Source organism: Odocoileus virginianus, chromosome 12 (genome assembly GCF_023699985.2).
Source record: "Odocoileus virginianus isolate 20LAN1187 ecotype Illinois chromosome 12, Ovbor_1.2, whole genome shotgun sequence".
NCBI classification, from domain to species: domain Eukaryota; kingdom Metazoa; phylum Chordata; class Mammalia; order Artiodactyla; family Cervidae; genus Odocoileus; species Odocoileus virginianus.
Window position 1 is genome coordinate 32,907,866 of NC_069685.1, and position 288,358 is coordinate 33,196,223.

Genomic DNA, 288,358 nt, shown 5'->3' on the forward strand with positions numbered 1-288,358 from the left:
ACAAAATTTAAATGCTCCTCTACTTGTTTATCTGGGAAAGGTTTCTCAAGGGTTAAATCACATAAAAAGAAAAATAACAGAATTGATGGTATTCTGTCTCATTATAGCAAGAAGTAATATCCATCCACAAATACATGGGCTAATTGGGAGAAAAAAATAGCCTCATATCTCTGGTTAAGCAATGCATTTTCAATAGAAGCAGCATATTTTTCTTTAGTGGTTATCAGAATGTGTTGACTCTGATGATTTGATCAAGTGCTTGTTAATAATTTTAATAATAACTCAGTCTAGATTTTTTTCTTAACATTGAGAAACTTTTGCTTACAGGAGTTAGAAAATTAAAATGTTGCCAAGAAGTGTGCTCAGGATGGTGAATAAAGCTTCAAAGTATAAAAATAGATAATTTCATTAGGACCAAATTTGAGTAGGGACTTGGAATGGAAATAGAAGCTGAAGAAGTAAAAGGAATGTTTAAAAATTACTCTTAAAGATACAGCATATATAAATGTTTTATTTTGAAATAGTTTTAGATTTATAGAATTGTAAAGATAGAGTGCCTCTGTATTCTTCCATCCATTTCCCCTAGTGTTATCATGTTACATAGTGTAGTATATTTATCAAAACTTAAGAAATTAGCATTGGTACAGTACTACCACTAACTGTACTGTATACTTTATTTGGATTTCACCAGGTTTTTAACTAAAGTCCAACTTCATTCCAGGATACCATGCCATCACGTCTCCTTAGTCTTCTGCGGTCTGAAATAGTTTTTCAGTCTTCACTTGTTTTTCATGATTTGATCCTTTTTCATGATTTTGATATCTTGTGGAATGGCCCTCAGTTTACATTTGTCTGATGTTTTCTCTTGATTAGACTAGAATTAAGGATATTTGATAAGATGGAGGTGAACTGTACATCTTGTGGCATATCAAAGAGTACATGATATCAGCACCTATTAGTGGTGATGTTAATCTTGATGACTTGGCTAAGGTTGTGTCTGTCTGGTGTCTCCGCTATGAAGTTACTATTTTCCCTTTTCTATATTCTGTTAGAAGGCAGCAAAGACATGAGGGGAAGGAAATAGAGATCCACCTTCTGAAGAGAGGAGTACCACAGAGTTTGTGGTGTGCTCTGCTAAGTTGCTTCAGTCATTTGTGAGTCTTTGCGACCCCATGGACCATATCCAGCCAGGCTCCTCTATCCATGGGATTCTCTAGGCAAGAATACTAGAATGGGTTGCCATGCCCTTCTCCAGGAGATCTTCTTGACCCAGGGATCGAACTTGCATCTCTTACATCTCCTACATTGACAGCAGGTTCTTTACCACGAGCGCCACCTGGGAAGCCCCACAGAGTTTGTGGACATATGTTAAAACCACCATATTAATAAATATTCTGAGGGAGATAATTTGAGCATATGAAAATATCCTGTTTTGCCCTAAGAGTGATTCACTAATTTTCACTTTGCCTAAAGCAGTTTTTACTGTGGTATTCTTTTTTAAATGTTTTGTCAGTTAAATTTCTTCTTTTTTATTAAAATATAATTAACACATTGGAGAAGGAAATGGCAACCCACACCAGTATTCTCGCCTGAAGAATCCCATGGACAGAGGAGCCTGGAGGGCTACAGTCATAAAAAGTCAGACACGACTGAGTGACTAACACACACAGTTAACACATAACATTAGTTTCATGTGCAAAACATATGTTTTAGTATATGTATATCCTGTAGAATGGTCACCACAAGTCTAGTTAACATCACCACATACAGTTGTAAATATTTTTTCTTGTGATAAGAACTTTTAAGATCTACTGGGCTTCCCGGTGGCTCAGACGGTAAAGAATCTGCCTGCCATGCAGGAGACCCGAGTTTGATCCCTGGGTTAGGAAGCTCCCTTGGAGAAGGGCATGACAACCACTCCAGTGTTCTTTCCTGGAGAATTCCATGAACAGAGGAGTCTGGCAAGCTACAGCCTACGGGATTTCAGAGTCAGACATGACTGACTGACTAACACACACATCGTAGCAAATACTGTGTGTGACATGCCCAGGACTTATTTTTTTTATAACAGGAAGTTTGTACCTTTTGACATGCCCACCCCTTGCCTCTGGCAACCACCAGTTTGTTCTTTGTATTTATGACCTCATTTTTAAAAAATTCCATATGTAGGTGAGATCATACAGTGTTTATATTTCTCTGTCTTATTTCACTTAGATAAAACCCTCAATGTCAATCCATGTTGTCACAAATGATAACATTTTCTTCTTTCTATGGGTGAATAATATTCACTTGTATGTATATATATTACATATCTTTGTATCACATATCGTATATCTTTACTCATTCCTCCATTAAGGGACATTTAGGTTGTTCCATGCCTTGGCTATGGTAAATAATGCTGCAGTAAACGTGAGGGTGCAGATATCTTTTCCAGTTATTGGTGTTATTTCCTTGAGATAAGTAACCAGTGGTGGAAATGGTGAATCATATCATAGTTCTATATTTTTTGTGGAACTTCCATACTGCTATCCATTGACACTGAATGGATTTATATTCCCACCAATGGTGTATGAGAGTTTGCTTTTTCTTCATGTCCTGACTGACACTTGTTATTACTTGTCTTTTAGATAATAACCGTTCTATCAGATGTTAATTATTATCTTACTGTGTTTTGATTTCCTTGATAATTAGTGATGTTGAGCGCCTTTTCATGTACCTTTTGGCTATTTGTATACCTTCTTTGGAAAAAAATGTGTATTCAGATCTTCTCTCCATTTTTAAAATCAGATTGTTTGGGTTTTTGGTATTGAGTTTTATGAGCTTTTTGTATATTTTGGATATTAACCCTTATTGGATATACGATTTAAATTTTTTTTCTCCATTCCAGAGGTTGCTTTTTCATTTTATTAATGTCTTCCTTTCCTATGTAGAAACTTTTTAGTATGACTTGTTTATTATAGTCCCACTTGTTTATTTTTGCCCTTTACCTATGTTTCTATTAGGAGTTTTAGGCTTTTGTCTTATGTTTAAGTCTTTAATCCATTTTGAGTGTATTTTTGTGTGTGGTGTGAGATAGTCATCTTGTTTCATTTTCTTGCATGGGCTGTCCAGTTTTATTGGAGAGACTAATCATTGTATAATCTTGGCTCATTTGTCATAAATTAATTGACCATATATGCATGAGTTTATTTCTGTGCTCTCTGCTCTGTTCCGTTGATCCATGCACCTGTTTTGTGCCAGTGTGATACTGTTTTGTCTACCATAGTTTATAGTATAAAGTCAGGAAGTGTGATGCCTCTGGCTTTGTTCTTTCTCAAGATTGCTTTGACTATTTGGGATGTTTTGTTGTTGTACACAAATTTTAGTATTGCTTGCTGTCTTTGAAAAATGCCATTGGAAATTTGAGAGGGAGTGCATTGAATCTTGTTGATTGCTTTGAGTAATATGGCCATATTAACAACATTAATTTTTCCAATCCATGAGACTGGACTATTTCCACACAAATATTTATTTGTGTCATTTTCAGTTTCTTTCATCAGTGTCTTATAGTTTTCAGTGTATATATTTTTCAACCTCTTAGTTTCTTTCTAGGTAATTTATTCTTTTTTGATCCAATTTTAAATGGGATTGTTCTCTTAATTTCTCTTCCTGATAATTCTTTATTAGTGTATATGAATGCACCAGATGTTTGTATATTGATTTTATACCCAGCAACTTGTGGGTTTTGTGGATGCAAGTCCTATTGGCTTTCATTGCTAGATGTTTTGGGAGTTCGTATCTCAGATGTGGGTCTTGAAATTGCCAGATGTGAGGTTCAGACCCTTTGCTCCTCAGGGTAAGCTCGGAATCGTGTTTCCTATGGACTGTGGGTCACCACACTATAGGTGGAATTTTCAGCAAGATTGTGTCTCATTTGCTCCTCCTGTGTCGATTAGGGGTTTTTTGGATTGCCCATTGCGTAGGAGTCTCTCAGCTATAGTTTTGTGGTTTCTTTCAGAGGAAATTTTTCTATATGTAGCTCTACATTTGGTATGTCTGTGGGAGGAGGTAAGTTCAGGATCTTCCTACTTCACTATCTTGAACCAGAATTTCTACTGTGGGGTTCTAATGGTAATTTTCTGTTTCTCTCATTCCTTTCATATTTGTTATTTGAAATTTATTTTAAGAAAAAATTCTTCCCCTTACATGCTGATGTGGGGCCACTGATATTTATTATGTGAGTATACACCAATACTGTTATTATTTTGTTGCTCAAACTATTCCAGCACTGCGATCTCTTTCATTGTAGTCTCCTGTACCCTTTTGACATCTTCCTGTTTTTAAAAAGTATTTATTTATTTTCTGTAACTATAAGATGCTTCTATTTTTCATCCCTTAGACTTAAAATTGGCCATTTTTCCAGGAACCCCTGCTTATTTTTATTGGATAATGATGGTGATAAACTAACATCTTAGAGCTAGTTGTACTTGTTACTTTATAAGTTTCATTGATTCCAAAGCGTCATTACTTCTATGCGCTTGCACAGAGAACAGTGTGTTAAGTTTACAATGTGAATACTGTAGAGATGCAATATGATGTTTTGGGCCCCATTTTTTTTTAAGTGATTAAAATTTTGACACAGCTGAAGATTGATTAATTTTAGGTGAGATTTACCTCACTGAGGCTCTGGGACAGATAGTCCACATAATTTGCATTATTTTCAGTGAATTACACAGTAAAAAGTTTAATAATTTAGTGTTTAAGGCATTTCAGTGTAATTTAAAGATCTTTTATTTCAAAACTATATGAGTGTTGCTATATGATTTTATTAAACTGCCTTAGATTTAATATTATGTAAGTATTACTATTTATATACATATTTTTATTTATATGTATAATAAATGATTGCCAGTGTGTAAGTGAAAATACACCATGTTTTAAATCCTTGTTTTCACATTTCTGACATACTGATGTAAAGTTAGCTAAACATCAGATGGCCAAAATATACTGTGTGATTTAAAGGACATTTTGGGAACTGTTAAACTATAGTACTTTGATCCTTCATACGTGACATGACTCTCTTATTATTTGACAAGGAAAACTATGGGAATTGGGTGGGATAGTGAATTCCCCATCTCATACTCGACACCATCATTAACCAAGTTGTACAAGCTGAACATCCAGGAGCAAGGCCATAGTGTAAGGTTGTGAATGAGGACACCAAGCCGGGCGGGGGGGGGCAAGTGGGGCTGAAGTCTGCCTTCACTTTGCTAACCAAGCTGCATGGCCTTGGGTTGGGTCTTCTTCGGCCTAAAGAACAAATGTTATTTCTAACTTCTTATCTAATTAACATGATTTTCTTGGCTATCCCCAGGAACTATCACTGACTTCTTTCCTTGAGACTCCTCTGAGTCTCAGTTTATTTGCAAAATAAGCAGGTTATCATCTACTTCATACAGTTGTTGTGAGGAATCCATTAATTGGTAGATAAAAACAGTTTAGCACTATACCTGTTACCCAATAAATGCTTGCGCGCTTGGTATTATTTTGTCTCATATATGAATAAGCACTGAAATTTTAAAGGTAACTTTTAAATGTTTGTCCCAGAATTTAGCACATAAAACTCCCAAGACAGAAGTTAAATAGGTGGTAGAACCCTCATTTGAGTTGGTCATATGGTGGTTGCATATTTCTTGTACCACCCATTCCATGTCAGTTGCCTTCAGTTAGTGTTTCAGATGATTGGGGCTCCTTATTCAGTGGAATAATCTGTCAGGAACTATGGAGGATTTGTGGTTTTACTGTACAGTACTTGAAAACTTTATAGTTAGCCTGCCCCAGTTTCATGGATGTTGGCAGAACACATGAGACTCATGAGTCTGTGATAAAGAACTTTTTTTTCCACATTGTGGGTATCAGCATGTCTGAATGTTTCTCCTTGTCTCCAAGACCCATGGAAGCAGCATGTATAGGTTCAGATGAATGCTACACACACAGTGAGGTGGTGTTACAAGAGAAGAACTTAAAATAGAATTATGAATAGTTAATTCATATTGAAAGTGAAAGTCTCTCAGTCGTGTCAACTCTTTGAGACCCCATGACTATACAGTCCATGGACTTCTCCAGGCCAGAATACTGGAGTGGGTAGCCTTTCCCTTCTCCAGGGATCTTCCCAACCCAGGTATTGAATCCAGGTCTCCTGCATTGCAAATGGACTCTTTACCAGCTGAGCCACAAGGGAAGCCCACGGATACTGGAGTGAGTAGCCCATCCCTTCTCCAGAGGATCTTCCCAATCCAGGAATCGAACTGTGGTCTCCTGCATTGCAGGTGGATTCTTTACCAGCTGAGAAAAACTCTTCATTTTTTATGACACAGGAGACCCTGTATTTTCCAGGGCTGTACTTAAATCTACCCTTTGCTCTGGGGCTGGGTAGCATCTCTATTTTCCAGAGTTGTTCGCTGTACAAATATCATTGAAAATACAGTCCTGAACAGAGAACGGTTAGGAGTCTTGCTTGCAAGATGTGTGGAAATGTGGGAGACCCACTGAGAATATCTTCCAAGATAGTCTTTCTTTCTGAGAGATGTGAGTGCTAACAGAGATGCCTGTGGTTGCTGTACTCTGCCACTTATTTAGAGGCACGAATAGGGTTTGCCTTGGAGTGATCTATGTTGCCCCCATTTGTAGCAGCAACCCTATTTCTCCAGTTATTAATAAGACAATCAGTTCTGTACCCAGTACCTTTTACTAGTTCAACTAGTTGGCATCTTAAAACCCAAATAACTAGGTGGCAACCTCAGATTCTAGTTTAATGAGACCATTGTGTGTTCCTCATGGAAACATTCCTCCCTTGGATACTGAGAGCTGTTTTCAGTGGAATTGGATGAAGGTATACATTTTGAAGGTGTTGTTCGATCTAATAGTGAAAGGAGATACTTTATCTCTCAACTCTGTTATCGGATCTATATCTTCTGTTTATGAGAGGTAACAGTGTGAGATACTGAACGCTAGTTTAAAACATCTACTACATTGTGTAGGTCAGCACCTCAGCTATATATCTTTCTTAGATTGAGAAATCACTGGATCTTCAATAGGCTAGTCTACCATTGTAAATCCAGCTGCATATGGGTAATGATAAAACTAGTGAAGCCCATGGCATCAGCTTTCTCTCATTGTAAGGTAGGTAAATTTTCATTCTGTTAAAAAAATGAATAAACCTGTTAATAAGACACTAATATTAAAGTCATACTAACAATAGTAATAGTATAGCATTTAAAAAGAAAACTATTATGCTTAAGATCAATAAATACCTGCTTCCTCCTCTCCAAAGGTGGAAATTCATTGAGACACATATCAGAGTTATGGATGTTAAAAGTCAGCTTTATTGCCTAATGAATCTAAATTAGAAAATGTGCTCAGCTGTCTGGCCAAATGGGGTTGCTGTCACTCTCTAAATACACAAACTTCCTTGTTCTAGTAATACAAACTGGACAAACCCAGCTTGCTTGCCCCCTTGTAGTATGCACAAGGGAGGAAATCAGAATTGCATCCTCCTTGCGAACAGGCTGGCTTCATAAGGTGAAATGAGAAAAGGCTTAGCGCATTTTCTTGTCTCCAGAGCACCCAAATGGATTAAGTCACTTCTGGGGAGTAGTGAACACCAAGTTGGGAGAGAAATTGGGTTGTTATATTCTGGAAAGGCACTCATAGCGGAGACATGAAGCCTCGGGAAAGGAGCTTATCAGAGAGGTAGTTTAGCTATTTGTCTATCCAGCACCGCTTTTCTTGGCAGTTGACTTGATTACCTGATTGATCTACCTGTATTCATTCTGAGCACTCAGCTTTCTTGTTACCTCCCATATCTAGACCACTGGGTATACACCTAATGACCAGGGTCTTCTTGCCATCGTTTTTGACAGCATTTTCTCTGTCTTTGGCATTTTTTTTTTTTTTTAAACAGCATTTCACTTCAGAAATGCCTCCCAACATCTGATGGTTCTTTTGAAAGCTTTGCTAGGGTTTATCACATATCATTGTCTGAAAAAACTGTTTGAACTTGAGTTCAGAGCCTTTCCTGGGCTTTGAGTTGCTCAGCTCTGACCTACACAGGTAAAGCAGACAAAATTCACAAATCCAGAACTTACTGAGTACTGGGCTTAGTTGAGGGCTATCTGTCTAGTTAAGGGTATTCTATGCTTGAGGTCCCGAATGGAAACAACAGCAAAAAGAGATTCTCAACTGACCTTAGAGTATGTGCTAGAGACAAAGGGAGATGGGTATCTAGCTCTCACTGTGTGAAGGGCACAGCATTCCAAGTCCGTCGCTACCAGTAGTTAACATAGAGTATAAGCCCATGCAGGCAATCAGGTTTATTCCACTAAACTTTAGAAGACACTATTCCTTAGTGAGGATAGAGAAAGTTCTAGAGCAATTCTGTTTAGCATAGTCCATGGACTGAGGTCACTGAATTATTAATGTTCTGTAAGAAGTATAGAAATTGAGAGCTTGTGTTTAGAAATTCTTATAGTAGTCTACAGAACATAACACTAATAGTAAAACTGAATCTAAAAGTTTAAAATTTGAGCTTTCATTTCATATGTTCTTGAATATTGTTTAAAATGTTTTCATTTCAAGTAATTGATTTTTACTGTATTTTACAAGTATTGCTCTGGTAGTTTAGACTGATACTGCAGATCTGTATTTGGTGTTTCAAATAGGCAATTTAAAAAATGGTTCTTTACTATAGATAGTGTGTGAATCCTTTTGATTTTGTTACATCATTGGAATTTTATAGAAAATCTAGGTGTGTAATGTGATTTACTAGTCTAGGGTAAGATACATGATACTCAAAATATAGTTTTGGCAGACTGCCTGGGAACTGTTATCTACACAGAGCTGTATCATGCTTTTTTCATTCAAGAATAAATACTAGAGATCATTTTTTTAATAATTACATACTATTTCACTAAGTGGGCCATTTAATCTGTCTTCTATTGATGGACATTTGAATTGTTTCCAATCATTTATGAAGAATACTGCAGTGAATATTCTTACATAATTATTTCACACATAATGAAGAATGCCCAGTAATGAATGAGACTGTTCAGGAAGAGATTATGTGTCTTTAATAGCTCTTGCCTAATTGTCCTCCATTGGGGTTGTGCCAATTTACATTCCCACTAGCAGTGTCCCCCAAAATATGTTTTTCTCATAGTTTTGTCCAATAGAGCCACAGGAATTTTGAACAGTTTTAGATTTATATTCCCCTTTTCTTTTTCTGGGCTTCTCAGGCGGTTCAGCAATAAAGAATCCATGTGCAGGAGACTCGGGTTGAGTCACTCGATCAGGAAGATCCCCTGGAGGAGGAAATGGCAGCTTGCTCCAGTATTCTTGCCTGGGAAACCCCATGGACAGAGGAGGTTGGTGGGCTACAGTCCACAGGGTGGCAAAGAGTCAGACACGACTGAACATGCACACAGCTCCAGCAGCAGCTTTCTTTTTAAAGCATTATCACAGAAGGGGCCAGAAACAGAGTTGATACTTGTCATTTTTTGGTAATCTCAATATCAACATAAAAACCATAGGAAATTTTTAACATTTAAGAACTTACTACTAGCACACTGTTTCTTTGAAGCAGAGAGTTAATACCTGAAGTACAACTCAAGGAATTAATTTAAAAAATTTTTACTTGTTTTATAAAGTAACTATCTTAGATACTTCTCTGGCAAGCTTGACCAATAGCAATAATATACATGTATAGCTCCCAACGCTAGAACTGCCAAGTGGGAAACAGAGATCAGGAAAATGATGCATAAGATGGTTTGGGGAAATAGAAAATTATGACTCTAGACACTAGGGTTTTAGTTCTGCTACTGAATTGCTGTGTGACCATACATAGCACTTCTTAATTCTCCCACCAACACTTACCATACATACGTATCTACATACATACCTGCACACACATACCCGTGGCTAAGTGTCTTAACTCTTGAGTTATTAATTTTTGAGTAGTTTTAATTTTGAGTAATTAATTTTTGATCTGTCAGAGAAAATAAGCACAAAAGTCTGCACCAGAGGCTTTCTTGAGGTGTTTTCTAGCTCATGGTACTTCAGTTCTACTGTTGATCCAACTGACCGTATTGACTTGGCTAGATTTCAAACCTGAGTTGTGATTAATAGTATTATAGCTACCTTTGAATGTTATATTTTGCTATTCCTTTTACAATTTTTTATTTATTATATGTATAGTATACAAATTCATATACACAAAGAATACATATAAATGTATAAAGAACACAGTATGATAGAATAGCTGTGTACTCACCAGTAGCTTAACAGAACAATACCTAGTATTTCTGAAGCCTCTGCTATGCCTCTCCCAGAGCTAATTTTTATAAGTATTAATTATTTCATATGAAATAATTAACTGACACAGTAACTGACACAGGAGGGGCATCTATTACTTGTAAAAATAAACTATAAAAGGAAGAAAAATCTCAAACAACTAGACTGAAATCAATTATTGTGACTTTATTACAGTAGTTACAAACAATACTTTAGTGGTATTTATTCATATCACAGTTACTCAAACTATATACAATAAGTATTTATACAAGTCTATGTTTCAAATAAAAAAGAAAAAGTAATTAATGTCCAAAAAAAATCCCTCACATTATCAACAAGATTTTTTCTAAAGTTATGGCCAATAATAAAGGAAATTCACAGTTATTCTGAAAATATTTTAAAGATGCAGGAATCATATTGCACATAATATAATTATAAACCTTACTGAACAGATTTGTATATTTTAATCTAGTTTTTCACAAAATTTACATTATCATGCAATACTTCACTGTGTACAGAATGGTTGAACTAGAATAAACAGGTTAAGTTACAAACTTAATATAATGGCCACAAAATTAAATTTTTTAAAGTTATATTTAAAATAATTTTATTATACAAACCCACCCACCCCCAACACTCCAGTGTAATAAAGCTTAACGGACAGAATCAAAGCTTGTTCACAGATTAAGTTACTGTTTAGTGTTCTTCTTTGTCTTTTCCTTTCTTTTCCTTTTCATCCTGTAGTGCAGTACCGAGTTTTTTAATAAGAACTGACAGAACCTTGTCCAGTGGGTCCATGACTCCTCTTTGAAGCCATTTAGGAATAGTAGTCCTGGCATGATGAAAGCCCAATTTTTGAAGAATATAATCAACGCCTACTGGGTCAATTTTTCTTCCAGTCCAAGAAATTAATCTAAAATAATGATAAATCATTATTATTAAGTATGGCGCCCTAGCACAGTCCTGAAGGTAAGTTCAGGAACATCACTAAGCCTCCAAAGTATGCTCAAGAAAAATATTTTCAATAGATAAAACTGACCATCTAACCTATAATTCCTAGATTCACTATAACAGCACTCAAAAACTGTGGGAGCCTACACAGCAGTGGAGTTTAGTGTGTTTCACTGATTGATTTATTTCAGGCCTCAAGTGATGTGGTCTTAAAGCCTTTAAAGGACACCTGTTTCACTCAAAGATTAACTTGGTGGGGTGGGGGAAATCCTTTCATGATGTACATGTATATCCATTTATGACGTTATACCCTTAAAGTATCTATTTTCTCAAGTACACTTCAATAAAACGGGGGGAGAAAAAGACTAAAATTTACTGTTTGCTATGTGCTAAACATCTTTGAAGAAGAATCATATTTCCTTCCATATAGAACAGCATTAATGAAATCCTCTTGGTCTTTCTCTGCCCCCTTACTGATGGTTTATCTACTCGGCAAATTAACAGAGGAAATGAGTAGGGTAATTAAGTACCCTCCTCACCACCTACTCTTTAGAAGCCATTTGTCTTAAACTGTTCTTCCATGCCAGAGATTTTTCAAGAACAGGCCCCCAAATAGTTAGCTCAAGACTGTTTATGGCTGCCTGTAACTAGGTGAGAAAGCAGGTCTGCTGACTGCACAACTCTAGCATCCCTCTGCCCCCAACCCCGAATCCCCCTGAGTGCTGTATCATTGAGACCCTGTAGGTAAGCCAGACCTGGACTTTGTAATAGAGACATTGTTGCCTGACACTAAACAACATTCTCTGTTCTCAGCTTTATCAGTATTAAAGCTGTCATTTTGATTTCTAGCTGCCTCTCACTATTTCAATTGATCCTGAACTTAGGTAGGGAAAAAGAGGGTATTAATCATTAGTCTGCTAAAACTGTAATAGTTATATGCTTTTGCATTAGTTAATTCATTTAACCATTATAACAACCCCGTATAAGGTAGGTAATACCGTTTTCCAAAATTTTCACATGAGGCAGCTATGACAGTTAGGTCCTTTGGCCCAGGTCACTTAGCCACTATGCTATATAGCTGGGCTTAGAGCAGAGCTTTTTAACCACATTCTCCACTACTATATCATATAACTTAACTAGTCTCTTGATAGTTTTCTAAAGAAGAAAAATAAATGTTTATGGCAAATTTAACCTTTTATTCTCATTTTAAGTTAAAAGATAGTCAATTTCACTATATTTGAGATTTATATATACTAGCTTTTTGCACTAGGACCTTTGCAGTATCTTAATATTGCTCCTGAGTATTGACACTGTTAATATTTCTCTTATTAATACCAAAGTGCTTTTATTTGGTTACCACAAATTCTATTAAATACAGATAACTAACACAAAATATGCTATGTATTATGTAGCTCTGGTTATAACTGTTAATTAGCAGTGTGATAATATATTGATTGGGAATTATTCTAGGAGTGAAGCTGTACTATCACACCACATCAGAAAAGCAAAAAGTCGGCCGCTGTAGATGTTATAAGTGATTAACATGAAAATATTTGTTGGTAAACCACATTTAACCTACTGAATTATTTATAACCTTTTTCTCATAATATCTCATAGAAAATAGGTAAAAATATACACCCATTATTTACCTAAGAGTGGGTTCTAGATGCCACGTTTTGCACATAAAATCTCTCCAGTCCACAGTAGTGTAAGTGATGCTGTCTTCTCTGTCTTTGTCAGAGGAATTTTCATCATGAATGATAACTGGACTTTTCTGTCCTGGTCGAGTAGATAAAATCCGAGGTGGAAAAATAGCTATAATGAAAATGATGCGTTAATATTGCAAATACGTAAGGTGTATCTTACAAATTTATTTAAAATCACTATATGAACAAAGTAATTGGCTCTATTTTTATTTATGAACTGGCCAAAGCCTCATTTAGTTACATTTCTTAAAAAGTAGTATTTTAAAATAAGCCATAGATAAGTGCCAATTTTTGGTATTTCTTGGAGAAAGACACTATCAAAGTTATTTTAAATAGCTCTATTGAGATAAAATCCACTCATTTCAAGTGTATAACTCAATGGGTTTTTAATGTAATGGCCATACATACATATATATGTATATATGTGTGTGTGTGTATATATATATGTGTATATATATATACACATTTGAACAGTGGTACTAACTTAGGAGTTTTTCAGGTAAGCAGTTTTTTTCACTTTTCATAGTTGAGTACTCAAATGCTTTATGGAAAATGAAGACTTCATAAAAGATATATTTAAAATAAAATTGGAGACAAAGGTAGCTTACATATGATCTTTAATAAATAAATATGATGTCTATAGGGCCTGTAACTAGGTGAGAAAGACACAATTGGGCATAAAATATTATGAAATATGATATATATGTACCTCCGGTTATAACTATTAGCAGTGTGATAACATATTGATTGGGAATTAATCTAGGAATGAAGCTGTACTATCACACCACATCAGAATACAGATGTCTTCAGTTATTACTGTTCTGTTGCTCTGCTTTTGTTTATTGTGGTGGATACAGTAAGATAATTAATCTTGATGCTCTGGAAATATGTTGATTCTGCTCAAACATGTTGTTAAGAATTTTCTAAGGCATGTTTATATTTATTTTGGCCAAAACAACTTGCTTTAATTTTTAAAAGCAAAACATACTTAAAGCTATTAAAATATTTTTATTTATAATTAAAATCCCCATAGGTAATAATTTTGTTATTGTAATTTTAATAATCAAATGTTTCATCTTTCTTACTGAAATAAGTTCTTACAACAATTTCTATAAAAAATACACTTTTGAAAAGAAATAGTTTATGGAAGACAAATAAACTATTTCATAAAATGACAAAGGTTCCACATAATTTCTGAGGGAAAGAAATCTGGCAGGCATTCATATTTAGGTATACTAAAATAATATTGAACGTCACAGAACTTTAGAATCTGTTTCTCTGCATGAGGTTTAAATATTAAAGCAGAGAGAAAAACAGGAGGATAAACAGTGTCTGGTATATGCTGTTGCTCTATCTGAAGACTGGATCTATGGATGTTGTGCGTAGTCGCTCAGTTGTGTCTGGCTCTTTGCGACCCCATGGACTGTAGCCTGCCAGGCTCCTCTGTCCATGGACTTCTCCAGGCAAGAATATGTGTATCTATGTATATTATATCTAATATATCTAATATTTTCTGTTATATACTTGCAATCATTTTACCTGAAATATCTCATAAATTTCTCTCAGCCATATTATTGATTTCATTCTCCCTGAATTTTTGGTACATCTAGATTAAATAGTAATGGAAGAGCAATTCAATTTAAGTATGCTACTTTTGCACTCTTTCCACGTGGTCTTTTGATAATCTGTATCTTCTTCACTCACACATTTCATTGTGAGGCTATTTTGAAATATCTTCAAGATAAATTTTATATTTCTATCTTCTTGAAAAAAAATGAAGCAGTATTACAGGGTGACCTGAACAAATTTCATCTATTCCAAGCATTTTTTAAAAGCACATGTTTTAGCATTGTATATTCATATATAGTTGTACATTAAATATTTTAGAGTAAATAAAGACAATATATTTGGAGAGCATTCCATTTCATGACATTTCAAACTATCTCATTCTTTTAAACAGCTACAGAGTGTTTTATTTCATTGTATGGACACATTGTAATATAGTCAGCCAATTGCACATGGGTATTACGGTGACCATATGTTTCTTAGTGGGCAAACATTTAAGTTTCCAGCAAGGAAACCAATGTTATTTTACTCATAAAAACAAGATACCACTACTAAGAGCTAAGTAAGGAGATCCAACCAGTCCACCCTAAAGGAGACCAGTCCTGGGTGTTCATTGGAAGGACTGATGTCAAAGCTGAAACTCCAATACTTTGGTCACCTGATGCGAAGAGCTGACTCATTGGAAAAGACCCTGATACTGGGAAAGATTGAGGGCAGGAGGAGAAGGGGACGACAGAGGATAAGATGGTTGGATGGCATCACCGACTCAATGGACATGGGTTTGGGTGGATTCCGGGAGTTGGTGATGGACAGGGAGGCCTGGCGTGCTGTGGTTCATGGGGTTGCAAAGAGTTGGACACGACTAAGCGACTGAACCGAACTGAATTTATCTATAAAAATAATGTTCTGTGCATTACAAACAGATTTATCTTCTTTAATTCAATGTTCCCAATTATGTATATTAACTCGCTAACTTTATTATGTAGTGTAGTTGGTTCTCTAGTCATTTCATTTTGACTAGCAATATTTCCTCAAAGAGGTTTTCTTTTCCAACTTTGTGAGAATATCTTACCAGATATGATAATATACATGACGTATATGGAAACATTTTATAAAGTAAAAAACACCATTCACTTTGAGGTATAGTTAGGAAAAAATGCCATGTACCTAGCAGATACTCAGAAAGCCTATTAAACCGTCTTATTAATACATATTTATTGATATTTGTAACTAAAAAGAGGAAGGAGACACATTCCACTCATTTTATCACTGGACTATAAAAATTCATATCAGTTCAGTTCAGTTTAGTCGCTCAGTTGTGGCCGACTCTCTGCAACCCCATACACTACAGCAATCCAGGCCTCCCTGGCCATCACCAACTCCCAGAATTTACTCAAACTCATCTCCATTGGTCGGTTATGCCATCCAAACATCTCACCTTCTGTTGTCCCCTTCTCCCACCTTTAACCTTTCCCAGCATCAGGGTCTTTTCCAGTGAGTCAGTTCTTCGCATCAGATGGCCAAAGTATTGGAGTTTCAGCCTCAGCATCAGTCCTTCCAATGAATATTCATGACTGATTTCCTTTAGGATGGACTGCTTGGATCTCCTTGTAGTCCAAGGGACTCTCAAGAGTCTTCTCCAACACCACAGTTCAGAAGCATCAATTCTTCAGCACTCAGCTTTCTTTATAGTCCAACTCTCACATCCATACATGACTACTGGAAAAGCCATAGATTTATCTACATGGACCATTGTTTACAAAGTAATGTCTCTGCTTTGTAATATACTGTCTAGGTTGGTCATAACTTTTCTTCCAGGAGCAAGCGTCTTTTAATTTCATGTAATTTCATGGCTGCAGTCACCAACTGCAGTGATTTTGGAGACCCCCAACATAAAGTCTGTCACTGTTTCCCCATCTACTTGCCATGAAGTGATGGGACTGGATGCCATGCTCTTAGTTTTCTGAATGTTGAGTTTTAAGCCAACTTTTTCACTCTCCTGTTTCACTTTCTTCAAGAGGCTCTTTAGTTTCACTTTCTGCCATTAAGGGTGGCGTCATCTGCATACCTGAGGTTTTGATATTTTTCCTGGCAATCCTGATTCCAGCTTGTGCTTCATCCAGTCCAGTGTTTCTCATGATGTATTCTGCATATAAGTTAAATAAGCAGGGTGACAATATAAAGCCTTGACGTACTCCTGTCTTGATTTTGCACCAGTCTGTTGTTCCATGTCCGGTTCTAACTGTTGCTTCTTGACCTGCATACAGATTTCTCAGGAGGCAGGTCAGGAGGTCTGGTATTCCCATCTCTTGAAGAATTTCTGCAGTTTGTTGTGATCCACACAGTCAAAGGCTTTGGCATAGTCAAGAAAGCAGAAGTAGATGTTTTTCTGGAACTCTCTCACTTTATAGATGGTCCAGCAGATGTTGGTAACTTGATGTCTGGTTCCTCTGCCTTTTCTAAATCCAGCTTGAACATCTGGAATTTCATGGTTCACGTACTTTTGAAGCCTGGCTTGGAGAATTTTGAGCATTACTCTGCTAGCATGTGAGATGAGTGCAACTGTGTGGTAGTTTGAGCATTCTTTGGTATTGCCTTTCTTTGGCATTGGAATGAAAACTGACCTTTTCCAGTCCTGTGGCCACTGCTGAGTTTTCCAAATTTGCTGGCATATTGAATGCAGCACTTTCACAGCATCATCTTTCAGGATTTGAAATAGTGCAACTGGAATTCCATCACCTCCACTAGATTTGTTCATAGTGATGCTTCCTAAGGCCCACTTGACTTCATATTCCAGCATGTCTGGCCCTAGGTGAGTGATCACAGCATCGTGGTTATCTGGGTTGTGAAGATCTTTTTTGTATAGTTCTTCTGTGTATTCTTGCCACCTCTTCTTCATATCTTCTGCTTCTGTTAGGTCTGTACCATTTCTGTCGTTTATTATGCTCATCTTTGCATTAAATGTTCCCTTGGTATCACTAATCTTCTTGAAGAGATCTCAAGTCTTTCCCATTCTGTTATTTTTCTCTGTTTCTTTGCATTGATCGCTGAGGAAGGCTTTCGTATCTCTCCTTGCTACTCTTTGGAACCCTGCATTCAAATGGGTGTATCTTTCCTTTTTTCCTTTGCCCCTAACTTCTCTCCTATTTTGTATTTGACAAGGCTATTTGTAAGGCCTCGTCAGACAACCATTTTGCCTTTTGGCATTTCCTTTTCTTGGGGATGGTCTTGATCCCTGCCTCCTCTACAATGTTACGAACCTCCATCCATAGTTCTTCAGGCACTCTATCAGATCTAATCCCTTGAATCTATTTGTCACTTCCACTGTATAATCATAATGGATTTGATTTAGATCATACCTGAGTGGTCTAGTGGTTTTCCCTACTTTCTGCAATTTAAGTCTGAGTTTGGCAATAAGGAGTTCATGATCTAAGCCACAGTCAGCTCCTGGTCTTGTTTTTGCTGACTGTATAGAGCTTCTCCATCTTTGCCTGCAAAGAATATAATCAGTTTGATTTCGGCATTGACATTCTGGTGATGTCCATGTGTAGAGTCTTCTCTTGTGTTCTTGGAAGAGGATGTTTGCTATGACCAGTGTGTTCTCTTGGCAAAACTCTATTAGCCTTTGCCCTGCTTCATTCTGTACTCCAAGGCCAAATTTGCCTGTTTCCGGGTATTTCTTGACTTCCTAATTTTGCATTCCGGTCCCCTATAATAAAAGGACACCTTTTTTAGGTGTTAGTTCTAGAAGGTCTTGTAGGTCTTCATAGAACCATTCAACTTTAGCTTCTTCAGCATTTCTGGTCGGGGCACAGATTGGATTACTGTGATGGTTTGCCTTGGAAATGAACAGAGATCATTCTGTCATTTTTGAGGTTGCATCCAAGTACTGCATTTTGGACTCTTTTGTTGACTATGATGGATACTCCATTTCTTCTAAGGGATTCTTGCCCACAGGAGTAGATATAATGGACATGAGTTAAATTCACCCATTCCAGTTCATTTTAGTTTGCTGATTCCTAAAATGTCAATGTTCACTCTTGCCATCTCCTGTTTGACCACTTCCAATTTGCCTTGATTCATGGACCTAAATGGCAATCCACTCCAGTACTCTTGCTTGGAAAATCCCATGGACTGAGAAGCCTGGTTGGCTACAGTCCATGGGGTCGCAAAGAGTCAGACACAGCTGAGCAACTTTACTTTCCCTTTTCTTTCAATATTCCAGGTTTCTATGCAATTTTGCATTGTACAGCATCAGACTTGACTTCTATCACCAGTCACATCCACAACTAGATGTTGTTTTTGCTTTGGTTCTGTGTCTTCATTCTTTCTGGAGTTATTTCTCCAGTGATCTCCAGTAGCATATTGGGCACCTACCAACCTGGGGAGTTCATCTTTCAATGTTGTATCTTTTTGCCTTTTCATACTGTCCATGGGGTTCTCAAGGCAAGAATACTGAAGTAGTTTGCCATTCCCTTCTCCAGTGGACCACGTTTTGTCAGAACTCTCCACCATGACCTGTCTGTCTTGTGTGGCTCTACATGGCATGGCTCATAGTTTTGCTGAGTTAGATAAGGCTGTGGTTTATGTGATCATATTGGTTAGTTTTCTGTGATTGTGGCCTTCAGTCTATCTGCCCTCTGATGGAAAATGATAAGAAGGTTTTGCAAGCTCCCTGATGGGAGAGACTGACTGAGGGGGAAACTGGGTCTGGTTTTGATGGGCCAATGAAGATAACGTCGACCTCCTTCAAGAAGTCCCATGCATGTGTTGCTATACTCAGTGCGTCCAACCCTGCAGCAGGCCACTGCTGACCCACGCCTCCGCCAGACTCATGGGTATTCATGAGCAAGGCTGGGTCAAATTCATGTAAATGGTAGTGAAAAAAACCAACTATGTTACCCACCTTTTTCTTTTTCTTTAAGATAAGCTGACACTAAATCATGAAGAAACATGATGAGCTCAGCATCCATCGTCACACAGATGTGGTCAGTGAACTCTGTCACCACACTGCATTCTACCTTTGGCTTCAGGCTGGCATCTGCAATGGCAGAGTTCTTTTATATTAAAAGATTGTTGAAATAAGTTCCTTTTCCCATTAACAAAGGATTTACATGGTTAGACTGTAAAGGCATCCACTTAAATGCAACTATAGAGAAACCAGTAGTTTCTGTATGTGATTTATAGGATGATGATGATAATTTACGAGCATTATAGAAGTATATGTTATTTAGTCCTCATAAAAACCTAATGAAGTCCTGTTAGCTCCATTTGAGGAAGAGGCACAAATGGAGTACATTTTTTGCCAGATGTCATATAGCTGGTATGAATATAAATCAGTTTAAACCAGAAAACCAGTTTCATTATAAAACAAAAATAATCTTTGGGGAAAAAGGGAAGCTTGAAGATCCTGTAGAATTTTCTTAGTTAACTTTAGAAACTAAAGGTTGTTTTCCACATACCCTGTAATGAAGGTTCTTGTGGTTCTTGAACATGAATGGATTTAAAGTCAAGCTGCATTCTTGGTAGTGCAAAGATTGTCTCTGTTTCATGATTGTAGCTAGAACCTCCTCTAAATCCGCTGAGCAAACTAGAATTCTTCACTGTTGTGCTATTCTCAGTGTTATTAGCATCAACATTACGAAGCAGGTTTAGCTCTACAAGCATAATAAAGACAGTAAGAATCAAATTAATAGGCATTGATAAGCATATAGCGGTCATGACACTGATATACAGAACTTTTATCATTTCAAAAGATGGAAAATGAAGACTTTTTTAAGAAGAGGCATATTAAAGCTTTGGCTTTGAGACTGGTTATATACCATATAGATATATAAATACGTGTGCTGTGCTCAGTCACATGTCATGTGCTTGGTCGGTCACATGTGTCTGACTTTTTGCTACCCCATGGACTGTAGCCCACCAGGCTTCTCTGTCCATGAAATCTTCCAGGCAAGAATACTGGAATGGGGTGCCATTTCCTACTCCAGGGGATTTTCCTGACCCAGGGATTGCACTTGAGTCTCTGGCATCCCCTGCACTGGCAGGCAGATTCTTACCACTAGTGCCACGTGGGAAGCCCCCAGATATTAATATGGACACATGTATTTATATATACATCCATACACAAATGGACTAATTGGTGGCTCAGACTGTAAAGAATCCACCTGTCACTATTCTCAATACTGAAGATTTTATAACATGGTTTTGGATAAATCCAACACATTTTTTGTTTCTTAAACTTTGAATATTATTCTCAGTTGAAATCATATCTGAATTTAAGAGCTTTATTAACCTCAAAGTTTTTCATAGATTAAATAATTCTCTCTTATAAGGTATGATTAAATACAACCCTGATCTTGGGAGTAGGTATAAGTCCTGAGTTTCCCCAACATATGTGCTGTGGTAACATCAGAGTTGTCTTATAAAAATTAGCATTTTCTAGTTACACAGGTAGCAGTTCAGTATGCTAACAGCCCTCCACAGTATCCCAGTCCAAAAGAATTCCTTCCCCCAAAGTGTCTTATTTAGAAGGTAGAATAATCAATACATGCAGAATTTTCTAATTTACTTCCTTATCCTCTTTTGTTCTCAGAACATTTTTAATAGTCTTTGATCCCTAGGTTTGCTAGGGCATAGCAACTATTTTCCACAAGGCCCAAGCCATCTTTTCCACTCTGAAAAGAAGTCATTTTTAAGCAAAACATTAAAGTCTTAACATGTCTCAGTTTAGTCAGCTTTTCAATACAGATGAAATGATTGATAAAAAGCAGTACTCTAAACTGTAACAGAAAAACAACCGCAGAATAAGAATTTTCATGACTGCGTGACTGCAAGACCAGTGAATCTAATCAAATGAAAAATTCATCAAAAGCACTCTTTATTAAACTTATGACTTCACTAGAATACTAATATTTAGTTTCATTTTATTCCAGCCATCTGAACTTTGTGTTATTGTTATTTAGTTGTGTAATAACTTTCCCAAACCTCCAATTGTGAACATTAGTATAAAAATATCTTTTCAAATTATAATAAACTTAATTTCACTATGTAAACCAATTTTATTTTGAATGTTTTCATTACATTGAAAATAATTTTAGTCCATGAGATGTTTGTTGCACTGCTAGGGTGTTGAATCATGTAGTAATATTGCTACTTATAGTGCTGGAATAAAATGAAGCTTGTTGAAAGAAATGGAAATGCTCCCTCCACTTTAATTAATGCTCCCTCCACTTAAATTCTAAACACAGTCAACAGAACCAAAAATAGAGAATGCAAAACAGATCTTTCCAAAGAATCAAACTTTTAACCTTCATTCCTTGTGGCCGTAACATAATTGAACCATTCTTTCACACTTGCTACTCCATGGGGTGGATTTTCATGGCGACGCCTGGTTATCTTGGTTATTGTTGCCATAGGACTTTCCAATGCACCACATGGTTTGGTAACCATGGTATTATGGCCCAGATGAAAATCCAGTGTTTGTACAATATATGTAGAGTGATCACTAGAGCCTAGAGGGGGGAACAAGTTTCTTAATGTAACAAACTATATTTTAGATGGAAGAGAGTTGTGGCCCTAGAGCAATAGATTCAGCTAGGTAAGTCATACATAGAGAAGGGTTGTAAAAATAGTACATTAAGTGAGAAAAAAAATCAAACTTTTTCTTTTAGTTATAACTGGATTTATCCCCAAGAAGATGAAGAACATTAACCGTTTATTTCCTTCATCATTAAGAAATTGAGAGTAGAAAATTAAAGCTAAAGGAAACTGTAGATAGAGGCAGAAGTACAGCCTTGTCCATAGAAGCTTCGTAAAAAGTCCTGACTGGCAGTAGTTTCCTTACACTGCCACTGTGTGCTGTCCTCTCTTCATGTTTCTCTAAGAGGTGTTTACAATAACTGTGACTAACTATGACCAGCCATGGCAGCAGAAATTTAATTGCCTAAGTGAAAAACAGAATAAGATGGTAAATTCAGAAATAGGCCCTTTAACATGTGCCAGACCTCATAGATACTGACTCACTGACAGTAAACTCCTTAACATGTCAGGTACATAATAATAGAGATGGATTTCAGAAGTATCATAAGAAATATAAACAAATGATATGGGAAAAGAAAATTACTTTGTCATATATAATCATATAAGGAGATGGGTAAAAGTGAAAGCTGAGAATGGCAGTTTACCATCTTCCCATATTTTCTGAGCTTCAGTCCAAAAAGCAATATTTGGTTCCTCTAAATGAAAAAGGGCCCAGGATTTTGAACGGAAATTTGGGCCATGAAAACAAGCTAGTGTCATGTGATTTCCATGTAAGCTCATTGATCCTCCAAACTGCATTCCATCTTCAGGTAACGGAATCTGAAATAAGGATATGTGGCACCCTGATACCACCTTCAATACTCCAGGCCAATGTCGATGATGCGCTGCATCGAGCACTGCAAGAAAACAAAAAACCATTTATCCCGAAGTGTCTCATGAACATCCTGAGTGCTGGGTAGGAAGACAGCACATGGCTACTTTCTACAACTAAAGTGACTTAGATAAGGGATAAAACAATTCAGTCCCTGGTTAACATTAAGCGAAAGCTAATAAGGATACAGTCTTGGAAAAGATGCTGTGTAAAAATGGATAGAACTAAGGAAAGTAACAATCTTTTAATAATAATGATAACTAATGCTTCTGTAATAATGATTTATAAAGTGCCTGCATGAAGTTTTATGCAATTCTCACAGTAACTTTATAAACGAGGTGTGTCATCTAGAGAAAACACCTAGTTTACAGGAGAGGGGTTAAGTAAACCAGTGATCAGAGAAGACCTAGATATCAAAGGCAGATGCCTGATTTTAAGTACTTTAAAAAAAAATCTTTTATAACCTTGCTACTCAAAAGTGAGGTCTGAGAACCAGCAGCATCAGCATCACTTGGGAGTTTGTTAGAAATTCACTCTTATGTCTATTCCATATTTACTGTATCAGAATCTGCATTTTAATAAGATCTCCAGGTGTTTCAGATGCACATTAAAGTTCAAGGAGAGCTAATCAGATACACAGTTGAACACTGAACAACATGGGGGTTGATATACAGGGACACTGAACCTCCACAAAGTCAAAAATCCATGTATTACTTAAAGTTGGCCCTTCATATCCACACTTCCATCAGGATTCAACCAGGCATAGATCGTGTAGTACCACAGTACTCATTACTATTAAAAAACTGTGTGTGGGCCTGCAAATCTCACATGTTTCTCACTGTACAGTTCATATTTGTATTACCCATGTTTTCTACAGTTCTCATTCTGGATCCATCTAAAGATCATGCATTGTATTTAGTTTGCATATCTCTTTAGTTTCCTTTAATCCAAGACAACTCCTTAAGCCTGTTTGTTTGTTGTCCATGACAAAGGTTTTTGGAAAAGTCTAGGCCAGACACTTTGGGGAACATCCATCTGTTAATTTATGTCTGATACCAATTCCAGTTTAAAGGTAATGCAGGGACTTGGAGAACAAGATAAATGAAACCACAAAAAGACAAGTGAAAGAAAGACTGAAAAAGTAGGATATTCTGCAGGACAATTGGTCAAGTCTCTTAGCAAGTCAAGTCATTAAAAAAGGGACTAAATTCAGTAGAATTTAAAAAGAGTAAAGAAACATAACTATTTTTAACCTGTGATCTTCAATTGGATATACTGGTTTGGATAACCTAGCTGGGTTTAAGGTCAGTTGCCAACTGTGATGAGGTGGCTAGAGGAGATAATGTAACGGAAAGTTTGAGATTGTTGACTGGAAAAGGTTACAAAACAATATGAATAATAGTCTGGTAAACAGTATATATATGTATGTATACGTGTGTGTGTATGTGTGCACACACATGTGTGCCTAGAAAAGTATCTGAAAGTATATACTCTATATAAAGTAATCACAGTAATGATTGTGATTGTGAGGTTTTTATTTTTTGCTTGGATATGTACATTCTTTCCTAATGCACATTGTTTCCCAATGCACATGTACTGCTTCTGTGATAATAAATCATTAAAAGTTATCCTACTACAGACTACTTTGCACTTTTAACTCTATCAATCTAGTTAAAGCCACCACTGTCTTTTGCCTGGACTCTCAGGATATCCTCCTTACAATGGTATTAAGTGTAAGTGTGTAGTAATAGCAGTTATTGTAGTAATAGTGATTACTGCAGTGATTTCCTTACTTTCATTCTTAACCACCTCGGTCTGTTCCCCACACAGAAGCCAGAGTGATGCTTTAAAAAGGATTATTTTTGTAAGAAGTAAATCAAATAGTATCACATCTGTTCAGAATTCTTCAGCAGCTCCCCAACATATTAATCTTATCTGCGGCTTCTTTGAATTCATGTTCAGTAGTTTCCTGCTTGCTCACTGTTTCACCACAGTGGGCCACCTTAATGATCATCAAACAAGCAAGTTTCCTCCCAACTGTAGGGGCTTTGCACCTTCTCATAGGTCGCTTTGCCTAGAACTGTTCTTCCAAGATCTTAGCCTAGCTCTTTCATTTTAGAAAAGGTTTCCTTTACCACCCTTTCTAAAATATTTATCCTCACAGACTGTCATTCTCTATATTCTTCCCCTGCCTTGTTCTTTTTCTCAGCACTTCTCTCTACCTGAAATTATCTTACACACTTAGTTATTAGTTATGGTCTGTCTCTCCCATTAAAATTTAATGGAGAATAGGAACTTTCTTCACTAGTAGATCCCCTATGCCTAAAACAGTGCTTAAGAACATAGTTGATACATAATATTTGAATTACTGATTGAAAATAATATACTGTGTAACATGACACAGCCAATAAATCCAAATTCAGACATTCTGATTCCATGGCCCATGCTCTGAACCAGAACATGGTATTATCATAATTAGTATTCAAGAGCATGGAGTATAATTGAATGTATTAAATAATCAAATGAATATGAATAATGTAATAAGAAATACAATGTAAGTTATTCAGAATCAAAATCATTAGTTCTAAGTAATTATGTAAAAAGTATTAATTTGTAATATAGTGATGTAGTTTGCAATAATGGTATGATTAGAGATGGACTGTGGCAGGGGAGATAATGAATGAATGTCTTTCCAAATGATGGCTTCTAATTCCATTGGTGGGAAGGACATGAGTACTTTGCTGAGTGAGTAGGATATTAAGAGCATATGGACCCCTTTTTAAGTATGATATTTAATGTTTTAAATTAAAATTGTAACACACAGTGAAAGATATATAAAGTCTTAGTTTTATAACTCTTACATTGTTCTTGTGAACTTTTCTCTAGGTTATTAGTCATTGTTTTAGGTGGAAGATAAGGAACTGGTCCCCAGGTAGACAGAGCTCGTTTGCTGGTGTCAAACTGCTGAGTGAAAAATTCCTGGAGCTTCATTCCTATTTTTATCAGGTCTGGTGTAGTTGATCTTGATATCATTACTTGGAAAATATCCCACTTCAGATCTCCATGGACAAAAATTTCACTAGAGCATAAAACAGAGTCTTTTATCATACATCTTATAGAAAATAGTTTAAAAGCACCCCCCCAAAAAAATCTCTTCCCCATCAGCTTTTCATTCATATTAATTGTATGACATAAAAATCATGTAATTGCAGGAAAAATAGTTTGAGTCTTTTCATTGAATGATAGAAAATATGTTAAGAGCAGTCATGTAAAGTACTGAAAAAGTAATATTTCACTAAATACCTTTTATCAGTCATGCTTGAATCCAGTGTGTTATACAGATTTACTTTCCATTCATCTTGAAGTTTGAGGTCAGCATTACTGAAAATACCCATGAGAATACTTGAGCCCATGTAATCCACACGAGCTTCCGTAGAACCCATAGTAATTTGAATTTTGTGACTGGGTTGCTGGTTTGGATGTTCAGAAATATGAGCTAAAATAGAAACAATAATGACTTTTCACAGAAATGCCTAATAAAAACTCATCAAAATCAATTTTCAAATGCTTTTCTCAATATATTTTTCAGCTATAAATTTCAACATACCAACCATCTCCAAAGCATTTACATCTATAGTTCCTCCAACTACTCCTCCTTTAGAATCTAACTGTGATCTTCCCAGACCAACAGACATGCTTATTTCTCGATCTCGATTACTTCCTACTGACAGGCGGCCTTGGCTCTTCAAACCACTAGTTGTCCAGCTATCAAAAAGAAAAAAGGCTTATTAAATAGACATATGGCTTCCAATGTCATGAATTAAAACAGGAGTTATACGATTTCAAAAAAAAATTGGACAATGAAAATACATTTTTTATAAAAACTATGGTAAACATTTGAATATTAATAATGATGCTTTCTTCTTAGCTAGAAAATTATGCTATTTTCCTTATTTTCTATCTTTTTAGAGCACATATTTCATGCTGTTTTTATGTTACAGTATCTTTAGGATTAAACCATTTTCAGGATAAAGCAATTTATAATTTATCTATTGTCTTTACTGTCTGAAACATTTCAGCATTTGAAAAAGGTTTTGTATTGCTCTACAACAATGAGAAAAATTATATATGATGATTAAATATATTTTCTTTGTATCTTTGTATCTGAATAGCTTACGTTGTATTTCCCATTACATTACTCATATTCATTTGAACGTTTAATTGCTTCAAGTTGATAGCAAACACGACAAGTGTTTCCCATGGGGTCCCTTGTTGGCTTGCTGCTTTGTTTGATTTGTTAAAAGGAGTTGATGTTTTTGAAAGTGAATCTAAAAATAGAACATAAAATGTACATTTATTTATATAGATGTTCAGCCAATTACAAAGCAAAGATCACTCTTATTACTATAATCCAAAAAGTAAAATTATGATATTTTTGTGTTAAAGCTAACTAACATTTATTAGCTGTCACACTATCTCTAAAATAGTATTTACCATTTACTGACTGTTCAGTTTTACTTCTTGAAAGCTCATAAAGTTCTGTATGATCTCCATTTCATATGAGGAGATGCTGGTGTGCATGACAGACAGCAGCACAGGTCATTTATCACCCTAAGACTTTCCTAACAAAGGCAAAAATCATGTTGCTGCTGCCAAAAAGAACTTGGAAGGCCGGTACCATTATGAAATGCAGAGGCTCACCAGGATGCCTGTCTTCTGTCTGTCTTCTGTGTTCTTATGGACTCAGTATGCATCTTGAGTCCTGGGTTTGCTCATTATACTCTGTAATTATACTCTATAATCTATTACCTTGTGACATTAACTGTACCATTTTATGTACTTAGACACCAAGTTGAGTGTTGAGCACATAAGAAAGTTAAAAACTAGCTGAATAAAAGAATGACTTAACTTTTTCAATATCAAGTACCTTTTACAACACTGTAGGTTTGTTTTACTTCTAACAATAATTACCATATGGAGCATGCTAACACTATGCTCATTTCTTTCTCCTTATCCCTTTTCAAAGCAACTAGCCATCCAGCTCTCTCATCTATTAGCAAATACTGTGAAGTGTGTGTATGTGTGTGTTGTTGCATTTGGGACTCCTCCCCCCACCCCACATCTTCCATAAAAACCTCTAAGAGAATCTCTTCCTGCAGTTGGGGCAAAAATCTGGTAGTGACTAATTAAGATTTTTATATTAGGAGCTCTAGAGGGCTACTGATAACAAAAGAACAGTGTTACCTCTTCGGGGAACTGAAGAATCGGACACACTCCTTGACCTTATGGAAGCTGGGGATTTTAGGCTCTGTGCTGCTGTCCCTGGTGACATGGTGCTGCTCGTCATATGCTCATTGAACACATTAGGTGACTGAGGCATGTGGGTGAAGGAGGCTGACTGACTAGGCTGCTCCCACGTCCTGCAATAAGCTTTTCTTGATGATTCGGGAGAAAGGTGTTGGCTTACACCTTCAATGGAATCAGGTGTCCCTGGGCCAGATGCTAAAAGGAAAGTAGATAACAAAAACAAAATTAACAGGATAATATCTCCATGCCATAAAACAAGAAATTTCACCACTCCACCACTTCTAATCACATTTTATATTTCTTCAAGTTCTCTGAAAACTATACAATGTCCAGTCTGCAAAGTTCCAGTATGTTATTTAATTCTCACAGAAGATATATGAGAAGGGTAGGGCAGACACTGTCCTATATTACAGATGAGGGAACAGACCTAGAATCCAAATTTCTAATATTTTCTACTGTATAATGCTAACTCTTAACTTTCACTTACACAGTGTAATACTACAGCAGTATCTATGTCGAAGAGAAAAAATGAAATATGGTAGCATGTCCCCAATATTTTCTATTTTCCATGTTTAACCATGATTAAGTTGGTTAAATTTATTCATGCATTTCCAGATTTTACGAGATTACAGGGTAATCATCACAGAACAAAATAATCCCCAAGGGAGCAAGCATTTTGTGCCCTCCGACCCTAGTACATTCCCAGTGGTTACCAGCACGTCAAAGGGGCTCCACTGACATTTACTGAATGAGTGAAACAACTGCAGGGTAGTTTACCAAGTAAGACAAAGTTTGTGTTATCAGTCATGGATCTTATCATTACTGTAATCAAAATTAAAAGCAGCCTAAGTATAATCTATAACTACATAAACAAGCTTACTTGGCAAATTGATAGTTTGGTCTCCAAGGAATAGGCGTCTTGCAATACTCCTCCTATACCAGGCTCTTGGAAATGCCAGAATTTCACTGAGGCGGCGCATGTCATATTTAAAGGAAGCAGACCCTATATCACAAACAGCTGATACATAAATAAAATTTGTTAGAACATATTTCCAAAACCTTTATATTTTCACATGGTAGATATAATATTACACAACTGAATTATAATTCTGTTACAATTCTTGAAATACCAAAATTAGGTATATAGTATGATCAGTAAGTGATCATGTGTTCCTTTCACAGTTGATAAAAATAGCACATTCTAGCACCGTTAGTTCCATTTCCATTTTTAAGGTGAGAGCAAACTGGAATTCTGTTACCACTTTATCATGAAATTCTCACACAGGATCTGAGATCAGTCTTATAGACAGCTTCCAGTTTTAACACAGGGCCCCTCTCACATATGGAAGAGGAATAATCAGGATTAGCTAGAATACAGACTTCTTCAAAAGCAGCTGCAAACCAAGTAACCATATGGCAGAAGTTAGTATTTTGTTAGTATTTTGTGTATAATTTTGGTGGTTCTTTTTTTGTGGCAAGAATACTTAACATGAAATCTACCCTCGTAACAGATTTTTCAGTGTACAGTACAGTATTGCTATCTTTAAGGACAATGTTGTCATGCACTTCTTAAAAACTGCTAATGGCTTTTCCTTGCCCAAAGGATAAGAACCCCATTTTTTAGCATGGTATGAGTCCCCCTCACCCCACAGTCATGTCCTGGGCTGTTTTATCAGCTTTACCTCCAGTCAAGTCCTCCCTGTCTCTGGGCCCATCTACTTTGTACAACTAACTCAGTGTTCAGTTACACCTATACTTTAATTCAGTGAATCAAAGTATGATCCAAAAGCATACTTTTTGATGCCCTGACCATTAAATACCATGTTGCCATAGCCAAGAATATTCCTACATAATTTTGAAGACTGGCCCCAACATCATATCCTTTGTGAAACCTTCTCTCCTCTCATATGAAACAGAATTTGTTTCCTCCTCTTTAAGTAAACCTCTATTATAGGATTTGTCACACTGCACTGTAATTTGTCTACTCCTAAGACCTTGCCTTCCTAAGACCTTGCCTTATTCACATGGGCGTCTTCAAGCACCTAGCAGGGTGCCTGGCACAAGTTCACTGTAAAATACAGGCTCAATTATATGTTTGCTGAATGACCAAACATATATTGTGTTGAGTGGATTAAGTGTACTTACCTGTATTTGTTGGAATAATTTTTAAAGTTTTCACTCACTTAGTACTCTAAATTCTTCAAAATGTTCTACTCAATTTTAAATACTCAAATCACAGTGTACAGAAAATGAGCAAGTGATTTGTCCATCATATATAACTAGTTAGCTTTATAATAAAGCTAGTGATACACAGGTACACAACTCAAGATCTTAGGATACCAAGTAAAAAATTTTCAACACCCATTCCTCCTTAGTGTTTTAAGATTTTATAATTAAAAAATCAAAAAATAAGTCAGAAGTTGTACCAACTCATGGTAGAGAAGTGAAGAAGCAGTTTTTAGTGACTTAAATAGGCATATTTTGGCTCTTGGGTGATATTTCAATGTATGTATCTAGAAATCCTATTTATAACACTGATATCTCACTGGACTGAGATAGTACTTGGCTGGAAGTTGTTATTCTCCTTTAAATCAGTTTATCACTAAATGCTTAATATTATTAAATTATTTAATATTTAAACACTTAAAAGGAGGCCCTTATTTAATTCTGGAAAAACAATATTTCAATTAAAAAATATAAAATTGAATACCAGATATATTTATTAGTGTAGTATCCATTTTGCTTGCAGACTTGCTTACAGACTGACTTTCAAAAAATGAGGCACCTCCAGAACGCCTTATCCGAGACAAACTCACTTTTACAAACTCGAGATTTATACTGAGTGAGTCTTTTCGACCAGTGACTGAAGTGGGTTCTTCATCTACATTCCCTTAAAAAAAAAAAACACGTGAAAACACACATACACACACACACACACATATATATACACACAAATCCCCAACAACTAGTTACATGAAGTTATTCAATAGGCTATAATATGCTATTAATTAAAATCACTTAAATGAGGTTAAAAATTTAAGCAGAATGACATAATGAACATTAGACATTCCTAACAGTAATAGGTTCAAGTCCATAACCATAACTGGTGATTTTTACATCTCAACAAAAACCAGCACCTACATGGAGTGTGTCTATTATTTGTCTAAATAAGTTAATAACATTTGCTAATACCAACATCCTATGTATTTTTAGTGGTAAATCTGTACTTTAAAATGGCAGTGGAATTTAAGTTCACTAAATAAATAGTCATATTAAAGAATATCATTTTAAATAAACAAATGTGGTGATGTACAAATTTAGAATTTTAACTATTGACAGAATATAATTTTTTATACAAATAGCAATTTGATGAAACATTTAAACACTTAAGTAACATAAGTAACCTCATATCTGAAGAGATTACACAGTGTATATCACTTATAAAATACTTTGAATTTTAAAATCTTATATGATTTACCTACATTACTTATTTCATATTTCTGTTTATTTAATGTAGAGACAGGATAGATATTATCAAGAAGAAAAATAAAGTTTCTGATCTCATTTTATATCCATTAATTAAAGATAACATCATTTTTAAAAAGATGAAAACTTGAAAAGATGTGATAAATCTGAAAAAGATGCAAACATGCTAAGTATACCTAATCCTCCTGATCCAGGTGTAAGGCCAGAAACAGCGGTTTTTTGTTTCCCTGCTCCATATGGATGAAATACATAAAGGGAAAAGTCAGACATGCATGCAGTGAAGCTCAGCCCAGAGGAACTGCTGCTGGAACTGGTCAGATCTGACTGACTACTACTATGTCGACTTCTGCCAAGAGGGCTGCCTAATCCTGATGAACCTATAGGGAACACAAGAAACCCAAAATAGAATAAAACACAGAAAGTACTAAAAAAACCTGTCCTTAATATAGTCTCAAGAACCAAACATGATTTGAAAATAAAATGGAAATAGTCAAACATTAACTGATCAGTAGATTTAAATCCTTAACATGAGGGCTTAGATGTATTTTCCAATTAATATACTGTATAAAACCAGGGCTGAATATTCTGTTCATTGTTGAAATAATTATTTATACATATGACTGGCCAACTCCAAGGTTTCCTGTTTAATTTCTCCTTTGTTCTACTGGAAGCAGGCAGTTGGAAGAGGTACAAAATAGCTGAGTTTTAAGCAGTGGAGGAGAATGAATTGTAAAAAATCCAAATCATACAACTGGAGTCCACATTTCCACAGAAACAGTGGAAACAGAGTTATGTACACAAATGGAGAAAGTTACAGGTCTCTCTCTTAGAAATCAAGAAGGCCTTATTGGCAACATTCACCATGAGTGGAACAGGCTAATTTCAAAGAGTTGTCAAACTCTTTCCTACTTTATAGATTTTATACTCTGTACCTGGAGTGTTTTATTCCCCCAACTGTCTACATGGCTAACTTATACTTACCACCTTCATGTTTTCACTGAAAATATACTTGTTTGCTTATTATCTATTTCTCCAAATTCAATTCAAATCACATTAGCAGGGAATATGCTTGTTAGCTAAGTTCACTACTGTATATCCAGCCCTTAGCACTGATCCAGAACTCAGTCAAGTTCATAAAGACCTTTTCAAAGAATGGATATTGTCATAATCTACATTTCTTATATATTTATTATCATCATCATTCTTTCCTGCATGTTTTATTATAACATAAAGGGTGCTACTTCACTTTTTCATTTTCTAAAAGAAACGTGGGCATAAAAATAGCTGCTTATTTTATATTCCTTTCATTATATATTCCTAGCATAGTGCATATATACTGCTATAATAATTTGTGTTAATTTATCACATTTTGATATTAAGAAAAAAGTGAATATTCCAATATCTGCTTTAGGGGTAGAACTGTTAAACTGTCTTATTATTAGTTCTCTTATCAGTTCTTTTACATTTTCATTCATTTTGGCTTTTCTTTTTAAAAATGTCCCATAAAATCTTCACATCCTGCATTTGTAACCTCCAGAGTTTTAGGGCAGAAATGACACTGAGTGGAAAATGACTGTCTCATCAGGAAATCATCGGTTCTACTCTAACACCTAAACCTTTCATGAAACTGACGTTTGGGTTAAGTAACATTTTACCACTAAGATTGTTTTTATACATATACACACAATTTGATATACTTTTAATTCAGTGTGATAAGAAATCCTTGCAAGATAATACTACAGCTCGCTCTTACCATTTGCAACACTGACCACTCATAACGTAAAAATACAGCATAAAATAAAACATTCAAAAGTACTTGAACACATCATCATTCACACTTCACATTACATGTGATATGCACATGAATGGACAACAAAACGCTGTGCAACTGCCACTCCTTGGGTATAATGAAATACACTCAAAACTTTGATCCACTATAGATTTTTTCTATAAATATCCTAATTCTCAAATATTCTTCTTTTCCAAATGTATTTATCTGGAAATGTTTATTACTTACTATTAAAATAGTACTTGGCTTTTTATGCTAATTGAATAAAAGAATGTTTCCACACCTGGTACTCCAGTTTTGCTCGAGGAGGTTTTTGTTCCGCTTGGAGGAGCACTACCTCCAGGGGATAAGGTCTCTGCAGGATATGCAGCCCCTAAAGTCTCCAGTTCGCCTCGGTTTGACGAAAACACCAAATCCAGGGATGGCAGCTTTAGCATGCATTCTACTCTTGACACTGGTAAACAGCTAAACTTGATCTGTGAGGGCTGAAAAGTACAGAAAGACAAAGAAAAGTTTCTAGGAAGTGAAGTTGCTCAATCGTGTCCGACTCTTTGTGACCCCATGGACTGTAGCCTACCAGGCTCCTCCGTTCACGGGATTTTCCAGGCAAGGGTAATGGAGTGGGTTGCCATTTCCTTCTCCAGGGGATCTTCCTGACCCAGGAATCGAACCTGGGTCTCCTTCATTGCAGGCAGGCACTTTACCTTCTAGGCCACCAGGGAATTAGGTGATTAAAATTTTTTCTGTTGGACTCCAGAAATTACATTCAGTTTCCATTTCAGTCTACACATATCAAATTTATTATTTTGAGTTTAATGCCCTTCCTTTTTCAAACAGACACATATACATTAACCAAAATGCATTTGAGGAATTCTAAACAGTAAATATGTAGGCATTTAGATAATTTAGAACATTAAATTTATTTATGTCCATGTTGTTCATAATCAAGTATTTTAAAGCAAGTAATTTCTTTAAGCCAAAATTTTAAAAGGCTATTATTGCATTTATAACTGAAGTTTTACAAACTCTCCAGGCCTCACTTATGTTTTCATCAGATCTTGAAAAAAGCTAGTGCAAAACTCCAGAAGATCAGACTGAAATTCTTTTGGCCAAATTGCTTTTGTAGAAATTAATCTGAAGAGATGATCATTAGTGTTTCTTTTATTCTTGAGTGATCATAAAAAGTAACTTGCTTCACTTCCATAATTGTTGTATTATAGTGGTAGTCTGGAACTTAACCCACAGTATCAGAGGGGAAGCCTATACTCCAACAGGCCTGAAACAGGACTGAATTTTAGAATAAAATTATTAAATACGTGATTATATAACCCTTAGAAGAATCTAAAAAAGGTACTATTGTGACTTTATATCTCAATTTCACTTTATGTCTGCCCACAAATAACCATAATGACAAGAAATACAGATGCCATGATATAATTTTTAAAAGGCATAATGTGCTAAAAAAAAGAGTTTTAACTTATATATTTTTACCTTTGCCACAAAAGAATGAGATCTCAATTTTGAACACTCAAAGATATGAACTTCCTCAGCAGACAAATAAATAACACATAAAATTGTACATATACTTTCCAGAGGTTCAGGCAACCTCTAGGCTATCATAGACATACTAGAGGTCCATGAACCTTAAGAAAACTTTAAAAGCAATTAATATTGTAAATGTTCAAATAAACTTAAAAAAACATTTTTTCTTTAAAATAAAAAGGAATAGATGACGTTTATTACCTGAACTCGTACATAAACCACAACATCTACAGGGAAGGAAGAGTAAGCAGATGTTGAAGATGATACTAGTGATGTTGTTGATTCTTCCATAGGATCTGGTATTTCAAAATGTCCCATATCTTCATCTTGAGAGCTGACAGCTGTTAAAATATTTAAAGTTTTACTGTTAGGGTAAAGGCAAACTATTTATTAAAAGATCTTTTTCTCTTTTGCTAGTACTGAGATCAGGGTATGAATGCACAGAAACATTGGCTTCTGTAGCCCATTATTCATTACATCTTTCCCTATTCAAACCTCTCACTCATTTCTTCAAACTCTTGATTCCTGCTGCTGTACCAAACAACATACAAAGAAAATGGTAATTTTGCCATTGTCCTCAAGGTGTGTTTCCAGTCCCAGAGTCACTCTAATATAGGACCTGTTGTTGTTTAGTTGAGAAGTCATGTCCAACTTTTGTGAATGCGTGGGCTGCAGCCCGCCAGGTTCCACTATCCATGGGACTTCCCAGGAAAGAATACTGTAGTAGGTTGCCATTTGCTTCTTCAAACACAGGATTAAGGATGTTAATTTTGTCATTAAGTAGCTGTAGTCATGGAGGAATCATAAACCCCACCAAGACTAGATGGTCTCTCAAGTTCTTTTTCAGTTCTATAATTCCTTTATCATTGAATGTATTATACAGTAATATATAAAAGCATTACAAAATCCTTCTAGTAACAGGACCCCAAAATACATGTGATGGGCAGTTAAGTATTTAAGAGGACACTCACTTGTATAATTCCTTTCAATTGGTGTAATTGGGATAGTTTCCAGAGCCTTTTCCAGAAAGTCTAATAGGCAGGGACTGATTACCATTTCTTCTGGCAATGACTGAAGTGCTACCCAGGCATATAACTTGGCTGTTTTTACTCCTCCACTTCCTTTTCCTTTGGCTAGAAGATGTACAGATGTGAGATGGATTTAATAGTTTCCAGAAAACATAATTGTGTGAGAAATTAGAATTATATGAGTTTAATCAGGTGAAGCACCTTATACTTAAAACCATACAAGAATGCAATAAAAATAGGTTGATAGAAATCTTATTGTTAGAATACAGAGATGATCAATGATGTATATAAATAAAACAGTTACTCCTACTTGCTCCAGGTCACAAATTTTGGTTCAGTTTTTCAAATATATACTTCGCTAACTCTCTCATTAGTATTTTAGCATTTAGTCTCTCAGTTAGTATTATCTGTCCACTTAAGAAGATATAGAGGACCCTGACTAATGATAATTTGTGGCAAGTGAGGGAAAACATCAGTTTTTACACTTTCTTAGGTTCTTGCTGTTCTTACCTGGTAAATATTTACATGCCTCCTTACATGGGCTGCATCTCTCCTTCCTTCTACCTGACTAAATATTTCCACATCAACAGAATGATATAACAGCTAAGATTTAGGTAACTTTGGCTTAGGTTTCCAAGGCTACCATGTATTAATTTGTAAACCTAGGAAAGAAATTCAACTTTCATGAGCTTTAACTTTCTTCAGATATAAAATGGGGATAATAATACCTGCCCCACACTTAATGGACATAGATGTGTCTTGTCAATTGAGAAGTGATATAAAAATATTAGGCATTATTATCATGATTACTGGCTACTTTGAAAGATTAATGTATCAAGTTCCATCTCTCAAATAAAGCTTTTTCACTAATTCTTGTCTAACCCAATATAACCATTTTTTGAAATTCTATTTTATATATAAGGTATTATTCATGTGGTATAGTAGCCAGATTCCAAAATAGCTTCCAACGGTCCTTTCCTCCTGGTATTCATGCTCTTGTGTAGTTCCCTCCCACACTGAATAAGGGTCACCTATATGATCAGTAAGATATTGTGGAAATGATGGTATGTGACTTCTGAGACTAAGCCATAGAAGATATTTAAGCTTCAGCCATGTATTTTTTTGGATCACTCCTTTTGAAGGAATGTCAGCTGCCATGTCATGGGAACACTCAAGCAGCCCAGTCATGTGGGGAAAGACTAAAGCACCAGCTTGTCAGCCATGTGAATGGGATATGATGGAAGCAGATTTTCCAGACCCAGTCAAGCATTTGGATGACTGTATCCTTACCCAACATCCTGACTGCAACTTCATAGAAAACTGTGAAATTAGATGCACCCAGCCCAACTGCTTCTGAATTTCTGATCCATAGAAACTATGTCTAAGATTATGAGCCACTAAGTTTGGGATAATTTGTTATATAATAATAGATAATAAATATGGTTTAAGTTCAATGTATTCTGTATACATAGATCTAAAAAATTAAGTAAAAACTGATATTCTAAGGTAATAGTAATTTGAAAACTAGGCAAAAGAAATTAGCTTACACTTCCATACATGAATTTTGTACAGTCATCGGCAAGTCTAAGTCCTTTTTTCTTAAACATGTGAATTTGAAAGTCTTACTAGAGCAAGTAGGTGATGACTTAAAATTAATTTATGAAAAAAGTTAAAGTATATTTTCCTTAAATACCTGAGGGAATAGGTGGGGGTTGGGGAGGAAGTAAGGTGTTAGTCTTGCTCTGGACAGTGCAAGGTAAAGGAGGAGAAGGAGGAGATGTTGCACTATCTTTCATACCATACAGCTTGGACTCTTTAGAGAGTGTTCGTGGCAAGGAAGATCCTCTGGAGGCATTAGGTGATTCGGTCTTTAGAGTCTTGGAATTGTAATGCAACTGTATTGAAACAAATAAACTTCCAAAATTAAAATTATGCACATAAGGAAAACAAAGAAATGTACTAAAATTTGGCAGAAAGAACACTGATCCAGGAACCAGAAGATTTTACAAGTTAGCTTTGTGATTCTATCAAATTCCTTATTAGCTTTTTTTCATTTTTAAAGTGAAAAGAGATCATCCAGATACTATTTTAAATTCTTTCTGGCTTAACATTCTAGGAATGTATAATTCTAGAATCTAAAAAAGTTGCAATAGGCAATGTTTTGCAAACATGAATATCAATGTTTAGAAAAGAAAATTAACTTCTTCCTGTCAAAATTTCATGCACATGGGGCAATATGCAATTTAGAAAATTTCATGTTCAGAATACAACTACATTAGAGAAAACTTCAGAAAGTCTCATTTTAATGTAACTAGTGTTGGACAAAACTGAAGTGACTTAGCAGCAGCAGTGAAGGAAGAATATATATGATAGAAAATAAACCTGGCTAATAATAATCTAATTTCTTATCCTAGATATTTAGGTTTTTACCTTTACATCAACTCCAGGAATATAAAATACTGTTGTTTCTAAGTCACTGGGCTTTGTTTGTAGAGATGATGGAACTTTCTTGCCAGTCATTAAATGGGTGGTAGAGGCATAATTAGTTTGAAACTTCTTCTTTTTGGAAGGAGATTCTTGATCTAAACTCCTGGAACTTCTGTCATAACTCCTATAGAAAGACAAAAATGTTTTTTTTATCCTTTTGAAAGACATTTCTCTTATATTGTTTAAAGTCAACTTCTATTAATAAAGTTGAAAAAGTGAGGCTCCTCATTATCTCTAGCTAAACTGGCTAATCCTTGCATGGATAAGGTTTATGTTGTATGTTCCATAATTATACAGGGCAGTTACCTTTGTCCTTTCCTGAGGTCACAACTCTTCCAAACGAAGGCTGAACCAAATGAAACTACTCTTTACGTAGGTCAATATAGCTGAATACCAGCAGTTTATTTTGGCTTATTGCAGTTCAACCAAAAATAAACTAACATTCTTTTTATCATCACTATTACACTTCTAAGACTTGAACTAGTTATACTGCCTTTTTGTCATTTCATTGTATAAAAATCTTTATTAGACAGTGAGACATTTAAAAATCTTTATTATAGAAAATTACAACATCCAAATGTAAATGGAATGGTAGAATGAACCCCCATGGGCCCATCTCCCAGCTTCAACAATTGTCAGCATTCTTCCTACATGTTTCACCTGCATTTCCACCCATTTCTTATTCATCCACTAAATTATTAATAGTTATTTTCACTAATTTTTTTTTAGATTAGGAAGAAAAAGCAAAACAGAAATTCAAAGAAAAACGAATCTAACTTTAGGCCTGTTTATACAACTATTTTTTCAATGGTGGAAACGTGGTAAAGCTACAGTTACAGCCTGAGCAACATTCCAGTTTACTGAGGCCTCTTTGTTCAATTGTTTCCCAGTCTTTCTTATTTCTTTATGAATTCATCAAACTCTCAGTAACAAGACACCTTTGAGTATTGTACCATCCTTTGAAACAGAAATGTGAGTAACAGGATAGGGACTACGTGAGGAATTCATACTTGGAGAATTCCAAAGATAAAAGTGTTCAAATTAACAGATTTGCAGAATCTAAATCAGTCATCCATTTCTAATCACCAAAAAGTATTATACATTTGCTTAAAGAAATAGAATATTACATAAATGAACAGTCAAACACTCCAACTATGATTAGAAATACTCTTTAAGTCTGTATTTTGGGATGTGGGGAGAAGTGTTTGTTATGATTAGTGATATATAAATAGTATTCCTAACAAACGAAGTTATATGTACCCCTTTCTGACCAATATCTTACCTTCTCAAGCTTATATCATCATGTTCTTGTAGAAGGGTGGTTGGGTGGAGCACACATTTTCCACTATCAATTTCAACTCGAATATCAAGTTCAAAGTCAATATTTCTCTCTGTAGCTGTGCCACTAAGACTTCTGTTGGCTGGGGCTGTTGGCCAGCGTTCTGTAAATAGCTGATGAACAGCAGCAAAGCCTGTTGCTTTTTTACGAGATGTATGTCTAGAGGAAGAACAGCTGGTCATTATATTGTAGTAAAATAGGAAGTTTTCAGCAAACTATTTTCCAACATGTCATGTGAGCGATGAAAGTGTTAGTTGCTCAGTTGTGTCCCACTCTTTGTAACCCCGTGGACTGTAGCCTGCCAGGATCCTCTGTCCATGGGATTCTCTAGGCAAGAATACTGGAGTGGGTTGTCATGCCATCCTCCAGGGGATTTTCCTGACCCAGGGATAGAACCCAGGTCTCCTGCATTGCAGGCAGATTCTTTACTTTTGAGCCAAATAACTTTGGAAATAAAGTCTGTAAATAAATTTTACTATTTTATAAATTCACACAAATTACCCAGATAGCTCTTACTAACTGAGGTGTTTCCTGTTTAATGGAGTCACACTTTATTCAACAACTATGTACTGAGGGATTATTATGTGCCAGACAATGTGCTAAGTACCTGGGACACAGGTACAATCACTGACTAATAAAGAGTCTGAATATCAGAATATGACCTACATTCTACACTTTGGAGGAGATTTCATTTCATAAACTGTAAAATTTAAATGCTACTTTCCAGATTTTGTTTAAAAAAAAATGGGGAAAGAAAACAATGCCAAATGGAGATAGATTATACTAGTAAATCATGGATATATCTCATCTCACTCTGGCTAGGCACAGTAAGATTTATTTGTTTTTCTGTAAACATTAACAGTCATAAAATGTTTTAAGCTCTAGGGTACTGCCTAAGGATCTTAAAACAAAAAGGCTACTACTCACGAGGGTTTCCTGTAAATATAAAACCTTTCCCTCTCGTGGTCGTCATCCTTTTCATCTTTCTCAGAATCTTCACTGGTAGAAGACAAACTGTCATCCCGTCGACCCTCTTCAGACTGGAAAGAAATGCCTGGTGAAAAGCCTCCTGGAGTTTTGGGAGAACTGAACACGGAATATGACCCTTCACTATTTGATGAGTAATGGGAAGGACCTTCAATGGTTACTGACAAGAGGTCCAACTCTGTCTCCTCTGGAAACTGAATGTAAAGAGAGAAAACATGAAACAGGTTCATATTACAAACCTCTTTTCAAGTTAAAAAAGGAAAAAATATATGTTTAAGCATTTAAAATCTCAAAACTGGATCTCCTCACTCTGAACTGAAAAGTCAGCTCTGTGAACATATGAAATGGCATATAAAACAAGGAAGGAAGAAGTTCAAACCACAGGAAAGTCATACCACGGACACACTAAAGATCAGAGTGAAATTTTACTTTATGTAAGCGTATAGCATCACGTGAATTAGTACATATCGTAATTCTTTAAAGAACAGTTAGTCATAGTATGGAGACAAGAGTAAACAATGTGATCCACTTTAAATTAGAAGGTCAAGAGAGCAGTTAGTGATGGAAGAGCATGCAGGTGTTAGCACATAATGCACTTTGTGCTTCTAGAATACTTTTTGTGGATACATCTTTTTAAAATGGGCCCTAAAGGGCTGAAGAAAGATGTGTAAATAGTTACATAATTAAGCATGTCAGCCAATCAAATGTAAGAATCCTATATTTTAAGGTGAATAGTTTGTATAAATATAATGTTGTTCCCTGAGGACTGTACCATGAAGGCCATTTCATTTAAATAGGCAAAAAAAAAAACACACAAAAACTTCTATGTCCTAATTTTGATTCCAAGTTTTGAGAGTTGCTTACATATCCTTTGAGAATGTGACAAGCCTTTGAAATGTATAATGTGCAAAGTAAATTTATTGATACTACAATTAGATGCATAGTGAAATCCTATAATCAAAATTTCAAACATTTGCAGAATCTAGATTTTCTTTATAGCTTTTCTTCAAAACATCATTTAGTAAATATGTAAGTCATATTTTATAAGAAAATCTTTGATTCTTTAAAGCTGTGCTAAGAGTTTATATAGATAAACATCTCTTTGTTTTATATTTATTTTCTATTTAACCGGGTTTCCCTTGGAGCTCAGCTGGTAAAGAATCTGCCTGCAATGTGGGAGACCTGGGTTCGATCCCTGGGTGGGGAAGATCCCCTGGAGAAGGGAAAGGCTACTGACTCTAGTATTCTGGCCTGGAGAATTTCATGGACTGTATAATCATGGGGTTGCAAAGAGTTGGACACAACTGAGCTTTCTACTCAACCATGCTTAATGGTCTACTTTGTAACTTATTTTTATATACTATTTTTCATAAACAGCATACATAATTTAGAAACAGGACTTGAATCAATTCAAATATTAATGCCTTTAAGAATAAATCAGTCATTTCACAGTATATACATATATCAAATAATTATGCTATACACTTGAAAATAATGTTACATGTCAATTTTCCTGATTTAAAAAATGTTGGACAGGTGAAAAAATCAATTAGTAGAATCTATTCAATTCACTATAAACGATTTATTTCCAGGTTCAGTTTTAGAAAAAAGGACATGCCTGTCAAGCTTACTCTGTTACAACCGAATAATTCTAAAACAATTCAGCTTGACTAAATTCAGTGGAACTATGGGATAAATATTGAGGTTATCTTACAAGAGTGGGGGAAGTGAAACAAAACAAATGTGGAGTAAGTTCCAGTTTTTAAATGTAACTTGGTGGAAAATTTCTAGACAAAGATTTATACACCTACTATACAAACAATTTTAAAATTAAATTTTACTCTTACAACTATATTTAGGGAAAACATGTGGTTTATAAAGGTGTTAATTTAACTTATAAATGATTGCGTAGCACATTTTCTATACTGTTTTGAACATAATTTTTAATAGATTACTTTTATAAATGCTTTTTTATATCAGTGAGTCAATAAATAACATTCAATGATTAATTTGTTATTCAGAGATAGGTTTGATTCTAGTTTGAATTAGGTAACTCATTTTTTTAAAAGTTGATTCTTTTTATAGATGAATGTAGGGAAAAAGAGATTCACTTAGAGATTAGCAAATAACTAATATATGGCAGTTTTTGGTTTATGATTTCATTAATTGGTCCACTGATTTAGTCCTTTAATTTTTGAGATTAAATAATTACTATTAAATTATAAGTATAGAATTATATTCATGCAAGAGTTTATGAAATATACATGATAAAAAAAGAATTCAACCAATCATTTTAAAGCTTTATGTAAAATATTTTCAAGATCTGAGTTTAGTATGAAATGAGAAGAACACATTTTGAAAGCAGATTTTCAGAGTGGTTAATTAATTTTAAAGGAAAACTTATGTTGTTCTTAAAAAGTACCTGAAAATACCCTTCCCCAGGACAGCTGGATTGTGGTGCACTTCCCCATACTGTTTTTTTCAACTTAATTAAAATAATAAGAAAATTTATAAAAATTTATGAAAAGTAAAAAACCAATGTTTTAAAAGTAAACAAAAAAAAAGAACAAACATTTTAACATAAATTTTAACATGCTATGGTTAAATTATAGTATAACTTTGAAACTGACTTTTTAACTACTAGTTTATGATATTATTTCTATATATTCTGAGCTAAAGTACATAAACAAAATAAATTAAATAAAAACATATACATTTACATTTGTGTAAACTACCTAGTTTAATGTGGAACTGAACTTGAAAGAAATTATTCAACAAAACGTTTCTACCTATGAGCAAGCAGTATGGAGACTATTCTGTACACAAAACACTAATACTTGCAGTATGGCTCTCAGATGACAGCATTCGGGCAGTGCCCTATTGGTAAAGCACAGACACCTTACCCATCACAATCTGTACTTCCACTTGCAGGAATCAGTATTTCTAAACTGAGTAACTCATATAATTTAGTAATTACTAAAGATTCCTTAGCACTGTGTATCACCAACAAATAGTCTCTCTCTTACTGTATCTTGGATATTGAAAGTGACTCTGGGTCCAGGAGATGCTGCATCCACACGAATTTCTGGGAGCTCCTCGGTTTCTCCTACTCGAGAACTGTAAGTAAAATATAAGGTTATTAAACATTAATATTCTTAAAACCCTGGACTTTTATAAAAGTCTGATTAATGACATTAACACTTTATTTCTAAGTATTTACTTTATTCAAGGATTGAACTTTTGGAACTCCTTAATATTGAGCATCGCATAAAACAAAATTCATTGCTTTAATTAACACAAGATTTTCTAAAACCAAACCTTATAAAAAACAATTTATACTTATTGTATAGTGTTTTTAAGGTTTCTTTTTTTTTTTTTAAGTTTGTGTGTATGTGTGATGTGGACTAAAATCTTTATTGCATTTGTTACAGTATTGCTTCTGTTGATTTAGGTTTTGTTTTTCTGGCTATGAGGCATGTGGGATCTTAGTTCCCTGACCAGGGATCAAATCCCCCTGCATTGGAAGGCAAAGTCTTAACCACTGGACCACCAGGAAGTCCCAATAGTGTTCTTTTACTAGTAAAACTATATTTTTCTGTATATTTTTCTATAATATATAAAATTTACATTCTTCCATATGTTAAAGGTTCTTCTCCAAGAACCTTTTCTACAGTGACAAAGTTAAAGCTATAGTTACTAATATGCAAATATTCATTTCTTTGGATGGTCTATTAGTTTACACATAAATTTGTCTAAATGGCAATGAACTTCATTACTAAAAAGTACACAATGACTTTTATAATATAAAAGTGTATTTAAATGAGACAGAATTCCTCAAACTTCTTACATTGACAGCATCCATTTGCTACCTTAATTTTGTAATCTGTCCAATTAGAACACAATAAATAAGTAGTGAACTTTGGCAAAAGAGTCAGCAATTTTATTACTTGTTTCACCGATTGAAATATACTACCTTGTCCTTTCCATTCGCTTAAGAGGTGGTCTTCCAGAAGCTGAAATGCTCTTCGATCTGCTGTAACTTGGTTTGTAACCCAAACCCCACTTATCCTTTAGAGAAGCAGCCTAATGAAAGGGAAAGAAATAAGGTGACTTTTAACTGTTATAATATCTGACTTCAGATAAAATTTTCTGCTAGTTAACAAGTTAGTCTCCTTCAGATCAATAACAAGTTATCTTAAATTGTGACTTTAAATGTCACTTAACAAGTCTCCTTCAGATCAATAACAAGTTATCTTAAATTGTGACTTTAAATGTCACTTAACAACAGAGACGGATCAAAGTGCAGCAGGAATCAGCTACTCTTTAGCCCACACGTCAGTTCCTCTTACAAGGAATATAGGAGCCACTAGCTGGCCTGAGAGGAAAGACTGGGAGCAAGGCTGAGAGGTACAGAAATCAGGGGGAAGAAAGAAAACAGTAAGAAAAGAAAATGAGAATTGAAAGGAAAGACTCTGGGAGAAAGGTGAGAAAGAGAGTGACACTAATCATTTTAAGTACTATCCCACCAAGAGAACTCTTAAGTACAGAAAAGGAAAGGAAGTGGCAACTGGAACACCCTCCTTGTCTCTAAATCCTTCTTCTTCAAATTTATAGTTTGGAGAGATTGGATATTAAAAAGTCTAATAATGGAGATAAGAAAGCAAGAGGAATAAAAGGGAATTGAGTGGAACTAAAAGGGAATTGACAAATTTGACAAATGTTAAGAACACAGATGTAATTTCAATAATTTCCCTAATCCTCTCTACCTAGTTTTATTTTTTAAAGTTTACCAAGTGTAAACTAACATAAATAGTATGCAGCAATATTAACACTATGTCACATGACTGTGAAGTACATAGTGTCATAAATTTTAAAGTTCTATATTACTGATCATCACTGTCCATTTAGTAGCATCAGAAGCCAGTGATGAATATTAAGCTGAATTTTACCCCTAATTTAAATAATTTAGAACAGTTTTCAAATGAGGTTATCTGGGACTCTGGTAGTGACCAAGGAAAGACAGCTCAAGCCAATGAACTAAGGATCCCTGAAGCCTTCCCCACTTCCTCTAAGCTCAGCAGCTCTGATTTAATCAGTTCTTATGTATTGGGGTGGTACCCAAAACCTTATTCTGGTTAGAAAAATGGAGGGTTCCGCTGACTACATTTTAAAATATTAGTTTTTCTACTAAGAAGACCACCTTGACCCAAAGCGACTTACCTCTATTTGAATAAGTTTTATAATTATTTTCTACTATATTTATTTCAGTTGTTCAGCAACTAGGCTAAATCCCAGAACATGGTAGATGGTAGGGTCAAAGATAAATAACTTTGTCCTTTAAGAGACTCAAACTCTAGTTAAGGGCAACTAAACATACAAATAATAAAGGTAAGAATAAAATGCCGAAGAGTTTGTAGTGGCTAAGAGTAAAGTCAGCTGTGGAAAATGGGATGGGGTAGAATGGACATTTCAAAAGATTTCACATTTGACTTAGAGTCAGAAAAGAGAGTATGACTTTATGACAGGCAAACAAAACACAGTGGCTAAGGGCATAACCTATAGAATCCCACTGTTTGGGTTTGAATCTTGGCTCCATTGGGATTACTGGCTGTGTAACCTTGGTGAAATTACTTGAGTTCTCTATGCCTCAGTTTCCTCAACTTTAAAATGGGGAAAATATTCAATGATACAAGCTAACACATAGGGTTGTTATAAAGATTTAATGAGTTGTTATGTGTAAAGTGCTTTAAATAGTGCTTAGTACATAGTAGACATGAGATATAAAAACCAAGTGTTATCACCAGCAATGAACAAGGAAGGAGAACAACATAACTGTCATCATAACTTTCATAAAATAAAAGCATTTTTTAAATAGTATAATTTACTAAAATCCTCTTTGTTTACTCACTCGCATACTGGACCTCCGTAACTTTTTACGAACATCTCTTCTAATATCATTCACAGCAACAGATTCTAACTGTTGATAACGCTGAATTTCCTGGTTTATAGTTCCTTCACTTGCACCTAATTTTCTGGATTCAAAACAAATATGGCAGTTAGTGTAAAGAGTTAACAAAGAAAGAATGAGTTTTACTTGCTCCTTTTTGATTCTTTAACTTATCAGAATATCAAAGATTATGTATGGTCAGGCCAAAATCCTCCATAATGTTAATAACCATACCTGGCAAACTGTAAAAAAATAAATAAATAAATAAAAAAGGAAAAACTGGTCTTTAATGTTTTAGGAAATGGTTCTTATCTGTTTCTACATTAAGCAGTCTCTTTAATAATCTTAGGAAAGCTATGGAACCGCTCTGCAGAATAATATCTGTATGTAAAATTTTATGTATAATTTTAAGTTTCAGAAAAGATTTTAGAGGAGGAAGTATACTTTGCTACAAGTCATTTTTTCCCCTGATTACAAAACTCAAACTGTAATATAAGTCAACAAGAAAATATGAATCATTGTAACTGATTTTACAGAAAAGTTTTCAGAGAATAACTTTCACTATATATTGCATACATTTCTGTTAAATCCATGAATACAAAAAACCCCCACAGATACAGGTGTACAAAGATTAGAAAAGCTGAAGTATGACTACCACCTTGGGGGGAAACAAAATTATGAAGTTTGGCAAGAAGAATATTTAGCCTTTACAGAACAAGTATGACCTAGTCAGTACTATTATAGTAAGCAACAGATTAAAAAATTAGTACCACCTACTCCCTGCTCTTGACTTGCCCTAGACTCACTTCAGTTTTAGTGACCTGCTAAAACAGGCAAACAAAAAAAAGTATGAGGTTTGAATTCAGTCAAACACAAGTTCAAATTCTGACTTTTAAATCTCCCTGAGCCAATTTTCTTATCTATAAAGTTTGGATAATGCCATCTAATCTTGCAGAAATGTTGTGAGGATTAAATTGAGATAACATGCCAGATTCACAATTAAGTACTTACTAAATTCTAAACTAGTTTCCTCTCCAAACATTCGCATTCCAAAAATATTGCTAGCAAAACACTCACACACATATATATATGTAAAGATACATGTAAATAGACATGTAGAGATGCATATATGCGACATAAAATCAGACTTAAAATGCTCAGAAATGGGGAGCTGTGATAAGCACTAGACTAATGTTTTCAGCTTTATTACTAATGAATGTATGACCTCAGACAAATTACCAAACTTCTCTGGACCTTGGTGATCTCATTTATTTAACTAAAGGGGGTTGTACTAGCCCCAATCCAGTTCCCTTCTCATTTAAAATCTCATGGTTCTATTATTAGGGAATATTATACTGAGTTAAAAATCATTATACATACTTAAGATCATCTATTACTTTGGCCTGTTCATTCAATTCTCGGATATCTACTATACGCTTCATAATTTTTCTTCCTCTGAGTTCTCCTGGCTGGCTACCAGATGCTCCTTGTCTTCGATAATCTATAGCTTCCTGAAAAATCAAAAGCATGTCTGTCAGTAACACCCCCAGGTCACAAAGCAAATCTTATCACAGAAATAGCACCTTAAATCAAAAGAAGCATGCAGGAATCAAGGCCATCTATGTTAAGTAACATGATTGGAATTCACCAGTGATTCAAACCCCTTCATTTTCATAAGGAATCTAGTTGCTACCTACGTTTCCCCATGAGTGAGCTCTGCATGCTTTCAAATGGGACTGGCTAGACTGAGGGGAGGCCCACACCTCTGGGTCACATAGATACTCTGCAGGAACAGAATAGCGCTGATGTGGGGGCCTGAGGCCTAGTAGGTGATTTACAAGTCGCTGCCCAAAGGTGAGCTTGTGGCCATTTCCACTTTCTGCACTTCCATCTGAACTCTAAACAATAAACAGTAATGTTAACTTTTTAAAGAAAATTTTATTTCCAAGAATAAAACTAATTAATGATACAGTAGTAAAAAGAGGTTTCAGATTTTAAAAAAAATTAATTCTGGAATGAAAGCAGAGAGAAACTTTCTTTTTAACTAATAAATAATAATTACTGATGAAATAATCTGATACTACAGAATATGTACAGTATACATGGAAATACACACTTTTAAAATGTATATTTTGTGCATGCACTTTGCTTTTGACTTTTATTTTTTTAAAATCATTATTGAGATATAATTCACATGCCATAAAAGTCACCCATTTAAAATGTATAGTGCAGTGGTTTTTAAAATATTCATAAAACTGTGCAACCATCAGATTTTCACACCTCCCAAACAAAACCTTATAACATTAGCAGTCTCTTCCCATCCCCTCTCCCAAACGCCCTAAACTCTCCCAGGCCTAGGCAACCACTAATCTACTTTCTCTCTCCAGATTTGCTTGCTCTTTGCTTTTATTGTTAATGTGTAATCTGTAGGTTAAGGCACAAGCTGGCTGACAGTCATTATGAAACAAGCAATTCAATTAAAAGACAATATTATGAAATTTTAAAAAAAATTATATAAATGTAGGTACAAAGAACCACCACTCCCTTTCTTCCTTCACAATTAGCAACTATAATAAATAACAATGATTTAATAATATCCCTTTCACTGGGTAAAAGCCAGTCCTGAAAATGGCTAACAGTGAATTTACTTACAGTATGGATAGTGGGAGACATAGTATCAACTTCATCCTCATCTGACAAGTCAGCTATATTCACTGAATTTAGATCAGCAATGTCATCTATGTCTTCTTCTCCTGTCAGGGTTGTAAGGGTGTTACCCAGAGCATTCAGTCTTTTTCCAATGTTAGGATCCATGTGGACATCAATCCCACACATTTTCCACAATACGTTGAGTGTCCAGGTTCCAGCACTACTGCTTTCTGTTTAAATAAAGAAGAGGCATTTTCGGTAAGTCTTAAGTATAGAAATTTAAATAATTCTACATTCAAGGAGTAAAATGGATGATGGCCCTGTGTAATAACTAGTATCTCTTACAGTTCTGTCAGAAACATGAGACTATGGGACTGATGTGCCTATTGCATAGTGTGTAATTACTGTTTCATCTCTGCAGCACTCTACTTTCCCCATGTGACCTATGAATGCCAGCCTCCCCAAGCCCCACGTTCATCTACTTTCCTGTGTCTGTAGGAGGATTTGCATGAACCTCCCTCATTCAGTTCAGTTCAGTTCAGTTTCTCAGCTGTGTTCGACTCTGCGACCCCATGAATCACAGCACGCCAGGCCTCCCTGTCCATCACCAACTCCCGGAGTTTACTCAAACTCATATCCATCGAGTCGGTGTGCCATCCAACCATCTCATCCTCTTTCGTCCCCTTCTCCTCCTGCCCCCAATCCCTCCCAGCATCAGGGTCTTTTCCAATGAGTCAACTCTTCGCATGATGTGGCCGAAGTATTGGAGTTTCAGGTTCAGCATCAGTCCTTCCAATGAACACCCAGGACTGATCTCCTTTAGGGTGGACTGGTTGGATATCCTTGCAGTCCAAGAGACTCTCAAGAGTTTTCTCCAACACCACAGATCAAAAGCATCAACTGTTCGGCGTTCAGCTTTCTTCACAGTCCAACTCTCACATCCACACATGACTACTGGAAAAAGCATAGCCTTGACTAGACGGACCTTTGTTGACAAAGTAATGTCGCTGCTTTTTAATATGCTGTCTAGGTTGGTCATAACTTTCCTTCCAAGGAGTAAGCATCTTTGAATTTCATGGCTGCAATCACCATCTGCCGTGATTTTGGAGCCCCAAAAAATAAAGCTGGACACTGTTTCCACTGTTTTCCCATCTATTTCCTATGAAGTGATGGGACCAGATGCCATGATCTTAGTTTTCTGAATGTTGAGCTTTAAGCCAACTTTTTCACTCTCCTCTTTCATTTTCATCAAGAGGCTTTTTAGACCCTCTTCACTTTCTGCCATAAGGGTGGTGTCATCTGCATATCTGAGGTTTTTGATATTTCTCCCAGCAATCTTGATTCCACCTTGTGTTTCTTCCAGCCCAGCATTTTGCATGATGTACTCTGCATATAAGTTAAATAAGCATGGAGACAAGATAGAGCCTTGACATATTCCTTTTCCTATTTGGAACCAGTCTGTTGTTCCATGTCCAGTTCTAACTGTTGCTTCCTGACCTGCATATAAGTTTCTCAAGAGGCAGGTCAGGTGGTCTGGTATTCCCACCTCTTTCAGAATTTTCCACAGTTTATTATGATCCAGTCAAAGGCTTTGGCATAGTCAATAAAGCAGAAATAGATGTTTTTCTGGAACTCTCTTGCTTTTTTGATGATCCAGCAGATGTTGGCAATTTGATCTCTAGTTCCTCTGCCTTTTCTAAAACCAGCTTGAACATCTGGAAGTTCACGGTTCATGTATTGCTGAAGCCTGGCTTGGAGAATTTTGAGCATTACTTTACTAGCGTGTGAGATGAGTGCAATTGTGCAGTAGTTTGAGCATTCTTTGGGATTGCCTTTCTTGGGATTGCAATGAAAACTGACCATTTCCAGTCCTGTGGCCACTGCTGAGTTTTCCAAATTTGCTGGCATATTGAGTGCACCACTTTCACAGCATCATCTTTCAGGATTTGAAATAGCTCAACTGGAATTCCATCACCTCCACTAGATTTGTTCGTAGTGATGCTTTCTAAGGCCCACTTGACTTCACATTCCAGGATGCCTGGCTCTAGGTGAGTGATCATACCATCATGTTTATCTGGGTCATGAAGATCTTTTTTGTATAGTTCTTTTGTGTATTCTTGCCACCTCTTCTTAATATCTTCTGCTTCTGTTGACCCATACAATTTCTCTCCTTTATTGTGTACATTTGCATGAAACGTTCCCTTGGTATTTCTAATTTTCTTGAAGAGATCTCTAGTCTTGCCCATTCTGTTGTTTTCCTCTATTTCTTTGCACTGATCTCTGAGGAAGGCCTTTTTATCTCTCCTTGCTATTCTTTGGAACTCTGCATTCGGATGGGAATATCTTTCCTTTTCTCCTTTGCTTTTTGCTTCTCTTTGTTTCACAGCTATTTGTAAAGCCTCCTCAGACAACCATTTTGCCTTTTTGCATTTCTTTTCCATGAGGATGGTCTTGATCCCTGTCTCCTGTACAATGTCACGAACCTCCATCCATAGTTCATCAGGCACTCTATCAGATCTAGTCCCTTAAATCTATTTGTCATTTCCACTGTATAATCGTAAGAAATTTGATTTAGGTCATACCTGAATGGTCTAGTGGTTTTCCCTACTTTCTTCAATTTAAGTCTGAATTTGGCAATAAGGAGTTCATGATCTGAGCCACAGTCAGCTCCTGGTCTTGTTTTTGCTGACTGTATAGAGCTCCTCCATCTTTGGCTGCAAAGAATATAATCAATCTGATTTCAGTGTTGACCATCTGGTGATGTCCATGTGTAGAATCTTCTCTTGTGTTGTTGGAAGAGGGTGTTTGCTATGACCAGTGCATTCTCTTGGCCAAACTCTATTAGCCTTTGCACTGCTTCATTCCATACTCCAAGGCCGAATTTGCATGTTACTCCAGGTGTTTCCTGACTTCCTACTTTTGCATTCCAGTCCCCTATAATGAAAAGGACATCTCTTTGGGGTTTTAGTTTTGAAAGGTCTTGTAGGTCTTCATAGAACCATTCAACTTCTGCTTCTTCAGTGTTACTGGTTGGGGCATAGGCTTGGATTACCGTGATATTGAATGGTTTGCCTTGGAAACGAACAGAGATCATTCTGTCGTTTTTGAGATTGCATCTAAGGACGGCATTTCATTTTGTTGATTATGATGGCTACTCCATTTCTTCTAAGGGATTTCTGCCCACAGTAGTAGATATAATGGTCATCTGAGTAGAATTAACTAGATAATCAGTGTAAGTAAGGGTCAAAGTTGGAAAACTAAGAATCCTCTCTTGGACTTGAGAAAATATGGTCCCTCTCTAGTAACTGAGGGTGGGGAAATGAGGTTCATGAGCTGTTGGCAGCCGTGTTTCATGCCATGTGAAAGGACGTCAGCAGTAAGAAAAAGTGGGCAGCCAGAATGAAGAAAAGAGAAGAGCTGGAAAGAGCTCTGGTGACAGCTGGAATCTTGTTTCTAGACTATCCTGAATTGACCTGGTTCCTTCTCTTCATGGAGACAGCCATTCTTAAGTTTAACTGTGATCTGCAAATAATTCTTTTGATAAGTTCCTGCTTTTGGTTAAGCTAGTTTGAGTGTGTTATTTTCACTAAAAAGCAAGTGTCCCGACAAAGACTTTTATGTGCTCTTCCTCCCATTATGTATATTTACTTCAGTTATCACATTTTTCTTCTAACATTATTGCTGGAAATTTCCTAACCTTTCAGTAAGTGGGGACTTCAGGCCTTGCTATTTTCTGAGACAATTTACTTAGGATGGGCACGTGGACTATGTTTTGGAGGATAAGAGGGAATAATAAGGAGAAAAGGAAATCTACTAATCTTAATCAGTTTCTACTGCTCCTCAACATTTGAAGAGTTCTTAAATAAATATCTCTTGCTTACCCTAATTTTATACCAGGCAAAATAATAAAAATTTACACTATGCTTTTATCTTAGAGACAAGACAGGTTATTACTTCTATAGTATCTCCTCAACATTTGAAGAGCTCTTAAATAAATATCTCTTGCTTACCCTAATTTTATACTAGGCAAAATAGTAAAAAATCTATCTCAGAGACAAGACAGGTTATTACTTCTATAGTATCTCCTAGCCAGTTTCCTAGATTTTTCTCCTAACCTACCCATGAAAGTATCCCTTTGACACTGCCACCTCTGTTTTCTTGCACAAAAATATTCAGTGCTTTTCTCACTGCCCACCAGATCAAGTCCAAACTCCTTATTTTGGGATTTAAGGTTTTTCCCATCTTATTTTCACATAACTATTCCAGCCAATTCAGACAACGCTAACTAGAACCTGTGTTCTGACAAAACAGGTATTTTTCTCCCTGCCTGAATTTTCCCTATTCATATTTTCTGTTTTTGCCTAAGAAAGAGTTTTATCCATCTTTCAAGTCCCTGTTTAAATGCTAGTTCTTCCATTAAGCTTTCTCTCATCCTAGTATCCTTTGTAATTTAGAAATTTTATCTGCCTCCTATAAATTTCAATAGCAGTTGGAATTTTATATCAGTATTTTATTGAGCTTATCACTTATTACAGTTTATAGTTGTACTGCAGAGCCATAACTACACTATTAGAATTTAAATTTATAGAGTAGAAAGTATATCTTATTCATCTTTGTCTTTACCAAAACATTTTGTAGTTATGTTATACACTGGTGATGTCTAATTAATTGTTAAATAAAAATATACTAATATTATTGCAAAATAGTTTTTAAAAATTAGAGAATAACAGAATGAGTTTTAGTTAAAAGTTCCTCTAATACAAAGACAGGAAAAATAGATTTTAAAAAGCAGAATTCTACCTGATACACATAGCAAAAGTAATACCAAATGTGAACTTACCAGCAGCTGCTTGTCCTGTAGTCCTGGAACATACTTCATAGGTACCATCTGGAACTACACCTGCACAAAAATCATCCCCAAAATAATCTTTAACAAAATTATGCTTGTGGTTAAATATTATACTGTAATTTTTCTTTCAAGGATCATTATCTAAATATAAATAGGATTACTAGTCTCCCTAGGTTTGAGTTTCTAATCTGGAGAAAGAAAAGGACTATCTTAGATGACTTGCAAAATCTACTTCATATCTCACAATATTTTATTCTTATTGATTTTAAGAACTAAACTGCACATACCTGAAATTAATAGATTATAAATCAACTATACTTCAATAAAGAAAAAAAATTAACTGTAGTTTTACCTTTGCATTCTGTGTGTGATTTCCTCATCTGCTGGCCAATACCTGGCCAACTCTGAAACTCCAATTTCTTGACGGTGTGACAATTTGTACCATCATGAGTAAATGGCACTTTGAGAATGCAAATACTTTAAAACTGATTTTTTGATAACTAAGAACTGCCACATGAGTTCACAGACATGATTCATCAGCCCTGTCTTTTACTTTGACAAGGACCTTTTTATGAGAATTAAAAAAAAAAAAGAAGACTTACTGCCATGATGTCAGTCTCATAAGATCAGTCTCCTGAGCTCATTGACTTATCCTCAGAATACATGTGACTTTTAACTTTGAAGCATTTTCTACTACTTAGCTTTAATCAGATAACTTTAGCTTTTCTTTAGAGGTTAATTAAATCAAGTTTTAAAAGTAGAGACATACCATCCTTGAAACAACTTTTAAAGAAATAAAGCCTAAACTGTTTAATACACTCTCTCCAAAAACAGTATTTCTACAACTCACATTGCCTAATTCACCTTTAATGTCAGTTATAAAAAAGAGCAAAATAGAAAAAAAACCTAAACAACCCTTGCAAATCTAAACATGCTAGAATGAAAGCAAAATCCTTTGAAATTGGAGAAATATAACTAAGGCTAGTAAATTTAAAAAGAGTAGAAAACATTGAGGACTTCCAATCCAAAGAAGTGGTAGAGAATATTTAAAAGTTAAAAAAAAGAAGATTATACAAATTCATAGAATACAGAGCCATGGTGTATTAGTAAGGAATATTTAAATTCTTTGGATTAGATCTGAATCCTCAAAGTGAGACGCAGGAAACCAACTGGGCTCTTTCCCATTGCACTTGTCATCTGAGTTGGACCAACCAGAATCCAGGAAGGCAGTTTTCCTGCTGTGACAACCAAATGCTGTTACCCAGGTGTTAGCACAAAGACTAGAATTCTTCAAACTTCTAGTAGTTTAGCTTCTCTAAGTACGTGTTACTGAAAAGAGTCTAATCTTTATTTATTTAAATGGTCCATGGAACACTTCCTGCAGATCGTGCTTTCTAATTTTAACTGCATTTCCTCCAAATATCATTACTGAGAGAAGAAAATATAGTAGGTCACCTTTTTTCTAGGGCATGACTTTTAAATGATCTTTGAAAAAAAATCCTAACACACAATCCTACTTCTTATTTCTCTGCCCTAAACTCGACTCTTTAAAAAAAAAAATTATCAGTTACAAGTATACTTATTACTAATAAAAACTACAAAGTAGTAAACTACTTGGCAAATTTGCAATTTGGAATTCTTATTTATCAACAAAACAACTACTCTACTCACCTCCTTTGCCATCCTCCCAAGACACCCAACAATAAGCATGTTACAAATACAAGTCATTTGATAACCTCCAAAATTCAAAATAAATTATGATTTTCACAATTATTATAGCATGTTAGTGTTCTACTTTGTTGGTAATAATGTCCACTGAAGTGCTAAGTTGTTGTTTATATTAATATGTTTTTGATTTTGAGTCAGAGGTATATTTCTTATGCATTTTCCCTTTGTTTAAACTGTTAAGGAAACAGTATTCTTCCTTTGCTTCCAAATATATTTTATCCAATATGACTACAATGATGACAAAATATCACCTTAATAAAAATCAATAGGTTTAAATTTATTTTAAGGGGGAAAAAACCACACAAACAAAGGACAGTTAATGGTGACTTTTTAAAACATATATATAACAACCATGTAAAATGATTATTTGTAAAGGTCGCTAATGAAGGCTATTTTTGGTCTTTTGGGTATTAAGCATGAGTACTTTGATAGCAAGTCTTCTTAATAACCTGACATCCTAGTATTTTACCTATTACTTATCTAAATGCAAAGCATTCAAAACCAGGAATTTTGCCTAAAATTTTACCAAAATTAACTAACCAAAACTTTAATTTTTTGATGTGAAAACACTTGAAAGTCTTCCAAATACCTAAAGAAAACCCACAACTGGAGGAATTTTCTTCCAATGGAGAGAGGGGAAAATTGCTAAATAATAGCATATAATCTTCTGGAAAGTAAGTATTAATTTTGGTCTACAGATTAACTGAGGGATTTTAATTCACAGCCTTTAATTCTCAAATATAATTTTTCATTATAAGATTAATGATACTTTGATCAAATCTGCTATAATGTTTAAAATATTAAAATAAAAATAAACCCCTGTATCTTCAAAATAGCATATTAAACACAGCTTCAGTTATTCCCAACCTTGAGCATTATGGAATCAGAGGAATCTACCCAAATTATACTCTGCATACTACATATTTGGAAGTGTGGATTTACTTATGGCTCAAGTTCCTGGTTATCCTGTATTATGATATAGAATGAACTGGATCTTATACATGTATCACTTTCTTTCAAGATTCCCACAGAATAAAGACACTTCATTGTCAGGGGATGTTCAACTTTAAGGGATCCAATATGTTTTCTTCCTTTGTGTGCCATTTCTCAAGGACTCTCTGTTCCTTATCAGTTCCTGGAAAATAGGAATGAGCAGAGCTGCACGCAGTTCTTAGGACTGAGATCATGGGAAAGAGCACCTGCTTGGATTCCCTTCAGTGACTCTCTTCAGTGACCTTTTACTCAAAGGACTATCCATTTTGTTGCAACTAGTGGAATTTCATTCTTTTTAATGGCTGAGTAATCATTTTATTGAAGATATATAAGCATGCGTTTCTGCAAATAAAGTACCCTTGTTTCACTCGAGACTTGGGTCCCCTGCATCCTTCTTCTCGTCGACTCCAGTCCCCAGGTACCGGTCTACGAAGACCGTGACACTTTACCCGGTCATTCATAAATCAATTACAGGAAAAATCAGGGGGTGAGCAAATGCTACACCATCAATAAGAATATCAGGTTGGTTTATTTACCCAAACTACTGAAAGCTGCAGTTTTTCACAAATATGTTCTGGTATCTTTAATTAGAAACAGTCTTTATTTCACAAAGTCTAATAAAATTCTTATATATGAACATCCTTTAGTTTTACTAATGGAGACGGGATTATTTTTAATTTTTAAAAATTATAAAGCTCATACAGAAAATAAGAGACACTCACAGGCATTCATTACTAGGTCCCCACGAATTTCTGGTTTCCAGTCATCCCATGACGTCTCAAAGCCATCAGCAAAACGGATACAAAAGTTTTTGAAATGCCCTTTACTGACTAGAGATTCTGAAGAACAAGCAGTGATGAGAGTACTTTCAATGGTCAGTACTAAGGCAGAACCAGTGTCAAGGTCTCCAGTGTGATTAGACTGAAAAATACATTAATGAGACAAAAGGTGACAACTTTTAAAGTTTGGAAATCTAGGATTTAGAAGACCCAACATATAGAAAGAGTCAACCCTAGAGAGCTTTTTAAAAAGCAGCTTAGAAAGATACTACTTTAAAACATTAAACTGCCCATGTGATATGCACTTGCCATTTATTTTTTTAAAAACTAAACATGTAAAAGGCTGATTATCTATTTTTTAAAATCTCAAGTCTCTGCTTTAGTTGTGGGGAACATCTTCATTTTGACAACCATCCCTGCTGTGTATAGCCTTCCCGAGCTCTGTCCAACATGCTGTATTATCATTTTTCAACTCCTGAAGCACAAACATAACACATACTGCCAATCCTCAACCCAGAATTTTCTTAACACTTTCCTGTCAGACAACAACTAGAAGGTAAATTCATTCAACAACTGGTTACAGGTTAAGGTAAATTATAACAATAAAACACAGTCCTCTGTATTTGTTATAATCGTAACTTCTTAGCATAATAAGGGTTCACAGATTTTTCTCTTTTACAAGTGAGCATGCAAATATGCATTCCCGAGAACTGTTCTTAAACCACAAAGAGTATTTCTGCTTTATCTAGTACACATAACTTGAAAGTTTGTTACCATTAAATATTACAGTTTAAAAGACTTTGGAAATTCCCTACCTTGTTTTAGATGAATTTATTAAATATTATATTGTATTCTTAAATATGCCATGTTTCTATTTTATCAACAAGTATATGCCAAAGATGTCTTTGCTAAATATGAAGTAAAAATATTTTAAAACCAAGCTGCATATTTTCCAAGGTAAAGATTTATTAGATGGGTGTCAATCTCATTACTGTTATGAGGCACATCAGAATGAGTCAGAGATAAGTCTCATGAGATCCACATTAAATACTCTGTGGATGAATAATGTTGGAAGGAGTTCAATTTTACTATTTATTAAACTCAAGTTATAAACTGTTATCCTGAAAATATTTATTATTATACTCTGTACACACAAAAAAATGGTTAGTAGAAATGTTTGGTTCTAAATCTTGGACTATGATTCTCTTTTTTATACCTGTGCAGTATTCGTGATAGGCAGGCAAATTCCCAGATCATTGACAGTGAGCTGCAGGAAGAGAGTCCCAAATGCCTGGGCTGACGTTTGCTGGATACCAGGCAGCATATCTACCACTTCCTTTGTAGCCATATGAATATCTTTATGTAAAGCCATTCGTTGTTCATTCCAGTTGTCATATGCAGCCTTATAATTCAGCCAAAACAGCACAGCTTTTGATAATTAAGACAGGGCAAAGGAAATATTAAAATCAAAGCTGTAAATCTACATGGCAAGTAAAACTGTTGATTAATAAAAATTAGCCCCAGAAAATTATAGCATTACAACTAGAAAGAATCTAAGAGGACATAGTCAACCAGACAAATGAAAAAAGCAGAAAGCAGGAAACTGCAAAATGGCAAAACACAGAAGATAATTCAGGTCTAGTCACTCATTTAATGAATTACTTGTGAAATGCCTACTATATGCTAAGCATTGGGACGGAATCACAAAGGAAAACAAATATGGTCCCTGACCATACAAAGCTTTCTGTTACAACTGTTAAAAATTCTTGAAGGGGTATGTAGTACAAAAGCATACATGTTAAAAGTGTGATTTAGAGAGAGGAGTAAAAAACATTTGAGTTTGTAATAAGAATGAAATCTTTAGGTAAATAAAACATCATTTAATGCTATATATAGAGGGGGAGTCTTAAGAGAAGATAAAGATGAAGAGGTCAGAGAAGCAGAAGGAAAAGCAAGAGTTATGGAATGGATACAAGAGTAGAAAGTACTTTTAAGGAACCATTGGAAGCTGACCAGAGGATGGTAAGATGAGAAATAGAAAAAAAAAGTGTACCAGATTTAGAAAAACAAAATGTTAGAGGTAGTTTTCTAACAAACTGATCTTATCAACAGCCAATGCCCATCACCAGTTTATTTTATGGTTTCATAAATGGTTCTTTATTACTTCTAAAATAACAATTACTATTTGCCCAAGAGACATTAATTAGATCCTATCATTTAGCCTTATTTCTCATCATTTTCCTTCATGAAAGTTGTTGCTATATTTTCTCGGGCCCCTGTGCTGATATATATTTATATATGTATATTCCTTTTCTTTTTCACTTGGCAATTATTTATTTAGTTCCTAACTACAGAGGTAAAATAGGACATTTCCTATCGCCCAAGTAAACTCCTAACTCCAAGTTGAACCTAAAAAATTAGTTTCTTCTCTGAGAAGCACAGAGAAAGAGAATTCCCTAATATATCAGAAGAAGAAAAAAGTATGTATGTATATATGTATATATGTATATATATATATACATATATATATATATATATATATCTCAACTCTGCAGTCTACTTTGCTCTCTTTCCACTGAACTGAGAGCTCCTTGAGGGCATAGTTCCTGTTTTCTGTATCTGTATTCCACTTCTATAGTGAACAATAAATGTTTATAGAATAACTGAATAAAGACAGTGCCAAGAAGAATGGGTGCAATAGTTCCCCAAACCAAAAAACTTAGCATTAAAATTAAAATTCTGAATCAGACATTCCTATAGATTCATGTAAAAAGCAAGGAACTTTAAAAAGTAAAGTAACTTCAAAAACTGATGAGAATACACAAGAAACTGTTTTTGGATGCTCACATTTCAAATTTAAGAGACATTTACTGTCAAGCATTTACGCTGGTAAACTACGGATGACTTTCTCTAGTATTACCAAAACATTTCTAAATCTGACAATGTAGTATTGATAGATTTCATCTTACCTCTATCAAAGGCCACGGGCTGTGCATAAACAATTGGTCGATTCAAGGTAATAAGCACAGCTTCCCTATCTGAAGAACCACTGATTTCTTCTCGCAGGGCATTTCTTAATCCAATTCTAGTTTTAAAATAGGCAACTTGATGAAAATCAGAACCAGCTTCCTCATAAACCTAAGATAAAATGAAAAGCTCAACAAAATCAAATAATGGAAATGTTTTAAATGTTTTAATTTAAAAAATTAAAAGTTTTAACACCATTAATGGTGAAAGTCAAAGCCCTCAGTTGTGTCAGACTCTTTGCAACCCATGAACTATATAGTCCATGGAATTCTCCAGGCCAGAATACTGGAGTGGGTAGCCTTTCCCTTCTCCAGGGGATCTTCCCAACCCAGGGATTGAACTCGGGTCTCCCACATTGCAGGCGGATTCTTTACCAGCTGAGCCACAAGGGAAGCCCAAGAACACTGGAGTGGGTAGCCTATCCCTTCTCCAGGGGATCTTCCTGACCCAGGAATTGAACTGGGGTCTCCTGCATTGCAGGCGGACTCTTTAACAACTGAGCTTTCAGGGAAGCTGGTATTGTTCACCAAAAGAACTACAGTACACTTTTCTTCATTTCATTTGTTAACGATAGATTCCTGATACTCTATACCATAACATTTGAAATTAATATACAATATGAATGGGTATGTAAGAAATAAACAGAAGAGATACATAAAATTCATACAACAGCTAGGATTAGGTTCATATCTTCAATGGCAAGATAATTAGATCTCTCAAACTGTGCTTCTATTAGAAAAAATTAGTTTTTCTAGAGATGACATGAAAATTTTGTTCATTTATTCCCCAACATAATCTTTAATATAGCCATTCAGCTTTACAAGTGTGACTGGTATTCTTTTAATCAGTTCTTCAAAGAAAAGAAGGAAAATGATTAAAAATCTACCTAAGTTTTAGCAAAACAGAAATTCCCTCATGAGCTATGAAAGCTGTTTTTATAAAACAGAATCCGATTTACTACTTTGTGTGTGTGTGTGTGTGTGTGTATGTTTAACATTATGGCATGCAAAATTTGCCATTATTCAAACAGGAGATTAGTCACTCATTCATGTTTGACTCTTTGTGACCCCATGGACTGTAGGCTGCCAGGCTCCTCTGTCCATGGGGATTTTCCAGGCACGAATACTGGAGTGGGTTGCCATGCCCTCCTCCAGGGGATATTCCCAACCCCGGGATCGAACCCAGGTTTCCTACATTGCAGGCAGGTTCTTTACCATCTGAGCCACGAGGGAAGCCCAGTAACATCTTAAGGATTGACTAATGTTAATACAGGGGGCTTCCTAGGTGGCACTAGTGGTAAAGAACCTGCCTGGCAAATGCAGGTAATGCAGATTCAATCCCTGGGTTGGGAAGATCCCTGGAGAAGGGCACAGCAACCCACTCCGATATTCCTGTCTGGAGAATCCCATGGACAGAGGAGCCTGGTGGGCCACACTCCATAAGGTCACACAGAGTTGGACGTGATTGAAGCTACTTAGCATGCATGCCATGTTAATACAGACTGTTAACAAAATCAAGAGAAATTATAAGTATTCATGAAGATACTAGATTAAATTTCACGTGATTGTATTTGCCAGAACAATATACTGCCAAAATACTCAAATGAAATGCCAGATAAAATTATAAGGGCCTTCTTTAGTAAATTTTCATTAGAATTTACAATCAAATTTTCAGAACTTAAACTAAGTACTTTTTAAAGTATAATAATATTTAAAGTAGTTCAAAATGTTTTGCAGGGTTTAAAAGTCACAGTTTTAATATCAACATATTCAGCACTCACCTGATGTTTGACAATCTGTCCTAAAGCCAGATTTAAATCCACTTGGCATTTACCAAACAGTTTCAGATAGCTGCTGCTTCCTGGTGAAGCTTTGGTTTGAAGTCTGTTTGAAAGTTCCAGTTCAATCAACCCAGTTTCAAATCTTACAGCTCTCATTGAGGGAGTTGTGGCCGTTACCTGAATACCCTAGTAGTTTATATATGTTTGGAGGAAAAAAAGAATCTTAAATCAACAATATACACCCATTCAAATGAAATCTTTCAGTATGTGATAAGTAAAATATCATGTTCTAAAATATCTTGGATGCCTATTGAACTGATAAAACTGGCAACATCCTTTAATTTCTCAAGTCAGTAGGAACTTTTTTAGCTATTAAATTTCATTTCAGTATTTTATATTCAAAATACAGACTCTTCATAAGTTAAATACATTAATTACAAGTAACTATTTGGTGTGAATAATTTTTATTTTTAAGAACACTAATATCTTAAATATTAGAAGCAATAAGATTTACATTAAGGTATTATTTTAATTGGACAAGGGTACAAAACATTTCTTACAGAGTAATTTATAATAGCAATAATTAGAAAAAAATCAAAATGTTCATTAGAAGGAAGTACTTAAATTGTTAGAACTGTATACTATATAGCACAGCAGTGTAAGAAGATAAAGTAGATCTAAATGTTCTGAAGTGGAGAGGTATTCAAAGGTTTTAAAAATGCAGAAATATATATATATATATATATATATATTTAAATACAAACAGGAAAAATCCTAGAGGGTATTCAATTGTTAAAGCTTCTTATATGAGTGAGTAGGATTATATTTAATACTTCAATTTTATTTTGTTTGGCATATTCATGTATCATATGAGTTTTCTATAAGCATACATTAAGTGGAAAAATACTTCTTAAGGAATCATTATTATATTATTACTTATGTTACCTTAAACTGCAAGTTCAAAGAATAAAGTAGAATTTTAGGCTTCTCTCCATCCGCTGTTCCATCATGTTCATTCCAAAGAGGAATAGGCTGCTCCCCACCTAAAAGAGGTTAACTAATTAAATAATTGAAGGTCTGAGGCAATTTCTTCAAAAGGAATAGAGTAATTACGTTATGTGTTTAAACACCCATACAATATTCTCTTTTTACTGATCATTAACTGAATCTTTAACAGGGAACTCTAGCCATGCCACATTTCCCTTAGTAAGATATAAGGCAGGGACAGTACTATATATATAGAAAATTAAGAACTTTTTATATGGCCTAAATTAAAACATTGTACATATAAGTATACCAAACATGATTATACATCTCAGAAAATATATTTGAAGGAAAAAGTACAATGAAAAAATTTCTTCAATCAAAAATATGACCTTGGTTATTTATTTCTACATGTTCTATAAACAAAAAAGAATGAAAGAAAAACTAAATGTGGAGCAATGAAAAATAAGATAACAGATTTTAATAACAAAGAGTGTGATAATAAAAGTTTGGCCTATACATTTTTAAAAAAATGGAGGTAGAAGACCCTGGGGATAAAGTTCCTATAATAAACCATTTGTTGCTTAGGCTATGTGGTATTTAGGAAAGAAAGTTCCAACATTCTGAAATCCAACCTCTACTTCCACTTCTCTTTGTCTTACTGTAAAAGCTTTTCCACATGTTTATCTTTCAAACATTCTATCTCAAAATGATTCCTCTTTTTCTATGTGTATTGAATTTAGCATCATCCAAGGGAGCAAATGTAAGCGAGATGTGAAGTTTCTTCCCAGTAGGTAATAAATTAATGTAATCCATCACATCAACAGGCTAAAGCATAAAAGTCACATGACCATATTAATAGATGCAGAAAAAGCATTTGACAAAATTCAAAACCTACTGATAAGACTTTCAGTAAACTAAAACTGAGCAGAACTTTCTCAATTTGATAGAGAATATCTACAAAAAAAATCTTCAGCTAAAACCATGCTTATTGGTGAAAAGCTTTCAGTTTTCCCACTATGATAACGTACAAACCAAGCATAGCCCCTCTTACCAATCCTTTTCAACATCATACAAGAAGTCCTAGCTAATGCAATATGACAAGAAAAGGAAATAAAAGATATACAAATTGGGAAGGAAGAAATAAAACTGTCTTTGTTCACAAATGACTTGATCATCTATGTAGAAGCTCCTGGAACCAATAAGTGAGTATAGCAAGGTCACAGGATACAAAGTTTAATAATATATAAACATCAATCACTTTCCTATACAGCAGCAGTAAACAGTGGAATGTGAAATTTAAAACCCAATACCATTTACATTTCCACAAAAATTAAAATGCTTAGGTATTACTATAAATTAACAACATATATACAAGATGTACATAAGAAAAACTACAAAACTCTGATAAAAGATAGACATCAGTTCTTCTCAACTTGATCTCTAAATTCAATGCAATCCAAATCCAAATCCTACCAACTTATTTTGTGGATATCAACAAACTCATTCTAAGATGTATGTGAAGAGACAAAATACCCAGAATACCCAATAAAATACTGAAATAGAAGGACTAACCAGAAAGCTGAATATGTTTTACATAGTTTCAAAAAATTTTAAAGACAAGCTCTGCCTCTTACAAAATGTATTACACAATCCTTTTAGTTTATAGAAATATCAGAGACACTATTAGTTACATTAACTCTACAGTTTTCTACCTTGTTATGAATTAAACATATACCTGATCTAATTGTAAAAATGGTAACCTTATTTCATATATATAAAAATATATTACTAATACATTACAAATACATTACACACATAGGGCTGTATATAATGAAAGATAGATCTCCTCTCTTTACTAGGTCAGTGCTTACCTACAGCTTTCTGAAACCCAGGCAGTCTATGTACAACTAAGATTGTAAGAACTGATTCTTCAAAAAAGAATTTTCCTAACAAACTTGATGATGGTTGTGAACATGAGTATGCCTATGCAACAGAAAATATCCTAAAGCTAAATGTAACATAAAGGGAAAGCACGAGGAAAAAGTTTTAAAAATAAATAAAGAAAATAATCGTGAGGATTATGGGAGAGTAGGGAAGCAATACAGATATTAGAATACTAAGAAATTGGGCTACAAGGATTCAAAGCATTCCCTCTCAATAATCTGTTACATTCTCTGGTTTTGATAAGGGAACATCTATGTTTCATGAGGCCCTGGACCAGCTGGATGATATGTGACTTATGTTTCAGTTATTTTCCTAGGAGTCATGCTGTCTCTACGGTCAGGAACGAATGGTTCAGGGAGCAGATCTAGCCACTAAATGACGTTGGCATCATTTTCTGAGCTTTTTATTTTTCAGTGATTGGCAAGTCTTCATGGGTGGAACACTAATTTCCAGTTTTCTTTTCCAGTTCATTATTCATAGACCTACTTTTCTTATAAATCCTAGCAATGCAATTCAAAGGTTAAGAAAAGCCTTTTTCTTTCATCAAAACCACTTTAAGTATGGCTTACATACCATACTAATACCAGGAACTCTACACTTGTACTGTAAGAGATACAAGATTAGTTACTGGAAGGGTTTGTTTTTTTAATTATACATATTTAGCAGTAGCAGTCTTAAAAAAGTCTTAATTTGTATACACAATGTTCTAATGTGACTTTAACCAGGTAAATGGGCCACATCAAAACTTCTGTATATCTCCAAGAAGAGACACCTTCAGTGGCAGAAAGGGCTTCTGCTATATATTCATCCCTTCCTAAACAGTTTGTATTCAACCATTTTCAGAAAAATTCCAAGACTCCCAGTTGATTTAATTGTTCTACTTCACTTGTAAGTTTCTGTAGCTTCCTAACCTCAGACACAACCAGAACCAACCCAGGAGAACCAGGAAAATCTCTTGCACACACAGTTTTTATATATAATTCAATTTCCTAATCCATGTTCTGTCCTCCTTCAAAGCCTTATCAAATACTGGCCCATAAGCTCTGCCTTAATCTTCTCTTTCTTCTTTCTTGCCAAATGAGACTTCACTTGTGAAGTTTTGAATATGACATCCTCTGTGTGAAGCCTTTTCTGATTCCTTAGAATACGTTTGTTTTTCCTTTGACATAGACACAACACCCTCTTCTTGTCATTCAGAGAACTCATCACAATTATAATTGAATAGATACTTAATAAATTTGTAAAATGAATTAATTTATTCATCAACAATGGAGGAATCCCCTCTTGATGCCATTTTATTGGTGAGGCTTAACTATTATTTTAACACGATTATTTATATTCACTTTGGAAATATTCAGCCTCAAGAACTGTTATACAGTCAACTTGTTTTCCACCCTAATTCCTCTTAATACTCTATCTTGTGAATTTAAATCAAATAAACATTTTAAAATAAGACATATATTTCCTGTTAAAATGTAAAATGGGAATTAAGAAGGTTACTTGTAATCTACTCTTGAGAAACAGCAAAAATATAATAAAGGTTGCTATAGACAATTTACCATGTAACCAGCATATAGTTACCATCTGATATAGAGTAAAATCAAATCTTAACACTGATCTAAATTCTGTCCACAATGATTAAGATTAGTTAATTAATAGACACACACTGTTTTTTTTTTTGGAAGGGAAGCATAAGGGAGCTTTGTGTAGTTTATAGTAAACAAATTGTAAATGTATATATTACACATAAAAAAGTAATAAGCAGGAGCATCTGTAGGTGAGAAATCCATTAAAGGAATACAGAGTTGTTAGGGAGTTAACAATTTTATCTAAATGACAGAATCAATACTTATACCACTGGTACGTGGACCATCCTATAGCCAGTGAGAATGTTCTATATTGTAAGGGAGCAGATCATCTTACCAGAAACTTTTTGTATTACTTCATTAACTTCCTTCATGAATACTTTCTGTACAAATACCAGGTGATTTAGAAGATCAGTTGTAAGATTATGTTCAAAGGAACCAACCTGCCAAACAAAATCAGAATATTAGATTAACATATTGACTATATTAGTCTTAAATACATCTCACATAAGTCATCCCAAACTCTGAGGAAGAACAATTACTTACATGATACTTGAAATTAATATACTGAAGAAGGGTCAAAATATTCATATTCCTTAATACTCTACTGGCCTAACATTGTTAGATACCATTTGCCCTTTTTTTTAAAAAAAAAATAACAGTAGCCAATGAGGTAAGAGAAATCTTTTGAAAATGAATGAAAATTATACTTTAACCATGTAACTTGCTAATTTCAATACTGATTATGTGGAGTAATATTTATTTTTAATGACCACTGTTTTAGTGTTAGACCAATGGACCAGTATAAGTGAAAGTAAATGTTTTTACTCATTCAAATACTTATTGACCATCTACTCTGTGTATTGCATTAGATGCTAAGGATACAACTGTGAATAAAAACAACAAAATTATGGTTCTCATGAAACTTATATTAGCTTACATGAAACTGAATTAGCAAATCAGATATACTAACCTCAGCTTTACTATTAATACATGTCCTATGATTAGTATAAAGAATTTCTGACAACAATTAACTAATAGATTAAATAGAAAGCAGGCCTTAATTGGATTTGAGTTTATTTACAATGAATCGGAGCATCTTTGAGTAAGGCAAATGCTTCAACATTTGTCACTTTGATAGTGTTCATATGTTGATGAAAAGTTAAGTGCAAAATACATGTAAGCAGTCTTAAATGAGAAGTCACATAAAGTCTAAGTTGCACTGGGTACTTTCATTGTGGATAGAGTAGAATCAAATGGGTAAAGATGATTTTCACATGTGTCTATTTCAGGCCATAGTAAAATGGGGAACTCTCAGAAAGATGCAACTTTAGACTCTTTCAAATGCTTATAATTAACTGCATTCTCAGTATATTTAGGATGGTGTTCTGCCCCAATTATAAACTTGATATCTTTATAATAGCTAATATTGGTAAGGAATTATGCAATATAATGGACTGGATTTGCTTTATTTTCTGTCAAATGAAATATTAAGAATAGTATTGCTAAACTAGAGTTTGGGACACTTATTTTTCAGAAGTAGAAAGCACAAATGAAACAGGCTTTATAATCTACTTTTTAGTAAGTAAATATTAGACTTCTAGCATGTTGTACATGAGAGGTTCTAGGACAAGCAAAGTCTAAAGAAGGCAAACCAGACTTAACTATATCCTACAAGCTGTAATATTTCTAGAAAGAAGACAAAGAGCATTCTTATAGATGCTTCAGATTCTAGAGAATAAAATTTATAAAACAAATAGTTGTCAAATTGATTTCTGAAAAGGTTGCAGTTTTTTCTAACAAAGTAAGCTGAGGGACAAGTATGCCTTTGATTCAAGCATCTCTCAATTTATAGCTGGGGGGCTTAGGGAAAGTCATTTAATCTCTTTAAGTTCAATTATCTACTGTAACAAATTAGGACAGTAACAAATGACCTGCTTACCATGAATCAAATGAAAAACATAACCAAATGCTTTTTAAACTTGTGATAATTGTACAGATATAAAGGGAAAAAATAACGATGGAATCAGGTATGCTTGTTTTCAACTTGCCCTAGTACAAAAATTAGTCTGTGAATCTGAAAGAGACATGTGCACCCCAATGTTCATTGCAGCACTGTTTATAATAGCCAGGACATGGAAGCAACCTAGATGCCCATCAGCAGACGAATGGATAAGGAAGCTGTGGTACATATACACCACGGAATATTACTCAGCCATTAAAAAGAATTCATTTGAATCAGTTCTAATGAGATGGATGAAACTGGAGCTCATTATACAGAGTGAAGTAAGCCAGAAAGATAAAGACCAATACAGTATACTAACACATATATATGGAATTTAGAAAGATGGTAATGATAACCCTATATGCAAAACAGAAAAAGAGACACAGATATACAGAACAGACTTGTGGACTCTGTGGGAGAAGGCGAGGGTGGGATGTTTCGAGAGAACAGCATCGAAACATGTATATTATCTATAGTGAAACAGATCACCAGTCCAGGTTGGATGCATGAGACAAGTGCTCGGGCCTGGTGCACTGGGAAGACTCAGAGGGATCGGGTAGAGAGGGAGGTGGGAGGGGGGATCGGGATGGGGAATACATGTAAATCCATGGCTGATTCATGTCAATGTATGACAAAACCCACTACAATATTGTACCGTAATTAGCCTCCAAATAATAAAAATAAATGAAAACAAACAAACAAAAAAACAAATATATTCCTGTAGGCAACCAGCAAAAAAAAAAAAATTAGTCTGTGAATGTGCTTATAATTATTTTCTCTCTCTGTGACCTTTATATTGTAAATAAGTATGTATACCTAGATGAATCATGTAATCACCCTAAAGGTTCAGTTTCTCTACTTATAAATGAGAATAAAATCTCTCTCTCAAAGGACTGATTTAAGAACTGTACAAGTCAGTGCACATGCAGCACCTGACAAATGTTAAATACTAGTAGCTTTATAATCAAAAGAATAATGAAATATGGCAGAGAGGCATGTGAAAACCAATTCAATAAATATGAATGCAAAGATGACTAAAACAAGAAAAAAATGTTTAACTAAAACTATAAGGAGAGAGACACCTGTACACACAAACACACTCCCACCAGACACAGTACAAAATTCTGTAGGAATAAATGATTTGATGATTTCTGTCAAAAATTTGGATCGCTACATATTTTGGTACACCTAAAGCCTAAAGGCTCCTAAATTACAAAGAATAAGACAATTTAAAAGTGAACTTACTTCTGCCACACAACGTAGATAATTTCCCTGTAAATAGTACCCTTGTTTAGAAGGCAGTTCATCTATACTCCACACTTGATCTGAGTAACTATCATGCTCTTCCATTATATATTTCCCTGACATAGTAACCGGAGGAAGGTTAAGACTGGCAGAAGGAGGAATGGTTGACATATCTGTGGCAGAAACTTTTGAAGTGAAACGCAATCTGTGGTTTGGCAGCTCAAATGTAAACCTGGTCTGTGCACCTGTAAGAAAAAAAGAGAACTTATTTTTGTTGTTCAGGTGCTCATTCACTCATTTCATTACTTACTATGTCCAATAAATGGTGCATATGAAAAAAAGTATGCATTTCCCAAAACCTATGTTTAAAGATATGAGAAGGATAATTTAAATCTGCTTACAAAATTTTCCTGTCTTTATATATATGGAGCCCCAATACTTTGGCCACCTGAAAAAAGCTGACTCACTGGAAAAGATCCTAATGCTGGGAAAGACTGAAGCAAAAGGAGAAGCGGGCAGCAGAGGATGAGATGGTTAGATAGCATCACCAACTCAATGGCCACAAATCTGAGAAAACCCCGGGAAATAGTTAAGAACAGGGAAGCCTGGCCTGCTGCAGTCCATGGGGTCACAAAGAGTCAGACATGACTTAGTAACTGAATAACAATAAACGGTTACTATAAACAGTCAGCCAGTATTATTAAGCTGGCAAGTATCACTTACTAAGCCTAAAAAGTGTGCAGCACGGGTGCTAGAGAAACATTTAAAAATGATTTTTATTTCACAGAAGGTAGAAAAGAAACTGCCCTTATTACAAGAGTTAAAACAAGAGAAATTCACTAAGTGCAAAAACAAACAAAAAACCAGAAAACACTAATCCACACAATGTTTTCTTCACAGAGAACAGTTAGCAGTTGATACCTTGCCTCCTGGTCCCGACTTGGTATGAAAGGAAACAGTAAAACTGTCAATCAATTAAATTATATTCACTGAAAACATTCATCAAGTACAAAATATAATCACATGTATCTTTGACTTTAACAATAATTAATAATGGGAACATATTCCAAATAAGGATATGTATTAGTTGTAGTTTACTGCTGGTTCTAAACACTTAAATCAACAATTTGGCGTGTAGTTGTTTAATTATAAATATACAACCTGTACCATTTTTCAGGCTAAATTTCCCCAATTCCTTATGAGGGAATTAAAGAGTAGCAGAAACTTTATTAAAATCAAGATCTGTGGCCAGGAATAAATACATACACATACACACACTACATATTTATCTATATCTATAAACATGTGTGTGTGTATATATATGTAAAAATAAATACCTACATTTATTCACAAATCCTTATTGACAAATTCAGACTTAAATTGAAGAAAGTAGGGGAAAACCAGGAGACCATTCAGGTATGACCTAAATCAAATCCCTTTCACACAGCTGAAGTGACAAATGGATTCAAGGGGTTAGATATGATGAACAGAGTGCCTGAAGACCTATGGACTGAGGTTTGTGACACTGTACAAGAGGCAGTGATCAAGACCATCCCTGATAATGAGTGATGTTGAGCATCTTTTCATGTGTTGGTGGGAATGCAAACTAGTACAGCCACTATGGAGAATGGTGTGGAGATTCCTTAAAAAACTGGAAATGGAACTGCCTTATGACCCAGCAATCCCACTTCTGGGCATACACACCGAGGAAAGCAGATCTGAAAGAGACACGTGCACCCCAGTGTTCATCGCAGCACTGTTTATAATAGCCAGGACATGGAAGCAACCTAGATGCCCATCAGCAGACGAATGGATAAGAAGCTTTGGTACATATACACCACGGAATATTACTCAGCCATTAAAAAGAATTCATTTGAATCAGTTCTAATGAGATGGATGAAACTGGAGCTCATTATACAGAGTGAAGTAAGCCAGAAAGATAAAGACCAATACAGTATACTAACACATATATATGGAATTTAGAAAGATGGTAACGATAACCCTACATGCAAAACAGAAAAAGAGACACAGATATACAGAACAGACTTTTGGACTCTGTGGGAGAAGGCGAGGGTGGGATGTTTCGAGAGAACAGCATCGAAACATGTATATTATCTATAGTGAAACAGATCACCAGCCCAGGTTGGATGCATGAGACAAGCGCTCACGGCTGGTGCACTGGGAAGACCCAGAGGGATGGGATGGGGAGGGCAGGGATCGGGATGGGGAACACATGTAAATCCATGGCTGATTCATGTCAAAGTATGGCAGAAACCACTACAATACTGTAAAGTAATTAGCCTCCAACTAATAAAAATGAATGAAAAAAAATTTAAAAAAAAAGACCATCCCCAAGAAAAGGAAATGCAAAAAGGCAAAATGGTTGTCTAAGGAGGTCTTACAAATAGCTAAGAAAAGAAAAGATGCAATAGGCAAAGGAGAAAAGGAAAGATAGTCCCATTTAAATGCAGAGTTCCAAAGAATAGCAAGGAGAGATAAGAAAGCCTTCCTCAGTGATCAATGCAAAGAAATAGAGGAAAACAACAGAATGGGAAAGACCAGAAATCTCTTCAAGAAAATTAGAGATACCAAGGGAACATTTCATGCAAAGACGTACACAATAAAGGACAGAAATGGTATGGACCTAACAGAAGCAGAAGATATTAAGAGGTGGCAAGAATACACAGAAGAACTATACAAAAAACATATTCATGACCCAGATAACCGTGATGGTATGATCACTCACCTAGACCCAGATATCCTGGAATGTGAAGTCAAGTGGGCCTTAGAAAGCATCACTGTAAGAACAAAACTAGTGTAGGTGATGGAATTCCAGTTGAGCTATTTCAATTCCTAAAAGATGATGCTGTGAAAGTGCTGCACTCAATATGCCAGCAAGTTTGGAAAACTCAGCCGTGGCCACAGGACTGGAAAAGGTCAGTTTTCATTCCGATCCCAAAGAAAGACAATGCCAAAGAATGTCCAAACTACTGCACAATTGCACTCATCTCACATGCTAGCAAAAAATGCTCAAAATTCTCCAAACTAGGCTTCAACAGTACGTGGACTTTCAGATGTTCAAGCTGGTTTTGGAAAAGGCAGAGGAACCAGAGACCAAATTGCCAACATCCTCTGGATCATTGAAAAAAAAAAAGAGAGTCTCAGAAAAACATCTATTTTTGCTTTATTGACTATGCCAAAGCCTTTGACTATGTGGATCACAACAAACTGTGGAAAACTCTTCAAGAGATGGGAATACCAGACCACCTGACCTGCCTCCTGAGAAATCTGTATGCAGTTCAAGAAGCAACAGTTAGAACCATACATGGAGCAACCGACTGGCTCCAAATCGGGAAAGGAGTACATCAAGGCTGTATACTTTCACTCTGGTTATTTACCTTATATGCAGAGTACATCATGAGAAATGCTGGGCTGGATGAAACACAAGCTGGAATCAAGATTGCCGGGAGAAGTATCAATAACCTCAGATATGCAGAAGACACCACCCTTATAGCAGAAATGAAGAACTAAAGAGCTTCTTGATGAGAGTGAAACAGGAGAGTGAAAAAGTTGGCTTAAAATTCAACATTCAGAAAACTAAGTCATGGCATCTGGTCCCATCACTTCATGGCAAATAGATGGGGAAACAATGGAAACAGTGGCTGACTTTATTTTCTTGGGCTCCAATATCACTGCAGGTAGTGACTGAAGCCATGAAATTAAAAGACGCTTGTTCCTTGGAAGAAAAGCTAAGACCAACCTAGACAGCATATTAAAAAGCAGAGACATTGCTTTGCCAACAAAAGTCTGTCTACTCAAAGCTATGGTTTTTCCAGTAATCATGTATGGATGTGAGAGTTGGAATACAAAGAAAACTGAGCACCAAAGAATTGATGCTTTTGAACTGTGGTGTCAGACTCTTGAGAGTCCTTGGACTGCAAGGAGATCCAGCCAGTTCATCCTAAAGGAGATCAGTCCTGAGTATTCACTGGAAGGACTGATGTTGAAGCTGAAACTCCAATACGTTGGCCACCTAATGCCAAGAATTGACTCATAGGAAAAGACCCTGATGCTGGGAAATATTGAGGGCAGGAGGAGAAGGCATAGACAAAGGATGAGATGGTTGTATGGCATCATCAACTCTATGGACATGAGTTTGAGTAAGCTCTGTGAGCTGGTGATGGACATGGAGGCCTGGTGTGCTGCAGGCCATGGGGTTGCAAAGAGTAGGACATGACTAAGCGACTGAACTGAACTGATTCACATAAGTGTATATATGTTTTTTAACTATTAATGGAATTTATAATGTTAATAGAATAAGAGATAAATATTTTAACAGATTGAAAAAAGTATCCAATAATAAGGATTCACAAATTATTCATAGAAACTCAGCACACTAGAATAAAAGTAGATTTTCTTAACCTGATAAAAACAACCCAACAAAAACATATAGCCAACATTATATTCACTGGTGAAATATTCCCTTAAAAAATGGCAGTAAGACAAGGACACACACAATATCCCTTATATTGAACATTGTAGTAGAGGCAAAATGAGATAAGAAAAATAAATGGCATTAAGACTGGAAAGGAAGATACAAAAGTAGTGTTTGCAAATGTATAAACATTTACTTAGGAAATTTAAAGAAATTTATTAGTAATAATAAAATAGTTTAACATGATTTCTGAGTTTAAAAGTTAACATGATCAAGGAGATTTGTACATACCACCAATAGTTTAAAATGCCGTTTTATAAAATATACCACTTGTAATAATGACAATAACATAATGTACCTAGGTATCTAAAGTAAATATACATATCTTACAAAAAATATATAAAACCCTTAGGCCAAAAAATTATAAACTTTATAGAAAACCACTGAAGACGATCTAAAGAAACAGAAAGATAGAAATATGAAGCAACAAGAAGGTTAAATACTGTATCAGTTGTTATTAATACCTTAAATTCTATCCCAAGTAAGTCTATAGATTTAATTACACATTGTTATAAAAATCCAAACAGGCTTTTTCAAGGAACTAGGCAAACTGACTCTAAAATGTATATAAAGAAGCAAAAAAGCAAAAACAACCATGACAACCTCTAAAAAAGGAAAAGTCAGATATTAGTATGATACTGGTGCAAACAGGCCACTGAGGCATAATAGAGATCCCTGAACCAGACACCCATATACATAAACACTTAATAGATGACAAAGTTGAAATACCACTGAAAAAAAGGACAGAATAGTCAATACATGATGCTGAGATAACTGGTTATGTATATTACTCCATACCAAATTAAAAGAAAAAAATACTCAATTCGTTACAGATTAGGAACTTAAAATATGAAAAGCAAAACTTGGTTTAATAGGAAATACAAGAGAATGTTTTCATGATCCTGGTTAACAGAAGTATTTCAAGACATAAAAATACACAACAAAACAAGAAAATATCGGTAAATTCAATTACATTAAAATTGAAGAATATCTGTTGATCAAAAGACCAAAAATTGAAATAAACTTTTGAGTAACAATATATACTGAACACGTAACATCAAAGGTTTAATATACAAAATGTACAAAGAATTCCTATAGCCAAGAAAAGTACAAATGATCCAATGGTAAAATGGGCAAAAAACAAACAAGTACCTTCAACAGGTGTTCATGTAAGAAAATATAAGCATTTCTTATGTGTGCTGTGCTAAGTCACTTCAGTCGTGTCTGACCCTTGTGAGACCCTATTGACGGTAGCCCGCCAGGCTCCTCTGTCCATGGAGTTCTCCAGGCAAGAATAATGGAGTGGGTTGCCATGCCCTCCTCTAGGGGGTCTCCTGACTCAGGGATTGAATCTACGTCCCTTATGTCTCCTGCAATGGCAGGAAGTTTCTTTACCACTAGCTCCACCTGGGAAGCTCCTAAGGATTTCTTAATCATATTTAAAACTTCAGCTCCATTAATAATTATAGAAACATAAATTAAAACCATGAGATACCATTTTACATTTACCAGACAGAAATAATTTTAAAGTCAGATGATACTGAGTGTTGGCAAGGATGTGGACACTGGGAACTCTCATCCAATACTGGTGGACACAAGCATTGCAGAAAACAGTTTTGCATTTCCTCATAAAACTGAAGATGTGTTTACCCTACAACCTAGCTGTACCACTCCTAAGTAAATACCCTTGAGAAACTCTTGCACTTGTGCATCAGAAGATGTGTTTGAGAATAAATGTAACAGCAAAAATGTAAAATGAGCCAAATGTCCATCAATAGCGGAATGGATATGTAAACTGTGATATAATCACTTAATGGACTATTATATTTCACTGAAAATGAATGAACCAAAGAACATGAATGGATAAATCTTAAAAAAAAATGTATAACAAAAAAATTCCCAGTTAAAATATTCATTAGTGGGACTTCATGTGAATAAAGTTTAAAACAGGCAACAACAACTTAGAATCACTTATGAGTCTATCAAGAAAAGCAAAAGAAATGGGTAACAGAAAATTCATGATAGTAGTTATTTTGCCAAGCAATCATGGGGAATATTATCTGGCAGTAATAATATTTCCTGAAGGAGCATTCAAAGTTTTGGTAATGTTTTAATTCTTAGAATATGCATTGGGTTGGTGAGTTTATAGTTGTTTAAACTGTATGTATATAATCAGCACACTTACAAAAGCATAGGATACATTTCAGAAGAAAATACAATAGCAAAGTGCTTTTGGAGAGGATACATAAGGATCACAAAACCTTATAAAGTAGCTATTTTGAAGAAGTCAAATAACCTCCAATTAAAGCTAAACATACTCAATGTGAAAATAAACCAAGTTATTCAGGTTACAGGAACCTAGCAAATGTAAAAATGTGTTCAACTTAAGTGGGAAATGGTCTCTAAATAGTGGATAACTCTGAAGACTTCAAAGAGAACAGGGTCCATGATGGTCACTCAATGAAGTGTGTTGCTATTTTCACTTGACTGAATGAAACACACGGTTAATGTAATTTAAAAGTGTTTTGATTAAAATTATTTAAATTTTCACATAAATCTATAAAACCAAATTTGCCTTTTACCAAAATATTACTAATACTCAAATCCACTCAAATTGTAAGAATGAATTCAAACATCAGTGTTACCTGTCATTCCGTGGCTTCTCATTCGTCCCATCTTGTACTCTGCTTTCAGAGATGGCAAAAGTGCTGCTCCGATGGCTATACCATCTAACATGGCACTGAACTTAAGGACGATAGGCTTCTTCTCTAAACCTTCTGGTAGTTGAGGAAATTCATTTGTTTCAATAGGAGTTTGATTAACACTTGTTGGGGTTTTTTCAGAAGGTAGGGGGGTTGCAATATCTTCTTTTACAGGCTGTGGGCTATAAAGCAAAAAGAAAGTTAAAAAGGTGAAAAAGGGACGCAAACAGAACAGCTACTAAGATTTAAATTGTATAAAAAATAGAAATTGTATAAAATTGGAATTCTCAATGAAAAATAGCAAAAATGAACTGTGAACACGTTTTCTTTCCAATACCAGATCATATTAAGTCTTCCTCAAACAACCACTGAAAAATGATGATCTGGAAAAGTAAACAAGAAGTAACAACAATATAAACTGTATGTTAAGGCTGCCCCAAGGTCATTCATATCATTAATGTGAAACCAGAAGTTTGTCTGATTCCAGATTCTATGACTTAACCATCATGCAATTCTGTTGATATAATAGTATTACTATTATTTGCCACTATTATCACTACCACTGTGAATAATAATAACTAATATCAACAAAAACAAATAATAGTTATTTGAGTGCTTCCTATGTGCCAGGTACTATTCTTAGTGCCTTCTGCATTTCATATCCTTTATTCATCTAACAAAATCCTGTGAGTAGGTACTATTATCTTCATTTTACCAATGAGGAAGCATAGCTATGAAGTTGTAAAATCAGTTTTGAATTCAATCAGTCTGACTCTGGGCTTCCCTGGTGGCTCAGTGGTAAAGAACTCTCCTGCCAGTGCAGGAGATGTGAGTTCAATCCCTGGGTCGGGGAGATCCCCTGGAGAAGGAAATGGAAACCCACTCCAGTACTCTTGCCTGGAAAATGCCATGGACAGAAGGACCCTGGCAGGCTACAGTTGTGTCTGCAAAGAATTGGACATGACTGAGGGACTGAGCACACACGCAGTTTGACTCTAGAGTCTTGTTTTTTCTAACTATTCCACTCTGTTTGCCAATATATTCTAATAAGAAAAAATTCCTTAGAGAATTTTATAACTAAGACTCATATATACATTCTGGATTTAATATTCCAGTGGCAGGAAAAACATGTGAATTATTACTACATAATCAACTAGACATAAATTAATACTACATCAGAATTTAAAGATCAAGATAGAACTGGAAAAAAAATCACTGCTTTAAGCCACCATCAAAAAATACACTAATGTCTTTCTGCCTTATAGACTAGGATAAAAGAAAATGTAACAAGGCAAACTTTTACCTTTTACTTAAATTTTTATTAGTTATTCATTAGTTACAGCTTTGGAGACCAGGAAAAGAGCTCAGCAGTACAAACCCTGGGTAAAGGTTACTCTGCAGAAGTCCCATTCACTGTCTTTTAAAATATGTAGATGGCACCATCAAATCCTTCTTTGAACCACATACAAGAATTTCATATGAAGGACAGCACAAAACCATGCATGAGACATAAATGGCCCTGCAACTTTATAAATCTATGTAGTCACAAATTTCAATGAAATTAAAGGAAATAAAGATTGTTACAGTCCTAGAATTTTTCAGTTTGCCTTTTAGTAGTACCTCTTTATAATGTCCACTAATCCTTAGGCTCTCCTAAGCTTTACTGATACAATATGAAAGACTGACAATTGCATCTGTAACACACTACTTCAATAATACACACTACTTCAATATGATTCTTCCACAATCATGTTTAGCTACTTTTCACTCGCCCCACTATCCATAATAATCACTACTCTAGATGTAACCTCTGTCTTCCTCCAAACTATTGTTAACACAGGAAAAAATGACATGAAATACTATTCAGAATCACAAAACTTGAATAAATAACTTACGCTGTAGAAGGCTGTCTGATGAGATCTGAGATCTGCTTAGATAGTTGGTGAGAACTTCGAACCATCATGCTGTGCAAGGTGGCAGGGTGCTGGGGAATATTGATGCTGATAGCTCCTACTTTGAACACGGCGGCATTGTTAGTCTTCAGTCCCCTCTGGGCACTGTAGAGGGCTTGGGACTTGGCAATACTACATTTCACTACAGTTCTATTAATAGAGAAGGAGGATCATTAAAATATGGTCAAATAAAGAGAAATTTTGAAAATGTATTTTGAGAGAAAGACAAATGCATTTAAATCATTTATTGAAGTAAATAAGATTTTTCATGCATTTAAATCATACTGAATAAATAATATCTTCTAAAATTACTGACATATATTTTATTCTATTTGTACGGAATATTATTCTATTTCTTTAATAAAGAGTTGACAGAAGAATATATGTATGTGCTTACATGGAAGAGAATGAACACTGACATATTACACATATACAACATAAAATTCCATTTTTATTTTTCCCCATTCAGAACTCCATTTTTCTTCAGCTTATTTCAGGCATCTCTACAACCACTAAGAAAATATAGATAGTGAACTTCAAAAGGAAGAAAAACACCATACCTCTTAAAATCTAATCAGTCAAAGAAATTAATCTTATAGTCACCTAATAAGTTAAAAGAAATTAATGAAAGATGAAATTCAACTTGCATTTTCCATTTTTTTAATTTTCAGTGAGCAGCAAAGAAATGATAGAAGTCCAATTCATGAAGAGTAACTACTACTTAGGTAAAAATTAGGAAGTTTTACTGGTACAGATATAAAATAGAAATTACTGGTACAGATATAAAACAGAAATAGTCTTTTTTGGTTTCTTGTCTTTTTCCTTCCAATACCTAGGACAATGCTTTGAACATGGCAGACACTCACTGAATTTTGTGAAATAAATGAGCAGAAAGAAGTACAGCAGAATGACTCAACACTACAACTGTGAGATTCCACAGAAAGCATGTTGTGAAAATCAAGTATGTAAAAGTCAGGATGAGGCAGTCTTGACACATATGACAGAAAGATGCATGTCAATGAACTACACCACTAAAGGCCCTGTAATAAAATGAAAGCTTAACATAAATGTTATCTTTCAAATGGACAAAGGATGCTTGAGAACAAATTAAGCAAAACACACAAAGTACAAACTTCATATTAACTACAGATCAGTTCACACACATTTATCTCTACTTAGGCTACAAAGGATTCATTGAGAATTATAGTCTCAAGGCTCTAAGCAATCAATGCATTTCATTTAACTTATATTAGAATAAATCTTGAGAAGCATAAGAGTGGTTCTATCAGAAGTTTTGATTATTTACAGATAGTGAAATCCAGGTAATATACTAACTCCAAAAATGATTACTACAGAACTATATCTGCCTTCTTCTTCAAAGGAAACTACTTTCAAAGACTATCACTGATTAGAGAAAGGAAAAAAGTAATCTATGGAACTGTTCTAACCAGAATGATGGTAGATTCTAGAATGCTGACTAGTTACTGAATTTTGAGTCTTAACTATTCTAATAATAAAAAGATTCCATTTTAAAATCAATTTCAACATAAGCCAAAACACTTAGATGATGCTAAAATGCAAAGGACTTTATACTTGTGAATAGCATTCACTGCTTGAATAAAATAGGCATAAATTTAAAAAAAAAGCATAAATTTACAAAGAAGTCATCATGACAGTCAAGAAATTCTACACTTATTTTACTATTTTACTTTTATAATCTATAGAAGTCTCCTTTAATGTTACTTTTGATTATATTAGCCTATACACAACACTTGATTTTCAATTATACACCAAATGTTAGACTAGAAAGCGCTGACTACTCTGCTACTGCAGATCTGTGGTATTACCAGTGGAAACTGTGATGTTAAGAACTTCAAGGACTCTGTTGCCCAACTCCAGAGGGCTTCATTTAATTTACAGCCTCATTGTCTCTACCTCCCTGGTGGCTCAGAGGTTAAAGCATCTGCCTGAAGTGCAGGAGACCCGGGTTCAATCCCTGAGTCAGGAAGATCCCCTGGAGAAGGAAATGGCAACCCACTCCAGTATTCTTGCCTGGAGAATCCCATGGAGGGAGGAGCCTGGTGGGCTACAGTCCACAGGGGTCACAAAGAATTGGACATGACTGAATGACTTCACTTTGATACTTTGACTCACTTTATCTCTATCTCCAACCCTACCCTACTTCCTTGATCCATGCAGGCCTAAACTTCAGGGGCCTGAAAAGGAAGGCACCCTGAGCCATGCTGCCTGCCTCAATTCAGTTTTGCCTGAAAATCTCTACAGTGGGGGCAGAGAATGTTATGATCACATATTATCTAGTTATCTATTAAAAATCACTGGAACTTTCTTTCCTACTTGGCAGTTGTACTTTATATGTTAACTCTCTGAACAGGAAGGCCTGAAAAAGGAGGGAGCAGGCCTATAAAGTGATATTATGATAGGAACTACCTATTATTTCCTTACCGTTCCATCTCTGAAACCTAACATAGTGTGCAGACAATAATTTGTAACCTAGAAACCTAGTCAGGTGGATGAAGATGTGATCTTCAGTCATTAAAAAGCATCCTTTCTAAAGCCATGCTTATTTTTTTGTTATACATCCAGAGAACTCAGTGATTAAAACAGAAACAACACATCTTCTCTAGCTATTACAAATACTAAAGTGGAAATTGCTATTTTTTTTATATATCTTTCAACATGATATTAATATGGAAGAGTGGTTTCCAAAAACAATCAGTTTTCTAATTTAGTATTAGTGCATTTATTCTTTATTAGGACTTTAATTGGTTGATGAAGTGATATAGATCACAGATAATCCGAAAAAAGGGTTGTTGATTGATGATATTTTGTCTATGGCCATTATCAATACACAGTGAAATAAATCTTACCAGGTATTGATAATCTTACTAGCCTGGAACAAAATATGCAGATTCAACTAAATTTATTCAGCATACTTGAAATTTATAGAAAATGTTCAAATAAATAATCAGTGCTAAGTAACATACTAAATTGTCATGGAGGTAAGATTCACATGACAAATATTTATACATAATGCTTGGTATAGCTCACTACCATAAAATATCAGATATACATAGGTAAAATCAAGCCAATCAAAAATATTAAAGTATATACAGTATAAAAGCCACATATAAAATTTGACAATAGAGCAGCAAACTCTCTACATCTTAAAGACAGAATTAGAAGGATGAGCAATGTAGATATTTTCATATATTAGTGTTTTAATAATTAGTTTTGCAAATTGTCAAAACTCTCTCACAAAGTTAAAAATTTCAGCTTCTATTATCACATCCAATATTAACGAGGATCTGTGATAATATAAATTTCAATATTAACAGGTCTTAAAAGAGTACAAAGCAACATACAACTACAATTTTCAATATTTCAACAATAATAAAACAAGGTATGAATTACCAAAAAGGTAGTTCTTACCTGTGTGTTTTTCATGAATATTAGCAAATCGTATAATCTATGAAAGGATCTATATTAAAGCTACAAAATAATAACTAACCTACATACATTCACAGCCATGCAGATAAATATTAATATTTTATCTCTAAAACTATCCAATACAATGTTAATCACAAAGTCCATGAAAAAGAATAATAATGACATACAGAAACTCTTGTTTGGCTGTGCTTGTAGGAGATGTAGGAAAATCCTCCAGTCTACAGATGAAGATTCAAGAGAAAGCAGGAAAACAAAAGGAAGCAAATAAACATTCATGCATAAATTAGTTACAATATGACCAATCATCTGGAAAGCTTTTATTTCCCATTTAAAAAATTTTCACTTGAAGAACTTTTTCAACTTTTTTTGAAGTTCCATTTCCTTTTAATTGAAACTAGAAATGAAAACCCAAAGAATAAACCCAGAAAGTCTTATTAACACTATTAGAGTTTGGCAGCGGGTAATAAGTAAAGTTTTACCTTTTTAATTAAAAAGTTAAGGGATCTTGGTTTGACCTCTTTTTTTAAAGGCAAAAAAATTTCAACTAACACTTAAAATTATTTTATAAATCTGTTCTGCAAATTTAGAGACTATTTGAAGCCTTCTCTTAGATAATGGAGGTAAGAGTTTTGAGAGGATGGAGTAAATAAAACACAGGAGACATTTAAAGAAATTTGTGGTACTTCTGAATAGGTTAAAGTAACCATGATACTTTGAATTCAGAGTCAACAAAGGAATCATGAAACCCAAGTCTGTGGTGACTTTCTTTGAAGCATCATAGTGAGGTAGAAGGTGTGGAGATTCAGGCACCTCTTCTTACTGACTGTATGACTTTAAGCATTTTAGGAAAACACTCTGATCTTTCCAAATCTCGATTTATTATTCTGTACAGTGGGGATAAAACTGTCCCAGTTAGTAGGATTGTAGTGAGGATTAAATAATGTATATGAGGTTCCTGTTCCACAATAGATGCTCCTTTAGACTGTAATTATTACATAATAATACCCCTCCTCCCACTCTGAATAGTCAAAAAATATCTATCTCACAACTACTGGAATTTCTGGTCTTTAGAATGCCAGCTTAGGAAATGTGATCTGGACCATTTAAGCAGCAATAATGAAATATACTCTTTGGTTCTAGATACACAAGTCAAAACTGCCCCAGCAAGATTTACACATTCATTTCAGGAAATGTTCCCCAAGACAGTCATCATATTACCCATGTATGAAATGTCATGAATAGACCTGTAATGAGTCAATTTATGACTAATATTTAATTTTTATAACATTGAACTAGATCCTCTATTTTGTCAGTATTTAGCATGATAGATGCTTTAAGGGACAATAGTAGGACATTAGTTACTAAAAATGAGCAAATTCTCAGAATCTGACTAAATTATCAAAATACAATTTGTAGTTATAGCATAAAACTGCTCCACTGAAAGGAAGTTAGGAATGAAGGTATATATTCCCAAGTGTATGAGCAAAGTCAATGGTTAAATGTATTGACAACCAATTAGTGATCTAAATATCATGTATAAAGGTAATTATTATTATTAGAACAATTTTGGACAGATCCACAGAGAGAACATGAAAAGGTGAGAGCAAAGAGTCAAAAGAAAAGCAATATGGAATGGTATACTCACTGTAGAAAGCTTATTTATACTATTAGGAGGGTCTCATAGGCTTTATTGTTAAATTATTTAAATGAAAAAATGGCAAGATAAAGTTTTGAAACCCAGCATGAATACTGGGTAATGATTAGTTAGTAAAATCAAGAGACAGTCTATTTTCTGATTATAATTTTGTTTTAATTATTTATGTGAGCTCTTGCATCTTATATGTTTAACTTAAATTTACACTGTAATCATTTTTCCTGTTACACAATCTTAAAATGTACTGGCAGTCAGTTTTTTAGGGTGGCAGGACTGGCAGTAAACCAATTTTATAAAGGGAGCAAATAATTTTTCTGAAAAAATTCATTTGGTGATATTCTTAGTGATAGAATTACAGTATCTGGCAATATTACATAAATCTCAAGTCTTACTAGGTACGGGATTCATCCAATGAATTTTAAGTTTCCTCTAAACCTATAACAAACAACTTTAATAATTAAAAAAACAACACACTTACTGTATATTTGGTGTAATCCCTTCAAGCAGCACAATATTAACCCCACCAATATGAGCAGTGGCACATGTCTCAGTCATCTTTTGATGTAGAACATCTTAAAATGTGAAAAAAAAATAACTATGAATTCTGGAAATTTAGTTGCACTTCATATTAAAATTTCATTTCATCCATAATACACTCAGTGACAAAAGATAATTTTAAAGGTACAATGAAATTTAAACTATTCCAGAACAAAATTTTTAAAAATTTCCTTGAAGGTTTTTCTTTCCATCCATTCACATATACATATGTGTTATGTGTCAAAACTGGAATAATGCAAAATATGTAGTTTACTATGCCATTCATGCATTAAAGAGCCTAATGCCATTAAACAGTCCAATGACATTTTAAATCTCAGAACTAACAGCACAGAATATTTAGAAAAATTTTAAAACATTAAGAATAGGAAAAAAACTATATACACTAGCACTCTTGATCCATGTAAATGGGAAGTTCCATTTTCTGAAGAAAAATCACCACGTAGGTATTTATGAGACATGGCATTGGCTTTCTTCAGAAAAGTGGCACTCCAGTATCAGGATGTCATCATACCTTTCATTTTTTCCTTAAGTGTAAAACTGCCATGAATCCGCTTCAGTTCCGATTCCATTGTTAGCCCACCAATGTCTGCCTCCAGGTGTGTGCGGTTCACCATGCCAATCCCAAACACTATCAGAGTAACATGCTGAGGTTCAGCAGTTACCAAACTACGTTTCCTCTTAGTCACACTAGTATTGTCTTGTTCATTCTCAAACACAACTTTACATGTCGGCTCCGTGGGGCTCCGAACTCCTTTAAGTGAATGGAAATATATGGGCTTAGATACTGCAAAATGGAAGGACATTACCTTGTTTTTCTTTCCTTCACACTCCACACTAGCCCTCTTTGTCCTCTTCTCCACCAAAACGATTTTTGAAAATTTCCACCATTCTCCCATGGTCATATTTAGAGGACTCAGGTATTTGAAAGCAGGTCTGTCTGAATTCTTTAAGAGCTGACTGTGTAAAAGTTAGAAAGGATGGGGAAAGGGGCAGTAGAATATCTGATCACCATCACTATTCTCTCTCCTTGGGTGACTGCCAACTCCTATCATTCAATTATCCACTTATTATAACAATAAGAATACATGGTGAATAACCTGTCTTTTTTCTTTTTTTTAGTATTACTGCTGTTCTAAACAGATTTTTAAATATAAAAATATCCATTACCTGCTGGTCCAAATGTTTCTGAAGATTTTTCCAGTATTCCTGTTGGATCAGAGATAAGTGAATAGAAGTTAAGCAATTTATACATATTCTGCCAGCACTCAGCTGAAGGCTCACTTTGTTCTGATACTGTAATTGAATCAGAGTCATCCATGTGGATAGTCATATGATCCACCACGTCTTTTGAACCTTTCCTAGACACTTTTGAAGTTCTTCTTTCAGATCTTCCTAATGAATTTTTGTTTCGAGACTCCTTTTTGTTATTCTCATTGTTGGTCCGTTTGTTCTTTGTATTATTTACTCTATTGCCACCGTTAAGACTTCCCCTAGAACTGCGGCTGAAGTCGGATGAGCGGAAGTCCCGGTGTTTTCTGGTTTTGAAAGTAGGTGTTGGGGAAGCTGATCCAGCTGTATATCTGCTAAGTTTAATGTCAGTCTGAGTCGCTTTGATGTCGTCTATCATTGTACTAAATTGATGAATGAGACGAACTAAAGCCATATCTACATGCTGGCTTATTGATTGACAGGAAATAGTAAAGTTGCAGTGAAAAGTATTATAATAACGCTTATTGAGATCATGAAAAGAAAGAGCACTGGTGGAGTTCTGAGGGGTGCACACGGATTTTTCCATTACAACAGCACTGATGCTAAAGGTTTCCAACATCAAGGCTGGTTTGAACTCAAGTGGAGGAAGATTCACATGGCCTTGCCTAAAAATGTGGGGGAAAAAAAAAGAAAATGACAAGGTTTTTTTCCTTTTTCCCCAGAATCATACAGTCTTTATTAACTTGTTAGCAAAATAATCTCCAAGGTGAAGTATGTTCTAAGTCAACATACTTCTTATTTTTATAAGTTGGAAACTAGGCCTTAAGTCTTCTTTCTTTATCTTATTCTACGTTGAGTCAAAATCACACGTACATACAACTCAGTAATTTTAATGATTAAAAATGGGTGGTATCTGTTAGTCACTCAGTCATAAATGGGTATTTTTCCAGAGAAGACATACAGATGGCCAGCAAGCACATGAAAATATTTTCAACATCACTGATAGAGAAATACAAATCAAAACCATGATGAGATATCACCTTATATATGTTAGAATAGCTATCATCAAAAATGTGAGAAATGACAAGTGTGGGCAAGGATGTGGAGAAAAAGGATTCTCATACACTGCTGGTGGGAATATAAATTGGTATACCACTGTGGGATACAGTATATAGAGATTCCTCCAAAAATTAAGATTAGAACTAACTTAGGATCCAGTTTTCTTACTTCTGGGTATTTTCCCAAAGAATACAAAAACACTACTTCTAAAAGATATATGTACCTCTATATTCATCACAGCATTATTTACAATGGCCAAGATATGAAAACAACTTAAGTGCCCACCAGTGGATGAATGGATGAAGAAAATATGACATACACACAAAGTGCACACACACATACTACTACTCAGCATAAAAAAGATGGGGTCCTTGTCCTCTGCAACAATGTGGATGGAACTTGATGGCATTACGCTAAGTGAAGTAAGTCAAAAAGAAAGACAAATACAGTATGATTTCACTTACATGTGAAATATAAAAAACAAAAACCAAATAATAAGATAAATAACCAAACCAAACCAAACACACATACAGATACAAAGAACAGAGCAGTGGTTACCAGACAGGTAGAGCCTGAGGTAAGGGAGGGGAGAACAAAATGAGTAAGGGAACTCAAATGTATGATGACAAAAGGAAACTAATCTTTTGGTAGCAAGGAGAAACAGAATGTTGTACACATTTATATGTATGTATATATAATGTTATAAATCAATATTAACTCAATAAAAATAAGTTTTTAAAAAGTAAATGGAGTTATAAAAGAAAACAACTGAGTATGAAAATGTTGGTACTTCGATCTAGAAACTCTAGATATGCAGCTCATGGAACCCAGAGAAGGCAAACTTACTGGTGTAAAGAAGATGTGGTTGTGATAAAAGGGATGAAGGTATCCCAAAGAAAGTGACAGGGGCTGAAAAGAACTAGTGAAGACATTTTATAACACTGGAAGTGCAAAGGTAAAACACTGGAAATTGCTTAGATGGAGTATGACATTTGCCAAAGCACAGAAAAGATGCTCCTTCTGTGTTGTAAGCTACATGATGTAAGCAGACAAGGACTATACAAATTACCCTCTAGTTTTTAAAAAAGAAAACATTTTAATTCTCAAATGTTTCAAACTGTATGCACAAAATATCAGTTTTATTATATTTTTCATTTTCCTATACATGTATAATAAATAGTAAAAGACTTTCTAACATTTTGGGAAATATTTTTCCAGGTCACAAAACAAAGGTAATTTTCCCCATTAATCTTAATAATCATTAAGGTCACTTCTGCAGTGTTTCAGCTTGCCTGGTCACTGTTGTGGTACCATACGACTGTGAATGACAAGGCTATACTCTCAACATGATGTCTACTCTGTTCTTAATGGAAAATACTACCTGCTACAAGTCAACTCAGAAAGAAGGTCAGGAATAAATTCTAAGAATAATATATAAAATTAACCCATAAGATCATAAAATAATACTACAACAGTAAATAAAGTATATTTATCAACATATGTGCTTTGGCTGACCCTGATACATGTATTTTCATGGCTTCCCTGGTGGCTAACTGGTAAAGATTCCACCTGCCAATGCAGAAGTCATGAGTTCAATCCCTGGGTTGAGAAGATCCCCTAGAGAAGGAAATGGCAACTTACCCCAGTATTCGTGCCGGGGGAAGGCCATGGACAAGGAGCCTGGAAGGCTATGGTCCATGGGGTCGCAAAAGAGACACAACTTAGCAACTAAACAACACCATACATGTACTAACATCTTACAGAAATATACCTAAAAATAGGTCTCACAACCTAGTGGTAAAATCAACAAATTATTAAGAAAATATGGCTACTATTTCTGTTAAGTGGAAGTTATCTTGTCATTAGGCTATTAAAATTACTTCCACATAAGCACTAGAAGAAAGCAAAGTTAAAAAGCAGATATTATAACTTTTGTACAAATTTTTACATAAAACCAATAATAATGCAAGATACCTTCTTGCTCTTTTGCCTTTTCTCTCCTTGGCCGTGTCTGAATCCACAATATCTGCTCTAAGGCAGTCCAAAGTCCCTGAAAAGGAAAGGTGTTCTCCGAAGTACATTCGGTAGCAGAGTGGCATTGTGTCCTGTGACTGGATCCCTGTATGACTCAGAAGAGGTTTGAAAACAACCTAAAAGATATAGCATATTTATATTAGCTCAATTTATAATTCAACATTTACTGTGGCTATTTTTCTTACATATTATCTCAGTACATATTATTACTGTAATGTGAAGGGAAAAAAAGGCCTTGTATAATAAATATGCTCTAATTTTACTTAAAACTTAGTATTTTTGAGCACCTACTGTGTGCCACCCATCTTCAAATTAATCATAAACACAAAGTTCCTTGATTGTGCTTGAGTGAAAGTACAAGGAAAATAAAATTAGTTTATACCATTCTACTTCTTGTTTTAAAAAAGGCATGGATATCTGCTGTGTTTCCATAAATATCTGCTATAAAAGGTTCAGAAAAGAGTTTATCAATCTCCTCTGTTAATATAAAAACATTTTATATGTTGTATTTTTAATAGCTGATCTATTTTTAAATGGTATCCCTTGGTTGTAAAAGTCATTTAACATTTTCTGACAAAGAACTTTTACATTTTAAGTGTCATATATGCTGTGGAAATACATCACTCTGGCTAACTCTCTAGTTAACTGAACCTCATAGTCACTAAGTCTTAACCCAAATAAAAGCAACTCTATGTATTCACAGATCAGTAATAATAATCCTGACTACTCATTCTCTGCTGCATGGTTCCTTTTCCTTCTTCTACATCCTAAACTGCCTTCATTGACTCCCTTCTAACTCTCTTCCACCACACATTCTCTTTTCCTGAAGCTTAAAAAAAAATCTATCAAAATGGAGATGTGCCATTTTTGCAGTGAGACTCCAGTTCACATTTTCACTTGTCTCTATGTCACCTCATTTGTTTGTGCTTGGGAAGATAGGCTACTACTTCTGTGAAGGCCTGAAGGCCTAGAGTGACAGAATTCAGACAATTCACTTTACACTGGAAATTTAGGGAAAATTTTTCTCTCCCTTGTATATTTGCTTGGCATACACTTTCTTGGGTTTACTCTGTCTTGGATTTGTTCTTTCATCCCAAAGGAAACACTCTTCAAGGTTCAAGCCATCCTGCATCTTTCCTAATCTTGTTATCTGTATGCCCCCCCTAGTTAATCGTGCAAACTCACCAGTCATTTTAGTTCTTTTCTTTTCCCATCCCAGATTACCATCCTAAAAGGCTTCTTTGGCCATGGAAATAACCAATGCTTTAATTCCAAAGTTAGGCGACTTCCTTTTACTCTCATAATCTTACCTTAAACTCCTTTTCAGCAACTTCCAAGACTGCATATTACATCTTATTACCTCACTTGTTTTGCTATATCTGCTTTGGATTAATCCTCTTCTACTCCTATAGCTAAGCTAATAAGGACAACAAGAGGTTCTAAATAACTAGACTGTCAGCAGTATTTGGTAATTCTTCTGTGGATCTGTGGTGAGCTCTCTTTCAATTTCACTCCAACCTTTACATATATTTAAATCACCTTACATAGTGTTTTATTGTATTACTTAATATTACTGTCTCTGGTCAATTTTAGAGTCTTATATGTAAAATAGTATAGTTGTCTCTAAAAATGTGTATTGGATACTAATAAATACCATGAATGTTTATCCAGGCCAAAACAAACATAAAAAAATTATTTCTTCTCTCTTAAAAAAAAAAAAAAGTGAAAGAATCCCTAAAAATTAATCCAAGGTATTGAAGAAGTAAACCTCAAAAAAGTTTAGAAGTGCCTGACACATTTCTTAATGTAAGTCACCTCCTACTGTGATAGAAAACTGAGGCTGTGAATTTGCAAACTTACCAGTACATTTATGAATTGTCCATACTGCCTTCCCAAACATTCTCAGGGGAAAAAGTACATTTTATGTCAAAAACTTATCTCTCTCTATAAAGGATTCTAAATTCCAACACTTCTCATCCTTTTCTGAATCTTTCTCTATCAGTTTGCCATTAAAAAAATTTTTTTTTTATTTAGAACTCTCTTAATTCATCCTAAGTAAAAAATATGCTCAGGCCTCCTTCATCCTGAAAAGACAACACTTCTAAATACCCATCTCCCACTCTCCCATTTGCCTTGGAAATTTTGTTCTCCACTCCCTACATTTAGTCAATTAAATAAGACCTCCACTGTATTTCTCTTTTACCTTATCAAAGGCATACCCACCTGAGCTAAGAGTTTCACTACCAGTTCTGTGAACTATTTCATTAACTCATTTTTTCACTTCTAGTTTCTCCATTTCAATCCATTTAACACATTGCTACCCATACAACATTTCCACATGTACAATTCCAGGCACCTTATTCCTCTGTTCTAAAATCTTCAGTGCCTCCGTGTTGCTCACTCAAGCCTTCACAGAGCACTTAAAACTGTAGGAAATGAATAAACTTAACTTTCTAGTCCTATTATTTAGCCAGTCTCTATCCCAAAATAACAAGAATGTTGCTGTATGAGGCAGACGAACTATACACCATTCTTCAGTTTAATGAATATCTATAGATGCTTACGGAGAAGGCAATGGCACCCCACTCCAGTACTCTTGCCTGGAAAATCCCATGGATGGAGGAGCCTGGTAGGCTGCAGTCCATGGAATTGCGAAGAGTGGGACATGATTGAACGACTTCACTTTCACTTTTCACTTTCTTCACTTTCACTGAGAAGGAAATGGCAACCCACTCCAGCGTTCTTGCCTGGAGAATCCCAGGGACGGGGGAGCCTGGTAGGCTGCTGTCTTTGGGGTTGCACAAAGTCGGACACAACTGAAGTGACTTAGCAGTAGCATAGATGCTTAATTTGTATTTATAATTAACCTATGTACTTTTTAAAGGCGCCTCCTTTTTACATGAAGGCTTTAGGCAGATAAGCAAGAAAGAAGATTTTCAGTGGAATTCCACATGCACACACTTGATGGTTCCAACTGCGAAGTGCTGCCTGATACACGGTCACTACAGTCAGGGGAAAACAGAGAGGCTCACCTGCGCATCAGCAAGTTGTACAGCAGGAAAACCTTGGTTGGCTTCTTCCACACCTGCCACATCATCCTGACTAGTGCTGTGCTGAGAATGTGTCCCATCCAAGGTATTCTGGTCACTAGACAAGACGGTGTTGAAATCTGAGGCTGAGGGTATTGTAGGAAGATTGGGTGCAACACCTAAAAGAGTAAGTATTCAAAAATAAAATCTAAATTCTTGGGAAATGAAAAGAACATACAGGGATACAGCAAAGTAAACTTATGAAGCCTGTATTGTAATTGTATTACCAGACTATTTAAATTGAGAAGGAAAAAAACAACACTTTCAGGTTATTTTACAGACACTAATAAAAAGTGAAATTAAACTACATTTTCAGAATACTATCACTCATCTTCATACATGAAGTATGTATTAGAGCCAGTCAGTCCAAAATATAAAACTATAGGGCTGGAAGAACTTTGAAAAGCATTTGATATCCCATCAGCTTTGCACAGAGGAACAAAATTATAGACAGGAGCAGGGTTATATGGCAAAAACCATAGGTGTCATGTAATCCCCACATACAATTTTCTTCGTAACTATCATTTCTCAAGGCAAAACAAAAATAAAATGGCACTGCTTCTTTCTTCTGTACTCTGTTATCTGTTAACTCGTCAGGCAAAGGATCTGTGATAGAGAGGAAATGTTCCTTTTGGCTCTCCTGAAATTTAAACTCTGCAGTAATGAGATTAGCTGCAGGAAAGTGCTGAGAGCTGGTGGAAGAATCAGCCTTCTATCTCCTTCAATCAAGGGCCAATAATAGGAATTAGCACATCTCTGCATGCCTAGAGTCAGAATTAGAATTGGTTGCAGATTCAAATGTGGGCCACACACTGGCCAAAAAATAAAACATACTGAGTAGTCATTTATCAGTCACTTTTCATAATTTCATATTTTTGTCTGAATAGAATTTAAAAGTGATCCAAATATATGTTACACAGATTAATTTCAGCTGCCCAAAGTAACTGGGAACAAAGGCTACTTCACATATTATTTTAAAAAATATATACACACTTTCACAATAAAAAAATACATACATATAGAAATTTGGAAAAATAAGAGAAAAAATAGAAAATGATAGGAAAGGACTGACTCCATATATGTTATTGGAAATAGCCACCAGTATTTCTTTGTGAATTCTCTGCCTGTTTTGCTGCTACTTATAAATATCCCTTTAAAATCAATAAACTTTCCTTGTTTCCCTCCTTGAGGGCAAGAATCTTACTTTATTGCTTTTAGTGTTTCTTTAGATTTAATTAAATATTTAAGTAACTATAAAGAGTATGTGCTGCTGTTCTTAGTTGCTCTATCATGTCTGAGTCTTTGCGACCCCATGGACTGTAGCCCATCAGGCTCCTCTCTCCTTGGGGATTCTCCAAGGCAAGAATACTGGGGTGGGTTGTCATGCCCTCCTCCAGTGGATCTTCCCAATCCAGGGACTGAACACAGGTCTCCTGTATTGGAGGCAGATTCTTTACCTTCTAAGCCACCAGATAAAAATGTTTATATTACTCTGCAGAGGAATCTGGATAAACCGAAAGTATTTTCTGTATTGCAGGTATATGATATTGTCATTATACTTTGCATTTTTTCATTTACCTCCTTTTGGTACTTTGAAAATTAAGCCAGATACATTAAATGGAAATTTTAAACTCTTTAAATTATATATATCTCACATTTGACATATGTGCCTTTCCACAAAAACACTGAGCTACTGCTTATGACTTTCTCAACTGCAATATTATCAAGCATTTTGTAAATGGGACAATTTCAACTACATGGTAAACTTAAACCTTTGAGATATTTTTAAGCATCCTTTGAAAAATAGGATTTACTATAACTTTACATGCACCCCTTAGACAGTTAAGTAAAATGACATGATAGCTCAATACCTGTTGGGAGACTGTTGTGTCCTGATTTTGTGACAGGAGACTCCTGTACCACACTTCCTCGGTTACCCACAGCATTTGACATCCAGTTATAGAAACTCACAGACGATGGCTCAGATAACAAGGGGTGTTCAGATAACATATCAGAGGCCATTGTGTTTCCTGAAAATAAAGTTTTACTGAGTATAGCATTACTTATGTACTAAGGAGGAGAAAATGTGATTTATGTAATCATTTTTTAGAAACTCGGGCTAAATTATCTTCCTTTTGCATATGTCTTTAAAACTTACTACATACTCTTGGCATTTGGACATTAAGGCATTAATAAATAATTTATTGAGACTATAATGAGAATAGATTCATTCTTGGCTGGTCTAGACAGCATTACACACCATGCCTAGTTGAGAGTAACAGCAAATGCTACAATTTAAAAATGCAAACTAAGAGACACCAACAAGTTACACAGAAGAGTTTCCAAAAAGACACTCTCAAAGATAAGTTGTCATACAAAAGACTAGGTATGCATCCAAAACATATACCTGAATAAACATAAGCCCTATTTTTTTTGTTTTTTAAATCTCCCACAGAAGGAAACTGATAGTTGTCAGAACTAAGGATGTACCTGTTCTTGTCAGGGAGCTACTTTTCACTGCTGCACTGCTTCTCTGAGGGGTCCCTTCCAGAAGGTTGTGCAAGCTTGGAAAACTTCCGGTCAGGTAGCTGAGTAGGCTTTCCTTCCTTGGACTCTCCTTCACCGATACTCCCGCACGTCCCACATGCACTGGAGAATCTGTGGCAGTGTCACCACTGGTATAGCTCAGAGAATGGTACGGATGAATGCCCTACAGAGAGAACAACATGGGGCTCTTTCTTATGCACATAAAAAAGACTATGGATAACCACAATGACTCACTGTTTTTATTGCTATATTATTCACATTAATACAACTGTGTCTACCTAAACAGTTTGTGTCTACTAGAATTGCAGTGAATCTCAAATGTATGTAGTAATGTTTTAAAACTCTACAGTACAGTGCAAAGGACCGCATTTAGTGTCATTCACTGAATTTTAACAATTATTAACCTCCCTTTTTTTGTGTGGGCTTCCCTGCTGGCTCAGACAGTAAAGTGCCTGCCTGCATTGTGGGAGACCCAGGTTCAATCCCTGGGTTGGGAAGATCCCCTGGAGAAGGAAATGGCAACCCACTCTGGTATTCTTGCCTAGAAAATTCCATGGATGGAGGAGCTAGTGGGCGACAGTCCATGGGATCGCAAAGAGTCATACATGACTGAGCAGCTTCACTCAGCTCAGTGGTAAAGAGTCTGCCTGCATGCAGGAGACACAAGAGGCAGGAGCTTGACTCCTGGGTCGGCAAGGTCCCCTGAAATAGGAAACGGCAGCCCGCTCCAGTCTTCCTGCCTGGAAAATTCCATGGACAGAGAAGCCCAGTGGGCTACAGTCCATAGCATCACAAGCAGTTGGACAAAACTGAGCACACTCACAGCTACAACTCCCTTTAAAATCTGAAGTGGGAGTCTGGTATCAAGACATATATCCCAAAATTATTCATACTATACCACCCTTCGCTGGACTGGAGGAAGCACAAGCTGGAATCGAGATTGCTGGGAGAAATATCAATAACCTCAGATATGCAGATGACACCACCCTTATGGCAGAAAGTGAAGAAGAACTAAAGAGCCTCTTAATGAAAGTGAAAGAGGAGAATGAAAAAGTTGGCCTAAAGCTCAACATTCAGGAAACTAAGATCATGGCATCGGGTCCCATCACGTCATAGCAAATAGATTGGGAAACAGTGGAAACAGTGGCTGACTTTATTTTTTTGGGCTCCAAAATCACTGCAGATGGTGATTGCAGCCATGAAATTAAAAGACGCTTACTCCTTGGAAGGAAAGTTATGCCCAACCTAGACAGCATATTAAAAAGCAGAGACATTACTTTGCCAACAAAGGTCCATCTAGTCAAGGCTATTGTTTTTCCAGTGGTTATGTATGGATGTGAGAGTTGGATTATAAAAAAAGCTGAGCACAGAAGAATTGATGCTTTTGAACTGTGGTGTTGGAGAAGACTCTTGAGAGTCCCTTGGACTGCAAGGAGATTCAAGCAGTCCATCCTAAAGGAGATCAGTCCTGGGTGTTCACTGGAAAGACTGATGTTGAAGCTGAAACTCCAATACTTTGGTCACCTGATGTGAAGACCTGACTCATTGGCAAAGACCCTGATGCTGGGAAAGATTGAGGGCAGGAGAAGGGGACGACAGAGGATGAGATGGTTGGATGGCATCACCGACTCAATGGACACGGGTCTGGGTGGACTCCAGGAGTTGGTGATGGACAGGGAGGCCTTGTGTGCCGCGGTTCATGGGGTCACAAAGAGTCAGACACGACTGAGCTACTGAACTGAACTGATACCACCCTTCTTAATACTCTGATAATAAATCTCTGTGCTAAGACCTGATTCTCTGTAAAGCTCTAATATGCCAAAAAGAATTTCCAGCAATTCTCTGAAGAAAAAAAGAAAAAAAGAAAAAGTTATACAATTGACCAATATCTATCTGATCTGTCATATCTAAGACTGGAATTCCAGATCAGTTTAAAACAGTACAAAGAAAGACCATGCAGACAGAAATATCCTAATAAGCGGAGATATGAAACAAAGTACTTTTAATTTCAATTCTTTCGATTTTCATAATCCATAAACAAAGGAATGCTCAAAAAATTTCTGAGAACAGCATTAACAGTAATATGATCAGAGCCTTTGGAAAGATCATAAACCAGGAATAATTCTAGGGCACATGTGTATACCTATGGCTGGTTCTAATTATATATGGCGGAAACCAACACAACATTGTAAAGCAATGATCTTCCAATTAAAAATAATTTTTTTTAAAAAAGAAAAGGAGTAATTCTGAGACAGATTAAGGGGTTGAGAATTTAAAGTGTCCCAGGCTTGTAATTGTATTGCAGAAACAGAATAAGCCTTAAGCCCAAACTTTAAAAAATGTGTATCATTCTGTCATTAAATGTTTTCATTATAAGAACAATGTTTACACAGAATAAAACTCTCAAAAGCACAAAGACTAGCCAATAAAAAGCATCTCCTGAACTCCAGTCTACTAGATCCCTTGCCCCCAAAATCCTATTAACCATTTCTTATTTATCCTTCTATAAATAATTTGCCTATATAAGCACATATACATATTTATCCTTTTTAACACAGAGATATATATTGTCCTATACCTTATTTTTACTCAAATCAATGTGCTTTGGTGATCATTCCATGTCCATTTAGAGATCTACTCTATCTTTTTGAAGTCTTCATAATATGCATCCGTATGAAGGTACATTATTTATTAGTTCTCAGTCATTTATGTTTCTTCCATTATTTTCCTATTATAAACAGTGTTGTAAATAACATTCTTGGACATGTGTCTTTGAGCATTTGGGTAAAAGGCATTATGTTTAAAATTTTACAATTAAAAATTGACAAATTGCTCTTCAAAGAGGTTATGCCAATTTACACTCCCAACCAGTACTAGTATGAATGAAAATGTCTCTTTTCTTACATGTTCAGCAACATACACTATTTAACTTTATTAACTATTTAAACTGTATACTGATCATGCAATACCAGTAAGACTTCTCATTAAAATTGATAATTATAAGCTGATCAACATTTTTAACATTTTTTTCCACTTTATTTTTTTAATTGAAGGATATTTATTTGCATTACAGAATTTTGTGGTTTTGTGATACATCAACAAAAATCAGCCATAGGTACACCCATGTTCAACATCGTTTTTTACTGAATACGTGTGCGTGTGTACATTAGTCAATCAGTCGTGTACGACTCTTTGCGATCCCATGGACTATAGCCTGACAGGCTTCTCTGTCCATGGAATTCTCCAGGCAAGAGTACTGGAGTGGATTGCCATTCCCTTCTCCATAGGAACTTCCCAATGCAGGGATCGAACCCTGGTCTCCTGCATCGCAAGCATATTCTTACTGTTTGAGCTACAGGTAAGTTCTTTTATTGAATACAGTAGTCAATAAATTGAAAAGACAGCCCTAAGGCTTGGGAATTAAAGAAGTCCTCGTTCAACATTAATTGCTGATTGTTAATATAATTTTCTTTGAAATGTGTAAACTACAAGTTACTACGTATGTTAATCTCAACATAAAAGCACTATTTGGATATTTAGGATGAATAGCTAATATTTACATTTGAGATAACAAAAGCTTAGGTCTTCTCTGTAAGTCAGAGTAACTCTAACAAAGACAGCACCAATGTACCTTTATCTTTAGTGCAGAGTCACTATGGGTGTGGGTCTTAGAAAGCTTCCTCATGATCTCAGCCCCAGTCACAGGCCCAGAGCTGCCAGGCGGAGGCCGGCTGGCTGTCCCCTCCAGCAGCATTGTGTGCTCGCTGACTGTGGCTGAAACAGCACAGGAGAATAAGTGGGCCGTGAGTTATCACACAGTCTTGAAACATCTTGAAACACTCCAGTGTTCCTGGTGGTACAGCAAAACTCAATTCTTCGTATCTCTTGAAAAATTAATTATGGATTCTGCTATAATATGCATTCTTCTTTCTTTTATTCTTCAAACCCCAATCTTTTCACTCAGTCTCAAGAAAGGAACAAACAGCTTCTAATCTTTCACATATTTCTCCCAAATGGCATAGAGATTAAAAACCAATTCAGCTATACTGAAGAAAGTACAAGATGTTCACAAATTAATCTAGGCATCTACAGACAATTAGAAAGAATATTTCTGCACTGTTTTTTTTCAATTTGTGGTTAGACTTGAAATTTTTCAAAATAACAAAAATCTAGCCTATTACTCATACTTAGTTGTTAAATATGAAGTTTAAAAGAAGTTTTTTTAAAACTTGGTAAAGTAATATGTATCAATGTTCTGAAAGCTCTAATTTTAAGACTATTGTCCTTTTCCATGGTACTTTTAATATTTTTTCAAAATATCGTAAGATAAATTTCCATTGAATTATATATCATGATAGTAATAAAAATTACTCTTTGCAAAAGCATTAAAGTATGCAGCATATTTCTGAAATGCATTATCTACTGCCTCTGTCCTGCACAGTCATAATAATAATGACAGAATTATAGGCTGAATACATACCTGTAAACATTACACAAATTCAGAATCAAACTACCAGGTAAAATTCAAATCTACAAAAGACTGGCATAGGGGAGTTTGATAAACAGATAAATACAAATTTCAAAAAATTCATGTGTTTCACTCAAAATAGTCTGGTTATACAAAGATGTCTCTTAATTGTACCAGATAGATTAGGAAGAGAATTTATTTCTACTGCATTTCAAAAAATTAAACTTCAAAGTGAAGTGTGCATAAAGAGTCCAACATCATTACTATTTATTTGGACCAACACAAATCAGACCTGTATAATTAAGCCATGATGTTTTCAAATTTGGGACAAAACTTATTAAAATTATCACAAGTATTAGGTTCCAAGTACATAATATCCAGCCAAAATATTTATAGAATTACCTGCATCAAATTCAAATTCTGCTCCATCAGCACTGGTATCACTTTGAAGACCACCTCCATTGTCCAGCCCAAGCCCATCTTCATGTTCATGGTCCACAGCTGACTGAGGTTTCAGGGACTGAGCAGGTCGATGTAAACTAACTCCTTTAAAGGCTGGTGTCACCACAATAAACTTCATCCACTGCCTTGCAAGTGCAACCAAACCTTTCTTTAAAGTTACCAGAGCAGGAAGGCCATCACTCTGTGACAACAATGACATGGTTAGGAGTCATCTTAGTGTAACAATAATAATTACTATTTAGTGTTCTATATCGGAGAAGGCAATGGCACCCTACTCCAGTACTCTTGCCTGGAAAATCCCATGGACAGAGGAGCCTGGTAGACTGCAGTCCATGAGGTTGCTAAGAGTCGGACACGACTGAGCAACTTCACTTTCACATTTCTGACGTGACTTAGCAGCAGCAGCAGTGTTCTATATGCATTTATTCATTTAAATCTCATAACTCCCATTTAGAGATGAGGAAATGAGAATATATATGTTGAGTCACTTGTCCAGGTTTACACAATGGAATCACTATTTCAAACTGATGACAAAACTCACTCTTTAAACAGAAAGTTGCTTCTTTCCATAATAAACAACACAGCATGTGTACGTGTGTGCTAAGTCACTTCAGTCGTGTCTGACTCTCTGCAACGCTATGGACTCTACCAGGTAAATAAGAGGCTAAACATGGGGTATAAAAGTGGGATCCCCTGTAAGAAGTATTCAATGCTTCAATCAAACTTCACCTGTTTTGATCAACTGAAGAATTAAATGTATTTTGTGCCACCTGGAATATTCATTAAGCAAAGAGGAAACGAAAACATTTCCTCCAAAAATTAGGTAACTACCTCTATTTTAACATTAAAAAAATGACAAATTATTATAGGTAAATGATAGACAAAGGATTTGTAAGTTTTGAAACAAATATACTATCAGTAACAATTACAAAATTTAGAATATATTTTATTCCACATAGTGATGATTTTAAGAATGAAAACTTACCTGTAGACTTAGCCTAAAGGAGAAAATACCCAACTCCTCTCCTTCACCTTTCCTACAATTCCTTGTGTTAGGAGTAATGGTTCTGACTGAAGAGAGCCACTTACTAGATGGCAGGAATCACTCATTTACTTTCTGAGGAATATCAGGTTCCATAGCCTTCCCTTTCATTCCCAGACTCAAGGAAGGAGGGCCTCTTGTATTTCTTCCTGTTACATGGAAACCATATCCTGGCAGAGCATCCATCCATGTGAAATTCCTGCCATTCTTTCTGTTCTAATTTCTCTGCCTATGACTAGATGGGCAACTTATCCTTGCATTGTGGCCTCCCAGTCTTCAGTTCACAGAGTGGGAGTAGGAGGCACTATACTAACCTAAGGTCTGAGAACCTTTATGAAATCCATAATTTACTCCATATTCTTTCATAGAGGTTATCAGGAGCATGACTGGCCATTAACAGTACTGATACATTGATTATTAATTTAGCTGAAGATTCTTGTGTATTCTCTGTTGATCAGAAGCTTGGAGCAGAGAGGGAGGTCCTCAAGCTCTAAGCTCTTAACCACGATATGTTGTTACCTTCCATAGTGCTTTTCTAGGGCAGAGATATATTGAATCTATTCATATAGTTATATATTCCCCCAATTATTAATTAGTCCTTATTAAACATTTATGTGAAAAATGACTAATGACTACTCTTTTGCTTGCAATCCATTATACCTTTGGCTTCTACAATGGTCTCTCCAGGTCCTCCTCCTTCCCCTCCTCAGCACTTTGTATACCTCTATGCAGTCTCTCCACGCCCCTTTCATTTCAGTATTTATCGAGGATCCAGCCCTGACCAGTTTCTCACTCAACATATTCTTAGAAGACTCATCCATGTTTACTGCTTCTAACACCTTCAAGCTGGCAACACCTAAACCATTAATCTGAGCCCAATCTTGTCTATAAGCCTGGATTTCTAACCACATTTCTCCTTTGGATTTTCCATACTCATCTCAAACCTTGTTTCTCAGTGGCTACCCAACAGAATAGAGGCTTTTTAAAAACTAACACATGATTCCAGTAACTCACCATTGTAGCGTCATCAATGATGGAATAATTTGCCTGGTGAAGGTAGTGATGTAGTATATTGCACAGCAAACATGAAGGATTTTCTTGGAGAAAGCGGGCAACTTTTGTAAGTCTGTTATATTTACTTCTTAAGGGGAAATGTACACTTTTATTCTGAGGAAAGCAAAACAACAGATTTAGAAGGATATAGCAAAGATACAATAAACAAAAGATATCTAGAAATTAAGAACTTGCAGGTCTTATATTTTCCAACAACAATAAATAATAAGGGAATATTTCCAATAGTAAACTTTGTATGACACTTTGCATGTTGAAAGACATACCTCTAATGCTTCTGTCATTATGCATCCCATAACAGCACAAATTCTCAAGGTCCCCTCAGTTTCTAATTTGTTTAAAGACGACTTGAGTTGATCAATGGGAACAAGCCATGCACCAACAGCTGGAGTTGCAGTGCTTAAAAGGTTCAGCTGCCTTTTAAAATGAAAAAATATATATATAAACAAATGTTTTTAAGACTATTTCAAACAATCTCCCAAACATATTGTACTCTGTGGCTATTTTATTTAGGCAAAATTACTTTTCTTTCTGACCAGCAGATAGAGTCTGAATATATACGTAGGAAATGCAAAGGATGACAGAATTAGAAAGAAAAATACAAAAGTCTGTTAGAGGTGAAAAAAGTAAAAAGCTCATGGCAGGGTGACATGTAAAATTAAAATAAAACTCTAGAAAAGAAAAAGGGTTAAACAAGCTGAGAATAATGTCTACAGAAAGTATGAAGTAAAAAAGATAGGAAAAAAGTAGCAACCCTACTACTAGATATATCAGAAAAACAGTCCAAAAAGATACATGACATAGAATTTATGTAATTTAAAATTTAAAAAAAATCAGGGAAATCAAGGGATAGTAATCTATTTTAAAGATTTCTTACCTAGAAAATGCATGTGCAGGAGATCTCACATTGGTGGGAGCTGCAAAACTAAACCAAATTTCCTTGATGGTCAACTTCATGCTACATGAATCTGGAGGTGGAGGCATTAGAGGTAGATCTTTTTTCAAATCATCAGATTCAACTCCTTCATCCTATATAAAATAGAGTACCAAAAGTTATTAGTGTATAGTCCCTTAAAACCACTAGCAGAGAGTATTTTAAGCACAAAACTTTTCCATCAAGTCAAGTTCTACAGGTAACAGTGTGAAATAAAACAGGTTGAGTTTTGCAGCTCCCACCAGTGTGAGATCTCCTGCATATGCATTTTCCAGGTAAGAATTGTAGCCTGCATTGCAGGCAAACTGCTTACCGTCTGAGCTACCAGGGAAATCCATGGAATTATTAACTCCCTTTAGGGGATGATTCCCTGGTGGCTCAGTGGTAAAGAATCCACCTGCCAATGCAGGAGACCTGAGTTTGATCTCGGGGTTGGGAAGATCCCCTGGAGAAGGAAATGGCAACCCACTCCAGTATTCTTGCTTGGGAAGTCTCATGGACAGAGGAGCCTGGCAGGCTACAGTCCATGGGATTGCAGAGAGTCAGGTATGAATGAGCGACTGAGCACACAGCACAGAGGTCATCCAACTATTTACGTCAGATGATGAGTGACAGCATTAAGGTCTGCTTCTTACTGCAATCTATTTTCCATTCTATTTTAAGGGGAAACTTCAAACTTCCAAATAAAGTACCATGAGAAATACTATTACAGTCTATGTTCAAATAAGTGACACTTTCCAATAGAAAATTCTTAGTTATCTTATATGCTAATCTGAACCTGTATTGAAAAAACAGAAATAATATTTTTTCAACGTGTAATCACCAGTCTTTAGAATGCAGGGAGGGAAAAAGTATAATATTAAAGAAAAAAGTCTACTGCTTGTTATATCTGTTTACAGGTCTCTAATTCACTTTTAGATATTATTGGTCAAAAAAAAGAAAAGATCGGCATTTGCTTGTGGGATGATTAAGGAATAAAGAGTATCCACAAAACAGCTTTGAATCCTAAATGTTGTAAAAAAATATGGGTCATAGATCATAGCAATTTTAAAGTCAGCAGGCACTAAACAGAAGTCTACATTCCCTTATCTGCAATTCCAACATCCACAACATTCTGAAAATCTAAATCTGTTTTGTAAATGTGGCATCAAAATCTGATATGAATGTGTGAGAGATAATCCTATTTGATGTTTTTATTAATGTCATGATGCAAAAATATTCAATATTTCAAGATGTTAGCATTAATGTTATCTAAGATTTCACTAGGAGCTTATAGTACACATGCCATATTATCTTCCATTTATATATATATATATATATATTTTACTGAAGTACAGATATACAATATTATATGTTACAGGTATACAATATAGTGACACGATTTTTAAGGGTTATATTCTATTTAGGTGCTTCTCAGGTGGCACAGTGGTAAAGAACTCACCCACCCATGCAGGAGACCCAAGAGATGCAGGTTCAATCCCTGGGTCAGGGAAGATCCCCTGGAGAAGGAAATGGCAACCCACTCCAGTATTCTTGCCTGGGAAATTCCATAGACAGAGGAGCCAATGGGCTACAGTCCATGTGGTCACAAGAGTCAGACATGACTGACTGAATACTATATTCTACTTATAGATATCATAAAATACTGGTTTATTCCATGTGGTGTATAATATATTCTTGTAGCTTATTTTATACATAATCGTCTGCACTTCTTAATTATGTATATGTGGAATCAAAAAATACAACAAACTAGTGAATATAACAAAAAAGAAGCAGGCTCATAGATACAGAGAACAAACTAGTGGTTACCAGTGGGGAGAGGGAAGAAGGGAGGGGCAATATAGGGCTGTGGCATATGATCTTTCTTTTAAAGAAAAAATATCTGAATTCTCAAATACATTTGGGTTTCAGACAAGGGCTGTGAGCCAGGCAACTGAGAATATACAAATATATAGAAAATGGTCTAGAGGAACCTGAACTTTAAATAAAGGGAGAAGGCCTTGTAAATAAGCAGTAATTAAAACAACATGTGAAACAAAGTAATAATAAATTTGGATTTACACTGACTGAATTTTTGGTGCCTATGGCACATCTCAATGATGATATCTAAAAGGTCATTGGATATAATTCTGACGATCAGTTGAAAGCTTTGTTTTACACTTTGTCGTGTGTCTGACTCTTTGCAACGCCATGGACTGTAACCCATGGCTCCTCTGTCCATGGGATTCTCTAGGCAAGAGTCCTAGAGTGGGTGGCCATCCCATTATCCAAGGGATCTTCCTAACCCGGGGATTGAAACCGCATCTCCTGGGTCTCCTGCACTGGCAGGTGAGTTCTTTACCACTGCACCACCTGAGAAGCACCCATATAGCACTGGAATATAACCTTTAAAAATTGTGTCACTATTTGTATACCCAGGGATTGAATCTAGGTCTCCTGCATTGCAGGCAGATTCTTTACTATCTGAGCCACCAGGGAAGCCCACACTATATCCTTCTACTTCTCTGCATATTCATTCTATTAATTTGTGAGAGTTTGATATTGAAACTCTAGCTAAAAAAGAATTTATCTACTTAAAAAATAATTGTAATATATAGTGGAACCGTATGCAACCTTGTTCTGTATTTCCCAAGTTTCCTGTAATTGTGCTATCACTCTTCCATAATTGAGAAAAATAAAAAAAATATAAAAAACCTATTTACTGTGCATTAAATTCAAAATAAACATTTCAAAAGTAACTTTTCAGAGACCCAGAGTTCAGAAGTGATTGTACCAAGGCATACTGGATGACTAAGACATATTTCTTAGTTAAAAGGTAGTTTCTTTCTCTTCAGTTGGTCTAATCTTCAAATGAGCAGAAGTGTATGCATGTCTAAGAACAACATTTACCAAGTTCTTACTATGCTCTAGACACCAAGCTAAGTCTTTCTTATGACCTGCCTCCTTCAATCATCACAACTCTTGAATGTTAATATCATTACAATACTCATTTCAGAAACACACAAGATGCTAAAAAGATAAAAAAAAAAATGTGCCCAAGATCAGCAATCAGATAGTAGGTACAAGTATTCAGTAGTCTATAGAATTTTGAACATTTTCATTATTGCTGTTACTATATTCATCCTCATGAAATTATACCATGACAAAAATAACGAGTTGCATTTGAACTCATTTCTATACACTTGTTAAAAAAAAGGCAGATATTGACAAAAATGTTAAAATATTTAAACATGTGAAATACTACCAGTAATAAAACTATTTAAAAAATTAATTCTGCTAAAATCTTTTAAACAAGATAAAAACAAAGTTCTGCTTTTCTGAAATTCCATTAATTCAACAAATAAAATTGTTTAACATAAGCAAAGTATAATGTTATATATTTACAGATATAAGTGAAATTTTAGCAATTACAGTTGTAGAATATAATCATCAAAATGCCTTGGCTACCATTTAAGCAAAATCTAAAACATGGAAAGATAAGCAAATATACTCTAGAAATTGACTGTGACTTGGGTAAGGAATTTTCTATTTTCCCAAAGCATTACTATTATTAGAAATTCACCAACTTGTTCATCAGAAACAGAATTTCCATTTAAGTCTGAAGAAGGGCTTGTGCGGTCACAAGGAAGATTATCATCAGAGACATCAGTATTATAGCCACTGCCAGTTGGAGAATCAGAAGAATTATTGGATGTCAGCACTCCACCCCTTTCTGTGACATTAGCTTTACCCATAATTCCAAAAGCGTTATATAAAACAGCACCAGACTGTCTTCCTCCTATACAAATGAAAGAATTTATTTATTAAAAACATTAGGTCTTATCTCAATGCTGTACTCTACAACTTTTATAAAGAAAAAAATAAAAACCTCATAAAGATTTTTTCCTACCAAAATTTTATCCTTATATATAGAAGTGATGTAATATTGGGTCATCGGGTAAGGAACTGTAGGCATAAACACTACTATTAACATTGAGGCTTCCCTCATAGCTCAGTTGGTAAGGAGTCTGACTGCAATGCAGGAGACCTGGGTTCAATCCCTGGGTCAGGAAGATCCCCTAGAGAAGGAAATAGCGACCCACTCCAGTATTCCTACCTGGAGAACCCCATGGACAGAGGAGCCTGGCAGGCTACAGTCTATGGGATTGCCAAGTGTGAGACACAACAGAGCGACTAAGCACATGCACACACAGGACTAAATCTGAAAGTCTTATACACAATTCAGCCTTCCTATTTTAAAGTTACAGTCAGTAATATAAAAGTAAATATAAGTCAGTAGACAACCAGTCTCTCCCATCAGGAAGCTTCTATTAGCCTCTTATCCTAATCTGTCAGAAGGCAGATAGAATGAAAACCACACTCACAAATCAAACTGATCACATGGACCACAGCCTTGCCTAACTCCATGCCATGTAGGGCCACAGAAGATGGATGGGTCATGGTGGAGAGTTCTAACAAAATGTGGTCCAATGGAGAAGGAAATGGCAAACCACTTCAGTATTCTTGCCATGAGAACCCCATCAACAGTATGAAAAGACAAAATATATGATATTGAAAGATGAATTCCCCAGGTCAGGAGGTGCTCAATATGCTAATGGAGAAGAGTGAAGAAATAACTCCAGAAAGAATTAAGCGACAGAGCCAAAGCGAAAACATGCCCAGTTGTGGATGTGACTGGTGCTGGAAGGAAAGTCAGATGCTGTAAAGAACAACATTGCATAGGAACCTGGAATGTTAGGTCCACGAATCAAGGTAAATTGGAGGTGGTCAAACAGGATATGGCAAGTGTGGATATCAACAATTTAGGAATCCGTGAACTAAAATGGATTGGAATGGGCGAATTAAATTCAGATGACCATTATATTTACTACTGTGGGCAAGAATCCCTTAGAAAAAATTGAGTAGCCCTAACAGTCAACAAAAGAGTCTGAAATGCAGTACTTTTGTGCAGTATCAAAAATGACAGAATGATCTCTGGTCATTTCCAAGGCAAACCATTCAATATCATGGTAATCCAAGTCTATGTTCCAACCAGTAATGCTGAAGGAGCTGAAGCTGAATGGTTCTATGAAGACCTACAAGACCTTCTAGAATTAACACCCAAAAAAGATGTCCATTTCATCATAAGGGACTGGTATGCAAAAATAGGAAGTTAAGAAACATCTGGAGTAACAGGCAATTTGGCCTTGGAGTACAAAATGAATCAGGTCAAAGGCTAACAGAATGTTGCCAAGAGAATGCACTGGTCATAGCAAACACCCTCTTCCAAAAACACAAGAGAAGGTTCTACACATGGACATCACCAGATGGTCAATACCAAAATCAGACTGATTGCATTCTTTGCAGCCAAAGATGGAGAAGCTCTATACAGTCAGCAAAAACAAGATCGGGAGCTGACTGTGGCTCAGATCATGAACTCCTTATTGCAAAATTCAGACTTAAATTGAAGAAAGTAGAGAAAACCACTAGATCATTCAGGAATGACCTAACTCAAATCCCTTACGATTATACAGTGGAAGTGACAAATAGATTCAAGGGATTAATCTGATAAGTGCCTGAAGAACTACGGAGGGAGGTTCATGACATTGTACAGGAGACAGGGAGCAAGACTATCCCCAAGAAAAGGAAATGCAAAAAGGCAAAATGGGTGTCTGACAAGGCCTTACAAATAGCTGAGAAAAGAAGAGAAGCTAAAGGCAAAGAAGAAAAGGAAAGATATACCCATTTGAATGCAGAGTTCCAAAGAAAAGCAAGGAGAGATAAGAAAGCCTTCCTCAGCGATCAATGCAAAGAAATAGAGGAAAACAATAGAATGGGAAAGACTAGAGATCTCTTCAAGAAAATCAGAGGTAACAGGGGAATATTTCATATAAAGATGAGCACAATAAAGGACAGAAATGGTAGGAACCTAACAGAAGCAGAAGATATTAAGAAGAGGGGGCAAGAATACACAGAAGAACTATACAAACAAGATCTTCATGACCCAGATAACTGCGATGGTGTGATTACTCACTAGAGCCATACCTGGAAAGCAAAGTCAAGTGGGTGTCTGGAAGCATCACTACAAACAAAGCTAGTGGAGATGATGGAATTCCAGTTGAGCTATTTCAAATCCTAAAGATGATGCTGTGAAAGTGCTGCACTCAATATGCCAGCAAATTTGGAAAATTCAGCAGTGGCCACAGGACTGGAAAAGGTCAGTTTTCATTCCAATGCCAAAGAATGTTCAAACTACCACACAATTGCACTCGTCTCACATGCCAGCAAAGTAATGCTCAAAATTCTCCACACCAGACTTCAACAGTATGTGAACTGTGAACTTCCACATGTTCAAGCTGGATTTTAGAAACGCCAGAGGGACCAGAGATCAAACTGCCAACATCCGTGGATCATCGAAAAATCAAGAGAGTTCCAGAATAACATCTACTTCTGCTTTATTGACTACGACGAATCCTTTGACTGTGTGGATCATAACAAACTGTGGGAAATTCTTCAAGATGGGAATACCAGACTACCTGACCTGCCTCCTGAGAAATCTACATGCAGGTCAAGAAGCACCAGTTAAAACTGGACATGGAACAACAGACTGGTTCCAAATCGGGAAAGGTGCATCAAGGCTGTATACTGTCACCCTGGTTAATTAATCTATATGCAGAGTACATCATGAGAAACGCTGGGCTGGATGAAGCACAAACTGGAATCAAGATTGCCAGGAGAAACATGAATGACCTCAGATACACAGATGACACCACCCTTGTGGAAGAAAGTGATGAAAAACTAAAGAACCTCTTGATGAAAGTGAAAAAGAAGAGTAAAAAAGTTGGCTTCACATTCAGACAACTTAGATCATCGCATCCAGTCCCATCACTCAATGGCAAATAGATGGGGAAACAATGGAAACAGTGACAGACTATTTTCTTGGACTCCAAAATCACTGTACATGGTGACTGCAGCCTTGAAATTAACAGACATTTGCTCTTTGGAGGAAAAGCTATGACAAATTTAGAATAATAGAAAGCAGAGACATTACTTTGCAGACAAAGTTTCATCTAGTCAAAGCTATGGTTCTTCCAGTAGTCATGTATGGATGGGACAGTTGGACTATAAAGAAAGTTCAGCGCAGAAGAATTGATGCTTTTGAACTGTGGTGTTGGAAAAGACTCTTGAGAGTCCCTTGGACTGCAAAGAGATCAACCAATCCATCCTAAAGGAAATCAGTACTGAATATTCACTGGAAGGAGTGATGCTGAAGCTCCAACACTCTGGCCACTTGATATGAAGAAATGACTCACTGAAAAAGATCCTGATGCTAGGAAAGATTGAAGGCAGTAGGAGAAGGGGTTGACATAGGGTAAGATGGTTGGATGGCATCACCTACTCTATGGACATGAGTTTAAGCAAGCTCTGTGAGTTGGTGACAGGAAAGCCTGGCGTGCTGCAGTCCATGGGGTCACAAAGAGTTGTACATGATAGATTAACTGAATTCACTGATCACGGAATAAAGAATTTACAGTATTTTCATCCTACATGGCAAGAATCTAATAATCAAAGATCCAGTTTCCAAAGATACAAAGTTTCTAAAGTTAAGATGTTTTATATTTTATGCAAGAATTTTTTCTGAGCTATACACTGCTTTGCTCAGGCACTGATGATTTGTATGTCCAGTTGCTTTGCTAGTTTTAAATCACACGATAATTCCATAAAGATCCACTTACACAATTGGGATGGGGCACTCACTCCTATTAAATAATCTCAGATGTCATACTTTCTGCTTGAATATGCTGATTCAGCTTACTGAAAGTCATGATTATTCAAAACATTTCAGTAATCTGTGTCCAATTTGTTCCCTTGAGGCAGAAATTTAAAAAGCTTACCTTTTATTGTTAAATTTTCAAGTCCACATTCGAACATTATCCAACCCCATTTTTCCTGGCTGGGACCTATTCGAGTTACATCTGGAACAGCTTGCTGATCAGTTTCATCCACAAAAGCAAACTCATCCAGCTCTTCAAGAGTAAATAAAACTTTGGATTTCTCAAAAGGAATAGCAGTGATGGCACAGGTACCAATATCTATTATTAAAAGAGAACAAAATGACCATTTTTAAAAGCAGAGGTTTGTCTATTTTTTAAAAACAATAAATAATAAGTAAATAAAACAAAAACAATAAATAAAACAAAAAACAATAAACAATACCATTTGACACAGTGGTTGTCCTAAAAGGTATCTTAGTATTCTATCAAAGAAAAACAATGAACCAACCAGTTTCTAAAATAACACTGCCTAAACTCCGGGTGTTGGTGATGGACAGGGAGGCCTGGCGTGCTGTGATTTACAGGGTCGCAAAGAGTCAGACACAACTGAGCAACTGAACTGAACTGAACTGAATGTCATACTAACTAAAAGGTTCCAGAATCATGTTAAAGTAAGAAGGTGAAAAGAAGATTCCATAATTAACAAATAATTATTCAGAGACAGGATAATTTCCGAAAGATTATATAGAAAAAAATCTAAAAGCCTAAACTTAAAAAGTTCCTGAATAATTCAGCTTCATAGTAAATTATTTTAAACACTGACTTGTGATTTTACAAAATAAAAATTATTTAAATTAATTTCCTAGACTTAGAAAAAACATTCTTTCCCAGGAAAACTATATCTTTTACTCAAAGACTGCTTTATGCTAACATTTTATATAAAAATTCATCACAGACATTGATTGCCATAATTCCATCATTTTCAATATGCCATATGGACATTAGTATCCGAAGTTTTTTACTTTATCATTTTTTTAAAAAATTTCTTTCTCTGATTACAGCTTATGAATACAGAAAAGCAAAAGGAAGATAAAGAAATTCATGGAAATTTACCACCTAGAGGTAACTTGTTTACATTTGAACAAAGTTTCCTACCAGCTCTTTAGAGATCATTTTACAAACCCAGCTTTGGGTTCCCACATTTCATGTAATAGTCAACTAGACAATTTCTTCAGTTTTTTGAAAATTCTTTAAAGATATTATTTTAAGAAGCCCACAGCTATCCCTGTCATTCTTATTGGTACTATATTTTACAGATTTAACTATCTACTTTTGATACCACAATTATTCCTTTTTAACAAAGCTGTGTCAACAGAATGGTTTTAAAAAGAAAGCAAAGACTATAAGGATCATACCCTCTCTGTTCTATAATGAGCAAACAGATACCATGAAAAAAACATGGGAGATAGAAGCAGGTCCTAATTTGGGGCCATACCACTCACCTTCCTACCGAAGTTTACCTTATCTTTTGCATTAGTTAAACATTCTGTGTTCATCTAGAAAAACCTTTTTCTTATGAAATACTAAAATTGAAGCAATAATGTTTCCTGTTGTGAAATCCTCTTACATTTATATATGTCAAATATTGTAGACACCTACCTGTTGTATCAAGACCCCTCAGTTGCCCATGAACTCGATGAATGTTTAACTTGGCTGCAATCTCTTTGCCTTTTTCCACTCCAGCATTTGATCTGAGAGATCCAGATGACTGAGGCTGCATCTTAGTAGCATGAACGTACCTATCAAAATTTGATGTTTTACCAGGGTCGGCACTGTTTGAACTCTCTTCAACCACACCTCTTCATGAAAAAAGAAAGAGTATGATGGTTAACATTTATATAATATAGCTCAGTAAAAATATTTAACTAGTTTAAAAAAAAAAACCATTCCACTATTTTAAATAAACCAATAATTAAAAAATTCTTCAGTGTTTACTGAAAGATAGTATGTAAACTATGTGTAAACTTTTTAAAACCCACTTTGCTAATATAAAAATGAGATCTGAAATTCCAATATCAGTCTTGAGTTTTAACATCAGAATTTTCCAAAATATATTGAAAAGACAGTTAAGGCTTGCTTTTACATCCAGCGAGATAGTCACGGCTCAGGTTAATAAACTCTTTCTTACCTGTTCATACGAACTTGTGTAGCAATTCTGTCAAAACACAGCGCTACTAAGGAAACATGAGTCACACTCCTACTAGGAGCTGTATTTGCAGATTCCTCTACTGAGGCTTGTAGCAAACATAAGTTCACCTGACACACAAAATGTCACATACTTCAGAGTTGAAAAGGAGAAAGTTACCACTTAAACACAAGATATACAGGAAAGTGAAAACTATTGTTAGGAATGGCATATCTATCTACGTGTACGAGAGTATAATGAAGGCAAAGCTTATAAATATAAACTCATAAAATAATAATAAAATTCTTGATGGATATGAAACATTTTAGATTTTATTTAATTAACTTATTTAATTTATTAAATAACACTATTGTTAATTAAATGTTAAATATTAAAATGATTGTTTAATATTTAATAATTATAATATAATAATTGCATATTACTATACATATTAATGTTAACTAAGTAACATTAAATATTTAATGTTATTTAAATATTAGTAATATATTAACCGACATTCTGTTTAGGTAAACTATTTATATTACATTAATTCTTACATTAGATCATCAAAGAAATAAAATTTAAAAATTTGATATTATGCTTTATTCTACCACCATTTAGTTTAGAATAAAAATCACCACAATATTTCCTTTCAGAAAAACTTTTTTAAATATTAAATTTTTACCTTTGGTATGCTAACATTAGCCTGAAGACCTTTAATTGTTACATTATCTTGCTTCATCATAGGATTTGTCTGTGCTTGTCCTTGATTAGTCATTCCTATGGTAGAGTGTTCAGTTTTTGTTCCTCTAACATCTTGCTTAGAAGATAGCTAAAAAGATTAAAAGTAGTATTATTATTTCACAGACCTTTACTAATTTCCACATTATCTACAACAGCAACTTGTTATTCACTATGCTCCTTTATACCTATCTATATACTAGCTGCCATCTGGGTTGGCATTTCCAGTCTTAGAAGTCCAAACCTTAGAAAAGCTGGGAAACAGACTGGCAGCCCCAAGGTTGAGAAGAGTGATACATAATAAAGCTAAATCAGCCTACACAAAAACGGACAGAAAAGATGGCAATAATAATAAAAGGGTTTTTTTAAAGGATCACCAAATTCTGTGTACTTGAAAACCTATTTGGTTTCTGATAACTAGCTCTCCTTGTTGGCTGGGAATATTTTCAAATTTCTTTTGATTTATACTACTCTAGCTTAATTACCTATCACATGAAACACCAATGTACTCTGAATAACTGGATCACTAAAAATAGCTTTAATTTCACCTTGCCTGGTTCCTAGTCCAAATCCAACTCAGATAAACTTGAAATTCAAGTGGACAGTCACTGATGAGACATGACTGCTAAAAAAGTAGCTTTGTGACTCAGACCACAAAGTAAGGAAAATATCATACACCAGAAGACAGTGGCTTGATTCACTGAGGTGAACAAAAATAACTTCAAAAATATTAAGATACAAGTTATCTAATCACAGAGGAAAGTCAAAATAATAAAAAGATTTGCTTTCTCAGAAAACGAATGTACCAGTGCTAAACAACTCTCCTTCACTTAGGACCAAAGCTCTTTAGAAAAGGCTTGGAATTAAACTACTTCCAAAATAAAAGAAAAAATGCCACATTTTAATAAATATATTACTCTTCTTTAATACATAGCATAGTCATATACTGTTCATGGGGTTCTCATGGGGTCCCAGAGAATCGGACACAACAGAGCGACTGAACTGAACTGATAGTCATATACGCTATCTCTTACAGAGCCAATGACATATAAAGGTTGTTTAGAAATGTCCACCTGTATTCCAATTTAAATGTCTGATAAAGTTTTAGTATATTCAAGTTTCTCGAGTTTGGCTACTATGTACACGTGAAGAACACTCTATTGCCGCACTCACTCAACAAAAAGTTCTTACATTTTCTGAGAAGGTAGTCTTGCTGTTTTGGACAGCTTCCCTGAGGACTTTGACGTGCAGATCATCCACAATTGCTGCTGGATGACGAGTACTAGCACAATGCACCATGGCTTCAATATACCTGAGGAGGAAAAACAGTGAATGAGGCATTTTAATGTCACTTAATACTGTCATCTAGTTTATCTAGTCTATCCTATTATGTTCTGTACTAGATGTCATTCATCTTAGTTTTGTCTCCTTAGACTATAATCTCTTTGTAGGACAGAGAATACATTATTTCCTCTTTATCCCTTCATTAACCTTAGTAACTCCGTTCCTGGGTATTTGGTCATTTTTATGATCAATAGACCAAAAGCAAAAAGTAGAAAATGTAATATAATTATTATAATATTATAATATATAATTATTTAAGCTGAGAAAGGAACAAATAATAGCTGAAACACAGTTCCTTTTAAATATATTTTCATTTTTATTCAATCAAAATAGAATCTTTCATCAATAATTATTCATCATTCTTTTTCATGAAAATATTATATCACATACACTAATCATTATCACATACACTTATTATTTTATAAAATAGTAGTTGTACTTTTACACAAAATTAATACCTGTCTAAAGCTTCAGCCACTAGGGGAGTCAGAACAATATCAACAGTTCCTTTTACTTCAACTATGGCTGTGGTCCTAGTCTGGGAGACTGGCTGATCCAAGGTCCACTCTTCTGTTAATGTCTCATCATCAGTGTTATCAACAGCTTTCTTCTCCAGCGGAGTATATGGTGTACTATACAATTTAACAAGCAAAATATATATTTAAAAGACCACACACACACACACACAAAATAGCAGTTGGTGTCTCTTTAATCTTTAAACTTGTAATTATTTCAACTACAAATTTCATGAAATTGGACTAGATATGTCCCAAATAACTCTTCAAGGACAAGACAATGAGGCACTAAGATGCAAGTTGATCTAAGATGGTTAACGCATTAAATATAAAACTTCTTTTGATATATTTATTGGATGGGACATTTCCAAAATATAAAATTTGTAATACTAAATTCTTGTTAGCTCCCAATTTTAGTATGTCTAGTTGTGGTTTGCATAGTATATCTAAAAGAAATGCTACTGAATGCTCATAAATGTAGACAAAGCCATGAAAGACAACAGAGTTAAATTATTTGGGCCAATTAATTCATAAAATAAATACTATGATCAGGTAAAGAATGGTTATTTCTCAGAATAAACTCTATAATCTAATAATCAAGAAAGACTGACTTAAAACCTCAAAAGTACATAATTTTTACTTACTTTGAAGTTGATCCTGAAAGTTGCATTCCTCTGTCTAGTAAAGAGTTAGCTGTGAGCCCCTGTTTGATAACCTAGAATAAAAGAAAACATTACTTATAGACTAGAATTATAGTATTAGTTATTCTCTAACTTTACACTATCAATATTTCTCACTGATATTTCTCAATATCCAAATTACCTTGTTAATGTGATTTTGATATGTAAAATATAAATATTTAACAGACAAATTGAGAAAATCACAGAAAATATTCAACTGTCAATTTCATTTTCTGATTATTTCAATGACAAAGCAGGGCTGCAAGGATTCAGCAACGAGAGTGGACTACACTACTAAAGCTTAAAAATACGTGCGTCCAATGTCTTTCCTCCGTAGTTCCTCTTTAAACTGGGCTTTACTTAGAAAAAGCTAATTCAAGAGTCTTGTAGCACAATCGGCTTTTATTTTCTTTTACACTTCTCATTTTATGAAATTTTAAACATATGCAAAAGAAGACAAAATAGTATATAACTAGGAAAGAATCCCAGAGAAACACTAAATTATAGGAAAAACTAGGTTGTATTTCATATCATGTGTGCCTGCTAAGCTGCTTCAGTTTGGCCATCTGTTTGTGACCTCATGGAGAGTAGCCCATCAGGCTTCTCTGTCCACGGGATTCTCCAGGCAAAAGTATGGAGTGGGCTGCCATGCCCTCTTCCAGGGATATCCATAAAAGATAACAAAATAAATAATGTACTTAAACAACCAAACTAAATCCTTTTAAATGCTAGCCTGTTATTTAGATCTAGTGAAGAAAAAAGATTTTATGTTCTATTTTTGAAGTTGTCTAAAGATATGAACTCCTTGGCTTATTTTCTCTAGACATTTGACTGCCTGAGCAAAACAAGATTTATTGAAAATACTAAAATATTAATAATTCTAACTTCTGACAGCAATTCTTCAAAGCAAGTACCATTCGGTTTTATACTAAAGCATTCATATACCAACATATTTTCACCTGGAATAAAGAGAACATTTTAAAATTTTGGTATGGGCAATTTATCTTAGGCAAGATAAGAAATGGGTACAACCTCAAAATAAAATCTGTGACTGTTACTATGTTTCTTCTTTCTTCAATACATATTACTCAATACATACATCTGTAAGGATATTCCACTCCATTTATCACATTTCCATCATTACTTAAGTCCGAGTATATCATGTCTTACACAGACTACTGAGACAGCCTCCTAAGTCATCACCCCACTTCCTCCTTGCTTAATGACAATTCACTTCTACTTGGTAGCCAAAATATAAGAGATCATATCACATTTCCTTAAAACTCCCATGAAGCTTTAAGGTCTTGGTCCTATTCCCTGAATATAGTACCCCTAAATCTTCCCATCTTCAATTCTTCCTCATCCTTTAAGTTTCAGTTTAAATATTACATCCTGTGATAGACCTTTCATGTCAATACAATCTACACAACCCCACTACCTCCCATTATTCTCTATTCCAGCATCCTTTGATTATCTTTGTAAGACTTCTCAATTTGTAATCATACACTGTACTTATCTATTTATCTATATTAACTGCCTAACTATAAGCCCCATGTCTGTTTCTCCACCACTGAACATCAAATTGTTAACACGCAGTAGTATATAACAAATATCTGAATTAACAATGAGAATATTAACATTTAGACAGTTTAAATAAGAATATATATTACACATAAGTAAATACCACATAAAATTATTAAATGTCAATCAGTTCCATAAGATGTTATATGCTCAATTTTGGTCTTTAAAATCATAAAGTTCTTTTATATATTTATAAAAATGTTTTCATATTGGCTTTATCACTAAATTTATTTTGACATATTTTTAGCTTTCCTATCAAAAAGCTATTTACAGAATACATTATAGATATGGACAATAATCAATTAATACTAAATTATAAGATCTCAAATATCAAGTATGCAGAACTGGATTTGCATAGAAGCAGTTACGGATTAATAGAAAGAATACCAACTATTAAAAACAATTCCAAAATTTTACTTTTAAGACAGAAAATATGAATTCACAGAGACTTGATCCTAATCTCAGAATATAATGTAGACATGGACTATGCATTGTTAATATTCTGATAATCAAGTCTGAAACTTTTCCTTAATTTTATATGCTTACGTTTATAAAACTCATCAATAAACCTGAGGCTTACTGTCATACATGAAGCCATGTCTTCAGGAATTTTATCTTTCAGAAAGGTAGCTAAATACTGAGAGAGCAATTTTTAAAACATCTTAAAAATAATTTTCCTAAATAAATTGATCAGTGAAAACTAATGATTTAGCTTATACCTTAAAAGTTGGAACAGAAAGCTGTTCAAATGATGATGAACTTTCTTCACTGGTTGGTGTTTCCAGATCAAGGGGGCGATGCAGTGAGGACTTAGAGGTTCTTTTGTTGGTTGGATGCTTCACTGACCAATTAATTACCTGGAACTGTGTAAGGTAAGTCTGATAGCAATTCATCACAGGTTGCTGAGAAGTAATCTGTTCGCTTTCTATTGTTTTCTCACTTTCTACAACATACAGATGCTCTATAACATCATCCTCTCCACCTAATGCAGAAACAAAGGAAGCCTGGGAAGGATGAGTTTTGAATGGCAGAGTCCGGGGATCCTGAATGCTTTCTCCCTGGCCAGTAAGTGGTCCTTCCACACTGTGATATATGGAACCCCTACTATAGTCAATCTGCTGGGCTTGCTTTTTCTTCTTTTTTCTACCTGGATAAGTTCCAGGGCCTTCATCGCTGCTAATGGGCTCAAATTCTTCAGCTGCAGAAAAGTAGGCTTCACTATCAGCCATTGACATGCTGGAATCCATTGATCGATATTGATGAAATGAATTAGAGTCTGCTGATGGTGTGTATGGAAATGAACCGAAACTTCTCCTCTGCTTTGGTGAGTCTAGTACATTTTCATCACTTCTGGAGACATCACTGCTAAATTGGACTCCCACTGTAACAGGCTGCTTGTCCCCATAAAAAGCAGCAGTAAGGCTCTTGGTACTTCCAAGTCGGGTGGAACATACAGAGGCTTGTCGTTTCAAGGGAGATCTCAGAGGAGACTGACCTACTGACTTTTCCTGAGTATTAGGAGATACAGGGCTGTTTCCTGAAATTTCTGTAGGGATGCTAAAACAGAAAGAAAAACTATTAACATTTATTGCACATCACATAATTTAAGTACAAACAGAAGTACTTGTAAAATCTTTTCTGTATTCTTTTTACAAACAAAGAAAGATGTAAACTTTTACAATAAAATACCCACAGAAAGTAGCAAAACAGCACAGTATATGTTCCTACCCCATACAGTTCCAAAAACAAAACAAACAAAAAAATGGAGTCAGCTTAAAACAAAAATTTAAAGAAACCTGGAGTATAATCTATCCATAATCCATGGACACTAATGGATTTGTAAACTTTTTATTATTCCCATATTCATTAAAAGTTTATTCAACAAAATATGCCAGGTGTCTTTGATCAGATAAGAGGAAATAAAGGAAAGCAATATGTCATAGATAACTCCAATATTTCTGACTTCAGCAACTGATATATGAGTGCCATTTACTGAGGCATAACAAGCTGAGCACGATAGGCACAAGGTCACTTTTTAATATGCTGAGTCTGAGCCATCCATGAAACATCAAGAAGATGGCTAGGCTCACAGGGACACAGGTAGGGGATGGAGTTTTTACACTTATAAGATGTTAACTACAGATCATAATTGAAGCCAAATAGTTACTAAGACTGCTGAGGGAAATAGTAGATTGAGAGGTGAGAAGGGTACAGAACAGAATCTTTAGGGCTAACAACATTTAACAAATGGCAGCTGTTAAGAATAAGAGAAAGAAGAATGGAAAGGAAAAAAATGGAGGACTTGGAAATAGAGACCAAGAGAGAATAGTCAAGGACTTGGGCAGGGGGATCTGAAATGTGCTATCAAGTCAAGAGGAAAGTGATTTGCAAGAAGTGAGTAATCAACTAGGGACCAAAGGGAAGACCAAAAATTATTCACCACACTGGAAGGCTAATATCCAAATGTTAACAACAGTTCACTTTCAGTGGTGGGAGGACAAGAAACATTCATTTTTGTTATACTTTTCTGTATTTTCTTAATATCTGGAATGAATAGTATTAATTACTCTTGCAATCAGAAAAACAACAGCAAACAGGTATTTAAAAATAAGTTCAAGAGGAGAAAAAATTTTCTACAGCAAGTGAGCTGAAGGCAGGGGGGGCTGGGGGGGTTGAGGGGGGGCAGTTTTTCTCCGCAGGTTTAAGCACTTATAATCCTATAATCCTATTACAATCAGGTTTCTAAATCTAACTGAACACTGACCTTGCTTGGCCATCATCTCTTTTTGTACCATGCAAGAATTCTTTTTGAACCAAATGGTCATCGGCAACAGAAGAGGGACTTTCCTTTTCGCCAGCCAAGAGAGGCTGGGCAGCACTGGAACTACTGTTCTCCTCGGAGGAAGAGGATGAGCTATGAGATCGTAATGGTACTTGAAGACTAAGGTGCTGAGTTTTCCTCTCTACTTCTGTTCCCACTGATTTGTTTTCCCATTCTTTCCTCTTCATGCCATTCACATTACCTAAACAAACACAAAGTAGGTTACATAAACACAATAATTTCAAAAACAATTTATGAAAAACATGAGAATGCAATCGAATACCCTGTTGTTAAGTATGTATTTGTTTTTAAAAAGCACAACTAATTTCATATAGCAATATGCTAAACACTACAGAAAGATATCAACATACATATGAAACCAGAGTTCACAAACTGAATTTCTTCTTTTTCAAATAACTATTTATATGAAAAATTTCCAAATTAGAAAAATTTCAAGAGTGGTAACAAATCAAAGCTATTTTACTCAAAATTATCTATTTTAAACACTTTGCCCACACTTGCTCAGTTTATATAAACAGACATAATATTTTGGGAACCACCTAAGAGTAATTTGCTGTCATGGTTTTTTACTCTAAATACTCAAAAGGTTTATTTCCTAAGAATAATACAAAAACACAGTATAGTTACCAACTTGGTATATTTGATGCTGATACCATACTGTTATCTAGTCTACCATGTGCTTTCCAATTTTCTCAAAAGGCCCAATAATGTCCTAGAAAGCCTTTTGCCCTCTCCAGTACAGGATCCAATCTAGGATTGTATATTACTGCATTCAGTTGTCATGTCTTCCTGAATCTGGAACATTCTCTCAGCCTTTTATGAGAGCCCTGTGATGTGCTATGTAAATTGGGGGCAAACAGCGATTATATTATATATATATATATATATATATATATATATATATATATATTGCTGCCCTACTTCCCCTCTTCTCCAGCTATCCCTGTCCTATTCACAAGAGAGGAACCTGCTAGTAGGAGAAAACATCTCAACAAGTAGAAGGCAATTCTAGATAGAACTTAAGTGGTAAGAAGACTTATGAACTTAGAATACAAGTAATATTTGCTTCTACTATCACGAATGTAAAAATCACAACCAAAATCAAAAGAAAAATAGGTTTGATTCACTTTTAAATGATAGGAAACTAGTATCTACTGACCTTCCAAGGAAATTCTTTAGTTATGCCAATATGCCCTCCTTAATTCTGTCCTGACACTACATCTATATGTGGCTCCTGGAAAACTCAACAATCAGAAAGTCATATACTTAAGAAGGGACTATGAAGGGGCTAACTTCAAGCTTCCCTGCGCAAGAAACTTATGGCAGTTTACCAATTACAACTCATTCCTGAGGGAATCACTAGGAGGCACAGACACTCTCTATTACATAAGAACTAAAATGAGGCTTGTTTTGTTCACTGTTAGAGAATTTGCTATTTTCTCCCTTTTATACCATGTGCAAATTCCCTGTAGATTTTCTTCCTTGCATTTGTGATGGTAAAAATTTGATCTACAGATTACAGAAACAAGCAAAGTCTTTATAAATAGTGCCAGCTGTGGTATGGTTGAAAAAACTAAAGTGGCTTTGATAATTGTGATTCTGGTTTCTGCTCAGTCACATACATGACTGTATGACTTCATGCAACTCAGTCTCAGTGATGAACCTCAGTTATTTCACCACAAACAGGGAAAATAAAGAACTCACATGGGTAGCTTGAAGATGAAACAAGAAATGCTTATGAAAATCTTTTAAACAAATATTATTCAAAAGCAAAAAGGTAATATTATAAGAAGATAGCTAAGTAAATTTTGTTTCGTATCTTTCTTGTCCTTTAAATGTCTAGAAGTTTTGGTATTTGCTGATTTTGTAAGGTAATCTGCTTTTACTCTGGTAAAACTGCTGAAGTCAAGTAACCTTAAACTAGCATGTACAATTTATTAATATTCAGTGAAAAACCATTTAAACAAGAATTTGGCATACATATTCCCAGCTCTTTCCTCTAAGAGCTCCATATACAAGACAATCAAGCTAATAAATTCTTAAAAGTTAAAACTACTTCTTTTCTAGTTTGTCTACTGACAAAAGGCAGAGCTAAGTTAATTATTTTGAATTGATCAAGGGAAAAGGGCTAAATACTAGTGCAATATCAAGACTTCTCCTAAATTTCACTTCTTGTCAGTATGGCACCTTTAGCAGTATGTATTGCATTTAATTGTAGGAATACACAAGAAACACAATGGAAGATATATTTCTGAAGTCTTTGGAGAAAAGATAATAGATATAAATTCAATATGCCTAAATCCACCATTCATTGTTCATACAAAACTCATGTATCTGTAAAGTTATCCTACAGGCTCTACAGAAACATCAAATTTATTGACATGGATGATTTAAGTCATAAGAAGAGTATTTTGCAAAAGTAGTGGATAACATGAGAGCCAATAGTATAAATATTACTATTGGTAAGTTTTTCCTATAGAAGTAAACTGGTAAAACAATCGTAACCTCAAAGCACAGCTATTCCTAAGTCTATTTCTGGAATCTAAGTTCTAGGGAAATAATGATATATTCACAAATATTTAAAGTTGGGCTAGGAAAAATCACCCATGTTAACTGCAGGAGATCTGTACAATAAATCTACTTTTGCCTTGTGCAACTCTGAAAAACTCACTAGATCTTATCTGGCTATATAGGTAAATCACCTGCAAAACAAAGACAGATTATAATTAAACCCTACATAAAAGACTGCTCAAAAAACCAATCTGAACAAAGTAACACTGAACTTCTCTCAGAATGAAGATAATAAAAGATAAACATAAGTGACAACACACTACCATCTACAATCTTGGGAACTTCTTTAGTAATAATCCATTCTCCAGGCTGTAGAAGAGACTGTCCATAATACATATCAGACTCTGCACTTGTGCTTGAAAATGCAGAACTACTGGAAGGTGTCAACTCTTCAAGTTTGAAGAAATCTAGGCCAGTTACTGTGCCACCAAAGAATCTGCAGCCACCAAGACAACCACACTTGTTCTTACACCTCTTATTCTTCAGGGTATCATCTGGCCACAAAAACCACAACCTAAATAGAACACACAACAAAAGAAACAAAAGAATGACAACATAACAAAAACTCATTAAGAAATCAGAAACTTTTGAGCAAATAATTTAATATGTTAACTGTTAATATTTTTAAAAGACAAGTTAAACACAAAGGTTTGTTTTTACTATGGACTATCTTTTTAATTATTTTGCCTTTCTTAAAAAAAATAGTCTCACCATGGTGAGATGAAAATAAGTAGGAACAATAATGAGAAACAGAACATACATTTTTAAAAAATCAAAGAGATAAAAATAAATGTATATATAAATTAAACATTTAAATTCACTTTAAAGACAGCAGTAAACATTCTCAAAAGAACAAAAAATTTAAACACTAATTTAAAAAACAGAACTATTAGTATAGATTATGCTTAAAAGATTATAATATTTAGCATGGCAAAGACTTAGTCATATGGTAAATTTAGTACACCAAAATGTTATAAATATGAGGCAAGTAAGAAATTCTCAATAAAATCAAAATAATACACCACTCTATATTTTAGAAAAAAAAATTGTTGTGATTTTGTAATAAGGACTCTGAATGAAGTATTAAGAATTAAGACAGTAAGAGTAAATGTCTGTAAAATTCTTTAGGCTCTGTGAGTGACTCCCACACAAAAATATCAGCCATTATTAACTACCCTCCTTCCTTAAAAATATTATAGAAATCTGAGAAATATATCTTTATTACTTTTTCAACTTTAAATAATAAAACCTCTTATTAACAGTCCATTTTTCTAAGCATTTCCACATGCATTATCTCACTAGATCCTTAGGGCTCTCAGAGGAAGACAGAATAAGTATTTCATTTCCTTTTTACATTCATTCATTTATATTTCTTGAAAATACCTACTATGCGCCTTGTATGGTGCTAGGCATAACCTTATCCATATGAAGTTATAGTACAGAGGCAAAGACGGGTCACACAAATAGTATCTAATTATAAATTATAGTAAGTGCTCTGAGATAAAAAAGAGGGTGTTGTGACAAAGAACATAATGAAACATTGTTACAAAAAATAATATTTGAGATGTGAAAGATGAGATGGAATAAATATATCAAGTTAGAAGTGAAGAAATAAATATATCAAGTTAGAAGAGGCACATCAGTCTGGGCAAGACAAAAGGAAAAATATGTATAATGTATGTAAAACCCCTTATGCAAAATCTGGAATACAGAAGTTGTGCAACAAATGTAACCTACCTATTCCTATCTTTATGTAAACCAGTGTACCAGTTCTCAAACTTCAGCTCACATTAGAATCGCTGGGAGGTGTATATGTATGGCTGAGTTCCTTCACTGTTCACCTCAATCACAATACTGTTTGTTAATCGGCTATATCCCAACACAAAATAAAAAGTTTAAATAAAAAAACAATCACTGGGAAGGCTTATTAAATTAATTTCCTGGCTGCAGTCACCATCTGCAGTAATTTGGGAGCCCAAGAAAATAAAATCTGTTACCGTTTCCTCTTTCTGCTTTTTCCCCATCTATTTGCCACAAAGTGATGGGACTGGATGCTATGATCGTAGTTTTTTTGAATGTTGAATTTTAAGCCAGCATTTTCACTCTCCTCTTTCACCCTCATCAAGAGGCTCTTTAGTTCCTCTTCACTTTCTGCCATTAGCGTGGTATCATTAGAGCTACCATGTAGGGAGAAGCAATTCACTGTGGGCAGGTAAAAGCCTTACCTGTTCTTGCTGGATATGCCAAGAATGTAAGGCTCTGACCAGGCTATTTCTCAGGGTTCTGGAAAAGAGCAGGCTCACTCCACTTACTATAAAAGTGGTAAAAGATACCTAAGCTCAGTGTTCCTCTTCTGTAATGCACCCTACTATGTGCAGACATCCATCATGGGTCTTTTCTGACATCCCCATGGGACTCAGGGATAGGGGTGCCAGGTTTAGCAAATAAAAATGTTTGTGCCCATGTAACAGGTGGTGTATACTTATACTAAAAAGCAATCTGTTACTCATCTGAAACAATTTTAACTGCACATCCTGTATTTTCTCTGGCAATCCTATTTGTGGGACAAGGGTAACCAGTGCAAACACATCTGACTCTGGCTAGTACTTTTGCTGTAATAAAGTCCTGTGTCTCTCACCAGGTTTCGCATGTCTTCTGCCAGCAATCAGTATACTGTGGCAGGGTAACTTCTTAGCTAATAAGTAGGATAAAATCTCCAACTTCACAATTTTTAACAAATCACAGCAATGAAACTAACCTCAGTGAGGCACCCTAAGTCACATGGAGCCACCTCTTCAGCTTCACTATCACCCTCCTCTACCATCTGACCTATCAAAGCAGGCACTGTCTTCATACCAACTGGCTTCCAGGGCAACAGTGCACAAAGAAACCAAAATGTTTTTTCAAACAATATTCTCCACACATGAGTTTTCTTACTAAGATTTATAATATACCAGTATCTTAAATAAACCTAAAAGATTAATGTAATCTCAGTAAAAACCTCAATAGGATTTCTTTTACTAGAAAAACAGTTCTTTGGGGAAGATTAATAGGTGAAAATATCTAAACATTTTGTGAAATGAGTAGGTGTTAAGTATTAGTTTTTTTTTTCTATATTTGAACAGATATTTGCAAAAAAAACTATTTACATCCTTGGCTGTATTAATGCACAACACCATAAAAAAAAAATCCAAATGGTTTAGAGTTTTATGTTAGTAACGAAAAAAGAGTAGTAAAAAATAAAATACAGGGGTCATGTGATTACTAGCAAAGAAGTGCTCTCAAATTAGTACAAAAAAATTATAAAATGGAAAGGTGAATACATTTGAATACATAAACTTAAAATCTATTTAACATAAGAAAAAATAAATGAAACTGCAAAATATCAATAACAGGGATCAAAAAAGGGCAATAATCTTTATAGAGTTCTTAAAAATTGGTAAGAAATACACCAAGATCCCAATAAATAAATGTATATAGGATACTAGCAGGTAATTCACAAATGAGGGAAAATATCCAATAAATATCTGAAAAAAAAGTATTAAATAATCCCAAAATAAAGAAATGCAAAATAAGACAGAGATACCACCTTTCAGTTACTATAAAACACTCAGAGGGTGGCAAAGGTGCAGTAAGACAGAGACTCTCTTAAACAGCCACTGGGAATATAAATTGAAAAGCGTCCAGGAAGTAACTTGGGAAAGCATTATCAAAAGCTCAGTCTTTAACAGTCACACCCCCTTCTGAGGAAACTATTTAAAGGATATACCCAGAAATTGTGGGAAAAGCCATTTACAATGAAACATTTAGAAACAATCTATATATTTAATATATCGGAAATGGCTAAGTACAACTTACAGACCCCAGCCTTCTGACTCAGGAAACTCAAGCTGCCAAAGGGCTGCAGCCAATGAAGAACCAGACAGCCTCCCCAATCTCCTTTCCTCTATAGAAGCAAGACCCTCTCTTCTATTCTCCAAACTTGCCTATGTTTCGCCAAAGTTTGCTTGTCTTGAATTGCAATTCTTTGCTATTCCCCCAAAATCTTACTTTGCTGCTGGTAAAAACAATGAAAAAAAAAAAGAGTTTTGCTTTCTTTTTTTTTTAAAAAAAAGGTAACAATTACAGAAATGCAGAATTTTAAAGCACAAATATAGGATGATTTCAAGCTTAACAGAAATACATTAAAAATACTGGGGAGAAATGTAACAAATTCAGTGTGGTAGGATTATGATAATTATTTTCCTTTATTTCTTAATAGTTTTCTCTATTTTTAAAACAAGCTTTGTAAACTTTATAAACTTTAGAAGGGAAGAGATGAGGATGGAAAAAGTCATATTATCATTTTAAACAGATGTAATTCAGTAAGAAGCTTTGGAGACTATTTAAAAATTATTTCTTAAGGTTTAGGTACTTTTTGTCTTCCCTGCAACTGTGAAGACCTACAACAGAAGTTTTGTAGAATAAATGGTGATTAGTAATGGTGTTTTCTAGGAATGACAAGTTGGAAGTGGAGGGCTTTGGTGAGAAAGAAGGGGTGTAAATGCATTACAAAATGCTACGGGGGGCAGTAATTTGTATTTACTTCACTGCTGACACACATAGCATGGGCTTAGAAACATATCAGAAAATATTTTTTCCCAGCAACCACACCATCAGAGATGATATATACTACGTGACTATTTAAATATCAAATTCTTATTTACTCACTGAAGTGTACCCAGCACAATCACATTCAGTCTAAGATGTTCTTATTTTATACCTAACAGTAGGATTTCCTCTATAATTATCTAGTACATTTCATTGAACTTTATTACCATTCCTAAATTTCACTTACCTCTTAGTTCTGGCATCATGAGTTTCTAAGAAATGTCTTTGGGCCTCGTGTTTAGAATGATGATCAGCAGCTAATGCAATATCAACAGTGATAAGTCCTAAGTTGGCTGACCCAGCTTCAAGCCAATAGGCCCTCCGAAGTACTGCAGGCTGAAGTCCAACTCTGGAATTATTTAACTGTTCAATGTATTGTCTCACTTGAAAATCCTGAATTGCAGCACTTATTCCTTCCCCAACTGACTGATTGTGGAGATTACAGTTTGCAACCCGAATTGCACCCATCTAAAGTTGAATGAAGAAAAAGAAACAAAACTGTAGTTTCTGTATTTTTAAGCAACTTATTACAGTAAACTATAGAATAAGTAATTATTTCAAATAGCCTGACAAATGGAAGAAAGAAAGGAAAAATGAGAAAGTGGAAACAGAAAAGATAAAGCAACAGAATAAAAATAAACATTCAAATTTAAAAAGAAGGTGAAAGGAGAAGACTATAATTCCAAATGAAATCAGAGAAGGAGAAAAGAAAAATAAGAATGTCAGCAACAGATGAATCACAGACTCTCAATGCCTGATTTTCAACAGTAACCCTTAAAGCAGAGGTGGCAAACAAATGTTTCCAGGAGCCAGGCAAGAAGTTAAATAAATAAAGTCTAAAGGCATTCAAAATTAAATCGTCTAAAAACATTATGAGTTTATGTTCCTGTCATAAAAGCAACCTACTAGTTTATATTCCAGCCATAAAGCAAGGTTATAAAAATTCAGTAAAAGAAAAAAGTAGTGAAAGTATGTCTTAAAATAAGACTGGAAAAGAACACAGGTGAATTAAAAATAGAAAGCTCCCTCCTAGAATGTTGTAGTATTCTGTGATGGCAAACTAAAAATATGTGATTTACTTTAAGAAATAGAGGTTTGGTTTGGCTAAAAGGAAAAAGGATTACACTGACCAAGAAACAGACAAATGTGTACCTTTATATTTGTAGCACAGCCATGCTCCACAATATAAATATCGGCTCCATCTACTGCTAAACGAGTCATGGTATACTTCAAGTCATCTGAGGTTGGACAAGGCCCAGGAATACAACTCAACTAAAATGAAATGGGTTCAACTCTTAATTCTTCACCATCAATTATTTTGATATGTAAGTGTGCTTATTTAACGAAACAAAATTCTGGTTACATGTGTATTTTAAATTATCAATTTCATCTTTTAATAATGATAAATTATATATAGATATACTTATAATGAGAAATGAAACAATGAGCAATTAAGTTCTTGCCAATTAAGAAAACTAATTCATAAATAACCATGTGTCACTTTCATTCAAAAGTGACAACATTAAATTGACAGAATAGAAACCTAATTTGTTGTTAAAACTCAAAAAGAATAGCAAAGTAAACTGATAAACAATATCACAGGTTTATATGAACTGTATAGGAATTCAAAGTTTTGAGATTTTAAGAGTATTTCATACTCCATACACATGCACATTTTTACACATCCACAAATATATATATGAACTGTAAATGTTACCCTGATACCTTGAAAAGTCCACACACACTTATTTTTGTTATTTTATTATTTATTCCTAAAACATAGACTTAGCCATGATTAGGTTGGAGATAACATACACATCACCAACGTCAATGAACTTCTTTGTGAAACAGCAGCTCTGAGTCAAGCACCAACCCAGCAGCGTGTACTCTGCTCGTCAGCAGCAGAGCCAGAACTACAGGAAGGCGTCTCATATAACAGTCAGTGTTCTATACTAATGCATTTCCTCCGCACAAAACAGGCCTTTTAAAAACTCTGATCTAAAATGACAGAAAGAATATCAGGGGCTGCAAGGAATACTGGCTGACTGCAAAGGGTTACTAAGGAATTTGCTAAGGTGACAGAAATGTTCTAGATCTTTATTGGCGGTAATGGTTACATCAGTACATGTAACATTTCTCAAAACTCCAACTTAAAATGGGTGAAACTGTATGGAATTTATGGCTCAACGAAGCTAATTTTTTTTAAAATTACAACACAACTTAAAAGCTTTCAGTATTAAAAAAATAATAAAGGGAGGAGATGCCTACAGCATAAACAAATCACCCATAAGAAACTAATGACTAAGGAACCAATTCCCCAGAGCCTGGTGGTGTGTTTATAACAAGAAAAAAGTAATTCTTATCACCAATTATAGCTGTTTTATTGATGATAAACACAGGTTACTGATTTTTTTGGATATAAAATTAAAAGCTGAATGAATTATTTCCAATTCACAGTAATTCAATAGCAAACATATGGTTTGTATACAAAAGAAAAAAGAAAGGAAAGACACAGAGAAAAGAAACTGGAAAGAAAAGCCAAATTGTTAGAAATGGTTATCTCTATGATGCAGAATTGGGGTCAGCTATTTTTCTTTTCTGAAACTGCACTGTTTCAAGTTGCTCATTTCTCAAATGAACATACTTTAAAAAATGTTCCACACCCCAAATTCATAAGGAACATTCTTTACTACAAAATAACACCCTGCATCTCACTATACATGATTTCAGGAATTATTATAAACTTCCTACAACCCTCTTCAAAGTAGTGTAATGATCCTTAGCCACAGTAGTGTAATGTTGTAGAAAGAGCATAAGATTTAGGGTCAGGAAACTAGGCAAATGCCCAACATCATTAATTACATTATAGGAGAACCTGTATGCTCCAGAAGGGTCTGCCAACAATGTCATGCAAGGAATTCAACCTTCCTCCTCTACCTTCTAAATCTTCTACATAAGTGGACAGCTATATCCCGAAGAGTTAGTGTAATAATGCAGTAAGATGTTAATGTTAACAATAAAAATTTAAGAGATACAATTTTATAATATCTCCATTTACTTGTGAATGTATGTTTTAAGAATTACCTCATTTTAGATATTTACAACTAAATAAAAATGACTATAAATTAGCAAAATAATTTTATTAATTGAAAAAACCGAACTTTTATTTTGAAAAAACCCACAAATGTTTGTAATACTGCTAACATATTTTTAACATACCTTGGATTCACAGAAGCGTCGATCAATTCCATGCTGACATACTACTACTGATTTTGGTCTTTCCAGTTCATACTCTCGACATACCACATGAAAAATAAATGTCTGTCCCCACTCCAAGAGACAAGCCAGCTACGAATAAGCCATGACAGGTTGACAACACTGTTAGTGTCCTAAACAAGTGTTCACGGTTCAAAAGTTTATCAAGAATATTAATACAACTTGAAAGAATCCAAACAGTGCTTTATACCTGCTATATAATCTACTTGTTAGCCAATATCATTTTTCTACCTTGACATCATTTATAAGCTTACGTTACTGTTCATTTGTAAATGACAAAATGCATTGCCAAAATTAAAAATCATTTCAACTGAAAAATGAAACTTCAGCAACCTCTAAAGCCAGTTATTTTTCTTAAAGGTTTTATCTTTCTTCTTATATGACTAGTCCAAATTCTGTGCACAGAAAAGCACCTAGAATTCTCTATCTGAAAATAAACCAAGGTTCAAAGTGAAATTTATATCTACTAAGCTAAAATTTTAGAAAATCAGGTATTAGAAGATTAAAAGAACTTTCATGAATAGAAGTTTAAGTATATATCAATTTTCATCAAATCTTGAGTTTTTAAAAAATCTTAGGGTCATAATTTATCAGTTTACAATAAACAGAGCCAGCGGTATACACTGTATTATCCCTGCCCCCCAAAAGTACATAATTTAAACTCTCAGAAAATATGAGTTTACTTTTAAAATACACAAAGAATAGAATAAACACTAAAAGTACCAATGGATTCATGAACCTTGAGAGAAACAGTGATGGTAGGATTTCAGTGTGGAAGAGAGAGAAATGTTTCAACTTCCAATAAAAGCTGAGATTCTAGCAATCTTTAGATTAAAAGAACTGTGTCCAGTCTTCAAGAGTCAGCATGGCTTCACTGCATGCTTGTTAGGGAATAAGCTGTTTTTATTATATGCTTCAGTTTTTACTTATAGATTTTGAGACAAAAAATGGCAGATAAAATAGTTATGAGGTATGTAAGCACTAAATATTTGTTTTCACCCATTACTATATGTTTATTTCCATCATTTTTATATAAAATATCCTTTTCCAATTCTACTTATTTTCCTACTATTTCTAGAATCTTAATTTTTGCTTCCCTTAACTATTTCCTTCAGATATAATCAATACAAGTTATCTAGTCTGGTGGCTCAGTGATAAAGAGACCGCCTGTCATGGCAGAAACCTGGGCTTGATCCCTGGGTCGGGAAGATCCCCTGGAGAAGGGAATGGCAACCCACTCCAGTATTCTTGCCTGGGAAATTCCATGGACAGAGGAGCCTGGTGGACTACAGTCAATGGGGTCACAAAGAGTCATACGCTACTTAGCAATTGAACAACAACAACAAACAAGTCTTTATTTATCTGCAGGTTGCCGCTATTACCTCTAAATTACATGTTTCACACTCATTTTGTAATTCTACTAAAAACTGAGTATGTACATGTCTACACATTTCAATCTTTTGAAACACTAATTATGAAATGCTTATTATAAAGACAGGCATACCTCACAGATACTGTGGATTTGGTTCCAGACCACCACAGTAAATTTGCAACATTGTGAATATCACAATAAAGTAAGTCACAATATTTTTGGTTTCCCAGTGCACATAAGTTATGTTTACAAGTAACTAGTAGTCTATCCTGTGTACAACAGCAATATATCTTAAAAAAACAACATATATATCTTAATTTAAAGGCACTTTACTGGTAAAAAATGCTAAACCGAGTCTTCGATGTGTCATGATCCTTTTGAAATAGTAACTAACATAAAAGATCACTAATCATAGATCACCATAACAAATACAATAATAATGAAAAAGTCTGAAATAGTGCAAGAATTAGCAAAATGTGACACAGGTACATAAATTGAACAAATGCTGTCAGAAAAATGGTGCTAACAGACTTGCTTGATGCAGCATTGCCACAAACCTTCAATTTGTTAAAAAAAAAAAAAATCCAAAAAACACACACACAACCAGAAAGCAAAATCTGTGAGACACAAGAAAATGAGGTTTAACTGTACTTGTCTCAACAGGTGAAATTTTATAGTAATACAGACATTTCACTAAATTTCAATGGCCCATTTCTATAACTAAGGGTTACAGTCAGCCTCTATATCCTTAGGCTTCATATCTGCAGGGGGCTGACTCCATGACTGGTGGAACCCGTGGATGCAGAACCTTTGTCAGGGAGGCTGACAGTCGCCCTTAAGCCCTCTGAGACTCCTGAACACTAAGTGGGACAGTGAGAGGGAAGGAGGATTTATCCAAAGGGATTACAGCTAGTCTTCTGCATGAGATTTTCTGCCAATAAATTCATTGTTATTTTTCTAAATCAGTATCCACATCACTAAGTGCAGATTCAAACGATGCTATCTTGCTTTAGGATATGACAAGTAAAGAAATATGCTACATTAAGGTATATAATTAAGGTATTTAGGTATTATAAATGCCTCTTTCAAATCTTACCTAAGAAATACACAAAAAAGTAAAGTTCTCAGAAAATTATCCTATGTACTGGAAAAACAAGATTGTTCCAACAGTGGAGAGTCAAGTAATATAATTTTAGTAATATATAACTTGATTTCCAGAAACTTCTCATCCTGAGTGCTTCTCAAAAAAAGTCTTGAATTCTTGAAAATATTACACGACTATAAAAAATTACACCCATCAATTTTATGTGGCCCAGAAAACTGAAACTTGTCTCTGACTCATCCATGACTAAGAAAATTCTTAGTGGCAAGTGGACGTAAAATGAACATTCCAATGGGCATACAACTTTTTCTTGGGGAGGTGGGTCAGTAAAGGAAAAAGGAAGTAAGTCAGGAGAGCACTCTGAGACCTGAGAACATACCTGTGGTGCTGTGACCTTAGCTGTAAGGCTTCCAGCCTGCACATCAATTAGCCATGCGTATTCTAAGGAATCACTTCCCAAAGGAAGACCTTCTGCTGAGAACATAGCATGTGCTCTCAGTTGGAGACCTGACAAATTGATGTGACCTTCCCTGAGCACTTCATCCACAGGCGGTCGCTGCTGAAAACAATAAGCACAAGAAAAATCAGCATTTATAATTGCTAGTTGCCTTTTCCCCCAGAGACACATGGTAAAAACACACTATCTGGAAAATAAGACTTTAGGATCCAAAGCTCTTAACACAGCCTTGTATCCATAAAAGTAGTCTGAGTTCAGCTACTTTAGTGACTTTATCTGTAAAAGCCCAACTGCAAAGCAAGACAGCAAAGTCTTAAAAAAATGCAGATCTCTCTTTGGTAGGCACCTCAATAAATAAAAAGAAACAAGTATTCTGACTTACAGGGAATGTGAGAGACCAATCTTTTGTGACAAGGCAGGAATCATGAGATTAAAGTATCAAAAAAAAGAAAATAACATGGAAGGAAAAAGACCCATTAAGACCATAATGAGGAACTAGCAAAGAAAAACCATCTTCCAAAAAGGTTTTGAGAATTATGTAAATATTAAAAGGAGAGATTTCTCTTATAGAGAATAATTATATACTCATAACTAAAAAGCATCAACATTTCAAAGAGAAAATTTCTAACACTTATTCAGAAAGCTAAAGGATATGTCCTAAAATAGGACATTCCATGGAACACTAGGTTCACAGATTGTTATTAGCAAAAAAGAATCAAGTAAGTTTGGTAATGCCCTAGCCATCGGTCACCAACTTTTCTAGAATCCACCTCCCAGCCTCTCACAAATGCACTGAGTTTCTTTCAGCTTCCTGCTATCATCCTGGTTCAAATAATACAACCTCTTGCCAGGATCTCCCAGCATTTATTTTTACATTGTTCTGCTCCATACTCTATAAGAACACCACAGAGATCTTTTAAAAAGGCAAGTTTTACCATGTTCTTACCTAAAGACCAGAGATGAAATTATCAACATTTGTTGGATCATGGAGAAAGCAAGAGAATTCCAGAAAAACAACTATGTCTGTTTCACTGACTATACTAAAATCCTTGACTGTGTGGATCACAACAAACTATCAAAAATTCTTATTTAAAGAGATGGGAATAGCAGATCACCTTACCCGCCTCCTGAGCAGGTCAAGAAGCAACTGTTAGAACCAGACATGGAACAACTGACTGGTTCAAAATTGGAAAACGACTATGACCAAGCTGTATACTGTCACCCCACTTATTTAATTTATATGCAGAGTGCATCATGAGACATGCCAGCCTGGATAAATCACAAGCTGGAATGAAGACTGTTGGAAGAATTACCAAAAACTTCAGATATGCAGATGATACCACCCTAATGGGAGAAAGTGATAGGGTACTAAAGAGCCTCTTGATGAGGGTGAAAGAGGAGAGTGAAAAAGCTGGCTATAAACTCAACATTCAAAAAATGAAGATCATGGCATCCAGTCCCATCACTTCATAGCAAACAGATGGGGGAAAAGTGGAAATAGTGACAGATTTGATTTCCTTAGGCTCCAAAATCATAGCATGTGGTGACTGCAGACATAAAATTAAAAGATGCTTGCTCCCTAGAAAAAGCTATGAAAAACCTAGACAGCATATAAAAAGCAGAGACCTTTGCTGACAAAGGTCCATATAGTCAAAGCTATAGCTTTTCCAGTAGTCATGTACGAATGTAAGAGTTGGACCATAAAGAATGCTGAGCCCTGAAGAATTGATAGTTTCAAATTGTGGTGCTAGAGAAAACACTTGAGAGTTCCTTGGACAGCAAGGAGATCAAACCAGTCAATCCTAAAGGAAATCAATCCCGAATATTCACTGATTCTGAAGCTGAAGCTCCAATACTTTGGCCAGCTGACGCAAACAGCCAACTCATCGGAAAAGACCCTGATGCTAGGAAAGAATGAAGGCAAAAGGAGAAGAGGGTGGCAGAGGATGAAATGGTTAGGTAGCATCACCAACTCAATAGACCTGAATCTGAACAAACTCCAGGAGACAGTGGAGTACAGAGGAGTTTGGCATGCCGCAATCTATGGGGTTGCAAAGAGTCAGACATGACTTAGTGACTGAATAACAACAGTCATCTCAAAGCCATTACATGCTACCAAAGCACTTCATCCATTTCCTTGCAGCACTTTTTACACTTGAAATTATTTATCTTAATTTTACCATGATAGTATTTTTAATGTGTATGTGCAGGCCATCTTACAGGGTTAATGTTCCTTGTTTTATCACAAATTTTGGAAACTGCATTCATTAAAAAGTGTTTTTAAGGACAGGCCTAAATCGAATTCAAATGGTATTCTTAAAAGGTCATTTCAAATTGACTATAATAAAAGCTCTAGAGAGTCTTCTGATACATTTTTTGTCTAAGATGTGTGATAGTATATAAAATCACCTATCTCCAGGCATCAGTTCCCTTCTATTTTCTGTGAGGCAGCTGGAGAGGATGGTCAATGAAGCTCACTTCTGGCATTGAGATTCTATAATTCTCAATATAAAGTTTTTAATAGCTTTTCTTGAGTTCAAAGATACATGTGGATCTTGGCTTAGATGAATCAATACTGCTCAAATGTCCACATCACCCAAAGCAATCTATAGACTCAATGCAATCCCTATCAAAATTCCAATGCCATCCATCAAAGAAATAGCAAATAATCCTAAAATTTGTATAGAACCACAAAAATCCCAAATAGCCAAAGTAACCTTGAAAAAGAATAAAACTGGAGGCATCATACTCTCTTACCTCAAACTCTATCACAAAGCTGTGATAATCAAAACAGTATGGTATCAGCATAAATACAGACACATAAATCAATGGAACAGAATAGAGAGCCCAGAAATAAACACACATATATATGGCTAGTTAATTTATGACAGAGGATCCAAAAATATATAATGAGGAAAGAAGAGCCTCTTCAATAGACAATGCTGGGAAAACTGGGTACCACATATTAAAAGAAAGAAACACAATCACTATTTTATACCACACATAAAAATCAACTAAAAATGAATTACAGACTTGAATGTAAGACCTAAAACCATAAAACTCCTAGAAGAAAATATCAGCAGTAGACTCTCTGACATAAGCTTGGTGATTATTTTTTAATCTAACACCAAAGGCAAAGCAACAATAGTAAAATATACAAATGGAACTAAATCAAACTAAAATGCTTCTTCAAAGGAAAGGAAATTATCAACAAATGGAAAGACAACTATCAACAAATGGAAAGGCAACCAGCAGAAGGAAAAAAATATTTGCCAGTCATAAATCTGATACAGGGCTAAAATCTAAAATATATAAAGAATTCCTACAACTCTGTACCAAAAGGCAAACAATCCAATATAAAAAATGGTCACAGAATATGAATATTTTCCCAAAGAAGGCATGCAGATGATCAACTGATGCATGAAAAGACGTTCAATGTCACTAAGCATCAGGGAAATGCAAAACAAAATCACAGTCACCTATCACCTTGCACCTGTTAGAATGGCTATCATCAAAAACAATTAACAAATGTTGGTGTGGATGTGAAAAAAAAAAACACAAAAAAACCCCTTGTGCACTATTAAGAAGAATGTAAGTTGGTAGATCTACTATGGAAGATAATGGTGGTTCCTCAAAAATTAAAACAGAACTGCCATATGATTCAGCAATTCCACTTCTGGGTAGTATTTGAAGGAAATGAAACAACTAATTCAAAGAGATACATGCATCCCCATCTTCATTGCAATATTATTTACAATAGCCAAGATATGGAGACAACCCAAGGGTCTGTCAGTGGATGAATGGAAACAGAAATTATAGTGAGTATATATATATATATATATATACACAAATATCAATCCTAAAGGAAATCAATCCTGAATATTCACTGGATGAACTGATGCTGAAGTAGAAGCTCTGGTACTCTGGTCACCTTATGTAAAGAACCAACTCATTGGAAAAGACCCTGATGCTGGGAAAGATTGAGGGCAAGAGGAGAACGGGACGACAGAGGATGAGATGGTTGGATGGGATCATCTATCCAGATGTATTTATCACAGGGACCATCCAAATGTATTTTCCAAGAATGCTGGATGCCTGCATATGTATCTGTTGTTAGTGTATTAGAATACCATCAGAAAGTCAACTATTTATGATTTCTGAAAAACATTCTACCTACACAGACACTTAGGTGAGTTTATCTGAGTTACTTCACAAAGATAATGCAGCTCATTCTTTGGAAAATGCTAGAAAATAAAGGTTGATTTCCTGGTATTTCAAACCCAACATGATCAGAAACTCATACTCTTCCCCTGTAAAGCAGTTCCTCCTCCTATATTCTTTATCGTGCACTAGCTCAGTTAACTGCCCAAGCCAAAAACCAAACATCATCCAGGGTTTTATACTTTCTCTCAACACTCACTGTCAAAAAACCAAAAACATAAACAAACATGTGGATCTTGGGTTGTCCGAAAGGTAAAGACTACCTGGTACATCAGTAAAGACTACATTCTGAATTGTACTATGGCTTACATCACTCTGTGGGTTGAATTGTGTCCCCTCCAAAGACATTCTTGGAGAAGGAAATGGCAACCCACTATAGTATTCTTGCCTGGAAAATCCCATGGATGAAGGAGTCTGGTAGGCTACAGTCCATGGGGTCACAAAGAGTCAAACAGGACTGAGCGACTTCACTTTCACTTTCTTTCACAAAGACATTCAGTTCCTAAGCTCAGGTACCTGTGAGTGTGATCTTATTTGGATACAATGTCTTGGCAAATGTAATCAAGTCAAAATGTAGTTACACTGTATTACAATGGGCCTTTGTCCAATTAACAGTGTCCCTGTAAGGGGAAAACGTAAGACACAGAGACTCATGAAGAGAACGCCAAGTGAAGATGGAGAGAGAGATCTGAGTGATGCAAAACAGATTCCCTGTTTGCAGCTACAAAACAGGGGATGCCAAGGACTGTTAACAACCACCAAAGCTAGGAAAAGACAAGGGAGCCTTGAAAGAGGGCATGGCCCTGCCAAACACACTAGTTTCAGACTTGTAGGCTCCAGAATGGTGAAAGAGTAATTTTCTGTTGTTTTAAGATACCTAGTGTAGGATATTTTGCTTTGGCAGCCCTAATATAAAACTAATAGACATAAGATGATTAAGTAAAAAGTATGTGGCTTCATAGGTCGGACACGGTCACTGACCCATCACATTAGATCCTTAGCCTTGAAGCTGTGCACTAAGACAAATGCTACCTGAAATAAGGAGCTACAGATGAGTGACCCAGAATTGAGTCTTGAGGGCAGTCAGTGTGAAGCTTCCCATCATGAAAGAGTATTAATATAGAGACAAAAGAAAAAAATATTTCTTAGAAATGCTAGCACTACAAAATGCAAGCAAATTAAGTAGATAAGCAAATTCCTAGAGAATATGTATAGACTATACTTGTCTTCGGCATGAACTATAAAGTGTTTGCCATCTGGGAAACAAAATGTCACTCGTATCAATACTTCTATTACTGTCTTGATATCTCTACTCCATGAATTCCTCTTCTTATCACCATATAAATCACACTTTACACTTCTGTCTCTGTACAAGTATGCCAATAGTTGTGCAATTAGGGGTAATATGGACCCTCATAATAAACTCAATAAAACATTTTTTATAACCAGCAAAGTCTTTTGAGAATGCAGTGATAATAAAAGTTGAAGTATCATCAGTTGCTCAAAAAATCAGAGCTACTCTCCTAAGAGTCTCAGAAATCAGCCTTTCTGAGAAGATATTTCCCTATTACTTTTATTAATTTCCTCAAGAGATTTGAAAAACGGAGATGGGTTTCTTCTCTATACATTTGCCTCTCAAAAACAAAACAAAACAAAACAAAACCAATCCTAATGACCCATTAATTACAGAAAGAAGGACCAGAGTTATTTTTAAGGTTTCACATGACAAGTTAAAATGAAAGTATTACACAAGTGAGAGCTTTGTGATGACAGACTAATTCTGCATGCTAATTTTGGTGGCAGTTACACAAATCTACCCATGATGAAATGTCACAGAACTATGCATACATATTGTACAAATGTCAATCTCCTGGGTTTTTTTTTTTTACCATAATTATGTATGAGGTCAACATGGAGGAAACACAGAAACTCTCTGTACTATCTCTGTAACCTCCCGTAAATCTATAATTTCTTGAAATAAAAGTTTTTTTTAAAAAAGAAATATGTTCTGTGGCAAACACTAGTATACACTAAGTGTTAAGTTTTAGCTGCTACACTAAAATAATACAATTTTATCGAATCCAGGTGTCTCACATTACAGGCGTCTTCTTTACCAGCTGAGCCGCCAGGGAAGTCCACTATAGCAGAAGAATGCAAAGGGGTATGCTCTTTTATATAAGATGGTCAGTTACTTCACAGAATCCATGGTGAGATATCATTTGTTGATGATTCACTGTCAGATTCATCACCCTGTCTATAATTTTACTTTGTCTTACATCAAAATCCATCACAGCTCTAAAGCACACCACTTAACTAAAAGTAGGAAAGAGACTTAAAGAAGGGGTAGATGCCAAAAAAAGTCATTGGCATTAAAAAAAATAATAATAAAGTGATAATGTACCCAGGAATGTAAAATATTCCCATTTGATGAATATCACCAGTTCTCTTCCAAAAGAGCCTTAGGGATATCTTGAAGGTATTAACAAAGGACCTTGTAAGTATGTTGGAGGAAAAGTATTAATCAGTGTTCATGTAGATACGCATGTTTTCAAGATTTATGGTTCAGTTTGTTTCAGTCACTCAGTCGTGTCCAACTTTTTGTGACCCCATGGACTGCAGTATGCCAGGACTCCCTGTCCATCACCAACGTTTATGGTTTATGATACTGGTTAACAATAACACTTGGACTTCCTTTCGTGGCTCAGATGGTAAAGAATCTGCCTGCAATGCAAGAGACTGGGTTTGATACCTGGCTTGGGAAGATCTCCTGGAGAAGGAAATGGCAACCCACTCTAGTATCCTTGCCTGGGAAATGCCATGGACAGAGGAGCCTGGCAGGCTACAGTCTATGGTGTCGCAAAGAGTCAGGCATGACTGAGTGATTAACATATAATATTACCACTTAGGTTGTGATTTTCAACAGAATCTACCAACATTCTATATAATTAGTTTACCCTTTCATAAACATATGAGTGTCAGAAAGTATTTCTTACAATTTCTAAAAACAATAGATATATAATTGTTTGGGATCACATAAATAAGGAACAGTAGGGGAAAAAAGGAAAAGCTAAAATTCTTGAAACAATTCACACAATACAAAACTGCTTAGTACAGTTAAACTGAAGGTTCCCTAATTTAAAAAGCCATACAGTCCATGCACAGAAGTTAACACATTGTTTTCAGCCCATAAATAGTAACAATAAGTTTCTGAGTATCGACCACAACTCACTTCCACATTACCTGATAGTTATCACTGACAAACACATTCAGGGGTGACAGGACAAGTTGCAGCATGGTCTCCCTAAATCCTTTTTTCATCTCAAAACATAGTCTTTCCAAAAAAGCTGTAGGGCACTCAGGACCATCAGTTGTTCCATGCTAAAGTCAAGCAAAAGCCACAATCAATATATAGAAAAATTAAAGACCAAGGAAGTACAGAAAAATAAAAATTACACTTCTACAATTAAAAAAGTTTGATTTTTTTCTAAAGGAAGAATGGTGCTTACTGACAAAAATAACTATTCTGTATCCCAGAAAAAGACCTTAGGTTAACTAAGCACCAGAGCTGTTTTCTCTCTGGAGCAACCCTAGGAACATAATATGGACCCAGTATGCAGCACAATGCTCCAGGGGCCACTCTCTCCCCATCTGGACTGACTCCAATGGCCACGGGTTCTTTGGAAAATATAATCTCATTTCAAGTCAGCCCCAACAGGCCCAAGGGTCATCTTTAGAGTAAACCAGGATACTATGGAGAATCCAAACCCCTGACACAATTCAACCTCCAGGGTCAAGGCTGAATCATGATTTTGTATAGCTCCACCAAAAGGTCCCAAACTGGTCTAGAGTCAGAGATAAAAGACTAAGTATAAAGTCCTATGATGTCCATCAGGCTAGCTATAAATCTAACAATTCAACAACATGGCAAAATATCCTAAAGTTATACAGAACAGCAAAGAAAGAGCTAAAGTGAAAGAAGAAAAATAGGAAAATTGTTAACGATCAAGTGATCATGAAGAAAATAATACACTAGCTTTATAAAGACAAAAGGATAAATACAGAGCAGTTTTGAATCTTAATTATTTCATGTAAGCATGTACACACACTACATCACTTCCTATGCTAGGTAGATTTCATAATAGACAATTGTTTTGATATGCAAACACTCACAACAGGAAGACGTCCATGAACTTTGTACAAATTAACAAGTACAGTAATATCCCAAGGACGCAAGGTAAGTGGATGAATTGACTTTGCTGAACTTTCATTTTCTTTTTTGTCATTTTCCATCCCAACAGCAGTCCATCCAGAACTGGATGATGTTGACAGGGACAGAACAGGACTTGAAATAACCTCTTCAAAATCCATGTACATGTCATCTTCCCCAAAGTAGTTTTCCTATAAATATTAAGAATAAATTGCTATCAAAAGAGATATATAACAATAATGTTTCACCTTAGAGCATGAAATTTGTAAACTAAGCATTTCCTTATCCTATTTTAGAGTATTAGTCTATTTCCTAAAATGAAAACAAGATAAAACATCCAAAAAGCTTTCAAGTTCTAACACTGATACTAAATAAAACATAAGTTAAAACTAAAGAGAAAAAAAAGTAATAGAGACAGTTAAGGTAGGTAACAACTCCAAGTCAGCACGACACTAAGGCAAAAACAAAAAACAGCTATGTGTTATCTATTCTTAATAAATGGAAGCAGAGAGTTCACTGGATTATAAATTATTTTATAAAATGTGTCAAAACTTAAAAAAATTTTAATTTATTTCAGTAGATATTTCATACAAGTTCTGAATTAACATGATGAATGTCAGTACTAATATTTAGTGTAATAAATGTTTGACACGAATAAAGAGTTGTTATAAAATCTGTTATCAGAGTCTGCATCAAAACATAATAAACTACTAACATAGGTAACAGAATTTACAATGAAATTTAAAGTAAAGGCATATCTTTGTTTCTCTATGCTCTTTGTTCTCATTTTTGTTTATGTACTACTATGGGATTTTTTAGTTAAAACAACGGAGGTTCAATATACATGTGGTGATGCAAACCAGTTAATACTTCTCTAGTAGTACTCAAAACTGATTTGTATCAACACAACCACCTACACCTGGTAACTAAATCATTGCTTATATTTAAATTAAAATAAAATTCAGCCTCTTCAATTTTAGAGCCTTTATAGATATTCACATGTAATGCCAAAAAAATAAGATACTGAGAGAAATATTTGTAGAATATTTTAGGCCACAAAATGGTCATGAGAGAAAAAAAAATCTGTGTTTGTGTGTGTTTCCTCCCTTTGAATCTGAAAAATTACTCCTTTATTCCTTCAAGAATCTCTAAAACCTTAGGGGAAAAAAAAGGCAAACAGAAACCATAGGTTTCCAAAAATATTAAACACATTTTTCCCTTGCATCTTTTACCTTAAATTGCATCATCTGATGCTCTATGGCAGTTTTTAATAAATATAGGATATCAAATATTGAGACCTTAAAAAATTTCAAAATTTATTTAGCTAGCACTTCTTTTAGAGAGCCTTTGTTAATCAATCTTGAGTGTCCATCCCAGGCCAACCTTGATCATCCCAGACCTTTTCCAGAATTAATTTTTCCTGTTACTGTACATTAAAGGATTCCTTGTTAGTTAAGCCTTCAATATCCAAACCTCTGCAATTGTGAAATTACAAAAGGAGGCAAATAAGTAAGCACTGATAAAGTCAAATCCACACAAACACCTGTGCCACAACCAACTCTACTGCTCATGATTGGTAAAATTTGGTCAATTCGTCTCTCTTTGCTTATCAGATATAATAGATATCCAAGAGTACAATGAAAATCTAAAGCAAAGTGAATTTGCAAAATCCTGAAAAAATGAAAAATTTCATGAAGTAGCTGAATGTGATTCTGGACAACTGCTCAAATCACAGATAAAATATCAGTGATAAGTGAAAATCTGGGCGGCTTAGAGAAGTTACCTGTAAAAAAAAAGTAAATCAACAAAAATTAGCGATGTTTTGTTGGGGTCTTTTTAAAAGCATGATTTGAGTATCAAAAGAATAAAAGTGAAGTCTAGAAAACTGAAAAAATGCTCAAACATTTTTCTTAAAATAGCATCTCTCCATAAACATGCTACAGATAGCAACCATAAAGTACTGTCATACTACACAATCATATTATACATTTCACCAGAAAAATTATCAAAATGAATCAACACTTGATTTGGTCTTTGCTCAAAGAAGCAGTGCATATTTCTTCAGAGTCTAAATTTGTCCTACTCTGAAATGAATGCATTTTCACATACTTGCTTCAATTTTCAAGATAGAGTTCCAAATAACTCTTTGCTTATTATACCATGAAGTAAAATTGTTGGTTTTTAATGAACTCACTTGAAGTAGCCTTTTCCTGGTACAGATATCCTCAGATAACAAAGTTCTTTTATACTTCTGCTGCCACATTAATTACAATGTGTTAAAATTGTCCATGTACATATCTATCCTGCTATAATCCTCTAGCCTATCTTTTTAGCAACAGATGCTGTATCATTTATCTCTAGCAACTAGCACAAAAGTCCTAGAATACACTAACTTCTCAAAAAAATGCTAAACTGGAGAGTTTTTAGCACTATTTTTTTTTTTCCATTTATTTTTATTAGTTGGAGGCTAATTACTTTACATCATTACAGTAGTTTTTGTCATACATTGAAATGAATTAACCATGGATTTACATGTATTCCCCATCCCGGTCCCCCCTCCCACCTCCCTCTCCACCAGATCCCTCTGGGTCTTCCCAGTGCACCAGGCCCGAGCACTTGTCTCATGCATCCAACCTGGGCTGGTGATCTGTTTCATCCTAGATAATATACATGTTTTGATGCTGTTCTCTTGAAACATCCCACCCTCGTCTTCTCCCTCAGAGTCCACAAGTCTGTTCTATATATCTGTGTCTCCTTTTCTGTTTTGCATATAGGGTTATTGTTACCATCTTTCTAAATTCCATATATATGTGTTAGTATACTGTAGTGGTCTTTATCTTTCTGGCTTACTTCGCTCTTTTAAAGAAATAATTTTATAATTGAGCCTACCACCACAAGTTCAGTCAACATATAATATATCCTAAATGCTTTAAATCATAAAACTGGCCATTTTAAATGGTCTCAATATCAATTAGATGGTTAACTGCTTTTCCTACATTTAAAAATATGGACATTCTTTTAAAAATCTTACCTTAATACACAGAAAGGCATTTAATAGAGGTCCATAGAGAGTTATCTGAGAATCTGGAGAAAGTTCCATTTCTACATGAAGTTTATCAGGTGGAAGTTCTGAGGGATCAATAGGAGGACGAGAAGAAGCAGAGGGAGAAGAAACAACTCTGTCTGTTTTCTGAGATGGCCTTAACACAGAGAGCATTGTTTCTTCCATTTCTGACACTGGAATAAATTGAGGGGAAAAAAAGAATAATGTTTGAGTGGAAAGGGGGAAAAAGATCTCTTCAAAGTTCTTCAAGAACTATTCACTAAAAGATTCTATTTTGTAAATAGAAAAGCAACTAACACTGATAAAATGTCTCCAGTATATAATGAAAACAAAACTGAAAGGCTAATAATTAAAAATGCAGTAAAGAATAGACGTCATTGAAATACATATAGAAATACACAAATCCAGAAAGAGCTCCAAATAAGCCTTTGCTTATTATTATTACTACTACAAAGAATCAATAAAAGGTTTTCATTAACAAAGGCAATATTCTCATCAAGTTCTGGCAATATACAGTAAAGCTGGGTCAGAATTAGGCTCTAATTCTACTTGGACATTAAACTATAAAGTTATTTTCACATAAACAGCTATACAAATGCACTGTGGCATTATCAAGATCTATATATAAGAAAGTTACAAAAACTATTCTTTAATACTTAACTAACTGGAAAAATACAAAGAAAATACTTTCACTAGACTCTTAATTCCACTTTCAACCCAAATAAAGCTGCACTTAAGCCTCAGGGAAGCTATAAATAATATGACAGCTGTCAAAATGCATTAAAGAAACTAACATTTTACAAAATCAAGCACTCTAAATCTATAGATGTACATATACCTGATTTCATACTCCAGCTCTGCCCACCAGACCTTGAGAAAATTATTCCTTTCTCTGAGCATATTTCCTCAACTCTACAATGACAATAATATTATAATATCTATTTCACAGAGTTGCTTTAAGGATTAAATGAGATAAAGTAAACCAAGAAACAGCTTGGTCTAGTAACTGATAGCAAATGCCCAAAGAAAGTTATATGAAAAATCTCAGAAGACCTGAAATGCATAATTATGTCAAAAGAACAGATGCATTTCCAAAAAGTTTTAATTTCTTCTTTGTATCCTTGATGCTTATCAATTTTGATATTTTAAGATACTGATTATACAGAAACACTTACATGACTGTTTCAGCTGTTCATCTGCTTTTTGTGGATAAATTGGATGCCATGTATAATCAATTGTAAGCATGACACTTGGGACAGTCCAGCATTCAACCCAACCAGCCCTTAGAAGAGTAAAAAATAAAGTTTCTAGTCAGGTATTTATTCCTTTAATTGTATTTAGATACCAGTTACATATAAACAAATTTTACTACTATTCTCTGAAAGAACTGAAAGTGTAATTTCTCCTCATTAACAGAAAATACTTAAATCGCTAATATTACATACTTACTTTTCTTGAGTAATGTTCCGCCATTTTGGTTTAACTGTTTTCTGGCCACTTTGACATTCAGCAGGAATACCAGTATCATGAGTCATTTTATTGGGGTGGCAATTCTTTACCAGCATAAATAATGAGTATTTACTAGGGTGGCAATCTGGTAGAAACAAATGAAGGTCAACTTCTTCACCCTAAAAAACAATTTATAATAACCCAAAGTAACAAAACAGGTACAGAAGTTTGTTAGAATACTATTTACAAAAAATTCTACCTGTAATATGCTTGAGGATAAATTCAACAAAAAATAAATCTGAAATTGCAAAAATACACTGAATAGTACATAACTGGAATAAGATTTTACATCATCTGAAATTCTGCTTAGAAAGTCAAGAAAAAAATCAGGGAAACAAACTGCAAAATTTTTAGAGAACAGTAAGAAGGTTTCCTTGGATATTTCACATATAATTCAGTTAAAAAAAAAAAACAACCAGAAGTATCTAATATAAGCTCAGATGGAATATGTCCAATATTTTCATTAATTTAAAAAATATGATTGTCTATATTTAGTAAGTCTTGGTTCTTCAACTGGCTTTTAAGGATTGTATCACAGGATCTTCACTGAATTTCATTTTTTTCCCTTACAGATGCCCTAATCTTTGCTCATCTTGATGCCTGGTTTCTTAACAGGCAGCACCGTAAGCTTTACTGCCTGGGTCCAAATTCCAACTTAGCCACTCACTAGCTAATGACAAGTTACATAAACTCGCCTCCTCAGTTTCCTATTCCATAAATGTACATAACAACTACTTCAAGAAAGTTGTTCTGAGAATTAAATGAATTAGTATACATAAAGCAATTGGAATAGTGTCTGGCACTAAGAAGATGTTAAAAAGTGCTGGCTGCTCGTACTATTGTTTCTATTTCTTACCACCATAACCTCCATCAACACTACAACTACTGTTGATGTAAATACCTTAAAATTAGATGTACCATGAATTCTGAACTCCTAAGAGCTGGCTTTTGGATAAAAGGAAGAAGGTCCTTGTGTTTATTCCCTGAATTCACGGGTACAATTAGAAATGAAATACTGCTGGCCTTTGAATAATACAGGTGTGAATGCACAAGTCCACCTACACATGGTTTTTTCTTCAATGGTAAATACTACATTACTATACAATCTGCAGTTGGTTGAATCTGTGATGCTGAACCTTGGATACAGAGGAACCAAGGATATGGAGGTTCTAGGGAGAACCAACTCTAAGTTGCACATGAATGTTTTGATGGCAGGGAGAGTCAGCACCCCAATCGCTAGACTGTTCAAGGGTCAACTGTACAAAAAAATGTGCAATCTAGTTCACAGACTCAGTAAAACATCAGAGCTACAATAAACTCTTCAGAGAAAATAAAGATTAGTAACAGAGGTTAGAAATGAGCTCTAACAAAATGATTGACTCAAGGAATTGTTTTTCATCAGCCAACTTCTTTTTAAGTGAAGTACAGTTACTTACTATATTATTCAATATACTCATTCTAGTTGTATAGCACGGTGATTCGATGTTCTTATGGATTATACATTATACAAAGTTATGACAAGATATTGATTATATTCCCTGTGCTCTACATTACATCTCTGTGACTTATTTATTTTATAACTGGTAATTTGTACCTTTTAATCTCCTTCACCTATTTCATCCGTCCCCATTCTAATAACCACTAGTTTGGTTTTTGTATCTCAGAGTCTATTTTTGTTTTATTCATTCATTTGTTTTGTTCTTTAGATTCCAAATATAAGTGAAAACATACAGTCTTTGTCTTTCTCTGTCTGACTTATTTCACTAAGTATAATACCCCTTCTAGGTCATCTATGTCACAAATGGCAAGATCTTGTTCTTTTTTAAGGCTGAGTAATACTCCAATGAGTATATATACCACATTTTCTTCATCCACACTTCATTCATCTGTCAATGGGCACTAAGGTTGCTTCCATATCCTGGCTACTGTAAATAATGCTGCCATTAATACTGGAGTACACATATGTTTTCAAATTATTGCCCAGCTTCTTAGGGGAACTTAAGGAATTTATGGGAATGGCAGAATATTGCAATTAATGACCAAAAAAAAAAAAAGCAGCAATTTGTGACACTAAAGTTAGTGAACAGTGGAGGAAAGCCAAAATACTACAGGCTGGCAACAGAATGGGCCAGAGAAAATAAAGATAAGTGCCAGGAAATCAAATTTACTAATAAACCTTGTGGAACAAACAATGCATCCAATTATACGTACTTTTAAAGAGAACTTGGTATTACATGTAGCTGGAACAAAGTCCGTAAAAGGCAAAGAAAAATCAATGTTTAGTGTTTCCCCACAGGCTGCCAGGTACACTGCAAAAAAAGAGAAAAAGAAATTTAGTTTCCCAAAAAAAATTAAAAAAAAAAAACTTCCTTAAATACATACCTAAACAAAATTAAACTTAACTGCTTAGTTCAATATTAATTCTGAAATAGTTCTCTGAAAGCCTCACAAGACAATGCAAAAAAAGATCAATTCTAGTATCCATTAAAACTAGAAAATCAACACCAATTTTCTTTGTTGATATTTGTCTTAATGAACAGAACATTTAACCTAATTTTTTAAAAGTACCTACCATTTTCCTGTTGTTTAGTGGAACAGTCAATCCAGTTGTGCTGATTAGCTGCCCAAATCATTTCAAATTGATGAAACATGATTTTAAAATTCCAAGTATATGGAACAAATGAAAAAATGTCTGGCGCACTATCACTTGACCAGTCTTGAATTAAATCTAAAATTATTGGGGTAAGAGACAAAATGTATAATTAATTGAAATTGAAAAAACAAAATAAAAATATTCTAACATCAAAAATGATGTTTTCAATTGTAACTAAAAAGAATTTTTATACAAAAATATTAAAAGGTTATTAAGATGGAGCTAAATTAAGATTGCAAGAGAATTATCAACAACCTCAGATGTGCAGATGATACCACTTTAATGACAGAAAGTGAAGAGGAACTAAAGAACCTCTTGATCAAGCTGAGAGAGGAGAGTGAAAAAGCTGGCTCAAAACTCAACATTAAAAAAACCTGACATTCAAAAAACTAAGATCATGGCAAATAGATGGGGAAAATATGGAAAATGTCATGTTCTTGGGCTCCAAAATCAATCCAGATGGTGACTGTAGCCATTAAATTATTATTTTTTTTTAGCCATTAAATTAAAAAACGCTTGCTCCTTTGAAGAATAGCTATGACAAACGTAGACAGTATATTATAAAGCAGACATTACTTTGATGACAAAGGTCAGTATAGTCAGAGTTTGGTTTTTCCAGTAGTCACGTATAGATGTGAGAGTTGAACCATAAAGAAGGCTGAGTGCCGAAGAATTGACACTCTCGAACTGTGGTGTTGGAGAAGAGTCTTGAGCATCCCTTGGACAGCAAGGAGATCAAACCAGTCAATCCTAAAGGAAATTAATCCTGAATATTCACTGAAAGGTCTAATGCTGAAACTGAAGCTCCAATACTTTGACCACTTGATGCGAAGAGCTGACTCACTGGAAAAGACTCTGATGCTTGGAAAGACTGAGGGCAAGAGGAGAAAGGGGCGACAAAGGATGACATGGTTGGACAGCATCACTGACTCAACAGACATGAGTTTGAGTAAAATCAGGCAGACAGTGAAAGACAGAAAAGCCTGATGTGCTACAGTTCATGGGTTCGCAAAGAGTTGGAAATAACTTAGCAATTGAAGTACAACAAATAAACAGTTTGACAGTAAAAATGCTTACTTACTAATCACAGTTACAGATAAGAAAATTATTAATGTATTTCATATACCTATTATATCTTTAAATAAACTTAAGATAAAAGAGCAAGAAAATCAACTGATATTCTGCTACTCAAGTATCTAATATTGTGGACATATCTCATTCTAGTTTTTTCTCTTTGTAAATTTTTACACTATCCTAGATGCACATGTGTTATGTATTACTTTTTTCCACTGAACTCAAAATTTTGCCATGTTATTTAATAGACAGTAACAAAGATTTCAGTGATAGTTCATTAAAAAGCTCTGCAAAATTTATTTAACCATTTACTGTACTTGGATATTTAGACTTTCTTCAAATTTTTGTTGTAGACAATGTTATTGCATATATTTCCATACAAGATATTTTACATATTCAGAATTATTTTGTCAGGATAGATTTCAAAAGTAGATTTGCTAGGTCAAAGTTTATGAATTTTTAAGGCTATTACAAATCACAAGGACTTCCCAGCTGGCTCAGTGGTATAGAATCTACCTGCCAATGCAGGAGATGCAGGTTCGATTCCTCGGTCAGGAAGACCCCCTAGAGAAGGAAATGTCAACCCACTCCAGTATTCTTTCCCATGAAATCCTGTGGACAGAGGCGCCTGGAGAACTACAGTCCATAGGGTTGCAGAGTTGAACACAACTGAGTAACTAAGCAACAATAAATCACAAACTGCTTTCCAAAAGTAGATTAATTTATGTTATTAAAAATGTATGGTCAACTATCTATTTCACTGTACCTGCTCCTGCATTATATTTCTTTCTACCTCCCTTTCTGTTTTTATTTTTTTGATGGCAGCTGGGGTGCTGCGGCTTGATAATTGATAACTGAAAAATGATATCTCAGTTTAATTGAATTTTTTAATTACAAGGAGGATTGGACATTTTTTCATGTCACTTTATTCACAAAACAAATATCTACAGAATGTCTAGCATGTGCACACTCTGTTCTAGACCCTGGGAATACAACGTGAGCAAAACTAAGTCTTGACCTTAGAATTACAGTCAATCAGCTTTACTGACTGCTGATTTACTGTACTGCTGCTTCAGATGGTTTAATGGTGCTTTTCAAAATTGTGTTCATATACTTTGTCTGCATATCCTTTCATACTTAAATATTTTTTTTAACCCCAACAGGCAAAAGCTCTTTATACTATACAAAGATGTTAGCCCTATTCTATCACAATGCTTTTCCTTCTGGCATTCACATCATTTACATGCATTGTATACTCATAGGAATCACATTCTTCAATAAATTGTAATCCTCCTAAAGGTGTCAAGCTCATCTTTGTATGCTCAATACATAATACAGTGCTACAATATCAGAACTTTGTGTATTTGAAAGAGAGAAGCAAGTACCATTGTTTTAACACAAACTCTTGACAACCAGATAGTCCTGGGTTTATATTCTGGCTTATCATTTTACTAGTTATATAATCTTGAACAAATGACTGAAATTCTATTGGTCTTCTCTTTTACAAAATGGGGACAATTGCACAGACTTATTTTGAGAATTTAGGGGCTAATAAGTGAAACTTTAGCACAGAAACTGTCACAAAATAGCACATGAATGGTAGCACTTATTAAAGATATTCTAAGAAAAATAACAGGCAAAAATAATTAACTATTTAAAATCATTTCCCTTGAATTTTAAAGGATATCTTTAAAGGAGAAATATTAGATTCGGTAAAGAAATCAGAAGTTAAATATCATATGAACTCCTTTTAAAAATAACTGCAATGTACAGAAACTTGTACACATATTAAATCTTCTCTTGGGAAAATGACAAAATAATTTAATATCAAGTTTCAATAAAAATAAGATGCAGAGTTTTACTATATCAGCAATAAAAGGCATATGGCCAATTAACCTATTCTGAGACTAGAGAAAGGAAAATTCCACCTAATTTTACTTTATTTTAAATACATTTTTATTTCTTTTAACAAGCAATCCCAGTAGTTCATCATATCTTACAGTATCTATGCTTACTTCTAAAACTTTATTTCTACATACTATTGTATCTAACTATCCTGACTGCATCACTAGCTTTAACACAATCATCAGCACTCAGGAGGTGCCCAAACGTTATCTCTGGGATTAACCAACTACACAATACAAAATTTATCACTCATCAAGTTGTTTTTCCTCATGTTTTTCCCTCATAAACATGCTTGGTTCTGCACTTTTACTCAAATTATTCATCCCTTCTAAAATAAACACACTCTTTGGTAACCTCTTTGTTAAGGAAAATGCTAACCACTTTTAACAACAACATGACCATACAGAGAGAACAAGGGTCTACAGTCAAAAAATTGTTCTTAAATGTCTCCCCCACTTATTGGCTTCATGAGTCTGCCCAAGTTGTTGAATGTTTCTTCAACCTCCTCACCGTTAATTCAGGGATAACAGTAACAGTTGTCTCTTTTCAGAGTTGTGAAGGTGATAAAAATGAATATGCTTTGGAATGTTTTATGAAAACACTATGCAAATTTTCATTAACGTTACTGAGTTCACTTACAAAGATCATTTCAGATCCTAATACCCTTCCTTACTTTCTCTAATTGTCTTCAGATCATGGTGATTTCCTCTGTATTCACATCTTACATGTACTTGTTAAGGTCACAATTCATGCTTGTGCAATATTCTTGAGATCGACAAATAAATGCACATAAGCGATGTGCTTAGTTGCTCAGTCGTGTCTGACTCTTTGCAACCCTTTGGACTGTAGCTTGCCAGGCTCCTCTGTCCATGGGATTTTTCAGGCAAGAATACAGGAATGAGTTGCCATTTCCTTCTCCAGGGGATCTTCCCGACCCAGGGATGGAACTTGCGTCTCCTGTCTCCTCTGTACTATAGATGGATTCTTTAACTGCTGAGCCATCAGGTAAATCTAGACCACATTAGTTGGAGGTTAAATAGCAAGGGAGAGTTCTAGGGTGGACCCTGGACCACTGGAATGGTTGGATGTTAAACCACAAGGGCAGTGAAGCTGCTGTGGGAGGGTGAGAGGTCAAAGTACAGGAGAAGACTGGATGTTAGACTGCAGGTCAAGGGCATGACCACAGCGGAAAGTTCAGAGGTTAGACCACAACAGAAGGGCTTGAGGTTAGACTATAGCAGAAAGCAGGAGACTGACTGGAGGTGAGACCCCAGATAGAGTGAAGCGGGTCACACATGTAGAAGAGGGGGGGTGCAGGGGGAGGACCACGGTCAGGGGAGCAGTGGGAGGGTGCAAATAGGTCATGGGGATGGATCCAGGCTGGGATATAGGGAAGGGACAGAGTCAGACAGAGTGAGAGGAAGGCAAGACATAAATGTGGGGAACTGAGGGAGGCCAGGAGGATGGGGGTGACAGATGCCGCAGCTAAGTCCCCTTTGCCCCTGGCTTTGAGCCCCCAGCCCGCCTTCTCCTTGACCAACAGGAGCAACATACAGCCCTCCATGCCCAGGAGGGCGCCTGCAACCAAGATTCCCTTGCCCGAAGGTAGGCTCAGGCTTCAGAGCTCCCTCTCTCAATACCCTCCTAATTTTCTGCAGGTTGAGATCATGGTTTGTATTTGTTTTGAATCATTATTCATAAGAGACTCTCAGCTTATAGTAACCACTTATTTACTTGATATTACTACTTAAAAGGCTGAAATATAATTGCTAGTGAAATAAACACAAATTTAAATAATCTACTAATCTAAGGAAACCAATGTAATTTTAGTTATTAGTCAATTTCTATTTTAATGTCTTACAAATTTTTCAAGTATCTTATCTACAATTTCAATATATTCTGCAGTACAGTTTCCCCACCAGCTTACACAACATCTTCCCTGATAAATATTAAAAATTATGGTAACAAAATATTTTTACTAGGAACCTCAAAAACTATTTCCGATATGTATGTCTCTTTAAACCAAAAAATGTTCATGTGACCAGCTGGTTTTACCAAATAAGTTTACCAGAAAAAGGAAGCTTTTTGATGCTTGATGCTTAATTATTGATAAGTCAAGCATACTAAAAATCAGTAAATATACCGAATATTTGAAAAATTCAGCCAAAATGAACTAATAGGCAATTTGTTAACTACATTCATTTCAAATATACATGGAATTTTTTTCAATGGTAATGGACCAAACTATAAAACATGTCTCAACAAATATACATGGAATTTTTTTCAATGGTAATGGACCAAACTATAAAACATGTCTCAACAAATATTGGGAATTGAAAAAAAAAAAATTTGTGAAGTTGGTAATCTAAATGTTAGTCTGGGAAAAAAACTCATTTACAACTTACTTTACAATTAAGTTGTTAGGCCAGCAAAAGTCACTCAGTCGTGTCTGACTCTTTGCAACCCCTCAGACTGTATATAGTTCATGGAATTTTCCAGGCCAGAATACTGGAGTAGACAGCCATTCTCTTCTCCGGGGATCTTCCAAACCCAGGAATTGAACCCAGGTATCCCACACTGAAGGTGGATTTTTTACCAGCTGAGTCACCAGAGAAGCCCAAGAATACTGGAGTGGGTAGTCTATCCCTTCTCCAGCAAGATCTTCCCAACCCAGGAATCAAACTGGGGTCTCCTGCATTTCAGGTGGATACTTTACCAGCTGAGCTACCAGGAAAGTTACACCCTATAAAATATCCATCAAGTGGTACTGGGGTTGTAATACTGTTATAATGTCGTGTTCTTCTCTTAGAGTAAACATAAGTCAATTTCACTATTGCCGGTAAAGACTTTACTTCTGCCTTTGTTTTGTATCTTTCACTCCTGAAGCAGCTCTATATTGTTTTTATCATGAAGTGATCCTTGTCTCACTCTGAAATTGCTTATGAACAATTTTATCTCACTAATAACTAATGTGAGAATGGTTCTTGAGACATATAAATAGATAATTTATTTTCTGCAAAAATCTGTCAATACAGAAATGTAAAACTGAGAGAAGAGAAAAGCAATTCAAACACTATGACCAAGTATGTTTTCTCCAAGATTAGACTAATATTACTCTGACAGTGTCTTTTTTAAAGAATGAAAAAGTTTTTAAAGGACTCTAGAAAGATTTCTGGGGGTTTCCTAGGTGGTACAGTGACAAAGAATCCTCCTGCCAATGCAGGTGATGCAGGTTCAATCCCTGGGTTGGAAAGATCCCCTCGAGGAAGAAATGGCAACCCACTCCAGGGCTCTTGCCTGGAAAATCCCATCAAGAGAGTTGCTTGGTGGGTTACCAGTCAATGGGGTCGCAAAGAGTAAGACACTACTGAGCATGCACACAGCAGCAGAAAGATTTCAGAAGTAATATATCTAAATATTACAGTTGTTAAATCTGGGAAATGAGAACTTAAGCTTTGTACCTTTCTATATTTTTAAAATTTCTCCAAATCAATTTTAGAAAAAAATAACTCAAAAAGTGAATTTCAACAGGTAGAAGCATAAAGACTAGAGAAAGAAAATGATTTAAAAAACACACAATTATAATTTAAGAAATAAGTACTCGTTTAACTAATAAAATATTCAGTCTAAATGTAAGCACTACTACAAAATAAACTTTAAATCTTGAGAAATTTATACTTCTAACTATTTTTAGCATTACTAAAGTCTGAGATTGTGAAATCTGGAGGAAACACAATGTAAAGTATAACATGCTTGAAAATGTTGGGTTTTTTCTTTAAGTTTAAATAAATTAAATAATTTATAATCTAAAAAATCTAAAAATAAAGAAACTAGAATCAACTTTAAAAGATTAGCAAAGTCAGAAATGAAAAAATATTAAGTGAGAAGGAAAAGAAGATATAAAAACAGATTCTTGGGCCAGACTATTGGGTTGGAATCCTAACTTGACCTAGTCAACCTAAACCTGGACAAATTGTTTAACCACTCTGTAACTGACTACCCTCTTCTGTAAAATAATGATAATAAAATTTTCCTCAGAGAGTTATTATAGGGGTTTAATGATGTAATATGTGAAACTGCTTAAAAGAGAAATAGACACTAAGAGGTATTATTTTTTTTTCATAAACCTGAATTAAGTATTCATTGTCCAGCTTCACTGACAAAAGTTTAACCTTCCAGGACTCTGTCAAAGTTTCTACTACTGTGACCTTGAAACCTGAATCCTGGAGAAGAATCATGTAACTCATCTCTATTTCATAGATAAGGAACTGAAGCTTAAACAATTAAACAATTTGGCCCACATCATATTACTAGTAAATAATGTCACAACAGAACTACCTATGCATATCTTAGTCACTGCTATACCCACAAATAAACAACTGGTGGGTGGACAAACAAATGGATAAATGTAGCAATCAGTCAAACAAATATCAGAAACTCTAGGGTAGCCACTGATGCTGGAAAAGCAGACTGATTCTGTTTGGTTAAACTTCTTACAAAAAAGTTTAAAAGATGCTTATTTTTAAGTAATAATTTAAATTACTGTAGTGATTAAACATTTATGTTATTCAGAGATTAAGACTACACATTCCCATACTTATAAAATCTAATAAGTAGCTATCAGAACATGCTGCAAGAAATAAAAGAATTTTTCCAACTAATGATAGTATCAATTCAATTATACTCATCAACAGAAAGGAGTTAAGTAGGGGCTCTGAATACAAAAACATATTTGACTATGTGAATATATTGTCTGTGGATTACAATAATTAAAATAATAAATCCACTATGATGCCTAATTCATAAAGAGGAAAAAACCAATTCATTTTCCCCATCTAACCCCCCCATTAGAGTGACACAAAAATGAATTCTTGCCCTTCCTTCCAAGGTCAATTTTGGATTCACAGTTTCCTTCTATGCATTAAAAGACAGCACAGAACATACATATTTAAATTTTTCCTCTAATAATCTCAGCCCCAAAAGAAGTATAAAAATAAAAAAGTATGAATTGTGTCATTAAGTCCCTATGTTGAATCTAAAAGCAAAACTTAATATAAACAAATTCACTCTGATAAATCTCACTGTATTTTTATTTATTAGAAAATTACCTGTGAAGAAATTCTTCTGTGCAAAGATGAAGTGGTAGGTGGCTTTATAAACCTCTAATTCACACTGCCATGTTTGTGGCATGTTCCATATTCGGGGGTAGCTGGCATTGATGTGAAACTGCAAACCAAATGTTAAGCAAAATGTTAGATGTTAAAACGTGACACTGCATGAACAGCATTAGAAATGAACTCACACAAACTGGTAATTAAAACTTATTTTCCTACTGAGTTGAACAGAGGGTCCTTTACAGATTTTCAAATTGCTGTGGCTAAAGGTCAGTACCCATGGTTACATCCAGCTGATGAAATACTAAGCCATGATGTGGCCAAAAAAGTTTAAGAACAAGTCAGGCTATAGTTTTGATACTGTAGCTAAACAAAGAGAGTAACCTCATTAATTCTTCTTTAAACTTAATCTGTTGAGTTCAGAGGCTCAGGGTCAAGGAGGGTAATGCACAATGCATCCTGTCACACAGAAGTTTGACCACCAGTGCCTCCTGGCTTCTCATTTGACAGCACAGTAGTTATAATCTGACATGGTGCTTTGTGATCTATTTCACCTGCCAAGGCTTGGCAATTCTCCAAAGGCAAGAGCTGCCTGACCAGGAACAGCATTATTGCACAGTACCATTTATCAGCAATAGCTCAGGAATTCATTAAAATGCTAAATATGTCAGTTTAACACATATTTATAGTATTCAATATATTCTTGGATAACTAAAATTTTCCTCTTAATTTACATATATCGTGTAAATATGCTTGTTTAGATAAGCAATTAAGGACCTAATGATACCATCTAATATAAAGCAATCCTCTCTGAATATTAGCTATTTCACACAGTAAATTTGGTTATTATTGTTATCCCTGAGAAAAAATAACAATCAGCTTGATTAATGACTTCCCAGCCTGCAATTTTTAATCATGAGTGTTTCCACATTAATTCTGTTTCTAATATGGTGCAATTTAGGGTATCAATAAGATTTTCTTCCTTGTACATTATTCATCAAGTAAAAAGGACAGTGAATTGTTAAGGTTGAGAAAGAATCTGATGGGGCCAGGAAACATACAGTGAAAATGTATCTAATTATTTACAGCACAGGAGAGAGTCTAGCCATACAACGAAGTTTTCAAAAAATTTTCTAACAACTTCTCAAATTTTTAAAGGCCAAAAACCTATGTATTGCTGCCTTATAGTCATTTCCCCTAAAAGAAGAGCAATAGGGAGAGGCCAAAGAGAATCCAAAGCATTGAGAATCTACTCTTCTTCCCAAAAATATGGGCAAGAGCACCTGGTGGTTCTGGAATAAGAAGACAGATTATTTGATGATTTGACCATTAAAATTTTATATTAAAAAAAAATCCAAATTTGTATCTTATGGGTACATGCATAGCATCATATACATTAGACTTACTGCCAACATTTCCGCTTCTAAAAGAGTCCGGTATTGCATGCTGGTAGTGGCATCAACATGTAAGAGTTGTCCTTTAATTGCAGGGGTATAACCTAAAATAGGTGAAAACATAAAAAAATAAGAAACTAAAAAAATAGATAACTAAAATTTTCAGAAACTGGAAACAAATTCCCCCACCACCCAAAGAAGGAATTCCTGAAAACTGGTGATTAGTTACTATTTAAATACACCTCCAATAATGTGGATTATGCTATCTAATCCATAACCTTTCTCATTTTGGACAGCTCTGATGGAAAAAAGTTCCATTTTCATATAATATCTATCCTGATTTTCCTTTCTAATGCAAAACTAAAAGTCTATTTTCTAAACGATTAATAAGCAAGTATTTAAGACTGCTCCCATGTCTTATTTTTCCCCATTAACTCAAGGGTACATATATTCATCATTTTCAACTACTCATTATATAGTGACAGTTTCTGAAGAACAGCTATTCCTTACATAATGACAGTTATCAAACAACACAGACCTGTTCTATATAAATGCAGAAAAGTTCAGAGTATTTCACTTCTTTTCTTGATGGATTGTCCTCCTATGAACACTAACACTACAATCATTATTATACGGTTAATTCAACATGCATCCCACTCTGGGCAATTTTTCCCCCAAACACCTGAATCTCTCGGGCAAGTTTTAAATGTTTTTGAGTTATATTTTGTTACTATCTAAGACTTCAGCCTATTTTTCCCTCTGAAGATACTCATCTTAAAAGCCACCTAACCTTTACCAGGCTTCCTGGTGACTCAGTGGTAAAGAATCCTCCTGTCAATGCAGGAGATGTGGGTTTGATCCCTGGGTCAGAACGATCCTCTGGAGAAGGAAATGGCAACTCACACCAGTATTCTTGCCTAGGAAATTCCATGGACAGAGGAGCCTGGCAGGCTACAGTCCATGGGGTGGCAAGAGAGTTGGACATGACTAAGCAACTAAACAACAATTTTACCAAGAACCTGACTGGGTTTTCCTTAGACCTTTAGCTCATGTGGTTCCACAGTCACTTTTCTGTGGCACTTCCCATGAATTCATGATAGGTCAAGATGTTGATGCTTCAGTCCTCAGATGGCCCTTTACCCCTGTGCACCAATAACTGTACCCCTAAAAAATATGTACAGATATTATCCTATTTGCATCATCAGTTTAAAAAAGGCAAAAGCACTCCCTTAATTGAACTATTCTCAATTTTATGCAACACTCAATTGTCTTTTCCCCTACAGAATTACCTATATGTCAGTAATTAAGGCTATCCTAAAAGATGCTTCTTTCCAACTGACTACTCTGAATCCTAGAGAATCTCAATATCTGCTTTAAGACTGAGTATGATTATTCTTTTAAAAGTAACTAAGATAAGGTTTAGTTCTTCATTATAATAGCTGTAAAGTTAAAGGGGAAAGATACTATCTCATTTTCAGTCACTTTTTTGATTAATTATCTAAGCAGGCAGACTCAACTGCTATCTTTTTAACACAAACTAATAAATCTAGTCAACCCCTTTGCCTGCTTTCTTCTTATTGTAGAAACAAAATGAGTGACAGAAACAAGAAAAGAGAGCCAATAATATAAAAATTACTCTAATTATACTTAGCAATAGAAACATTGCTAGATAGTAATTTAAAAATAAGGGTAAGTTGCTACTCTCCATACTCAACAGTGAATAAAGCAGAATTTCAATTGTTCTCAATTACAAATGTAATAAGAGAATAGGAAAAACAAATAAAAATTAGGAAGACTATTTGACATTTTGATAAATTTAACAAAAAATATTTAATGTTTAATGTTACTGATTAATCTGTATCAGGGCCCAAACTTCAAATGCATAATGAACTTAGATTATCTTACCTCAGATGAAACTACAACTATCAGGGCATGATTTAATATTTTAAACATGAAATATTCTGCTTTCTTAAAGTTATGCTATTCAAAGAACAAGCTTACTCTCTGACAAAAATCTACTAAAGATATAACCTAAAACAAAGCTTATTAGCTCCTGAATCAAGTTCTGCCCATGGACCATGTTTCACGTGCCAGGTCTTGGGTTTGGTACCAGGTATACACTGGTAAATACACAGCACCTGCTTTTACAGAGCAATAGACCAACAGGAAAAACATATGCTAAGCAAATTATGCACAATCTTACAAAAGAAAAGTATAAAGTACAATGATAGCACAAATAAGACCTAGCTTGAATAAAAGTTTTTCTCTTCTCTCTAGGTGCATAAATAATTATATAGCATTTACTAAGGGCACATTAAAATATAACAGAAAACTGAAAGCAAAAACTCAATAATTTTAGTCTAAGTGGATTAATAATTATTTGTATATTAATTATGCCCATAATCACTTAAAAAGGAAAACACTCATCATAGCTTACCATTTTCCTCAACCGTCATTGGAATATTAATTTCTAAATATGAACCAGCTCCGACATTCACATGTACAGCATTTGTTTCCTACCAAAAGAAAAAATTCATATGAGACATTATAATTATTTTTCCATCTTTACTTTTCAGTTATTAATGCAGACAAAATTCAATCATCAATCTAATGGTTCAGTGGAAAAGAAATCTGCCTCCAATACAGGAGACATGGATTCAATCGTAGGGTCAGGAAGATCACCTGGAGAAGGAAATGGAAACTCACTCCAGTATTCTTGCCTGAAAAATCCCATGGACAGAGGAGCCTGGGAGGCTATTGTACAAAGGGTCACAAAAATTCAAACACAACTGAGCATAGCACACATACACAATATTAAATAGGGCTTCCCAGGTGGCTCAGTGGTAGAGACTCTGCCGGCCAAAGTTCAAGCTTTGAGTCGGGAAGATCCCCTGAAGAAAAAAATGGCAACCCACTCCAGTATTCTTGCCTGGAATATCCCACGGACAGAGGAGCCCAGCAGGCTACAGTCCATGGGACTGCAAAGAGTCAGACACTGAGCTACAACAATATTAAATAGGTATTAAAAGTTCCTAAGAGCAAAAGTTCAAATTTATACCAAAAATACACTAAAACAATTTGGCTAGATTCAAAGGAGAAGAATAATGAGACTACAGTATCAAAGTCTATTATTATTAATTCTTTCCACTATTTGGTACTTAATGATGTAACATACATACTGGGGATAGGGGTCAGGCATAGCTCATAAAAATGAATCTAAGTATAGGACTAGTTGGGTTTCCCATGTGGCACTAGTGGGAAGGACTTGCCTACCAACGCAGAAGACATAAGAGATGTGAGTTCAATCCCTGGGTAGGGAAGATACCCTAGCGGAGGGCAACCCACTCCAATATTCCTGCTTGGAAAATGCCATGGACAGAGGAGCCTGGCAGGCTGAAGTCCATAGGGTCCCAAAGAGTCAACCACAACTGGAAGCAACTTAGTACACACACATGGGACTAATTACCAGAAAAACACTCTGGAAGATAATGGTCAAATTTTAAACACTACTTTCTACTATATTATTTCAATAATTACCCTATTTTTGGTAAACAACAAGTCAATTGTAGCATCTGCAATAATATTCATTCGTAGTTCAAAAGCAAGGATCTGTCTTGGTCTCCCAGGCTGTGCAATTTCAGAAACTTTCAGAACTTGATAATCAGGAGGGAAGAAGAACTTCCACAAACAATCTCTAAATAAGGAGGAAGAAAGAATAATGACAAGTTATTCAAATAAAATTGCTTCTCATAAAAAAGACTAAAATCAGTATTATAACTTTATACTGATATTATCATTGCTATCTCATTTAACAATTGGACATAAATTTCAAAAAAATAAGTGACAAAATAACACCTACTATAGTTTCCTTTCAGTAAAATGAAAGACTATTTTCTCCAATGTTTTCTATTTTCAGAGATCAATGAGCTTTGAGCATTTAATATACTGCTATAAAATAAGATGTGGGTAAGACCAAGTTTACACTATTCACCCAATACTGTGAGAAAATAAAGACTTTCTACAAGTATATCAAATGTCCAAATGGCAAAGAAAGAGTTGAAGGGGAATGGTTTAATTAGAATCATTTTTCCTTTCTGGATAATTACTTAACCTTTCTGAGGATACTTGCCTGCTTCCTCACTTGTAAATGAGGTTTATCATAACCAGTCTCAGAGAATAGATCCAAGAATTAAATGACAACACACATCAAACACTTGGTAGTACATGGCACATGGAAAGAAATGTTATTCTATTATTTTTATAATCATTTTTAATCAATATGGTAACAATAAGAGTCTAAAGAGTAACAGGTGTGTAAAAAGATGCAAGTATTTGGAAGTCAGAGCTTGAATATATTTGCCTCCCCTTATCTGACAAAAGGTGAAAGAAACCAAGAAATTTTCAATTCAGACTTTTCTATGTAATTAAAAAATTAGGATGTTACTCATATATTCAGAAAAAGCATCAGTTTGTGACTTTTAAAAGGAAAAGATGAGGAAGGAGTCATGAGTAACTGGAAATGCTGCTTGGAATGAACAGAGAAAAATTAGATGAACAGAACCAAATTGCAAACTGATTGATTTTAGACTTTAAACTGTTATCATTAACAACATTTAAAGAAAATTAAATTTATAAATGTTTTGGTGAAGACACACAAATATATATAACTAAGATATTAAAGACAAAGAATCCATCTGATCATTAGATGATCAGGGACTAAAAAATGGGCAGCAGCATTCAATGAAAAGAGCAGTAGACTTGAAGGGTTGCTTTGAATCTTGGCTCCAGATGGTACAGCTTCATTATCTTGCCCAAATCACTGAACCTCTCCGCATCTCCATTCTTTCACAGGTATAACCAGTTCACCACACTTGTCCTTGTGTTTCTCACTGAGTTGTGAAACTATAAATGAAAGCACTTAAGTGCTAAGTTGCTTCAGTCATGTCTGAATCTCTGCGACCCCATGGACTGTAACCTGCAAGGCTCTTCTTTCATGGAATTCTCCAGGCAAGAATACTAGAGTGGGTTGCTATGTCCTCCTCCAGGGGATATTCCTACCCCAGAGACCAAACCCATGTCTCTAGTGTCTCCTTCACTGGCAGGCTGATTCTTTACCACTAGCACCACCTGGAAAGCCCTGAAAGCACTTAAGTGAAAGCAATAAAAGGCCAGAAAATGTCAGGAATATTAGCATTATTATAGTTTATCATTAAAGAGTAAGTACAAATTTATAAAGTTTGGATTTCAACTGTCATGAAAACACTTAAAAAGAAAAGCTGAATATCTTAAAGATTGAGAAAATCATGTAAAGGTGACAGACATAAAAAATCTATAAGCTAAATAAGGTCATGACAAATCAGAGGTTAAAAACATCTCTAGTGGTCCAATGGTTAAGAATCCACCTTGTAATGCAGGGGACACAGGTTCGATCCCTGGTTGGGGATCAAAGACCCCACGTGCTCCAGAGGAACTGGGCCCATTACCCACAGTTAAGACCCAATGCAGCCAAATAATATTACCAAAAAAAAAAAACAAACTCACCATGCTGAGTAAACTATCCAATAATAAAACAGGTGAGATCTTCTCCTACCTTTTTTACACTAACAGATAAATGTTTAAAAAAACTGACCTAATTAACATTTCTGATAACAGTTCATATTTGTTTAGAAACTCAATATGGGGAAGGAGTAAAGGAAATGGCTACAGAAAAGGAAATGCACAATTTGAGTATGTAAGAGAGGAGATAAGTACTATTGCTACTCACAAAAGGAAACTAAACTCAAATGATAAATTTTTCTTCTTTCTTTTTAATAAATCTGAATGCTTTTGTTAAGTTCAGGTTAAGAAATGTATTGCTGTTCTCTCGTAGCAGTGGCAGGACTAACAGAATGGAGTTGGTAAAAACAACTGGTTTTTTTACATGATCTTCAGTATCATTTCTCTATGACTATATGCTAAAGGAATTTTGGCTTGGATTTTCATGTAAATATAGCCTAATACTTTTTCTTAATGCATTAAAATTAAATACAACTTAAGAAGAATTGTACTTTATTCAAATGCTAAAATGCAAAAATATTTTATGTGTCTGTGTTAAAGCATTGCTTTAATTTTTTCCTTTCAAATATAACTGTTACTGAATGGAATGTAGAGCTCCTCACTTTCAACTATTCCACAGAAAAAGCAGCATGGTTTACTGTATGAAAAATTTTATCATCAAAGGAAAATTTAAATCCAATAATTTGAAAAATATTTGTTTCCTAACCTGAAATTTTAAGCTGTTTACTTCAACTCTACAGATCTAACTCAGAACTTAAGTATCATATTAGTATATTGCAAGTTTTCAACTAACATACTTAATTACACATTTACCATTCAACTGTTATTTAAATAGCTACTTAATGGAACAGGTATGCCTATATACTAGAGATACCAAGGTTAAAAGAATGTAGTACTTGACAAAGTATATAATTTTAATAATGCTGGGCAGAAATCACTTTTTAAAACAATAGTCAGTATATCAAGTCAGAATCAGCACTCTCATATCTGCCTCTGCAACAGTTTAGCTTGTATTTTCTTTTTTTGTTTGTTTTTTTTAGCTTGTATTTTCCATTCAAGCTAGTTTATGAAAAACTAAACTAGCTTTAACCAATGTATATTTACATAAAAATTTAGATGTTCTCTCTTAAATAGTGGTAAATGACACCTCCTATGTTTAAAATTCTTCAGTAAATATAGATGTTCATAATATATTAAAGATAAGAAAACTCCTTCAAAATCAATAGAATAACTAAGAAATAAAAAAACCCTTTTTACCTTTCAGGGACTACCCATTACCTCCAGTATAAAACCTAGGAATCTCTTAGCAACCTACAGAGCTTATTAAGACAATTCTAGACTTCATCATGCATTTGAAGGACTCCTCCCTTGCTTTGACTATTCCTTCCTTCCTTCCTTTACTGGCTAATTCTTACTTATTTTTCAAAACTCAACTCACATATTACCACAACCAAAAAGCATTCTCCAATTCTCTCCTCTTCAATATGAGTTATGAACCTGTTATGAGCTAAACTCTGTCCCCTTAAAATTCATATGTCCTATCTTCAGAGGAACCAGAGATCAAATTGCCAACATCTGTTGGATCATTGAAAAAGCAAGAAATCTCCAGAAAAACATCTATTTGTGCTTTATTGACTATGCCAAAGCCTTTGACTGTGTGGATCACAATAAACTGTGGAAAATTCTGAAAGAGATGGGAATACCGGACCACCTGACACACCTCTTGAGAAACATGCAGGTCAGGAAGCAACAGTTAGAACTGGACATGGAACAACAGACTGGTTCCAAATAGGAAAAGGAGTATGTCAATGCTGTATATTGTCACCCTGCTTATTTAATGCATATGCAGAGTACATCATGAGAAACGCTGGGCTGGAAGAAGCACAAGCTGGAATCAAGATTGCCGGGAGAAATATCAATAACCTCAGATATGTGGATGACACCACCCTTATGGCAGAAAGTGAAGAGGAACTACAAAGCCTCTTGATGAAACTGAAAGAGGAGAGTGAAAAAGTTGGCTTAAAGCTCAACATTCAGAAAACTAAGATCATGGCATCTGGTCCCTTCACTTCATGGGAAATAGATGGGGAAACAGTGTCACACTTTATTTTTGGGGGCTCCAAAATCACTGCAGATGGTGACTGCAGCCATGAAATTAAAAGATGCTTACTCCTTGGAAGGAAAGTTATGACAACCTAGATAGCATATTAAAAGGCAGAGACATTACTTTGCCAACAAAGGTCCGTCTAGTCAAGACTATGGTTTTTCCAGTGGTCATGTATGGATGTGAGAGTTGGACTGTGAAGAAGGCTGAGTGCCGAAAAATTGATGCTTTTGAACTGTGGTGTTGGAGAAGACTCTTGAGAGTCCCTTGGACTGCAAGGATAACCAACCAGTCCATCCTAAAGGAGATCAGTCCCAGGTGTTCTTTGGAAGGACTGATGCTAAAGCTGAAACTCCAATACTTTGGCCACCTGATGCGAAGAGTTGACTCATTGGAAAAGACCCTGATGCTGGGAGGGACTGGGGCAGGAGGAGAAGGGGACAACAGAGGATAAGATGGCTGGATGGCATCACCAACTTGATGGACATGAATTTGAGTAAACTCCGGGAGTTGGTGATGGACAGGGAGGCCTGGCGTGCTGTGGTTCATGGGGTCGCAAAGAGTCGGACACGACTGAGTGACTGAACTAAATCTTCAGTACCTCAGAATTAGCTATAGTTAGACAGTCTTTAGAGAATTAAGTTAAAAAGAGATCAATAGGGTGGACCCTAGCCCAGTATGTCTGGCGTTCTTCTAAGAAGAGGAAATCTGGACACAGAGACCTATAAAACATATTAAGAGGGAAGATCATGTGAATATACAGAATGACCATCTATAGCCCAAGGAGACAGGCCTTGAACACATCCTTCCCTCATGGCCCTCAGAAGGAACCAATCCTGCCAACACCCTGGTCTTAGAATTCTAACCATCAGAACTATGAGAAATTTCTGCTGTTTAAGCCACAAAGTCACTGGTACTTTGTTATGGCAGCCTTAGTAAACTAACACAGTGCTTTTCTAAGCTCTTCATCTTAATAAAACTCTTTTGTTTCTTTTTCCCTAAACTCAACTTTTAGCTCTGAATCTCCATAATCCTAACAATCCCTGGCATATTCACTGATTAAATACAAAAGAAAAAGTCAATGAACCAATAATACGCTGCTCATTCACCACTTTTCTAATGAATTAGCTCCTCCTTTAGAACAAACTTGCCTATATCAATTGTTTTACAAATTATTTGGATCAAAATGTTCAGTGATATCTTACCTTGTCATAATAAAATAGCTTATAAAAACACTGAGCTAGTTTTTAATAAAAATTATAGCATTTTCCCAATACATTTGACTTAGTAGAAATATAATTTAATCAAGTACCTCTGCCTATCAGCCCATGGCCCATAGTTGAAATCTGTTCCTTTACCACAAACTATATCCAATCCCCAACATGGAGGCAAGTCTTGTAATTTGCAATCTTCAGTGCTTATTTCTCCTTCAATATTTTCTTCTGTTTCTTCTGGAACAAGTCCTATATTGCAGAATATACAATATGAAGGTAGCTACTTAAAATAACCATTAAAAGGCTTCCCTAGATCAATGGTTCTAAAAATTTTTTGATCTAAGGAATCCTATACACACTAAAAAATTATTGAGGACACCAAAGTAGGAAATTTTTTTGTATTATATGTATAAAATTTTACTGAATTTAAAGTTTGAATTGAGCAATATTTTAAAATTTATTTTTAAATAAAACTCATTACATGTTGACAAAACCAAATGTCTAAGATTTACTGAAAATATGATGCAAAAAAACTACATTTTAATGAAAATATAAAACTTTAATTTTTACTTAAAATATTAAATAATTACTACTTTCTAAAACAAATTAGTAAGAAACATTGGCATTGTTTTTATCTTGGCAAATCTCTTAAATATTGAGCATAATAGAAAACAAGTGAATTCTCATAGTTGTTTCTGCATTTAATCTTGTTACTCAAGAATCTGAAGAAAATCTAGCCTCATACAAATAGAAAAGGGAGGACTATTTCAACTGCTTTTTCAGATAATTTTGGATATTCTTTGACACTACACCAAATTTCAACAAGTGGTAATTTCTTAAGAGAATACTTGCAATGTGGAATCTGAAATTATATTTCTGAACTTTCATATTCTGATATATTAAAATTTATTGATCACCTTTGCACTTTGAATAAATCTTTTACAGACATCATGAATTGATCATTTGGAAAATATGGGTTCACTGAAACATGCATACTTTTCCCAAACAGACAAATTTCATTATTAAATATTTAAAAATTCATATTGTTAATATCACTGGTAGTCTCATCAGAAGTCATCAAGCTCACAGTGGCAGACTCAAATTTTTCAAAATTCTAATTTTCACATGAAAGCACAAAACCATAGTTTGTCTCTAGTTGCTCTTTCAAGCAAAACTGGTGTTCCTTAAAAAGTGCGAACAATTCAGCTTGGAACTCAATCACACAGTGATTTTCCTCAAAACATCAGTGTACTCTGATATGGGGCAGAAGTACATTATGTGTACTTACTTTAATAAGTGAATATTTAAAAGTTTACTCAAGGGTCAAGATTTGATAAAAGTAATTTTTACTGCTTAATCAAAGACACAGTAAAGTATACTGGCATCTGTTGTTATTGCAAATGTGTGGCAGTGAAAAAAGACAAGAGATTACTGCTATAGTTTGGAAATCACTGCCTTTGATTCATGCTAAAGCACCAGTAGTTTTGTCCACCATAACTTTTACATCATCAGTTCAACATGACAAAAAAAACGGCAAATAACATGCTATTTCTGAAAATAGTCTGACCTCATAAACCTCCTGAAAGGTATGAAAATGAGAATTAGGAAAAAATGACTAGAAATCCAATATTTAGCTACTTTATAAAACTGAGACCACCTGTGAAGCACTATGACTAGCTAGACTTCAATCCTTAAACTTCAAGCCTCAAATCTAACTCAGTGTGACTTTTTTCCCCTAAGTCAGCATGAACCATTTTAACGACCACCACATTCTCTAATGGCTTTCACTCATGGTCGTCTGTATTCACAATTTCTGAAGTGCACTTGCAAAAATGGAATCTGAAGAAAGATTACTATATTGTTCTTTTTTGATATGAAATACTGAAGTATTAATATTCAACTTTAGATGAATGACACAGATATTCTTTAGGTAGGCATTCTCACATGCACATTTACCATTATTGATGCTTACTTATATCCTAAGTAAAGATACTTAAACAATATTATTTATTTAAATAATAATTTAAAATATAATTAATTATAAATTATATTGATTATATTAAATAATAATAATATTAAATAATATTTTGTATATTTCATAGAAGAAACAGAATTGTAGCTATAAAACATATTTTAAAAAATAATACCTGGCTCATCCATGTAATAGTAGATGTCAACATCATTTGACTGCATCACCACAAAACCTTCTCCCATTAATCTTGGTGGTCTACACAAAGGAAGGAAGAAGGAAAACTAAGTACATCTCCAGAATATAAAATGTTTGGTATTTTAATGAATGCTGGTAATAGGTAAAAGCAAAAAAAGAAAAAAGAAAGAACACTAAAAAGCAATCAAGTGTAGCATCTTGAAAAGGGAAAACATCTTTCACATTTACAGTAAATTGTTCCATAACTGCTTTCTATATTAGAGTATTTAAAAAATGGGCACTGAAAAATTTTTGATCAGTAAACTGCTTTAAGAAAGAAAACCATGTTTTGCATTTTTCATTTTGTTTTGAACAAGAGAAATCAATTTAAAACAAAGCTTAATTAAATACAATGAAGAACAATGTTCACTGGAATAGAATGAGCATATTCTGCATTTGCAACAATAAGTTTAAAATTAGACTTCGAATTCAACCAATTTATAATAATACTATAAAACTGATTGAGAAATATCACCTTATATACTGTAAAATAAAGTATAACCTTTTAGAAACATTAAATAAGAAAAAAATCTTGTCATTTTCAACAACCTTATATTATCTATTTTCAAGAATACTTAGTTAAAAAAAAAAAACAAGAATACTTAGTTGATCAACTTGAAATAAATTGAAATAAATTTAAAGCACACATCTTGAACTCATTCTGGAATGAGTGTTTCTGTGCCATCAAACCATTTCCCACTCACTTTAATTTAACAACCTTTATCTTTGTCATATACCACAATATCTTCCTTCCATATCAAAATTAACATCTTAATCATGAGATAATATAGCACATACAAATTCAACAGTCTTCTTCTAAATGTATACTAAATCATAAAGTTTAGCATTTAATTTCATCATACAATCTCCACGCTTACTTTTGAAGAGTGAAAAATATAGCTTTAATTCTTCTTACAAAAACAGTGGGACTGTTTTTCACTTTACTCTCTAGTAATTTTCACAAAATCCGGGATTTATTTTTTCAGTATTACACCTTGTACCCATAAATACAGAACTGTGTGCACAGAATACATTCCAAGATGCTTAGCAAATGCAGTGATCTGAAGAGTGAAACCAGGTAGATCCACAGCCTACCTGGTACACAAGCAGAGAAAATGACTATGTCACTCTAGCCAAGCCCTAGAAAATCTAATCGCAAGCTATTCAAAAGCTGGAACTAAAAAGGAAGAATCATGCTTCTCATAACCTCAAACCTTATACTGCCTACACACAAAGCTAAAAGCTGAGACACAGCAGAAACTCATCATATGAGTACTTTCATTATACAAATTTAACCACAGAGATTCCTTCACAAAAAACAACAGAGATTGAGAATAATAAAAATTAAAAGAGCCCTAATATAACTCATGAGCATGTGGACTGGAGTCAGATGGGATATATGCGTCTGCTGTTAACTGAGGGTCACAGTCCTCTAGAATGGAAGCATCCCACCACAATGAGAGCTCTAGTGTGCATCATTACAATATGTCTCCTAAATGCAGGCAGCCTCTTCAATGAAGGAAAGTAAATCTGGAAAGCTAGGTGGAAAACTGACTGGGACTTAAATGTCAAACAAGCCCCAAAACTGTCTTAACTCCATCAGTTTTCTGAGATTAATTTTGATTTCATTTTCAACTTTTCATTAACTCAAATGGTATTTCACCATAATGAATTTGTTAAATTTACTATTCATCCATCTCTTCTGGAAGTAAAAACCTACCTGTAAAGTGTATTTTCTAACATACAAACATCGAGGCTTAACTGCCCAAAATAAATTTCCCAAATACTCTAAGAAAAGGATAGAAAAATTATAGTTATAAATTTGTAGAAAAAATATTTAAATAGGAGTATACCAACGGATAAACTCCATTTATATTATAAAGCAGGAATACTATCAACTGATTTAATATAGAGATAAAACTAATTATTGCCAAACTTACAGCAAAGAAATTAAAAGGATACTAAAGATTCTAAATGATAGTTATATTACATATAAAGAAGTTATCTGTTATTTTTATGACTTTCTTACTCATCATTTTGAAGACCAACATATCTTGGACTAGGAACAAGCATGACTCGAACATTTTCAAGCTTTCCTTTCACAATGTGCATGAACTGGTCAAGATGACTGGAAGGTGGTTTTGTAGTATAAGTTAAGAAAGCATCATCAAAGTTGATGCACAGAGTTTGAGGTTGGTAATGATTTCCAAAGGCCAAACGCCCCTAAAAAAAAAACAGATAAAGAGATACTATGCCATGCTATCTAGGACATTTTTTTTTTCCTTAGCTGACCGAATAACAAGCATTTTCAAGCAACTACTAAATAATTCCATTTTAGCAGTAAATAATACTATTTAGGTTGCTCCATTTTGGCTTCCCAGATGATTCAGTGCTAAAGAATCCACCTGCCAATGCAGGAGCAGATTCGACTCCTGGATCAGGAAGATTCCCTGGGGAAGAAAATGGCAACCCACTCCAGTATTCTGGAGAAACACTGGAAAAATCCAGTGGACAGAGGAGGACTGGCAGGCCATAGTTCATGGGGTCGCAAAGAGTCAGACATGACTGACCACACATGCACACCAATCAATTTGGACCAGTGTTTAAAGAAATGCAAGCACCTGTGAATAAATAAGCAGGCTTTAAGGTGTACATATTTGTGCTAAAATGGTCTTGGTGTTGAAATAGTTCTTTCACTAAACAAAAAATGTAGCCCAGAAACTACATAATTACTTTTTGTTCTTAAGTGAAACTGTATCCGCAAAATTAAAAGGTTCTGCTATTGGGTAATAGCATCAATTATCAACTATAGCAGAATTTACTTACTGTGCTCACATTGACCTTTATGACAGGAATAAGTGATCTCCATGAAGATGTAGGGTCTTGAGATTCTGTTTTTACTTTAACTCTAAAAAGAAAAAACAAAAATTGACATATATGAGAAAATGAGAATAAGTACCTGAGAATACTGTTGACTTTCTCACAATACACATCATTAATATCAGCTGTACCTTTACAAATATAGCTAAAGACTATTCAGTAACAAAACAAGGACTATCTAACGGAACACTGATATCCCTAAAATGTCTCATAAAATGGACTATTATCACATATCAGTTTTTACATAAGAAGCTATAACAGAAAAGCATATTTTTAGAATGGCAAACTTTAATGACAAAAGTCTAAATTTTCATGTGCTGTCATTATATCTATCATTATGTCCATGACACGAAAATGTAACATTTTACAAAACAGCAAAAATTATAATTAAAACAAAAATGACCAAGATACAAGTCACTTAGATGTTTTAAGTGTTTCAAGTACTTCTAACAGTTCAGCTTATCCTTTTCTTTCCCTACTCCCACCACTTGGTGACAAAATAATTTTCTTTTAATAAAATTAAAAAATATAGACCAAGAGTTAAAAAAAAAAAAAAGAAATTCAGTTCAGTTCAGTCACTCAGTCATGTCCAACTCTTTGCGACCCCATGGACCACAGCATGCCAGGCCTCCCTATCTATCACCAATTCCTGGAGTTTACCCAAACTCATGTCTACTGAGTCGGTGATGCCATCCAGCCATCTCATCCTCTGTCATCCCCTTCTCCTCCTGCCTTCAATCTTTCCCAGAACCAGGGTCTTTTCAAATGAATCAGCTCTTCGCATCAGGTGACAAAAGTACTGGAATTTCAGATTCCAATGAACACTCAAGACTGACTTCCTTTAGGATGGAGTGGTTGGATCTCCAAGCAATACAAGGGACTCTCAAGAGTCTTCTCCAACACCACAGTTCCAAAGCATCAATTCTTCGGTGCTCAGCATTCTTCATAGTCCAACTCTCACATCCATATGTGACTACTGGAAAAATCACAGCCTTGACTAGACAGACCTTTGTTGGCAAAGTAATGTGTCTGCTTTTTAATATGTTGTCCAGGTTGGTCATAACTTTCCTTCCAAAGAAACTGGCCACACACAAAGTACACAAAATTCAAGAAATGAAAAATTCACAGCAATTAACTAAAGATTTCATTTGAAAACTTGAGGCACATCTCTTTAATAATTCGGTAACTCCTAAATCATACTTCTAGAGCTTTATTTGTAAGGTGGCCCTCAGTGCTTATCAGAGAAGGCAATGACATCCCACTCCAATACTCTTGCTTGGAAAATCCCATGGACGGAGGAGCTTGGTAGGCTGCAGTCCATGGGGTTGTGAAGAATCAGACACAACGGAGCAACTTCGTGCATTGGAGAAGGAAATGGCAACCCACTCCAGTGTTCTTCCCTGGAGAATCCCATGGATGGCAGAACCTGGTGGGCTGCCATCTATGGGGTCGCACAGAGTCAGACACAACTGAAGCAACTTAGCAGCAGCAGCAGCCTCAGTGCTTAAAACTAAACTCAAAACTAACCTCACAACCAGCCCCTAACCTCTTTCTCCAAGGTTTCCTGCGTGCATGCCAAGTTGCTTCAGTCATGTCTAACTCTCTGCAACCCTATGGACTGTAGCCATCCAGGCTCCTCTGTCCGTGGGATTCTCCAGGCAAGAATCCTGGAGTGGGTTGCCATGCCCTCTCCTCCAGGTGAACTACCCGACCCAGGGATCCAACCTGGGTCAATCTGCATTGCAGGCAGATTGTTTACCACTCACGCCACCTGGGAAGCCAACTAAGCGTGTTGTTCTCCAGTCGCTCAGCCGTGTCCAACTGTTTGTGAGCCCATGGACTGCAGCACGCCAGGCTTCCCTGTCCTTCATCATCTCCCAGAGCTTGCTCAAACTCATATCGAATCGGTGATGCCATCCATCTTGTCCTTTGTCATCCCTTCTCCTAAAACTAAGCATGACCACTGTTTAAATTAGAAATTTGGATTCATTGTTGACAGGCTCTTCTTATTCATTCTCCACATATACTCCATCATCTCCTAAGCATCAATTTGCCTAAGGGTATCTGGAATCCATCCACTTTTCTCCCTTCCTCTTGCTGACAAGCCAGCTGATGATCATCTCTACCCTGAACTGTTATAACATCCTTTTATCTTGTCTCCCTGCCTCCAGTCTTACTTCCCTCCAATCATAACACAGCACTGCTGACCTGGGGTAAGGCCACATTTCTAACAGCGAATCCTGCTAACCATGTTAGTTTAATTTATCCCCACCTCAAGTAATCCACTCCAGCCTCAGTAACAACTTCTCTATTGTATATGACATTTCTTCTCCATGACCCTGCATCTCCTTCTCTGCTTAAGTCATTTATGCTTAAGGCTTCAAACTTTTCTGATCCTTCTGTATGTGCCCAGAGAATTGTTTTGTCCCTGTTATATTTCTTGCACTAAAATTGTCTATTACGTGTTCGAATTCCCATAGTAGGTTGTAAATTCCCCCAAGAAGTTGTCATATTCTATCTCCAGTACCTAAGCTCAGTGCCTGGGACATAATATGCATTACATATTTAACTGAGAAATAAACATCCTCATCATCTACTTTAAAAAAAAAAAAAAAGGTGGCTTCCCTGGTGGTCCAGTGGTTAAGGGGTCCGCCTTGCAATGTAGAGGATTTTGGTTTGAGCTCTCACCCAGGATGATCCCATATGCCTCAGACCAACTAAGCCTGTGTACCACAACTACTGAACCTGAGCTCTAGAGCCTATGCACCACAACTCCTGAAGTCTGCGTGCCGTGGAACCTGTGCCCTACAAGAGAAGCCACTGAAATGAGAAGCCCAGGCACTGCAACTAGAAAAAGCTCACATGCAGCAATGCAGACCCAACACAGCCATACATAAATTAATTAATCTAAAAAAACACAAAAACTATTTTGTGTACAAGGCTGCTTCAACATTCAAAAATCAACAGCCTATAAGTGAAAAATCAAAGGCTCGTACCAAGAGATACAAAAAAATTTGACAAAATCCAACGCTTACTCATGATTAAAACCTCGTGGTAAACTATGAATAGAGGGGAATTTCCTCAACTTGATAAAGAATATCTACCAAAAAAACTACAGTTAATATCATACTTAATAGTGAGAAACCCGAAGTTTTCCCACAAAGACTAGGTACAAAGCAAGGATGTTCCTTGTCATCACTCTTCTCCAAATTTATACTAGAAGTGTTCTAGCTACTGCAATAAGATTAAAAAAAAAAAAGGAAATAAAAGGTATACAGACTGGGAAGGAAGAAATAGATGAAATAAGAGTCTTTCCTTGAAGCTGACACAATCATCCATGTAGAAAAATTGCAAAGAAGTAACCAAAAATAGTCTTAGAACTAATGAGTAACTACAGCAAGGTTGCAAGATACAAGATTAGTAATATACAAATATCAATCACTTTCCTATGTAATAGTAATGAGCAAATGGATTTTGAAATTTAAAACATATTACTATACTTTACCACCACAGAAAATTAAATACTTGGGTGTATATTTAACAATTTTTATATAAGATCTATGTAAGGAAAACTATAAAACTCTTATGAAAGATATCAAAGAGAACTAAATAATTAGACAGACATTCCATGTTCATTGATAGGAAGACACAATACTGTCAAGATGTCAAGTCTTCCCAACTTGATTTATAGATTCAATGCAATCCCTATTGAAATCTCAACAAGCTATTCTGTGAATGTCGGCAAATGGATTCTAAAGTTTATTTGAAGAAGCAGAAGATCAAGAATAGCCAAGAAAATAATGAAGGAGAAAAGCAAAGTTGGAGGAATGACATCAGTTAATTTCAAGACTTAACCACAAAGCTACAGAAATCAACACACTGTGGTATTGGTGAAAGAAAATGAATAGGTCAATGAAACAGAACCCAGAACCTAGAAACCAATAAAATTGAATTATGTAATTGTATATGCACCTTAACTATGTATATGTATTTTTAGACTTGTGAGTGATAGTTGCTCAGTCATGCCTGACTCTTTGCAACCCCATGGACTGTAGCCTGACAGGCTCCTCTGTTCATGGAATTCTCCAGGCAAGATTACTGGAGTGGGTTGCCATTTCCTTCTCCAAGGGATCTTCCCGACCCAGGGATCCTGGATTGCAGGACAGTCTTTACCATCTGAACCACCAGGGAAGCCTACTATTAAGAGACATTTCTAAGTATAAAGATAGGTCAACTTAAAAAGTATCAGCAGATACATGCTTGACTTTATCTTATAATCTATAGACAATACATTAGAACATGTAATGAATCCATATACCTTTTCCAAAAGAATACCCAAGACAGAAGTAGCAATAAAGTTATAAATGAAAGTCATCAATCATATGAAATTAGATGAAGCTTTTCTTTCTCAAAGAGACGGAGACTGGGCAAGTGGTCAGGAAGGAAATACAATGTGCTTTTAACTTTGCATGAAAAATAATGTTTAGACTTACGTGTGTGTATTTAAAATAATAAAAAACAAATTGATAGCAGTAGTTATCAACCCAAGAGAAGTAGAACTGGTAAGCACAGCAGACTGGACAGCTTAAGCTGAGAGCTAATCTTTTTACATAATTCTATATATTTTACATAATTCTAGTCTATATTATTCTATATAACTTTTAAAGAATTTTATAATTACTTATGAGAATAAAAGTTCTAGTTAATCTACAAAGAAAGATTAGGCTGTGCTCAGGTGAACAGCGTTAATACTCCTCTAATAAAAGCAGATGTTTAAATGTTGGAGATTAATAAAGTTCAAGTGTGACATCAACCTTTCGATTTTGGACTGGGTTCTTGCTCTTCCATTTTCTCGTGTTTTATCATCTTCTTTCTTGGGTGGAATTATTGTTGGCTCCAAACCAAACAATTCTTGAAGATGTCCATAAAGATCCGAACGATTATACACATGAAATTCAAAGTCATTGACTGTGATGTATAATCTAGTTTCTGCTTTTGGATCTAAAGATATCAATTACAAAAAAAAAAAAAAAGTTTTTAGTCAATTTTTTAAAAACTTTGCTAAAGTTTTAAGTCAAATCCTTTTCCAAAGTTAAAGTAACTCAAATGATTTTAAAATAGAATTCTATGATAAAAGGGAATTATACTTTAAAAGCAATAAAACATTGACAAAACAAAGAAAAAAAGCTGATGCCACTATAGTATTTCAGCTTGGCATTCCAAAACAATCTGAATTTCTACATCCCAGTTGTATAACAACAAAAAGATTTTATGCCAAGAAGAGCACATGCCATTTACAGAGTAAAACTTTACCCCAATATGCCATAAGTGTATACTAAAATATACATAGTAAAATGTTCAAGTTATAATGCATTAAAATATCACACTAGTATTTGAACTTGTGCATCATAGACACTACGACTTTATAAATAATAGTTTGTTTTTAAAAACTGCACAAAATTAATCAAAGATTTCAAGAACTGTAGGCTCAAATAATAACCTCAAATAAAAGATGTAACTGTATTAAAACATTCAGGCAAGACAAAATAATAGTTTAGCCATTACACAAAGTCAAGGACCTTTAGTTCTTCCTCAAGAGCTACAGATAATATTCTGAGCCATGTCCTCTGAACTCTTCTGCAGATACTGAATCCCCTATAACAGGGAAGAAGTTAACTGTATGCTGTCTACTAGTACACAGACCGCAGACCAGCTGGAACCAGAAGGGTGATGACGCTGACTCTCCATTACCCCACCACCAACCAACCAATGAGAAGAATGTCTGTGAGCTGATCACACCCTGCCCTTTAAACACTATAAGACTCTCTCCAAAGTGGGACACACAGTCTTGAGGGCATTAGCCCCCCTAGGCTGGCAAAGCAATGAAATTATTTCTCTCTACTTCACCCAAAACTCTGACTCTGAGATTTAATCCAGCACCAGTATACAGAGGCCAAATTTCAGCAACACACATATACAGCTTCTTTGGGGGAAAAAAAGTTGGGAAAACCTACACTAGATTCTCCAGGAACTAGAAAAAGACAGTAAATAAACAGTAGAAAGGATGTAAGGCTGAATTCCTGTAACACTGTTTACAAATGCTATGATCTAAGGCAGTACATTAACCACCCTTAGCCTCATTCTCTCTATAAAATGAGAATACCTCTAGCTACCTGTAGGATGATTACACCATAAATACTAGTTCCCTTGCCTTAGCAGGTCAAATTCTTACTAGTCATATTGATTTATAACAAATCTTCTTCTCTTTAAATAATCTTTCATTTCATAGTGTGATATAATGTTCACTGTAATAAAAACAGTTCATCTCTACTGAACAGTTGCTATGTTCCAGGTACTGTTCCAGGTACTTTACTCATAGAATTTCATTTAATCCTCACAACAAACCTAGCAGTCAGAGCCCAAGATTATATAACTCAGAGGAAGACTAAAATCCAGGTCTCTATAATACTGGTTCTGAAACACAAACTAAAATTACTTATCAATTTTATCAATAAATATAATGGTTATTTCAAAAGCAAAAATGTTATTAACCGCTGAAAACAAAAATGTTGTCAAAAGGGTCCAGGTATTTCTTTGCATTTTACAAAAAACTGATCAACAGTCATAACTTAAATGCAGTATTTAATTGTTAAATTCTGGTAATACTAGATTTCTCACTGACATTTCTCTCTCCTGGAAATTTTAAAAGCAGTTTTTAGGTTTCATTCACTCTGATGACACTTGGAGTCACACAGAAAATTTTATTCAATACGTAATTTAAGAAAGGTATAATCAACTGGCTCTTTTAAATCTCTCCACATTAATAATGTTCTACCCTTGAAGGCAGAAATCTTCTTCTCATACTTCTTGTTATCTAACATTCATATAATGAGCTTCCCAAATTCATTTGTTAATAAATTCATTGTTACTCAGTCACTAAGTTGTGTCCAACTCTTTGCGACCCCAAGGACTGTTGCACACCAGGCTCCTCTGTCCTCCACTATCTCCCGGGGTTTGCTCAAACTCATGTCCATTGATTCAGTGATGTTATCTAACAATCTCGTCCTCTGTCACCCCCGTCTCTTCCTGCCCTCAATCTTTCCCAGCATCACAGTCTTTTCCAATGAGTGGGCTGTTCGCATCAGAGCTTCAGTTTTAGCATCAGTCTGATGAATATTCAGGGTTAATTTCCTTTAGGATTGACCAGTTTGATCTCCTTACTGTCCAAGGGACTCTCAAGAGTCTTTTCCAGTACCACAGTGTGAAAGCATCAATTCTTTGGCACTAAGACTTCTCTATGGTCCAACTCTCACATCTGTATATGACTACTGGAAAAATCATGGCCTTGACTATATGGACCTTTCTTGGCAAAGTGATGTCTCTGCTTTTTAATACAATGTCAAGGTTTGTCATAGCTTTCCTTCCAAGGAGTAAGCATCACCCAATAGATTTAAGTATAGACAGAAAAGGCTCTTAACAGGCAGTTAATTTATGGAGGAAAAAAGTAAATCAACGTTGTAGAACAGTGTAAGTCTTCTGAACAAATAGCTAATTAAGACTTATTTTCCAAAGGGAAATCAGAAAAAAGGCACTATTTAATTATGTAATTGCGACACATGTTATTTGTAGTAAAAAAATCTAAAGTACAGAAGTGCTACCAAGGCCTTGCAATATACTCAGAATCAAGTCTACTGACCTTTTAAAAATTGTTCAGGGATTTTTATTTCCTTTATTTATTTAACAAACAAGATTTAGATGCTATAAATTTAACAGTACTAGATTATATTAGGCTAAAACTTCTAAGCAACAAAATAACAGGGACATACTTTACCATTACCTTTTCACTCCTTAATAAACTAAGAATTCCTCTGGATAAGAAGAATGCATGTCTAGCTAATCAGACTAGTATGAATTTAAACACTATGATATATCACCATATATTAAGAGGTAATTGGTCCTGCTATTTGTTTCCCAAAAGAATCCCTTAAAATTAAGTATCCTCAAAATAAAGATTTTTGATTGATATCCTTATTAAGTGGTGTTTAGTCAACAACCATGTACTACAGATCACTAGTTCATGACTTGGAAAATATTTTACAACAAATTCTATGGTAAACAAATCAGATGTATTATTTTTTTATCCTCTGTAGAGTTACACTGGACAGGTAACAACTTTAAATCTGCTCCTGGCCTAAATTATCTCACCCAAGCTCTATGGCATAATAGTTTTGCACTTGACACTGTTTTCTCCTAATAGAGGAGTTCTGAAACTTCCTAATGAAAATCTTGACCCTACTCACAGAAGGGGCCTATCTCCTTAGATGGCTAGCAGCCATATATCTACTCAGATACATGCCCCAGTTAGGCTTCTAAATTTTCCACAAAGAAACATCAATCATCTCTACTTCTTCTTGGTTAACTATCAAAGCACATGGATATGCCCTTTATAAGCAAGAAATAATAACCAGACTGTAAGGTCATATTATTGAATACAGCCTACTATTTTAACCCATATTCTACAATATTGTATAACTTTTTATCAAAAGCTTAGTTTCTGGCCTATTCACTCCTCTATACACTATATTCTAAACAATGCCCCTTAATCATGCCAGACTAATAATGTACTTAGACCAAACTGATTATTCCTGCACTGCTATTTGGCACTGTGTCTTTACCTTTGAAGGATGTGACTATGAACACATTGTTAAGAATGTTATCCTTTACAACAAAGAATGCATTTTTTTTTTTTATTAGTTGGAGGCTAATTACTTTACATCATTACAGTAGTTTTTGTTATACATTGAAATGAATTAGCCATGGATTTACATGTATTCCCCATCTCAGTCCCCCCTCCCACCTCCCTCTCCACCCGATCCCTCTGGGTCTTCCCAGTGCACTAGGCCCGAGCACTTGTCTCATGTACCCAACCTGGGCTGGTGATCTGTTTCACCCTAGATAATATACATGTTTCAATGCTGTTCTCTTGAAACATCCCACCCTCGCCTTCTCCCAGAGTCCACAAGTCTGTTCTATACATCTGAGTCTCTTTTTCTGTTTTGCATATAGGGTTATCGTTACCATCTTTCTAAAGTCCATAAATATGTGTTAGTATACTGTAATGGTCTTTATCTTTCTGGCTTACTTCGCTCTGTATAATGGGTTCCAGTTTCATCCATCTCATTAGAACTGATTCAAATGAATTCTTTTTAATGGCTGAGTAATATTCCATGGTGTATATGTACCACAGCTTCCTCATCCATTCGTCTGCTGATGGGCATCTGGGTTGCTTCCATGTCCTGGCTATTATAAACAGTGCTGCGATGAACATTGGGGTGCACGTGTCTCTTTCAGATCTGGTTTCCTTGGTGTGTATGCCCAGAAGTGGTATTGCTAGGTCATATGGCAGTTCTATTTCCAGCTTTTTAAGAAATCTCCACACTGTTTTCCATAGTGGCTGTACTAATTTGCATTCCCACCAACAGTGTAAGAGGGTTCCCTTTTCTCCACACCCTCTCCAGCATTTATTGCTTGTAGACTTTTGGATAGCAGCCATCCTGACTGGCGTATAATGGTACCTCATTGTGGTTTTGATTTGCATTTCTCTGATAATGAGTGATGTTGAGCATCTTTTCATGTGTTTGTTAGCCATCTGTATGTCTTCCTTGGAGAAATGTCTGTTGAGTTCTTTGGCCCATTTTTTGATTGGGTCATTTATTTTTCTGGAGTTGAGCTGGAGGAGTTGCTTGTATATTTTTGAGATTATGTATTTTGAGAATGTATTTTAAAAGCATATGGAAGAGAAACCTCTTTAGCCATTCATCAAAGCTGTGCTCTTCATGAGCACATACATGTAAATTTTCAAATGTAGGTAAAACTATGAGCAAATAATTACAATTATAAAAGTGTAACTGATATAGCCTACCAACTTTTAACATCACTGTAAAATGGAGTTTTGAAATCTTTTCTACTGCAAACTGCTGGCATAAAAAAAATGAGAAAGAACAATTTAGACTAAATGTTCTTCAGTATTAAGAAGAACATAAAATATCCAAAAATTATGATCATGTTTCTGCTCTACATTATGGACAATTACAGAGAGGGCAGAAACAGAGATTTATGTTAGCATTAAGAGTGACAAAAAGAATCCAAGACATAAGGAAATGACAGGGCAGAGCCAGTCAAGGAAGAAGCAATATTAGAGCAATTTATATTAGACTGGGGTTATGCATCCTAAGTAGTGATTGCATTTTGCTATATTCCTTGAAATAAGCTAAGCTTATGTCACTCCCCTGCCCCAAAACCTTTCATGGCATTGGCTTCCCCATGTTCAACACCCTCCATTACATAGCTTCCATCTTATCACCTATTATTCCTTTACCTTATATTTACCACCATATGGAGTTATGAATTCCTAAACACACCTGTTTTCCAACCTCAATGCCATTGGTCAAACCAGTTATTCCATCTGAGCTACCCTCCCATCCACTTCACCTATGCCTGACACAATCCTACTCACTGTCATCACCAAGCATGATACTTAAGAGATGGAACTTTCACAACAGCTTTACCATTCTGTGCGTGTATGCATGCGTGCTAAATCACTTCAGTTGTGTCTGACTCTGGGACCCTATGGACTGTAGCCCGCCAGGCTTCTCTGTCCAAGGGATACGCCAGGCAAGAATACTGGAGTGAGTTGCCACTTTCTCCTCCAGGGAATTTTCCCAACCCAAGATCGAACCCAGGTCTCTTATACCTCCTGCATTGGCAAGCAGGTTCTTTACCATTAGCACCACCTGGGAAGCCCTCTACCATTCTGCTTCCTTGACAAATAGACAGAACTTTAAACACCATCAAATCATGAATTTGCTGGGAAAACACCAAGTGATCCATATCAAAGCTGGTAATTCTGAGGATGGTTCACTGTTTTTCCTCAACACACACTCACTGTTTCATTTTTTCTTTAATTACAATTGTTTGTATGCATGTATTCCCCCAAATAGATTTAGATAACAGTCTTTATTTTTTATACCCCCTCCAGATTAGCACAATGATCAGTAAAGTGAATGCAAAATAAGTATCTGTTAAATTAAACAAAGATTTTCACCAAAAGTTACCTCTTTCTTAAAGAACTTGGGTCAGTTTTTCCTGACCCTCATTCAAGAATTTTGGTGAACAGCAAACCACTTTAAGGAGATGTTACATTTCATGATAAAATGAAGTAATTATTTTCTTCAAAACAAAAGACTATAAACAATTTAAGATGGTATGCCCCACATCAATGAAAATTCTGAAATGGGCAATCCCAGTAGGCCTAGTGTACAACCTGCAGTTGCCTCTGGATACTGCAAATATCTTCATTCCTCCCATAAGCTGTGATAAGTGTTTATTTATACCTAAGCCTCTTCAAGAATCCTCTTGGGCCACATTTGACAAGGCTATTTAACAAAAACAAGGGACACTAGACTGGAAGTTAGCAGATCTGGGTTTTTGTCTTGATTTTAACAGCTATAATCACAGGAATTGATGATTTTTCCATCTGCAAAATGAGGGGGCTTTGAGGACATTAGTTGTTACCAAATTGATGATTGATTTTGAGGAAAATCGGTTGTTTTCTATGTTCCTTGGAATTCTGGGGTCAGGAGCATTGGGTGGGGTGGTGTGAGGTCAAATGGGCCTCCTCAACCCACCATTTCCCTACAGCTTTATCAGTTCACATTATCATTTTAAAACACCAAGGGGAAAAAAAAATCTGGAATAAAACTTCTAATGCTAATATACAAATAGGGTGGGTTAGTTTGTTTTACCACAAACAAGCTACATAAATGAAAAGAACTTTTGTTTTGGCTCCACTGTAACCTTTTTTGAAAGTTTATGTTAACTAACATGTAAAAAGAAAAAAGATTAAATCAAAACAGCAAACACCACACACACTGCAAGATTAACAGAAGCATGACAGGCTGAGGAAAAATACTCTCCTAAAGTAATCTATCTCTAAGGCACAAGCTAGATGGACTTTTCAAACTAAATCTAGGGTAGAAATACTGGGCATGCCCAAAATTAAGTGAATGTGTTAGAAACTAGAACTGAACTCAAAAGAACCTGGCTCTCAGGAATGAGCTTTAACCATCTCTAAAGTGTAAGATATCTTTAATTAAGTACCACCTTTAAGACTTACAGTCAAATTAAAGAAAGAATCAAGAATATTCTCTCCACAATACCTAGGCAGTGTAGGAAAGTGCTTCAAAGTTCTAAATGTATTCAGATTTCATATTAATAAAAAGTTAAAACTTAAAAACAAAAGATTCCCAATGCACTAATGTATTATCTAAAGGACATTTTCTTTTCCTGTGAGAATGCTTATAATAACTACTAAGAAGTGAGGTAAAAAGGTTGGTCTAACAACCAAAATCCCAAAACCACAGGCTAAAGAAGGGAGATGACACAGCCATTCTCAGCCACAGACGAGAGGCTGCAGAAAGCCTATCCCAAAGGTCCGCAGAGCACCTTCGTCTCAAGAAGTCGCTCAGCTTCTGTTCAAGGTTATCTAACACACAGCTCTAATTTTTAGAAGACTTTGTCCAGAAATGAAGTTTGGCCATTATTCTTTCTAATAATTCTGGTTTCATTAACTCTGCAGATGTCAAATTCTAACGCATTAATGCCAACATTTTCAAGGTAGAGTAAATTATGTATTATATAGGAGGGATGAAAGATATGTGGGAGCAAGGCAATGATAGTTTAAAAAAAAAGACTAAACAATAGGGAAATCTAAAAATAATTTAGGATAGCTCAAACTTTTGCTAAGTTTTCAAACTTCCAGAACTTTAAATCTGTTTTCCTATAGAAAAAATGGTACACATCACGATGAGATTCCTAGGGGAGCTCACACACACACAATCCAACATTAAACTGGAAAGTTCCAAAATTATACAGAACCAACCACCATTTCAGAATCTCACTGGAGAGCCTGAAACACAGGTCCTCATACCCAAGAAAAGGTGGAGGGGTTTCATTCTCTTTTGACCCTACACTCCCAGGCAGCACTTAAATTCTCCTTCAAAGTAGTTATCAAAGTATGGTCCAGGGACCTCTGCAGGGATATCGAGACCCTTTCTTGGGGAACACAAAGTCAAAATTATTTTGATAATATTATTATACTAAGATATTTGACTTTTCATCAGTCATTTTTAAATGAGTGGACAATGGGATTTTTTTAAAGGCTGTAAGAAGTATATGAATATGAAAGCAGAGGTGAGAATTCAACTACCTTCCACATTTAAAATATCTGCAAAATTTAAAACTATGTCAGTCTGCTCACTATATTTTTGCTTTGGAAAAATTATTCTTCATAAAGTGTGCTATTTATTTTAACATGTAATGGATTTATTAAAGATGTTTTTAATGATAAAAATGTTTCTACGACGATCAGGCTTAATTTTGAATGAAGCAAATATTAAACAGATACAACTTGATAAATAAAAGCTTGTTGGAATCCTCAATTATTTAGAATGTAACAAATCCTGAGATCAGAAATGTTTGCCAATTACTATTCTAGAAAGTAAAGACAAGGTCTCCTCTCCTCGAGGCCACTGGTGTGGTTAATGTAGAGAAGAAAGTTACAGGCACAGACAGGCGCACCTGGAGGTGTGAAATGAACAGGTGAGCAGAATATACTGAGATAAAATTCTGATGATAAAAAGCGGAAACAGAAGAGAGTCTAGAGGATGCATTTCCTCTTTTCTACACATCCTTACCATAGTAGATAAATACGAATTAGTAGCAATGTTACATAAAAGTATTAATAAAGCAAAGAAGCTGAAAAGATAAGTATCTTAGTAGAGTGATCAAAGAGTGCTAGGAAGCCACTTTAACCTCAGTATGGGATTAAGTCCACAGATATAATAGGAGGTAAGACTAGAAATGTGGGTAAGGGTCATGTTGGGAATAACCCTAAATAAACAATAGACTAAGGAAACTAAGTTTAACCATGCAGAGGAAAGCTGCTGAAGGATTTTCAGCAAAGGGATGTTAAAATCAGTTCTGTAAACTCCAAACCTTTTAAAAATATTTTTATCTATTACCAAATGGGAAACATTTCAACATCTACAAATGAAAATTCTGATTATATTACTGAAGATTTCAAACACATGAAAAAATGAAAACTTACCATGTTGCTTCTGCTTTGGATTATACATTTTCCACCACCGAAAAATTACAAATCCATCTTGAATTCTAAGCAAGATAAAAATTACAAAATTGAAAGCTTAAGCAACAATTTATTTAACTCATTTCTTAGCTATTATAAAAAGCAGGCAATTGATATTAGGGAAATACAGAAAAGTGGACACTAGCATACTTAGATGTTTCATACTCTTCCAATCAAGAAAGGAAAAGAAGATCTGCAAAAGCTCTTAGAATCTTCTATTTAGGTAAACTGTAATACCAAATAACATTTAGTAGGAAAATAAAGTGTTAACAGAAAAAAAATTTTCTTTTTAAAGTTATATTTTTTAAATTAAAATTATATAAACTAAAAAAAAAAAAGCCAAATCTTGAAAGGGAGATATTAGCACTCAAAGGGAAAACTTTAAAGACTTTCTTTCATTTCTATAATGACATATCACTTCACATCCCCAAAGGGTGGAAGTATAGCCTAACTTTTACTTTTAACTTGGAAATAGTTTTGGACTCACAAAGAAGTTACCTCTACTGTTATAAGTGAGGTATGAGTGCTGCCAAACTCTAGCACTTCTCAACTAATTTAGTATCTTCAAGTTTTATCCAAGTAATGAATTTTAAGAAAATCACATAAATAGAGTAAGCTTTTCTTTCAATGCTTACAGAAGACAGAATATATCAAACATATGAACTATCATTTTTCATTATATTTAATTTTCATCTCTTTCTTAAGGTAAAACTAGAAATGCTATTAAGGTTAAATTATTCTAAAAATTGACTATCTATAAAAAGGGGATAATAGATAAGAGATATCAACACCCCTGATCCTTGCTTATATAACAAATGACCACAATGAATTCTACAACAAAAATGGTCAAGTAATCTAATGCTCAATTTTCAAAACTGGGGATGATATGAGATTATTCATTTCTATAAACTGCTATTCAAATATGAATTTTTTGGTCAGTGTAAACTTTAGCTAAATCAATCGACTGATAGAAACATCAAAAAAAAAAAAAAAAAAATCAATTCACCAGTATGAGGCACTGAAAAAAATAATTGCTGATTTATGGTTTTATTTGAAAAGCCAACATTGTTACTCTGAAAAACCAAGCCACATTCAATTCAGTATTATAATCAAAAAAGTTTGTAATATTTCAGATTTAAGATGGATATTTATTTTTACCTAATAGACATGTCTTCTGTAATATAATAGATTTCACGAACCATGACTTTTCCAGAAAGAACAGAGAAAGAAAATGAACCTGTTGTAGGGGAAAAATAAAAAAACACAACAGCAATTAATGTAATTGTTTTGAAAAACAGTAGAGCCCTAAAAGCTTTAAATAATCTTCACATTCAATTTACTCAATAATTAAAAGTTCTTTCCCTACTTCTTTCCTGATATCCTTACAGCCTTACTAATCTTGTCATTTTTCCCTCAAATATAACAAAAAGTGCCATAGATATTTCTATGAACTGAGTTACTAAATAATTATATGAGGACACAAGTTTAACAGCTGCTTCCTATGAGTAATTCTCTTAATTAGGCACAGCCATTAAATTATCCCAAAGCAGTGACTAATTCACCATTTTTCTCCATTAATTTTGGTGACTCCAGGAACCAGTCATTGCCTCAAATTAATGAAAGACTACTTATGTTTGAGAGAACTTTTATTTATGACCACTAAGAGGTACTCTAAGGAAGATCAGAAATATTCTATTAGGTGATCCCTCACCTCTTTTTCCCAGTGGTTCAGGGTTTTTCCAAAGAATATGACTTCCTAATATACCCTCCTATCTACTTGCGTACTTCCCATTTATAAGTAGTCAAGTTAAATTAATAACAAAAGCTACAAAATGAAGTACAAAAGATGATTCCACTTAGTTATAAATCTTTTAGGTATCAGTTTTTTTAAAAAAGCAAAACTTCATCAAGCATTAGAAATTTTCTTTGGATGGTAGAATCTTGAGAAATATCCAGTTCCATATTTGATATGTGTCCAGATATTTCAAATTATTTTAATGAGGATCTCTTGTAAGCCAAAAAAGTCAATAGGTTACTACAGAAACACTTTGAGAAATAAGAATGAAGTAAAGGACATAACCAAATGGCAGTTCAACTCTAGTTAGAATACTATATTAGAGAATTTCAGGTAGATTAACTTTCATGAAACAAAAGTAAATTTCTAAAGCTACTGTCTGTTTATAAAATAAACTTACAATTTCCAGATTACACAGAAGAAAAAAATTACTCAGACTTACCAATATGAATATAGCCATGCTTGTATAACCTGTTAAGAACCAGCGTTAAAATAAGACCAACATTCCGAGAATTATAATATGTGAGATAAATAATCCATCCACAAGACAAAATAGTAGCTGTTGGAAGAAAAGAATGCAAAAAAAGGATCTCACTATACATATCTCCTTTGATCACCTTAACATTTTAATAAAAATTTGTTAGTAAAAGATCATTTATCATGTTCAGAAACGAGAGGATTTTCTTCCAAATGGTAACATGTTCTCTTACAATACCTGAATTTTCAAAACCAGAGGTTGATTCTACTTTACCCATCTTTCAAATTCATTCTCTTTAGTCATTCACCAGAAAAATACAGACTTCAATCAGATCAAGTAAAACAATGTTTCAAGGAAAACCGCTTTCCTTTATTTGTTTCATTTTAGACTACTTTGTACAGTTTCAGTTATTAAACATACACAAAGTGTTCTGGGAAGAGAAAGCCCATATTTCTGAATATGCTGGGGAAAAAAATCTACCTTTATTAGACTCAGAGTTCATTCCCAAGCTATTTCCTAAAGGCTACAGTCACTTACAAAGAAAACTGATGATTTTTTTACATCAGAGAAAAGTCGCTTTTTAAAAAAATCAAGTCTCTGTTTTTAAAATACTGTTGGAAAGAAGGGAGAATTCTAACCTACTTAAAGGCATATCTATATTAAATAGGCCACCAAATATTAATACTATTATGTTGCAATTGGTAATAACTTAGTTTTAAAGAACACCATTAAATACACTTCAATACATGCTATTCTATATTTGACCATTTTTCATGAAAAGTTTATAGTCACTTATAAAATTTGTAATATTCCTCCCAAAAAACCTAGCTCATTAATACATAAATGACAAAATACAAGAAAGCATTTTTTGATAAATTTTCTTTTACTTATGCATTTGAAAAGTGTAACTATTTTCTAGATTAAGACAAAGTAATATAAAGCAATTGAATATATGTAATCTTTTAGCAACATTGTATTAAGTTTGTACTTTTAAAAAATTATGTTAACTAACTAAAACAAAGCAGTCACTGCGAGTCAAAATACAACATTACTTACGGTAGCTTAGACTGATGTTAATAGCTTTGAGGTAGCACGTGCTATGATTTGCCCATAAAATTTATTTCTAGAACAATTCTTTCGATGATACAATATTGTTTTAAACTTAAAGTCATCCTGTATTAATTTTTACCATGAATCACTGTGTGAACAGCAAGTTGCTATGGGCTCTTCAGAAAGGCAAAGGTATTTGCTAGAAAGCATGCTTTCATCTCAGAAAGTGAACCACCTGGGAACTGTGGCCCTTTCAGAGTATAATGTCCCTCCCCCTCCATGCCCTTCCATATTGTAAGACCATCAGTAAAATAGAGAGATTAAACAGCCCCTCAGTGTTTTCTTGGTTATTGCTATTATTTTCACCTGAAAGAAAGGAGCTGTATACCATGCAAAAAAACAGAAATTCTAAATGATAGGAAAGGGGGCACACAGGATATAAGAAAGATGTCTGCGTTTAATTAAACTAAAAGATAATTTTCAATGCTGTTTTTATGAAATTATATTTCATAGTATCTTTTCGCACTTCATTTTACTTTTAAGTTTTCATTATGATAATTTAGAACAGTTCATGTTCATCAATTAGGGGAGAAAAAACAAAGTTTAAGTGGTAAGCCAATCCTACCTACAAACCATATCATTACAATTTCCTTTATATACACTTCACCTCTATTGTAACCCTACCACACAGCATCATGAAAGAAGCATAAGGCTACACTCAAGGAAAAAAACAGCTGTGTAACCTGTGTTAAGTTATTTAATTTTTATGGGTCTCAATTCCCCAATAGGTTAATAGCATATCAGCTACCTTCATAATTCTGTGAACATTACTGGGATAACATACGCAAAACACCTGTGGCACATGGTACAAAGATGTCTAATAAATATTTCCTCAATAAATATTACCATTACCTCCCTTTCCTCTCTCACTCTATCTTACCCTTTCTATTTTCCTCTCTGCACTTTTCTAATTCCTATGCTAAAATTAAAATCAAATAGCAATCTTCCATGAAAAATCCTGGACAGTAACAACCTATAGTAATTGCTCCCTTCCTCAGTACTTGATGTATTTCTCCTTGTCTGTTCATATTCATTCACTCACTCATACAACTTCCCTCTCTCTGCAATTTAATCATATACTGCTTTGTATTTTTTGTGTACACCTACAAAAGTTCTGGAATATAAGACCAAAAAAAAATCATTACTGGAAAATTCCACTGTCAGGTGCATAAGGAGTGAGGAAAGAGATAAGATTTAATTAGGCAAAAACATTTACCGTGAGGATTTATCACTTTATAATAAAACAAAAGAGTCTGCGTGTATGTTGGGATGGGAAATGGAAGAGCTGATCTGAAACAGGAAAGAAAAGCTAGGTCTCTCTTATCATCCCACTTCCCCTAACACAGACAAGGAAGCAGTCTAAGGAAAACAGCCCTCAAGAGCAGTTTCCAGAGCAAATATTCATAGAAACACAGATTAAAATACTTGTCTCCAAAAAAACAAACAGATGATACTGTAAGCATTCTAACTTCAGTGAACTACTGCTTAAAATCTGGCAGCTGTTAATTCATACACAAAAAATAATAAAGTACAAGAATATATATTCTACTTACCAACAAGGAGCCAAACAACATTGGAATTGTGTTCTGTAAGAAAATCTTCTAGTTGAGTGATACTAGGAACAATACTCTCATTCTTCCTTTGATCCATTACTAAAATTTTTCCAGAATAGCATCTAAAACACCTGAAAGAGTTCAAAAGTTAAATTTAGAATTCAACCTATGTAAGGGGAAGAAAGGTGAATTTAATAAATGTGAAAGTTTATTAAATCATATTCTGTTTTCTTCAATGACAGGAATGCAAAATATAACGAACAATAATAACAGATGTCCACATTTCTACATAAAATATAAAACAATGTATCATATTTTTAAAGTCCTGATTTCACCATTCTAAGTACGACTAGAGGTCCAAGTTCAATTACTAAATGCTGGCTCATTTAGGGACATAATTAGTCTTAAATCTAACCAAAGATATTTATTCTCAACAATCAGGAAATAACAGTCATTTATATTAGACAAATTCATCTAGACTTGTATCCCAAACTGCCACTTAATTATAATGTATTTATATATTGAGCTTTAGTAATCCTTCTTAACTTCTATCAGCTGTGTATTCCCATTATTCCATGAAGAAACAATCTTCTTAGTTTAAATTCATAGAGTTTGGACAGTAAGCAGATCTCCTGCTATCAGATGCTCAGGATAAAATATTAATATACGTCAAACTGTGACCAGACACGTGCAAATGTATTTATGTGTGTGTAACTGAGTGCGTGTGTGTACGTGTATATGTGTGTGTATGTGTATATATATGGACTGAGAATCAGCAAAAAGGAATGCAAGTTCTTTTTTTTATGATCTAAGAAACAGAAAATTATCCCTCTGATAGTACAGTATTAACATGACTAACTCAACCCATCTATAACAAAGTTATCTTGTGATAAATCAGGAAAAGGGGGAGAAAAGCTAGACAAAGAAAGCTACACAGTTAATAATCCTTTACGACCAAATAGCATACATGACTTTTATGGAGAGTCAGAAAAACAGATTTTAAAATAGAAAGATATGTGAGGACAACTTTCTAGTTGAAATTTCATACAGTTAGCTTATCACCTTCTCAAAATGTTTTTCTGTTTACTCACCACAAATACTATCCTCACAGGTCACAAAACAAGTTTAAAAACTGGATGAGACAACATTGCAAGATAATGTCTACAAGAGGATTACAACATTTCATATTTCTGCATGGTTGAATACACTATAATTTAGAGGCAAATTAAAAATTGGTTTTTAAAAAATAAGTTCAGTAACAAAAGGTTTATTATTAAAAGTATATGAAAACCCAGGGCAAAATTGCTAGAGAAACTTTAATGTTTTCGTTTTTCGGTACACTTTTTTTCCTATGGTTTAGAAAGTAAGAAATATTCATGTACTGAAAAGATTGGTGGCAGTCAAAGGCATGTGCTATGCTGCGCTTAGTCACTCAGTTGTGTCCAACTCTTGCGACCCCATGGATCGTGCCTGCCAGGCTCCTCTGTCCAAGGGGATTCTCCAGGCAAGAAAACTGGAGTGGGCTGCCATGCCCTCCTCCATGGAGTCAAAGGCATGGGCACGGGGTGGTGGAAATGACTGAAGAGGGTCAAAGGATACAGACTTTCAATTATAAGATAAATAAGTTCTGGGAATGTAATGAACAGCATGGTGACTATAGTAAACAATAGTTTACTATTTCAATAGTGCATACTGAAAGTCGCTAAGAAAATATATCTTAAACGTTCATATCATAAGAACAATGCGTAATAATTCAAGATGATGCATGTTATCTAAACTTATTGTGGCAATCATTTTGCAATATATACATATATCAAATCATTATGTGGCATACCTTGAATTAATACAGTGTTATATGTCAATTATATTTAAATAAACCTGAGGTGAAATGCTACCTTTTGCAATACTTTGGAAAAAATCCATCAACTAGTAACAAAAATAGCAGGCCAACTTTACAACATGAGCTTTCTCTTTCTTATCTTTTGAGACTAAAAAAAGTAAAAATTTTAAAAGGGAGAATACAGTTTGAGAACGCCTACAATCTAAACCAAATATTCATATATTATATAATGGTTTACATATTACAAAATAACGTCTGAACCTATCTCAAACTTATTTTTCCATTTTACAGATGTATTGCCAGCACACTACTGAGGATGAAAAGAGCACCTAGTGACTCCTAGCAGGTACTCCTTGAGGGATATACCCTGGCATTCAGATCTCCATATAAAAGGGGAAGTGACCTCTCTGCCAAAAGGATCTACAGTCCTTATGCAAAATCACTTGGACTACCCATCGCTTTAACAGCCCACAGCCAAAGAGAATACAGAAAGAGGGTATTCAAATTGTCAAGACAGAAAACTGCAGTATCACAGTTTTAACCAACATTTGTCCAATTACTAGTTAATGAAAAATCATTAACAGAAATCAACAGGCAAAGACTGCTATACTGCTGTTAACAGTAGTTAAAAGAATGTATTTTGAGCAAGTACAGAGTAAAGGCTATGCTTAACAAAAGCCCTAAAGTAAAGCAGACATTCTGCCCTAAGGGACGTGAGTAAAAACAACACTGGACACAGAAAAGCCAGACTGACTGGGGCTACACGGTTTGCCACAAGGCTTAAGTGCCACACTGACAATCCCTTAAAGAAGACGAACTGGAGACTGATTAAAGAACCTACTGCATAACCTTCACTGAGCAAATGATGGAATAAAAAACAACCTGGTTGTTTCCTCTTTCCTACCTGATCAGTTTATGCTAAAAGCCACAAGGTGAAGTCAGTTTCTCCCATCAGGAAGCTTCCACAAGCCTCTACCCTGCTCCATCAGAGGGCTGCTGCTGCTGCTGCTAAGTCGCTTCAGTCGTGTCCGACTCTGTGCGACCCCATAGACGGCAGCCCACCAGGCTCCCCCATCCCTGGGATTCTCCAGGCAAGAACACTGGAGTGGGTTGCCATTTCCTTCTCCAATGCATGAAAGTGAAAAGTGAAAGTGAAGTTGTTCAGTCGTGTCCAACTCTTAGCGACCCCATGGACTGCAGCCTACCAGGCTCTTCCGTCCATGGGATTTTCCAGGCAAGAGTACTGGAGTGGGGTGCCATTACCTTCTCTGCCATCAGAGGGCAGACAGACTGAAAACCATAATCACAGGAAACTAATCAATCTGATCACATGGACCACAACTTTGTCTAATTCAAGGAAACTATGAGCCATGCCATGTAGGGCTACCCAAGACGGAAAGTTCTGACAAAACGTGGTCCACTGGAGAAGGGAATGACAAACGACTTCAGTACTCTTGCTTTGAGAATCCCATGAACAGTATAAAAAGGGAAAAAGAGGACACTGAAAGATGAACTCCCCAGGTTGGTAGGCATCCAATCTGCTACTGGAAATCAGTGGAGAAATAACTCAAGAAAAAATGAAGAGATGGAGTTAAAGCAAAAAAAAAAAAATCCAGTTGGGGATGTGACTGGTGATGGAAGAAAAATCTGATCCTGTAAAGAGCAATATGGCCTAGGAACCTGGAATGTTAGGTCCATGAAGCAACACAAATTGGAAGTGGTCAAACAGGAGATGGCAAGAGTGAACATTGACATTTCAGGTATCAGTGAACTAAAAACTAAAATTCAAACTGGTGAATTTAATTCAGATGACCATTATACCTACTACTGTTGGCAAGAATCCCTTAGAAGAAATGAAGTAGTCCTCATAGTCAACAAAAGGGTGCAAAATGCAGTACTGATGCAATCTCAAAAATGACAGAATGATCTCTGCTCGTTTCCAAGGCAAACCATTCAATATCACAGTAATCCAAGTCTATGCCCCTAGGAGCAATGCTGAAGAAGTTGAAGCTGAATGATTCTATGAAGACCTACTAGACCTTCTAGAATTAATGCCCCCAAAAGACGCTCTTTTCATTACAGGGGACTGGAATGCAAAAGTAGGAAGTCAAGAAATACCTGGAGTAAGAGGCAAATTTGGCCTTGGAGTACGGAATGAAGCAGGGCAAAGGCTAACAGAGTTTTGCCAAGAGAATGCACTGGTCATAGCAAACACCCTCTTCCAACAACACAAGAGAAGACTCTACACATGGACATCACAAGATGGTCAATACCGAAATCAGACTGATAATATTCTTTGAAGCCAAAGATGGAGAAGCTCTATACAGTGAGCAAAAACAAGACTGGGAGCTGACTGTGGCTCAGATAATGTACTCCTTATTGCCAAATTCAGACCTAAATTGAAGAAAGTAGGGAAAACCATGAGACCATTCAGGTATAACCTAAATCAAATCCCTTACGATTATACAGTGGAAGTGACAAATAGATTCAAGGGATTAGATCTGATAGACAGAATGCCTGAAGAACTATGGACCGAGGTTCGTGACATTGTACAGGAGGCAAGGATCAAGACCATCTCCAAAAAAAAAAAAGAAATGCAAAAAGGCAAAATGGTTGCCTGAAGAGGCCTTACAAATAGCTGTGAATAGAAGAGATGTGAAAGGCAAATGAAAAAAGGAAAGATATACGCATTTGAATGCAGAGTTCCAAATAATAGCAAGGAAAGATAAGAAAGCCTTCCCCAGTGATCAATGAAAAGAAATAGAGGAAAACAATAGATTGAGAAAGATTAGAGTTCTCTTCAAGAAAATCAGAGCTACTAAGGGAACATTTCATGCAAAGATGGGCTCAATAAAGGACAAAAATGGTAGGGACCTAAGAGAAGCAGAAGATATTAAGAAGAGGGAGCAAGAATACACAGAAGAACTGTACAAAAAAGACCTTCACGACCCAGATAATCACAACAGTGTGATCACTCACCTAGAGCCAGATATCCTGGAATGTGAAGTCAAGTGGGCTTTAGGAACCATCATGAACAAAGCTAGTGGAGGTGATGGAATTCCAGTTGAGCTATTTCAAATCCTAAAAGATGATGCTGTGAAAGTGGTGCACTCAATATGCCAGCAAATTTGGAAAACTCAGCAGTGGCCACAGGACTGGAAAAGGTCAGTTTTCATTCCAATCCCAAAGAAAGGTAATGCCAAAGAACGCTCAAACTATGGCATGATTGCACTCATCTCACACACTAATAAAGTAATGCTCAAAATTCGCCAAGCCAGGCTTCAACAACACGAGAACCATTAACTTCCGTATGTTCAAGTAGAATTTGGAAAAGGAAGAAGAACCAGAGATCAAATTGCCAACATTTGTTGGATCATCGAAAAAGCAAGAATTCCAGAAAAATATCTACTTCTGCTTTATTGACTATGCCAAAGCCTTTGATTGTGTGGACCACAACGAACTCTGGAAAATTCTTAAAGAGATGGGAATACCGGACCACCTGACCTGCCTCTTGAAAAATCTGTATTAAGGCCAGGAAGCAACAGTTAGAACTAGACACAGAATAGCAGACTGGTTCCAAATCGGGAAAGGAGTCCGTCAAGGCTGTATATTGTCACCCTGCTTATTGAACTTATATGCAGAGTACATCATGAGAAACTCTGGGCTGGATGAAGCACAAGCTGGAAACAAGATTGCTGGGAGAAATATCAATAACCTCAGATATGCAGGTGACACCACCCAGATGGCAGAAAGTGAAAAAGCACTAAAGAGCTTCTTGATGAAAGTAAAAGAGGAGAGTGAAAAAGTTGTTCTAAGACTCAACTCTCAGAAAACTGAGATCATGGCATCCAATCCCATCATTTCATAGCAAATAGATCGGGAGACAGTGCAAACAGTGACAGACTTTTTTCTTGGGCTCCAAAATCACAGCATGGGGTGACTGCAGCCATGAAATCAAAAGACGCTTGCTCCTTGGAAGAAAAGTTATGACCAATCTAGGCAGCATATAAAAAGCAGACACATTACTTTGCCAACAAAGGTCCATCTAGTCAAAGCTATGGTTTTTCCAGTAGTCAGGTATGGACGTGACAGTTGGACTATAAAGAAAGCTGAGCACCGATGAATTGATGCTTTTGAACTATGGTGTTGGAAAAGACTCTTGAGAGTCCCTTGGGCTGCAAGGAGATCCAAACAGTCCATCCTAAAGGAAATCAGTCCTGAATACTCATTGGAAGGACGGCTGCTACAGCTGAAACTCCAGTACTTTGGCCACCTGATGCAAAGAACTGACTCAGGTGGGAGGGGGGATCGGGATGGGGAATACATGTAACTCCATGGCTGATTCATGTCAATGTATGACAAAACCCACTGAAATGTTGTGAAGTAATTAGCCTCCAACTAATAAATGAAAAAAAAAAAAAGAGTCTGATTATGGGAAAGATGGAAGGCAGTAGGAGAACGGGACGACAGTGGATGAGATGGTTGGATGGCATCACCAACTCAATGGACATGAGTTTGAGTAAAATCCAGGAGTTGGTGATGGACAGGGGGGCCTGGCATGCTGCAGTCCATGGGGTCGCAAAGAGTTGGACATGACTGGGTGACTGAACTGAACTGAAGTAGATTAAGGCAGGCATACACACATGAAGAGGAGAGGGACAGGAGTTTCAGTGGCCAAAAGTAGAATGTCAGAGTCAAATAAAACCTTAAATACTCTAAGTATCCATTTGTGTGGTGAAAAGGTTAGAGGGAAAGCAGCAGTATTTTAGGGTATCAAAGCCATAGCCTCATGAGGAGTACTTGGCAGGTCCTGGAGCCTGGGTGGAAGGACGAGGGCATCCAAAGCATGGGGAGAGGGCAGGAGCAGTCCAATTCAGGTATCAGAGCCTGGGCAAGAAAGAAGGTCATCCAAACAGGGAGGCTGCCTAGTGCAGGGTGTCAGAACCCAAGAGGTAGGCATCAGATCCCAAAGAGATATGCAGAGCTTCCATGAAAGAGGGTGATCTGGAATACGACAGGAGCAGGATAAGGAGGACAAACACCTGGGAGGTAGCTCATGTAGGGGATGCAGGAGGGAGTTAATCTAGTAAGTATATCAAGAATAATGGAAGCCAAGTTTCTCACTGTCAGAGGATATATAAAGGAAGAAAATCAGAATTAACCCTGTATCCTGTGCTGGATAAAAACTAGAGGTACGGCTTTCAATATAAATGGACATAAAAATAGCTATAGCTGCATATGTATGTATACATATGTATGTGTGCATAGTTCATTAACAGACCCTGAGAGCAGTACCCCAATATAAATGAGCAGAGGACTTCTCTTCTAAGAACCACTTTCTCTTTAGAGGGTTCCTTGAAGAAATGACTAATTCTACAACTAGGACAGGGAAAGTTAGGATGAGCTTTGTTTTCCATAAAGGAAAAATGTGTTCAAAGAATGATGGAAAATGTCAAAAGGAGGTAAAAACCAGCTTTAAGAGGCTCCCACTGGCAAAATCTGGGACAATTTAGGCATTGCAGAAAATAATAGTAACAAACTACAACCTATTTAATAAATACAAATCTATGAATCCATACCGATATAATCAACTAAATTTTGATGAGTAACAGCATAGCATACTCATATCTTAGAGTAACTGCTCTCCAAAATAACTGTTAATGAAGAAGGGGAAAAGAGGAATTTTGAGACAACTGACAATTAAGTGATCAAAGTTCCTATGTGCTTAGCTGTGTATGACTCTTTGCACCCCTCTGGACTGTGGCCCACCAAGTTCCTCTGTCCATTGGGTTTTCCAGGCAAGAACACCAGAGTGGGTTGCCATTTCCTTCTCCAGGGGATCTTCCCAACCCAGGGATCAAACCTATGTTTCCTGTGTCTTCTGCATTGCAAGCACATTCTTTACCCTCTGAGCTATCAGGGAAGCCCAAATGATCAAAGTAAACATCATCAATATAGGTATAAATCAAAATTGTTTACTTTTTAATAGAGAAAAGCAGCCTAGTGTTGGTGGTATAGTGGTAAGCATAGCTGCCTTCCAAGAAAACAGTCTCACCTCCCTGATATTTCTGCGAAGACGCATAACCTGAATCTAACCTATCCTGCTTCTCTCTTCTGAATCATAATGACCAATATAGATTGTTTTATTCATCTTTGTATCCACAATACCAGTGACAAGGCCTTGAACACAGCCATTAATTTCAAGTATGTCATTTTAAATGGTATTTTTATCTATTACACAAGAAACTAACACTGATCTACACATTTTAAGACATATTCTCTCAGTATTTTCATGATTCACCTATATTCTGTTCATTCTTCCTGAAATCCATGGGATTAATTTCAAAACTGCTGTCCATACTAGTAAAGAAATTGTGACAATTACTATTATAGTGACGTACAGAAAGAAAAAAAAAAGAAAGAAAAGAAAGCATGAAAATGTGAAACAGTTTAATCAAACACAGCAACGGCCAGAGATTTATCAAAGTTGCTAATACCACCACCACTATCACAATTCTTAGAAATAGCTTTTCAAAAAAAAAAAAATTGCTTTTCTGAGTGAATTATCTGTAAAATCTTTTCAAGTACTATATTCAACTTATTTTCTCTCCCACTCGCATGAAGGAACAAAATTACATCTAACACTTGCATCTAATACTTGCATCATCAGATTTTCAGAGACAGAACTCCAAATCTTGATTTGGTCCTACAAGAATAGAGGTCAGCCTACAAATCAACAAAAAAAAAATACAAATAATCTGATGGAAAAATAAGAAAATATATAAACAGGTTAATTCACAGAGAAAGATAGTATCACTAGCAATTGGCAACAATCACAATTTATCACTCACTAGTCATAAAAGCAAAAATTTTTAGAAAGATTACAAACAACTATATTAGCAAAAGTATGGGGAAATGGGCACTCTTAACAGTTGACAGAAGTAAACTGCCTTTGAGAAGAATAATTTATCAGATACTACAAAAATGTACATGTTCTGATTTGAAAGTTTCAGTTCCAGGGCTGTATTTATCTCTCAGAAATACTTAGAAACAAAGATGTTTTTTCAAGGACAATCACTGCAGCGTTATATACCATACTGAGAAAATAGAAAAATGTCAGTTAATAGGAAAATAGTTAAATTATGGGACACCCTTACTATATATAATACTCTTACTATGTGAAACAATATGTAGCCTTTTTAAAAGAATAAAACAGCTCTACAGGGAACATTATAGAGAAATGTTCAGGATATATGTAATGTTAGCAGAAGAAAAGCAAGTTGAGCAAAAAGATGCATAGTACTCTACTTGTATTTAAAGAAAAAAAGACTACCCATTATATGTATTACATATCTAAACCATATAGAAACACCACATATGTATATATGTGATGTGTATATGTGTATACTTTTATTAACCTGCAAAAACATTAGCAAAGCCATTACTTCTGAGAGATAACTATTATTTAAATATTTTACAACTGGCTTGTAATTCTTCCTTAATTTAAAAAAAAGTGGGGGGAGGGTGGTGGCTGGAAGACAGGACATGACAGGCAAGAAAGGGGATTTTCCTGCCCAAGCACACACGCCACAGCCTCTCCTTATAACTATGGCCAATGAACAGGTTTCTCCCACCTCTAGAATATCAACTAGATCATCTGTCAATTGATCACCTGTCATTCTACCACCATGTCTGTCTTTCTTCATTTCTTAAACCCTTGTCTTTTCAAAAAAATTAAAATGCAAATACCAAGCAATATCAAACTCAAGGCTTCATTAAGACCTCAGAAGTATCAGTTAACACCTCAGCAAGAATTGTTTGATTTGACAGCTCTGACTGTAAGAAGGGAAGCTGAACAGCTGTACTGTTATCTAAAAGGGGAAAGGGCTAGGTTACAAAGAAGGAAGAACACCAACAGGAAGGACACTGGAGGACAGAAAGAGGAAGCAGTTATCAAGGAATAACAGAAGAGTTAAAAGGTCCTGCTTCAGACTGTACTGTTCCAAAAGCAGACCATAATGTGGATTGAGAGCATCATGTGGACTGATGGAACCAGTTGGAACATTATCGCTACGTGACCGTGGGCAAGTTACCTAACTCTCCGTGCTCTTATTCATCTGTAAGATGAGAACTGACAGTACCTACCTCACAGAGTTTACAGTTTGGATACGGAAAGCATTTAGAAGAACTCTGGCACACAGTAGGTTAATATACTGTGTAAATGCCTGATGCTGGCAATCAATGCCACTTGTGTCTTCCCCATATACTGCTGATATTTGCCTCTACAACAGAAGATTATTCATTCTGAACACTTGTAACACCCTACTGTAGGCTGCTTTCTGACTGCAGAAATGTTTTCAGTCTGTACCTAGGGTAGGCCAGAAATGCCGGAATTAAAGTCAATGATGCCTAGAAAGTAGTTGGGTAAACACCTGCAGCTTCCCTGCTCTTGACTTGCGATAACTCTGATGCATATTTTGTTTGGTCTCTGAGAGATCCCCAGGGGTAGTGAGCTCCAGATGCCCACAGTAGTAACTCTATCTTAGCATTCATCACATTGTAACTATTAGTTCCAAAGTCTGTTCCCAGCAAGACAGCTAACTGCTCTTTAAGGATGTCTTTGCCCTATTCATTTGCGTATGCAATATCCAACAAAGTTCCTGGTATGCAGTAGTCTCTCAATAAATACTTGTTTCATAAATGAATGAAATAAATGCATCACTGTAGAAAGTACATAATTATGAACTATTGCCAAAGGTAAGTACTTATTCAAGGCCAAGAGACTCCTAAATGATCTTTTTCACACTCAAGAAAATTTGGTTTCCGTTTACTTGAGTTTAAGAAGAGGATATTTAACATCTTGATAACCCATCCCAAATATAACAAAAATGAAGGAAAAAATTAATCATGCTTAAATGTCTCATGCAACAATTAAGTCACAATTATTTGTATAAAAGATATTCATGTATCTTCAGATTATTCAAGTTCTTTGAATTTAACCACAGTTCCTTTTCATAAAGAAAACTATATGACTGTTTGGGTTTTTTAGATTTCTTTTTTATTGAAGTGTAGTTGACTTACAATGTAGTGCCGATCTCTGCTGTGCAGCCAAGTAACTCAGTTATACATATACATTTTTATATATGATTTTTCATTTTGGCTTATCACAAGGTATTGCATATAGTTCACTATGCTAAACAGGTTTTAAGAGTTGCAAAATAAATCAACTCTACAGCTTTCCTTTAAACTTCATCAACACTGACATTCTCTTCAACTTCAAGCGTGAGTATCTATCAGCACATAGCAGCATTCCATACACTAGAAATCCTGTGAAGTATGCACTTTGTACACATTTCTGCATTGCTTGCCCATAAACCAAACTAGACTGATTTTACATTAACTATAATTACAGAATATATACAGATTCTACATTAACTGTTACAGAATATATTTCAAACTTACTTGAAAACTTTTCAGGTATGGTTTGGTTTCTGCTCATATGTAAGAAATAACCTTGAGATACCTTTGTAGAGGTCCCAATTTCAAAGTCATTTATGTCTGCCTTAATTAAGAAGTAACTGACTCAAAGTGAAAGTCAAAGTTCCTCAGTCGTGTCTGACTCTTTGCGACAACATGGACTATACAGTCCATGGGATTCTCCAGGCCAGAATACTGGAGTGGGAAGCCTTTCCCTTCTCCAGGGGATCTTCCCAACCCAGGGATCGAACTCAGGTTTCCCACAATGCAGACATATTCTTTACCAGCTGAGCCACAAGGGATATGGATATGGGCGAGAGGGAGGAAGTAACTGGCCAAGTGTGTTTACCAACATTCTCATCATACCAAGTTCAAAGAAATTATTTTTATTAGGATGTTGCTATGCAGAGACCCAACAGATCCATTTAGTAGCCAATTTCTATGAATTGAGAACACTTAATTGAACTTTTACATAAATACTACAACATAAAGAGGCTGCTTTAGGAATTTTATGCAGATATAACCTTACACTACAGGTGATACCTGAAACAGTATTTTAATTGGATACGGAGCTGAATAAAAACATACTTCACATATATATAAAACGTGACAAGGTCCAATAAGATCAGTAGTCTAAAGTTTAGACTTACAAACATTTTGGACAATGTTACATTATTCTTTTTAAATGTTCATTCCATGCTATTAACTCACCATTATAATGATAAAATATAGCTACCATGATAAAATGGCCAACATTTATTCACTGCTTGTTACATGCTAGGCACTGGTCTAAACACTTTACATATAGTTACGGATCTAACTGTTAGAAATCTACCTATTAGCAATTCCCTATTTCACAGAGAAAATTGTGGCAATGAGAAGCAAAGCACAAACACAGCTAAGATACGGCCAGTCTAGGATATGAACCTACACAGTTTGGCTTTACAGTCTGTATAAATTTATATTGCCTCTCATATCGTATCAGTTCAGTTCAGTCACTCAGTCATGTCCAACTCTTTGCAACCCCATGGACTGCAGCACACCAGGCCTCCCTATCCATCACCAACTCCTGGAGATTTCTCAAACTCACGTCTATGGAGTCGGTGATGCCATCCAACCACTTCATTGTCTGTCATCACCTTCTCCTACTGCCTTCCATCTTTTCCAGCATCAGGCTCTTTTCAAAGTCAATTCTTCGCATCAGGTGGCCAAAGTATTGGAGTTTCAGCTTCAACATCAGTCCTTCCGATGAATATTCAGGACTGATTTCCTTTAGGATGGACTGGTTGGATCTCCTTGCAGTCCAAGGGACTCTCAAGAGTCTTCTCCAACACCACAGTTCAAAAGCATCAATTCTTCAGCACTCAGCTTTCTTTATAGTCCAACTCTCACATCCATACGTGACTACTGGAAAAACCATAGCTTTGACTAGACAGAAATTTGTTAGAAAAGTAATGTGTCTGCTTTTTAATATGCTGTCTAGATTGGTCATAACTTTTCTTCCAGGGAGCAAGTGTCTTTTAATTTCATGGCTGCAGGCACCACCTGCAATGATTCTGGAGCCCAAGAAAATAAAGTCTGTCATTGTTTCCCCATCTATTTGCCATGAAGTGATGGGACCAGATGCCATGATCTTAGTTTTCTGAATGTTGAGTTTTAAGCCAACTTTTTCACTCTCCTCTTTTACTTTCATCAAGAGGCTCTTTAGTTCTTCGCGTTCTGCCATAAGGGTGGTGTCATCTGCATATCTGAGGTTATTGATATTTCTCCTGGCAATCTTCATTCCACCTTGTGCTTCATCCACATGTTCACAGAAATCAGCCTGCAATTGTCTTTTGGTCCTCATTTTTTTTTTTTTAACTACAAAAATGAATCCCTTCCTTCCACTTCTAAATTCTAGATTAGGAGCTAATATATTTAATGTTACCAAAATCCATATTTTGGTATAAAAAATTCATATTTTGCCCAGTATGGCATTTTTTTTTTCTAAAAGAATCCTCAAATAAATCAAAGGCCAGTAGTCACTTTTTAAAATTAACTACAAGAGGCAACACATCAAGTTATTGAGCCTAATCAATGGCAAAGGAGGATAAATTGTAAAGTCAAATCTGACTGAACCATCTCCCCACTTTTCTACACTTCTCTCTCACCTGGAGACATAAAGGCTGTAGCTATATATTTTACCAGAGCTTACTTGCCCCCTAAAGAAACTGACAGTTGACAGCCGGTATGTGGAAGCTTTAATATATGTACAAAAAGTATCTGATATTTCTCCCTTCAGGAAGGGATTCCCTGGTGGCTCAGAAAGTAAAGCGTCTGCCTACAACGCGGAGACCCAGGTTCGATCCCTGGGTTGGGAGGATCCCCTGGAGAAGGAAATGGCAACCCACTCCAGTACACTTGCTTAGAAAATCCCATGGCTGGAGAAGCCTGGTGGGCTACAGTCCATGGGGTCGCAAAGAGTCGGACACGACTGAGTGACTTCTCTCTTCTCTTCAAGGAAGTGGTGCTTAACTCATTCCCAAGTGTGGGCTGCACCTACTGATTCAGTTCTAAAAGAATAGGGCAAAGGAATGGTGTGTCACTCTGTCAAAACTGGCATCATAGCTTCCTCTTTGTACGCGTGTGCTCTCTCTCTCTCTGATCATTTGCTCCAGAGTGAGACAGCTGCAGGTGCCTTGTTCGGACACTTAAGAAGCCCTACAGAAGTTCATGTGGTGAGAATTTGAGGCCTCCAGCCAAAAGCCATGTGAATGAACCATCATGGAAGCAAACATACTTAAGTTAAACTATACACAATATTCTATGAAGAACAAGCCAAAAGTCAACTAATTTTTTTCCTTTCTTTTTAAAATCCTTTATAACATGGGCAGATTCATGAGGAAGCAAAAGAGAATACAGAAAGTTGACACTTAATAGATAATCAAGCGAACGCTTCCCTTGGCTTTCTCCTGCCAATACACAAGCCAAGCACATGACTCAACTGTCAAGTCATAGCAATAGTTCAAAACTCAGGTAAAATGATTGACAGGTCACCTTATACACTACTGTCACCCACCCCCATTCTTAGACCAATTCAAGCAGGTTAATTTAAGCAGGTTAAATTACGACTGAAGCAGAAAGTTAGATTTTCTCTGAGTTTTAATTGACAACCCAAAATATTTACCAAGTTGTTGTTTTTTCCAGAGTCTGTAATGTTCTGTTTTCCTTTTCTTGATCAGAAGGCCTATCTGAAGTGTTTCATCTTAACACATCTGAAAAGAATACCAATTTTAACCAATTATACAAGATATTCTGGCTTTATCAGCAGTTTCACCATTTCAGATTAAATGATTTCATTACACATGCCCTTGCATGTGTAACATGGAACATGTAACATGGAAACTAATGTTAATCCAAATGTTATATTTTCTTCAAAAAATATTCCTAAAACTAGAAGACCACATTTCCAAACTACAGTCTTCCAAAGATTTCAAAACCACTGTACGGATGGAAAGAGCGTGATTTTGGTAGTCAAGAGGATTCTAGAGGTCAGATGTTACCTTTAAAACATACATGTTTCCAGCATTTTTTATCAAATGAAAATCACCTTGCAAGTTCTCAAGCTGCTTGGGAGTGGTAAAGCATACTACTTAAAGGACTCTGAACCGGAGTCTAATTACCTGATTTAAATCACAGCTCTGACTTTGGACAAGTCGTTTTTTAGGGCTGCGGGATTTAGTTCTCTCATCTATAAAATGAGAGTTAAAAACAGACTTTACATGACAGGGTTGTTATGATTATTAATTGATATATGCACATAAAGCATGTACCACCAGTACTTAGATAAGATAAATACTCTGGTTAATTCATTTATTTTTAAACTTCATGTATCTCGCTAATTTAAAATAAATCAGCTTCATTGCTATGCACAGAGCTGAAAGCAGCAACGTGAAACCAGTTGAAACTTAGACGTTTCAACAGTCACAGAAAACAATTATTTCCTTACAGAGGAAATTTACAAGAACTCTGTCCCTTTAACAAGCGTCCCTAACCTGCTTCTGTCAACACTAAGGCCAAGAGAACAGGAGGGGGGCAATTCTCTAGAGGGAAAATCAACTTCCCTTAAAGATGTTTCCGCTGAAATGTACTCTTCCATAGTGTAGACTCAGCAAGCACCAATCAGAATACAAGCACACCACACCTGAAGAGTAGAGAAGGTTTCAAAGACTCCCCCGCCCTTGGTCCACAAACTACCATGCGTTAAGCAATCTGGGGTCTCTGCAGCCCCATGCAGCTAACAAGGCTAAAGCCAGAGCTTGCAGGTATGCGGTCCTTCCCACACACCAGCAGGTGGGCGTCGCCCGTCTGCCTTACCACCATTCACCGGGCCAGTTCCTGCATTCGAGTCCCTAATCACCTGACTGCCAAGGCCCTTTCAGGCCTTCTCACTGACCTCGGATACCCGGTGTTCAAGTCTCCGTGCTGCAGGTAAAGATGGCAAACGAGTAAGAGATGAGTCGACGCTGCAGCAAGCAGCCGCAACGAAGCCACACCTCCTTGATTCTGACCAGGCTGCTGTACAGAGATGCTGGGAAGAGTGCTGCTCAACAGACCCTGCTCAACCCGACCCGTCCCCTCACCTGAGCGAGCGCCGGGGCTATGGGAACCGCTCGGGTCTCTCTCCCGGGGACGCCGAGGGCCTTGGGCGGCGGCGGCGGCGGCGGCAGCTGCTGCTGCGCCCAGCCAAACACGGTCTGCTGAGCGCTGTCCGGGTCCACACCCTCTCGCCCCGCCACCCGGCCCGCCGCCCGACGTGCGGCCCGGGGCCCCAACCTCTGACACAGAGAGGGGCGGAGGAGGATGGGAGGGGTCCGAGATGGGGCCGGGCGGCACTGCGGCTGCGTCAACTGGTAACGTCACGCGTCACGGCGCCGGCGCCTCGAGGCACGCCACCCAAGCCCCGCCCAGGAATCGGGGCGCCCCGCCCCCTCCCCTTTCTCCGGGCTGGGGGCGGAACCTGGACGTTGAGGCGGAGTTAAGGGGCGAATTTTGCTACCCACCGTAAAGGAATGTTAATGAATTGCTCTACTGAGGCCTGAGAGAGATGAGCATAGGTAGGGACAGATCGCTAACAAAAAGGAGAATCAGACCGGTGCTCTGATTTGAAGTGAATCCGCTCAGAATAGAGAGCAGTATTCCTATGACTCTTACCAATATAGGGGAGCTTGACCGTGTGAAATGCTGCCACAGTGAATAGCTCAACTGTCTCTTATTGTTACACTAATGAAAAGTGGTTTGATACTATTTTTAAAGAGAAAAGCTCTTCGTAATATTCGAGGTTGAACCAAAGCAAAAGACTTCCTGGAGTTACAGGCTTAGTATAGATATTCTGCACACGTCTTAGGTACCAGTTGTAATGGAAAAAGAAAAGTGGGAAACAGTCTTTAACGCTGTAAAAGTTTTCTGGTTGCTTGGGGCAGATGTAGCATATGCACATAAGATAACTAGAAATGCAAACGGTAATATACTAATACTAGCAATAGCTAATACAGTGTCAAACTTGAGCGAGGCACTGTTCTAAGCACTTCATATTTACTGACATTTAATCTTCCCAAAACCCTGTGAGATAAATATTCTTATTATCTCAACTTACTTCCATTTCACAAATTAAAAACTAAGGTACAGAGAGAGGTTAAATAACTCACCAAACTGTAGAGCTAGGGTTCCTAAGCAGTATGACTCCAAAGTGTATGCTCTTAAGCATTATTGTATTGTCGTTCAGTCGCTTAGTCGTGTCTGACTCTGTGACCCCACGGGCTGCACGATGCCAGGCCTCCCTGTCTTTAAGTATGTCCCCGAGCTTGCTCAAACTCATGTCCATTGAGTTGGTAATGCCATCTAACCATCTCATCCTCTGTGGTCCCCTTCTCCTGCCTTCAGTCTTTCCCAGCTTCAGGGTCTGCCTCTTAAATTCTAAATGTCTAAATCTCTAGTTGTGATTTCCTTGAGCTGAAGTGCCACTCCCTTAACATTTTTATGTGGGAGCTCCATTTTTACCTCAGAACAATAGCTATGAAGCCAAATTTAAAATAAAGCCAGAAAAAGGTAATTACATGAAGTATTGTACTCACCTTCATCCCCTATGAGGAAATGGAGGCCCAAGAAAGAGCAGTTCATGAAGGGACTGGAGGAAAGCCAAAAAGAAAAAAGTATACATTATCTTAGTTACTTCCACCTGCCACCAAGACACCCCTATCTCCCTTATTCGAATGAACTCTTTAGAGCTTATTTCCGCACTTCTACAAACAAATTAATTTCAATAGTCTCTTTCAAAGTCTGGAAGAATCTTCCAGTCATTCTTAATCCTTATCCCCTAGTAAGGCTCCAAGACCTCCACAAGGATTCAAGTTTGCTACAGTCAACTTTTCCAGAGGGAAATTGTCCCAGCGCAAGTTCTCTGGGCAAGGAATACTAAGATGTGGTTCACGTTCCTCAAATCAAAAAGTAAACTGAAACTAAATTGGCCTGGAGCTATGCAAGGAGTTAATAGGAAAGAGGGAAGATGGAAGTGAAATTCACTAAGTTCGTCTAATCACTGAGTGGAGAACTGGAATCTAAAAGTTTCTGACTCTACTTCCTTTCATCCCTAAGACCAAGAGCTACCTTGTAACTGCAGATATGTATTAGATAGCATCATAAAAATGAATTATTTATTTTAAAAGCCTCTCTATTCTTAAGGTTTTTTAACGTTGTGAAGATCATTAAGCTATCTGACCATTTCATTCATTAATGTTCACGAAAAAGCTTACTTATTCCCTTCACTTATCTGCCATCTACTTTCATTTTTTCACCAGCATTCCACAAAACTAAGGATACAAAGGCAACTGTCTCCATTCAGAGACATTAAGAGTTGCTCTCATGATGGAAGCCCTCTCTCTAATGATTTTTTGTGTCTTTTTTAAAACTTTTTACTTTTAAATCATTATAGATTCACAGAAGTTGCAAAGGTAGTACACAGTGGTTTTGTGTACCCTTCACCCAGTTTCTCCCAATGATTATATAATTATCCATAATTATAATACAACATGAAAACCAGGTGTTTGACATTGGTGTAATGTGCATATATAGCTTTATATCATTTTATCACATGTAAAGTCATGTAACCATCCCTGCAAACAAGAAAAGAGCTATTCTACCACCATAAATATATCCCCTCAGGCTGTAGTCACACTTACTCTCCCTGTACCATTCCTAGCTTCTGGCAATCACTTATCTGTCTTCAATCTCTATATATGTAATTATTTCAAGAATATTATTTTAATGAAACCATAGGATAAGTGACCTTTAGAGACTGGCTTTTTTCATCAGCACAATGCCCTTGAGATCTATCCAAGTTGTTGCATATATTGACAGTTTATTATTTTTATTGCTGAGTGTTCCAATCTGTTTAACCATTCACCTACTGAGGAACATTTTGGCTGTTTCCCATGTGGGTCACTTTCACTTCACTTCATGTGGGTTTAATACAAAGCTACTGTAAACAACAGTATTTTCGTTAGTTTCATCTCTTTTGGCCCACTGAAGAGAACTGTTTTTTTTAAGTTGAGTCCAAGGTGAAATTTACCTTTTTCAACTTTGTCTCTCCCCTTTGTTATTCTCATTTGCCACTCACTGGCTCACATACAGAAGCCATTCTGATGTCTGATTAAATCAGTTCTTCTTCAAGGACTATAGATAATATTCTAAGCCATGTCCTTTGAGCTGTTTTACAGACACTGAAACCCCCATGAGGTGGAAGAAGTTAATTGTATACTGCCCACAAGCACATAGACCCCAGACCATCTGGAACCAGAAGATTGATGATGCTGACTCACCATTACCTCACCACCAGTCACTCAAAAGACTGTCCATGAGCTGATCATACACCCTGCAACCCACTCCCTCACTCTGGTTTTAAAAACCTTTCCCTGGAAGCCATCAGGGTGTTTGGGCCTTTTGAGCACTAGCTGCCAGGACTCCTTGCCTGGCACCTGCAATAAACGTTGTGCTTTCCTCCACAACAATCCAGTGTCAGTAGATGGGCATTACTGCACTGGGGCAAGCAGACTCGTTTGGTTCAGTAACACAACTACTTTATAGCTAATTTTAAAACAATGATGTTAAAGCAGCATATTGTTTGTATTTTAATGCATAAAGGAATTTAATGGCATCAATATGTTAGTTGTTGTGAACGTTTAATTCAGATTTTTATTTCACTATCTTTTAATAATTTCTTAAAATCACAATTTCTCCATATACAAACTTGAATGTTCCAAATTGTTATACACTTTTTATAACACCACATCAAGTCTGAAGTTAATTCTTATACCAAAAAGAAGAAAAAGTTAACACCAGTTAAGTCTATAAAAGCATACACACACAAAAATAATAGTTTCCTATATTATTTCCCAATATATATACCAACTTAAATTATTTCTTTTATTTCACTTACCCCAGCCAATGTAGGCCACGATTCAAGCTTCTGTGTCCCAGGAGCCACCAATGCTAAAACAAACAAGCCAATGACATTTAAGTTGAAAATATGTTAAGAAAACCAGAATTACATACTTTAAAGCTGATGAAAAAATGAAAGTAGCTGAACATACGTTTTAAAAGAGGGAGTTTGTACATCTTTTGATACACTAGAAAAATTCAGCCTTCTAAGGAGGATTTGAACTGTAATGACGTATCCTACGAATCGACAAGAAAACCAACAACCGAATGAGCAAAATATATGAACATATAGTTCACATAAAAAGAAATACAACTGGACCTAAAACATTTAAAAAGATGGTCATAATTCTTATAAAAGTATAAAGGCCAATTAAAGCTAAAGTTGCGCCATTTCTTTTCTCTTCAACTGACAAAGCTCAAAACATTTTTGATAGCTCAATATTAGAAAGAGTTTGAAGAAACAGAAACTCTCTTACCTTGCTGGTGGGCATGAACTGGTTTAGCCTTAATGGGGGGCAATCTTTTTAAAACTTTAAGTGCTCGTATCTTTTGACCCAGCAATTCCATTTCTAGACACAAATCACATAGAAATATTCACACATGACCAAAGTGTACAAGCTACCCACTGCTGCTTTGTTTGTATAGATAAAAGACTGTTAGGTTTTATTTTTTATCAGCGTTTAGTGTCCTTTTGCTCCTCAGTGCCCGGAAGGACCTTTCCTGAGTGTCATTTCCCATGTCAGGAGGAAAGTTCACAGTTCAGAAACCGATTGTGGTCATGCTTGTGTAACATGAAGGGGTAGGAGGAGGATGACTCAGGCATTTCCTCCCTAAAAATCTGTATCTTAGTATAGTTCATCCAGCAAGAACACACTCAAAACTGAAGGAATTAAACTCTTTGGGAAAACACAGTGCAGGAACAAACATGAAGTAATTAAACAATGCTGTTATCTCAAAAGAAACTGTTTGGAACCAAATGCTTTATCAGTAACACAGCTTGTAGATTGCAAATTCAGAGACTATGAATTTAGAAAAGAATCCAAAATCAGTTCATAGTCTAGATGAAAAAGAGAGTGTTCGTCACTCATTCGTGTCTGACTCCTTGCAACCCCATCTACTGCAGCCCACCAGGCTCTTCTGTCCGTAGGATTCTCCAGGCAAGAATACTGGAGTGGGTAGCCATTCCCTTCTCCAGAGGATCTTCCAGACCCAGGAATCTGGGTCTCCTGCACTGCAGGCAGATTCTCTACCATCTAAGTCCACAGATGAAAAAGAGACTTCTGTGAATTCTAAACCTTCTGACAGGCCTGATCTGGATATCTTGAAAAAGCTGTCCTACCAGTTGTTGTCTGCTTCAGTTCCGGGAAATTTTGACCTTTGAGTCCCCAGATAATGTGCGGGTCCAGTCAGGACTTGGTGCTTTCTTTCAATGTATCATTGGAATCCAGGAGTCTGTTCCCTGAGCTCATAGGCACATGGGTTGGTTAGCAGTACCTGATAGGGCCCTTTCTAGTGAGACAGAAAAGGACCCTTCTGGAGGTATCTTTTCCAGTAGACAAAATCTCTAGTTGTGATGCAAGTTGTGATGCTTACGGTCTTCATCTTCCAAGAGCACACTGTGAAAGCTGGCTCCACCAGAGCAAGATTATTTTTAATAGAAGCAGTTAGGCCTTTACAACATCGAAGTACATCTCCTTTTATCAGCTGCAGATGAGAAGAGGCAAAGGTCAAGTGCATTGGGCATCTAGGCACTATCTCAAAGGGTTAGAGTTTATGAGTTCTGAAAGGGGTAAACCTGAGATTTAAAAAGACTAACAGCAGTGCTTTTGGCAAGGGTATTTGGAGGGTCTCTACAAATTATGCCAATTGTGTCTTTTTAATAATGCCATTTGTATGTTAGACTAACCCTCAGGATTGGGTATGGTAAATACAATGAAAGTGTTATAAAACCAGCCAAACAGCAAAGACTTGTCAGAAGTATCTGGAAAGTAAAACACACTCCTCACACACTGTGAAGTTTGGAAGGTGTTCCCCTGGTAGGAATAATCTTTTCTGACAAAATTTTAGCCATGGAAGAAGCAGTGACCTGCATACAAGGGAAAGCTCCAGCCCAGTATGAAAACATACAAACAACAACTAAAAAATATTTAGGTCTGTGAGACTAGGCAGATGTATGAAATCCATTTGCCAAACCTCAAATGGTCCTTATGCAGTTTTATATGTCAGGGAGTAGTATGAACATGCTGCCCTCAGTTAGTTTGGAAAGGCAGGACAAGTGAGGTAGGTACTTTTTGTGGCTTTATTAATATCTTTTCACTGATATTGGTTCATGAATGCTAATATTCTTTCAGCAGACCAATGGTTCAATGCGTATACAGTGGTAAAGAGTAAAAATCTTAGAATTTCTATAGGACGACTTGCTATATGGCCTGCACCAGAGTTCTCTCTTTTTATTACACCAATAGTTACTAGATCAATACAGTGTGATATTAGTGAAAGACTAGACACATAGGTCAATAGAACATAAAAGAGAGCCTCAAAGTAGGCCCACACAAATATAGTCAACTGATCTTTGACAAAGGAGCAAAGGCAATTAAATGGAGTATGCACATTTATATAGAATATAAAATATAAACCTACAAAATGTTAGAAGAAAACAGATAAATCTTCATAACCTTGAGTTAGGCAATGGCTTCTTAGATATGATGTCAAAAGCACAAGAAACAAAAGAAAATATAAATTGGAGTGCATCAGAATTAAAAACTTTTGTTCTACAAATGGTATTATCAATAAGTGAAAAGACAACCCAAAACAGAATAGGATAATAATTTTGTCATCATATATCTGATAAGGAATTTATATCCAAAATACATAAAGAACTACCATAACTCAACAAAAAATATATAAATAACCCAGTTTTTAAATGGGCAAACTCTTTGACTACCTATTCCTCCAGAAGATATACAAATGGCTAATAAGCACATAAGATGCTCAATGTCATTACTCATTAAGAAAATGCAAATCAAAACCACAATGAGATGCCTTTTCACACTAACTAGGATGGCCATAATCAAAACAACAGATGTGAGAAATTGGAGCCCTCATATTTTGCTGATAGGAATGCAAAATGACATGTTTAGAGTCTTTGCAATCCCATGGATTATAACCCACCAAGTTCCTCTGTCCATGGGATGTCCAGGCAACAGTACTGGAGTGGGATGCCATTTCCTCTTCCAGGGGACCTTCCCAACCCAGGAATTGAACCCAGGTCTTTTATGCTTCCTGCATTGGGAGGTGGATTCTAAAATTGAAAACATATATTCACATAAAAATGTATACATGATGTTCATGGCAGCATCATTTATGAAACTCAAAAGGGGAAACTCAAATATTATTAACTGATGGGTAGATAAACAAAATGTGCTACCTCAATAAAATGAAATATTATTCAGCAATAAAAAATGAGGTGCTGATACTTGCTCCAGCATGATTAAACTTGAAAACGTTATGATAAATATCAGTCCCAAAAGACCATATATTGCATAATTCCATTTATATTAGATATCCAGATTAGGCAAATTTATAGATATACAAAGTAGATTTATGGTTGCTTAGGCTGGAGGAGGGGGCATGGGGATTCACTGCTGATGTTATGGGGTTCCTTTTGGGGGGCACAAGTGTGTTTTAAAATTAGACTGTGATAATGATTGCATAATCCTACAATTACATGAAAAGAAAGAAAACAATGAATCATAATCATACATTTTGTATGGAAAAATGGTATAGATTTTATCTTAATAAAACAGTTTAAAGATAGATTTTAAAAATTGACTGGTTTTTCCTTGTCCCAGCAGAGTTCTAGCTATAACAGACTTGCTTCTTCACCCTCCTGTGTCTCAAGACCCAGCAAATAGCTCCCAGGATGGAAGCAGCCCCAGGTTCCTGCTCATTCACAAGGGTTTGTCCCTCTCTGAACTTAGCTCCCTCATACTTCTTTGTGTCTTTAAGTTCAAATATAATTTTTTAGTTTATTTGATGTGCTTTCATTTTTAGGGTGACCTCCAGGAATGTACATTTGGTAGTCATTTGCACATAGTTAGTAACTGAAGTCAAGAAAATGCATTGGAATACCCAGGAAGGAAGTAACGCATGAGATTAAAGGATAGCTCCAGATTGACCTGTAATAATCTCCAGCATTGATCAGGGGGTAGAGAAAGAAAAGCCAGGAAAAATGGGACAAAGTGACCAATAAGGTGGGAAGGAAACCACAGAAAGCAGTATGGCAAGGAAGCCAAGAGAAGTTAATATTTCACAATGGAGATATGTTCCATAGACTAAAAATGCAATTGCAACTGAAAGATGAACTCTTTCATCAGGAACAAAAGGAGGTAGGCAAAATGTGACTATAATTTATGGGTGGAAATTGTTTGTAAGATAGACATTTTACAGTCAGAGAACTTAGGGGAGCTTATCTAGACAGAAAACCTATAGAACTCATTTTATTTTTGATGAATTAATATGTTTATCTAGGGTGAAACAGATCACCAGCCCAGGTTGGATGCATGAGACAAGTGCTCGGGCCTGGTGCACTGGGAAGACCCAGAGGGATGGGGTGGAGAGGGAGGTGGGAGGGGGGATCGGGATGGGGAATACATGTAAATCCATGGCTAATTCATTTCAATGTATGACAAAAACCACTGCAATGTTGTAAAGTAATTAGCCTCCAACTAATAAAAATAAATGGAAAAATAAATAAATAAATAAATAAAAAATAAATAAATATGCAAAATAAAATTCTAAATTTTCTAAATTTGACTTAAGTTTTTTAGTGTTTCTCCTTAGCAAAAACAAAGTTCTGAGTAACAGCAAAGATAAATAACAGCAAAAGTTGCCCTCTTCTATTAATGGCATAAGGAAACATATTTCAGTTAGTGTATATATACCCTATTTTATTACTCTGGAATTCAAGTTTTTCTGTCCCAATCAAATTTAAATGTTGGATACACTACTAAAGAATGCTCAAACTACCACACAATTGTCATCATCTCACATGTTAGCAAAGTAATGCTCAAAATTCTCCAAGCCAGGCTTCAACAATATGTGAACTGTGAACTTCCAGATGTTCAAGCTGGTTTAAGAAAAGGCAGAGGAACCAGAGATCAAATTGCCAACATCTGCTGGATCATTGAAAAAGCAAGAGAGTTCCAGAAAAACATCTATTTCTGCTTTATTGACTAAACCAAAGCCTTAGACTGTGTGGATCACAATAAACTGTGGAAAATTCTGAAAGACATGGGAATACCAGACCACCTGACTTGCCTTTGAGAAATCTGTATGCAGTTCAGGAAGCAACAGTTAGAACTGGACATGGAATTGATGCTTTTGAACTGTGGTGTTGGAGAAGACTCTTGAGAGTCCCTTGGACTGCAAGGAGATCTAACCAGTCCATCCTAAAGTCCTGAGTGTTCATTGGAAGGACTGATATTGAAGCTGAAACTCCAATACTTTGGCCACGTGATGTGAAGAACTGACTCATTTGCAAAGACCCTGGTGTTGGGAAAGATTGAAGGCAGGAGGAGAAGGAGAAGACAGAGGCCAAGATGGTTGGACAGCATCACTGACTCAATGAACATGAGTTTGAGTAAACTCCGGGAGCTGGTGATGGACAAGGAGGCCTGGCGTGTTGCAGTCCATGGGGTCGCAAAGAGTTGGACGTGACTGAGCAATTGAACTGAACTGAACTGAACTGAACACTACCACTGAATTATTTTTCTAAAATTACTAAAGCTTTACAGCAATAGCTATAATTCTCAGTGGCAATTTTTATGGGACACACTAAGTGATGTCAATGTCACAGATCAGTGTCAGCATTTTCATTAGAAGAAAATATGGTAGTTTGTTTACTCGTTACTCTACATCAAAGATGTAATTCTCTAACATACACTTTTATTAAACTCTAATTATATTTTCTCTTTTATAAACTCCCACTTCAATAACATGTAATTGAATTATTGCCCCATTCATACAGCTATCCTAAGCAACCCCTTGCTACTTTTTCTCTAAATTAATGGTAGTTGCAAAACTCAACAATTTATGACAAGATTCATCTAAGTTTACATAAACTAATCATCTTCCTAGTGGCCGACACAAACGTTGGTAGATAGTAAAATCAGGTTATGAGCTTTTCGGTCTGAAAACACTTTGAAAGTCCCTGTCTTTTGAGTTAAGAAGTGAAACTGAGTCAGATGAGAAGAATCTGAATAAAAAACTTTAAAAGTATATAAATATAAGGCTATATGTCACATCACTTTAGTTTCTTTAAAGGGCATGTTTTAAATGCTGTGATAAGGCAAGCTAGGGGATCTGAGCTGAGTAGAAATGAAGATTAGAACTGGGTGTGGGATTTACCATGGGAAGAGACAGATATATACACAGTGGTTTAAAAGTGTCTTCACTTTACAAACATGAACTTAACTACAAAATTTAGTTTCCTCTCAAAAGCAGTGGTATTGTTTTTTTTTACAGTATATAAATACTATAATATACTTCCATTAAACAATTCCAATTAGAAATATAGGAAATGGGACACCATTAACAAAACTATTAATAGAACTAGGCATTAGTGAAAGAGTGTATAAACACTTATGAACAAAATTTTAAGGGATATAAAAGACTTAAGTAAGTGAAGAGATAGCTATGCTCATAATGTTTTAATTTAGAATAGTGTGAATTATATTTAATACATAAATTCAATGAAATTGAATTAGTAAATGCAGCTCAAGTATGAGGAACTCAACAAGCTCATTTTAAATTTTATATTGATGAATAGAAGCTAACAAATACCTAAATCAATTTTAATAAACAGAAAGATCAGGGGAATGTCTTATTAGGTATTGACTAAAGCAAAGCTTTATTAGTAAAAACAATATGGTACTGGAACAGGAACAAATAAATAAGCCTGTGGAACAGAACAGTGTGTGTGTGTGTGTAAAAACTGTTACATGAAATTCTTACTCCAGAACAGTGGAGAAAAGAAGGTGCCTATTTTCAGGAGCACTGCGATAACTAGTTCAGTATATAAAAATATATATGTATTCCTACCTTATTCATATAAATAAGTATATTAAAGGTAAACAACAGAGCTAATGGAAAAAAATATGGACGGGAAAAAAAAAAGCTGAGGATAGGCTTCCTAAACAAGATCCTGAAGGCAAACAATAAGATGAAAAAATGATGCTGACTACATCCAAATTAAAGAAAACAATATTTGTTCAGGGTAAGATATCACAGGTATCTTTAGTACACAGGTGACTAAGAAAAGATATTTGCTGTATTTCAAAAACCAACAGTCATTAAGATAAAAAGAAACAAAACAAGGGAACATAAAAAGCAAGTGAAGGTATAATTTCAAGTGTGAATATAATGGGAGAAAAATGGGCGTAGGACATGAAGAAGCATTCACAGAAGAGGAAGCCCAATGTCCAACAAGCATACCAAAGAGTCCCAAAGTAATTAGTAACCAGAGAAATGGAAATTTTTAATAATACACTATGTTAGCCTATCATGCTATTTAAATGATAAAGATGCATGTCACTAAGGTTTTGGTGAATAATCGTGCACTGCTAATGTGAGTCATTCTGGAAATGATCTGATCGTGGACAAAGGAAGGAGATATGTGTATATCCTGTGACCCAGTGACCTATTCTGATATATCCCAGAGAAAATCTTCCTACAAGTTCTTGAAGGGCTAATTTTGAAGATATTCATAGTAGTGTCTGTTCATAGTGATGCTTTCTAAGGCCCACTTGACTTCACATTCCAGGATGTCTGGCTCTAGGTGAGTGATCACACCATTGTGATTATCTGGGTCGTGAAGATCTTTTTTGTACAGTTCTTCTGTGTATTCTTGCCACCTCTTCTTAATATCTTCTGCTTCTGTTAGGTCCATACCATTTCTGTCCTTTATTGTGCTCATCTTTGCTTGAAATATTCCCTTGGTATCTCTAATTTTCTTGAAGAGACCTCTATAGTCTTTCCCATTCTGTTGTCTTCCTCTATTTCTTTGCATTGATCACTGAGGAAGGCTTTATTATCTCTCCTTGCAATAATAAAAAGAGTAAAGTAAAGAATGAGATTTATAGCACAATGCTATACTTATCGAAATAGCACTGCATCTAGTACCACATATTTTACAAGGATAAATATAGTTACAAACATTATCCTTATAATTGTCTTTAATTAGAATGGAGACCTAAAGGAAGAGAAGAATATGAGGATATGGGTAGATATTGATAAAGTGCTTAAAACTAAGAAGTAAGATTAGCCTGCTGGTATGCTGCAGTCCATGGGATCGCGAAGAGTTGGACACTACTGATAGACTGAACAACAAGATTAGCCCAACTCTCTGCCCTACAGGCACCTGAAAATAAATACAACAGATGCACAAGTTGACACAGGATAGTTCATTCTTACGTATAGGACCTGCATTGCTCATCTAATAAAAACACTTCATGGCTGTTTCATGTAGTCTAGCAAGTCTATTACACTAACCAAACAAATTGTTTTAAGAAAAGAATTTGACTTCTTAGCCATTTTTGTTAATGTTAACCGAGATGATTTTTTCAGACTCAGTTTCAATGTTTTCAAAGCAGAATTGCAAAGCTTCTTGCTCAAGATCTCTGAAAAACAAGTAGCTCTAATATCATCTTTGTTGGATGGATTTTTAGCTCTTGACCTCATTGAGGACAATGTGTACAGGTTTCATGGATCAGATATGGATTGCACTGAACGACCTCCAAGGCGCTTTGTAGCCCTAACATCCTAGGATTGTCCTATTCTTCTGAGCTTCAGCCTCCACAGTACTATTCTATGCTCCAGTGAGAAAAATCAATTTAAAAAGAATAACTCAGATGGATGTATTTTTCTGACTGGAATCAAATTATATTTTTTTAAAAGCCAGACATCCTCTAGATGGCAACAAAACATTTTGCTGAAACAGTAATTAGTACATGTAAATGTGATACAAAAGTTGTAAATTTTTTTCCAATCCCGAGAACAACTATTGGAAACCTTAATTACGAAATCTTTTCCTGCCTTATGATGGCTTATTCTTATTGAAGAAAAATATGAATTTTATCACTCATCTTACAGTGGAGTACATTACTGTCCCCAGAGCAGGTAAACACAGAGTTTTACATTGCTAACTTCACTTTGATTTGTTGAGAATGAAATGTTAATAATGAGGAAATGTTTATGCAACAGAAAGAAAGTTATATAGCTGTTAAATGTGTCATACTTTCCTTCCAATCTGGAGAAAGCACCGCATGTTTCCAAACTTAACTCCATAATTATAACAGCCTAGGAAATACTGGATTTTCAATAATTTATCTCCAATATCCAGTTCATGCACTGCTTATATCTCAATTTATTTTCAGGGGTCATGGAAGAAGGACCTTTCTTTAAAGGAAGCTTTAAGTAAAACATGATCCTAGATCTTCTGGTGTCAATATAATTGAAACAATGAGTTGTTTAGAAAAAGCCAAGAGAACTTGAAGTCTCAAGGTGACCTCAAGATCTGGCGCCTTTCTCAGGGGTGGACAAAAGCTTTGGGTGGTTGAGTGGGTCTGTGTATCATTTCCCTCAATCGCATGAACTTGTAGGAAGAGCAGAGAATGCCAGTAGTGACGGTGACGTAACACTTCTTCAAGCTGCCTTTTCCTTCCACTTCCCCTCCATTATCCTCACCCTCTTTCCCTAAACTTCACCCTCTGCCTGGGAGGACAGTTTAATTTTTAGGGGGAGTGCTGTTCAAATCTTTATCTTGCACCAATTTCCTTCTAGCTGCAGGAAATGCTATTGCACCGCATATGCAGCCTCTGCCTGTCAATTTCCGTCTTTCTCCCTGGCGTTTACTGCGACTGATGGAAGCTTTTCCTCCTTCTCGAAGATTTGTTTTTCAGCCTTGCCTCCATTGTACAATGCTGTTCTCGTTGTCTTTTATTTTTTCAGATTGCTTTATTGTTTGTCAATAGCACAAAATCAGTTCTGCAAAGTGTTTGAATGTATCATGTTTTGAAGAGTTTGCACCCTCCCCAACTGCTAATTTTGAAGAAAGTCCAAACCAATAAAAAAGTTGAACAAATAGTAAAAATAAAATGATTCTTATCTTGCAACCTAATTTACCCATTGTTAATATTTTGCCACACTCTCTTTGTCTCTCAGGACACTTCATCCCTAAATACTTCACAAAGCATTTATATATCCTATGAATAAGTATACTCTGTCACATAAATGCCATACCATCATCATACCTAAGAAATTTAACACCAACACACTATGTTAACCTAATATACTGTCCAATACTCAATTTTCTCCCATTATCCCCAAAATGTGCCTTCTAATTGTCTTTCATTTTTTATTTTTGACCCAGTATCCAATCAAAGGTCATGCACTGCATTTCTTTAATATAGAAGAATTTAATCTTTTATACAGAAGAGATTCCCCCATCTTTTTTTTGCTTTTAATGATTGACATTTTGGGAAGCCTGTTTTAACTATAAATTGTCTCATACTCTGGATTTACCTGACTTTCCTCATGATTGTATTCAGGTTAAACACTCTGGCAAGAGCATAGCATAGGTGATGTTGTGTCCTTCTCTGTTCATCACAAGAAGTTAAAAATATCCACTCCATTATTGACAAGGCAGTTCATGACTTGGTTACACTCGTGTCCACCAGATCTATTATAAAATCAAATCTTTCCCTCCTCTTTATAATGAATAAGTAATCTGCAGCATGCTATTTGAAAATTGTGTGAATAATCTGTTCCCCAATAACTTTTTATTTTGAGTTTTAGCATCCATTAATGATTCTCACCTACATCAATCAGTGGTTGCAAAATGGTGATTTTCTTACTTAGCATTTCCACTGCATCTGTTGGTTTGTATTCCTTTATAGATAAAAGCTTTCTCTTTTTCCTCTCCTCTCCCTCTCATGTTTAAAAAAGAATACTATGGAATTATGATTGCCATTTTATTCAGTGTGTTATAATTCATTAGCATCATTATTCAATTTGATGTTCAAACTGTCCCAAGTTTAGTCAGTGGGAACTCCTTCAAGATGGTCCTGTGAACTTCTCGCTTTTCACTGCTTTTATGAAAGTGTTTCAGGCTCACCTTGTATTTTTTCTGTCCCAGATTTGGAGTCAACCATTCCTCCAATGAGGAAATGTTGGCGGATTCCTGCTTTCTTTTAAATGGATATTGGTATTTTAAAAACCAAGATCTGAGAACTAGAACTCATTGCTACTGGAGTGCTATTGCTTCTAGGTCATTTCAGTGGTTGTGGCAGGAAATAAACATATCATACTGACACTTGTACTTAACACACTAGTACATGGGTAGGCATTGATTGGCCAAATCATTTCGTCTGCTTGGTTGTCTCTCATAATGGAAGCTCTCTGGTGTGCATTAAGATATAATATAAAAATATTCCCTCCACAAGTGTACACTTCCAAATGTCCACCCACATGCTTCTACTCCAGAACTCTTTGTCACTGGTCATCTTGGCCAAGTCACTGATCATGAGGCCTCTGTTCACTGAAATAATTTTCTCTCATCACTGCCAAGACCTTCTCTGAATGAAGCTATGGTGCAGCTGTCTTCCATCTCAGCTTGCATCCTCACATAGAGCTGACTCATCCATAAACTGAGATCAGATTTTCTTTTCCCCTCTTTCATTTGAGTGACGGGCACTGGTGTAACAGTGGTGGGTGTCATAATCTGGGTTACCTGCACATGCAGCTTGCTCTGTGCCCTCTGGCCCTGATTGCGCTCAATAGTGCTGAAAGTTCCACTTCCATCTTACGAGAGACTGTTGCTGGAACCTGCTCAATTTTATGAATTTGTAAGATCTCATAAGAGGCAATTCCACTTCCATCTTATGAGAGACTGTTGCTGGACCCTGCTCAATTTTATGAATTTGTAAGTTCTCATAAGAGGCAATTCCTGAAGTATGGTCACTTGGTTCTCCATGATACTCCACCTTTATAGGGTCCAAGCAGCATGCCAGGTACATAATTTTCTGCTACAGATGCAGGCACCCAGCTTTGTGACTTTCAAAGGTTCTAGAGTGCACCTGACCCAGGGGTCAAACTGCTTGCATAGAAACTTGGACCTGTATATGTATACTTACAGATGGTTCATGTGGTCATACAGCAAAAACTACCACAACACTGTAAAGCAATTATATTTCAATTAAAAGTAAATTAAAAAAAAAAGAAAGTAACTCGCATCTGCTGCAGATCCCTTTCTTGCTTTGGACTTTATTCAAAATTGGCAGCTATTCATCACTCTTTCTATGGCTAGAAGTGTTGTTTCCAGAACGCAAACCTACCAATACTTCTCTTTTCCTGGAAGGAGGCCCAAAGGCAAAACCTTAACTTTTCTTTTTTAGGGGATACCGCAACACAACCCTGACCATTGAAACTTTAAACATTTTTCCAGATGTAGTATGCCCTTGAAACTCCATGGTTTATCATCCACACTCTGGAATGCATGGATCTTACTAAGGCCTCTAGCACACCAACCATTTGTATTTATGTAGTATTATCAACATAATACCATCTATATAATGGAATAATGTGCTTTTCTGTGGAAAATCTGGATGGTCCAGACCTCTTCAGGCTATTATTCAGGCTTCTATCTATATTATGATAGACAATAAGAGGGCTAACAGAGATCTGGGGTAGAACAGTTCCATGTGATCCTCTTTCCTGATTGGGAGAGAGAAGAAAACATTCACTAAATTGATGGCTGCATACTATATCTATGAGGCCATATTCATCTTTTCTAGAAAAGATACTACATCCAGCATTGTGGCTGTGACCAGGGGTATCAGTCGGTTGAGTTCATGGTAGTTTATAATTATCCTCCAGGATTGATTTGGTTTCTGCAGGGGCCAGACTGGTGAATTAAGTGAATGGAGACCATAACTGCTACATCATTTAGAGTCTTAAAGGCAGCACTAATTTCTGTTGCCTTTGGGAAGCAGTACTGTGCTTTTTATCTAATGTCTTGGCAAGGGATGGTAGGGTCTTCCACATGGTCTTCTCTATTCCCAATCCATAGACCAAGAAGCCATGTGAGGGTTATGCCAACTGCCAAGTATATCAATCTCAATCCAGGGACTGGGGAAATGACCAATGGGACTCAGAGAATGCAGTGTAAGCCTCGTCTGGACTAGAACCCTGTTAACTGATCCTAATATTTTTCCACATTAACAGGGGACCATGACGATGCTTCAGCACTCCAGATTACAATGTCACCTAGACACTGGGTCCATCAATCCTAGAATGTCTGGGTATTTCCTTTTCTTTGATGCATAGTTACCTATACAAATGGCTATAAATCTCTCCAGGGAAGGACTGAAGAAATTATCACCATGTGTATTTGGCATGGTTTTACAGGCTCCCTCCCACTGCCAACTTTTAGTCAATAACGTTTTCATCTGAAACCTCACTCAGGTGAAGAACTGTGCAAGGAATCATATATCTCACCCGTTGGTCATCTGTTCTTCATGTCTGCTGATATAAGTGAAACAGCTTCCGTGACAGCTACCCATCGACTTTACCCTTGGGGATACTGTATACTGTTAACAATCTCTGTACTTTTTTGTGTATCAGACCTCTTGGCTTCCAATCTGATCTTGCTCATCATTACAATAATTGTTGTCCTTTGGCTTCTGGCTTTTAAGTGCCACCCTCTGCCTTCTGTTATTTTGGGATTCTATCATCCTCATTTCTGTGTGAGCCAAGTTTATTCTCACAGCATTAGTAAATGGTACATCCCCTGGGCCTTCCTGGGGAATGTAATCATCTGCCAAATCTTATCATCATGCTGTATCCATCCACATGCTCACTCGCCCAATCTTTCAAATCCCTTCCTCTACTGTCTATCAGGGAAACTGTGGCATTTCAAGTCTGTTCAGTGTGGGCCATGATATGAGTGTCATATTGACAGGCTTTATCCATGCCTCTAGGAGTCATTTCAGAAGCAAGTTCACACCATCTCCTGGGTCCTTTGCAAGACTATTAAATGCTGCATCTTAGTAGAATGCTTCCTAGTCAATAAACATTTCCTTTGATCAGGACCCTCAGAATCCAGTCAATGCATATTCACAGATTCCACATATATGCATTAATATACAATATTTGTTGTTTGATTTCTGACTTACTTCACTCTGTATGACAATCTCTAGGTCCAGGCACATCTCTACATCTGAAAAAAATTGGTATAGACAATCTCATTTACAAGGCAGAAATAAAGACACATATATAGGGAACAAATACATGGACACCAAGTGGGGAAGAAGGGTATGGGATGAACGGAGAGACTGGGATTGACATGTACACGCTGTTGACACTGTGTATAAAATAGATAACTAACAATAACCTGTCCTATACCACAGGGGACTCTATTCAATGTTCTGTGTGAATTAAATGGGAAGGAAATCCAAAAAGAGGGGATATGTGTATATTTATAGCTGATTCACTTTGCTGTGCAGTAGAAATTAACACAACATTGAAAAGGAACTATACTAAAATAACATTTATTTTAAAGGGAAGCATTTTACCCCAAATGTAAGTACATATCTTTAAAATTATAACAGAATTTCTGAAATTCAAAAAAAATTTTTTTAATGTTATATCTTTAAAAAAAAATCATCTCCCAGCTCCTAATACCTGCTACCATAGTCTAGTAGCTCCTTTAAGGTATAATTTTTATCCCCTCTGATCAGGCCCAGATTGGTCCCAGCTGTGTTATTTTGTGACTTAACCCTAACTACCACACAATTGCTCTCATTTCACATGCTAGCAAAATAATGCTCAAAATTCTCCAAGCCAGGCTGCAACAGTATGTGAACTGAGAACTTCCAGGTGTTCAAGCTGGATTTAGAAAAGGAAGAGGAACCAGAGATCAAATTGCCAACATCCGTTGGATTATATAAAAAGCAAGAGAAATCCAGAAATAACATCTACTTCTACTTTGACTACGCCAAAGCCTTTGACTGTGTGGATCACAACATACTGTGGAAAATTCTTAAAGAGATGGGAATACCAGATCACCTGACCTGCCTCCTGTGGAACCTGTATGCAGGTCAAGAAGCAACAGTTAGAACCAGACATGGAGCAACAGACTGGTTCCAAATTGTGAAAGGAGTCCATCAGGGCTGTACATTGTCACCCTGCTTATTTAACTTATATGTAAAGTACAGCATACAAAATGCTGGGCTGGATGAAGCACAAGCTGGAATCAAGATTGCTGGGAGAAATATCAATAACCTCAGATATGCAGATGACACTATCTTTATGGAAGAAAGTTCACAGGAACTAAAGAGCCTCTTGATGAAGATGAAAGAGGAGAATGAAAAAACTGACTTACAACTCAACATTCAAAAAACTAAGATCATGGCATCTGGTCCCATCCCTTCATGGAAAATAAATGGGGAAACAGTGTCAGACTTTATTTTCCTGGGCTCCAAAATCACTGCTGATGGTTACTGCAGCCATGAAATTAAAAGACACTTGCTCCTTGGAAGAAAAGCTACGACCAACTTAGACAGCATATTAAAAAAGCAAAGACATTATTTTGCCAACAAATGTCAATACAGTCAAAGCTGTGGTTTTTCCAGTAGACATGTCTGGATGTGAGAGTTGGACCATAAAGAAGGCTGAATGCCAAAGAATTCATGCTTTAGAATTGTGGTGCTGGAGAAGACTCTTGAGAGTCCCTTGGACTGCAAGGAGATCCATCCAGTCCATCCTAAAGGAAATCAACCCTGAATACTCATTGCAAGGACTGATCCTGAAGCTGAAGCTCCAATACTTTGGCCATGTGATGCAAACAACCAACTCATTAGAAAAGACCCTGATGCTGGGAAGGATTGAAGGCAGGAGGAGAAAAGGGGATGACAGAGGACAAGATGGCTGAATGGCATCACCAACTCAATGGACATGAGTTTGAGCAAACTCTGGGAGATGGTGAAAGTCAGGTAAGTCTGGCGTGCTGCAGTCCACGGGGTCACAAAGAGTTGGACGTGACTGAGCGACTGAACAACAACAGGGCAGTGGGGAGATGGGGCGGATCGTGAGAGGGGTGCTTTCTGCCTGGTGCGGAGAGGACTCCAAGACTTCTTCCAGTGTGGGTGCATCACTAGTTTTCAACAGGGAGGACCAGGACATTGCTACAGACTCAGAAGTTTCAGGGGAGTATGAGGAGTCTAACTCTTTGGAAGCATTGGCTCAGATACCTCCATCCCAGAGTTGCCTAAGTTTTCCCCATCAGAGGCCTTACCTTAGTGCAATAGACTACTATTGTTGGACATTAAATTTCTTTGAAATTCAGCCACTTAGACCATAATGTCTGATCTTGATCCTCAACTTTCTTGGCTCTCCTGCTTTAGGAGTTGAGCTTACTTGCATGTAAACAAAGAGAGCTTTTGGCTTCCAGAGTTCTTTTTAATTGTCTGTTACCTGGCTCTCAACTTTCTGTAGGGCATCAGTGGAGCTTAGCAATACCACCCAATACTGCAATCCTCACAGCTACTATTTTTTTTAAGTTTTTATTTTATATTAGAATATAGCCAATTAACAATGTTGTGATAGTTTCAGGTAGACAGCAAAGGGACTCCACCATACATATACATGAATCCATTCTCCCCCAAATGAGGGCTTCCCAGGTGGTGCTAGTGGTAAAAAACCTGCCTGCCAATGGTGGAGACATAAGAGACATGGGTTCAGTCTCTGGGTCAGGAAGATCCCCTGGAGAAGGAAATGGCAACCCACTCCAGTATTCCTGCCTGGAGGATTCTGTGGACAGAGGAGCCTGGTGGGCTACAGTCAATGGACTCACGAAGAGTCAGACACGACTGAATGAGTCTCACACACACACACAAATACAGACACACATTCTCCCCCAAACTCCCCTCCCATCCAGGCTGCGGTATAATATTGAACAGAGTTCCCGGTGATATAGAGTAGGATCTTGTTGGTTATCCACATTAAATATTGCAGTGTGCACACGTCAATCCCAGACTCCCTAGCTATCCCTTTCCTCCACCCTTCCCTCCTGGCAACCATAAGATCCTATCAGAGCTACTACTTCCTGCATGCTCCTCAGAGAGTAGACACAGAGCACCCGCTTGATAGTGCCCTTCCTTCGACTGGCACACCCTTTCAACTCGCCACCAGTAAACGACGGGACCATTGCCTCGTGCCAGGGTCTGCTGTGCTCCGCCTGCCACAAGTAAAGCAGTCCTCACGACCAGCCAGGTGGTGAATAATCCAGCTCTTGGCTGCAACTCTAGCAGTCTGGATTCTTGGGAAACCTGCCTGCCAATGCTGGAGACATAGGATAGAGATGGGAATTTGGGATGCAAGGTGTTTATTAGAGATCAATACTTGTGAAAAGAAGGGAGAGGGAACAAGATTCAGCAAAAGGGAGAAGACAAACGGTGATGCAAGCCAAACAAAGCCTCAGCCAATCTGGAGGCGAGTCCTGGGCCTTTGAGCCCTTGCCTGGCTCAGTGACAGGATGTGGTCAGCCCAGGAAGGGTGTGACTTTGCAGGAGGCTGTTCTGCTGCTGCTGCTGAGGCAAACCCTGAAGGAGCTGACAGCTGGAGACCTTCTACTGTCTGCATTCCCCCCAGGCTGGGCAGCTTCCTTGAAAGAGGACTTGGGTGGCACATTTTAGTATTTACACATTGTTTTAATTTTATGATTGGGATTATTTAAAATATTTACATAAGGTAAAAATTAAAACCATGTAAAAATTTATACTGAGGGAAGTCTTATTCTCATTTCTGTCCATTTGACTACATAAAAAACATTTTCTTAGTTACTGCATTGTTTTCATGTTTAAAGTACTTTTATTCATAATATAAATACATATGATACAATGGTTAGGAAAAAATAAGCAAATGGTAAATCATATTGTGTTCAAATTCTTTTTTTTTTTTTTGGCTTAAGAAAGGCTTTATTTTTTTCTTAATATATACTTTTTTGAAGTATAGTTGACTTACAATGTTTCAGGTGCATAGCAAGCTGATTCAGTTATACACATGCACATATATTATTTTTCAGATTATTTTCCATTATAGGTTATTATAAGATACTGACTATAGTTCCCTGGACTATACAGTAAACCTTTGTTGCTTTTTGCACATCTAATTTTTAATTAGAAATCTAGCATTCTCTTCATACTAAGTCAAACAAGTGGAATGAAAATGTCATAAATTTTTTAGCTAGGCAAAATTTCATAAGTTTTCTAAAATATATATTATATTATACATACTACGTATATGTATACAAAGGTTTTTCTACTACACTTGATAAAGGCTTGAGAAAGAACATTTTAAAAAAAAGAAGAGATGGAGAAATTGGAAAACAGCTAAATGAAAGGGGGGGTCACTGAATATGAAATTGAAAAAGTGAAACAAACTAGATAAAATGAAAAGATCCTCATATAGTCCAGTTGTTTCTAAACATGGCTGCTCATCAGAAACACATCTGGAGTCTGGAGAAAAAAGCCACACGTGGGCATTTTTATTTTTCAAAAAATTCCAGGTTAATTCTGATATGTATCTGAGTTTCTGCAATTTTTGGCCTTTTTTTTTTTTTTTTTTCGCAAAAATAAACACACAGACACATGCATGCATGAACACACAGTCTTTTACTTCCTCTTCCTTCTTAGCTTTCTATCAGTATTCATTTGCCCCTTGCTTTTCTTAACAAAATTATAAATCACTCTGTAGCAATATATAGAAATTCTCCTTTTTAAAAACAGCTTTGTAAAACTCTACTGTGTGCAGGTTCTAGTTTATTAACTTATCTTCTATGGATAGACATTTAAGTCGCCTCCAATAATTTGCTATTACAGATAATGCTGCCAATAATTTATGTCTTTCATCTTTATGTAGGTGCAGCTTCAGGCTGAATTCCCTCAGCTGGGAGTGCTTGACACAGTGACAAATGCATATGCAGTCTTGTTAGCTATTCTTACATTCCCTCCTCCATAGGGGTTATGCCCCTTTCCCTCCTACCTGAGATATCTAAGAGGCTCCTTTTCACACAGCCTCACCAACACAGGGGGCTGCCAATCTTTGGAATATTTACCAATCTGATAAGCGAGAAACTTAATTTAGTTTTCAGAACCATAAACATTTGATTTCTTTTCTCACTTAACCTGTCATTCAGCATCTGTTCTGTGGACTCCTGTTTTGTGGAACCTACAAGGCCTGAGATAACCTGGCCACCCCCCATCTCTCTGTCCTCCTCATGTGTCACTCTCCCACCAAGCCATCCCCACTACCACCACTTTCATTGTGCTCCAGTAACAATGGCCTTCTTTCTGTTCCTCAAACCAGAACTCTGTATCAGTCATGTTCTCCAGAGAAACAGCATCAATAGGACATACTGTATCTTGGCAATAATTCTTGCAGGCTGGGTTCTTCAGAAGCAGATAGTGGGATGGAATGTGTATGTCCATATGGATATAGAAACATCACTCTCTCTCTCTCTGAATCACTCAGTCCATATATATTTTAAGGAATTGGCTCATACAATTGTGAAACTGACAGGTTTGAAATTCACAGGGCAAGCTGGACACTTAAGCAGAAGTTAATACTGCAGTCTTGAGGCAAAATTTCTCTCCTTTCCTGGGAAACCTGGTTTTTGTTCTTAAGGCCTTAAAACTGGATGAGATGCACTCACATTTTCGAGTAATCTCCCTTACTTAAAGTCATCTGATTGTAGAAGTTAATCATGTTTACCAAATACCTTCACTGCAACCTCTAGACTAGTGTCTGACCATAGCCTAGCCAAGCTGATACATAAAACAAACCATCATACACTCCAAATTTGTTCTTGCACTCTCTGTCTCCTCAGCCTAAAACCTCTGCTCTCTGATCCCAGAATTAATGCCTTGTTATCATTCAGTCTGTGTTTTTTTTTTTCTTTTCCAGTACTGTGTGTTTTTAAAATATTTGTTAAATGAATAAAGTAGTAAAAACCCCAATACAAGCATTTTCAGTGCTCTGGAAAAATCATGAGCCAGTTCTGACCTCTGCAGGTGTCTTATGGTGGCAGATAGGAGCTAAACTCATGAGGCCTTTTCTTGGACTTATTAGACCTGCCTACTAACCTTCCAGTCACCTTTCAAATATAAATCCCTTCCTTTATGCTGAGTACTACTTCTGGGAGGTGGGGACAAGGTTTGGAGTCTGACTGTGCCTCGTATCAGGATCTTTTCTGGATAACTAGTTTATTCCATTTGGCTATTTCTTCTCCCGTGTTTGTTTGCTGCTGGTTGAATTGGGGGCTGGTGTGAAATGAGAGCAGGGACTTTGTTTTGTTTCACTTCCATAGTCCCAGGACCTATTGGTCCCAGTCCCAGTCCCAGTCCCAGGATCTGTTGCATCATAGGAGATGAATATTTGCTGCTTGACTGTTAGACTAATTTTTACTCATTTCATTAGATGGAGATTGTGTGATCCCGCTTTGTTCTACCACTTTATATTACTTCTGTAATCAGAAAATTTTTTGTCTCAGTAATAATTAGAACCATTTTATTTCCATGCTAATAATATTTTTAACTCTGATTTCACACCAGAAATCAACCCTATCTTAATGCATAAAATAATGGTTTGCACACAATTCTTATAATACCCAGATGTGCTGTAATGTGATGAGGAAGGCATGGACTTTGGAGACAGACTGACTCATCTCGATTTTGCTACATTTTTCTGGCTGTGTGGTTTGACTTTTCCCGTCGCTCATTTCCCGTCTCTCCTAAGGTTGGTGTCACGATCTGTACTGTGGTGAATGATAGTAACTAATTACAGGGTTATTGTAATGATTCAATAGTTATGTAAAGTGCTTGCATAGAGCAGGGAAGCCTCCCTTTTGATGAGTGTGTGCCATGAACCCTTTGACTGTCCAAACTTGAAAACTGCTTCTCAGATTATGTTTTGAAAAATATAAAATAGAATACCCAGTATTTCAAAGGAAATAAATGACATTAAACATAGTTAAAAACAAACTTATAATATGTATACTGTCCTATTAGCACCTCAAATAGCAAGATGTAGTGGCAGGTCTAAAAACTACTGAAAATTTTTTATTATTGTAAAAATGCATTCTACTGAAATTTTGAGCATAAACATTATTTTGAGCTATCTATAGTAACTGTTATGTGATATGAAAGTATTTGTGATTTCTATTGGAGACAAAGTCACAAATATAGCTGGTACTTAAGTGGTTTATTGCATTAATAATTGGAGAAATTAGTAAATTTCAGCTAGAGAGAGTAGTAAAAAAATGTAATTTTTCCTACCCAAGTTATGAATCCCTGATTAAGAATCTGAATCCCAGTGTGCAGAAGTGATTATTGTTGTGATCTTATGTTTCAGATTTGTGTCCCTAACCATCATGTTTAAAAACCCCTGAAGTACATAAACGTACCTAGTGTTTGTGGGACTATTTAATATCACTGTTATGTGGGCTTCCCGGGTGGCACTAGTGGTAAAGAACTCACCTGCCAATGCAGGACATGTAAGAGTTATGGATTCGATCCCTGGGTCAGGAAGATCCCCTGGAGGAGGGTAAGGCAACTCACTTCGGTGCTCTTGCCTGGAGAATCCCATGGACAGAGGAGCCTGGCAGGTGACAGTTCATATGGTTGCAAACAGACATAATTGAAGCAACTTAGCACAGGAGACAGTAGAATGGAGAATACCCTGTCTAACTACTGACAACCAAAAAGGCACTGTACCTTTCAGCAGACTAGGGTACATCAGGGATACACTGTTAAGCCAAGAGAACTCTTTGTCCCTCTCCCTCCAGGCTAAGCTGTGGTGAAAGCACTAACATCGGAGTGCCGGTCTCAGGCGGATACAAACGTGAGGTGATTCAGACCCACACTAAGTATGGCCACCCTACCGAGACAGTGCCATAAGAATGAAGTAAGTCAGACAGAGAAGGAAAAATATTGGTATGACATCCTTTATATGTGGAGTCTAAAAAGAAATGATACCAATGAACTTACAAAACAGAAACAGACTCATAGGGAAGGAACTACCTGTTACCAGGGGGAAGGATGGGAGTAAAGGATAGTTGCTAGGGAGTTTGGAACAGACATGTACACGCTGCTATATTTAAAATGGATCATCAACAACAACCTACTACATCGCACAGGGAACTCTGCTTAATGTTACATGGTTGCTGGGATGGAAGGGGAGTTTGGGGGAGAATGAATACGTGTATGTGTCTGGTGGAGACCCTTTGCTGTTCGCCTGAAATTATCACAACATGGTTAATTAGCAATACTCCATTAGGTGACTTCCCAGGTAGCACCAATTGTAAAGAATCTGCCTGCAAATGCAGGCGATTTAAGAAATACAGGTTTGATCCCTGGGTGGAGAAGATCCCCAGGAGTAGGAAATGGCAACCCATTCCAGCATTCTTGCCTGGAAAATTCCATGGGCAGAGGAACCTGGCAGGCTACAGTCCATGGGGTTGCAAAGAGTTGGACACAACTGGAGCATGTGTACATACTCTATCATAAAATAAAAACATTAAAAATAAATAAATATGGCGATTCCACCTGGGTCAGCTGCCAAGTGCTAAGATTCTTGAAACAGGGCTGGTATTGGCTGGTTTATACTAATACAGGAAAGGACTGTTTAAAAATGTTGAAATATATTGGTAAAAGTTGGTGAATGGCAAATGTCCCGAGCCTCCTGTATGCCCCTTCCACTGGCCCTGGCCTCCCCTGGGACCTTCAGGATCTCCACACAGTCCAACAACCAAATAATTAATGCCTGGCTTGGCAGGCAGCCTGGAGGCCCCTGCTTCTGCACTGTGACTCAGGTCCCTTCAATTGATCACGATGAGTCCCGCATCAATTATTGAATACATTTAATGTCACCTGAAACTAAAATTATCTGCCTGTGGAAGCCACAAGGAAAAGAATGGACTAAAGTCTAAAGATATGCTGAAAGAGTGGCAGCTTCACTGTGAATTTTCTTCTAGTCAGAAGAAGAAGCATCCAGAAGGCCCCAGGAATAGTTATCAGCGCTCATCTTTTCAAAGCTAGACGTTTAGCTAATAAGTAGTTGACCAGTATGAGATACAAGATGTTGGCATACCAAGGGCGTGTCTGTAATGACCTCATTGCATTTCTTGTTAACTTTAATGGATATTCCTAACCCAGGGATCGAACCTGGGTCTCACTCATTGCACGTAGATGCTTTACCGTCTGAGCCACAGGGAAGCCCTACTTTCTGGGTAGCGGTTGGGAAGTTCTCCTGTGGGCGGACTCGAGCTCCTGGCCCGACTTCATCCTTGCCCTTGACTCCTGCCAGGAGTCCTGCTCATCCAACCCAGAGAGGATTCTCCAGTGGTGCCCAGCAAGGTATAACTTTTTCAGACTAGTCCTTCTGCTTTGTTTTTCTCTCTTTTAAAAAAGATTTTCTATGTGAAATTTAATAATTTAATTTATAAAGATATACAGACACATGGCTTGAAAAGTCAAATTGTTCTACAAGATGCAAAAGGGAAATCAGCAGCTTCATCCTTGATTCCTTCTCCTCAGGACACTTGACTTTATCTCTTAACTATACCATCTGATATTTATGTCCATATCTCTGAGTAACATGCATATTCAACCACTACTTGAGTTTTCAGTTTTAGATCCCATGGACAGTAGCCCACCAGGCTCCTCTGTCCATGCGATTTTCCAGACAAGAATACTGGAGTGTGTAGTCATTGCCTTCTCTAGGGAATCTTCCTGACTCAGGGACTGAAACGGTATGGGCTTTGATCTCTGAGGATTAGCGCTTACATCCCTGCCCCAACCCTTTCTTCTCCTCTTATCCTTTCAATATAGTTGTATCATTTTCAAAGCATTTTATTACACGGAATTTTCAACTACCCACGGAAGGGATATTGTATAATGAACTCTCATATACCTGTTACCCAACCTCAACAACCATTAAACTATAGCTGGTCATGCCCTATCCATACTCCACATACTCTCCCCATCATCTCACACTATTTTGAAGGAAATCCCAGAATCTGATTTTATCACAATTTCTTATTAGATCAAAATTCAGTGTTTGCATTATTATAATTATAATATTTACAATTGAATTATAGTAGACATTATATTACATTCCTTGTAGAATTTTATATCTTACTTGGAGTTAGTAATTAACTTATTTTTCATTTACTTTTTTTTTTTGTGCATCTATCACTAATGTATCCCCAAATATCTCCATGCACATATCCACACTCCTATACACGTCCCACACCTCAGAGTCCTCTGTCCTCCTGCTCCACTAGGAGCTGGTGGTTTTCTGGGTCTGTTGCTCAGCTGTGACGTGAGGGCTTCCTTCACCCTCATCCTAAGAATTCTTCACACAGCTCTTTTACCTTGGATACATTGCTTCCTGGTTCCTATTCCTTTCTCTTTCTTGGCTTATTTCCTTGTTTGGTGCAGTACATGTCCAAGAAGCTTCTTAAAAGGATGTAAAACATGAGATATTTTGAGATCTTGTATGTCTGAAAATTTCCATTCTAATTTCATACTTAATTTTTTCTATTGGTGAGTGTCTCTCAGTTTAAAATTTCTCCCACCCACACTGGATCACTGCTTCTTCACTCCCTCGTCCCAACATCCTGTATAACTGAGTGAAGGGACCCTGCTCCCCTGTAAGCACCCATCCACAGCTTCTGTAGTGGGTATTTGTGGTTTTGCTGACCAGCTTCCTAACATTCTTATTTGGAAGGAATCCCTGATTTCTTTTTCACAAAAACAGACGGAAGTGCAGATATTTCTCTCTATTGCTCTGGCAGTCAGATCACGGACATCTGACCTAAAAGTAGCCAATCTGATGCTTCTGCCTAGAACTTTGGCTCTCAGAAGACTGACTTGAAGGCACAGGGTCAGTGAGAGAGCTTCAGGCGGCCGCTGTGGAGTGTAGAAGCCGGTGACATGGACAGAAAGCCTCCATAGGCAACAGCGGCAGAAGTGGAGGTCTCGAGTTGCCATAACTAGGGCTGATCCTGGCTTTGCCTCATCACCTTTGGGCTGCCCAGTCCTTGTTTGCCAGTTTTCTCATCATTTCTATCACTACCTCATACCTCTTTCAATAATTCCTTTTTAATGTTTAAATTAACTGGTTGATTTTTTTAAATTGCAGTTGATTTCCCAATGTAATGAAAAATCATGACAAATGCATCCTTTAATTTCAGAACTCCTCTCAAACCCTAAAAGACATATTGTGGTTCAATATTCTAGGAAGAATAAGTGAATACAAGAAATTCAGACAATATGCTTCCTGACGAGAGTTTTTTCACACTGGTTCAAATATGTCTCCAAAGTGGGCTAAAAGCTCTGTTACTCACAACAAAACCTATTAACTGATAGAGTTGTCCATTTTTCATTTGTGAGCCTCAGAATTAAATCTTGATTAGTCTAAATTAATCATTGGCTTATACCTGCCTTGGAAGTGATTGATTTAATAGTTGTCATGGGACCCAATTCCTGAAGAACCAATGCAGGAGACACCTGGAAAATGTCTCCTTCTCTAAGAGATATATGGGAAGAGATGGCCACCTTGTCTATCAGACTTTGACATATCTGCACATGATGCCTGAGGCTTCATTTACAACCAAGAAGGGAGCTGGCCTCTATGCAAAAGCTGACATTCTGGGATAGTGTAATGGAAAGAACTTGAGTTTCTGATAAGATGATTCAGACACTTGATAACTTCTCTTAACTATGGACGCCTTGTTATGTAAGATAATACATATCCTTAATGTTTCAGCAGGGTGAGATGAGCTTTCTACTAGTTCTACCTGAAAGCAACCTAAGTGAAACAGAAATTTCTTACTTATTTAATACTGTGCCAGCTGGGGAATGGTTGTTAAATCACCAAAATGTGCAAGGATTACCCTCTAAGACTTGAATCATCTAAAGATGATTATAACAATTACAAAATAGACTGAGTGTAATAAATTTCTCATTAGTAACCCAATTAGGAAGAGTCATTCCTTCAATATCAAAAGGGAGTTTTGTATCACTATCAGATTTGTCTGTTGGTGACTTAAAAAAAAAAAATTTCCCCCAGAGGAATGTGACTCAATTAAAATAATTCCTTTTGGCATATGTAATATTCAATAATGATTACAGGCTGGTACTTTTATGTTTATTCTTCATTCCATTCAGAATATCTTACTTGAGATGCCAGAGTAGTAGGTTTACATTTGAAAAGTAATATGGTGATGATGTAATGTCTTATCAATCACCCATTCTAAAGGAAATCAACCCTGAACATTCATTTGGAAGGACTGATGCTGAAGCTGAAGCTGAAGCTCCAGTACTTTGGCCACCTGATGTGAAAGGTCCACTCATTGGAAAAGACCCTGATGCAGGGAAAGATCTAAGGCAAAAGAAGGGAGTGGCAGAGGACAAGTTGGTTAGATAGCATCACTGACTCAATGCATGTAAATTTGAGCAAACTCTGGGAGATAGTGAAGGGCAGGGAAGCCTGGTGTGCTGTAATCGATGGGGTTGCAAAGAGTCAGACGTGACTTAACAGACTGAACAACAACAGTATATGCATACCAAGTCACAGGTTGAGCTTTCTTAAAACACTAGTGTAGAAATAAATGCCTTATTTCAGATTAAGGACTGAATTACTCATCTTCCTCATCCAGTTTTACATAATTAAGTCACGTTGGAATGGACATGGTAACATTGGCCATGTAGCTTGGGGGTTAATAGAAGCAGGAAGACTTTTAGTTTCACTAGGAGGAATTTGTGGGCACCAGGAGATGGGTAAGTCCTGGCAAAACTTACTCTGAGATTAAAACTTTAAACATTTGCCATAGATTCTCTTGACTCCAAAGACTTTTCCGTGGTAGTTACTGCAGAAAAGTTCATGTGACTCTCTGCACGTGAAGCATTTGAGCTCTCTGTGGGTTTTTTTAAAGTTGTTTTTCGTAGATACACTTTTTCCTCTAGTGTTTTTTTATAGCTGCTCACACGCTGTGTCCATTGTGTACGTCCAAACAGGAACTGTTGCTTCAATTCCTCACAGTTTGAAGCATTTTTATGTTGTTAGTTCCCTGCAGTGATTTGTTTCTAATTCTCACGAATATCCATTTTCAGGCTCATCTTTTGAAGTACTCCTGTACTTCACAAAAGATACAGTGAGACATGGGGGCAATTGAGGCCCTGGACCCATATATATCACCCAGAAACAGCACTGCCGATCAACATGGGCAGCTTTCACCAAGGATGCAAATTCATAGATTCAAGGAATTTCAGCGCTAGAAGGGGACTCTCAGGCCAGGTTTGATTCTGTGCATGCCACAGACTAAGTGGAACCTAACATCCAATGAGATCACAAAAAGATTAATAGCACATCACTATGACAACCTAAGGAAGAGCACATGCTAAACTCTAGACTCTGATAATGTGGTGGGCCAGGCTTTTCTTTTCCCTTCTCCTTTAGTTCTTATTCCCTATCACTCACTCCTGTATAAGGACAGTGCTCTGAGTAAGGCAGAATAGAGAGACAAAAGCTTTACTGCAAAATAATGCATCAGTTATGTTGTGAAAAGAACAGTATTAGGAAAGGGGAGGTTGTTTGTCAAACAGCCTAAAGTGATAGATGATATTTCCTATTGTAGTTCCCCACCTCAGCTTAAGTAAAAGTCCCTCAGCTGGGTCCAGCTCTTTACAACACAGTGGACTGTAGCCTGCCAGGCTCCTCTAGCCATGGAATTCTCCAGGACAGAATACTGGAGTGGGTAGCCATTCTCTTCTCCAGGGGATCTTCCCAAACCAGGGATCGAACACAGGTGTCCCCCATTGTTCAGTTCAGTTCAGTCCCTCAGTTGTGTCCGACTCTTTGCCACCTAATGGACTGCAGCAAGCCAGTCCTCCATATCCATCATCAACTCCCAGAGCCTGCTCAAACTCATACATATCACGTTGGTGATGCCATCCAACCATCTCATCCCCTGTCATCCCCTTTCCTTCTGTCTTCATTCTTTCCCACATCAGGGTCTTTCAAATGAGTTGGTTCTTGGCATCAGGTGGACAAAGTATTGGAGTTTCAGCTTCAGCATCAGTCCTTCCGATGAACATTCAGGACTGATTTCCTTTAGGATGGACTGGTTGGATCTCCTTGCTATCCAAGGGACTCTCAGCCTTCTCCAACACCATTGTTCAAAAGCATCTTTGGTGCACAGCTTCCTTTAAAGTCCAACTCTCACATCCATACATGACTACTGGAAAAACCATAGCTTTGACTAGATGGACTTTTGTTGGCAAAGTAACGTGTCTGCTATTTAATATGCTGCCTATTGGTCATAACTTTTCTTCCAAGGAGTAAGCGTCTTTTAATTTCGTGGCTGCAGTCACCATCTGCAGTGATACTGGAGCCCAAAAAAATAAAGTCTGTCACTGTTTCCACTGTTTCTCCATCTATTTGCCATGAAGTGACCGGACTGGATACCATGATCTTAGTTTTCTGAATGTTGAGCTTTAAGCCAACTTTTTCACTCTCCTCTTTCACTTTCATCAAGAGGTTCTTTAGTTCTTCACTTTCTGCCATCAGGGTGGTATCATCTGCATATCTGAGGTTATTGATACTTCTCCCAGCAATCTTGATTCCAGATTGTGCTTTATCCAGCCTAGCATTTCTCATGATGTACTCTGCAAATAAGTTAAATAAGCAGGGTGACAATATACAGCCTTGACAGACTCCTTTCCTGATTTGCAACCAGTCTGTTGTTCCATGTCCAGTTCTAACTGTTGCTTCTTGACCTGCATACAGATTTCTCAGGAGGCAGGTCAGGTGGTCTGGTATTCCCATCTCTTGAAGAATTTCCCACAGTTTGTTGTGATACACACAGTCAAGGCTTTGGTTTAGTCAATAAAGCAGAAGTCGATGTTTTTCTGGAACTCTCTTGCTTTTTCAATGATCCAGTGGATGTTGGCAATTTGATCTCTGGTTCCTCTTCCTTTTCTAAATCCAGTTTGAACATCTGGAAGTTCATGGTTCACATACTGTTGAAGCCTGGTTTGGAGAATTTTGAGGATTACTTTGCTAGCGTGTGAGATGAGTGCAACTGTGTAGTAGTTTGAGCATTTTTTGGCACTGCTTTTCTTTGGAATTGGAATGAAAACTTTTCTAGTCCTCTGGCCACTGCTGAGTTTTCCAGATTTGCTGGCATATTGCGTGCAACACTTTCACAGCATCATCTTTTAGGATTTGAAATAGCTCAACTGGAATTCCATCACCTCCACTAGCTTTGTTCATAGCGAGGCTTCCTAAGGCCCACTTGACTTCTCATTCCAGCATGTCTGGCTCTAGGTGAGTGATCACATCATCATGGTTATCTTGGTCATGAAGATCTTTGTTGTATGGTTCTTCTTGTATTCTTGCTACCTCTTCTTAATATCTTCTGTTTCTGTTACGTCCATACCATTTCTGTCCTTTATTGTGCCCATCTTTGCATGAAAGTTCCCTTGGTATCTCTAATTTTCTTGAAGAGCTCTCTAGTCTTTCCCAGTCTATTGTTTTCCTCTATTTCTTTGCACTGATGGCTGAGGAAGGCTTTCTTATCTCTCCTTGCTATTCTTTGGAACTCTGCATTCAAATGGGTATATCTTTCCTTTTCTCCTTTGCCTTCTTGGTGGTAATGTGTCTGCCTGCATTGCGGGAGACTAGGGTTTGATCCCAGGATTTGGATGATCCCCTGGAGAAGGAAATGGCAGCCTGCTCCAGTTTTCTTGCCTGGAAAATCCCATGGACGGAGGAGGCTGGTAGCCTACAGTCCATGGGGTCACAAAGAGTCAGACACAACTGAGCAACTTCACCTTCACTTCTCTTCTTCTCTCAGCTATTTGTAAGGCCTCATCAGACAACCATTTTGCCTTTTTGCATTTCTGTTTCTTGGGGATGGTGTTGATCACTGCTTCCTGTACTATGTTGTAAACCTCCATCCATAGTTCTTCAGGTAGTCTGTCTATCAGATCTAATCCCTTGACTCTATTTGTCACTTTAAGGGATTTGACTTAGGTCATATCCGGTCATAGTGGTTTTCCATATTTTCTTCAATTTAAGTCTGAAAATGGCAATAAGGTCGGTATGCAGGTCGGTAAGTGTCCAATATGCTACTGGAGAAGAGTGGAGAAGTAACTCCAGAAAGAATGCAGAGATGGAGCCAAAGCAAAAACAACACCCAGCTGTGGATGTGATGGGTGATGGAAGTAAAGTCTGATGCTGTAAAGAGCAATATTGCATAGGAACCTGGAATGTTAGGTCCATGAATCAAGGCAAATTGGAAGTGGTCAAACATGAGATGGCAAGAGTGAACATCAACATTTTAGGAATCAGTGAACTAAAATGGGCTGGAATGGGTGAATTTAACTCAGATGACCTTTATATCTACTGCTGTGGGCAAGAATCCCTTAGAAGAAATGCAGTAGCCATTATAGTCAATGAAAGAGTCTGAAATGCAGTGCTTGGATGCAATCTTAAAAATGACAGAATGAAAAAAAAAAAAAAATGACAGAATGATCTCTGTTTGTTTCCAAGGCAAACCATTCAGTATCGCAGTAATCCAAGTCTATGCCCTGACCAGTAAGGCTGAAGAAGCTGAAGTTGAACAGTTCTATGAACACCTACAAGACTTTCTAGAACTAATACCCAAAAAAGATGTCCTCTTCATTACAGGGGACTGGAATGCAAAAGTAGGAAGTCAAGAAACACCTGGAGTAACAAGTAAATTTGGCCCTGGAGTACAAGACTAAGCAGGTCAAAGGCTAACAGAGTTTTGCCAAGAGAACACACTGGTCATAGCAAACACCCTCTTCCAACAACACAAGAGATGACTCTACACATGGACATCACCAGATGGTCAATACCCAAACCAGATTGATTATATTCTTTGTAGCCAAAGATGGAGAAGCTCTATACAGTCAGGAAAAATAAGACTGTGGCTCAGATCATGAACTCATTATTTCAAAACTCAGACTTAAATTGAAGAAAGTAGGGAAAACCATTAGATCATTCAGGTATGACCTAAATCAATTCCCTTATGATTACACAGTGGAAGTAATGAACAGATTCAAAGGATTAGATGTGATAGACAGAGTGCCTGAAGAACCATGTCCTTCATGACACCGTACAGGAGGCAACGATCAAGACCATCCCCAAGAAAAGGAAATGCAAAAAGCCAAAATGGCTGTCTGAGGAGACCTTACAAATAGCTCAGAAAAGAAAAGACGCTAAAGGCAAAGCAGAAAAGGAAAGATATACCCATTTGAATGCAGAGTTCCAAAGAATAGCAAGGAGAGATAAGAAAGCCTTCCTCAGCCATCAGTGCAAAGAAATAGAGGAAAACAATAGAATGGGAAAGACTAGAGAGCTCTTCAAGAAAATTAGAGATACCAAGGGAAATTTTCATGCAAAGATGAGCACAATAAAGGACAGAAATGGTATGGACGTAACAGAAACAGAAACAGAAGATATTAAGAAGAGGTGGAAGAATACATAGAAGAACTATACAAAAAAGATCTTCATGACCCAGATAACCACAGTGGTGTGATCACTCACCTAGAGCCAGACATGCTGAAATGTGAAGTCAAGTGGGTCTTACGAAGCCTCGCTATGAACAAAGCTAGTGGAGGTGATGGAATTCCAGTTGAGCTATTTCAAATCCTAAAAGATGATGCTGTGAAAGTGTTGCATGCAATATGCCAGCAAATCTGGAAAACTCAGCAGTGGCCAGAGGACTGGAAAAGGTCAGTTTTCATTCCAATTCCAAAGAAAGGCAACCCCAAAGAATGCTCAAACTACTGCAGAATTGCACTCGCACACTGTAGGCAGATTCTTTACCATCTGAGACTCCAGGAAAGCCCTTACTCACCTCACCTTGCTCACCTTGCTCTCTTCTTGCAGAGAAATCTGTAACTGGTTTCTCTGCACACTGATCTGATTGAGATAGTTATGCTAAAGAAAATATTGATTTCCTAATTGTCAAGTTTAGGGCATTATCTCATCCCTCACTCTATTCAACCCCAGAATTTGGTTCCATTTACAATTCCTTCCTTTTTGAGATAATCTTTTATCTAGATTTTGATGACATCAAAAAGTTCTCTTTGATAGTCTTACTTTGTGTAATGTCTTTCTTTTACTCCACCAACGACATTTTCATTACAAGCATTCTCTAAAATTGGCCCTCTTCACTTCTATTTTGTCTTCCTGCCAAATAAGTTCATTTATTTCTAAAGTCTCACTTTTCAACAACTCCCAAGTCCACTCTTTTACTATTATTTTTCTTCTGATTTCTAGGCCTCTATTTTCAAGTGCTGGGCATTTTCACATGAATGTATTCTTGAGACTTGAGCTCCACAAGTCTAAATCTCACCTTGTCTTCACCTGTAACCCCTCCACTTCTGTATCTTCTGCTTCTGCCTGTGGCACCACTGCCTTCCGGGTTATCCAGATCCAAAAGTCTTTTTCCTTTATCTTTATACCCAGTTTCCAAATCCTATTGTTTTACCTCATCAGAGACACTAAAAATCCATTCCATCCTTTCCATATCCATGCTCTCATTGCTCATGGTTTCCCCCACCTCCTATCTCTATTTCTGAAGCACCCTTTATAGTGCTGCCAGAATTACCACAAATACCATTCAGATGACCTTATTGCTCAGTTCAAAAATTTGCAGTAAAGTTCCCACTAGCCAAAGCAGGAACAGTGTATGCATCAAAATAAATATTGATAATAATGGTTTATAACTCATTGGCTAAAATGAGTTCATGTTTATTCTAATTGCTGTTGTTGTTCAGTCGCTAAGTCGTGTCCAACTCTTTGTGACCCCATGGACTGCCGCACGCCAGGCTTCCCTGTCCTTCACTATCTCCTGGAATTTGCTCAAACTCATGTCCATTGAATCAGTGATGCCATAGACAAATAAATGTGCAAGGAGGGAAAAGATCTTCCATACAGTAATCAATGTAGAAGGAATGATGAAATTAGAAAACCACCATTTTGCAATTTCCATAGTAATAATTGTTTCAGGCAAGAAAGTTTGATGAGAAACAAGATATGATAGACTCTCAGTGTAACTCCACACAAGAGAAAGAAAATGTAGAAATTTTACAGAGGAAAAACCAGTGGATACTACCTTACTAAGAGTTCGAGGTTAATATCATCTATAATCAGATAAATAGATATCACCTATCTCCTGATATAATTCACTGAGAAAGGGCCAAATGTCACTTTGTGGTATTCCTGCTCCCCACAACCTAATCATGAGAAAATATCATAACCTACAAATGGATGTTCCTCAAAATAAATGGCCTGGACTCTCCAAAAGTGTCAAGGTCATTAGACTGGAGATTTCAGATTAAAGGAGATCGAAGAGAAAACAAAGTCAAACAGCAACTTGTGCTCCTAGGCTGAAAGTTAGACTAGATTTTCTCCCTTTTTGCAAAAGGATATTTGTGAGACAACTGGTAAAATTTGAATGAGATCTATAAATCAAAGTTAATTTCCCAATTTAACTGTATCAAAGTTAATTTCCTGAGTTTGATAACTGTGCTGTGGTTATACAGAGAATGCCCTTGGTTTTAAGAAACATTCACTGGATCATTTAGTGATAAAGGACCATGATGTCTATTACTTACTCTGAAGTGTTACAAACAACATAATTATACCCACCTGTCTCTGTTTATATTAAGGGTAATTTTTCTTCTATTCACTTTATATCAAATGTAAAATGTTAACTTCTGAGAACACGGGTGAAGGATATATGGAAATGTTTGTCTTTGCAGTGTTTTTGCAACTTTTCTATAAATGTTAAAAATTATTTCAAAATAGAAATTTAAAACATGCAGTGGTAGATAAGTAACAAAATGCTCTATATATATTAGGAAGGCTTCATGACATGCAAATTTTAACTAAGGCAGGTAAACAGTCTCTGCCATACACCCTCTCTTTTATTGATTACAACGTTGGCAGAAGTTCCCCTAACAGCTTAGTAATTTTTTATTAATAAGATGATATTATGATGAAGATGAAATAAACTGCCTTACAACTGTAGCTCTTAAGAGATTATGGTAGTATATGTGTATCTTGCCTTTTTTCTTGACAAAACATTAACATATTATACATGAGACATTATAGCACATGAAAGCCTAATGGATAATTTGTGTTAGTATTCCATGTAATATTTGGGAAAAAATTACATATCACATTTTCTAACACTAAACTAGACAGTTCTTGGCCATCAGCACTGACACAAGTAGGGTAGAATGGGACAATTTCAAAATCTAGGATAGTCCAAAAATTAACTGGGTTTTTAAATATGTTTATACATTTCTATTTTGATATGGATGTCACTCTTCTGATAATTCATACAGAAAAATAGTGGCTACCATGGCCTATCACAGTAATTTGGGAAACTGCCCAGACTGACCATTTTACACTTACTTAAGGTTTCCCAGGTGGCTCAGTGGTAAAGAATCCATCCGCCAATGCAGAGATGTGGGTTTGATCCCTGCTTGGGAAAATCCCCTGGAGAAGGAAATGGCAGCCCACTCCAGTATTCCTGCCTGGAGGATTCCATGGACAGAGGAGTCTGGCAGTCTACAGTCTATGGGGTCACAAAGAGTTGGACATGATTGAGCGACTAAGCATTCACACATGCTTTCTTACTTAAATCCTCTGGACAACTTCCTTCCTGTTGAGAACACCTGGCTATCTTCCAGGTTATTGTAAGCTTACCACTAAAACCTGTTTTGAAGCAGAAAAGGTAAGTAGATAGGCTTCTAAAGCATTCTTGTCATGTACAGTAAGCAGAGCAGATACTGTCAGTAAACATTAACAAGCCAATTTTAAAGTAGAAGCCACTATTAAGGTATGATATGGGTGATATTTCTTTTTTCCATCTGGTAACATGTTATTTTGATTTTCCTAGTCACAAGAGCACTAAGGGGTGTAATACTCAAGTATTACAGCTGGGCTTAGGCTAAGAATAAGTCTCATTACGGTGCTTTTGGAAGCGGTGAGCATCCTGCAGGTGACATACTTCAGCTCTGAGGATCGCTCAGGGCAGAGGAGTGGAGCTGTCTGATTAGAGGCGAGGGGGAGGAGCTCGTGTCAGCTGCATTGCCCTCGAGAGGCTGCATCTGCAGATCACGCTTCCAGAACGGAAGCATTTCACAATCTAAAACACAGAGACATCTAGTCAGTGAGCCTCTTCTCTGAGATAGCCAAAGGATCTAGATTCAAGTTGTAACACATCACCTTACAGGCTATGTAATTTAGGCAAGTCATTTAACTGCTTAGAGCAGGGATCAGCAAACTGCCTGTAAAGGGCCAGTTGGTAAATATTTTCATCTCTGCAGGAACGTGGAGTCTCTGTTGCAGGTACTCAACTGTGCTGCTGTGGTGTGAAAGTAACCTTGAACAATACTGAATAAAGGAGCAGAGTTGTCTTCCAACAAAAGGCCATTAATGGACACCAAGACTTGAATTTCATTTAATTTCATATATAATTTTCACATGTCATGAGATTCAAAATTTTTTTTTCTCCAACCATTTACAAATGTCAAAACTGTTCTTAGCTCGCATGCTGAACAAAAGCAAGAAGTGAGCTAAAGTTGCTACCACTCAGTGTCGTTTTTGCCTGTAAATAAAATCTACAGACTATTTTCCTCTTTATGTGATGATCAAATGAGGACGTGTATGCAAGAGTCCATTGAAAACACATGAGTACTATATGTTCACTGCTGCTGCTAAGTCGCATCAGTTGTGTCCTGTGCGACCCCGTAGATGGCAGCCCACTAGGCTCCGCCATCCCTGGGATTCTCCAGGCAAGAACACTGGAGAGGGTTGCCATTTCCTTCTCCAAAGCATGAAAGTGAAAAGTGAAAGTGAAGACGCTCAGTCGTGTCCGACTCTTCGAGACCCCATGGACTGCAGCCTACCAGGCTCCTCCGTCCATGGGATTTTCCAGGCAAGAGTACTGGAGTGGGTTGCCATTGCCTTCTCTGCTATATGTTTGCAGGATGCTGTATTTCCATCAGGGGTATTTTTCTTACCCTCAAGTCACATTTTTACTTTGGCTTACTAGATCCAGGATACCTATGGCTAGGTAATACACAAAAATATCTGTAGAACTGTGATCAAAGATTCAATAACATGGCTCTCAGAGGTTATGATATAGCAGACCTACAGGGAAAATATTTTTAATATATAAATAAATTAATATTTGACTAAATTAACATTTGATGAAACAAAATTTGTTCTATAAGAGAAAATGCCAACTCTCACGCCATTAGAGTTAATATTTCTTGGATGAAAGGCCAGATGATGATTAAAATAAATTCATTAACTAAATTAAGACTATCCCCCTGGTGGATAATACATAAAAACTTTACCCTTGAGCAAACTTTCAAATCCTAAACTAGAATCACCTATTAGATGATGATGATAATGATATTGCTGATGGTAGATAACATTAAATGCTTATCATATGCCAGGTTAGGTTCTTTAAAGTGCTGGTTCATTTAACACTCACAATAACCCTATGAAGAAAGGATTGTTATTACTTCATTTTCAGATGCAAAACCCAAGTACAGATAAATTATGTAATTTTGTCAAGGTCCTCACGTGGGAAATGGGAGAACCAGGATTCAAACCAGGCTCACCCCTGCTTAAGGCTCCCAGGTTATCCTGGGTGCTCTGCTCTGCCCTGGTGTCCATGTTACTGAAATGGACTCAGGCCCGCAGAGGTGTGGAGCCAGCCCAGCTGGAGCCAATGGGCAGATCAATGTGGGCTTGATTGCATGTCCATATACTTGAAGCAAGTGTTTATGCCAGTATGGTACCGACTTCTAGACCTTGATGTTCAATCAACACATTATATCTTAAGGGTGTAGGTCATACATGGATACATGCTGCCACTGCTGCTGCTGAGTTGCTTCAGTTGTGTTCAACCCTATGGAGTGTAGCCTGCCAGGCTCCTCTGTCCATGGAATCCTCCAGGTAAGAATACTGGAGTGGGTTGCCATGTCCTCCTTCAGGGGATCTTCCCAACCCAGGAATCGAACCTGGGCCTCATTCATTGCAGGCAGATTCTTTACCACTGAGCCACCAGGGAAACCCACATGCATACATACTTACCTTCTACAGCATCTTTACTCCAGGGAAAGAAAAGGGACCAACCTTTATCAACAAATTAGTTAGGTGCAATTCTTTCTTGGTCATAATTTGGACATTGAACAACAACAAAAAATACCTTCTATATACGTATATATGTACTTATGTATACACATAAAAAATACACATGTTATACACATACACACAGAGGTACATGTATTCATGTATGGTATAAATGTATGCACACACATAAGTCTTGACCTAAAAAAATAAATCTAATAAGTGTTGTGAGTGCATCCTAAGTCACTTCAGTCATGCTCTACTCTTTGCAACCCTAGAGATTCTCCAGGCAAGAATACTGGAGTAGTTTTCCATGCCCTCCTTCAGGAGATCTTCCTGATCCAGGGATCAAACCCACATCTCTTCATGTCTCTTGCATTGGCAGGCAGGTTTTTTTTTTTTACCACTAGCGCCCCCTGGGAAGCCCCTAGTAAGTGGTAAACCCATATAGAAATATCTATAATACAAAGCAGCATGAATTTAGAGGAATAAAAGGATATTAACCTATGTTTATTTAACTACTATATTCCAGATGTCTTTTCATAAACAATTACCTCACTTAATCATTACAATCCTACTAGGTAGGTGTTGCCCTCATCAGAAGGCAAAATTTCCCTGGTGGCTCAGATGGTAAAGCATCTGCCTACAATGCGGGAGAACCAGGTTCAATTCCTGGGTCGGGAAGATCCCTGGAGAAGGAAATGGCAACCCACTCCAGTACTCTTGCCTGAAAAATCCCATAGACAGAAGATCCTGGTAGGCTACAGTCCATGGGGTCGCAAAGAGTTGGACACAACTGAGCGACTTCACTTTCATCCTCATCAGATATAATGGGAAACTGAGACCAAGAGAATAACAAAGCTTTACAAGTGGACCCCATTAATAAATAATGGATTAGAAATTCAAATTCTTGTCTACCGATGTTCAAACACAATGTCATTTTTACATGAACTCTTAAAGGCTTCATGTTGAAGACAGCACTTTGGCTGAATTTGGAAAGAAGGGTTTTATAAGGAACAGAACGAAAATCAAAGAGAGAAGAGATAGCTCCAGAGTAAAATTTTAAAAAAAAGTATAGAAGAGAAAATCAACAATGTTATTGTAATAAATAGCAGGCAGATTTCCTGCATTGCAGGCAGATTCTTTACCATCTGAGGCACCAGGGAAGGCCTAAAAGGGAGACAGGAGATATTAAATATCCAAAAGAAAGGGATTTAAGCCATAGAGAGCTAAAGTAGTCTCAGCTATAGTTGTAAAGCTCCTAATGAGCAAAACCAAACTCAGAAAACACTGTGTCCTGAGAGCAAGGACGCTGCAAGGAATGAGCTAACACAGCTTTCTGGAGACAAAAAGAAATCTGACTCTGGGAGAATGGATACATGTATATGCATGGCTGAGTGGCTTTGCTGTGTACCTGAAACTATAATAACATTGCTAATTGGCTACGCTCCAATATAAAATAAAAAATTTTTTTAAAAGGTAGTAAGCGCTTGGCTTAAAAGTGAAAAAAAAAAAAAAAGTTTTCAAGGCAAGATTTAAAATATTCTTTTTAACCCCTCTTTATTGCCACTAATTTTTTTTTTCAAGGCTTATAGTATCTCTGTGCATGTGTGTTCTTAGTGGTTCAGTCATGTCTGATTCTTTGTGACCCCATGGATGGTAGCCCGCCAGCTACTGTTTGGGGAATTCTCCAGGCAAGAATACTGGAGTGGGTAGCCATTCCCTCCTCCAGGGCATCTTCTTGACCCAGGGATCGAACCTGGATCTCCTGCATTAAAGGAGGATTCTTTACCGTCTAAGCAATCAGGGAAGTCCTATTGCATCTTCACTGAAATATAATGCAGCATTCTCATTTGAACTGTCATTAGCCAGCTAACATCTCACCCAATATCCTTATATTTGGTCATGGGAGCTACGTTTGTAAAATAATCCAACTAGATAGCCTGTCTCTTCTGCTGTGCCTTGAGAGAGGTCTACATCCTGACTGTTTTGGTTGTTGATTTCCTTTACCCATCTCGTGCTTTCCATAGCCTTGTGCTCTCCCAGGTCACTCCTCAGACACCGAGTTCTCCTATCTTCTTCCTCTTCTCCCTGTTATTTTATTGTTGCACCTGCTACACAGCAAAGCTGCCAATGCAATGCCTCTTTTTCTCTTTGTCAATTCCCTGTTCTCAAGATAGTGCTAAGCCGCTTCAGTTGTGTCCAACTCTGCGATCCTATGGACCATAGCCTGCCAAGGCTCCTCTGTCCATGGGATTTTCCAGGCAAGAATACTGGAGTGCGTTGCCATTTCCTTCTCCAGGGAATCTGCCTGACCCAGGGATCGAAGCTGCGTCTCTTAAGCCTCCTGCACTGGCAGGTGGGGTCTTTACCACTAGCGCCACCTGGGAAGCTCATTACAGCTTGCCACTTAGCATTTGACTACAAGCGAGCTAAACAAAGAACTGACTCTTCAAGGGCTGTGGTCACAGCTGTAAACAAAGGCAGCTTGGGGACAAGAAGAAATTTAATTCCAGGCTTTGATTAGGTTTAAGACCATCTAGTAAATGATACTTAAAATGTTCACAATTCATGCCCTGTAAAGCTGACAGAGGTGGAAGGCCAAATGCAGTATTTTTGCTACAGTCAACATCCTTAGACATTGAAGAGAACTATGAAGCTCAGTCCTTTTCCCCAACTCTGTTGACCTTGGACAGGAGGCTGTTTCTCCATGGGCTGCAGGCTTCCTCATCCAGTGATGAGAAGTGGACTCTTGAGAAAAGGAACCAAACACGGTCACAACAGCACTGATCTCAGCATGATCCTTTTCCCTTGGGTGTCACTTTCCAAGTGGTTCACATTTTTCTCATGGTTTTAGGAAACAAACAGACTCAATCATGTTTATTTCCTGGGTAGTATTCCAACATCATGAGAAATGGAAAGTAGGAAATGTCTGATTTCACCCAACTTGACTCTATCAGGATAGGAAAAAAAGAATGAGCCCCTCCTAAGACTATATTCTACTTTGGTAAGACAGTCAAGTGATCCTAAACTGACCTAAGAGGTATTATTTTCATATTGTTAGTCATATTTTGTGACTAATTTACATCCTATTTAAGCAATGTTTATATGAAAATTTAAAATTCCTCAGTTTGGGGGAGGAAAAGCAAATCCTCTAATAGTTGATATCTGAAAACCTGTTCCCTGTTTTCGTCTCTCATTATTTCTAACTACCCATCAAGGTCAACTGCTGATGTAATATTAGTTTCACATGGTGGAGGGGATAAAATTAGATTAATTAATTCATGCTTTATGGTATTAATCAATGCATTTTAGACAGTCAATCTCGATTCATTCAAATAAAATAGTGCTTTGAAAAACTCTTGACATGAATCAATATCCAGAATGTATATAATTGTATGAATAGAAGATTAAGTGGAAAATGAGTTAGCAGGAGAAGAGAGAGAGAATGCAAGGGTGAGGCATACAGATCATTGAGTTAGTTTTTCATGCTGTTACAACTTAGTCCAAAGCAGAGATTCTTTTTTTGTTTCTTTGCTTGTTTTCAATCCTTATTCCTTAGAAATATTTGTTTTTTAGATGTGTTGATAAGACACAGAGAATATGTATTTTTTCTACATCATCTCATGTATATGAGAATTATATTTTTCAAAGCAATATAGAAGCTTTGTTATTTTCAAGGTCAGCTTCATCGTCACTATGATAGGAAAAGCTTGAATAAAGGAATGCAAATCAGGTGTGTCTAGGGCCAAAGGCCGCCACTGTATTTTCCCACTTTCCAGTTGGGTTGTGTAGAGAGTGGGATAAATGAAGACAAGAAGCATATGTACTTATTCAACCATCCATCCATTCTTCAGTAATTACATTGGCTCAGACTTTGGGCAATATGCAGATGCAGAATCACCTGAGGGGCAACTAGGGACCAGAACACCATCCGTGTGAAGGTGCCCAAACCCTGCATAAGATTGCCAGTCACACAGTCCCACTCTGCTAAGCTTCACTGTGATTATAGTTTAACCTCAGGTTTGAGGAATTATAAACCAAGCTTAGAAGCTATTGTCTATCACAGAAAATATAGGCCCTTCAAACATGATGGGTGGAGAAGAATATTCAAAGTCCTCACTCTTTAGAACCAAGCAACACATGGGTTTAAGAGTTGAGGCTTTTTAATATTTGAAGTAATGAACATAGTTACATATTCATGTTTCTTTATTGATAGAATTAGTAGTCATGTATGGATGTGAGAGTTGGACATCCTCTAAGAAAGCTGAGTGCTGAAGAATTGATGCTTTCGATTTGTGGTGTTGGAGAAGACTCTTGAGAGTCCCTTGGACTGCAAGAAGATCAAACCTGTCAATTCTAAAGGAAATCAGTAGTGAATATTCATTGGAAGGACTGATGCTGAAGCTGAAACTCCAATACTTTGGCCACCTGAAGTGGACGACAGAGGATGAGGTGGTTGGATGGCATCACCGACTCGATGGACATGAGTTTGAGCAAACTCCAGAAGCTGGTGATGGACAGGGAGGCCTGGTGTGCTGCAGTCCATGGGGCTGCAAAGAGTTGGACACAACTGAGTGACTGAAATGAACTGAACTGAACTGAGGGCATTTCAGAGATGGACTTTGTTTTCTCTTGGGGTGATCTGATCTAATCTCATTTACAAATTAAGAAGTCAGGGTTCAGACTTCAACTCCTCATCCAGCTCTACCCCTCCCGCCTGCAACACAGGAGACCCCGGTTCAACTCCTGGGTTAGGAAGATCCACTGGAGAAGGGATAGCCTACCCACCCCAGTATTCTTGGGCTTCCCTGTGGATCAGCTGGCAAAGAATCTTCCTGCAATGTGTGAGACCTGGGTTTGATCTCTGGGTTGGGAAGATCTCCTGAAGAAAGGAAAGCTACCATTATACTGTATTTGAATTATAATCAAGAATTGGTCCTCACTTCAGTATCTTCCCTGTTACAGCAGTAAAAAATTCCCAGAAAGCATGTCACATAAAGTTAGAGAATCCAGAGGAAGTGAAAACTTCCTGGGGAATTCCAAAGGGGTCACAAAGAGTCAGGCGTGACTGAGCCCACCAATGAAATAATTTATAATTTCCCTATTTTAAAATCCACTTACTAGCAACCTTTGATCTCTTTTCATTGTAACCTAACATATTCACAGATTCTGCAGATTTAGATGTGGATATCTTTAAAGGAACATTATTCTGCCTACTAGACCTACCAACAATAAGTTCATGTTCAGAATAGGCTTGTAGCTCAGTTGGTAAAGAATCCACCTGCAATGCAGGAGACCTGAGTTAGGTTCCCGGGATGGGAAGATCTCCTGGAGAAGGAAATGGCAACCCACTTCAGTATTCTTGCCTGGAAATTCCCATGGACAGAGGAGCCTGGCGGGCTACAGTCCATGGGGTCACAAGAGTCAGACATGACAGCAACTAAACCACCACCACAGAATTATTTGAGTTTTCATTTTGGAAAGTTTTCACTTCCTCTGGATTCTCTAACTTTATATAACATTCTTTCTGGGAATTTTTTACTGCTGTAAAAGGGAAGATACTGAAGTGAGGACCAATTCTTGATTATAATTCAAATACAGTATAATGATAGTCATTTACCTTTTAGTAGATCTCAGAGATTTTAGTCATTCCTGTGAGGAAATACGATGTTATTTCTACACTTTTGTAAATGAGAGAATTGCAACAAAAACATTTCCAGGGTGTGCTAAATAAATCTCTGTGAGGAAAGGAAATGTTTAATTCAAGCAGGTTCTATAAACTTCAGCATGTGGTGTATATATGTTTGATGAAATAGTGAGTTGTCTGTCATGGTGCCATTTGTGATAAATTCAAAAGCAACATAAAAAAGTTAGGATCTCAAATCTAAAATTACTATAGTGAATATAACAAAAAGGCAACAGATTCACATATGTAAAGAACAAACTAGTGGTTACCAGCAGGAAGAGGAAAAGGAGAAAGGGCAAGATAGCAGTAGGGGATTGAGAGGTCCAAAGTACCACATTTAAAATAAATAAGCTACAAGGATATATAGTACAAAACAGGAAATATAGTGATATATAATAACTATAAATGAAGCACAACCTTTAAAAATTTTGAATCACTGCATTGTACATCTGAAAATAATATTCCACATCAGCTATATCTCAAGAAAAAAATAATAAAAAAGTAAAATGACTTTCATTGTCTTGTATTATCACTAACGGTCTGTGAATGGCTTACTTCCACTTTTCTGGAAGTATTATACTCTAATACCTTTTATAGGAAAATTATATGCTTTATTTTTATAATACAAAGACTTTCAAAGTGTCATGTAAATGCTATGGATGTACTGTATATGAAGCCCGGAGGGCACATATATAATCAACTGGGCCATGAAAGAAAATAATAGAATTTATATCAATATTTATTTTTATTTTACCTAAAATGAGAAAAATAAGTTTTATTAATTTTATTTATATAGATTAATACTTGGTATATCAGACTGTTATGTATACTGTACATATTGGAGTAGGAAATGGCAACCTACTCCAGTATTCTTGCCTGGGAAATTCCATAGACAGAGGAGCCTCGTGAGTTTTTGGGGGGTCACAAAGAGTTGGACATGACTGAGCACCTACATATACTATATGTGCATGGGGTGCCTTTATATGATTGGTGTATGGAACTGAGAAATAAAAAATATTGAAGTTTAGTAATATACCTACTGATGCACTTTCTCCACTCTGATGTACCCATTCTTATGTTTTTTCCAATTTTTGCCCTTAAAACAAGGTATCTAAATAAATCAAGTTTCGAGGTTGTGGGAAAAAAAAGTAGAATTCATGCTCTCTGCATTTTTTTCCCCCCTTCTCAGCCTCTTTTTCCTTCTCAGCATCCACTGTCCAGTGTAAATAACAAGTGATTCTTCAGTAAGGTAAAAATGACTCAAGCAGCAAGCACTGATGTCTTAATACAGCAGCCTCTTCAGACCAGGCCATTAGTACTAATGTCTTGGCAGGGAGCGTTAGGTCAGCACATTTAAACTCCAGGAGCTTTCGGAACTTTTGGGGATAAAAGAGGGAGTAGGTAGGAGAAGAGCAACTCTAAGAGAAACTCAAAGGATGAGAAAAACATCTGGGTTAATTCAGGCCAAATCTGAAGACTTGGAGGTTTTGTGAAAATTTAATTCATGATCTTTGACGGCTGGAAAACTTTGACTCTGCATTTAAAAACATGTTTTATACAGGTGAAATGCTATTAAAAATATTTTTTTAAAATTAACTTTGCTCTTTTTGCCCAAGCCTGGAACAGGGAAGGAGCAGGGAGTTTTGTCACAGGGAAAAGTTTTGTCCAGAGGCATCGATCTGCCTTATTCTGCTCCCCTTGGCCTCTACTTGCAGGTTTGCCTGTGTTCTGTCCTAGATGGGAAGCAAAGCAGGAAGAAAAGGAGGGGAGAGGAGAAGTGGAGTTCAGTAGTCCAGGCATTTAAGCATACAGTCAGCTTTGCTGCAGCCAAACCTTTCATGAGCTGAAATGGTACTGCTTGCTAATACTAAGCCTTTGCCATCTTCTTAGTCTAAGTCTCTGTCCAACATCCTCCTGCAAACAAGGTCTTTGCCTTATTATCCTGCACCTAAGAGTTTGTCTTACTTAGCCTGCCCAGCACCATTCTTTTTCTTTTCTTTTTAAACAAACATTCCTTGCAAATGACAGTCTTGCCTTTCACTTTAGTTCTAAACCAGGCCTTGCCCACCCCATTCCCCATGCAGGGTCTCAGGGTCCTATTCCTGAAACACTGTCCTATAACCAGACCAATCTGACCTCTCCCCAGAGCTGCCCTCCACCAACACCCCTGTCAGGAACAACCTCTCTCTACATTACCACTGTAACAATTTTAAAACAGCACATAGAAATGTACAGAGAATACACTATCACAGTGGTTTTCAAACTTCAGTGGGCACCGGAATCACCTGGAGGTATTCGCTGGTAGCTCAGCTGATCAAGAATCCACCTGCAATGCAGGAGACCCTGATTTGACTCCTGGGTCGGGAAGATCCCCGGGACCTTTGTTAAAATATAGGTTGTTGGGTTCCATCCCTAGAGTTTCTGATTCAGTAGGTCTGAGATGGCGGCTGAGAATTCACATTCCTAACAACTTTCCAAGTGATGTTAACGGTTGTTGGTCTGGGGACCATTATCTTTAGAACCACTGATTTATTACATACATGTGCCTGCATCACCCAGATTTAACAAATATTCACATTTTGTGTACTGGCATCGTTACACCTTGTTTCCTTTATGAGAAATGCACTGTCCTAATATTAATAGATATGATGGCCTCCGTCTCCCTCCCTCCCCCTATCTTCCTTTTCCTGATGATAATCAGTGCTACCAGGACTGTACTCTCTGGGCACAATGCACTGACACGTGGTGGAATTCCCTGTGATCTGAAGTTGACTCTGCTTCTCTACGGGCAGCTTGACTCCTTAATTTCCATCTCATTATCCCTCCTTTTATTCCATCCTGCCGCTCTTAATTTTTCTGTTCCTGCTGCATCACAGGATGTAACAGACTATACATTAAACTTTCATTAGGAGAAACTGAATTAGGTTTTCCGGTGAGGAAGACTGAACTTGCCAGGCAGGTGTTCACTCTATTAAGTTTTAGGTGGAGAGAAAAAAGATCAATAACAACTATGTAGACTAAGGAGATAGAGCCTGGGTATAGTTATTTAGAAGACTCAAACCTTAATATTTAAAGGCAGATTCACCCCCAGTTCTGGCATCCTAACTTCCCAGGGAGGATCAAGAGATAACAGGGAAACAGTGCCCTGAGGAAACCAAAAATCACACTTACTAATTAAGGGCTCTCAAATGGGCTAAGCTAGCGCCATACATACCTGGCTTGAAACGGGTTGCACACAAAAGGTTTCTTATTTGGTTCTTCTAACACTACAAATGTTTGTCTAAATGGCAATTTTAAATCATATGCAATTATCTAAATGGTCGAAGGTACACATAATTAATATACATATGTATATAATTAATGTATATATACTTAAACATAAATGGAAAGATACATATTACCATATATAAAAGAGATAACTAATAAAGACCTACTGTATAGAACAGGGAACTCTATTTAATACTCTGTAATAGCCTATATCAGGCACTCTGTCTATCAGATCTAGTCCCTTAAATCTATTTCTTATTTCCACTGTATAGTCATAAGTGATTCGATTTAGGTCATATCTGAATGGTCTAGTGGTTTTCCCTACTTTCTTCAATTTAAGTCTGAATTTGGCAATAAGGAGTTCATGATCTGAGCCACAGTCAGCTCTCGGTCTTGTTTTTGCTGACTGTATAGAGCTCCTCCATCTTTGGCTGCAAAGAATATAAACAATCTGATTTCAGTGTTCTTTACTTCTTCTTCACTTTCTGCCATAAGGGTGGTGTCATCTGCATATCTGAGATTATTGATATTTTTCCCAGCAATCTTCATTCCAGCTTGTGCTTCATTCAGCCCAGCATTTCTCATGATGTACTCTGTATATAAGTTAAATAAGCACGGTGACAATATACAACCTTGATGTACTCCTTTCCTGATTTGCAACCAATCTGTTGTTCCATGTCCAGTTCTCACTGTTGCTTCTTAACCTGCATAAAGATTTCTCAAGAGGCAGGTCAGGTGGTTTGGTATTCCAATCTCTTGAATCAATCTGCCTGACTTCAGACTCTACTACAAAGCCACAGTCATCAAGACAGTATGGTACTGGCACAAAGACAGAAATATAGATCAATGGAACAGAATAGAAAGCCCAGAGATAAGTCCACGAACCTATGGTCACCTTATCTTCGACAAAGGAGGCAAGGATATACAGTGGAAAAAAGATAACCTCTTTAACAAGTGGTGCTGGGAAAACTGGTCAACCACCTGTAAAAGAATGAAACTAGAACACTTTCTAACACCATACACAAAAATAAACTCAAAATGGATTAAAGATCTAAATGTAAGACCAGAAACTATCAAACTCCTAGAGGAGAACATAGGCAAAACACTCTCCGACATAAATCACAGCAGGATCCTCTATGACCCACATCCCAGAATTTCAGAAATAAAAGCAAAAATAAACAAATGGGACCTAATGAAACTTAAAAGCTTTTGCACAACAAAGGAAACTATAAGCAAGGTGAAAAGACAGCCCTCAGATTGGGAGAAAATAATAGCAAACGAAGCAACAGACAAAGGATTAATCTCAAAAATATACAAGCAACTCCTCCAGCTCAACTCCAGAAAAATAAATGACCCAATCAAAAAATGGGCCAAAGAACTCAACAGACATTTCTCCAAGGAAGACATACAGATGGCTAACAAACACATGAAAAGATGCTCAACATCACTCATTATCAGAGAAATGCAAATCAAAACCACAATGAGGTACCATTATACGCCAGTCAGGATGGCTGCTATCCAAAAGTCTACAAGCAATAAATGCTGGAGAGGGTGTGGAGAAAAGGGAACCCTCTTACACTGTTGGTGGGAATGCAAATTAGTACAGCCACTATGGAAAACAGTGTGGAGATTTCTTAAAAAGCTGGAAATAGAACTGCCATATGACCCAGCAATCCCACTTCTGGGCATACACACCAAGGAAACCAGATCTGAAAGAGCCACATGCACCCCAATGTTCATCGCAGCACTGTTTATAATAGCCAGGACATGGAAGCAACCCAGATGCCCATCAGCAGACGAATGGATGAGGAAGCTGTGGTACATATACACCATGGAATATTACTCAGCCATTAAAAAGAATTCATTTGAATCACTTCTAATGAGATGGATGAAACTGGAGCCCATTATACAGAGCGAAGTAAGCCAGAAAGATAAAGACCATTACAGTATACTAACACATATATATGGACTTTAGAAAGAAGGTAACGATAACCCTATATGCAAAACAGAAAAAGAGACTCAGATGTATGGAACAGACTTGTGGACTCTGGGAGAAGGCGAGGGTGGGATGTTTCAGGAGAACAGCATTGAAACATGTGTATTATCTAGGGTGAAACGGATAACCAGCTCAGGTTGGGTACATGAGACAAGTGCTCGGGCCTGGCGCACTGGGAAGACCCAGAGGGATCGGGTGGAGAGGGAGGTGGGAGGGGGGACTGGGATGGGGAATACATGTAAATCCATGGCTAATTCATATCAATGTATAACAAAAACTACTGTAATGATGTAAAGTAATTAGCCTCCAACTAATAAAAATTTAAAAAAAAAAAAAAAAAAAAAAAAAAAAAAAAAAGAATTTTCCAGAGTTTGTTGTGATACACACAGTCAAAGGCTTTGGTTTAGTCAATAAAGCAGAAGTCGATGTTTTTCTGGAACTCTCTTGCTTTTTCGATGATCCAGTGGATGTTGGCAATTTGATCTCTGGTTCTTCTTCCTTTTCTAAATCCAGCTTGAACATCTGGAAGTTCATGGTTCACGTACTGTTGAAGTCTGGCTTGGAGAATTTTGAGCACTACTTTGCTAGCGTGTGAGATGAGTGCAATTGTGTGGTAATTTGAGCATTTTTTGGCATTGCCTTTCTTTGGAATTGGAATGAAAACTGACCTTTTTCAGTCCTGTGGTCACTGCTGAGTTTTCCAAATTTGCTGGCATATTGAGTGCAGCACTTTTACAGCATCATCTTTTAGGATTTGAAATAGCTCAACTGGAATTCCATCACCTCCACTAGCTTTGTTCATAATGACGCTTCCTAAGGCCCACTTGGCTTCACATTCCAGCAGGTCTGGCTCTAGGTGAGTGTTCACATCATTGTGGTTATCTGGGACATGAAGATCTTTTTTGTATAGTTTTTGTGTATTCTTGCCACCTCTTCTTAATATCTTCTGCTTCTGTTACATCCATACAATTTCTGTCCTTTATTATGCTCATTTTTGCATGAAATGTTCCTTTGGTATCTCTAATTTTCTTGAAGAGATCTCTAGTCTTTCCCATTCTATTGTTTTCCTCTGTTTCTTTGCACTGATGGCTGAGGAAGGCTCTCTTATCTCTCCTTGCTATTCTTTGGAACTCTGCATTCAAATGGGTATATCTTTCCTTTTCTTCTTTGCCTTTAGTGTCTTTTCTTTTCTGAGCTATTTGTAAGGTCTCGTCAGACAGCCATTTTGACTTTTTGCATTTCCTTTTCTTGGGGATGGTCTTGATCATTGCCTCCTGTACAATGTCATGAACTGCTGTCCATAGTTCTTCAGGCACTCTGCCTATCAGATCTAATCCCTTGAATCTATTTGTCACTTCCACTGTATAATCATAAGGGATTTGATTTAGCTCATATCTGAATGGCCTAGTGGTTTTCCTTCCTTTCTTCAATTTAAGTCTGAGTTTGGCAATAAGGAGTTCATGATCTGAGCCACAGTCAGCTCTCGGTCTTGTTTTTGCTGACTGTATAGAGCTTCTCCACCTTTGGCTGCAAAGAATATAATCAATCTGATTTCAGTATTGACCATCTGGTGATCTCCATGTGTAAAGTCTTCTCTTGTGTTGTTGAAGAGGGTATTTGCTATGCCCAGTGTTTTTTTTTTGGCAAATCTTTGCTAGCCTTTGACCTGCTTGGTTTTGTACTCCAAGGCCAAATTTGCCTGTTACTCCAGGTATCTCTTGACTTCCTACTTTTGCTTTCCAGTTGCCTATGGTGAAAAGGACATCTTTTGGGGGTGTTAGTTCTAGAAGGTCTTTTAGGACTTCATAGAACCGTTCAGCTTCAGCTTCTTCAGCATTACTGGCTGGGGCATAGACTTGGATTACTGTGATATTGAATGGTTTGCTCCACTAAAAAAATTTTTTTTAATGCCCTTTCCTAGATCTTCTTCTCATTGTTTGTACATCTCATTCTCTTTTTACAACTTTGCTTAGCTTTTGTATAAACACTATCCTTCCTCCTGGTCTCACTCCTTTATACAGGCAATTTGGCTAGCCCCACTTCTGGCATGGTCACTACAACTGCTGTGGCTCGGTGAGAATTTCTATGCACTCTTTTTTCTTCTAGGCTTTTGTTATGGTGGCTGGAATGGTAAAGAATCTGCCTGCAATGCAGGAAACCCAGGTTCCATCCCTGAGTCAGGAAGATCCCCTGGCGAAGGGAATGGCAATCCACTCCAATATTTTTGCCTGGATAATCCCATCAACAGAGGAGCCTGGTGGGCTACAGTTCATGGGGTCACAAAGAGTAGGACCCAACTGAGTGACTAACACTTTCTTTTCTTCTTCTCCTTTTTTTTTTAATTAGGAAAACAATTCTTAACTTATTTCTCACCAATCCTCCTGCTCAGCTTAGCTCCATCCAGGCTAAGGGGCTGTTCAGTTGGCTTACCAGTGCAGAAACCCAACTATGCTAACCAGTGGGGCTCCCCCTCTTTCCCATGCTTCTTCAAATTCTGGGAAATTAGACAGTCAATCATATGCACTGGATGGACAACTAGGTGCCATGGGAGTTTAATTGAGGGAAGTTAATTCTAATCTGTCACAATTATTTTAATTAGTACAAAATCTAATACAAGCACTGTGTTTACTTAGTGATTCATGTTATTTACATTTAGCCACTCTTGTGAGATTAGCATAATGTTTATGATCCAGTATTTATACTGTAGTCATCAAACAGTTCTATTATTATCCCATCAGATAACAAAGATAATCATCAAGGCTGAAGATTAAACAACATCAAAAACTCAAAATTAAACACACACACACACATGATCCCTCTCTTAAGGATAAAAATCCTCATAAGAATAAAAATTATAGAAAAGGCAGACTGATTATTTGAAATGAAAAATTTTAGGTTATTTCCTTACTCCATTATTGATGTTATCCCTTTCCATGATAAAACATTACATATTGTCAATTAGTTAATTTAAGGGGTTGAAACTCTGGGAAAAAAAGAAGAAAGTAAGAAAAAAAAAAAACTTTTTACCTAAGTAGGGATTTAGATCTTCTTAAAAATGATATGAATATTATAGACTAATTTCAAGAGAGAAAAACTGGAAATTTATAGCATTAAAAAAAAAATCTGCCAACTCTTTTTCTTTTTTTCCCTCCATTTTAGATCTAGGTCTGAGCCATAGAGAGTTAGGAATTCAAAACTTCATATAAAGAAAGGAATGTCAATATGTGTTGATGATGGCATCATTTTTTTCTATATTGAATCCAGTTATTAATATCACTGATTTTTCCTATGAGATAATTTACTAACCAAGTGACCATCCATCTTGAGGGAATTATCATAAATAAGACATAATAGTAAATGACCACAGTTAACACAGACTGGATATAGAACATCCAAAGCTAAGGAAATGCAAAATGCTTACTGAAATGGTTAGACTGGAAATCTTTTGGTGTAGAGATCTCAAATCATAAGCCAATGGAATTCATTTAATATATTTTACTGCCATGCAGAGTTAGGTATATATTGCTACAATCAATAAAGCGAATCACTTCGCCTACTGAAAAGATTTGAAATTCTGAGTCTTTGTATTTTCTTACCATTCACTAATGATATATAGCTTTGTTGCCATCACTATCAAGATCATCTCTTTTACTTCCCAGAGTGAAATAAGAGAACTTTCTCAAAATTTAATCAAACATTTCTTAAAGTTTGAGAAATATATGCACGGTTTAAATTGTGGTTTGTAAATTAGGAGATCTTCAATTCAGGTTCTCATCGGGCACTAAATCATTTATCTTCTGTGTTCCAGGAAGCTCTTCTCTCCCTCTCCATCCCTTCCCTACTCTCTCCTTATTTGCTCCTTACTTCCTAATTTCAGCTGATTTATTAATATATATCAGATCACAGCCTTGTCATGGGGAAGGGGCCTGTGTAACTCAATGAAGCTATGAGTCCTACTGCACAGGGCTGCCCAAGATAAATGGGTCATAATGGGGAATTCTGATAAAACATGGCCCACTGGTGGAGGGAATGGTGAACCCCTCCATTATTCTTACCACAGGAACCCCATGAACACTACAAAAAGGGAAAAAGATATGAAACCAGAAGAAGAGCCCCTTAGGTTGGGAGGAGTCCAGTATTCTTCTGAGAAAGAGTGGAGGGCAACTACTAATAGCTCCAGAAAGAATGAAGCACCTGGGCCAAAGTGGAAATGAGCTCAGTTGTGGATGTGTCTGGTGATGTAAAAGTGAAAGTGAAAGTGAAGTCGCTCAGTCGTGTCCGACTCTGTGAAATCCCATGGACTGTAGCCAGCCAGGTTCCACTGTCTATGGGGATTCTTCAGGCAAGAATACTGGAATGGGTTGCCATGCGCTCCTCCAGGGGATCTTCCAGACCCAGGGACTGAACCTTGGTCTCCTGAATTGCAGGCAGACTCTTTACCCTCTGAGCTACTCAAGTTAGTCCAAAGTGAAAGTGAAGTCACTCAGTTGTGTCTGACTCTTTGCGACCTGGATTGTCTAGGCAAAGCCATTTCCTTCTCCAGATCTTCCTGACACAGGGATCGAACCTGGGTCTCCCGCATTGTAGGCAGACACTGTACTGTCTGAGCACCCAGGGAAGTCCTCTGGTGATGTAAGTAAAGCCCGATGCTGTAAAGAACAATATTGCATGGGAACCTGGAACGTCAGGACCATGAATCAAGGCAAATTGGACGTGGTCAAGCAGGAGATGACAAGAGTGGACATCAATGTCTTAGGAATCAGTGAACTAAAATGGATGGGAATGAGCAAATTTAATTCAGATGACCATAATATCTACTACTATGGGCAGAAGAAATGAGAAGAAATGGAGTAGCCCTCATGGCCAACAAAAGACTCCAAAATGCAGTACTTGGGTGCAGCCTCAAAAACAACAGAATGATCTCTGATCAAACCATTCAACATCAGAGTAATACAAGTCTATGTCCCAACCACTGATGCCAAAGAAGCTGAAGTTGAATGGTTCTATGAAGACCTCCAAGACCTTCTAGAAGTAACTCCCAAAAGGGCGTTCTTTTCACCATAGGAGATTGGAATGCAAAAGCAGAAAGTCAAGAGATACCTGGAGTAACAGGGAAGTTTGGCCTTGGAGTACAGAATGAAGCAGGGCAAAGGCTAACAAAGTTTTATCAAGAGAAAGCACTGGTCATAGCAAATAGCCTTTGCCAGCAACACAAGAGGTGATTCTAAACATGTACATTAGCAAAATGGTCAATACTGAAATCAGATTGATTATATTCCTTGCAGCGAAGAGGGAGAAGCTCTATACAGTCAGCAGAAACAAGACCTGGAGCTGACTGTGACTCAGAGCATCAGTTCCTTATTGCAAAATTCAGGTTCAAATTGAAGAAAGTAGGACAAACCACTAGGCTAATCAGGTATGACCTAAATCAGATTCCTATGATTATACAGAGGAGGTGATGAATAGATTCAAGGGATTAGATCTGGTAGACAGAGAGCCTGAAGAACTATGGAGAAAACTTGGTAACATTGTACAGAAGGCAGTGACCAAAAACCATCCCCAAGAAAAAGAAATGCAAGAAGGCAAAGTGGTTGTCTGAGGAAGCTTTACAAATAGCTGAGGAAAGAAAAAAAAGCAAAAAGCAAGGGAGAAAAGGAAAGCCAACTGAATGCAAAGTTCCAGAGATTAGCAAAGAGAGATAAAAAGTCCTTCTTTAATGAGCTTCTTTAAAGAAGTAGAGGAAAACAACAGAATGGGAAAGACTAGAGATCTCTTCAAGAAAATTGGAGAGAGCAGGGAATATTTCATGCAAAGATGGGCACAATAAAGGACAGAAATGGTAAGGACCTTACAGAGGCAGAAGAGATTAAGACTAGGTGGCAAGAATACACAGAACTTTACAAAGAGGTCTTAACGACTAGGATAACATTAATGGTGTGTTCACTCAACTAGAGCCAGATGTCCTAAAGTGTGAAGTCAAGTGGGCCTTAGTGGAGGTGATGGACTTCCAGCTGAGCTATTTAAAATCCTAAATGATGATGCTGTTAAATTGCTGCATACAATATGTCAGCAAATTTGGAAAACTCAGCAGTGGCCACAGGACTGGAAGAGGTCAGTTTTCATCCCAACCCCAAAGAAGGGCAGTGCCAAAAAATGTTCAAACTATCATACAGTTGTGCTCATTTCACATGCTAATAAGGTTATGGCCAAAATTTCAAGTTAGGGTTCAGCAGTACTTGAATCAAGAATGTGAAGATATAGAACCAGAGATCAAATTGCCAACATTCATTGGATCATAGAGAAAGCAAGGGAATTCCAGGAAAACATCTACTTCTGCTTCATTGATTACACTAAAGCCTTTAACTGTGGGGATCCCAACAAACTATGGAAGATTCTTAAAGAGATAGAAATACTAGACTACCTTACCTATCTCCAGAGAAACCTGTATGCAGGTCAAGAAGCAACAGTTAGAACTGGACATGGAACAACTGACTGGTTAAAACTTGAGAAGGGAGTATGACAAGACTATATATTATCACCCTGCTTATTTAACTTACAAACAGAGTACATCATGCTAAATGCTGGGCTGGATGAATCACAAGTTGGAATCAAGATTGCTTGGAGAAATAGCAACAGTGTCAGATATGCAGATAATACCACTCTAATGGCAAAAGTGAAGATGAACTAAAGAGCCTCTTGATGAGGGTGAAAGAGGAAAGTGAAAAAGCTGGTTTAAAACTCAACATTCAAAAACTAAGATTATGGTATCTGGTCCCATCACTTCATGGCAAATAGAAGGGGAAAAGTGGAAACAGTGACAAATTTTATTTTCTTGGGCTCCAAAATCACTGCAGATAGTGACAGCAGCTGTGAAATTAAAAGATGCTTGCTCCTTGGAAGGAAAGCCATGACAAACCTAGAAAGTGAATCAGAAAGCAAGGACGTTGCTTTGCCGACGAAGGTCCGTCTAGTTAAAGCCATGGTTTTTCCAGTAGTCATGTATAGATGTGAGAGTTGGATCATAAGGAAGACTGAGCGCCAAAGAAATGATGCTTTTGAATTGTGATGCTGGAGAATACTCTTGAGAGTCCTTTGGACAGCAAGGAGATCAAACCAGTCCATCCTAAAGGAAATCAGTCCTGAATATTCATTGGAAAGACTGATGCTGAAGCTGAAGCTCCAATACTTTGGCCACCTGATGCAAACAGCCAACTCATTGGAAAAGACCCTGATGCTGGGAAAGATTGATGGCAGAAGGAGAAGAGGGTGGCAGAGGATGAGATGGTTAGATAGCATCACGGACTCAATGGACATGAATTTGAGCAAACTCCTGGAGATAGTGTATGGCAAGGAAGCCTGCCGTGCTGTAGTGCATGGGGTAGCAAAGAGTTGTACATGACTTAGAGACTGAAGAACAACACCACCAATTAATGTATATGAGTCTCATTTGTTTAGTACATTATAAATGCAGTATCAGGTGACTGGAATTCATAGATAACGTGAAAGAATGCATATTTGTGCTTCTGTTGTTTTTTTTTTTTTTTTTCATTTGTGGTTTTCTGTACTATAAGCAAAAGCACACTGTACCAAAGTTGGTCTCTGGATTTAACCAGCTCACATAACACCACAAAACCAGTCCTTGGATACTCAACCAGAAGAATGAACATATATATCAAACTGGAAACTGGTGACCATTAATCTGGCATAATATTTTTCATCTTCTCACTGTCTCTTCATCAGGACTTTATTCCAAGCCAATATGAAACCTTATTTTCTGAAAGTATCAAGAGGATACCCATTCATTTGTTTACGGCTACTATGCTATTTTAAGATACTGTGAGGGATATATTAAGTGCACAAGAGATGATCTATGAATCAGTGAATTTGTCCAGCTAATGAAGCCTTGAGGCAGAATTAAATGCTGTTTGTAGTAATCACACACACACATATACACACACAAGTTTATGCCTGGGAAGGCATTACTAGGTCTTAAAAGGAGTTGTGAGGAGAAGCTGGGATAGGAGTCAATCCAGGAGAAGGAGAGAGTACTTATGAGCAAAGTCTCCCCACCTGCCATATATTGGAAGACTGATCAACAGCCAGATTGACTGGACCCTTAGGCCTGTGGACAAGAGGGGTGGACATCAAGTCTGCCCAGACACTCTGGGGCCAAACCACAGAGGTCTTAGCAGGTAAGATTCGAGTTGGTAGCAATAAGAAACCATGGGAGTTTGGCAAAGGCCAGTGACACAAAATGGTGCTTAAGAAGATTAATCTGGTGGCAGATTGTTCTCAAGACCTCATTCTGAGATTTAATAACAGGCAAGAAATGCTTATCCTTCTTTTTCCTCACATCCAGTCCTTTTTGGAGGTGATGAACAGTTGGTTCATACCTTCTGTATAATACCCCTTTCCAGGCCTGAGAAGGAAGTCTCATTTAAAATTGTAGAATTTTAATTGAGGCATAAAGGTGTCTTTGACACAATTTAGCCAACCCCTCTGGAAAGGAAGTGGGCACTTGCCCAACAAATCATTGGTGGCCTGAGGAATTCTGATGCCTAACTACATGCATTTTTTCTTACTTTGTGACTCCTCGGTTCAACCTACCTCCTCTCAGAGCTTTTCACGGATCCATTTTCTCTCCTATCTCCCTGAATCATAGGACTTGACTTTGAGCTGGAGGTTTCTTGAATTCTCCAAACTGGAGAGTGACCACATCTCTAAGATTCCTCTGTCTTTCTTTCTCCTGGGAGACCTTTCATCTAGGTTAAACCATACCTTCTACAAAAGACTTTCTGTGAATTAGTCCAGTTAAGTCCAAATATTCTTTTAATTTGTGTCCCCTCAGCTCTTAGAATTAAACCACTTTCATTTTTCTGGCTTTTTGAGGGAACAATCTGTTCTACACAAGGCAAAAATTGAAGACATAAGCTTATTTCCTGACTGATGATGGTTAGTCACCTAGATTGTTTTTGTAAGGTAAATTTTTTATAATGATATATCACTTATTTATTATGCCTTTTAAAACCAAGTCTATTGAATATAAATTAACTTTTTCTTGATGCTAGGCCACCATTATTGGAAAGCATCAATCTTTCTGTCCAAACTCCTCCTCCCACAGTCTTTCCATTTTGTTTATTAGCACTACCATATTTATAGTTGTCCAGCAAAAGTTTGGAGTCATCCTTCATACCTCCCTATCTTGGGCCTACTTCTAACATATATCCAGACTCTAATGAGTTCTTACTGACTCTATTATTTTCATTTGGACCTAGGTCTCCATCACCTCTTTCCTGAATAGTTGCAATAACCTTCTAACTGGTTTCCTTACTTCTTTCCCTGACCCCTTCCACCCATGGTGTGTTCTCAATATGGCAGGCAGAGTGATCCTGTCAAATGGAGTCAGTTCATATCACTCCTTTGCTCAACTCTGCCATGTCTTCTTTACTATAGAATAAAAGCCAAAGTCTTACAGTATTCTGAACTGTGACTAAATAAGACAGTCGTGGACATGTGCATATATTTTCTAACTTGTATCTTCATTTGTGCAGAAACTGTTTTGCATATTCAGAATCTAAGGCTGTGTTCCAGAGTTGAGATCGGCAGATAAGTGATGGCTTGATAAGGCGTAACTGTATATTAACTTGCACTTGATGTATTGCTTTGTAGAAACGCTTGTCATTTTGTTTTTCACTTTCTGCCTCTGCAGTGGGGACTATTCTTCACGTAACCCTTTGCCTTCCAGTATATTGCTCTTCACATAGTGAATGCTGTCTTACTGCCTCTGTTTACAAACAGACCCCACACGTTGGAAAAGTAAAAATGAGCAAAGAATTGGTGATTCAGTGGCTTGTAAGATGTCTGTTATAATCAGTTTTATCCATTTGAAAAAGTGTTTGCCCTTCAATTTTCCACTCACTTTAAATCACCCAAACACAAACTTGAGAGCCACTTTTCTCTTCCTTGACTCCAATGCTTATCTCCATGGTTTCTAGAACAGGAATGTGATTGGTAAGAGGTCACCCTATGCAAACATGAAGGATCTCCCCCGTGCAAACTGCTGGCAATTTCCCATAATTTACACACCACAAGGCAAGCCCTAACCTATAATATGGCAAAGTTTTATAAATATAACACCCATACCCACTATCAGTATGTAGAGTTTTCCTCCAGAAAAAACAAGCTACTTCTATAAAAAGAAACAAAAAAGAGGACATGCCTGTGTATGTGTGTTTGTGTGTGTGTGTGCGTGTTTGTGTGTGTGTATTTGTGTGTGTGTGTGTGTGTCTGAGAGGGAAAGAGAAAGAGAAAAGGAGAAATGGAGAAGTGAAGGATACAGGGAAAGAGGAAAGGAGGATACTCTGGTATAATGGAAAAAGCATGATATTGGATGTTAGGAATTCTATTTTTTAATCTTGACTTTGATATTAACTTGCTGTATCATCTATAAAATATCTCAGCCTGCTGCCTGCTGCCTGCTAAGTCACTTCAATCATGTCCTACTCTTTGCAACCCCATGGACTGTAGCCTGCCAGGCTCCCCTGTCCAGGGGATTCTCCAACAAGAATACTGGAGCGGGTTGCCATTTCCTCTTTCAGGGGATCTTCCCTAGCCAGGGATTGAACCCGCATCTCTTATGTCTCCTACTTTGGCAGGCAGGTTCTTAACCACTTCTGCCACCTGGGAAGCCCATATTTCAGTCTATTTGACTTCAATTCCTCACTATAAAAATCAATGAATTTAATGAAATTAGTGATAGAAAATGGGTGTCCTCCTCACACTCAATCCCATAATAGCTATTACTTACCAACAAAGTGTTCTTACGTGCTAAACAAAGGTTTGTTATTGTAATCATTATTAACATAACAGTTTAGAATGTACTAACAAGCAATTAAGCATTGAATATGAGGTTAAAAACTATTTGCCCCTAATGATATTTAAGGCCTCAGATTCTATTTTCTCTGTTGCCATAGGAATAATAGGTTTCCATATTAATTACCAAGACTTATTCACAAAGATAAATAACTTACTTTAAAATGTATTGCCTACTAAGTACATAATAATATATAATAAATATCACTTATTGAGTGTTATGTGTCAAGTCATATATTTTTAATGTATCAATTATCCTATTATGTACATTTGATAATCAGAACAATGTTTTAAGATGGGTATTTTTGTTTGAATTAGGAAATTGAAGTTCAGAGAGGCTCAGTAGCTTGCTCATGATTGCACTGCTAAATTTAAAATATATTTAAATTTATCATTTCTTACTTGTAAGCTTGGAAACTTGACAATACACTCCATTGGCCAGGCACTAGGGAAAAAGGAACTTTGATCAATTACTGGTGGAAATGCAAAATTCTATAACCCTTATGAAGGAAAATTTGGCAACATCTAATAAAACTATTTGCTTTAACCCCAATAAATTTCACTCCTAGTAATTTACCCTTAATATACATCTCCACAAATTCAAACAGTATATGTACAAGCTTATTCATTGTGGCATTATTTGTAATAGCAAAATACTCTAACACCCAAATGCCCATCCGTAAAAGACTGGTTAAATAAACAATGGAGTGACAGTAGCTATGAAAACATGAGAAAGATCTCTAAAAAAATGGATACGGAATCATTTCTAGGATATAATATTAAGTGAAAATAAGCAAGAGAAAAATGTATGTGGTATGTTACATTCTGTGCAAGAAAGAAGGTTCTGAGAATATACACAAACATCTACCTAAATGTTTATCTATCTATCTGTGTATCTATCTATCTAACTATGGGGGAGAAAAGGTAGAGATTTGGAGAGAGACTTCATTGACTACAGCTTTTTATATGTTTTTTTATTTGTCAAACATGTCAATGTTATGTATTTTTCAAAATAAAACTAAATTAAAAAGTGTGAAAAATCAAGCACTAAAATGAAATACAAACAAATGACTTTAGAAGTATGTTCAATTAAAAACATAACCATTCATATCCATATAGATAAAAACTTTGAGTAATTTTACCACACACTCTAGATTGTATACTTTTGTCAAGTATGTAAGGATGCTGCAAATTACTTTATAATTTTACTTACTAGGTTTATTATTGGTGGTAGTATTGTAATTCTGAAACTATTTTGTGTGTATATTGGACAGGGCTAATGAGTAAATATTATGATGTTTTTGGAAACATCAGTTGATTTTTACTGAGGGATAAAGAAATACAAAAAGGAGGATAAAGAAAAAGAAACTTATAGGGTTGGATTTCAATTGTACACATTAATGTGAACTCATGATTTTAAGATACACACACACACACACACACACACACACACATATATATATACATACATATACACACACACATTTTTTTTTTCAGTGAAGGGACCTTGAGGAAATAACACCCCTGTTGTAATTGTATCCAATATCCAGATCTTGATTTCTAAAACTTAATTCCCATTAAAAAGAACCAGGTCTCCTTGGAGAAATGGAAGATTTCAGAAATGAGTCAAGGAAAGTACAAGTGCAAGGTGAGCCTGGAACATCTTGTGCCAGAAAACAACCATGTGTTCAAAGATTAATGAGGCCATGTCAAAAGGACCTGGGAACCAGTGTGAACTCCCATCCACTGACCAAACGTGGGGACAATTTCAGCAACAAAATAATAATAATAATAATAATAATAATAATGGTAATGGATTATAATGCACTGAATTAAAAAAAGAGGTTATAAATTTATGGTAGTATGAGAGAAGAGAGAGGGGCAACAAGAAAGAGATAGTTCTTTACAGAGGAATGGCAGCTAATAAGTGTAGAAAGAATGATAAGATTAAAATCACCATTACAATATCTGATTCAGACATGAGTTATTAATGAACTGTTGGCATGAGGGAACAGATTTATTGAGACACAGAATGTTTACATGATCACAAATGATCACACCACAAATTACTTACTAATTACCAGAGGGAAACTGCCCTCGTAATGAAAAATGCCAGTAGTTGGGACTGCTTCACATCATAGCATTCTGTATCTCCTGACACAGTGTGGTCAGAGATACAAGATATCACCTCACTGTGTTAATGCTGGAAAATTTTCATAAAGAATCAGAAAAATCCAGAATGTGGAACAATCTTCTGGAACAGTAGGCCTGAACTCTTTGAAGAATTAAATATTGTGGGAAAAGACAGGAGAAGTGGAGAACTGCTTCTGAATTGGGGGAGTATAATGAGACACAAAGAGCCAATTTAATTCAGGAAACTTGACTGATACTGGATAAGGGTGGTGTAGAGCTATAACCGACATTTTTTAATGATTAGGGAAATCTAAGTATGGGCTATATATTGAATTAATGCTGGTTTTCTTAGCTGTGATTGTGGTTGGTTATAAGAATGTCTTTTTCTTGAGAGATGCATACTGAGGTGTCTAGAGATGAAATACTATGATGTCTGTAGTCTACAATGAAATGACTTGACAAAAGGGAAGAGTGTGTATGTGTGTGTGTGTGCATGTAGGGGAAAGATGTTGACAGTGAATCTAGATGAGGATTATATGATTTTTTGTTCTATTCTTTCAACTTTTCTTAGGTTTGAAAAATTTCAAAATAAAAAATATATATTAAAAAATCACACTGCTATTAAGCAGTCAAACCTTTGTTTGAATTCATGTCTCACTGTAGTGAAAAGCCATGCTGTTTCTATTAAATCTCAGAGTCTATTTGCATAGCTAGTTTGTGTACAAATGAGACACTTTTTTTCCAAACTAGTGAGTAATGGAATTTCTAAACGTGAGCCCTGGGAAATTCAAACCTTTAAAATGTGATGGTTATTAGGATATAAACACTTTGTGCCACCTGAGGACACATTTCCTAATTTTATACTTGATAGGGTTTTTAAAAAGGAGCACTTACTGCTCTCTGGGGCTCTGTTATTGGTGTGTATACTGAAAATGTATCTTCTGCAATTCTTTCTTATTAATGCCTCTAGAAAAAAACCCATTTATCTACTTTTTGTTCTAGCTAAACATTCATAGATTTGTCTATTGGTTGATGGGCAGGAATAAAATAAAATTTAATCATATCCAAAGTTAAGAACTTAGATCCATATGCGAGAGTGCTAAAAACCAGGTATCTTAGATTCACTGCATAATTGGAATTTACAGATGAAATTTGAGTAAGATAGGAAAAACTGACACTGAAAAGTCTTCAGTCTTGTGGCTAGCCATGCTCTCAGGAAGACACAAAGCAAAATTAAAACCTGGGATCAGCCTTAGGTCTACCAGATGTAATGTTAAATGGATACTCAGTTAAGTTAGAATTTCAGATAATAAATACTTTTTTGTATAAGTACATTCCAAATATTTCAGGAGATATACAAAACACCCCCAACTCATTGATTATCTAAAATACAAATCAACTGGACATCCATTCCATATTTTTATTTGCTAAATCTGGAAACCCTCCCCTATCACTTATGTCTGAGATAGGAGTTGGAACAGAGAGAGAGGTTGGGAGAGTTGGTTAGTCACAAGAATGGATCATGAAATCCTAAAAATATGATAAAAGGCCTAAGAAATACCAAAACATCTGAGAAGTAACAGCTATATTGTTATCAAAACTGTACTCCCACAAAATAAAGATATTAATAACTTAGAATTCTAATCATTCATCTTCAAAACATAGAGGGTAATGTGTGTGAATAGTTTATAAAAACAGATATTTCTTTGTATACAAACATGTAAATCCTTCATATCCTTCAATAAATATATAGCCTCTTATTTTATTTATTTTAAAGTGTTTATTGTTAATGTCATTAATTTTAGTGGGAAATTAGTGTTTTACTGCAACCTTGGTTTTATGATGTTATTCTCGAACATACTAAGAAGGGTCTCCTTTATTTCTAACCCACCATGAATATTTTCATTTGTTTGTTAACTAGAAACTTTGAATTTTACTAAGTATCTTTTCAGCATTTATGAACGTAATGATACAGTTTTTCTCCTTTATTCTGTTGATGTAAAGACAGAATTAGTAGATTTCCTAACGTTTGATCGACTTTGTTTGCCTGGCTTAATAGTCCAGTTTTGCTTTTAACTACCTGCCACTAATTCGCAGTGTGACTGTGGGTAAGTCACTTAATGTTCCTGAGTTTCCTCTTTTATAAAATGACAATAGCATGTACACTGCTTAGGGTGGCCTGGCATAAAGAAAGCACCATATATGTCTTAGATATTATTTCTACTCATAGGTGAGAATGACCTATAAATATGTATGAGTTTGAGTATCTGCTACTTCCATCAGTTTTGGTGTCAGGTTTATGTTAGCTTCATAAAAATGAGTCCAAAACTTTTCTATTAAAATCCAGGCTCTGAAACATTTAAAATAACATAGGAAATTACCTATGAAGACATCTAACCTTGCGGACTTTACAAGCATTATGTCTTTGACTAACTTTTCCATTTCTTCCATGACTACTGGTCTTTGTAGATTTTCTACCTTATCTTTTTTTTTTTTTCCCTGAGAAATCTACATCTTCCTATTTGTTGGCATAGGGTTCCACCTCACATATCAAAACGCTGTACACTGTTGTGTAAAAGGCACAGACTCTGGAGTTTATGGACTGGACTCAGGCCACCAGATCTGAATCCCAGCCTCTCATTTACCAGGGAGATGACCTTGGGCAGATTTCTTAGACTCTTCCCTCCTCAGTTTCTTTGCCATAATATTGGGCTAAAAATATACTTACCTCATAGGGTTGTTGTAAGATTTAAATCAGTTAATAAATATAAAGTGCTTAGAACAGTGTCTACAATAAACAAGTGGTATGTTGTATTTGTTATTATTTGCCTATGATTTGTAATTTCCTTTATGTCTGTGATTATATTCCTTTTTAATTTCAGGTATAGTGTACTTCCTCCCCCTTTTATTGGGCCATTTATAAAATGCTTATCTATTTTCTTGGTCTTTTCAAAGAACCAGTTCTCGAATTTATTTATTATTTTTAAAATTAATTTCTCAATTTATCATTAGTAATTCTTTGCTCCTAGTTTTTGTTCTTTTTTTAGCTTTTTGTATTCAGTCCTTAATTCATTTCATTATTTTTTTACATTTAATAATATACTATTTAAGTACTAAAGTATTTTTTGCTGAGTTGTGCTTTATCCTAATTCTACACAATCATATATTATAGCCATTATTGCTATTTAAAAATACAATAACTTCATCAATTTCTGTCCTATCTACATTTCCATGTAGCATAACACAACAATATAAACATGTTGTAATATGTCTTATATTTTAAAAAATTCTTGGCAGTTTACCTTCAATGATGTTATCATTTTTCTGCTCCCATATACAGCAATATCCCTCAAAATAGTTGTCCATATTTATTGTTCCCAATTCTTCACCTTCTCTTTATTTCAGTCAGGCTTTTAAGTCCAGCACCATATAGCACTACCTTTATCAGAATCTGCAGTAACTCTCATTTTGCTAAAACCAGGGGTCATTTATTTTTAGTCCTCACCTTACGTGATGAAGCAGAATTTGATCACTCCCATCCATCCTGCAACTTTCCTTCATTGGTCTTCAAGATATCACTTTTCCTAATTTTCCTATTCTTCGGCAACTTCTTTACTGACTCCTGTTCATCCTCCTACCCTCTAACAATTGAAATTACCCAGGGCTTAGTTCTTGTCCTCTAGGTAAACGACTTGTTTTTATTATTTTCTTTTTTATTTTTCAAACCCACTCTTATTTGCTCTCCCCTCTTGGGTCATATCTGAGGCACAGCCCATGTTTTTCTACAGTCACCACTGAAGTGTTAAGGAAAATCCCAAAGTGATCTAAACAAAAACATCACTCGCTTTTGTTTTTGTTTCATGTTAAATGTTTTTTCTTTCTTTATTTTTATTGAAGTAGAGTTGATGTCTAATGTGTTCTATTCTGGTGCACAGAAAGTAATTCTGTTTTGCATATATATGCTCTTTTTCATTATAGGTTATTAAAAGATATTGAATATAGATACTTCTCTGTGCTATTCAGTAGGACCTTGCTGTCTACGTATTTTATGTATAGTAGTCTATATCTGCTAATCTCAAACTTCTAATTTATCCCTCCCCCACTTTCCCCTTTTGTAACCATAAGTTTGTTTTCCAAGTCTGTGAGTCTGTTTCTGTTTTGCTACTAAGTTCATTTGTGTCGTATTTTACATTCTGTGTATTTGGCTTTCTTGGTCTGACTTATTTCACTTAGTATGACAATCTCTTTTTTATGGCTGAGTAATATTCCATTGTATATATGTACCACATCTTCTTTATCCATTCCTCTGTTGATGGACATTTAGGTTGCTTCCACGTCCCAGCTATTTTAAATAGTGTTGACATGAACATGGGGTGTATGTATCTTTTCAAATAAGTTTTCTCTGGATATATGGCCAGGAGTAAGATCGCTGAATCATACGGTAGCTCTATTGTTAGTTTTTTAAGGAACATCCATACTGTTTTCCATAGTGGCTGTACCAATTTATACATTACTGTTTTAATTATGTGGTTCACCACCCTCCCCGCCACACACCTGCCCTTTTAGTGAATAATACCACAATTCATCTGGTTACTTCAGCCACAAACATAGAGCTCCTCCGTAATTCTCCTCTTTCTCACCAGTTAACCCAATGCATGTCACCTCTACATTCCAAATACATCCTGAACTCAACCACTTCTCACTATATCCACTATACTCAAAATTGTCCAAACCGTGGTCAACTCCAGCAGAGACCACTGCGATTGTATCCTAACAGGTCTTTCTGATTCCCCTGCTGCCTCAGCTTCAAGTTTGCTTCCCATACTGATGGGGCTCTTTAAAAATATGTCATCAAGTTCACTCATATGTGAAATATAAAAAACAAACAAACAAAAAAACCAAAATAAGTAAGCAGACCAAACCAAAACAAACATGCAGATATAGAGAAAGACTGCTGGTTACCAGAGGGGAAGGGGCAGTGGTGGGCACGCAATGAATAAGGGGGATCAACTGTATGGGGACAGATGGAAACTTTTGGTGGTGAGCATACTGAATGGTACACAGAATTAGAAATATAACATGGTCAACATGAAAGTTATATAAATGTTATAAATCAACGTTACTTCAATAAAAATAAAAATTTTAAATTAAAATAAATATATCTCGTTCATATCACATTCTTTCCCACGCTACATCCATCAGTAGTTTCCTGTTACACTCAGAATAAAACTTGAGTTCTTCCAAGGGGCCACAAACTGCCCTTTTCCTCCTCTCCAGCCATTCTCCTCTTGTTCACTGGCATTCACCGGGCCCATCAGCCCAGCGTGTCCCCCTCAGGATGGCCACTGGCTGCCTTCTGCTCGTGTAGTGCCCTCCTTGCCGAGGTGTGTGACTTGCTCTTACACACTGCTGGGTCCCTGCTAAGACAGTGAGCCCTCAAAGCGACTTTCCCTGACCATCATCCCTGTCCACTCCCACTGGTTTTATTTTTCTCTATCGAAAGTTTTCTTCAATTACCTTTGCCCTGCGAATATCTATTGGCTTTTTTTGCTACTATCTTCCCTGTGAGACGATACACCCCACTGCTATAATGTTGTACTGTTAAACTATATATCCCCTGTTGACTGTTGCACTCTCAGCTCCCAGTAGAGTGCCAGGCACACAGCACCCAAATATGTGTGCAATAAAGCGTGGTTTTAGTTTTGATTTTTTTCTCTATTCCAAGAGTTATTTAGAAGAGCACAGTATGGCTAAATTCTGTCTTGTGTGCTTGTTAATTTTTTAAGTCTCTAGTTTTACTGTACTGAGATAGAGAATGTGGCCTATTTTGAGAAATGTATTGAACTATTTGACTACTGTAAATGTTTCATGAACACATAAGTAGACTGTGTATCCTCTGCAGAGTTAAATATGTTGGGTAAGTAAAGCTTTTTAGTGGCATTATTTAATAGTTACATATTTTAAAGTACTTTAGTTTACTTGATGCATCAAAGTCTAAAAGAATTGTGTTAGTCTTCCACTATAATTGTGACTTGTGTAAAATTTTTCTTTGGTTCTTTAAAAAAAAAGTTTTGGCTTTATGTTCCACTTCTATGTTTGAATAAAAGCTAAATGCTGGGACTTCCTGGCGGTCCAGTGGTCAAGAATTCACCTTGCAATGCAGGGGACACGGGTTCCATCCCCATCAGGGAACTAAGATCCCACATGCCATGAGGCAACTAAGGCCCTGTGCCACAACTAGAGAAGCCGTGCCACAACAAAGACCCAGCACAGCCAAAAAAGAAACAGAAGAAGCAGCTAAATGCTATTGCAGTTCCTTTCCAGGTTTTATGTCTTTGTCACATTTTCCTTTGACCTCCACTTTTTGTCACTTTATTATTGCTACCCTTCTCTCTTTTTTGTTTACATTAAGAGCTAGGAGGAGACAGGGAGGTGGAGTACTTTGAAAGTGGCCTTGAAAATTATGTTCAGTTCTTTGCTTTAATAAAGTTGTCCTTGTATGAAAAAAAAAAGAAAAAGAAAATATCTCATGCAAACAGTATATACAGGATGTCTTCTTTTTTTCACTCAATCTGATAATCTTTGTTAATCAAGAAATTAGCCACTTTACAATTGTTATAGACTTGATATGTTAAATCTGACTTGTCATCTTATTTGATGCCCTCCCTTTTTTAGTATGGGTTTCTCTTGTGGCTCAGCTGGTAAAGAATCTGCCGGCAATGTGGGAGACCTGGGTTCGATCCCTGGGTTGGGAAGGTCCCCTGGAGAAGGGAAAGGGCACCTACTCCAGTATTCTGGCCTGGAGAATTCCATGGACTGTATAGTCCATTGGGTCGCAAAGAGAAACGGAGAAGGAAATAGCAACCCACTCCAGTATGCCTGCCTGGAAAATCCCATGGACAGAGGAGCCTGGTAGGCTGCAGTCGGTGGGGTCGCAAAGAGTCAGACATGACTGAATGAATTCATTTTCACTTTCACTTTCTTAGTATTCTCTTTTATTCTTCTGAGTTTACTGTAAACTCAGATTAAATTTTTCTTGAACATTTTCACCCTTCTTTCAATTTAGGAATTCCGCATCCTATTTATCCTAATAGTGGTTATTTAAGATTGTCAGTTGGCTAAGAAGAATTGTAAAAATGGCAGTTCTCGCAATCGAAAATGAGAGGAGTAAAGCAATAGAGTTTAAAAATGTTATTAACATGTTGATTTCCTTTAAAGCCAGAAAAGTAAAATTGTGGAATTCTGCTTTGGGTATAAATAAAATATATAAACAAAATAATATTGTGAGTTTTAATACATATACTTTTCAATTTTTTCTAATATTTTAATGTTCTAGGGGAAAATTAATCATTAAAATCCTGACAATACACAAAGCATTTATATTGGGCCACAAGTTATTCTTTCGCCTCAAACTCCAGTAAGGCTTGGCATTGCCCTGGTCTTCATTTAAAATTTTGATATTCTAGAACTATCATAGATTTTGTGAGTGTGCTAATATTGATATTTTAAGACTGCATTAAAGTATTCCTTCTCTAGGTCACTGAGTTTTTCGGGTCCTCCTTAAACTCTGGGCCTGTGCCTCACCCTAACCCCAGCCATTTCAGAATTAAGTCTGGTGTTTACTGTTGGGCTTTGGCAGCTAGTCTTTATCAGGTTAAGGGTGTTTCTTGGTTTTATAAGAGTTTATTTCACAAATGGATGTTGAATTTAATCAAAAGCATTTTTGGCTTCCCTTGAAAAGTTCATTTGAATCCTCCTTTAATCTCTTCTGAAATGAGTTACAGAAATGATTCAAACCTTGTCTAATGCTGAACCTTGTTAGTCTTCCTGGGGCAAATGCTACTTGGCCTATTTTTAAGAGACACAAATCCCATTTTTAATACTTTATATTATTTAGTTTGGGCTTCCCTGGTAACGCAGATGGTAAAGAATCTGCCAGCAATGCAGGAGATGCAGGTTTAATCCCTGGGTCGGGAGGATCCCCAGAAGAAGGGAATGGCAACCCACTCCAGATTCTTGCTTGGAGAATTCCATGGACAGAGGAGTCTGGCAGGTTACAGGGTCGCAAAGAGCCAGACACGACTCTGTGACTAACACACACGTACACATATGATTCAGCTTATTAATATTTTACATATTTGTATATTTATATCTATAAGCGATATTTGCTTGTTGATTCTTTGAGGGCTGTTTTATCAGACTATACCTCATAAAATGAATTATGTGGCTTCCCACATCCTTTCTTGCTATAAAACTGTTGGGTAAGAGAACTATCTGTTCCTTAGAGGCCTGGGAGAAATAACCTACAAAACTGCATGGGCCTGGTGTCCCTGGTGGGACAGCAGGGGGAGAAAGACTGTTACTTCAATTTCTATCACATAGGTCTTCTTAATTCAGTTCAGTCACTCAGTCGTGTTTGACTCTTTGCGACCCCATGGACTACGCAATGGACTACCCCATGGACCATCCCATGAAGCACGCCAGGCTTCTCTGTCCATCACCATCTCCCAGAGCCTGCTCAAACTCACATGCATTGGTCGGTGATGCCATCCAACCATCTCATCCTCTGGTATCCCCTTTTCCTCCTGCCTCTAATCTTTCCCAGCATCAGGGTCTTTTCCAATGAGTCAGTTCTTCACATCAGGTGGCCAAAGTATTGGAGCTTCAGCTTCAGCATCAGTCCTTCCAATGAATATTCAGGACAGATTTCCTTTAGGATTGACTGGTTTGATCTCCTTGCTGTCCAAGAGACTCTCAAGAGTCTTTTCTAACATCACAGTTCAAAAGCATCAATTCTTTGGCGCTCAGCTTTCTTTATGGTCCAGCTTTCACATCCATACAGGACTACTGGAAAGACCATAGCTTTGACTATACAGAAGGTCTTCTATATCTTCTTAAACTATTTTAGAAATTTATATTTTCCTCCAAAATTACAGGAACTTTCCACTTAGGTTTTTCAAATTATAAAGTGTAGGTATAGGCATAAAAGTAGAAATGTTATTCTCTTTTTAAAAAAGACTTAACTTTACTATTTATTTTCGGTTATGCTGGGTCTTCATTGCTGTGCCCTGGCTTTCTCTAGGGTGGTGAGTGGGGGCTGTTCTTTGTTAGAGTGCACCAGCTGCTCATTGCCATGGCTTCTCCTGTTGCAGAGCATGGGCTCTAGGGCCCTGGCTTAGTAGTTGTGGCACAGAGGCTTAGTTGTTCCACAACACATGATCATCCCGTGTCCCCTGCTTTGGTAGGTGGATTATAAGCTACTAGACCCCCAAGGAAGCCCCTTTATTATTCTCTTATAATTAAAACTATTTCCTTGTATCTGTATCACTTCCCATTTTTGTTCTGCACAATATTTCTCTCTCTGCTTATTTTAATTATTATTGAAATAAAATTTTAATAATAATTAAAACATAATTATATATATAATAAAATTATTATTAGATTTTAGTTTTATTTAATTAATTTCTGCTTATTTTGAGGCTTCCCAGGTGGTGTAGTGGTGAAGAATCCACCTGCCAATGCAGGATATGCAGGACACCCAGGTTCAATCCCTGGGTTGGGAAGGTCCCCTGGAGGAGGAATTGGCAACCAACTCCAGTATTCTTACCTGGAGAATCCCATGGACAGAGGAGCCTGGCGGGCTACAGTCCAAAGGGTCACAAAGAGTTGGACATGACTGCTTATTTTGCATATATTTGCATCTTGAGTTGAAAGCTTTGTTCATTTATTTTATTTATTACTTTTAATATTAAGAGCTTTTGTTTTGTTCTGAATTATTTGAATTTTTCATTTGGACTTCCTTTTTCAGCTAATACTTATTTTTAAATATTTTTATTTTTTAACCTACAGACGTGGATTTTCTGAATGTATTTTTGTTATTAATCTCTATTTTGCATTGTGGTCAATAGACATGCCCTATATAGTATAAATCTTTGTAATTTGTTGATATTTCCTTTGTTAATACATGGGCAATTTGGAGGAATGCTCCAAATGTGTTTGAAAAGAATGTGTATTCTTTCTCTGTTGGGTATAATGTTTTCTCCCTATGCATCTACTAGAGCGAGTTTGGTATCTGGGTCATCCAAATTCTCTATATTCTTATTTACATTTTGTTAACTTCATCTGTTCTTTTCCAAGAGAGGTATGCAGGAATCTCATGGTAGGATTGTGGACATGTCTATTATTCTTTGTAGCTTTATCAACTTTTACTTAATTTTGAAGCCATGCTGTTAGAGAAGCATAAACACTTATGGCTATTATTCATTAATTATGCTTTTTGCCTATATAAAACATACCCCTTTTTCCCCCTTCTAAAGCATTTCACATTGAATTTTACTATGTCTGATATGTGAACTCTACATCTTTCTTTTGGTTAGTATTTGCCTTTGTCATGGAAAAGTAAGATTCTGTATTGTATTTTGAAGCTAGTATATTACAATGCAAAGTGGTGCATATGTTAGAAAGGAAAGAAATAAGAATGCTAATACTAATATTTGCTAGCATTTGCATTTAAAATACTAGGGTTAATAAGAAAATATTAACCTGACAACACATTTTGGTCAAAGGCTGAAAGGCTGTATGTTAAAAATCAATAGGTAACTAAGCTCAAGGCTGAGGCCACATATCACCATCACAAAATGACTTCTGGAACATAAGTATATGAAATATATTTAAATTTATGCTAAAATTAAAATTTTATTATTAAAATTTATTAGCCATGTTTTACAAGTTTGACTTTGTAGTGCAGAGACCATAATTCTTTTTCAGCACCATCAGCAGCTATGGAAAACTACACTGGGCATTTTTAATACCCATAGTTTCATTCTTGCAACTGAAGTGAGTTTAGGTGCAAGAGACTTTCTTGGCCAGCTCTGGAGGTATAAGGTCCTGCTGATGGTGCTGTTGCCACTGTCCTATTAAATTTGCCTTTTATTAAATTTGCCTTCTTGCCTAATAGCAGCTAATATGAAAACTCAGTTTCTCTTAAACTCATGGACTTGGAGATTTGATCAATGGTAATGGTACATTCTCAACAAAGTAGCACCTTAAAGTCTATATATAGACTTCAGATTATTACCCTTACTTACAATTTTATTCTTAATATATTTTTTCTCATGTGAGAAGAATTTGTCATTAAATGTTGAATCTACAAAGGTAGTATTTGAACAACAAAATTGTCTTAGAAGAAAATAAAAATTGCCTCTGAATTTCCATCTCATATAGTTTTCATTTTATGCATACCAATTTCAGAAATCTCCCTGGGGTAGAAAAATACATGCCATTGAAATAGGTAAGTGGTCATCCAGCCTCCACACTACTAAGGGCCAAGCAAGAGGTGAAAAATCATATTTTGGCTAATACTGAAGCCCAAGGCAAACCTTGGTGTGTCCTCACATAAAGCTAATAAAGGTAGAACCTTGTATATGTATTATCTGTTTAAAATTTTTAAATTAATGAAATATTTTAAAAGTTTACCTGATTTACTTATTCACTCTACTTATAAAAACAAGCTTTAGTTTTTTTTAAAATGTTACTTATTTACCTGTCAAAAAAATATTGCCTTTATCTATATTCTTAATCCTGAGAATATATGTACGGTCTTTATTACAATGGTTGTTAGTCCTAACAAGAAACAATGAGACACCAGTAGTAGTATCACAAAATTATCATTATCATGAGATTAGTGACTAAAATGTATGCCTAAAGTTCACAGTATTAGGTGGGCAAGCATGATTTTCAGGACTAACATTTTAACACATCTATCTCTATAGAAAATTGCACTAGTTTTCATGGTCTTAAGGTCATAGCTCAACCATTTTGGGGGTAATTTAAACAAATTGTCCAGCATTCCTAGTAACCTCTTCACCTCTTCTAAATGAACTTAGAAACTCAATTTTATGTTGGCAAGATATACACTAAGCATAAAACTGAAAAGAAAGAATGTTCACTTTAACTTGACTAATATTTATTATCTTAGTGCCTTTAAAGTAAGTATGTTGAAATTATTTTCGATTTTTTTAATTTTTAAATTTATTCATATCACAATAGGCAATGGCTAGATAAGCAATTTGCATTCATTTTCATAGCATCTGTTAATAGTTTTCCTTACTTTCAGGTTCTTCACTAAATTGCCATTTAATCAAGAATGAAATAAAAATAAATGGTAATTATTTTCTATTTTCACAGTATGTGATATCTATTTTACATCTTTATTTTCAAACTTCCTGAATTATTTTTATAAATATTTCTCTTATAAACATGTAGTTCAGTTCAGTTCAGTTCAGTCCCTTAGTCATGTCCAACTCTTTGCGACCCCATGGACTGCAGCACGCCAGGCCTCCCTGTCCATCACCAACTTCCGGAGTCTACTCAATCCCATGTCCATTGAGTCAGTGATGCCATCCAACCATCTCATCCACTGTTGTGCCCTTCTCCTCCTGCCTTCAATCTTTTCCAGCATCAGGGTCTTTTCCAATAGAGTCAGCTGTTCTCATCAGGTGGCCAAAGTATTGGAGTTTCAGCTTCAACATCAGTCTGTCCAATGAACATTCAGGACTGATTTCCTTTAGGATGGACTGGTTGGATCTCCTTGCAGTCCAAGGGACTCTCAAGAGTCTTCTCCAACACCACAGTTCAAAAGCATCAATTCTTCAGTGCTCAGCTTTCTTTATAGTCCAACTCTCACATCCATATATGACTACTGGAAAAGCCATAGCCTTGACAAGACAGTCCTTTGTTGGCAAAGTAAAGTCAATGCTTTTTAATATGCTATCTAGGTTGGTCATAACTTTCCTTCCAAGGAGCGAGCATATTTTAATTTCATGGCTGCAGTCACCATCTGCAGTGATTTTGGAGCCCCCCAAAATAAAGTCAGTTACTGTTTCCACTGTTTCTCCATCTATTTGCCATGAAGTGATGGTACCAGATGCCAAGATCTTAGTTTTCTGAATGTTGAGCTTTAAGCCAACATTTTCACTCTCCTCTTTCACTTTCATCAAGAGGCTCTTTAGTTCTTCTCACTTTCTGCCATCAGGGTGCTGTCATCTGCATATCTGAGGTTATTGATATTTCTCCTGGCAAACTTGATTCCAGCTTGAGCTTCATCCAGTGCAGCATTTCTCATGATGTACTCTTCATATAAGTTAAATAAGCAGGGTGACAATATACAGCCTTGATGTACTCCTTTTCCTATTTGGACCCAGTCTGTTGTTCCATGTCCAGTTCTAACTGTTGCTTCCTGACCTGCGTACAGATTTCTCAAGAGGCAGGTCAGGTGGTTTGGTACTCCCATCTCTTGAAGAATTCTCCACAGTTTGTGGTGATCCTCACAGTCAAAGGCTTTGGCATAGTCAATAAAGCAGAAATAGATGTTTTTTCTGGAACTCTCTTGTTTTTTCGATGATCCAGCGGATGTTGGCAATTTGATCTCTCTCTGCCTTTTCTAAAACCAGCGTGAACATCTGAAGTTGATGGTTCACGTATGTTGAAGCCTGGCTTGGAGAATTTTGAGCATTATTTTGCTAGCATGTGAGGTGAGTGCAACTGTGTGGTAGTTTGAGCATTCTTTGGCATTGCCTTTCTTAGGGATTGGAATGAAAAGTGAACTTTTCCAGTTCTGTGGCCACTGCTGAGTTTTCCAAATTTGCTGGCATCAATCACAGAAAACTAACCAATCTAATCACATGGACCACAGCTGTGTCTAACTCAATGAAACAGGTTGTAGCTGGAGTCATTTCACAGTCTTAGAGTCTCTTTCTTTTAATAAGCAAGATTACATTCACATTGCAGTTTATCGATTATGTTGAGAATAATTTCTCCAATTTTTTTCCATGCTTTGTATTTACCATAATTTCTAGTTGGTGATTTCCCCTCACTCACTTTCTTGCCTTTTATTGTATTTAGATTTCTCTAATCCAACTTTTTGTTACATGTATTTGAAATTGTAAGAGAAACTGAGATTACATCATATTTATATGAAATAATTAGAGATCACATATTTTCCAAGCTTGATGATTAAACAGAAGAATAGATGGCTTGAGTATCAGGATAGATATAACTGAAGAATGAATTAATGAGCTTAAAATCAAGACAAGAAATTCTTCCAGAATACAGCAAAAGGATAAAAATATGGCAAATTGAACAATAAAAACAATGTTAAGACTTCTTCTGATACTGCTGTATATCAATACAGAGAAGAGTGCCTCCTATAGTATAGATTCAAATTTGCCAAACTTTTGGTCTAGCTAAAATTTCAGAAGGACAGAAGAGGGAGACAATAGCCAAAGAAACAGTAGAAGAGAATTTCCACAATGAAGGAAGACATATGCTTATGCTAAAAGAACCCATCAAATGCCACGTAATTTTTTTAAGTTCCAAAATTAACACAAAACACTACAACCACCAAGAGCAAGCTCTTTATATCCAGACACACTATATAAAAATTTTAGAGCATCAACAAATTAGAGAAAATCCCTAATAAGTTCCAGAAAGGAAATCTTAAAAAGGGATTAGACGACAACTAGTATTAGACTCCTTGTCAACAACATTAGATGAATGATGATAGTAGAACATTTTATGAGGCTATTATTATACTGACACACAAACCAGACAAAATATCAAGAAAAAAGGAAGATAAAGGCCAATTACACACAGATGCAAAAAATTGCAAGCACAATACCACCATCAAACCAAATCAAGAATTATTTAGCATTAAATCAATAAATGTAATTCATTATAAATATTTTACTAAAGGAGCACCATTTGGTTTTTTTAATAAATAAGAAACACTTTAAACAAAT

General features: G+C 36.2%; 1 protein-coding gene and 1 non-coding gene across 8 annotated transcripts; one reads left to right on the forward strand and one right to left on the reverse strand.

Moving 5' to 3' along the window:
* Positions 1-10,492: 10,492 nt before the first annotated feature.
* Positions 10,493-208,680, reverse strand: BLTP1 (bridge-like lipid transfer protein family member 1). Of its 7 annotated transcripts, none has more exons than XM_070474895.1 (88): positions 208,443-208,680; positions 206,987-207,074; positions 192,504-192,634; positions 189,805-189,921; positions 188,726-188,804; positions 187,529-187,593; positions 178,176-178,362; positions 173,308-173,389; positions 172,511-172,704; positions 170,423-170,502; positions 168,374-168,524; positions 162,939-163,095; positions 161,839-161,917; positions 159,414-159,505; positions 158,002-158,119; positions 149,834-149,989; positions 149,473-149,570; positions 147,202-147,380; positions 146,928-147,034; positions 145,720-145,925; positions 142,652-142,879; positions 141,722-141,859; positions 134,183-134,359; positions 131,273-131,401; positions 129,206-129,325; positions 128,241-128,521; positions 123,667-123,917; positions 120,755-121,013; positions 118,710-119,547; positions 116,374-116,444; positions 115,673-115,846; positions 115,062-115,182; positions 113,815-113,961; positions 113,133-113,260; positions 112,604-112,803; positions 111,065-111,262; positions 106,757-106,968; positions 103,134-103,285; positions 102,523-102,673; positions 102,200-102,352; positions 100,084-100,324; positions 98,845-98,987; positions 95,157-95,376; positions 94,538-94,696; positions 92,610-92,785; positions 89,518-89,693; positions 86,443-87,149; positions 85,787-86,026; positions 85,196-85,289; positions 83,231-83,281; positions 79,539-79,745; positions 77,587-77,825; positions 70,447-70,691; positions 67,534-67,639; positions 63,625-63,722; positions 62,680-62,865; positions 60,842-61,010; positions 59,089-59,300; positions 57,816-58,014; positions 54,364-54,423; positions 49,527-49,753; positions 48,572-48,772; positions 48,255-48,385; positions 46,836-46,959; positions 44,901-45,010; positions 43,954-44,044; positions 43,350-43,412; positions 40,868-41,121; positions 39,884-40,099; positions 38,545-38,725; positions 37,808-38,009; positions 36,058-36,219; positions 35,288-35,427; positions 33,828-34,029; positions 31,932-32,132; positions 30,980-31,159; positions 29,150-29,287; positions 28,207-28,464; positions 27,140-27,290; positions 26,570-26,727; positions 26,266-26,458; positions 25,824-26,041; positions 22,736-22,987; positions 21,860-22,063; positions 20,012-20,206; positions 19,456-19,590; positions 12,927-13,092; positions 10,493-11,239 (listed from the first exon to the last, which is right to left on the reverse strand). In XM_070474895.1, exons 3-88 carry the CDS (start codon positions 192,598-192,600, stop codon positions 11,023-11,025), a joined length of 15,270 nt encoding a protein of 5,089 aa, XP_070330996.1. In that variant the 5' UTR covers positions 192,601-192,634; positions 206,987-207,074; positions 208,443-208,680; the 3' UTR covers positions 10,493-11,022. The 7 variants fall into 7 exon arrangements, with proteins under 7 accessions (XP_070330996.1, XP_070330995.1, XP_070330999.1 ...); XM_070474894.1 differs by having other exon boundaries at positions 134,183-134,362; XM_070474898.1 differs by having other exon boundaries at positions 37,913-38,009; positions 134,183-134,362; positions 208,443-208,679.
* On the forward strand, positions 81,532-81,604 carry TRNAF-GAA (transfer RNA phenylalanine (anticodon GAA)). The gene has a single exon. It is a non-coding gene; the product is annotated as a tRNA-Phe (tRNA).
* Positions 208,681-288,358: the final 79,678 nt, after the last annotated feature.

Bases quoted from the DNA above. Each gene is read 5' to 3' on its own strand.
- BLTP1 (XM_070474894.1), bottom strand. From the start codon at position 192,600: ATGGATCAAAGGAAGAATGAGAGTATTGTTCCTAGTATCACTCAACTA. The intron at 131,402-134,182 runs GTATGTTCTCAG...GCTTATTCGTAG, and splicing joins CTAAGGTCACAGCACCACAG to CTGGCTTGTCTCTTGGAGTG. The intron at 32,133-33,827 runs GTGTGGAAACAT...TGTTCCCTATAG, and splicing joins GAGCAAAACTGGAGTACCAG to GTTCATCAGGATTAGGCAGC.